The 210,167-nt window shown below is 36.2% G+C and overlaps 1 protein-coding gene and 1 long non-coding RNA gene across 3 annotated transcripts; both read right to left on the reverse strand.

Moving 5' to 3' along the window:
• Window positions 1–11,565: 11,565 nt before the first annotated feature.
• LOC127549847 (uncharacterized) lies at window positions 11,566–142,881 on the reverse strand. 2 transcript variants are annotated; one of them, XR_007950737.1, is made up of 5 exons: window positions 142,107–142,881; window positions 108,061–108,132; window positions 64,985–65,138; window positions 17,860–17,941; window positions 11,566–16,016 (listed from the first exon to the last, which is right to left on the reverse strand). It is a non-coding gene; the product is annotated as an uncharacterized LOC127549847 (long non-coding RNA). The 2 variants fall into 2 exon arrangements; XR_007950738.1 differs by lacking the exon at window positions 64,985–65,138 and having other exon boundaries at window positions 142,107–142,830.
• A 58,356-nt stretch (window positions 142,882–201,237) lies between these two features.
• IL5 (interleukin 5) lies at window positions 201,238–204,496 on the reverse strand. Its single transcript, XM_051978233.1, has 4 exons — window positions 204,301–204,496; window positions 204,114–204,146; window positions 203,001–203,129; window positions 201,238–202,915 (listed from the first exon to the last, which is right to left on the reverse strand). Exons 1-4 carry the CDS (start codon window positions 204,445–204,447, stop codon window positions 202,817–202,819), a joined length of 408 nt encoding a protein of 135 aa, XP_051834193.1. The 5' UTR covers window positions 204,448–204,496; the 3' UTR covers window positions 201,238–202,816.
• Window positions 204,497–210,167: the final 5,671 nt, after the last annotated feature.

Below are 210,167 nucleotides of genomic sequence, written 5' to 3' on the forward strand. Positions count from 1 at the left end.
AACATGGGTGCAGACCAATAAAATCAAGAGGAAAAAATTAAAGTTGAATTCTATTAGTTCTGTAACCGTTTGCTACAGAAAAGATTATGAAGGCCATGTTGTCCCAGTAATCTATTTGAACACTTCCTTGATGGGAATAATGTGCAGCAATAAGCACAAGTATAAATTGAGTTACCAATGATAGTCACATGTCTGCTCATTCTGCCTTGTTCCTCAATCTGGTTAAGTATCAATTTCTGTACTGGTGAATGGTGCTTTTTAGTTGTGGGAAAATGTCACATCCAATTTGACTAATCACATAAACCTCTAGCTTTTACACTTCAAAAAAAGTGCTCAGCTTTATGCCTTCTACAAATATAGCGAGCAGGTTATATATGCTTTTATTCCATCACTGATAAATATTTTGAACAAAATGAGGCCAAGGAAATTAGAATCTGTCATAAAAAACTTCCCTGAGAAGGAGCATAGTAAATAAAAATAACACTAGATTTATAGATCAAAGAACATGGGTTCAGACTCCACCTTTAATGTTTACTGCCTTTGTATTTGTAGACATGTTACAATCACCTGAGGTTTCAGTTTTTTCATAGGTAAAGTTACAGGATTTGACTACAAAACTTCTGGAGTTTCTTCCAGCTTTGAATTTTCAATCTTATAATCCTATGAATGACACTCATCCATTAATGAATACTCTTTATGTCTAGTTATTCCAACAATAATGAATTTAGTTAACAATATTAATATGTAGCTCAAAAATTCCCCAAAGGCATATAATAAGACTTATTAAATGTTGTGCTGAAATATAACTATACAATCTCTATGAGACTGCCCTGGACTACAACTATAATTTCCCAACTAAAAAGAGAAAATGAAATAAAAGTCTGGTATTGTCTCTTCTTTATTAAGCCATGCTAACTTTTAATGACCACTACTTCCTTTCCTAAATTTTTACAAAGCCATGTCCTTAATAAACATTTAAACTTTGACATCAAATTCACTGACCTATAACTTATGGACTACATCCTTCTCAGGTAATCTAAAGATTCTTAAATTTTCTCTTCTTATTCTATTTTCTAAGTCAGGTGTTTTTATGAGATAATTCACACTTCTTTCTATTTCAATATTTTGACTGATTTATTGTTTTTCAATGTCATATGGAATCATTAACTTCCTACTTGACTAATTCTTATTTATTTTATTATTATTGGGGGGGGGTGTTAAGTGACTTGCCCAGGATCACACAACTACGAAGTGTTAAATGTCTGAGACCAGATTTGAATTCAGGTCCTCCTGACTTCAGGGCTAGTGCTCTATCCACTGTGCCACCTAGCTGCTCCAACCAATTCTTATTTTTAAGGAGTTATTTCCTTTAGTATTTTTTTAACCAAACTGTTAATTCTCTTTTTAGAATTGTCTTACAGAATTCTGAGTTTAAAATAGTTTTGGTTTGGTTTTAAAATAGCTTTTTTTTGGGGGGGGGTTCTTTTACTCTTCTAGGAATTCTTGTTGGTTTGTGCCCAATTTCCATTTTTCACTGAAGCTTTTCTTGTAGATGTTTTTAAATCATTGTCTTCATATGTCTTAGTTTTAAGCTTCCCTGACACCATAGTAACTTTCTATGGTCAGGTTCTTTTTCTGTTTGCTCATGATTCCAGCCTACTTCTTGTCTTTGGATTTTACTTTAGTGTTGGCCTCTGGCGGGGGTTGGGCTGACCTTCTGTCTTTTATGTTCTGCTGCTGCCTTCACAATTCATTCTAAGGGTCTGTAACTTTTTGGTGCTTCCAAAATGGTGTGATCTGGGGAAAGATCTCATCACTGCTCTTCTGGTTTGTGGTCTGTCCAGCTTGGATCTGTTGGCTTCTGCATGTTTGAGTTTCTGTAGACTGCTACAGCATTCAGTCATTGCTAGCCCACTGGGAGGTTCTGTAGGTTCAAAGTGACTAATCTGCTGGTTTCTCCATGGTTTTGGTTTCATGTCCTTGTTATTCCCTATAGATTTATATGTAAAGCTAAAGGTTAGAACTGAGTCCCCCTTTTGCCCTTGGGCTCAGAGCCACATAGCTATGATTCTGGAATAACATTTATAACAATATAAGATTAACTATTCCTCTCTGCTCTGAAACTGTGACCTAGAATTGGGTGATGGATGACAGTTGTGTAGAGCACCAGTCAGGAGGACACATCTTTATGAGTTCAAATCCAGCCTCAGACACTTTCTAGCTAAGTGACCCTGAGTAAGTCAAAAACCCTGTTTGCCTTAGTTCATTCATTCATAAAATGAGCTAGAGAATAAAATGGCAAGCCATTCCAGTATCTTTGTCAAGAAGACCCCCTCCAAAAAGGTCACAAAGAGTGAGACATGAAAAATGAGTAACAAATAACATGAATAACAAAAAATAAACACAATGGGTGAAAGAGCTGCCAGTCCTAGTAGAGGGATCTAATGAGGTCTGTTTCTGGCTGAGTATCTAGACCCCTCACTGTCCCCGGGTGCTGGGCTCTCCATTGCTGCTGCTGCCACAACTTTCACTGCCCTGTGTTCCTGACCAGCCACCACTCCCATGTCTACAGGCGTCACTATCTGTCTCGGCAAGTTTCCCCAGGCTTGAAAAAAGACATACTGACTTTTTCTTGGCATTCTTAATCATAATTCAGTTTGGCACATTCTCTAGATTGTTGTGGAGGTTAGGACAAATAGGCAAAAATGCTAGCTCTTTATCATCTTGATTTTGTTTCCTCCACCCTCTTCAGTTAAAACAAAACAAAACAAAAAACAGGACAACTTTTATAATCTTAAAGAACTCCATTTCTCAAAAATTTTATAAAGATTCCTGATATCAGCTCAGCAACCACAGGTGCAAGTTTTTTTGTTCAGTACCCTACAATGTCATCTGACCAGCCTCTTAAATTCATTCAGCACTTAGATGCTGTCTAACTTTCTTACTTGTCTTATCAACCATTTTTGTTCTGTCCTTCCCCATCTGAAATCCATTCTCCTTGGAAGAGACAACAACAAAAATAAGCCAAATAGCTCTACCTTCTCACCACTGTCCATTATCATCATCCTGTCCATTCCAAGCAGTGTTCTTTGATTTTTTTTGTTTCCAACACAGATTTAAACAGTATATGTGTGTGAACCCTAATTTTACAATGAGGAAACTGAGGCTCAAAAAAGTCTAGTGAATGCTCTAAGGAGACAAAGGTAAAGGATTTGAACTTAAGTTTTCTATTTCCATTTTCAGTTCTCTTTCCATTACTTCTCTAGGGGACTGGAACAGCTGGAGGGATACCAGACAGAGCACTAAGCTTAGTCTCAGGAAGACTCTTCTTTGTGAGTTCAAACCCAGTCTCAGATACTTCCTAGCTAAGTGATCCTGGGCAAGTTCCTCAACCCTATATGCCTCAGTTTCCTCATCTGTAAAAATGAGCTAAAGAAGCAAATGGCAAACCACTTCAGTGTTTCTGCCAAGAAAATCCAAAATGGGATCATAAAGAGTTGGACATCACTGAAAAATGACTCAACAATAACATGGGGGATTGCTCTCTCAGCACTGAAGCGTTGAAAGTGGAAGTCAGCCAGCTGTGGTTATTTTTTTTAAATAAAATTTTACTGATGTCTTATTTTTACATCACTTACATTTCCCAGTGAATTCCTTCTTCACTTTAAGAGCTGCTTTATAGAGAAAAACAAAAACCAGTTTATCAAAACTAACCAATATGTTGAAAAAGTCTAAGATTATTATAGCTAAAATATTTTTATGATCCACATAAAATATTTTTATGTGACTTTAGTGCTTTGATGGCTCTGTGATCTCATTGATACAGATATTCTCTCTCACAATGCAGACTATGTGATTTCATACCATCTCATTCTGTGCAATTCTGCCTGTCTTCTAGGAGTTCTATCCAATATGCCTATTGACCTGGCTCTACATCTCCTTAACACTGCATGGGTGCAAATGGAGCACACTTGTCCAATGGTTACCCCTTTTTCTCACCACAATTTTGACCCATAATTGGTAAGTTTTTAATCCCTTATCGGATTTTTCTTGCCCTCTTGAACATTTGATTACCTTCTCCTTTCTGGATTTTCGTAATCTTGTTCTTTCCTGATTGTCATTTTACTTGTCTGAGTGCCAGACATCATGTTCTTTTCAAAACTGGGACCAGTCCATGATATCCCATACCCCATTTCCACATCTACCCACTACCTTTCTCCTTTTCAGTTTTCTTTTGTGTATTGTCCTGATCTAGTAGAATGTAAACTCTTTAAGACTAGGAACTCTGTTTTTTTTTTTTTTTTAACCTAGCACTTAGCAAAGTAGTACATAGTAAGCACTTCATAAATGTTCTATTAGGGAAAGGGACCTGTATGTGCCAAAATGTTTGTGGCAGCCCTCTTTGTAGTGGCCAAAAACTGGAAAATGAGTGGATGCCCATCAATTGGAGAATGGCTGAATAAGTTGTGGTATATGAATGTTATGGAATATTATTGTTCTGTAAGAAATGACCAGCAGGATGATTTCAGAGAGGCCTGGAGAGACTTATATGAACTGATGCTGAGTGAAATGAGCAGGATCAGGAGATCATTCTATACTTCAACAACAATAGTATACTTGACTGATATGGCTCTCTTCCACAATGAGATGAACCAAATCAGTTCCATTTGTTCAATAATGAATAGAACCAGCTACACTCAGCAAAAGAACTCTGGGAAATGAGTGTGAATCACAACATAGAATTCCCAATCCTTCTTTTTTTGTCCACCTGCATTTTTGATTTCCTTCACAAGTTGATTGTACATTATTTCAAAGTCTGATTCTTCTTGTGGATATATTGCATTTAACATATACTTTAACATATTTAACAGGTATTAGTCTACCTGACATCTGAGGTAGGGAGAAGGAGGGGAAAAATTGGAACAAAAGGTGTTGTAATTGTCAATGCTGAAAAATTACCCATGCGTATATCTTGTAAATAAAAAGCTATAATAAAAAAGAGAGATAAAATAAATGTTCTATTGCTTGATCTATCTGTTTTTAGTATCCTCTGCTGATTTATCATCCATGTCACATTCACTCATTGTGGCAGGTTTACTCCGAAACTCTGCCTGAACTCTTTTCTCTTTATATTCTCTCCCTTGTTGACTTACCACATCTCTTGAGTTTAGTTAGCATCTCTATGCAGATGACTCACAAATTTGAATATCCAAGCATATTTTCTCTCCTGAATTGTACTCTTGAATCACTGGTTCTCCACTGGACATTTCAAACCAGAGGTACTATAGACATCTCAAATTCAACATGTCCATAACTGAATATTTTCCGCCTAAGCCTCAGTCTTCTTTCGAACTTTCCTGTTTTCGTCATCACCTTTCTTCTAGTTTCCCAGGTTTGCAATATTGATGTTATTCTTATTTCATTTTTCCTTATTTCACAGGTCCAGTCAATTCTCAAGTTTTGTTTTTTCTGTGTCCACAACATTCTTACTTACTTCCTTTTTCTATACTTGACTATTTTTCCTAGTTAAGGCCCTTGTTGCCTCTCACCTAGAATACTGAAATAGACTCCAAATTGGATTTCCCACCTCACAACTCTGCCATCTCTAATCTATCCCTTATATTGCTGCCAAATTGACTTTCCTAAATTGCAGATATGACCATGTCACCCAGTGGTATCCTGCTGCCTCTCAGACAAAACAACAACAACAAGAACAACAAAAACCTCTGCCTTTTTTTTATTATAGCTTTTTATTTACAAGTTATATGCATGAGTAATTTTACAGAATTGACAATTGCCAAATCTTTTGTTGCAATTTTCCCCCTCCTTCCCCCCACCCCCTCCCCCAGATGGCAGGATGACCAATACATGTTAAATATGTTAAAGTATAAATTAAATACAAAATAAGTATACATGTCCAAACCATTATTTTGCTGTATAAAAAGAATTGGACTCTGAAACAGTGTACAATTAGGCTGTGAAGGAAATAAAAAATGCAGGCAGACAAAAATACAGGGATTGGGAATTCTATATAGTAGTTCATAGTCATCTTCCAGAGTTCTTTCACTGGGTGTAGCTGGTTCAATTCATTGCTGCTCTGTTGGAACTGATTTGGTTCATCTCATTGTTGAAGATGGCCACGCCCATCAGAATTGATCACATAGTATTGTTGTTGAAGTATATAATGATCTCCTGGTCCTGTTCATTTCACTCAGTATCAGTTCATGTAAGTCTCTCCAGGCCACACTGAAATCTTCCTGCTGGTCCTTTCTTACAAAACAATAATATTCCATAACATTCATATACCACAATTTATTCAGCCATTCTCCAATTGATGGACATCCATTCAGTTTCCAACTTCTAGCCATTACAAAAAGGGCTGACACAAACATTCTTGCACATACAGGTCCCTTTCCCTTCTTTAAGATTTCTTTGGGATATAAGCCCAGTAGAAACACTGCTGGATCAAAGGGTGTGCACAGTTTGATAACTTTTTGAGCATAGTTCCAAATTGCTCTCCAGAATGGCTGGATGTGTTCACAATTCCACGAACAATGTATCAGTGTCCCTGAAAAACCTTTGCCTTTTAAAGCTCATTACAATCTAGGTGTAACCTACTTTTCCAACATTATCATACCTTACCTTTCTTCTTGCACTTAACAATTGAGCTAAATTGGCTTTCTTATCTAACATTCTATCTTCCAATAAAGTGCCTCCATGCCTGGAATATCATTCCTCCCTCTCTTCTACTTCTTAGAATGTCTTGCTTCCTTCAAAACTCAGTTCAAGAACCTTCTTTTTGAAGTCTTTCCAGCAGTTGTTACATACCTCTCTGCCTTTCTCCCCTACCCCCTCAAAAAAGTTTACCTTGGATATAACATAAATATATTGTGCATGTACTTACTGTACATGCTATATCCCTGGTAGAATCTAAGTTTTTTGAGGGTAAGAACTGTTTCATTTCTATCTTTCAATCCTCGAGGATTAAACTTGACACAGAAGAACTACTTAACATATATGTCAGTTGACTGATTGACCTTCTATTATAAATAATGTTAGCATACCATAATAATCTCAAAACAGATAAGCAACCTGAATATTAAAGCTTACACCATAAAAAAATGAGAAGAGAACAAGATAAATTACCTTATACAACTATGATCAAGTGTGAATTTTTAACCAAAAAAGATCACAAAAGAATAAAATATATAATTTTATTTACCTGAAATTGAAAAGCTCTTGCACATTTAGCCAGGGATCTTTATGCCAACTCCTAATCTTACAGAAAAGTTAGGTTCCCAGAACTAGGCTCCCTATATTCCCCATCTACCTACCCAAGCACTTAAGGGAACCCCTGAGATGGGGATATCTTTTTCTAGAGCCATTGATTTGAGCTCTCATTCAGTATGTTCTCCTCAATCTTAATCACAAGTGATTAGTGCCCATTTCATTTAACCAATTAACATCAATTAATTTTTACAAAGGAATACTTACTGTAAAGATATAATAAGAGTGTACCAGATCTAAAATTATATTATAAAGCAGCAGTTACTAAAACCATCTGGTATTGGCTAAGAAATAGACTAGTTGATCAATGGAATAGGTTAGGTTCAAAGGACAAAACAGCCAATAACTTTAATAATCTAATGTTTGACAAACCCAAAGACCCCAGTTTTGGGGATAAGAATGCAACAAAAATTGCTGGGAAAATTGGAAATTAATATGGCAGAAACTAGGCATTGACCTACACTTAACACCGTACACCAAGATAAGGTCAAAATGGATTCACGACCTAGGCATAAAGAATGAGATTATAAATAAATTGGAAGAGCATAGGATAGTTTACCTCTTAGACCTGTGGAAGAGGAATTTATGACCAAAGAAGAACTAGAGATCACTATTGACCACAAAATAGAAAATTTTGATTATATCAAATTGAAAAGTTTTTGTACAAACAAAACAAATGTAGACAAGATTAGAAGGGAAACAATAAACTGGAAAAACATTTTTACAGTCAAAGGTTCTGATAAAGTCCTCATTTCCAAAATATATAGAGAATTGACTCTAATTTATAAGAAATCAAGCCATTCTCCAATTGATAAATGGTCAAAGGATATGAACAGACAATTCTCAGATGAAGAAATTAAAACTATTTATAGACTTATGAAAAGATGCTCCAAATCATTATTAATCAGAAAAATACAAATTAAGACAACTCTGAGATACCACTACACACCTGTCAGATTGGCTAGAATGACAGGGAAAGATAATGCGGAATGTTGGAGGGGATGTGGGAAAACAGGGACACTGATACATTGTTGGTGGAATTGTGGACACATCCAGCCGTTCTGGAGAGCAATTTGGAACTATGCTCAAAAAGTTATCAAACTGTGCATACCCTTTGATCCAGCAGTGTTTCTAATGGGCTTATATCCCAAAGAGATACTAAAGAAGGGAAAGGGACCTGTATGTGCCAAAATGTTTGTGGCAGCCCTGTTTGTAGTGGCTAGAAGTTGGAAAATGAATGGATGCCCATCAATTGGAGAATGGCTGAATAAATTGTGGTATATGAACGTTATGGAATATTATTGTTCTGTAAGAAATGACCAGCAGGATGAATACAGAGAGAACTGGCGAGACTTCCATCAACTGATGCTAAGTGAAATGAGCAGAACCAGGAGATCATTATATACCTCAACAACGATACTGTTTGAGGATGTATTCTGATGGAAATACATCTATTCAATAAAGAGAGCTAATTCAGTTTCAATTGATCAAGGATGGGCAGAAGCAGCTACACCCAAAGAAAGAACACTGGGAAATGAATATAAACTGCTTGCATTTTTGTTTTTCTTCCCAAGTTATTTATGCCTTCTGAATCCAATTCTCCCTGTGCAACAAGAGAACTGTTCGGTTCTGCACACATATATTGTATCTAGGATATACTGCAACCTATTTAACATGTAAAGGACTGTTTGTCATCTGGGGGAGGGGGTGGAAGGAGGGAGGGGAAAAATCGGAACAGAAGTGAGTTCAAGGAATAATGCTGTAAAAAATTACCTTGGCATGGGTTCTGTCAATAAAAAGTTACTTAAAAAAAAAAAAGATATAGCAAGAACAGAAGCTATAAAACATTATTCCCAATATCTGTGGGCACTTCTCTGTACAACCTGGATGCCTAGGGAGAATAGGCTCAAACTTAAAGCAATTTCTACATAACATTCACTATACGAAATTTACTTCAAAATTTAATATAGTTAATGAATGGATGGATGATTATGTATTCCTGCCATTGCCAGATTGGATCAAATATGTCATTAAATAGTGGGTTGGCTACTGCCTCGCTTGGGCTTGTCCTACAAATCCTACCATGAATTCTAGCTTCCAGATTTCTGGTACTTGCTATTTTGACCCTCTGAAGCTCAAAAAGTTATAACTACCTCCAGTATTCCTTTAATTAAAATAATGAACAGAAACAATAAAGACAAGCTGCAACGACATGAACTCATGAGCCACATGTCAGAGCCAGAGGTAGGGAAATAAATTCCTGAATCTTCTGTACCCACGCAAAGGCTTATAACATTGCTTAGTTCTACACTCACAGCTAGGCAGGAAAGAGGAAGAGGTTTAACTTTAGCCATTTACTGTTACTTGAATGCTTCTTCTGGCTCAGAAACCAAATAGTAGTTTGTCTCTTTACCACATAGTTAGCAGACCAGAGCCAGTAATAGAATGCTGCTCATGTCCCAAGTAGGGAAATAAGAAACTTCTATTGCACACCATTTGCTGTCCTAGAGCAGGCTCCCCAGATTCTTCTAAGTGGGTTATCAGTGGGCAGAGCACATTGTGCATATTTCAGAGAATGGCTACTAATCAGGTCTCAATTACATACTAATAAAATCAATGCAGCTAGAATAGGAATGAAAAGTATTCATTGAGGAAAAAAAATCTTTGCATCAAATATCTCTGATATCTAAGACATAAATATATAAGAAATATTAATATATAAATATATTATATAAAATAATATAATATAAATATAAGTAAATATATAAGAACAATATGTATATTGTCTCTTACATGGGCACATATGCATTACATACACACATGTTATTCCTCAAAAAATACATGATCAATGGATACGAATAAACAGTTCCCAAACAACTATATCAAAGATGACTCCAAATTGATTAGAGAAAAATCAATCAAAACAACTTTGAGATTTTATCTCATACAGAAAAAAATTTGGAAAGATGTCAAAAAAAATGAAATTTTATCAATAGTAATGGGGATATGTGAAGATAACCACACTCCCATTGGTCAGGATGTAAATAGTCCAAGCATTTTGAAAACCAACTTGAAATTATGCTAAAAGTAAAATGATCAAAGGAAGTCAAAGACCTATCTATATACACCAAAATACCCATAACAGCATTTTTTGAGAAATAAACCCTTCAAAACAAAGTAAATACCCACCAACTGGGAAATAAACAATTTAAGATATATGAATGTCTAGAATAGTAATAAGAGTTTTTTCCATTAAGGAACCATCTTTTCCTATAGTACAGTAGACTATTTTGCAAAATATAGATAATTTTCAGATTCAGATTATTTCTCTTAAATTTTAGTATATATGACATTCTAGATTATTTCTTTTATTTTTAGTTACTGCTGAATAAGCCTGTGTAATTCAAACTAATGCTTGTTTCTTTAATTCAAAACTTATTTGATTTTCAATTCAATTCAATTCAACTCTCTCTCCCCCAGCCATTGAGAAGGCAAGAAAAACAAATCCATTACAAATATGAAGTTATGAGAAGCAAATTTCTGCATTAGCCATATTCCAGAGAAGGAGAGAAACAGAGAGACTGACAGGAATGCATGTGCAAAGATACACACACAGACAGAGAGAGAGAGAGAGAGAGAGAGAGAGAGAGAGAGAGAGAGAGAGAGAGAGAGAGAAACATTGAGAGAGTGAAAGACAGACACTGAGAAGGAGACACTGAGAGAGACAGTAAGAAACACCAAGATAAGACAGAGAAAATATTCTTTGATCTGCACTCTGAGTCCATCAGTTCTCTATTTAGAGGTGAATAACATTCTTTATCAGTCCTTTGGATTTGTGGTAGGACATTGTGTTGAATAGAGTAGCTACGTCTTTCACAGTTAATTATTTTTACGATACTGCTATTTATGTATAAATTGTTCTCATCTTCTATTCATTGTACTTTGCATCAGTTCATAATAAGTCTTCCCAAATTTTTCTGGAAAATCATCCTCTATTCTTTTTCTTTTTCTTTTCTTATTTTTATGTTGTTTATTTTTATTTTTCTCAGTTAAATGTACACAAAAAATTAATACTCATCTTAAAAGTTTGAGTTCCAAATTATTTTCTTCCTTTCCCCTCTCCCCCACCTTCAGAAGGCAAGCAATTTAATATAGAATATACATGTGAAATCATGTGAAACATTTCCATATTAGCCATATGGCAACAGAAAAGAATCCCATCCCAAATCAAGAATAGTAAAGAAAGTTTTTGAATAAATATATATATATGTATACATATTTCAGTCTGCATTTAGAATCCATTTATTTCTCTGGTGGTAGATAGCATTTTTCCATCATAAGTCCTTCAGATCATTGTATTGTTGAGAATAACTGTCATTCACAGTTGATCATCATACAGTTTTGCTGTTATTGTATACAAAGTTTTTGTGGTTTTTCTCATTTCACTTTGCATCAGTTCATATAAGTCTTTCTAGGTTTTTCAAAGGCACCCTACTCATCATTTCTTATGGCACAATAGTATTCTATTACAATCATAAATTAAAACATGTTCCCTTTCCCTTGCTCCCTTCCCTTTCCCAATTTATGAACATCCCTTCGATTTCCAATTCTTTGCCAAAGAATTATTAAAAACATTTTTGCACATATATATCCTTTTACTTAAAAAAAATCTATTGTGAGCACAAAACTACTAGTAGCATTTCTTGGTTAAAAGGTATGTACAGTAATATAATCTTTTGCACTTAGTTGCAAATCGCTTTCCAAAATAGGTTAGATCAGTTCACAACACCAATAGTGCATCAGTATCTCTATTTTTCTACATTCCCTTCAATGTTTGTCATTTTACTTTTCTGTCACGTTAGCCAATCTAATAAGCATTAGATAGCATTTCAAAGTTATTTTCATTTACACTTCTCTAATCAATAGTGATTTAAAGCATTTTTATATGACTACAGATAGCTTTGATTTTTTTATTCCGAGAACTTTGAATTAGGCAATTAGGGAAAGCATTTTATCAGAGAAATTTGTTATAATTTTTTTCTCCATTTCCTACTTTCCTTCTAATCTTGACTGCATTGGTTTTGTTTGTTCAAAAATTTTTAAATTTAGTGTAATCAAAATTATGCATTTTACATCAGTAATGCTTTTTATTCCTTGGTTAGTCCTAAAGTTTTCCCTTATCCATAAATCTGAGATATAAAATATTCTATTCTCTTTTATTTGCTTATGGTATTACCCTTTATGTTTAAATCATGTACCCATTTTGACTTTGTCTAGTAAACAGTGTACTTCATCATTTTTTATAGCACTTTAGATCACATCACATTCACATCTGAACAAATTATGGAATTTGAATGACTTGGAGTATATCCTGAAGCAAACATTTTCTTTCTTTTCTTCTTGGACATGGCTAATAAATGAATTTGTTTTCCTTGATTATAAGAATTTGTGATAAATTTTGTTTTTCCTTGCTTTCTCAATAGAGTGGGGGATGATAGGAAATAGGATAGAGTGAATGGAAATCTGAAAATAAAAAATAAAACTGAATTTAAAAAGAAAAAAATGGGGCATTTGTCAACCATTGAACATTTAATTCAGGAGGTTTGTGTTGCCAATGATAGAGAACAACAATAGAGAAGTATTTAGCTTCCCTGGAAGTAATTTTCCTCATCTTCATAAGGAAATTCATGTAGCCAGTAGGGTAGAGTAAATTGTGTGGTCACAGACCCAACAAGTCTGAGAGGCCTAGACTTTATATGGCTGGGATTTTTTCTAATGATCAGAAAGCTGCATTCAATGTTAATAAGGTTCTGGAGGATAATTTTGTATGTTTTTTTTCTTTAGGAAAACCCTCCCTATGTTATGATTGGAAAGAAAGAAGTTGTGTCAGGTAAATACCAGTCCTATCACAGATAGTATGTTGAATTAGTACTTTACTTTGAAGTATAATTACTTGCAGCTTCATAAGTTTGACAAAAGTTTGACAGATTTTACATTTCTTCCTTGTAACTTTGTAAGGGTTTTTGCTCCACTATTAAGATAATAATAGTTTTTCTTAAAGATATTCTTAGCAAATTATTAATTCCCAAATTGCTTAGATTATCCACCACAAGATAATGCTTTCCACATCCCATCTCCCAATGTCACTGACTGCTCATCATACTTGAGTTGTATATAAGAATGGTTACTGTCGTTTTCATTCCAGATAACAGGTACTTCAAGATGCTGACAGTCTTAATTGTTTGTCAAGATTAAGTTGACCTAAAGATTAATCATAGACACTGAAAACCTGCTCACAAGCTAGGTATGTGTGTCTTGGTCCATTATCACTCATTAAAGAGTCCATAAGTTCAGGCACCTGCAGTGTCCTGACCAATTAGTGTTCTTAAATCTTCAAGCATGTTTTCCGAGCTGATAAAGAGTGATAAAAGCACATCTTTTTATATAAACTGGAGGTGGGGGACATCCAGCCCATACTTCATAAGGTCCTCAAAATCATTTGTGAGGCAAGTGAAAGTGACTAAAAGCTAGGAACAAAAGCAATCCAGTCTCAAAATACACAGGAGCTAAAGACTTATCCTGAAATCCTCAAATGTCCTAGTAATAGCAGAAACAAGAGTAAAGGGAAGAAAACAGAAACCTAGAAAATGAACCTACCAGACATCTTTCCTTATAGCTACCTCATACTGAGTCCAGCCCCAGGAGAAAGAAGCAACATAGTCTAGTTTTTCCTTAAAAGGTACTAAGACATTTCTCAGCATTTAGTTGACTCAGAAGACTAAGGACACACATTGGTGAAACAGCTTTCTCATTTCCTGAGGACAGAGGAATCATAAGGAGCTGCCTAACTAGTGAATGGTGCTCCACTCAGCAGAATCAACTCAAGGAGTTCTCACTATCTATCCTTGTTGAATATCTTTCTCTTAGCTATGGCTAAGAAAATATCCTTTTGTTAGCCTTTCAATGGTCTGGGAAGCATTGCATTTCGTTCTTAATTTTTTAAAAAAAACTCAAACCAAGAAGGCCCTGACTTGACCAATCCGTGTACTCTGGCAGGACTGGAATATAATGACCTCACTGACCCTGGGGGCAGGTAACTCCTGAAAGTAGTGACAGGCCTTGAGGTTTTCTGGGGTGTTTTTGGTGATGCTTCTAGAAATAGTAATTACTTACTGGAAAGTATTCCCTACTCTTAGGAAAATGGAAAGTAAGCTAGCCATGTAGCAAGAAGTGAATAATGTGAGCTCCTTCTGCCTCCATAGATACAGTCCCTTAAGAATAACTGCTCTTGTTGAAGTATCAAACATGCAAGTGCATTGGGGCTGCAATATTCCCCAGTGAGGCAGAACCAGATTAAAATGTAATTCAGAAATATTTTTCAAAATAAATAAAAATAGAATAGAATACCTATAATGGCTTTTTCAAGTTTTTTTTTAATTTTATTTTTCTGATTACATGTAAAAAAAGTTTTCAACATTCATTTCTGTAAGATCTTGAATTCCAAACTTTTTTCTCCATCCTCCCTCACCTCCCTCCAAAAGAGCAAGCAATCTTATATAAGTTCTATATGTGCCATCATTTAAAACACATTTCCACATTTGCCACATTGTGAAAAAAAAAATCAAAACAAAAGGGAAAAACCGTGAGAAAGAAAAAGCAAACAAACAAAAAAGGTGAAAATAGTGTGCTTCGATCCTCATTCAGTCTCCATAGTTCTCCTTCTGGAAGTGGATTGCGTTTTCCACCCCAAGTCTATTGGAATTGTAATGGATCACTGTATTGCTGAGAAGGCCTGAGTCTGCCTCGCTGATCATCAAAAATCTCCAAACTGTGAATTGTAATTTGCTCTCTGAAGCCTGCATCGAAGGGCCAGCCCCTGAGGAGTACGGAGCTCAGGCCCCAGGAGCATTTTCCTACCTGCAGCAGAAATAGCAACTGCTTGCCCAGAGGAGACAGAGCCAGGAACCTGCCTAGAGGAATCTGTGCTGCTGTGTCTGTCCCTCAGCACAGAAAAGCCGACTTCTAACCCAACAGTAGCAGCACCCACAGTGCTCCCCCAGACTGGAGAACATTGCAGGCCCCCAGCAATTGTCTGCAGAGGGAAACAGCCATGTTTGTGTGTACTGTATGCAGCAGGAGTGCCAGGAGTCAAAAAGATCTGAACTCAAATCTCCCCTCAGACACCAGCTGTTGGTCTCTAGGCCCATTACTTAACTTCTGTCTGCCTCATTCTTCTCAACTGTAAAATGGGGATAACCACACTCAAAGTTGCTGGACATTCAAATGAGATATTTGTAAAGCACAGTGCTTGGTACATGGTAGTAGGCACTCTGTTAATGTTGTTATTATTATCATTATTGTGATGTGTTATAGTGAGGAAGATTCAGGTCCCAGCAATGGCAGCAACAACAGTCAGATCTAAAACACCACTGTTCTATCACAGGGCTTACGAGCTCAGTTGTCCTACGCTGATCCGACAGAGCAGTGGGTCCTGGTGAGCAGACGTCGGGCAAAGGCTTTGGCTTCAGAGGCAGAAGACAGTGGCTCTGCTGGCTCCCAGACACGGCGGCAGCGCAGTGGCCAGAGGGAGGTGGCAGAGGGCAAGCCCACGACCGTCCACTCCTTGCTGTGATGAAAAACTGAGGCCCCTGGAGGTTTTTGCCAGTGTGGTACCCAGCGATCCTGGTACAGCTTTTCCCCAGGGGCCCTCAGAGACCCAGGCGGTGTCACTGTTAGAAGAAAGTTTAACTGATGGTGAAAAAGTGGAAGTCAAAGTGTCTAATCGGTCCCTATGAAGGAGAAGTTCTGAGGCTTCTCCTTAGGCAGACTTGTATTCCTTTTCTTGCGGAGCTCCCCCAGGGAACTCTAAGGGGATGGAGAGGTCTGGGTTGGTGAACCAGAGGATAACACTGCCTGGGCAGTCCCCCCACCCTGTGAGGAGGGTTGGTGACTTGGCAGGAAGACATCGACATCTGAAGACTTGGAGCTGTTCTGATTATCGTTCTCCTTGTATCAGGAAGCCCACTATCAACTACAAGGGTCTGACATTACTAAACCCTAGGATCTGACAGGTTAGTCTCTCCTAGGACTCTTCTACATTCATTCACCTCTTAAGGACAGAGTTACATTTTGTTTTGTTTTGTATGTTTCTGTGTTAGTGTTTCTCTTCGTCCTTTAGCACTACCTATAGCAATCTTCTTAAATACTGGAAGTTTGAGCCCAACAGTAACATGCATAAAGTAATTTTAAGTGGTAAAATGTGCCATCTCCCCATTTATTGATTTAGAAGACTACAAGTTAAGAGTATCTATTGTATTTTATTTCCTTTATTAAACATTTCTCAATTATATTTTAATCTGATTCAGGCTTGCAGTCAGAAGTTTTGCAGGAGCTTGCAGCAGAGGCCTCAAGTTTGACACCTCTGCTCTAGAAGACCACCAGGGGTGGAGTATGGTAAAAACAACATCCTCCCCACGTCCTTCCTTAGGCATTTTAGTCTACTTTTTTCTTAAAAGGTAATGAAGCATTTTTCAAAACTTGGTTGGCTCAAGGGACTAGGTCTCAGACCTGTTGACATCAATTCCTCATCACCAAGCACAAATGAACCATGAGGAGCTCAGGAAATTCTGCATACCTGGCTGGTGAACTGGTGATGGGAGCTTTATTCAACTCAATCAGTTCAAGGGGTTTTCAATGCCTATCCTTGTTGAATATTCTTTTCCTGCTGTTGCCAAATAAATCCCTTTTTGTTACCTACTAAATAACCTATGAAGTATTTCATTTTGTTTCAATATCAAATCCAAACTACCAAGATTCTGGCCTGAATCAAGTCCAAAACATCATGCTATAATCTGGAACCCTCCAGAAAAGGCCAATGAAGAGAGGGTCCACCCTATTCTGACCCCAACTATGAGACATCTCAGACTGTTTCAAAAATGCATTGTCAATACCTCCACTCCAAGGCCTCACTCTGTATTTTCTCACACACCAAAGTTCTGTTCCTCAGATTGGTGAACTCCAAAGGAGTTGGAAGGACTTCAAGAGACCTTTGGAACTCAGTTTGTTATTATACCCAGACTTAGCAAGGGAGGATCCAAAATGTTTGATTGGCTTCTTGTTCCAATTACATTCAATAAATATCCAAATCCCCACTAGTAATGTCAGGGAGATATGATCTTTCCTTACTTCAGGAACAATAAAACCTTCAATTATTGCATTCCACAGCATAGGTTAGAGTGGGATTTTGAGGAGGGCCAAAAGACTAAAATGGGGCATAAGGGACTAGACTGCCCCTCACAGCAACCAACTTGTCCCTAGTACTCCAATTCGAAGCTGGTGCATTAATAGTGAGGTAGGTACTCAATACAGAGGAAGTACTTAATAAGAGAGGAGAGTCTCACATTACAACCCAAAGATTCCCAAAAGAATGATGATTCCCAAAGAATTTGTGTTTTTGCTATCCTTACTATAGTTCCTGAGCCTCAAAACAGTAGGACATTCCTTTCCCTACGCCTAAGAGGGGAGGAAAGTAGGAATGGGGGCTACCTCATTAAGGACCGGAGCAGGGCTCACCTCTGAGGTTAGAGTTGATACATTCTTCCCATCTTTCAGCATAAACAACCCTTCCAGGCTGGCAACCTTGAGTAGCTCTCTCCTAGAAAGAATCACAGAATTTCACTGGCCCAATCAGTCAATTAACACTTATTTATTGTGCTAGGTACTGAGGATACAAATAGAATAAAACCAGCCCTATTCACAAGGAGCATATACACTAATGATGGAGACAAATACATATAAAAGTATATAAAGAAGAAATAAAAGCAAATAAGTAAAAATTAGTTAGCTACAAAATATTTTGGGAAAGGGGACACTAGCAGTTGGGGGAAATCAGTAAAGGTTTCATAGAGAAACTGGTGCTTGAGCTGTGTCTTGAAAAAAAAAAAAAAGGAGTTCTGTAAGCTGGGGGTCTGGCGGGGAGGTGGGGGAAGGAATTCATTCCAGGTTTGCAGGATGGCCAGAAAATAAAATGCCCTGGGTGAAGAACAGAGAGAAGAGCTGTGTACAATGAAGCAGAAAGATAGGCTGGGACCAGGTGGTAAGGGACTTTAAAAGATAAACAGGAGTTTCTATTTTAATGTAGAGGCAAGGGGAAGCCACAGGAGTTTACTGAGTAGGAGAAAAATCTGGTCAAATCTGCACTGCTTTGGTAGTGATAAGTAGGGTAGAGTGGAGAAAAACCTAAACCGAGGGAAACCAGTTAGGAGGAAGCTGAAATTATCTATATGATGAAGCTTTGAGCTAAGGTGGCAGCTGTATGAAGAGAAAGAAGGTATCAGATTTTCAGCATCTGAAAATGTTATAGAGGAAGAAATGACAAGACTTGACAGCTGGCTCGGATATGTGGAGCAAGGAAATAAAAAATTGATGATAATAACAAAGTTATGAATTTGGGATACTAAAAGAATGGTAATTTCTGACAGAAATAGGTGGATTGGGGAAGAAAGATAATCAGGTCAGATGTGGACATATTGAATTTGTGATGTCTATAGCATATCCAATTTGAAATATTCAATAGATGATAAAAAGAATAATGAGAGCTGGGGAAGGCTGAAGCTAGGGGTAGGGAGGAACTGGAGGTGAATATATGGCTCCATCTATATGGATGTCATATACATACAGATGTTAATTAAACATTTGGGAGTTGAAGAGGTCAATGAAAGAGAGCACAGAAATTCAATAGGGCTCAAGATATATGCCTGAGAAATATCCACAGATAGAGGGCATGACATGATGTTGAGTTAGCAAATCAGACTAAGGCACAGGGTCTAAGTGGATCTAAACATTCTGGGATGGGTCCTAGATACTGGGTCTTCAACAGGAATCATCCTAGATGGATCCTAGAAATCCTTGTATTTCTTCCTTTCCCAGGTCTTTTGTTTTGATTTTTATATCCAGAACCTATCAATCTCTATTTGACAGCTCTGGGGTACTGTGTCAGACAGGGGCAGCAACTCTGGTCTGATTTTCAAGGTTAGTTTGGTATGGATAGCTCTCAAGCTTGCAAAGGTGAAAATATATGTCTCCTGTGCCTCTCTTCCTCCACCTCCTGGTTTTTCTTCCTTGCATGACCTTTCCTCCCTCACACATTCGTAGACAAATAAATGGACAACATGTGTGTGAAGGACAAAAACTAAGGAGAGGAATAAGTCCTCATCTTTAAGGAACTTGTTATTTAGTGGGGGAAAAATAAGGCTGATAAACATAAGACAATAAATGAGTGTGTGTTTAACTATATAGGTGCTGTAGGAATTCGGGGAGGGGAGGAGTTAAGGAGATTTTGAGCAGTCAGGAAAGTCTCCGTGAACAAAATGCTGGGGCCGGTTGAAGGATGGAGAACAGAGGGCAAGTTATTACAGGTAAGGGCAAAGGCAGAACATGAGAATATACACAGCATGTCCTGGGGACAATGAAGGACCCAGACCAGGCAGTTTTGTTTTAGGGAGTAGCAAGAAGAAACATTAAGAGTTAAGGCAAGCATCAATTGAAGAATGGCTGAATAAATGGTGGTATATGAATATTATGGAATATTATTGTTCTGTAAGAAATAATAAGAAAGAACAGAGAGGATTGGCGAGACTTACAAGAACTGATGCTAAGTGAAATGAGCAGAGCCAAGAGATCATTATACACTGCAACAACAAGAACATATGATGATCAATTCTGATGGACATGGCCCTCTTCAACAATGAGATGAATCAAATCAGTTCTAATAGAGCAGTAATGAACTGAACCAGCTACACCCAGGGAAAGAACTCTGGGAGATGACTATGAACCACTTCATAGAATTCCCAATTCCTCTATTTTTGTCTGCCTGCATTTTTGGTTTCCTTCACAGGTTAATTGTACACTATTTCAAAGTCCGACTCTTTTTATACAGCAAAATAACTGTTTGGACATATATACATTTATTGTATTTAACGTATATTTTAACATATTTAACATATATTGGTCAACTTGCCATCTTAGGGAGGGGGTGGAGGAAGAGAAAAAGTTGGAACAAAAGGATTTGCAACTGTCAATGTTGAAAAATTACCTATGCATATGTCTTGTAAATAAAAAGCTATAATAATAATTTTTAAAAAGAATTAAGGCAGGAAAGAGAGTGAGGAGATCTGAGTTCTAGTCCTATTACTAACTTCACAATATAGGGTCAGAGATGACAAGCTGCTACAACTCTCATTTTATAGAAAGGGAAACTTTTTTTAGGGAGGACCTTGTCCAAAGTCATACAAGGAATGAGTAGCAGAGAGAATTTGAACTTGGGGGACTCTTGTCAGTCTGTCTCACTCATGGTATAATCTTCTAGTGCCTGTGGGCCTCATTTTCCTTACATTTAGAATGAAGGCACTGGATTAGAGGGTCTCAAAGTTCTTATTTGGCTCCAAATCCCATTTAGGGATGGAACGATGAGAAAACATACACAAGCTGCTCTTCCAGGAACCTCAAACAGGATGCAAGAGACTCCCACCCAAGTGCCATTCAGGATATGACCAGATGGACTCTGCTTTTTGCATTAAAAAGAAATGTTTTTTAAAAGGAAGAGGAACCTTTTAAGAGTTCCTCTGTACCAGAAACAGTCACTCATACTCTGTACTCCAGAAAATATGACAAATTCATGCTCAAGAGAAGAGGTCAAAACATGCTCTTATGCCCAGTGTGATAACATAGGAGAGGAGTGAAAAGACTTGGGTTTTAGCTCTGGTTCTAGCCCAACAAGCTTCACAACCATGAGCAAATTACTTCATCCTCACCACAACCTCCAGTTTTTAAATTCTTTCCCTTTTTCTTCCAGTCTGAACATTACCCACTGTCCTGTTCCCATTTTTTTCACTGACTTAGTTCCACAAAACCCTTTGACCTTTTCATTTCTTGCCTCTTTGTACTTCTCATTCTTGTTCCACTTGGCCTCTAACTTGGGCCACCTGGCATTTTCATTTTCCATTTCTACTCCTGTGCTACACAAGCCTGTAGAAGAAGTCAAAGAGCTGACAGAATCTACAATAGGTTCATATTAACTTCAACTGAGCTCTCACTGCTGCCCAGCAATCCTTTTGATCATCCACAACTGACTCCCTATCAGACTCTTCCGACAACTGATCCAAACTTCTTTTCCAGACCTAGCTTCTTTAAAGACAGAAGTCAGGTGATATTTTATATCCCTTCTTCCAAACCTCAAAAAGTGGACATTTTCACTCTTTGCTCCAATCTTAGAGGACCAAGAGACATTTCCTTCCAAATTTCTACATATCTTTGCCCTGTATGCTGTGCCCCTCACATTTCCTTGAGCAGTCTGTCCCATCAATCATTTCTTTTTTCAGCTGCAATCTCTCTGGTTCCCTTCCCATTGACTACATTTTTTCTCAATTTTATTATCCCTTCAATTTATTTTCTTTTATCCTCCCTTCCTTTCAAAACTCCTATATTTATCTACTTGCTGCCTCCACTACCACACTACTTATTCACTCCTCAAACTCTTGAAATTAAGCATTTATACAGAAGTGTGCTGGTAAATGTTTAACAGAAAACTCTCCAGGGAAAACATGAACACAGAACATGCTTCTATACTTAATCTGCATTATTAACTTTTTCTCCATTATTTTGTTAAGTCTAGTCAATCAATTAATCAAGGCCTGATTTATAGCATTTCTTAATTTCTGAGGTGAAACGCTCCAGCATTGCCTGGTTCTATTCCATTAAAATTGCTGTCTCAAAAGTTACCAAAAACCTTTAATTGCTAAGTCATAGCACATTTTACTCAGTCTTAATCCTGAACAGAGTGCTGGGCTTACAGTAAGGAAAATTCATCTTGAATTCAAACCTGGCTTCAGACATATAAGTATCTGTGTGACCCTAAGTGGATCACTTAATCCTGTTTGTCTTAGTTTTCTCATTTGTAATGTGAGAAGGAAATGACAAATCGCTCCAGTGTCTTGGCCAAGAAAATCTCAAATAGGGTCACAAAAAATCAGGCATGATTGAAAACAATCCTCCCTTATCCCTGGGCAGCTTTTGACATTGTCAACTATCTGGATCTTATTAAAACTCTTTCTTTCTTTAGATTGCAATTATTATTGTCAATTCATTTCAGCTCTCCTCCTGTCAGTCTTCTCAAGTCTCATTTATAATATCATCTATGTACCATAGGGGTGCCTCCAAGATTTTCCCCTAGGTCCTTTTTTCTTTACTCTTTCCTCTTTAGTGATATTCTCTGTTCATATGAATTTATGATCATGTTCTGGAACCCTACTTCCTTAACTAACAAGAGCTTCACTGGGTCCACTACTTCAGGCAGGTCCCAATCATACTTTGCTTTAAGTCCCTCTCCCTGATTGCCTTCCCATCTTGCCACTCCCACCAATTCTGAAATCATAATCAAATCAACTCTATTATCACACCTGGAAGAGACATAATCAATAATTGGGGCCTCTTCTTTGGCCCCAATTACCAATTCCTTAACTTTCTAGATCAAAGTGTCCCCTCCTTTCAACTATGTTTATTTTCTCCATTAGAAAGCAAAATTCTTGAGAAGAGGTTATCTTTGCTTTTGTATTTGTATCCCCAACATTCAGCACAATAGAAGACAAAAAGTAAGAAGTTAATAAATATTTTAAATTCATTTATTTATGCCTGATTTTCAGAATTTTTCAAGGCTCAGTTGAGAAGCCACTTCTCATGAAGCCTCCCCATTTTCCCCAACTATCCCCCAACAAGTGACCTTTTGCTCTTCAAATTTTTCTTAAAAAGCACTTTGTCTAGATCTCTTCCCCCCCACTCCCCACCAATATTGCTGTTACATTTATCTCTGTACATGTTGTTCTCCATCTATACCAATCTCCTGGTAGAGAGTAAACTTCTTTTTTTTTTTTTTTTGAGTAAACTTCTTGAAAGCAAGGATTATCATTAAAAAATTTTTTTTGTTATCTCTGGGATTTTAGCATGGTGTCTAAAATATACTAAACACTCAACAAAATTTTAATTGAAGATGAATTAAAATATCCTCTTCCCCAGCCCTATTTTGTAATTTCTAAGGAATTATGTCTCTCTTCCTTTCTTTTTAAAAATATATTTTATTAATATATTTTGTTTTGCATGATCTGTATTTCCCTTATTATATTTTCCATCACCATGTCTCTCCCTTATACCTTCTTTCAGAAAATCGGCCTTATATTAAAGAAAAAAATTTCAGTGAAACTAAACATATTGAAAAGTCTGATGTTTCATGTCGTGTTCTATACCTCCATCTCTGCAAAGGAATGAAGAGTCTTCTTGTTTGATCCTAAAGGCCATGAGGAGACAATGGAGTTTACTGAATAGGGGAGGGATGCAATTGGAGTTGTGTTTTGGGAAGACCACTTTAACTGCAGAGGAGGATGGACTAGAGGCAGACAGACCCTCCAGCAGTCTCCTGAATAAGCCAAGTGTGAGGTCATGGGAGCCTGCCCCAGAGTGCTGCTTGTGTCAAAAGCAAGGAAGAGGCAGGTTAGAGAGAGAGGACAAAGACAAATTGGCACAATCTGGGGATGAGAGAGGGAGTCGAGGATGATGTCCAGGTTGTGAGTCTGAAGGATTGGGAGGATGGTGATGTCCTCAACAGTAAAAGGGAAGAGAGGTAGAAAGACAGGAGAAATTTAATGAGTTTAATGAGACATATTGAGTTTCTGTTGTTTTATTTTTCTTTTCATTTACACTGTTACAATTATGTATATTGTATTCTAGGTTCTGCTTATTTATACTTTCCTTAGTAGTTTCTTCAGTCTTTCCATGCTTCTCCATATTTATTCAGCACAACAGCATTTAATTGCATTCATGAACTATAATTTATTTAGCCGTTTTTCCAACTGATCGCTACCTATTTTCTCCCAAATTCTTTGCTACCATAAAAAGGGCTACTATAAATATTTTGGGTTTTGTTATTGATCTTAGAGTGTATGTCTAGCAATTAAATTTCTGGCTCAAAGGGTATGCATATTTCAGTCACTTTCTTTGCATAATTCCAAACTGTTTTCGAGAATGGTTATATTGATTTATAGCTCCATTGAAAATGCACTAATATGCATGAATTCTCATAAACTCCACCCTTCTATACTGACTATTCCCATCTTTTGCCAATTTGCTAGTTTAGGTAAAATAGGTAAAATTTCAAATATATTTTAGTTTCAATTCCTCTTATTATTAGAAATTGGTGAATTTTTTTTATAATTATTAGTTATTCAAGATTCTTTTAAGAACTATTTGACAATTTCCAAATGATGAAATTAAAGCCATCATATGAAAAAATGCTCTAAATCACTACTGATCAGAGAAATGCAAATTAAAACAGCTCTAAGGTACCACCTCACATCTCTCATATTGGTTAAAATGATAGGAAAAGATAAGGATAAATGTTGGAGGGGAATTGGGAAAACTGGGACACTAATGTATTTGTTGATGGAGTTGTGGAATGATCCAACCATTCTGGAAAGCAATTTGGAACTATGCCAAAGGCCTATAAAACTGTGCATACCCTTTGATCCAGCCGTGCTCCTACTGGTTCTCTAACTCAAAGAAATCATAAAGGAGGGAAAAGGAACCACATGTGCAAAAATATTTGTAGCTACTCTTTTTTGTGGTGGCAAAGAATTGGAAAATGAGTAGATGCCCATCAATTGGGTAATGGCTAAATAAAAATGATGAACAAGGTGATTTTAGAAAGGCTGAATGAAACAAGTAGGACCAAGAATACAGTGTACATAGTAACAGCAAGATTATGTGATAATTAACTATGAAAGACTTGATTCTTTTTAGCAGTTCAATGATTAAAAGCAATCCCAATAAACTCTGGATAGAAAATGCTATCTGCATCCAAAGAGAAAACTATGGAGAATGAATGTAAATCAACACATGCTATGTTCACTTTTTCCCCCCTTTTTTTTGGTTTTTATTTTTCCTTTCATTGTTTCTCACTTTTGTTTTGATTTTTCTCTCCCAATATGATTCATAAAGAAATGTGTATTTGAAAAAATTAAGGGATATGTATAACCAGAAAAAAAAGAAAACAATATATATAAAAGAATTATTTGTTCTTGTTTTTTATCACTTACAATATTCTATTGGAAATAATTCTTGGCCTTATATGTTTCTGTTAATTGCCTATATCAGACCCTTATCATACATATGACATGAAGATTTTATCCTAGCCAAATACTTCCCTTCTTATCCTAGACACATTACTTTAGTTACATGCAAAAGTTTTTGCATGTAATGAATATTATCTCCTTTATCTTTTCCATATGCTTCTATTCCCTGTTAAGTAAAGATTTTACCCTGTTTAGATGTAAAAGGCTTATTTATCTGCTTTTCTCCTAATTTTCTTAATGTTATAATCTTCAATGCTTAGGTGACAGTATTCCTTTTGAATTTAGCATGGATTATGACCTAAGATGTTCATCTAAACCAAATTGCTTTAAAATTCCCAGTTCTTGTTAAATATCCTCCTTCCTTGTTCTCTTTGGGGTCTGCAACCCTAGATGGGAGTAAGACACTGTGGATGCTAAGAACATTGAATAAATGAATTACTGAATTTCAGAGCCTTTATACTCATCAAAATTGGAGTATCTGCCATGTATTTATGTTTTTCACAGAGATGAGGTATTTACATAAATACATCCATAATATAAAGAAGCAACATTGGCACAAGATAGTCCATAATGCACAAGGTGCAATACAAAACAAATCTATGTTGAACTAAAAAAAATTGAGTGGTAGATATTTTTAGTTAATCAAGAAGCACTTACTAAGTGCCTACTATGTGCCAGGCACTGTGCAAGGTGCTAGGAATAGAAAATTAAGCCATTCATGCTCTTAAGGAGCTTGACATTTTTTATTTAAGGAATCACAATATACTAAATAAGTATGTGAATGGCAGCTGGGAGAACCAGTGGAAAAGGATATGATCAAGACAAACATAGACTGAATGCCTGGAATACCAACCTCTCTTTTGGAACTTATATTTGAGAAGCAACATTGACAAACTGGAACATGTCCAAGGGCAGCCTCTCTAATGAGGATATTGGAAATTACACCATAATAACAGAAAAGGGTTGAAAAGATTTGGAGTGTTTATCCTGAAGACCTAGAAGTAATTCAATGGCCATTTTCAAGTTTTTGAGGCATTTGTCAAGATAGAGAAAGCTGATGTAGATGTAGAAGGGAGACCTGAAATTACTGAATACAAGTTACAAGAAAAAGAAATTTGGCTGAACATATGGAAGAACTTTATAACTGCTACAGCTTTCTAATAATGGAAACATGCACCACAATAAATAATAAACTTCCTATCATTGGAAGTTTTCATATAGATTTTAAATGATATCCTTTGGGGATCCTTAATGTGGAGTTTGTGACCTTGTTGTTTTAAATGTCTTGATAACTAATTTTTTTTAAATTTTAGCTTTTTATTTACAAGATACATGCATGGGTAATTTTTCAGCATTAACAATTGCAAAACCTTTTGTTCCGATTTTTCCCCTCCTTTCCCCACTCCCTCCCCTAGATGGCAGGTAGACCAATACATGTTAAATATGTTAAAGAATATGTTAAATACAATATAAGTATACATGTCCATATAGTTATTTTGCTGTACAAAAAGAATCGGACTTTGAAATAGTGTGCAATTAGCCTGTGAAGGAAATCAAAAATGCAGGTGGACATAAATAGAGGGATTGGGAATTCTATGAAGTGGTTCATACTCATTTCCCAGAGTTCTTTCACTGGGTATAGCTGATTCAATTCATTACTGCTCTATTGGAACTGATTTGGTCCATCTCACTGTTGAAGAGGGTCATGTCCATCAGAATTGATCCTCATATAGTATTGTTGTTGAAGTATATAATGTTCTCCTGGGTCTGCTCATTTCACTCAGCATCAGTTCATGTAAGTCTCTCCAAGCCTGTCTGTATTCATCCTGCTGGTCATTTCTTACAGAACAATAATATTCCATAATATTCATATATACAATTCAGCCATTCTCCAATTGATGGGCATCCACTCGGTTTCCAGTTTCTGGCCACTACAAACAGGGCTGCCACAAACATTCTTGCACATACAGGTCCCTTTCCCTTCTTTAAAATCTCTTTGGGATATAAGCCCAGTAGTAACACTGCTGGATCAAAGGGTACGGCACATTTTGATAACTTTTTGAGCATAGTTCCAAATTGCTCTCCAGAATGGCTGGATGTGTTCACAATTCCATCAACAATGTATCAGTGTCCCAGTTTTCCCACATCCCCTCCAACATTCCGCATTATCTTTCCCTGTCATTCTAGCCAATCTGACAGGTGTGTAGTGGTATCTCAGAGTTGTCTTAATTTGCATTTCTCTGATTAAAAATAACTTGGAGCATTGATAACTAATTTTTTTTAATTGGCTTCATATATTGTAACATATTTAACATGTACTAGACTACCTGACATCTAGGGGAGGGAGTGAAGGGAAGGAGGGGAAATTTTGGAACAGAAGGTTTTGCAAGAGTCAATGTTGAAAAAACTACCCATGCATATCTTTTGTAAATAAAAAGCTTTAATAAAAAAATTTTCTTAAAAAAAATCTGGTTTCTGTTTAAAAAAAATAGCTATTCTATATGTCATTTTTTACTGCTTTAATCACTGTTGCCTCAGCCAAACAGAAACCTGTTAAGGATCTTAGCTTAAAAAAAAAAAAACAAAATCTCTCACATTGTCCAGGACCATCTCCAGTCATCCTGATCTATATATAACCACTGCATCTTATGACACCAAAGGACAAAGTGAGGCTAGTGGCTTTGCACAGCCCATCCTTACTTAAATTCAAATCGTTTGCATATCATACTATCATTTCCCTGATGTCCTGTTCATCTTTGAGAATGAAGGACAAACAACAATTTCATATTAATTGATGATACATTTCTGAGAGTGTGAGTTTGGTTTTCTCCCTTGTTTTTTGCACAAGTTTACCAGTGGTTTTTCTATTTTATTTCTTATCTCTTCACCCTTTAAACCTGGCTACTACAATTTGGAACTATGCTCAAAAAGTTATCAAACTGTGCATACCCTTTGATCCAGCAGTGTCTCTACTGGGCTTATACCCCAAAGAGATACTAAAGAAGGGAAAGGGACCTGTATGTGCCAAAATGTTTGTGGCAGCCCTGTTTGTAGTGGCTAGAAGCTGGAAAATGAATGGATGCCCATCAATTGGAGAATGGTTGAGTAAATCGTGGTATATGAACATTATGGAATACTATTGTTCTGTAAGGAATGACCAGCAGGATGAATACAGAGAGGACTGGCGAGACTTACATGAACTGATGCTAAGTGAAATGAGCAGAACCAGGAGATCATTATATACCTCAACAATGATACTGTTTGAGGATGTATTCTGATGGAAGTGGATCTAATTCAGTTCCAATTGATCAAAGATGGGCAGAAGCAGCTACACCCAAAGAACACTGGGAGATGAATATAAACTGCTTGCATTTTTGTTTTTCTTCCCAGATTATTTATACCTTCTGAATTCAATTCTCCCTGTGCAACAAGAAAACTGTTCGGTTCTGCACACATATATTGTATCCAGGGTATACTGTAACCTATTCAACATGTAAAGGACTGCTTGTCATCTGGGGGAGAGGGTGGAGGGAGGGAGGGGAAAAATCAGAACAGAAGTGAATGCAAGGGATAATGCTGTAAAAAAATTACCCTGGCATGAGTTCTATCAATAAAAAGTTATTTAAAAAAAAAAAAAAAAAGAAAAAAAAAGAAAATCCTCAGATACTAACCATAAAAAAAAAAAAAAAAAATCCAAAATAAATAAATAAATAAATAAACCTGGCTACTAATTTTGTTTGTTAGCTCAATGGTTATTTTGATTTCAATTTTGTTAATCTCCTTATGAGTCTTGAGATTGCTAATTTGGTATATAATTGGATATTTTAAATTTGTCCCTTTTTCTAGACTTTTACATTAATTTTGTACAAATTTGTTGATTTGATTTTTCTCTCTTTTATTAGTGAAAGCACTTGGAGATAGAAATATTTGCTGAATATTGATTTGGCTGCATCCCACAAATTTGGTAAGTTATTTCATTGTTGTCTTTAATGAAATTGATTGTTTCTATGAAGTGGTATTTGATTCAATTAAATTATTGCTTCCAATTAATTCCAATCCGTGGTTAATAGGTTTTTATTAAATATAATTTTAATTGTATTATAGTTTTCATTTAATGTTGCCATTCTTCTGATTTGTGGGGGGTTTATACCCTAATACACAAAGTTTCTGTGAAAGTGCCATATACAGATCAGAAGATGATATACCCTTCTCTGTTGATATCAAATTCTCCAGATTTATCTCAGGTCTATTTTTTAAAATTAAGTTCCATTCCTCTACATAAAAAAGATAAATCAAAACTGATTTCCTTTGTAATTGTACATGTTTCATCTCACGCATTTAAAGACATGATTCTGAGAAGGAAGCTGTCCAGAAGTTTAATCAAACTGCCAAAGGAGTCCTTGACACATAAAAAGATGAGAATCCCTAAGTAGAATTTACTGCATAGAGTGTAGATTGTACTAAATTATATCAGAGGTTTCTTTTAATAGTAAAATCCTAAGAATATATCTATTCTATTTCATTTCGATCCAATACAGCAAACACTTATTAGAAGAAATTCATAAAACAGACAATTTAACACTAGTCTTAGAGAGGTGAATACTTAAGGGTTTGCCTTTAAGTACATAAAAATACATCAAAGTGAAAGATCAGGAGAAAGGAATTAACCAAAGGCAGTACAGGCAAAAAATGCTGGATTTGAAATTCAGAGGATTTGAATCTTAACAATTTTAATAAATTATACAAGTCATGTAACTTCTCTGGGTCTCAGTTTCTCACCTATAAAATGAGGGAGTTGACTTAGATGATGTCCGAGGTCCCTCCCACATCTGAATCTATAATCTTATGAAATATTCATTAAAGACCTACTATCTATAAAACAGTGCTAGGCACAGGGCTACAAATAGTTATGACAGAGTCCCTGCTCTTAAATTGAGAATGGGAGAAGTATAGAAAATGCAAAAGACACAAAGGAAAGAGAAATCAGAGGAAAGCTCACTTTCTCATCAGAATAGGAATGAGAGCATTAGCTAAGGAAGGGAAAGATGTTAGCACCCAGTAGGTGAGGCAAAGCAAAGAACAGAGATAGATATCAGGAGAAGGACAAGTTTTTGTTTTTGCAGGAGGTTCCAAGTTCATTAGGGGGTATTTTTGAGTGTGAAGTGTTATCAGGACCCTCAAGTAAGGATATTCAGCAGGTCTATGTAAAGGACAGGAGCTCTTGGGAGAAGCTAAAAGTTTGGCAGTCATTTGTATAGAATAAATGTCATGGGGACAGAAGCAGTGTTGAGTGAGAAAAGAGGGTCTAGTAGAGAGGCATCCACATTTAAGGAGCAGGAAAGAAAAGTGTAGCCAGAAAAGGAGACAGGATAAATGACCAAAGATGTTGAAAGAGAATCACACAGATTTGATTTTCTGACTAAAAAGCACACTAATATACAATTCAAGAAAAAAGAGAGCATCAAGAAGGGCATATGTGTATAGAGAAGACAAGGGCCCTTCTATCTATATGTCTTGGGATTATTATTCTCACCAAGATTAAAGCTTCATTTATTGTTCCCTCCCTGCCACTAAATAGGAAAATGCAAAGACAGGGCCTAGGGCTTAGGAAAGGGGACTATGGATACTTTGCCAGAGAAGAAGGAAAAATAAGAGTCCATGAGTTTGCATTACCATTTTACTAACATGGAGGACCTAGGTATTTAAGCCATTGCTGCTCTGTCCTTAATATTGAAACCCAGTATACTGGGTTTGACCTAGGCTTTTGGGAGAATCTCCAGGACCATAGTCTGCATCTCTCCCCTCCCCTTTCCCTCTAACCAAATGTAAAGAGAATATAATCCAGGAATTTAAAATTAAAAGGGATTTCCAAGATCTTCTGGCTTGATTCCTTCCCTTTCATGAAGTTATGGTAATATGGGAGTAATCTCACTGAGAGCTACAGAGTATAAGAATGCAGAAAGATGGAGGTGGGGTGGCCAGGACTGTGAGAACAGAAGCACTGACTAAGGAAGGAAAGGCCTAGAGTAGGCTCAGGGACCAGAGGCTGGAGACGAGTACTGAAGAGGCTTGTGGACAGGCTTGCATGTGCCATTGACAGGAAGAGGTTTTTACTTCTGTTCCAAATTGTATACTTGTATAACATGTGTGAAACAGTCATTAAGCTGGGCACTGCTGTTAGACAAATAGAGACCTCAGACTTGGCTGGTCTCCCTATTCTGACCATGACTTTTTTTTTCTTTTGAAGGGGACAGGGAAAGTTAAGAAAACCCTGGCAGACAAAGGTAGACTACCTACAGAGACATGGTTCTTCCTAGGTATCTCCAAAAGCTAAGATCTCTCTTCTCCAGTCCCTGTCTCGACATTCACTTCCTATGAGCCAGCAAAAAGTGTCATTAAATCATATAACAGGGCAGAAAATCAAGGAACTCACACAGTGGAACTTCCTTTGTAAACTTAATGGTTATTTTTTTAAAAAAAGCTTTTTATTTTCAAAACATATGCAAAGATAGTTTTTAACATTCACCCTTGCAAACCTTGTGTTCCAAATGTTTTTCTCCCTCCCTTCCCCCATGCCCTCCCCTAGACGGCAAGTAATCCAATATGTTAAACATATGCAATTCTTCTATATGTATTTCCACAATTGTCATGCTGCACAAGAAAAATCAGATTAAAAAGGAAAAATAAATGATCAAGAAAACTAAATGCAAGCATTTAGAAAAAATGAAAATGCTATGTTGTAGTCTATACTCAGTTAGTCCATAATCAGTTCCCACTGTCCTCTCTCTGGGTGCAGATGGTTCTCTTCATCACAAGATCATTGTAACTGGCCTGAATCACCTCAATGTGGAAAACTAGGCCCAGTTTCTTTCACTTGGATATAGCTCTTTCACACCAACATGGGACCACTTCTCATCCATAATTCAATTTAATCCAACATATTTAACAATCTACTTAGTACAGGACACTATACTAAAGACCAGGGGTGGGTGGGACAGCCTAGGAAGTGTGTATCTGTATGTCTGTCTCCATAAAGATGAAATGCATAACTGAAGTAACAAATTCCTATAGGAATGGAGAGAAAAGAAAGACTCCTGATTGGAAGATAACAGAAGACTTCATGGAGAGAGGTGAGAGTGGAAAGGACATTTCAAGCATAGATAATAGTATAAAGCAAAGTCATGTTTAAAGGCTAGAAGGGTTGGTTGAAGCCAGATTATATAGAGCCCTCAGTTTGTATTATCCTGTGGGTAAAGGTAAATCAAAGCAGGTTTTGAGCAATGACAAGACCAGTAGCATCATGGTTCAGTAGAAAGAGCATTGAATTTGAAGTCAAAGGTCTGGGTTCAAACACCTATGTGAACTTAACAAAATAACTTTGCCACACTCTTTGGGACTCAATTTCTTAATGTGAAGATGAGCCATGGTGGATTAGATAACTTCCAAGGTCCCTTTCAATTTTATGATTCTATGCCTAACAAAAAGAAATCAGGTAATGTTAAAAAATGGTTTGGAGAAGAAAGAGAGGAAGTATAAAGACCTGTTTCAAAGTTACTATTCTGAGAGAGATGACAAAGCTATTGCTCAATAATAGGGGAAATAAAAAGAGAGGGGATGGATTCCAGAATGATGTGGAGAAAGGAAAGAACGTGGTACCTAATGGTATTTGAAAATGAAGGAAGGAGTCTAATGGAAGCAAAGTTGAGAAAAAGGAGAAAAGATATTCCATCTTTACTTAGACCCCCTCCAAAACTGCTGAGATCCTACAAGGTGCTCTGTGCTGTGTGGGATACAAAGACAAATAAATCTTAAGTTCTATGTACTTCTTTTCCATCTTCACCACAACCCTCCCCTCCCCCCATACCCCAATCCCAATGGTTCTAGACATAGTAGGCTGTCAACATTGCTGAAATGTTGTCTAAGTCAGATGGTGACTCAGGGATAAGCGCAGTGAGAAACAATATAACATTTGCAGACTTTTTACTATAAAAAAGGAGTACTTTACCATTTTAGTAATAATAGCAAAAACAGACAATCAATACAATGGATAAAATACTGGGTCTAGATTCCGGAGAACTGAGTTCAAATCCAGCCTCAGACATTTACTAGGTACAACCCAAGGTTAGTCACTTAAACTGTTTGCCTGGGTTTTTTTCAATTGCAAAATGGAAATAATAATGACACCTACATCAGAGGGTCATCACTGTGAAGATCAATAAGATCATATTTGAACCGCCCTTGGCATAGTGCCCAGCACAAAATACACTTCTCTTTTTTCCCTTCTCAGGTTTGTCTTCATGTTGTAAGAGTGGAGGATGAGCCAATTCATCACTGTTCTAATCAGCACTACTGTTGGGTTGGGGAGGGGGGGTTGTTTGCTTGTTTTTGTTTTTGAGAGCCAGTTGGGGTTAAAGTGACAGCTAGGAAACATTAAGTGTCTGAGGCCTTTAAACTCAGGTCCTCCAGACTCCACAAGACCAGTGCTATATCCAAGGCACAACCTAACTGTCCCTAATCAGCACTATTCTTCGCCTTGGATTATTTACCTCTCCACATGTCCCATGTCCCCCAAACTGAATTACAGAGATGTGTACACAGCAGCAGTAGCACATATTTCCGTAGGGTTTAAAGGTTCTCAGAGTACTCTCAAGTGTTCTATGAGACTGATACTACAGGTATTATCCCATTTTATAGAACAAGGAAACAGTTTCAGAGAAGTACCTTGCTCAAGATGGCCTGTGGGTCCATACCAAACCAAGAGGCCTTCCTTGCCTCAGCAGTGCCCATACAGCTCAGTGGCTCTTTGTTGAACATATTTGTACTTTTCAGTTTGCCTCTGAGGAATTTTTGTCTGCCCAGAGCCACTAAGGGCAGTGATTTCTGGTTAGAGAGATTTTTTTGATCTGTGGAAACCACTTAAGGTAAATGCAGGTTCCATGTTTGCTCTCTGCTGGACTAATGGTGAAAACTCAGTAAAAACATGACAAATAATGGGTTGGATTTATGTCCTCAAGTTTCACCTTTGGTTCCTTCATAGCAGTCTCTCAGCTGTGGAACAATTTTCTTACTTAATTTTCAGTCATCATATTAAAAGGCCTTGTTTGAGAGTGTTAACCACTCTGGCCTCTCTCAACTCCAATAGGGAAAGAGGAAACTGAGACAGAAAACAATGGCTACAAAGTGGTCTGGTCACCAAACCACAGAGTTTCAGCAGCAGCATCTGTGGAAAGTTCATGAGGAACTTAGCCCCATTCCCTTCCCTCTTTCCTTGGGGGTAGGGGTCCAGGGAGTGTGGCAGGATAGATACGCATAGATCCTACACCTGAATTCCAGGGTCTCTCAATTTTCACTCAGACCAATCAGTTCTTTTGGGACTCACTAAAAAGATATCCTATGTTGTGGTCAGAAGGCAAAGGAGAGTATAACTTCCATTTCTGAACTTGTCTCAATTCCTAATTAACACTATTATCAGAAGTATTAAAAATGCATGAACTAGCAGTCCCTAGGAATGATTTTTATTTAATTTAACTTGTTTGCTTAATACCTATTATGGTCTAGGGTTTAGAAATAAAATGCCCTGATCACAAGAAGCTTACATTCTTCCTCTGTGTTGTGCCTCTTTCCTTTCCCAATCCCCATTAAACCTGAATTTCAAGCCTTGTGGATATCTTTAAACAGAACAGTAGAAGCCCAAAGCAGCTGGTTTGTGGTTTGGGACTTTGGTCCTTAAGAATGTAGCGGATTTACTTATAAATTAGAGAAAATGTTTAATACTGTCCCCTGAACACCTCTCCTACCCTGTCTCAAGGAGGCCAACCTTTTGGTATCTGCTCCCAGCTGCAAAGTATGGTGCTTTAGGGTGGAGACTGCTTTTCTCTGTCTTTGGAAACCAACTTTGAGATAAAACTAAATCTCAAGTTCAACTGCAGCTTCAAAGCCAAAGACATTCAGAATTCAGGATGCAACTTGAGGGGATGGAGCCCTGAGCCTGTTGCTAAGGTCACTCCAAAGCCTGGTTGGGCCGCTTCTCTCTGACCCTACATTCACCCCCAAGCACCCTGGGAAACATCAACCACAGATGTGAAATTGACATCTCAAAACCACAAGCGCATTTCCTTTTGACACAAGCTCTGCTCCTCTTTTCTCTATTTGGCCTTCTAGTTGGGACAGTTTTAGAACCAGTTCGTAGCCCAGCCCCAGCTCAACCCCCCCCCTCCTTTCCCCAAACCTGGGGATGTCATTTGTGTCAAACCAAAGAACGAGGTAAGTGAAGGCAGAAATTGCCCTTGCTGGCAATGCAGCCCTGACATCTTCCAGCCCAGATTCCTGGACCTGTTTCACATCTGCAGCTGTTAGTCTTATCTCAGGTTCCCCTCCCAAGACCCATGTAATGCCCGCTCCTGGGCCCCACTTCCTGCAGGGGTAGGGGCAGGGATGTGAGATTCAGACCAAAGTGGGAAGGAAGTGGTGCCTGCCTGTCACCTCCACTGGGGCAGGGACCGGGAGGATGATGGGGAAAGTTTCCCTGCTGGGCCTCTTCAAGCCTTCTGGTTTGTGATCAGTCACTTTTTCTCTTTTACTGATGCTTTGGCTTGTCTTTAATTAACCCAAGTAAAAGGTCTCTTTCCCCAAACAAATCAAGGAGTTATTCAGCTTTTTGAAAGGACCCACGGTCTAGGTACCACCCATCCTAAGTGTCCCCTTTGCTATCTCAATTCCAAGGTCACTGACTCTGACACCAACTAGATGCCCAGTTTGGAGATGGGCACTTTGGCCCAGTAGTTCTTGTACTGACAGGCTTATTATCACAGCTGTGCCAGTGGATGACCCAGTCTTTCTCCCAGCTTTTCTTTCACCCCCATTAAAAACTTCCTCAGGGAGACTGGAAAGGGAAGCCTGGAAGTTAACTCCACTCCTATCCCCACAGGAAGCAGCTTCATTTAGTGAAAAGAGTGGGGCAGCTAGATAGGGCAGTGAACAGAGTAGCAGCCTTGGAGTCAGGGAGAACCATTGTTCAAATCCAGTCTCAGACACTTAAACTTCCCAGCTGGGTGATTCTGGTTAATTCACAATCGCAATAGCCTCAAAAAGAAAGAAAGAAAAAAGAAAGACCAATATTTGAAAAAAATGCTGGCCTTGGGGGTCAAGGGTCATGATTTCAAATTCTGACATGTCAAGGTTTGCTTTTATGTCTGCAAAATGGGGGGAGGGGTGGAAGAGGGGAAGGAAAGCAAACAGAACTGGTTAACATGGCCTTTAAGGCTCCTTCCATCATTGACTCCGCTCCCCATAGCTGCCATTCCTAAATCTGGCCTGATTGAGAAACAGAAGGCAGTAATGCAGCTAACTTATCCCATTTGGTTTTCTCTGTATCTTCATTAATTTTCACATCTTTTTCCCCCATCTCTCATCCAAACCTCTTGGAAAACATGGTACTCAATATTTTAAGAACGATCAATGCAAAAGACTTAGCTACTCTGATCATGACAATGATGCAGGATAGTTCCAAAGGACTCATCTTGAAAAATGCTATCCCTTTCCAGAGAGAGAACTGATGAACTCTAAGGGAAGATTAAGCCCTTTAAACTTTATTTTTCATATGTGTATATGTTTTCATTTGCAAAATGGCTAATATGGAAATACTTTTTGCATGACTTCACATGTATAAGGTATAATTGATATTCTATTACTTGCCTTCTCAAGGAGTGGAAGATGGGAAGGAAGATGACATTTTAGAACTCAGTATTAAAAAATGAATGTTTAAAAAAATTTTTGTATGTAATTGGGAAATATTTGACAAAATAAATAAAAATATATATAAAAGAAAGAAAGAAAACAGTCTGCTACTGTCTTGCATGCAGCAAACTATGCTATGCTAACTTCATGCTGAGCCCCTTGTTAGGTGCTGGTATCCCTTGGCAAAAGGAAGGTCTGGGGTATTTGGTAGTCCAGAATTTTTAGCTAGATCCAAGCTGTTCATGAAAATCAAATATTCAAAGTAACAAATGTGTCAAAGAATAATGTGCATAGGGAATGGAACAAGAGATCCTGCCTAAGACAAGGTCAAAGAGAGAATTAAAGAGGGTAGAAGAAAAGGAAGAAAAAGTCACTATACCGAGATGTAGATGTTTAATTAATGTTGACTGAATTGAATTTGGGATTACTTATGATTATACCAAGTCCAAGCTAATCTTAAAACTGAAAACATGTTTTGAGCTTACTCATACAAAGCTCTCACTAAATCCAGTATCTAAAAAATCAGACTCAGGTCAAAAGGAAGTCAAATAAGAGGCTTAGAAGAAAACTATGATGTTCAGTCTCTCCTTATGTTTGTTAGAATTTTGGAAAGTATGAGCTTCAGTAAAGCCTAAGGTTTCTCAACACAAGGATGTGGGAAGGTCCCACAGAAAGAATGTTTAGGGCCTTCTTCCCTCTCTTGCTTCTGACCTTCTGCTAGTAAAGAGTTGTTTTCCATTTCAGTTTCCAGTATCTAACAACATTTCATCCAAGGTCCCCAGGGAGGCAAAAAGGGTTGGCTAACCAAGAAAATTCACCAGCCAGATAGATTGCCCTGGTCTCGAGACGTTCAGCCCCAAAACTGGTCTGGGCCCCAAACACTGGTTTGTAATCAATCTCAGTCTAGAATAGATCAGAAAACAAGGTCCCAATGTCAATTATAGAAGAAAACAATATCCATCAGCAGATTCGATCTCCAAAATAAATGAATTTTTGTGGTCATCTGGATCATCAGCAACACTGAGGCAGGAGTTTTAAAGAAATCTCAGGCTGCAGTCATATGAGTTTTGTTACATTACTTCAGGTTTTCCTTTAACATAGAAATGTCTTAACTCTAAGGTACTACTTCATACCTCTCAGACTAAAATGACTGGAAAAGATGATGATGAATGTTGGAAGGGATGTGGGAAAACTAGGACGCTAATATATTGTTGATGGAATTTTGAACTGATCCAATCATTCTGGAAAGCAATTTGGAACTATGTCCAAAGGGCTATCAAATTGTGCATACTCTTTGATCCAGCAGTGTTTCTACTGGGCTTATATCCATAGAGATCATAAAAAGGGGAAAGGATCCACATGTTTGTAGCAGCCTTTTTTGTAGAGGAAGAAATTGGAAATTGAGTGGATGCCTATCAGTTGGGGAATGGCTGAATAACAAGGTTTATGAGAATGTTATAATCAACTGTCTGATTTCATAAAATCCTGGAAAAACTTATGTGAATTGATGCTGAGTGAAGTGAGCAGAATCAGAAAAACATTGTGTACAGTAAACAAGATTATGTGATGATCCATTGTGATGGACTTGACTCTTTTCAAGAGTGATTCAAGGCAATTCCAATAGACTCATGATGGAAAGAGCCATTCATATCCAGAAAGATTACTATAGAGATTGAATGTGGATCAAAACACAGCATTTTCACCTTTCTGTTGTTGTTATTATTTGTTTCCTTGGCTTTCTGCATGTGTTTGTTCCTTGATATGATTTTTTTGGTACAGCATGATGAGTACGGAAATACATTTAGAAGAAATGAAGATATTTAACCTATATCAAATTGCTTGCAGTCTTGAGGAGGGGAGCAGAGGAGAGACAATGGGAAAAAATCTGGAACACAGGTTTTGCAAAGATGAACTGCATGTTTTTGAAAAAAAAAGTTATTAAAAAATAAAATTACTTACCCCTCAAAAAAAAACCCCAACAATATAGAAGTGTCTTCTGCTATATAATTATAATGATCAAACTTGGCTTTCAAGAAGATGAGAGAAAATGCCATTTCCCTTCCTTTTTTGCACAAGTGGGGTCCTATACCTGTGGAATACTACATACACTGCCAAACTGGGCTGACACATTGTTTAGTTTGGCTTTCCTTCCTTTTTTTTTTTTTTTTTTTTAAGTTTTTGTTGCAAGGGAAAACTCTCCAGGAAGCAGATGAAGTTGGATATATGAAAATTAAGGTGATGCAAAAAAAAAATTATCAATAAAATTTTAATTTTAAAAAAGGTAAGATGTGTTCCACAGATAGTCAAAAAGGCAGAATTAAGAGGGAAATCCCATACTACCAACTTTGGGGAAGAGGATGTCAGGGGAAGATCTCTTTAGAGAGCTCTTACCACAGTTTATAGTCAGCAATCAGTCTGGGAAATGGATGGGTGGAGAACTTGTGTCTGCCCAACGTCCCCTGGAGACCAGCAGGTGTAGCAATATGTTAATCTAGTGCAAATTTGCTCTTCAACATGGCTGTTATCGGACTTTTGATAAATCATTAATCAAATACACCATAAAAAGATAATGTGTTCAGAACTTGACTATAAAGGTTCAAGCTAAAACATTAAATAAACCCTTCTTTGGGACTGCCTCAGAGCAGAGAAACAAGAGGAAGTTATTAGGTCCAGTTCTGACAGAAATAAAAGCACTGTCCCTCTCAATAAGCAGATGTTAAAATTTGCTTCTGTAGCAATCTATAAGCATGATTGGATTCTCTCCAACTTCAGTCCGGTTTAGAACATAAATATTTCCACCCAATTGAAAGTCGGAGAGCAACAGTTCCTCTGATGTTCAAAGGTCCAAGTCAATCAGGTTCAAAGCATGGGTTAGGAAAGCCATTTATCCATTTAGGAAGTATGAAAGAATCATCTTGTTGGAGAACAAACTGACATGTTAAACTGTTTGGTGATCAGTGAAAGGACAGAGGAATCTTTCTGGGTGTATTTGAGTCAACATCTCTTTGCATGCTCATCTGCACCATCAGTTGGACCCTGAAAAAAAATTTCAAAGAGCTTTTAAGGAAACATGTTTCAATCTGGTCGTCACAGACAACTTCATAGTGATAGGCTTCATAGTGATCCCTCTGATCCACAGTAACATAATCTGTCATAGGAGAAGAGAAGGGTATAGGGGAAGTTAATAGAGCACAAGAATTGCTTTTAAGGGCAAGGAAAGCCTTTTATAGATGTATCTAGTAATTAATCTCTTGTAATAATCCTTCCATCTCTTTAGGGAAAGGGTTCTTAAACCTAATGTCTACAAACCCCAAATGGTATCCCTGAATAGATTACTATACACTTGAATGGAAAAAAACATATAACTTTATTTCAAAACAATCCATTTCCTTTGCAGGCCTATATATTTTATGCATTTTAAAACATTCTGAGGCATTCACAGGATTTTGCCAAAGATATCTATGACATAAAAAAGGTTAAAAAAAAAAAAAAAACCCGTTTTAGAGGAAGGTTAGGATTTGATGGATCTTAGCTCCAGCAGGAGCCTAAAACTGATAAGAAATGACTGGAATGTTAAAAGTAGGAAATGATGGGAGAAATGTGCCCAAGAGACTTGGTTGTGCTTTCAGTCTCTCAGGTATTTTATCAGACATGGTTTCTTCTTTTATCAACATCTCTACTAATTAATACCTCGTAGCTCTTTACCTGTCCCTCCTTCACTCCCAAAAGTTACCAAGCTACAGGACAAAGAATTGGCTCTCACCTTATCTTCTCATTCTCATACTAATTATTTCTCACCACACAGGTCTCAAAAGGGGGAAGAGAAGAAAGCAAAGAACTACTAGGTTGCAACCCTGCCCGGAGGCCCTCTTGGGCAACAAGTATCTTCATTATGGGCATAGATTTTGGTGAAAAGCTGGGTAAGAGATTTCTCAGGTGAAAATTTGAGGAAAGAGCTAAAACAGGGTCAAGATTTAGCAACCTGTTCCTTCTCACCTCTTAAACTGTGAGTCAACCAAAGGCTTGGTGAATAATGACTAATTTTTCAATTAGTCAGATGCCATCTTTGTGTGCAGAACCTTACTTCAGTCACTGTGACAGCTAATATCTTTGCTACTGATCATTATATTAGCTCAAACTCTGTGTGAAGATGCAGTCTCAGAAACAACCTTAGGACTGGTTTCCATCCCCCAAATAATCTCCTAAAATATTCTAGCATTTGTTATGAGTTAAAAGCCAATCTCACTGACATGTAATTTACAGCTCCATGCTTCCCCTGCAGCTCCCCTTTTTCAAAGGAGAGGAGATCTATAGGTAGAATAGAGAAGAATGGAATGGGAATCAAGATAGCTGCCCTTTTCCAGTGCTGGGACATTGTTCCTAATCTTCAGAACTTTTCAAAAATGATTGACAGGTCAGATTGGCTAAGATGACAGGAAAAAATAATGATGAATGTTGGAGGGGATGCGGGAAAACGGGGACACTGATGCATTGTTGATGGAGTTGTGAACGAATCCAGCCATTCTGGAGAGCAATCTGGAATTATGCCCAAAAAGTTATCAAACTGTGCATACCCTTTGATCCAGCAGTGTTTCTATTGGGCTTATACCCCAAAGAGATACTAAAAAAGGGAAAGGGATCTGTATGTGCCAAAATGTTTGTAGCAGCCCTGTTTGTAGTGGCTAGAAACTGGAAAATGAATGCATGCCCATCAATTGGAGAATGGCTGGGTAAATTGTGGTATATGAATGTTATGGAATATTATTGCTCTGTAAGGAATGACCAGCAGGATGAATACAGAGAGGCTTGGAGAGACCTACATGGACTGATGCTAAGTGAGATGAGCAGAACCAGGAGATCATTATACACTTCGACAACGATATTGTATGAGGATGTATTCTCATGGAAGTGGATTTCTCTGACAAAGAGACTTAACTGAGTTTCATTGGATAAATGATGGACAGAAACAGCTACACCCAAAGAAGGAATACTGGGAAATGAATGTGAACTATTTGATTTTTGATTTTCTTCCCGAGTTATTTTTACCTTCTGAATCCAATTCTCCCTGTGCAGCGGGAGAACTGTTTGGTTCTGCAAATATGTATTGTATCTAGGATATACTGCAACATATTTAACATATATAGGACTGCTTGCCATCTTGGGGGGGGGAGGAGGGAGGGAGGGGAAAAAATAACGAAACATAAGTGATTGCAAGGGATAATGCTGTGTAAAAATTATCCTGGCATGGATTCTGTCAATACAAAGTTATTATTAAATAAAATTAAATTTAAAAAAATGATTGACAGGTGTTTAGCAATCATCTACAGATTTATTCATTTAGGTTTTAACCCTGGAATCATTTTTGTTCTACTGTCATTGATCAGAAGAGAAAAATCTCTTTGGAAGAAAAATAGCAGCAAAAACAACAGTGTATATTCTTTGTTTCCATCATCCATTTTCCTTTCATTGATTCCAAGCAGTGGTCCTCTCAATTTTTCTGATTCTCCTCTTGTTCCCAACACAGATCAAGAAAACCTTTCTGTTATTTTTTATATTCAGAGCCAACCTCCACAAAATCTGAATTTCAGTGATCTTAACAGTACTCTTACAGAACTATGCCTCTCTTCAGTACTCCTTTCCTGTTTACTGCCTTTGCTTCCGTTTTTTATATATCTTTTTAAAACACTAACTTTAAAAATCAATCCTGAGAAGCTATGTTAGTGTCTTTAGTTGGCTCCCCTTTTCTTTCTTATCATGGTCTCCATACTTGTGTTCTCAGAATTTCATTTTTGAGACTTTCCCATTCCTCTTGTTCCAATTTCCCCTTCAAATTTTAGGCCATGGACTCTCACCTGATTCCATTTCTCTGAAGACTTTGAAATCTGCTTTCCAAAATCTAGGGGAATAAATTTGGTTTTCCTCTTCTTCTTCATTATAAACTCTAAGATAGTCATTCTCCTTACTCCCCCCACCAAGGTTCCCATCATTTCTATTCCAGTAGCCAATTCTTCCTATTGGTCCAGAATGAGATATAAAAGAATAGATCCCTTGGTTGTTTTTGTCACCTTTTGAATAAAATTATCATTAAATGAAGCAAAAACTTTATTAGCTCTTCTGCATTTGACATAAGATACAACATATATTCAGTGCCTCCATGCCATCTCATCAATTTTCTTCTCCTATTCAAAGGATCTAGAATATACTTCCTCAACAGTATAATTTCAATTTTTCTTCACTAATCTACCATGCTTCTCCATTCAATCTCAAGATTTTCTCCTAAATAAATCTTCTCAAAACACAATGCTACATCACTGAACTTCTCTGTTTTTTTTTAAAATAAGTTCTATATGCTCAAAAAGTTACCAAATTGTGCATACTCTTTGATCCAACAGTGTTTCTACTGTGCTTATATCCCAAAGAGATCTTAAAGAAGGGAAAGGGACCCATATGTGCAAAAATGTTTGTAGCAGCCCTTTTTGTAGTGGCTAGAAACTGGAAACTGAATGGATGCCCATCAGTTAGAGGATGGCTGAATAAATTGTGGTATATGAATGTTACAGAATGTTATTGTTCTGTAAGAAACAACCAATAGGATGATTTCAGAGAGGCCTGGAGAGACTTACAGGAACTGATGCTGAGTAAAATGAGCAGGACCAGATCATTATACACGGCAACAAGAAGACTATATGACAATCATTTCTGATGGACGTGACTCTCTTCAATAATGAAATGACTCAAATCAGTTCCAATTGTTCAGTGATGAAGAGAGCCATCTGCACCCAGAAAGAGGACTGTGGGAAATGAGTATGGACCACAATATAGCATTTTTACTCTTTTTTGTTGTTGTTTGCTTGCATTTTATTTTGCTTCTCTCTTTTTCTTGTGCAGCACGATAATTGTATAAATATGTATACATATATTGGATTTAACATATATTTCTACCCTGTTTAACATAAACTGGACTACTTGCCCTCTTGGAGAAAGTGTGGGGGAAAGAGGAAATTAGAACACAGGATTTCGCATGGGCTAATGTTGAAGAATTGTCCACACATATGTTTTGAAAAATAAAAAGCTCAATTACCCATGCATATGCTTTGTAAATAAAAAACTTTAATTAAAAAAAAAAAGAAAAAGCTTTAATAAAAAAAGTTCTAGCTTTTCTTATCCACATTCTAGTGTTACTAGTTCCAGCCCACCAAGTAATTCTATAAGTTTCCCTATGAGCTCAGATTTAACTCCTTACATGAGGATAGTTCGACTTATTATTTAAACTTTGTGCTTCTGAGTACAGACATATTAGAAATCATGAGTTTAACGGCTGGCTCTCTTTTTGTAAACTATGTTCAATGACTTGCTGATCTTCTCTATTGATTCCTCCTATGATAACAGCTACAGTACACTTGGCATTTTTTTCCTATCCCTTCCATTTCAGTTTAAAATACTTTTGATCTAATTTGCAAAACTTTCTTCTTAAACCAATTTTAACTCAGAGCAAATGAGAGTGTAATTCTTAAGAAGTAACACAAACTATAAGGTAAACTATAGCTTTAGGCATAAATTTATTTGCAGGTTCCTGACTAAGAGTCAAGTAAAATAAATCCTGACCTTTCTTTCCCCACAGAAAAAATTGGAAGTAAAAAAGACTAGGCCCACCTCTGGCATTAAATGTTACATGGTTATGAGTTGTTTTGGGCAAAGGCACTTGCCTCCTCTCAGTCTTCTCTTCTATACATGGGGGACAATTGTGGATCATCTTTCCTACTCATAAAGGCTGTGGGAAAGCACAAGCAACTGCTTAGCAAGTCTGCTGCTAGTCCATCTTTGTGAACACTAAAGTCGATAGCCTGTGCATTCTCTAATCTTAGCCTTCCTATTTCACTACACTCTCACTTTTGGACTTTGCAACGTCAATGATGATCACTGTGACACAAAGATAAACAAAGGTCATGGATCATGTTACAAAGATAAGTTGTTCAAAGTCATTACCTCTTCCTAATATTTTCTGAAGACTAGGTTACCTTCTCTTGCTTCAGATATCTCAAGTAAGGCAAAGATTACATCTATCTATGCTGAATAAAGCAGAGGTTTCTAAGATTTGCTTCTTTTCAACATACATATACTTCAAAGCAACAACAGATTGAACAAAGGTAAAGAACTAATCAGAGTGACTTAAGGAAAGAAAGCTGCTAAATGTCAGGAATCATCACTGAATGAGAAGAGAACCTAAGCATGGGAATGAGGTACCCCAGTTCCATTCCTAACTTTTTCATTGACCTGACTAACCTCAGCTAAGACACTTCACTCAATGGTAACCACACTTGCCTGGCAAAAAAGAGAATAACTACAGCATGCAGTCTAAAAGATGTTTTGTATACCTAAATAATTTTTTTTAATGGGAAAAACAGTACTGGTACTGTAATCCTAAAGGTAGCCTGAAAACATTAAAATATTACATTACATCAGAAACTTTCTCTATTCGACCATGTATTCTGCCTCTAATGAGGTGTCAGTGGATATGCTATATGAGAGGAGTCACAATAGTCCTTCCTAATATCAACTTCAGAGCTTAGGGATATGTTACAGGTGATATAGTAGATAAAGCAGTCTCAAACACTTGATAGTTGTGTAACCCAGGGTTACACCCTGGGCAACTCACATAACCCTGTTTGTCTCAGTTTCCCCAACTGTAAAATGGGAATAATAACAGCATTTGCCTCCTAGGGTTCCAATGATTATGTAATAACATGTAGAGTGGTATTTTTCAAGCTTTAAAATACTATATACATATTAGCTATCATTATTAATAAAACATCCTTGTTTTCTCTTAAAATCTATTATAATTTAATTAAATTAATATTTGAAGGCTTGCTCAAAACCCTGTGGACAAATACTATTCCCATTGTATGAATTAGGAAATCCATGTTCAGAAAAGTCGAATTACTTGTCCCAGGATCTTAATAGTATATGTCAGAGTCAAATCCTTTGACTCCAAGACTAGTAGGTATTCTTTTAGCTACTATTTGTGTTATTTTTAAAACTGGAGCAATTATTTTCCTGAAATTATTTGTTTTCAATTTCTATATGGCAAAATTGTGTCAAGGGCTGATTCCTTTTTACATCTGCCCCTTGAATAACTTTAGTACAGAAAACTTACTTCTTCACAGACCTCTTATCTAAGTCATCTTACTCTCTTGGAAGGATCAGGAAGCTCCAAAAACTTTTACACAGCCGAAAGGAATGCTACAAAACTAATGAACAAACAGATACCTGACTCGGAAAAGCCCTGCAAATCCTCATTCAGTCACTTTACTTTTATTTTAGATAAGCTCCTTTATTCAGGTTTACCTACCACAAGTGATTAGAAGTAACCCCTCAGAATAAGGTGGGGATGCAAAGGAGTGATACTGAGAGGAGCAAGAAGTGACAAGAGACAGTGAGACTATACACACTACCCTATAGTAGAAACAGGAACTGAAGAAAGAATGCAGGGCCATTTAGCATAGAATCTATTAGCATTTTTACCTTAATAGCCATTGTATTAAAGGGCATTCAAAATGATTCAAGTTCCTAAGAAAAAAGGTTAAAAATCATTCTCCAATTGATAAATGGTCAAAGGATATGAACAGACAATTTTCAGAGGAGGGGATGTGGGAAAAATGGGACACATACATTGTTGATGGAGTTGTGAGTTGATTCAATCATTCTGGAGATCAATTTGGAACTATGCCCAAAGGGCTATCAAACTAAGCATACTCTTTGCTCCAGCAGTGCCTCTATTGTGATGAAGTATTTACATTCTAATTAGGGAAGAAGAAACAAGTGCCCCTTAAGAGCCCTGAGTCTCCAAGCTTCATATAAGAAATGAATATGCAAAAGAAGAATGGAGAGAAAAAGAGATGGAACTTGCTATATAAGTCACAAGAGAAGAGCAAACAAAGAGAGACTGATGAGGAGAGGAGGTATCACATGAATCAAACTAAAAAAGGTTGAAAACACAAATATGTGAGAGTTTTGAAGGGGAGATTAAAAACAAAAAAAGCATAAGAACTGTTGATCAAAGTATGAAGAAGACAGCTGGGGCAATTGAAAGCCTAAGCAGAATGCTTCAGTAACAGATCATTAATGTTTAATATACTCCTTTTTCTCTATTTTCTTCCTTTCTGTAGGGAGAGAGCCAAAAAGAAGGTATTAGAGGATAGAATACAGAAAAATCCCCAATAAATAATCATAATCATGAATAGGAATGGTAAAATCTCACCCATAAAAGGGAAGATAGCAGTAACAAAGTACAAGCCAAAAATACATTGTTTTCAAGAAATACACTTAAAATAATGTCCAGAAAGAGTTAAAATAAGGAACTGGGGAGGAGGGGATGTATGGTATTTCAGATGAACTTTAATTTTTTTTTTATTATAACTTTTTATTGACAGAACCCATGCCTGGGTAATTTTTTACATTATCCCTTGCACTCACTTCTGTTCTGACTTTTCCCCTCCCTCCCTCCCCTCCCCTAGATGGCAAGCAGTCCTATACGTGTTAAATATGTCACAGTATATCCTAGGTACAATATATGTGTGCAGAACCAAACAGTTCTCTTTTGCACAGGAAGAATTGGATTCAGACGGTAAAAATAACGCGGGAAGAAAAACAAAAATGCAAACAGTTTACATTCATTTCCCAGTGTCCTTTCTTTGGGTCTAGCTGCTTCTGTCCATCAGATGAACTTTAAAAAAAAAAAAAAAGAAGAGCTAGCAACAATACATAAGGCAACAGTAAAGAGATGCAGAGAAGCTATATTACATTTACAGATGATGCGGATGTGGTCCCTTTAAGATTCCTAGTTTTCTGATTCCCAACCCCCTCCCCAGTTAATGTAATCACCTTTTGATTCACAAATCCTGGTCCCTTTGAATTCCAATAGAAGATCGGGACCTGTTCCAGCCCCCATAAGGATCTGAGCCAACTCGGGGCTACACCCAAAAGCCCCTCTAGCTAAATTTCCCATTATAAAAGGGCCACGCTGGGACCCCCTCTTTGCAGAGGTCCCAAACATGCTAGCCAAGTCAGGACCCTCTGTCCACTGGACCCTCTGTCCACAGTGCCCTTCTTATCTCTACTTTCACTTATTTCCTTACTTCTAAACCCCATAATAAACCTCTTTTATCAATCTAGCTTTTCTGAGATAAATACTTTTATTGGGAACGCACTGCTACTACACCTCATTTACCGCCGTATCCATGTGCCGAATCCAATGGGGTTGCAGGGGAGCTCCATTAGACTCCCTGTACCCCAATCCTGCCACTAGACCTCAACTAAACCTTAATTTCATTTAGGTACCCCATATCTATACCTCATCACAGACACAATATCAATTGTGTGTGTGTGTGTGTGTGTGTGTGTGTGTGTGTGTGTGTGTACACACCAAATGGCAAAACATATAAAGTACCTAAGGGAAAAGGTAAGTAAATTAAAGAGATAATAAAATTAAAATAGCTCAGTACCTCACCTCAAGGAACCCCTTTTAGATCTAGATAAATCTAAGAAATAAAGAAGAAATTAAGGATCTAAAGAAACTTTTAGAAGAGTTATGATAAGTCTCTGGCAATTATTAAATAGGAAAAGAACTGTATATACAAATTTCTTATCTGTGCATAGCACCTTTATAAAAACTGACCACATGCTAGGGTAATAATATCTCTCAACCCAAAAATATTGAAGACCATTACTGACCACAATGGAATACATATACTATTTAACAAAAGATATTTGAAAAAAGGAAACTTAATTGGAGCCTAAATATTCATAAAGAATTGTGAATTATTAAAAAAAAAAACAGGAAAAACAAATAATTTCATGAAGATGACAAAGAAACAATATATCAAAACTCTTCAGATGCAGCCAAAGCAGTTCCAGGCAGGGGGAGGGAAGGAATTTTTATTTTTTAAAACTTTTAAGTGTTGAACAAAATACAAACCAATACAATGGGAATAATTTTTTTTAAAGAACTTCAGAAAAACAGCACCTTAAAAAAAACCTAAACAACAAATGTAAAATCTAAAAATTAAAAAAGATATGAACAAAATTTGAAAGCAAAACCACAAATTGAATTAATAAATAAAATTAGCATCTTTACTTGGGAAGGGGAGCTAATTAAATGGATAGATCATTAAGTAGGCTAATTTTAAAGGGAATGAAATTGCTAATATCAAGAATGAATAATTAAAAATTCACAGCAAATGAAGATGAAATAAGAAAAGTTACTGGAAATTATTTTGCTTAATTATATGGCAGAACACAAATTATAACTTAAATGAAATAGGTAAATATTTTAAAAATAAATAATACCCAGATTACAGAATAAGAAATACAAAATTTAAACCAATCTCGAAAAAGTAAGCTGAACAAGCTATAAATTAGTAAAGAAAAAATTTCAAAACCAAAATAGATTTTCAAGTATATCAAATAATGACAGGATAATTAATTTTTACATTATATAGTTTATAAAAACAGGAAGAGATTCTACTAAATTCTTTCTATAAAATGACTAAAATCTTAATATTTAAACAGAAGAAAGAAAACTACAAAGCAATATCCCAAAAGAAAATTAATGCAAAAATTTTTTTTAAATGTTAAAAAAAGAAGTCATAAGAACCAATGTATTAAAAAGGTTATAAAGTTAGACTTGACTTCTTTGAAAGTCAAAATTTCATTTTTTTTAAATGAAGGCTGGAATGACACAAAGCATGATAATTATTAGAGGGGGCTTTAGTAAGTCAGATATTTTGGAAAGTGGTCCAACTATTCTAGAAAATAATTTGTAGCTATATCCGTAAATTCGCTAAACTTGGACATATACTACAAAGAGATCAAAGGCATAGAGAAAAGGTTAACATGTACACAAATATTTGTAGCAGTATTTCTTGCTGTAACAAAGAAATGGAAGCAAAGTTTGTGTCCATTAATTAAGGAATGGCTGAACAAATTATTTTCTATAAATATAATGGTATATTATTCCCTATAAAAAATGAGGAAATTAATAAATTCAGAGAATTTGGGGAAGTCTTCTATAAACTGATAGAGTGAAATAAGCAAAAGTAGAATAATGTATACAATGACTACAATTGTTATAATGGAAAATAACTTAAGAATTATGATCCACAAATTGGACAATCAAAACCCTAAAAGACTGATGATGAATTACACATCCCTGTACTTCTTGACCGAAGTTAATAACCAGATGAGACACAAATTTTCAACTGGGATCAATGTGTGGATTTGTTTTGCATGACCACACTTAGTTGTTATAAAGGAGGGCTTTTTGCGGGGAAGAGGGAAGGAAAAAGTTAGGATAATGACATTAATACTTTAAAAATAGAAGAGAAGAACATCAATAAATTACTTTAAAATGCAAAGTGAGCAAAAGTTCATTCAGAAGACACCACAACCAAGTTGAATAATGTTTGAACTACCATGATAAATATAAAATATTTTTAAAAATAACCTTAAGCTATGTAAAAATTGTGATTTGTGTTTTCATATACAGTCCTCTTTTTTGTGTTGTTCTTTGCATAGGGAAATGTTCATATTTGTTGATGATGTCAAATTCATTTACTGAAAAGGATAATTTAAAAATAAACCTCAATCTACAGCAGTCAGAGTTTTTCATTTATAGTTCAGTCAATAAGAGGTTCCTTAAAGGCAGTAGTGAACAAGCTGACTCTGTATTCATATAAACACTAAATGCTAAGTACTAGTGATAGAAAAAATAGTCCCTGAGCAGAAAAAGTTTACATTCTAGTGAAGGAAAACACAGAAATAAATAATTACAAGTTAATTTTGGTGGTGGTGGTGGTGGGGAGATGTTGTCAGTTGAGAGCACTAATATTTGGGAGAACCAGAAAAAGTGCCATAAATATGACACCCAAGCGGAGCCTTGAAAGAATTTAGGGATTCTAATAAGTAGAAAAGAAGGCTTCAGAAATGGAGGAAAACATATGCAAAGGGGACACAAGCATGAAATGGAATGCACCTGTGTCTGGAGAATAATAAGCAGTAGACCAGTTTGACTGAAGATATTTTAGCAAATGTTTCAATAAAATTAATGTACATTATATCTATAGTATTCTCTTGATCTACTCTATGTCTAACTATTTAAAAAGAAAAAAAAGAAAAAAACAGGAGGAAGTTACTCTGGCATTGTTTATTTTGTACACTCTCCTTTTTATGTTAAAGTATATATTAAACACAATATATGTATACATATCCACATAGTTACTTTGTTGCGCAAGAAGAATCAGACTTTGAAATAATGTACAATGAACTTGTGAAGGAAATCAAAAATTTAGGTGGACAAAAATAGAGGGACTGGGTTCAGTTCCCACTCATTTCCCAGAGTTCTTTTGCTGGGTGTAGCTGGTTCTATTCAGTATTGAACAAATGGAACTGATTTGGTTCATTTCATTGTTGAAGAGAGCCACTTCCATCAGAATTGATCATCCTATAGTATTGTTGTTGAAGTATATAATGATCTACTTGGTCCTGCTGCTCTTTTCACTCAGCATCAGTTCATGCAAGTCTCTCCAAGCCTCTCTGTATTCATCCTGCTGGTCATTTTTTACAGAACAATAATATTCCACAACTCTCATATATCACAATTTATTCAACCATTCTCCAACTGATGGGCATCCACTCAGTTTCCAGTTTCTGGCCACTACAAAAAGGGCTGCCACAAATATTTTTGCACATGTGGGTCCCTTTCCCTCCTTTAAGATCTCTTTGGGATATAAGCCCAGTAGAAACACTGCTGGATCAAAGGGTATGTACAGTTTGATAACTTTTGTGTGTAGTGCCAAATCGTTCTCCAGAATGGCTGGATCTGTTCACAATTCCACCAACAATGTATCAGTGTCCCAGTTTTCCCACATCCTCTCCAACATTCGTCATTGTCTTTTCCTGTCATCTTAGCCAATCTGACAGGTGTGTAGTGGCATCTCAGAGTTGTCTTAATTTGCATTTCTTTGATCAGTAGTGACTTAGAGCATCTTTTCATGTGACTAGAAATAGTCTCAATTTCTATTTTTGGTGGTACTTCCATTGCTGGTTTCATTCATATATCATTGAAGTCACAAGAGGCTTGGGGCCAGTGTTTGCTCAAACTCTGTCATTCCCATTTTACCCAGTTTCCTTTCTTCTCCTTTTCCCGCTTCTCCATTCTTTCCTTCTTCCAGGCCTGTACTGGATTTTTTAAGGTTATCCACATTACTCACAAGTAGACTGTTTTTAGATATTTTTGCTTTGGAAAGAAAAGCCTATTATCCAACTAGGAAAAATATGAGTATCATATAGGAGACCAGTTTGACTAAATTGTAGACTGCATGAAGGAGAATACCATCCAACAAGAATGGAAAGATGAAGTAGGAAGGCTGTGAAACACTTTAAATGCCAATAGTATACACCTGCCCTTAGAGGCTGATGGCTTTAAGAAGGGACTTTAGCAAATATGCAATATTTCTCATTTTCCATGTGAGGAAATGGAAGCCCAGAAAAGTTAAGCTAATATGGAGTAATCGGAGTTTATTGAAAAGAGAGTCAGACTTATACTTTAAGAAAAGCATTTTGGCAACATTGTAGAGATTGGAATGAGATAGAAAAACTTGAGGGAAGGTAGACCAACTAATAAATTACTGCAATAGTCTTGGTCAGAAGATTAAGTAGGACCTGAATCAGGGTTGTGGTTGTGCAAATATAGAGAGAGGAGTGCATACAAGAAGTACCATGGAGATAGAATCAAGGATATTTGGCAATTGAAGGAATGTGGGATGTGGGTGAGAACTGAAAATAACAGAAACAGCCAGGTGGTGCAGAGAGCAATGGACAGAATCTGGAGTAAGGAAGACCTGAGTTCTAATGTGACCTCAGACTCTTACTAGCTGTGTGACTCTGAGCAGGTCATTTAATTTCTGTTTCAGTTTCTTCATGTATAACATGGGAATAATAACAACACCTACCTCCCAGAGTTGCTGGATGGATAAAATGACATGACACATAAAAAATGCTTTGTAAAACACTTTATATGTTGTGCTTAAGTCACAATAAAAATTGGAGAATGTGGGTGACTGGAAACATGGTAAAGCTACATTAAAAATAAGAAATTTGGGAAAGGGATACAGTATTGAAGAAAAGAGAATGAGTTCTGTTTTGCACATATTGAGTTTGAGGTGCCTATCAGATATTTCATTTAATTATCTTATAAGAACATGGTGATGATGTGGAACTGGAACTCAGGAGAGAGATCAAGAATAGATATACAGATCTGGGAGTTATTTGAATAGAGATGATAATTAAACCATGAAAGCTGACAAGGTCATTAAGAGAACTCCATTGAAGCAGCATTTATAGGGTCATGTGTATAATACTATGGATTTCCTCTAGGTATGTACTAGATAGTCCTTGTGGTTCCTTCCCACTCTGAAATTCTGTGATTCTGTGAAGTAGAAAATCCAATGCCTGGAACAGTAACTTTTATACCTCTAAACCTCTCAAGACAAATGATGACAGGATGCCCTGGACTCCTAAAGTTGACCTTTTCCTATAGTAGTGGCAAAAATAATTACTCAACAAAGCATATTAGGGTCAGGGCCAAATAAAAAACCCCACAGCACTTTGAAGGGGAAAAGTGCAGGAATCCCTTTCTGCCATAGAGGAAGAGTAGAAAGCTAAAGATAATCTCCAATTCAATTAAAGGCTTCTTGTGTGCAAATAAAAAATAGGAACAGAAGTAAATTTGGCAGAGCTCCTGGAAAGTGAGTTTTTCCGTGGGTTCCCTCCAAGCCACGGAGGCTGATTTGACCCACTGATTCACCTAATAGATCTTTGCTCTCCAGCACCAGAAAAAAATCAGAAGGCTCCTCCTCAGAGCCATAAGGAGGATTCACCAGACAAGCCAAAAAACGAAGAAGGGTCACTTCCGGTGTTGTTAGAAGAGAACACCCCCTGTTCCTCCTCCCTCCCCCCTCCCAGGTTTTCTTTTTCCTCCCCTCCATCAGGGAAGCAGCAGCTGTGGCTGTGGAAGGTACTTAACCTTCCCTTGAACCACTATGTTCTTGATATAGTCACGCAAGTCATGCCTGTGTCTGCCAGGGTAGAGGGAAGAATGACCAGAGAATGCAATGGGAAGCACAACCTCCTGCCTGTCACCTGGGGGCCAGAGATCTGGGCTTTGGCCTGGAGAGAGGCCGTGTCAATATAGAGAAGCCTCCAGGAGCAAATCTTACACACACACCAAAAAGCTCCTTTGGACGGAGAAACAACTGGGGAGAAGCTGGGTCACGTCTGCTCAGAGTGCCAACAGCTGGAGGACTCTGATAATCTAGTCTTCTGGGAAGAGGGGAAGAATCACAGGGCTAAGCTAGGCAGAATGACCCATCCTACTCCATAAACTTAAAGAGTATTGGGAACTACTACCTATAAAAAAGGAAAGGGAGGTTGGGGGGAATTTGTTACCAGATATGATAGGTATGAAATAAAAAAGGCTTCTTACATCGTTTCTAATTGAGGTCAATAAGTTTATAACAATAAAGCATGTCACTGGAACCCAACCCAACCCAAGCCAATAATCATTAGCCAGTCAGCCAAGATCCCTGGCTTTATCTTTAATTTTTTTCTTATCACAAATTAACTGGTAATCCAGTTATCACTAAACAACCACCAGTCAATTCTAACTGCTGGCCACTATGAAGCAGGCATCTCTGCTGATCAGTCACAAAAATGAGTACCCCAGGAACAAAATGCCCACCTTGTTGTTTGTAGAAGCACAAAGTTTAGGGGTTGGGGGAAGACTGCTGGACATAAGTAAAGGGTGGTAAAGCACTGGATTTGGCTCTAAAAAACATGGATTCCAATCTTAGCTTGGCCACTAAGTGTACTTAGATAAGTCATTTAACCTCTAAGGCCCTGAAATTCTCCCTCTATAAAATGAAGGGGTTAGGCTAGATTATATCTAAAGTCCATTCCAACTCTAGGTTTATCAATAAACATTTATTAAATGCCTACTATTTATCTGGAATAATCTACGGGTAAGGAAAATAACATCATCACTTTATATTTCTGTAGTACTTACCAAAACTTAACAGTTCTTAATAAAAGATATCTGTGTACATTAACTCATCTGATCATTAACAACTGGGTGAAGCAGATAAATGAAATTTTCCCCATTTAACATATGGAAACCAAAACTTTGAGAATTTAAATGCCTTGTTCACAATTACATTACTGGTGAGTAGAACAGAAAGAACCAGAAGCAGGTCTCCTTCCTAGGACTTGGAATGTCAGTACTAAAAGAAACCTGAGAAATCTGACAACCCCTACATTTTACAGATAAGCAGAGGGAGGCCTAGAAGGGATTTGTCCAAAGTCACAGAATCAACCAAGGAGCTTTTAATAAGCTATTTACTATGTATCAGCTGAAAAAGACACATAAAATCAAAATTTAAATAGTCCTAGTCATTGACAAACTTGCAATCTAACAAGGGCAGAAAACAAAAATTTGTATAGATGTGTGTGTGTATGTGTGTGTATAAAAATAGATAATTTTCTTTTCTAGGGGGTGGGAAAGATGTTAGCAGCTCTGGGATCAAAATAGGGTTTCATGTGGTACTGTCAATTAGAGACTAGGTGAGGAAGAATGCTTTCTAGGAAGGAAGACCAATCAGAAACAAGATGGAAATTGGAGTGCCATGTGTGAAGTACAGCAGTAGGGCCAGCCTAAATGGGGACTGTAGTGGGTATAAGAGGGGATTAATATGTAATAAGACTGGAAAGGTAGTTGGTAAACAGCTTTAAACATCAAAAAGAGCTTCCATTTGATATTAGAAGTTTGCTGAGTAAAGGATTTACATGATTAGACTTCCATTATAAACAGCTAAGATGAGAATAAATTCAAGTGTAAAGAGATCTGAGACAGGGAGACCAATTAGGAGACTACTGCAATAGTCCAGGTAATAAAGTAGGGTGGTGGTCATTATAGACAGACAGAATGAGATACATATGAGAAAGAAGGCATAGCCACTAATTGGATATATGGTATGAGAATGAGAGGTCAAGGATGACATCAAGGTTGGGGGCATGGGACAATTATAGTATCTTCAGTATAAAATGAAGTTTTAAAAAAGGGTTGGGTGAGGACGGTAGAAGGGAAGAAGAATGTGAGATGTTTTGTAAATATTGAGTTTGAGAAGCTACAAAACTAGTAAGTGACAGAACTGAGACTAATGGTGTGGTCATTTGTGCTTTCTCAAATATAGGGATCCAACTACATTAAACCTGAGCAAGATTTGGAAAATTCAGAGGTAACAAAAAAAAGAAAAGATCATTTAAATCTGTGATGTCAATTAGGAGTTGATCCCTACTGGCTACATCATGGACCTAGAAAACCACAAATTAATGTTATCTGTATTGTACTGTACTTTTATTTTTGTTAAATATTTCTTAATTGCATCTTAATCTGATTCACTTGTTGGTGTAGGAATTTGATACCATTAATTTATTTCATGGAGCTCAAGGTTAAATGAGTCAAAATGGTTATTCGAAGGTCCAAACTTCTTTCTCTCCCATTCCTTAAAAATCCACTCCTTCCCAACCTTGTATATCAAACTAATACTACACTATTCAATGGTTATCTGTTTGCTAATGCTCTCTGAAAGGTCTCAAGGAGCAACTGTCTAATTCAATTTATACAGTGTCAAGAATGGCATATTAAGACTTCTTGAACCATATACTGCTCGGGACAAAATACTGCTTTCAAATACCAATAAGGGTTGTCTGTCAGAAACTCATCATATTACACAGATATAAATCATCAGCATAGAAGAGGACTTCCAAAACATGCATGAAATCAGAATATGCAGCAGTAAATGTACTAAGCCACCATTTGAACACATATAAAAACTGCACAACACTACCTGTCCCTCAACCATGCCCTCTTGAAGCAAGATAACAAGAGGATAAGAGCCTTTTAGCTTGGAGAACAGGAACTCATTGTAAAACACTAAATGGATAATTTTGATTTTTTAAATTAAAAAGATTTTGCACAAAGTCAATGCAACCAAGATTAGAAAGAAAGCAAAAAGTTGGGCAACAATTTTTACTGCCAATGTTTCTGATAAAGGCCTCATTTGTAAAATATACAGAGAACTGAGGCAAATTTATAAGAAAACAAGCCATTCTTTATTTGACGAAGGGTCAAAGGACAAGAACAGGCAGTTTACAAAAAAATCAAAGCTATCTATAATCATATGAAAGAATATTTCTAAATCACTACTGATAAAAGAAATGAAAAAAAAAAAAAAGATCCTGAGGTACTACTTCACACCTCTCAGATTGGTTAATATGACAGAAAAGGAAAATGATAAATGCTAGAGAAGGTATGGGGAAATTGTTGGTGGAGTTGTGAACTGATCTGACCATTCTGGAGAGCAATTTGGAACTATGTCCAAAGAGCTATACAATTGTGCATATACCTTTTGATTCAACATATCACTACTAGATTTATATCCCAAAGAGATCATTAAAAAAGGGAAAAGAATCCCTTTCTTTTGTACAAAATATTTATAGTAGTTCTTTTTGTGGTGACAAATTGGAAATTATAGCGATACACATCAACTGAAGAATGGCTGAACAAATTGTGGTATGTGAATGTAATGGAATACTAGTGTGATTTCAGAAAAACTTGGAAAGACATATTAACTAATGCTGAGTTTAGAGAGTAGAACAGGAGAACATTGTACACAGTAATAGCAATATTGTGCAATTTGGTAAAACTTCACTCTTTTCCAACAATGCAATGATACAAGGCAATTCCAAAAGATCCATGATGGAAAATGCTATCCACATGCAGAGAAAGAATTTTACAGTCTGAATGCAGATCAAAGCATACTATTTTCACTTTTTATTTTCTCATGTTTCCCTTTTGTTCTGAGTCTTCTTTCACATGATTAATGTGGAAATATCTAATATGACTATACACATATAACCTATATCAAGCTGCTTTGTTGTCTTGAGGATTAAAAGGAAGAGAATTAAAATACAGATCTAAAAATCTTATAAAAGTGAATGTTGAGGGGGGTTGGAGCCAAGATGGTGAAGACACATACCTTTTTCTGAGCTCTCCTTTACCCTCAAACTAATTTTTTCAAAACTCAGCCTCAGAATTAGTGCTTGACTGTCAAAACCCATGAATATTGGGAGTACAACACATTACCAACAGAAGATAATCTCGAAATTTGCCAGAAAAGGTCTGTTTTTGCTTGTGCGTGGGGAAGGAATGGGGCTAGGCTGGATGCAGACCCAGGCAGATAGGCAGTGAGAGCACGGAAAACAGTTCACACTGAGCAAACTGGAGGAGCATGGGGTATGGTCATCGCCCCCTGAAAATCTGCGAGGAGAACTCTACCACAGTGTTGGCTACTCTGCTCTGGCAGCAAGCCAGCAGATCAGCAGAGAAGCTACAAACACAGGGGGTAAAGACCTCAATCCCCAAACACTGGGGTCTCTCAGGACATGGCCACACCCACCCAGCCCCATGAGGAACTCAGCACGACCTCAGCATATGCTAATCTCAGTGCAACTGCTAATCCCAGTACAGATGCTGTTCCCAGCACAGACACTAATCCCGGTGCAGATGTGGATCCCAGTGCAGTCATTGCTGTCCCACTGCTGCTTCACTGCTACTTCTGTTGTCTATTGAGAAAGCTCCATAACCCCATATTGCCCCCAAAGTGTATCTTTTTGTTGTTGGTGTTAAAATGAGTAAAAAGGCAAAGTGGGCTCTAACTATAGATAATTTCTATACTCAAAGAGAACAGATTTCAAACCCTAAGGAGATTAAAAACAGTTTGTCTCTAAATCCAAAGATGGATATGATCTGGAACCCACCATATAAGGTTCTCAAAAGAGAAATTAAAAAGGATCTTAAAAGAGAGCTAGAAGAAAAATGGGGAAAGGAAAGGGAAGCTTTGCACAAGGGTCTGGATAGGACATGTAGCTCATTAAAAGATAGAGTGGATAAAGAAATCAACTTCCTGAAAAACAGAATTAGTGAATTGGAAAAAGAAAATAACTCCTTATAAAATAAAATTGGCAAGATGGAAAAACATTCCATAAAACAAAACAACTCATTTAACAACTCATTTAAAAACTCAATTGGACAATTACAAAAAGAAATTTAAAAAATAAATGAAGAAAATAATTCATTAAAAATCAGAATTGAACAAATGGAGATGAATGACTCAAGGAGTCACCAAGAATCAGTCAAGCAAAACCAAAAAAAAAAAAAAAAAAGAAAGAAAGAAAAGAAAAGAAAAAGGAAAAAAAAGAAAAAATGTTAAATACCTACTTGGGAAAACAATGGACCTGGAAAATAGATCTAGGAGTGATAATCTAAGAATTATTGGACTCCCTGAAAATCATGATTGAAAAAAAAGGGCCTGGATACTATTTTTCAGGAAATCATCAAAGAGAACTGCCCAGATGTTATAGAAACAGAAGGTAAAATAGACATTGAAAGAATTCATTGATCACCTACTGAAAGAGATCCCAAAATCAAAACTCCAAGAAATATTGTGGCTAAATTCCAGAACTATCAGACCATGGAAAAAATACAACAAGTAGATAGAAAAAAAAAATTCAAATACAGAGGAGCCACAATAAGGATTACTCAGGATCTAGCAGTGTCCACATTAAAAGACTGAAAGGCCTGGAATCTGATATTCTGAAAGGCTAATGAACTAGGTATTAAGCCAAAAATAACTTACCCAGTCAAAACGAGCATTTTTTCCCCCAGGGAAGAAGAAGCACATTCAACGAAATTGGTGAATTTCATCTATTTCAGATGCAAAAACTGGAACTAAACAAAAAGTTTGATCTCCAAATATAGGATTCAAGAGAAGCATAAAAAGGTAAAAAGAACTCTTGAGAACTGTATTTCTGTTAGGAGTATACATAAAGAGTACATGTATAATTTGGTTTTGCTGTTATAATATAAAAAAGGATCTAGAGGTGGAAAGGAAATTGTAACAGAAAAAGGGAAAATTGGAGGTACTACATCTCACGAAGAAGCCAAAAAAACCTATTACATCTAAGGGAAAGAAGGGAGGGGCATGAATATAGTGTGAATCTTACTCTCATCAGAATTGGCTCAAAGAGAAAATATTAGACATATTGGTTTATAGAGAAGTTTCTCTCACCTCACTGAAAAGTGGGAGGGGAAAAGTGAAAAGGGAAGGAGTAAGCTAAGTGTAAGGGAATACAGAAATTATGAGGAAAAGGTTTGAGAAAAGGGAAGGAATTCTAAGGTGGGGGGAGTGATCCTAAAGAGGGAGGGCAGAGTGAGGCAAATGGTGCTCATAAGTTTAATACTGGGAAGGGGGGAAAGGGGAAAGGAAAAAGCATAATCTGGAGTTAACAAGATAGCAGGAAATACAGAATTAGTAATTTTAACCATAAATGTGAATGGGGTAAACTCCCCCATAAAACAGAGGCAGATAGCAGACTGGATTAAAAGCCAGAATCCTACAATATGTTGTTTACAAGAAACACATTTGAAGCAGGGTGATACATACAGAGTAAAGGTAAAAAGCTAGCACAGATTCTACTATGCTTCAGGTGAACTCAAAAAAGCAGGGGTAGTCATCCTGATCTCAGAGTAAGCAAAAGCAAAAATTGGTCTAATTAAAAGAGATAAAAAAGGGCATTATATTTTGCTAAAGGGTAGCATAGACAATGAAGCAATATCAATATTAAACATTTATGCACCAAGTGGTATACTATTAAATTCCTAAAGGAGAAGTTAAGAGAGTTGCAAGAAGAAATAGACAACAAAACTATAATAGTGGGAGATCTCAACCTTGCGCTCTCAGAACTAGGTAAATCAAACCACAAAATAAAGGAGTTAATGAGGTAAATAGAACACTAGAAAAGTTAGGTATGATAGATCTTTGGAGAAAACTAAATGGAGACAGAAAGGAGTACACTTTCTTCTCAGTAGTTCATGGAAACTACATAAAAATTGACCATATACTGGACATAAAGACCTCAAAATCATATGCAGAAAGGCAGAAATAGTAAATGCATCCTTCTCAGATCACAATTCAATAAAAAGCCAGGTAAAATAGACCAAAAAGTAATTGGAAATTAAATAATCTCATCTTAAACAATGAATGGGTGAAACAGCAAATCATAGACACAATAATTTCACCCAAGAGAATGACAACAATGAGACAACATATTAAAATGTGTGGAATGCAGAAAAAATAGTAATAAGGGGAAATTTTATATCTCTATAGGTCTACTTGCATAAAACAGAGAAAGAGAAAATCAATGAATTAGACTTACAATTTAAAAAGTTAGAGAAAGAGCAAATTAAAAATGCCCAATCAAACACTAAACTTGAAATTCTAAAGATAAAAGGAGAAATTGATAAAAAATGAAAGTTAAAAAAAACTATTGAATTAATAAATAAAACTATGAGTTGGTTCTATGAAAAAAATCAACAAAATAGATAAACCCTTGGTAAATTTGATTAGAAAAAGGAAAGAGGAAAATCAAATTGTTAGTCTTAAAAATGAAAAGGGAGAACTTGCCACTAATGAAGAGGAAATTAGAGCAATAATTAGGAGTTACTTTGTCCAACATTATGCCAATAAATGTGATAACTTAAGTGAAATGGATGAATAACTTCAAACATGTAGATTGCCCAGATTAACAGAGAAAGAAGTAAATTAGTTAAATAGTCCCATTTTAGAAAAAGAAATAGAACAAGCTATTAATCAACTCCCTAAGAAAAAATCCCCAGGACCAGATGGATTTACATTTAAACAACAATTAACTCCAATGCTATATAAACTATTTGGAAAAAATAGGGATTGAAGGAGTCCTACCAAAACCCTTTTATGACAGAGACATGGTACTAATACCTAAACCAGATAGGACAAAAACAGAAAGACAATTATATACCAATCTCCCTAATGAACATTGATGCAAAAATCTTAAATAAAATGTTGGCAAAAAGATTACAGCAAATCATCCCCAGGATAATATATCATGACCAAGTAGGATTTATACCAGCAGTGCAGGGCCAGTTCAATATTAGCATAATTGACTATATCAATAAACAAATTAACAAAAACCATATGATCATCTCAATAGATGCAGAAAAAGCATTTGATAAAATCCAATACCCATTCCTATTTAAAAATACTAGAGAATATAGGAATAAATGGACTTTTCCTTAAAATAGTCAGTGGCATCTATTTAAAACCATCAGTTAGCATCATATGTAATGGTAATAAAATGGGACTATTGCCAATAAGATCAGGGGTGAAACAAGGTTGCCCACGATCACCATTACTATTCAGTATTGTATTAGAAATGCTAGCCTTGGCAATAAGAGATGAAAAAAGAGATTAAAGGGATTAGAGTAGGTAATGAGGAAATCAAATTATCACTCTTTGCAGATGATATGATGGTATACTTAGAGAACCCCGGAGATTCTACTAAAAAGTTATTAGAAATAATCCACAAATTTAGCAAAGTTGCAGGGTTCAAAATAAATCCACATAAGTCATCAGCATTTTTATACATCACTAACAAAATCCAACAGCAAGAGATACAAAGAGAAATTCCATTTAAAATAACTGTCGACAGTATAAAATATTTGGGAATCTATCTGCCAAAGGAAAGTCAGGAACTATATGAGCAAAACTACAAAACACTTTCCACACAAATAAAGTCAGATCTAAGCAATTGGAAAAATATGAAGTGCTTGTAGATAGGTCGAGTAAATATAATAAAGATGACAATACTACCTAAACTAATCTATTTAGTGCTATACCAATTAGACTCACAAAAAATTTATTTAATGACCTAGAAAAAATAACAACAAATTCATCTGGAAGATCAAAAGGTCAAGAATTTCAAGGGAACTAATGAAAAAAAAAAAAAATCAAATGAAGGCGGCCTACCTGTACCTGATCTAAAATTATATTATAAAGCAACAGTCACCAAAACCATTTGGTATTGGCTAAGAAATAGACTAGTTGATAGTGAAATAGGTAAGGTTCATAGGACAAAATAGTCCATAACTATAGCAATCTAGTTTTTGACAAAACCAAAGACCCCAGCTTTTGGGATAAGAATTCACTATTTGACAAAAACTATTAGGAAAATTGGAAATTAGTATGGCAGAAAATAGGCATTGAGCCACAATTAATACCATACACCAAGATAAGGTCAAAATGGGTTCATGACTTAGGCATAAAGAATGAAATTATAAATAAATTAGAAGAACATAGGATAATTTATCTCTCAGACCTGTGGAGAAGGAAGGAATTTATAACCAAAGAAGAACTAGAGATCATTATTGATCACAAAACAGAAAATTTTAATTATATCAAGTAAAAAGCTTTTGTACAAATAAAACTAATGTAGACAAAATTAGAAGGGAAGCAATAAACTAGGGAAACATTTTTAAAGTTAAAGGTTCTGATAAAGGTCTCATTTCCAAAATACATAGAGAATTGACTCTAATTTATAAGAAATCAAACCATTCCAGCTCTTTTTGTAGTGGCTAGAAACTGGAAAATGAATGGATGCCCATCAATTGAAGATTGGTTGCATAAATTGTGGTATATGAATGTTATGGAATATTATTATTCTGTAAGAAATGACCAGCAGGATGAATACAGAGAGGCTTGGAAAGATTTACATGAACTGATGCTGAGTAAAATGAGCAGAACCAGGAGATCATTATACATTTCAATAACAATACTGAATGAGGATGTATTCTGATGGAAGTAGATATTTTCAACAAAGAGAAGATCTAATTCAGTTCCAATTGATCAATGATGGACAGAAGCAGCTACACCCAGAGAAGGAACGCTGGGAAATGAATGTGAACTACTTGCATTTTTGTTTTTCTTCCCAAGTTATTTTTACCTTCTGAATTCAATTCTTCTTGTGCAACAAGAGAACTGTATGGTTTTGCACACATATATTGTATCTAGGATATAACATATTTAACATGTATAAGACTGCCTGCCATCTAGGGGAGGGGTGGAGGAAGGGAAGGGAAAAGTTGGAACAGAAGTGAGTGCATGGGATAATGTTGTAAACAATTACCCAGGCATATGTTCTGTCAATAAAAAGTTATAATAAAAAAAAAAAGAAATCAAGCCATTCTCCAATTGGTAGATGGTCAAAGGATATGAACAAACAATTTTTGGAGGATGAAATTGAAACTATTTCTACTCATATGAAAAGGTGTTCCAAATCATTATTGATTAGAGAAATGCAAAGTAAGACAATTCTGAGATATCATTATACACCTCTCAGATTGCCTAAGATGACAGGAAAAGATAATGACAAATGTTGGAGGGGATGTAGGGAAACTGGGACACTGATACATTGTTGGTGGAGTTGTGAATGGATCCAACCATTCTGGAGAATAATTTGGAACCATGTTCAAAAAGTTCTTAAACTGTGCATACCCTTTGATCTAGCAGTGTTACTACTGGGCTTATATCCCAAAGAGATCTTAAAGGAGGGAAAGGGACCTGTATGTCCAAAAATGTTTGTGGCAGCCCTTTTCGTAGTGGCTAGAAACTGGAAATTGAATGGATGCCCATCAATTGGAGAATGGTTGGGCAAATTGTGGCATATGAATGTTATAGAATATTATTGTTCTGTAAGAAATAACCAGCAGGATGAATACAGACAGGCTTGGAGAAACTTACATGAACTGATGCTAAGTGAAATGAGCAGAACCAGGAGATCATTATACACTTCAACAACAATACTGTTGTTGGATCAGTTCGGATGGAAGCGGCTATCTTCAGCAATGAGAGGATCCAAATCAGTTCCAATTGTGATGAACAGAACCAGCTACACCTAGTGAAAGAATACTGAGAAATGAGTGTGGACCATAACACAACATTTGCACTCTTTCTGTTGTTAGTGACTTCCATTTTTGTTTTTCTTCCCAGGTTATTTTTACCTTTTTTCTAACTCCTATTTTTCTTGTGCAACAAGTTAACTGTATAAATATGTATGCATATATTGTATTTAACATATACTTTAAAATGTTTAACATGTATGGGATTGCCTGCCATCTAGGGGAGGGAGTGGAGGGAAAGAGGGGAAAAATTGAACAGATATTTTTGCAAAGATCATTGTTGAAAAATTACCCATGCATATGCTTTGTCAATAAAAAGCTATAATTTTAAAAAGTGAATGTTGAAAACTACCTTTACATGTAAATGGCAAAAATATATAGTATAACTTTTTTTAAAGGAACAAGAATTCAGCATAATTGTTCAAAGCAAAAATCAAAAATTTTTTGCATCTTAGTAAAACAAATTAACTTCAGTTACATAAGGAGGTATTAGGGACTATTAAGTGGCAGGAAAATCAGCCAGGCTGATTTTTAACCTGGGCAAATCAACTCCAGCAAAAAATACAATGAATTCTGTCCTCCAGAAGCTGACTTTTGGACATAGATGAGTAGCTGGGCTTTTAAAAAAAAAAAAAAAAAAAAAAAAGCATTCCTGCATGGCATGAAAGGGCTACTTCCATGTAGTACAACAATTGAGGTTAAAATAAACTGCTTCAAGATCTACAGGTAAAATGGTAGATCGATGTGTGAGAGACTATTTATGGATCCCATTTGAACCACAAGCATCACTTCCATGACATAAAACCGAGAAAAGATTAGAGGTTTAGATTAACAATAGTCACAAAGGTCTCCATAAGCTTACCTGGAGGCATAGTATTTTCACATTCACATTCACACAGCCAAACTGTCCATCAACCACTCTCAGACCCTGAATCCAAACTAAAGAATAACAATAATAATACTTATCAATTGTCTCACTGGCTAAAAACAGAAAAATTCTCTAATACTTGAATCATTAAAATGGATTGGAGAAGTTTTGTACAGCAGAAGCTGACTCAAAAACAATTTCTACAATAAATCAAAGCTGAATTATTTTCCAAAATCCCCTACATTGCTTTAAAAACTATTCTAGTAGTAAAAACTTTCCCTATGTTTCCCCTTCTGTACTGGAATCACAAAATGCCCTCTTAAGAATCTAACTCAGAAGGAATACAAGAAGGTTCGACCTCAAGTTTAAAATTTGCTGTTCAGAAGCCAATCCAAAAAAAATTGCAACTGTTTTAAAGCAGCAAATCATTCATTTCATCCCTGCATACCCCTTAGGAAACACAACACATAGACACACAGACACACACATACCTCCTACCCAAACAATTCCTCATAGAGTAAAAAGAGTGAGTTCTAAAAGATCCTTCCTCCCAAATTCTTGGAGCAGGATCCTGTGTATTATATGGAAGCTCAAAGCTTGGGACGCTTGCCACCATCCATACATATATAAGAAAACTAGGAATGTGAGCCAAGATTATAATGCTAGCCAATTTCATTGCCCTCTTCACTTAGCTTTTGTGCTTGTTTGGATTCATTTGTATGGCAGGAACCAAAGGATGTGGCAACTCTCACCTAGAAAGACTCATGTGGTGAGTTACAAAGTAGCCTTGGAAATGATTTAATTAAGATACAAGTTGGTAATCAGTAACTAACAGAAATTAAAGGGAACTTTCTTAATTCCAAGTCAGAAAGAAGCTTAAGAGAGACACATTAATTCTGCTAAGAGGAGTTACCTCAGCAGGAGAAAGCGAGTAGTTCAAAGACACTCTCAATGATTATTGGCTTCAATTAACTGAGTGGTTAGTTTCTGTTCCAAAAGAGGTTGGTCTTTGAAAGAAAAGACTCTAAAGAGCTCCCTTTTAGGAAAGAAACTGAAATTTTCTTTCATCTTAGTCGAAAGATAGGCTTTTTGAGGACCATGCCTTTTAAAAAGAAGGCTCTGGGGCATCAACTAATAGAGATAGTAAAACTCTCTCCTCTGCTTATGGGGAAAAAAATAGCATCTGAGGAGAGAATTCCAGATAAAGCTCAATATAAAAAGAGGAGCAAGGAGTAGCCAACAAGCAGTGATCAACAAAGAGCAGCAGACATACAGCGTCAAGCCCAACCAAGAGAAGCTCTAGACATAGCAGTCCTTCTACATGATCCCAAAGAAAGTCTATTCTTCCCTTGGGGGTAGGTGGGAGGGAGAATAGCCTCAATTTCATGGGAAAAGGGGTGTTCTATTGCTATTTTTCTCACTACGCTACTTCACTGAATAGCTTTGTTTTGGGATAATTGTGTTCTCTGACCAGGAAAAAGTTTTCTTTTTTCTCAAACACTCAAGATCATTTCCCATTGTCCTCCTTTATATCAGTCTCCTTAGCAAGACCAACTCCTCATCACGTGCCCTGGATTACATTCCCTCCTGTCTTCTTAAAATTGCCCCAATAAGACTGCCTCAATTCCTCTGCCCCAATCTTCAATCTCTCCATATCAGTTCTTTTCCTGAAGTTTACAAATAACACAAAGTCTCCCCCATCTTTAGGAGAAAAAGCTACCCATATTCCTTGCCTCCACTTTCTCTCCTCTCACTTCTCAATCCTTTGCAGCGTTTTCCCATCTCATGACTCAATTCAAACTACTCTCCAAAAAGTTACCATGGATCTTTTAATTAACAAATCAAATGGCCTTTCCCTATTTCTTATTCTCTGTGTCCTCTCTGCAAGCCTTTGTTGCTGGTAACCCCATTCTCCCTGATACTCACTTTTCTGTGACATTATTACAGAAAGTTCTGTGTGTGTAGGGCTTTAACTATTGGAATTTAGGAAACAGATGGAAAGCACAGGACAGATCTGTGATATAGTAAGCAAGAGAGACATAAAATTTTCAGACATTATCTAGAGATCTTATTCTTTTCTGCCAAAAGAAGATCAATTAATGTTAAGATTCTTACAAGGTGCTATGTAAGTGGAATTGAGGAGACAATGGTTAAATCTAATTTAGCACTGATTTAATCCTACAATAAATAATGGTTTCCTAGTGATATAATGATTGGTGTATACTCAGTGTGGAACATTTAAGGAGGAGCTGTCATGGCCAAAGGACAAGCGCACTAGAAGCTCTTGGAGGCTGAGACAATTTCATTCCATTGTCCATCTTTGTTGTAGCTGGAGAATGAAATACAAACCTTTGGATTTGGAGACATTCAGAGGAAGCTAGAAGCAGAAGCTGCCAGAGGCAAAGGACTAGCGGCAGGAGTTCTCGGAACCAAGGAGAGAAGTAGGCCTCTATTAAAGCTAACCAGGCCCCAGGAAAAGAAACAAGACTTTGAAGGAGACAATAAAGGACAATAATTGACTTTAATACCTGGCTTCATTTGGGGTGATTACTGAACTGAAAGGAAGGCTGCCTCCAGAAGCCCCCCAAGAAACCTGCTCTCAGAGAATATTACATTTTAGAGAAGAATATTACAAATTAATAAATTCTTGACTATCCTTAGTGATCATTTCATCTTTCAAAAGGCAGAGAAACCCCTAAAATCCTTTTCTGGATTTGATTCTCAGTGATGAGGAAAAACTGTCTGTTGGATTGGAAATGATAAAAATCCTGAAGAAAGTGACATCTTCTTTGTTGAGTTTGTGACAGAGGAAAGGAAATCTATGCATAGTTGGACATGCACTACAGATTTTGAGAGATCAAATTTCAAATGGTCCAGAACAAAAGCAGGTAGGAGTCTGGGATAAAAGACTTGAGGGGAAATCATAGATAAAATTCTGAAGACATAAAAGGAAATAATTCCAATGATAAGGAAAAAATGGAATTTGAAAAAATCCATATGGATATTCAGAGAACATACCACCCAACTTATATTTTAAAAAGAAATATGCTGAAAATGGAAGCAAGGTCAGATTAAAGAAGATGAATATTAAAAAATATAAAAAAGTATTAAAAAGGCATGATGACTTTAAAATAGTGTCAGAAATGTTAAAGCTCAGTATAAACTGAAGCTGGCAAAGAATATAAAAATTAAAAAGCTATACGGGAGATTTTAAAAACACAATCAACAAAGGGATAAAACCTTTGCTTGAGATAAGTTGGGAATACTGGAGCAGAGCCAAGATGACAAAAAGCAGACTCTCTTGAGCTTTTTCAATTTCTCCTCCAAAAATAACACTAAAATAATGCCTCAGAATGAATTCTGGAGTGGTAGAACCCACAAGAAGGATGGAGTGAAATAATTTTTCAGTTGAAAACAACACAGAAGTTTGGCAGTAAAGATCTGTCTCACCAGGGTGAGAATAGAATATAGTCAAAGCATAAGCCTTGAGGGCAACTGAAATGCTGGCAGCAGCTTCCAGAACTCTCAACCCACAGATGGTAACAACTAGTCAGAAGGAGATTTTAGAGGACTCTTTGCTGGCCCTGGGAGCAGGACTCTGTTGTATTGCCCATATGTGGTTCCAGTTGCAGTGTCAGGGCAAGAAGTACTAGCAGGAGTGGTGACCCTGGTCACAGTTCTAGAGTATAAACAGTATTTGTGGTCACTCACACAACAGAGCAAAAGCCAGGAAAGCAGTGAACACACCTTTCCTTAGATCATTCCAAGTTGGAGGAATTAAAAACTTAAAGATCCTTCACCTTACCCACCCTGAACTAGCTCTGAAAACAGTAGTATGAAAAACCTTAATCTTGGTCCAGAGCCCCCTCCACCCTGGAAGCTGAATTCAACTTTAACATAAAGTTAAAAGTCAAGAAATAAGCTGGAAAATAATCGAACAACAACCAAAAAAAAAAAAAAAGAATCTGAAAATAGATAATTACTTTGATCACTAGGAAGATCAAAACACAAATTCAGAAGAAAACAACAAAATCAAATCAGCTATATATGCAAAGCCTCAAAAAAAAAAAAAAATAAAAAACCCCATAAAAACGTTAATTGGTCATGGACCCCAGAAGATTACCAAGAAGAACTCAACAAGAATTTTAAAAATCAAATAAGAGAGAGAAAGGGAAAAATGGGAAAGGTAATTCAAGTGATGCCAGAAAATCATGGGGGGAAAAGGTCAACAGTTTGGTAAAGGAGACAACCCAAAAATATAGAAGAAAATGACACCTTAAAAAACAAAATATGCGGAACATCTAGATCAGTGGTTCTCAAACTTTTGTTTTCAGTATCTTTATCCTATTAAAAATTATTGAGGATCTCTCCAAAGTGTTTTTGTTTATCTGGATTATATTTATAGACATTTACCATACTGGAAATAAAAACTATTTTTGAATTTGTAGACCCTCTAAAAGAGTTTCAGAGATCCCCAGGATTCTCTAGACCATACTTTGAGAACCACTGATCTAGATGGCCCAATGGATAGAGCACCAGCCCTGAAATGACAGGAAGACCTGAGTTCAAATTTGACTTCAGATACTTACTACTTCCTAGCTGTGTGATCCTGGGTAAGGTACTTAAGTAATTGCCTTAGCCAAAAAAGAAAGAAAGAAAGAAAAATATTCCAAACGATAAGACATACAAAAATTAACCAAAGAGAAGAACTTAAAAAAGAATTGGTCAAATGGAAAAGGAGGTACACAAAATACACCAAAGAAAACTCCTTAAAAACTAGAATTGGGCAAATAAAAGTTGGTGACTCCATGATACATCAAGAAACAATCAAAATAAAGAGAAGGAAAAAAAAAAAGAAAAATTGGAAATATTAAAAAAACACCTGACCTGGAAAACAGATCCAGGAGAAATAATTTAAGAATTACTGCACTCCCTGAAAGTCATGATTAAAAAAGAGGATTAGAGATTTAGAAATCATCTTTCAAGAAATTATCAAAGAAAACTGCCTAATATTTTAGAACCAGAGAGTAACATAGAAATTGAAAGAACTCACTTTCACTTCCTGAAAGAGATTCCAAAATGAAAACTCCCCAGAATATTATAGCCAAATTCCACAGCTCCCAAGTCAAGGAGAAGATATTGCAAGCAACCACAAAGAAACAATTCAAATACTTCAGAGTCATTTTCGGGATAACCCAAAATTAAGCAACTTCAACATTAAAGAATCAGAGAGTTTAGAATGATATTCTGGAAGGCAAAGAAGATAGGATTTAAAAAAAGAATCACCTACCTAGCAAAACTGAATATAATCCTTTAGAGCAAAAAATAAACATTTAAAGAAATAAAGGACTTTCAAACATTCCTGATGACAAGACCAGGGCTGAATAAAAAATTTTACTTTCAAATACAAAACTCAAGAATCACACAGGTTTACAACCACAGAGAAAGCTTTTTTTTCACAAATTCTTTTTTTCTCACCCTATCTATCCACCAATCAGTTGCTTAATCTTATTTCTACCTTCATTCACAGCACTTCTTGACCTACCACCCCCAAAATTCATGTTCTCATTATTTATAATCTAAAATAAGATACAAATGACTCTGTTTGACATTTAAAGCCATCCCCAATCTAATCTAAAACTATCTTTCCATTGAAGAGAAGTTCATTAATTGGATAATGGCTGAACAAGTTGTGGTATATGTTGGTAATAGAATAGTATTGTGCTAAAAGACATGACAAGCAGAATAATTTCAGAAATACCAGAAAAATATAAAAATTGATGTAAAGTGAAGTGGACAGAACACCAGGAGAATTTTCTGCATAGTAACAGCAATATGGTACAATGATTGTACAATTATGAATGTCAATACAATAAAAAACATAATTAACAAAGGCCTCCAAAAAATGATTCAAAATTAAATGGAGACTAAGTAATCCAATCCTAAAGAATTGATAAATCAATGAATATTTAGGGATAAGAGGATGAGGGCCATTTCATTAAAAAAAAAAAAACAATAATAGTAAAATTTCATACTAAAATACATAGGGTATAGTCAAACAATTCAATCCTTAGGAAAAAAGTTATTATTTCTAAAAATTTTCTTTAACGGAAAAGACCAAATTAATGTGCTAAATATACAAATAAAACTAGAAAAGCAACAAACCAAAACACTACAATCAAACTTCCAATAACAATTCCAAAAAAAGCAAAGGACAAAGAAAATTTTTTAAAAGTTATTAAAGTGATAAATTTGAAAAGGTGCTGTTTTGACAAAGGAAAAATATAAATAAAAACAGATATCTAATCTGATCAAAAAGGGATATCATGTTACCTGATCAAAAAGTGGGAAACAAAAGTGCCAATATAAAAAATGTATTCACATTAACAATTACATCAGGTAGCTTTTATTTAGTGCTCTACAATATTATCTCATTTTATCCTCACAATCCTAAGAGGTAGATGCAATTATTGTAACCATTTTACAGATAAGGAAACTAAAGAGGAGAACTAAGATCTTTCCACATCCTGGCCATTTAATTGTTTCCAACAAATGAAGAAGAAATGAAAGAAATTATAATAAACTTTTGCCAAATTATATCTCAGCAAAAATAGTTTAAATAAAATAAATTATGTTTACAAAAATATAAACAACTTAGAACAAATAACAGAGAGTTTAAATAATCCAATCTCACTAAAAGAAATTAAACAAGCCATAAATAAACTACCAAAGAAAAAAAATTCAGGATCAGATGAGTTTAACAGTGAATTCTCTTAAAGATTCAAAGAACAATTAACTCAAACTTTACATAAATTGTTCAATTCAACTGATGAGGAAGCATGCCTGCCTCCTATCTTTTGGTGAAAAAAATAATGGATTCTAAATATAGAATTAGACACTTATTAAAATGAAAAATTTTGGGGGGGGTGTTATTAAGCTAAGAGTATAGTTATTAGGCTACCCAAAAATGAAAAAAAAATTAACAATAAAACATTTTTTTAAATAACAGAAGACTGTGGAATGAGGTTTGGAAGGGAATACAAGGCAATGTTGTACTATAATGTTGAATTTTACATATACTAGAGAAAATAAGTACTATATAACAGATTTACCATTAACATTTAATTCCCATATTTTGGCCTTCTTTGTATAATATTTTGAAATATTCATGTTTTGTTGATTTTCTACTTCAAAAAATGTTTAAAGGGAAAAAAGGGAGTTAGTTCTATTATTATCTTGTCTGGTAAGAACATATCTAAAAATTTTGTTCAGCTTGAGTGTAAAATTTTAGTAAGGGCAGTGACAAATTAAGCAGAGAATCCATAAGACTGGACCAAAGTGGTGAGAGGGCAAAAAGAACATGCCATAGGAGAGTAAACTAACTCAGAGTGCTTAATCTGAGGAAGAAGATATAAAGGTTATATGATTGTGTTGTCTTCAAATATTTAAAGGGCAATCGAGTTGAAGAGTCATTAGATTTTTTTTCTGCTTTATTCCAAGAATAAAATTAAAATGGATAGCTGATATTGAAAAGCAGCATTTTTAGAAGTTTCAATTTAAGACACTTCTCTACTAATCAGAGGTATCAGTGACCCATTACACTAAGGATTTTCAAGTAAAATCTGGGCAATTAACCTGTCAGGTATTTTGTAGAAGTTATTACTGTGTATGATAAACTTTATGATTTCTTCCGATTCTGACATTCTATGAAGTCCATTTGTATTTGAGAAAAGTTTTAGGGCCATCAGAGACTTCCAAGAATCTAGGGAAAAAAGGGTAATTTCTGCTACAATGTTCTGATCCAAAAGAATACCATGATTCAAAATGAAAAGTAGTCTCCTCCACCCAGCTCAGGAAATCTGTCACCACTTGAAAGTACACAAACTGATAGAGTGAGTTTAACAGAGCTTATCACTAAAGCTATCCACATTCAGAAAAAGAATTAATGAAGTATAAATCAGATTGAAGCATATTATTTTTCACTTTATTTTTTTCATGGTGTGTGTGTGTGTGTGTGTGTATGCATGCGCACACGCTGTTTCTACTTTACAACATGACTAATAAGGAAATGTTTTACATGATTGCATATCATTGCTTACCATCTTAGGGAGGAAAGAGATGAAAGAGGGAGAAAATTTGGAATTCAAAATTTTAAAAATTATCTTTATAATTGGGAAAAATAAAATACCATTTTTAAAAAGAGAAAAAAAAATGTCCAAAACCGGGAAGAAAAACCAAACCAAACCAGAGCTAGAAAAGGAATGGTTAGCAATACATTATCTCTTTTAGGTGGCAATCACTTGGTAAATACTTGTTCAACTGAATCTTTCCTAATAATTCAACATCATTATTTTGTCTCCCTTTGGACTGTTTATATGATGTCCTATTTGAAGAGTGCCTTCAACATGAAAGGAAAGGTGAGGGTTTTTAAAAATTCTGTATGCTTAGCTCTTTTCTTCTTAATTTCTCCTTGTGATGTTATGGCTGTTTTTCCATATTCAGAAGGAAGTGATTCTATATAGTTCTTCAGGGAATCCATCATGGTTGGCTTATATACTCAGGCAGTTAAATAATGGAATTTCTTTTGTTTCCAGAAATTATGCTTAAAGAAATTTTTTAAAAAACTGAATTATTTATGCAGTGCCTCAAATGTTATAGAACTGTATTATTCCATGTAAATATGGTTAGAACTAATAAACAAGTATGAGAAACTATCATGTTACAGTTCTAAGACATGAAATCAATCAAGAATTAAGTCCTTGTTATTATATGCCAGGTGCTGGGGATACAAAGGCAAAAGTGATATGGTCTCTGTCTTCAAGGAGTTTACACTCTAATCAGGGAGAGATGGTTAAGACAATACCTATCTATTGGCAACTACAAGAGACTGATCATATACAAGCCAATCTGAGGTAAGCTTCCAGGAAAAGACACCACAAACTGGGGCAGAGATGGGATGAGGAATTTTGTACATAAGATGTCAGTTGATATCAAGAGATCCAAATATTATTGTTCTGTAAGAAACAATCAGCAGGATGATTTCAAAGAGAACTGGAGAGATTTACATGAACTGATGCTTAGTGGATTAGAACCAGGAGATCATTGTACAAGGCAACAAGAAGATTATACCATGATCAACTCTGATGGACATGGCTCTTTTCAACAATGAGATGATTCAGGACAGTTTCAATGGTCTTGTGATGAAGAGAGCCATCTATACCCAGAGAGAGAACGGTGAGAAGTGAGTATGGATCACAACATATTTTCACTCTTTTTGTTGTTGGCTTGCATTTTTTTTCTCATTTTTTCCCTTTTTGATTTGATTTTTCTTATACAGCAAGATAATTGTATAAATATGTGTGTGTATGTGTGTGTGTGTGTGTGTTGTGTGTGTGTAGGATTTGACATATATTTTTACCATGTTTAACATATATTGAATTACTTGTCATTTAGGGTAGGAGATGGGGGAAGGGGACAAAAATTGGAACGCAAGGTTTTGAAAGGGTCAATACTGAAAAATTATCCATGCATATATTTTGAAAATAAAAATTTTAAATAATAAAAAGAAAAAAAGAGAGAAGATCCAAGAATTGCAAGAGGCTGAGGCATGTAGGAAGTACACTCCCAGTATGGAAGGAGGGAGGAAAAAGAGTCAAAGATACAGAGCATTATGTGTAAGGAACAGCAACTAGGCCAGTTTCCCTAGATCACAGAAAACATTTAAAGGAGTGATCTAGTAAGTAAACTGGAAATGTATTGAGAAGATTAAAATTGATCCTGCATTGTAACGGGCTGAGGCTTGAGTTGATGCACTGAGGTCCCAAGCACATGAGGCTAAATAGTAATTGGACCATACTCCATTAATATATATGCTTGGAGAAAGAATGGCCCCCACCCACTCTTTGTGCAAGTCCTGATGTGTTATATAGGAAATGACGATTTTGGTGGGTGGAAGCAGGGGAGCGGGAAGGGAAGCAGAAAGAGATACTGCTGGCTGGTTTCTTGACACATTGCTCGCATTGCTATTGTGACCCCCCCCCTTCACCTCCGATCCCCCCTTCACCTGCAATCCCCCTTCACTTCTACTGGCTAGGTTCCTGTCACAGCTGCTCACATTGCTAATCCCCCTTCACCTCAAAAAGAATAAAGATTTTTCCCTTAGTCTGAATTCCTGACTCCAGATGATTTTAAATCGAGGTCATCACACTGCATCATTTCCTCATTAAGCCTATTTACAAGTAATTGATTTTGCCCTGAAACTACTTAAGACATGATTCTTTGTCTCTGAACTAGTACTAAGTTCAGCAGGTACGTAATGGCTTAAATTTAAAAATCAAATTCCTATGCCTCAAGGAATTTAACTGAACTTGTATGAGAAATCAAAGAAATTTGGGTTTAATAATCCTTCCTCCACCAAGGTATTCTTCAAAAATGTCTGGTTTACTGTCCAAAAGTATAGGCCACTATCTCGTGCCTGGACCTAAACAATTGTTCTGTTGGTTTTCAGTCGTGTTTGACTTTCTGTGATCCCATTTGGAGTTTTCTTGGCAAAGATATTAAACTGGTTTGCCATTTCCATCTCCAGCTCATTTTACAAAGGAGGAAACTGAGACAAACAGGATTAAATGATTTGCCCAGGGTCACACAACTATTACACGTCTGAGGTGAGATTTTGAACTTAAGAAGATGAGTCTTCCTGACTTCAGACCTGGTGCTCTATCCCAAGTCATCTAGCTGTCCAGACTCAAAGAGCACTTTTTAGTTTCATGAGAAAAAAGGGGGGTCGTTGCCAGCCCCCATAAACAAACTTCCAACCAATTGTGTTACTTCCTGTGCCTTAACTCTATAACCAATAATGTTGCCCTTAATACTACGATGTCATCTACCCTGCTCTGTGCTGTACTCCCCAATTTCCTATATATAAGGAACTGTTCTCTTGCTCAGGGTCTTTGGCATTAATGAAGGCAAACTATCAGTCCAGAAATTGACAGGTAGTATGCCCCTAATACAAATATTATCTTGCTCGAGATCTGCCTCAATTTAATCTTTAATTAAAATTCAATTGTGACAGTAGGAAGGGACCAGGTTATGACATTTTAAATGCAGAGTTTATATTGGGTACTAGAATTAACAAGGAGCCACTGGAGTTTACTAAGTGGGTGTGTATCTGTGTGTGTCTGAGGGAGTATGGGTGAATGTTTGTGAGACACAGTTACACAGTTAGTTTGTGAGACATAGGTATATCACAAATCAAAAGGATTGGATTTTTTTTAAAATTTTAATATGAAATTTTTATTTTAAAATTCTCATTTTTTACCTTTTCTTTACTATTTTCATTGGTGATCTTATTTGCTTCCAAAGATGTAACTCATTTCTACACATTAGATTCTCAAATCTAACCAACTATATCTCAGACATTTTGAATCGGATGTCCCATAGACCTCTCAAATTCAATGTCCAAAACAGAGCTTATTAATTTTCCTCCAAAACTTCTTTTTTCAAACTCCCCTTTAACTGTGTAGGGCAATATCCTTCCAGTCATCCAGGCTCACAACTTCAGTGTCATACTACATTTATGTTTCACACATAACCTATACATCCTTTTTTGTCTTGCTATTTCCATTTTCAAAATACCTCTTCTCTACACTGCTACCTGTGTCTTTTCTTCCCTCCTCTAACACCAGCACTACTCTGGTGCAGTCCCTCATCATCTCACCCTGGACTACTGCAATACCCTTCTGGTTGTATTCCCTTCCTCTCTGCTCATAGCTCTAACCATGTCATCCTAATATTCAAACTCCTGTAGCTCACCATTACTTTCAAAAACAAATATAAAATCCTTTTTGTCTTTAAATCCCTTGCAACCTAGTCCTTCTGCACCTTTCTAGTTTTCTAAACTTTATTCGCCTCCATGTACTCACCATCCAATGATAGTGGTCTTCTTGTTGTTCCTCCCACATGGTATTCCAACTCCTGCCCACTTTGTCTGGCATGTTCTCCCTCCTAATCTCCATCTCCTAACTCCTTTGGCTTCCTTCAAGACTCAATTTAATTCCATCTCCTACAAGAGGTCTCTCTTGGTCCTTCCCATTGGCAGATCATCTCTTTGAGATTACTTTCCATCTACTTTGTATATACTTTATACAATTTCTTGCATATTGTTTTTCCCATTAAAATGGGCTCCTTGAGGGAAGAGCTAATATTTTTACCTTTCTTTGTATCTTCAGCATTTAACACAGTACTTGGTACATAATAAAGACCTAATAAATACTGACAATGATAATTAAATGATTTCATGTGAGAGCTGTTTAACAAGGATACTATATGTAAGGGTTTCCTATAATCTGTCAGATACAGCATATACATTTAAGATTTCATAATGTGCCAAAGAGACAATGAAGCAAACAATATGACAGATGCCAACTATTAGTACGAGGCCTTCAAGATGGTAAGAAGAGATAAGAGTATTGACCGGAGATATAGTGAGATAGTGGCACACATTCACTGATGTCTTACCAGTGGCTAAAATGCAGATGAGAAAACACAAGAACCCAAAGAAACATAATAGAAGGCATCTTACTATGGACTACCTTATTTTGAATTTGTGAATTTGCTTTTGTGTTTAAATGGGAAAGAAGTTTTTGGTAACTGAAGCTAACTTTGATCAGAGTGAACTTCTGAGAAGAGGCAATATGTTAATTAAAATGAATTAAGACAAAGAAAAATATAAGTTTTTATAGATTTATAGCCATAGGTATCTCAAATCTGAATATCTCCAAAACATAACTAATTTTCTTTCCCTCTAAACTCATTTTTTATCATAACTTCCTTATTTCTGTTAAAAGTACTATCATTTTTCCAATCACTGAAGTTCATAACCTAGGAGTCATTCTTTTTTTTCTCAACAGTATTTTATTTTTCCAAATACATCTAAAGATATTTTCAATATTCACTTTTGCAAAACTTTGTGTTCCAAATTTTTCTCCTTCCTTCCCTTACCTCTCTCCCTCACAAGACAGCAAGCAATCCAATAGGTTAAACATGTGCAATTCTTCTAAACATATTTCCATATTCGCCATGCTGTGCAAGAAAAATCAGATCAAAAGGGGAAAAACCATGGAAAACAGACAAACAACAACAAAAGTGAAATACTATGCTCTAATCCACATTCAGTCTCCATGGTTCTTTCTGTGGATGTGGATGGCTATCTCCTTCCCAAGTCTATTGGAATTGGCCTGATTCACCTCAATGCTGAAAAGAGCAAAGTCTATGACAGTTGATCATCATACAATCTTCTTGTTGCTATGAATAATGTTCTCCTGGTCCTGCTCACAACACTCAGCTTTTAAGTCTTTTCCAGGCTTTTCTGAAAGCAGCCTGATCATAATTATAAAACAATAATATGCCATTACCTTCATATACCATAGGTTAATAGGCTACTTCCCAACTGAGGGGCATCTGGGAGTCATTCTTGATTCCTGACTCTCATTCCTCCTCACATTCAGTTTATTGGTAAGTCTCTTTGACTCCACCTCTGCAACATCCTTCACACTAATCTCTTTTCTTCCACTTATACTGCATTTTAGCTACTGAATGAAAGAAAAGTGCTTACAAGCACTTATTACAAGCCAGATGCCACACTAATTGCTGACAACACAAAAGAAACACCATTCCCCACCTTTAAAGAAGCTTACACTCAGAGGGAAAAGAAGGAGGATAGCTATGTATATGTAGTTGTATGGTTTGGAAAAGGCTAGAAAATGATACAGGGATCTGGTTACAGGCAAGATAAGATGAAAAAACTCACATTATCACAGCCTAAGATTTCAGAGACATTCTCTGACAGGAGAAGGATAACTAGAGTACAAATGGTATAGTTCAAGTATCATGATGTTTCATTTCTATTGAAATTTGCTAACTAGTTTTCCTGAATGTAATTTCTACCCCCTTCTAATCCATATTTCATATAGCTACCAAATTGATATTCCTAGAGCACTGGGACAAAATACACACTCTTCTGTTTGGTATTTAAAACATTTCACAATGAGTTCCAGTCTATTTTTTCCAGGATGGTGCCTACTACGCTGTATACTGCTGTTCATTATCCATGACATTCCATCTCTATTCCTTATCTTCTTCACCTCTTGGAACCTCTGGTTCCTTTCAAGCTTCAGATGAAGTGCCACTTTATATTTATTTTATGTGTTATTTTTATATGTTATTTTACATGCACCCTTGCAATATTCACTCTTGCAAAATCTTGTGGTCCATATTTTTGTACCTCCCTCCCCACTTCTCCCCTCTTCTAGACAGCAAGTAATCCAATATAGATTAAATATGTGTAATTCTTGTAAACATATTTCCTCATGCTGCACAAGAAAAATCAGATCAAAGAGGAAAAAAAAAACCAAGAGGAAAAAAAAAAAACAAGCAAGCAAACAACAACAAAAGGTGAAAATACTATATTGTGATCCATATTTAGTCCCCATAGTCTCTTTCTGGATGGCTCTCTTCATCACAAGTCTATTGGCATTGGCTTGAATCACTTCATTGTTGAAAAGAGCCTAGTCAATCACAGTTTATATCATATAACCTTGAAACATATTTTTAAACTTTATTTTTCTTGGTTTTTTTCCCAAGGTATATTTTCTTTGCAATATGACAAATATGGAATTATGGTCTGCATAAATGCATGCATATAACATATAAAATTGCCTGCCTTTCTCAATGAGCAGAGAGGGGAAGAATGGAAAGAGAGAATTTGGAACTAAAAAAATTTTTAAATGAATGTTTTAAAGTTTTTACAAGTAATTGGAAAAAAAATATTTGAAGGAAAATAAAAAAATAATTCCATTATGTTTTGAGATCTTCAGAATTGGCTCCCTGAAATAATAATCAGAACTTGCCCTGGAATGAGAATTGAATAAGAGGTAGGGGTTTTTTGCAGTATGTTTTTTTTTCTTTTTGAATGACCACACTGAGATTCTTATAACTCAGATTGCAACACAAATGTCTGAGGAACTTAACTCAGAGGCCCAAGGATAGCTTTGCTCTCTTCCCTTAGCCTCTACTCTTGATATCCCTCATGAGTGTGAACTCATGAGGAAAATGTGCAATGCAAGAAGTTTAAAACCTCAGACAAATGAAAATATAAGGGAAGTCCCCAAAGTTTCCCATATTCTGACCTGAGGCCAGCTTTTTTAATATTAAAAAAAAAAACCTGGGGTTTTTCCAAGATGGCAAGGAAAATGTAAATAGAGGCAGACTCCACTTATCCTGAAAAGAAGCCATGACTTTGCATCCAATGACAGGTATTCCCCAGAAACAAACAAAATCACAAAATCCCCCCATCAGTTTCAAAAAAGCCTTAAAACCCAACAGCACAAACTCCCTAAAGAAATGAGAAGTCACCTCCAGTGAATGAGAGGTCTAGGGGTGTGATATACTGCAAATTTTTTTTCAGAATTTTTTGATGTAACAATCAGTTCTGTTGATTTTTTCCTCCTTTTTTCTTCAAAAAATATTATTTATTATATGGTATGGCTCACTGGAAAGGAGAGGAGGAAAAGAGGTAGCAGGAAAAATTTTTGAGATTTATTTTTTTAAAAGATAGCAATGAAAATTTATTTTTAAAAAGTTCATAGCACATGTTCCTAAAAGATTCATAACTCAGACTAAACTTCACCATTCCCCAGATTACGTGATCTTCTGCCCTCCTTATTACTTATTCTGTAATGCTCCAATACAAAGGATATCTTCAGTGAAGCAATTAAGACACTATGATTTTAATTCTTTCAGTAGAATAAAATATACTCAACAAATATGTCTGATTGGACATGTTTCACATATATCTCACACAGCTCCCCATCTCACTCTAATTCTTTTTAACAAAACAAAAACAGCCTCCTAGCCGGTCTTCTTGCCTCCAGTCTTGCCATTTTCATGCCATCCTCAAATTCACTTCCATCTTAAACCTCCTGAATAACTGTTCTAATCATCTCTCTGTCTCTCTAAATCTGTCTATCTGTCTGCCTTCCCTCTGCCTCTCTCTCTCTCTCACACACACACAAACACACACACACACACACACACACACACACACACACACACACACTTTACATAATCCAACATTATCTACAGGATATAGTCCAAACTCCTTAGCTGGGCACCCCCCTGCCTTTCCAGTCTCATCTCAAACTACTCTTTAAGTGCACCTTTGATTACAAATTGGACTACTCAATTTGCCTAAACACGCTTTGTTCCCTCCAGGCTTCACATGTTGGTTCATGTCACTCCCTCTGCCTATGGTATTTCCCCTCTGAACAACACAGCACTATAGAACTTTCTTGCTACTTTTCCTCTAACTTCTTGTACTATAGTTTATCACACTACATACCCTATCACTGTAAGCTCTTGAGAATAAAAGGACCTTACTTATCTTTATATCTCTACAGTAATGCAAAAAAAGATAATAACATCTTAAATTCAGAGCTGGAAGGGATCTCAGAGGTCATCCACTAATCCTCATTCTATATTTAGGAAATTGAAGTCTACAGTGTTTAACACCTTTCTTACTACTCTGTATGCTGATGTTCATTATCCATGACATTCCATCTATCACCTTCACACCTCTGCTTTATTCCTTATCTCCTTCACCTCTTGGGACCTCTGGTTCCTTTCAAGCTTCAGATAAAGTGCCACTTTATTTTATATGTTATTTTTATTTACTTATGTGGACAGAAGGTGAATGGACATAGGAATCCGAAGGTGACATCATGGTTTGAAACTGTTAATATTGTTACATAATAATACTAACATTTATATGGTGCTTATTATGTGTCAGAAACAACTCTGGAAGTTAGGTGCTATTGTTAAAATCTTCATTTTATGTGATGGAAGAAACTGAGTTTGAAACAGATTAAGTGACTTTTCAGGATCACAAAGATGTTAAGTGTATGAAGTTAAATTTGAACTCAGGTCTTCCCGACTCCAGGTCTAATAATCTTTTCACCTGGCTGCCCCAATTTATAGCTTTCATTATTTAAAAAAATGGTTTTGAATATATGTTCATATTCATTTTTATAATGTACATAATAGTAAAAATAATTTTTGACGTGAATCAAGAAAAATAAACAAATATTGAGTACTAAAGAAATGACTTCTGGGGCTCTTCTCAAGCCTTTATTCTACCCAAATCCTTTTGTCCTGTTTACCTCATAAGGTCCTGAAAAGTGGCCCTTAAATACTGCAAACAATCCAAAGGAGTTTATATTCATTCATTTACAGCTAAATGAAAGATGACTCTTTGACTCCATCTATTTATATGACCACCCACCCAAAGGCTGCCCTATAACAGCTTGTGTCTAGTGGATCCCTCTAAGATAAAATCAGTTTCTCTAGCATTTCCTGATTTCCCACCATCTAAAGCTGAACAATTATGCCAGATTATGCAATTGCTTAGATACACACACAAAAAAAAACTGTGTATCCAAAAATTCTCTAATCAAAACTATAACTAGAAAGAAATTTTAGGTGTTTTTGGAAAGTTCCTTCTCCCCCCTCCCCCTTTTTTGAGGGCAACAAATATCTCATGAAAACAGATTCAGCAATTTGAGCTCTAAAGTAAGAAATTTTGTTCTGTGATTGAGATGTTAAGATCAATCAAGAAAACCAGAAAGAAAGGGGTTGTGGCTTCTGTTAGGCAATACTGAAATAAATCTTTCAATTGCTTCACTCTTTTTTCATCTACTATGGGGTTAGAAACTGCCCACATTAAGCTAGAGAGTAATTCTTTGGATCATACCATTCTCTAAATTCCACATAGAGTAGATATCTTATTAATCCTTCAAAATCAACTTTTATAATGTTCTCTCCTCCATCAAGCCTTTTTCCATTCTCTTTGGATCTCATGGAGTCCAAGGAGGCACCCTGTATATATCATACTTGGAATTTTGCACTCCAACTGTAGATCATAACCCCACACTCAACAGTAAGTTCCATGAAGCCATGGATTGTCTCTATTTCTGTTACTCTCACATGTGTTTTGCACATGGAAGGCCCTTAATAGGGGATGGCTATGTGGTAAAGTGCATAGAGCACTGAGCTTGGAACCAGGAAGATTCATCTGAGTTCAAATCTAGTCAGAAATTTACTGTGACCTTGGAGAAGTCATTTATCATTGTCTGCCTCAATTCCTCAACTGCAAAATAAACTGGAGAAGGAAATGGCAAACTATTCTAGTGTCTTTGCAAGAAAACCCTAAATAAGGTCATAAGGAGTCAGACACAACTGAAAGTGACTCAACAATAGACTCTTAATAAGCATTTGTTGAATTCAATGTAATGACTAAGAGCCATACATAAGACTTCAGAAGTCAGAAACTTTTTTAGACCTGCCCTAGTTTTCTTTAAAGAGAAAGAATGAATAAAGGGCTTTTGAGGAAAGAGAAGGAGAGGAAGATAAGTCTTGGAGAAATGCGGTAATTGTTTTCAAATATTTGAATGGCTGCCATCGATAAGAGGAATTAAACTGTCCAGCTTCACTCCAGAGGTCAGAATTAGCACCATTGGAAAGTAAGAGAAAGGCAAATTAGACTCAAAGTAAGAAATATTTCCTTACTATTAGAGCTATTCAAAAAGTAGAATTTATTTATCTCACTGGAGTTCTTTAAATAAAGGCTTTAGGACACTGGAGGATACTCCCCGTTAAGTATGAGTTAGAAGTGAGAGCAAGCTTTATTCTGTTTGTTCAGTTCTTATTCCTTCAAGGCTCAGACTGGTCTGAGTTACAATTGGTTGGATTTGCAACCCTCCTTATCTGCCTATTCCATATGTCAGAAAATGGCTGTCTCCTCCCCCTGGAGTATGCCAGATAATATTCATGAGGTTCACTAAGCATGGGTATCTGCAAAAAACTTGTCCCCTTGTCACTGACCCTAGCCAATTTGAGCCAGTAGTTTATCCTTTTATTGGGAACACTTTGTGGTTTAGATAGTTTCTTGGCTCACAATAAGATTTCTTAACAAGATATATCACACCCTCCCCTTCATCCTATTTTACAATATTTGTGGAAACCTAATTGTCAGCATTCCTTACAATTCCCCCATTTTCTCTTAATAAGTATTTGATTTCCACATCTTTTCTTCTGCCCCCTTCAAAGCCCCAAATACTAATTCACATTCCTCATAACTAGTGGAATTATTGGTCCTTTCTTACTAATATTATGACCCCCTCATTACCAGATACATGTATTTGACATGTATTTGAATTTTTGTACAATTCAGGTTATTAATTGAGTCATGCAAGGAAGGCACATGGACAACATGATTACCCCACTCAAAGCCAACAATATGATTCTCCAAAGTTGTCTCCACCATGACTCTCTAAACCAGCTCATCCAGGAGGTACCAAATGGACTAGTCCAAGTTTGCACAGGGAAATGGACTAGCTTTCTAATATCTTTGTAATTTACTTCATCATCTTCCCATTGTCATTTATTCTCATATATAATGCTACTCATTCTTCTACTAACAAATAGTCTAATACTAACCTATGTTGAATGACTACTTTCCTAGTCTGGGTAGCCTCATCAGCTAGTAAGTTTAAAGTTCTTACAGTTTGTTTAGTGATAATCTCCACCAGAGTCTGAAGTCTTATAAGTCTATTAAGAATGTAAACTGGAGTTCTATAACCCCAACTCCCATCTTAAGCCAAAAGTGGTCAGTCTATAAGTTTGAACTATTCTCTCTAGGAACCTGTTGTCTCCCCAATTTAGCATCAGTGGTGTTGATCAATGAGGTATCAATAATCCTTTTTTTTTTTCTGGTTAAAGTCATCATATAATCATATTCCCAGATGACTTTCTCCCTGCCTGGGCAGGAAGAAAAACGCAGCCCAATATAACAGTTCTCTGACCAGTTTACCATTAGGTCACAAATCCAGTAATGCCCTTTCAATGATGGTTATGCTTGGAGAAATATTGTAGTTCTCTTGGATGTGAAAGGGTAATAGAGTGTATCTTCCTACCCCACAGGTCCACTGTGCAGATGAGATAAGTACAATTCCACAGACATCACCACCCCATCTGCACTCCTCTATGTTGCCCATTTCTATTCTCCAGAAAGACCTGAAGTATCATCCTCTTTCCTCATCTGCTTTCTAACCCCAGTTATAACTGAGTTGCTCAGAGTGGCTGTACTGCTGTTTTTGGAAGCTGACAAACTTGGCCTTTATTCTTGTTTCCTTATAGCTGGTCCAAGGATGTGCTTGCTGTGTGTACCCTGACCTATCTGAGCACAGGCATGCCAGCAGCCATGGCTCTGCAGGTGTGTGCTGCTGAAGAATACTGGGAAGAGTTAATGGATTCATATTCTATTCCCTACCACACTCACTTTTACCTTGTCTTTTCTGGCTCAAGCAATACTTGCCCCAAATTGACTCCATCAAATGCATCCACTGATGTTTCTCTAGACTGGATCAGAACCCGGTACCGCTGTATACTTCTGACCAATTACTGAGAATCCAGGCCAGGCTCAGGGTACAGGTACCCAGGGCCATCTCTCGAGCTATTGAGGACCATCACAATTCCAGCAATTGGTCACATTGAATGATTTGGCAATGTCTTCTATCAGGTGTATGTACTTATTTTCCTTCTCCCAGGGAGAGGGAATCGGGGCTGCAGAGATTAATACAACCAGAATAATGAAGACAATGGGAATATATTTGGTTTCCATTTTTCCCTAGCCTATCCTAGATTTTCCAAATTCCACTAGATAAAGAAAGTAAATTGATGTTCCTCTTACCCAAGTATATCGTTAATGTAGCAAGAGGCCAAGCACACAAATATAAACAAAGGTACCCAAACAATGCAAACACTGTACCAAATGCTAGCCCAAGAAGAGTTAATTGTAAATCAACAATCATTGGGGCTTTTTCTTGAGAAGAGTGATTTTAAATGAGGATGGATCTCTATCAGCTTTCATCTCCTGTAGTTCCTGTACAAGTGCCTTTACCTTGGTATAATTTCAGCAAGATCTGACGAGGTCCATCCCAGCTGGGACGCCATTTCTTCTCTTTCCAAGTCGTTATCATCAGTCAGTCATCTGGCTTTAAAGGATGAACAGAAAATTCAAGTATTGGGGTCTGTGCCAGCAAGCCTTTAGAAAGGGAGAATGACACTGCCAGTATATAATCCCTTAAAAATTTATATTTATTCTCAAAAGTGGGAAGTTCAGAGTTCCTACCCACGTATGGCAGCCCATATAGCATTTCATATGACAGCCCTGTATCCTTCCTGGGACAGTCCTTATCCTTAATAGGACTGTTGTCAGATGCTTTCCAATCCTAGTCTTAACAATTGTCTTTTAAAATGCTGATTCATTCTTTCCACCTGAGGAAGGGGGAAGACAGTACTATGGGGTATAATATTCCCAATGAAGGTCCAGGCTAGACATAATGTTTTGTAAAACTCAGGATGTAAAATGAGTCCCAAAGTCTGAGTCAATTCTACCAGCTAGGGAAAAAAATTCAAATACAATTCTTTCTACCAATCCAAATCAAGGAAATTTATTCTAAAATTATTCTGTTCACCTTTGAAGCAGAATTCAAAGGGTAAGCTTCAACTCATCCTGTCAGGTAATCTACCACAACTAATAAATACTTCACTTTCCCTATAGGTGACATTTCAAGATAATCCACTTGAACATTCTGGAAAAGCCTCAGACTTATTTCTCTCCCTCCAGGTATAGATTTTCTCATGACCTTTTAACTAACTTTTTGGCATATTACACACCTTTCAATAATTTGTCTGGCTACTGTATACAATCCAACACACTCAAAAGTCTTTATAAAAGATATCACACATAGCCTGGGTTCACCAATAGCTTCTCCTGTGCAACATTTCTCGTATTCTCTTGTAAGTTCTTGTTAAGCATTCTCCTCCCATCAGGGAGTACCCATCACCACTCCTTAGTTTTAACAGCCCCAGCCTTGGTCAGTTCTTCTTCTTCTTTCTTACTGAATATAGGGACTGACCATGGAGTTGGAATGTCAGGGATAAGGGTCACCTTTTAGTTTTGGCACCTCCTGGGAGGCTCTCTTGGCCTCTTCATCTGCCTATCTATTTCCAGTTATTTCAAGGGAGCTTCTCTTCTGATGTTCCTATATATACATTATTGCAATTTCAGAGGAAAGTAATAGATCTAATACCTGCTCAACCAGGTCTACATGGGCTAGTTCCTTCTCTCTGCTGTTTATCAAACTCCCTCTTTTCCCATATTTTTCCCAAAGTATGAACCACATCATAAGCATATTAGAGTCCCAAACTCCTCTTTCAGGGCCGTACGTGTCTGAGCAGACCATCGCTTTGGCCTTAGTAATGTATGTGAATTATAGTAACGTATAGGTACCACTGGGTGGTGGACTGATACAGCTGACTAACTTTCTAAGGTCCTGCATTAGTCGGTAATTACTGTCCTTACTGGCAATATTGGTGTACTGAAGCTGGACATGCATGGTTTTAGAAGCTATTCCTGTAGAAGCTGTGCAATAATTACTGGCTGTAGTCTTTTCATTCCCTCTATAGGGACAGGGCATTGTTTGACACATGCCACCATCCTGAGGGTCCTTTAAGGACTTTTTTTTAGACCTTCTTGATTCCCCTCTCTAATCCAAACTCCAGGATTAATTTTCTTCTCTTTCTTTGGTTGCCAAAAATTCACTTATGAATTCTCAACTGCTCATCTATCATTCTTTCCAAATTAAGCCTAATTATCAAATCTCTCCCTAATAAGTTGGTACCTGCTTCAGGTACCTACAAAAATTTGGCCTTGTCTCTTTTATCTTCCCACTTAATTTCTACTTCAAAAATTGGAACACCAAAATTTTCTCCCTTAACTCCAGAGATCTTTAAAATGTTTTTACTTAATTTCATTCCTTTTGACATGAGAGAAAAGGATGATTTCTCAACTCCTGTGTCAGCCTCTTCCCTGAAATCCCCAACCTTCAAGTTCACCAGGGGTTCCCAGTTGGGCTTAAGAAGGAAGAATCCCACTCACACTTAACACCATACACCAAGATAAGGTCAAAATGGGTTCATGACCTAAGCATAAAAAATTAGATTATAAATAAATTAGAGGAACACAGGATAGTTTACCTCTCAGACCTGTGGAAGATGAAGGAATTTATGACCAAAGAAGAACTAGAGATCATTATGGATCATAAAATAGAAAATTTTGATCATACCAAACTGAAAAGTTTTTATACAAACAAAACTAATGCAGACAAGATTAGAAGGGAAGCAATAAACTGGGAAAATATTTTTACAGTCAAAGGTTCTGATAAAGGACTCATTTCTAAAATATATAGAGAACTGACTCTAATTTATAAGAAATCAAGCCATTCTCCAATTGATAAATGGTCAAAGGATATGAACAGACAATTCTCAGATGAAGAAATTGAAACTATTTATAGACATATGAAAAGATGCTCAAAGTCATTATTAATCAGAGAAATGCAAATTAAGACAACTCTGAGATATCACTACACACCTGTCAGATTGGCTAGAATGACAGGGAAAGATAATGCAGAATGTTGGAGGGGATGTGGGAAAACAGGGACACTGATACATTGTTGGTGGAATTGTGAATACATCCAACCATTCTGGAGAGCAATTTGGAACTATGCTCAAAAAGTTATCAAACTGTGCATACCCTTTGATCCAGCAGTGTTACTACTGGGCTTATATCCCAAAGAGGTACTAAAGAAGGGAAAGGGATCTATATGTGCACGAATGTTTGTGGCAGCCCTGTTTGTAGTGGCCAGAAACTGGAAACTGAGTAAATGCCCATCAATTGGAGAATGGCTGAATTGTAGTATATGAATATTATGGAATATTATTGTTCGGTAAGAAATGACCAACAGGATGATTTCAAGAAAGGCCTGGAGAGACTTACATGAACTGATGCTGAGTGAAATGAGCAGGGCCAGGAGATCATTATATACTTCAACAACAATGCTATATGATGACCAATTCTGATGGACCTGGCCACCCTCAGCAAGGAGATGAACCAAATCAGTTCCAATGGAGCAGTAATGAACTGAAACAGTTACGCTCAGCGAAAGAACTCTGGGAGATGACTAAGAACCATTACATTGACTTCCCAATCCCTATATTGTTGCCTGCCTGCATTTTGGATTTCCTTCACAGGCTAATTGTACAATATTTCAGAGTCCAATTCTTTTGTACAGCAAAATAATGGTTTAGACATGTATACTTATTGTGTATCTAATTTATATTTTAATATATTTAACATCTACTGGTCATCCTGCCATCTGGGGAGGAGGTGGGGGGAAGGAGGGGAAAAATTGGAACAAGAGGTTTGGCAATTGTCAATGCTGTAAAGTTACCCATACATATAACCTGTAAATAAAAGGCTATTAAAATATAAATAAATAAATAAAAATAAAAGGGAAAAAAAAGGAAGAACCCCAGAATATCCTATTATTCTTCTTTGTCAAATGGACCATGAGAGGTACTATCTGCTCTTACTTTTTTAGTTCAGGGCATACTCTCTTAAAATATACTAACTTCCCATGATGAAAACACTCATTCTTACCCTTCCACTTCTTTTTTGAGTCCTGCTTCACTACATCTCTCTATCCATCTCTTTCCAATGGTTCAAATCCAACTTGCTTTGTCCCTTCAATGGCCTCCCTAATCTAAGGGACTCCTTCTTCACAAGCTCCCTTGCCATCTATACCATAAGTCTGACCTTCTGCTTCTGTTCCTCTCTCCTTACATATACTTTCTCTGCTTCCCTCAATAGCTCTTCTAACAATCTGATGCTCCATCTATTTTCTGGAGCTTTTTGTCAATGTCCAGCCAAGAATTTGTTGAAAAATTAACCTGGTTCTTGGGGAGCCAGTACAGGATACTTTCTCATATTTTCCTTCATTCTCTCTAAGAATCTGGAGGGAGTTTCATTCTTCTTCCAATTGATGTTGAAAGCCTTATTCAAATTTTGAGATTCTGGTACTGCTTCCTTCATTCCAGCTATAATTAATTCTTCCATCCAGAGTCCACATTAAGGTATTTAACCTCAGCAGGCAAAAATGTCCTGGGAGGAAGGATGTTTCCTCTCCCACATTTCCAGAGCTGTCCTTCTAATCATATCCCTCTCTTCCCTGATGAAGAGGGACATTAAAGAATGGACATTGACTCATTCCAGGTATAAATGTTTGGGGCCCAAAATTGGTCTAATTGTTCTGATAATCCCACAGGATCTTTTATCAGGGACTTCATCTCCTTTGTAAACACTCATAAGGGGATATTTACATATCTATATCCTCCTCCTGGCTGAAGCACATGGTGGTTGAAGTGGAGAGTAAGGGAAAATTTTCTAAGTTTTTTTGACACTGAGCCAATTCTTTCCTTAATCTAAAGTTAGGTCCCCTCTCCTTCTCCTGTGGTACTTTGGGGGCTGCTGCTTCCCCCAGGGGCAGTGAAGGTACAGCAAGGAGTTGAGGAAGCAGTAGGAGTAGAAGTTTGATAACAAGGAAGAGTTTTTTCTTTTCCTTCTCTGGCAATGTATAGCAGGAAAATAATGTGTCCTCTTCATAGGACCATTTACCCAATAAGGTAGTCACCACTGTCAGACCGCCCACCCACTAGCTGCATAATCTACGTCTTCCAAAGTTACTAAAACCTTATCATTTATATATAGATTTAGGAGTTGGCAAATCCAGGCCTCACCTGCCCCAAACTTTGGCCAAAATACTGACAGTTTCAGAATAGATTCTTTTGGCCACACATAATAACAATATTTAATCACTGTCTTTTTGTCCTTTCCCAGGGTACCCAAGATAGCCCTGCTACCCCAGTTAGCTGATATCCTCCCTAGTGAACTATTTCAGGGATTTGGGGGAGGGATCCTTACCCTTTCCAGGTACCTTTGTCTTAGAAATTTTTTCAAATCTTCCTCCAAGGCCCTTACTTGGGCTAGTCTAATATAGGATAGATCCTGGACCGATAAGGCAGTATTTTGGCTACAAATGTTCCTACTTTGTTTGATATATCAATTTGCATGGTCCCCAGACAGCTTCCTCTTCCCCGGATTTCTTCTGTCACTCTACTCAGCCAACACCGATGTCTCAGATCCCATGTGCAGTCCCGGAGGAAAGTCTGGCAAGACTTTCTCTTCAACTCAGCCTCAGGCAGCAGCCACCTGAGGGGGTCTCAAGGAATCCAGGACAAGCCCCCAAATTGTTATCAAAAGACCCTGTAGAACTTAGCAGGGTTGGGGAATAAGCCGGGAATGAGCTGCAACTGCCTACTGCTTCCCCAATTGTAAGCTAGTGGAACAAACACTTTATACAGAAGTTTGGTTCTTTACCCCTCTCTTCAAGGCTCAAATTGGTCCCAGTTACAACTGGTTGGATTTACAATCTAAGTTACAATTGATGAGATTTACAATCTTCTTTATCCACCCATTCCATTGGTTAGAAAATGGCAGCTGTCTCCTCCCCCTGGCATGTATTAGGTAATATGTATGAAATTCATTAAGTATGTATACTTGCAAAAAGCTTGAGCCCTGTCATTGACCCGCAGCAGTCTGAGCCAGTTTGGGCCTAGGCCTTTTATCAGGAACTTTGTGGTTTAGCCAATTTCTTGGCTCACATATTGAATGACTGGAGATATCTTAACAAGATATTTCACCCCTCCCCTTTATCCTGTTTTGCAGTGTTTATAGAAACCTAAATTGTTAGCACTCCTTACAAATCTATACATAAAATTCTGTGATTCTATAGAATTCTCCCTTCTTCATCCACAATGGTACCATATTTTTAGTGGTCTCATAGCTTCCTGCCTGCTCTACTGAAATAACCTCTTTGCTGCTATTCACCAATCTATATTTGATGCTGCTATAATATTTTCTTTATCTACTATCTATCTTTTTAATCTACTTAGCTCTGCTCATATCATATTCTTATTAAAAGAAAATATTCACCATTCTCTACTACCTATAAAAATAAAACTCAAACTACCTGGATCCAGCACTCAAGACACTCTAAAATTCAGCCCTAATTCCAAGCTTCATACCACATATAACACAACATGCTATATAAGAGAGTCAACCTTGGAGTCAGGTGGATTTGATTTCAAATCCTGCCCCTGACCTACACTGGATGTGTGACCATAAACAAGGTCACTTAATTTCTCAACGTCCCAGACAACTCTAAAACTCTAAGTGACATAAAAATAAGGTGCAGAGCTGCATTAGTAGAAGTTTCTTTACTAGATGAACCTCACAAACATGAAGTCACAGATTCAAACCAAAGAAATCTCTATTTCTCTAGTAAACTAGACTTCTCATGATTCCAAGATCATATCCCAAAACTTTCCAATGTCTAGAATTCCCTCAACCTGTCATATATTCATCCTTTAAAGCCCAATGAAATCTCCATGAAATATTCTTTGAGTCTCCCCTCCATAAAGTAAAGAAATTCCTCTTTTTTCTGCAGTCTCATATCACTATTTTTGTCCTCTCTCACTTCTTTGATATGTGTGTACATATGTGTGTGTATATGTGTGTGTGCTCACACATGTAATTACATGTCATATTCTTCTCTATACAATAGATTCCTCAATAAGGGGAGGAATGACATCTTATGCATCTTTTCTTCTCTATTCCTCCTTATGCTCCCAGTGCCAGAATAGTACTGCACACAGTAGGCCCCAGATACCTATCTATTTCTGCTCATTTATTACTCTCCCTAACCACCAATGTATCTTGTATTTGTCAGTCAAAATCAATGCATCTATCAGACTTGGCCAATGCCAAGTACTTTTTTTCAAATAAATTTTTATTGGAATCTTTTATTTTTATATCACCTAAATTTTCCTCTTTCCTCCTTCCTTTCCCTCCTTTCCTTTCCCCCTTCCAGAGAACCATCCTTTGTAAGAAAAAATATTTTTTAAAGAGGAAGGAAAAAAATCAGCAAAACTAAGCAATACATTAAAAAAATTACAATGTAGACCTCCTCAACTCTCTGCAAAGAAGGTATCTTCATCTCTTTTTCTGGGACTAGGCTTGTTCTTTGTACTGGGTAACATTAATTTTCAATTTTTTGTAATTGTGGTTTTTCCATTCACATTGTTATAATCATTATATTTACTGTTTCTTTGGCTATACTTACTTGACTTTTCTTCAGTTCTTTTAAGTTTTGCCATGCTTCTCTGTATTCTCATTTGTTGTTTCTTACAGCTGTGCCTATAAAAAACACTGCATTAATTTGCCACAATTTGCTTAGCCATTCCCCAATCAATAGGGATTTTTGTTTGTACTTCTTAGCTACCCTAAGAGGATAAATATTTTTATATACTGCATAAGGATTTCTTCTTTTTATAAATGCCATATGTAAGTTCTATCCAGGCAGAACTATGATGTCATAAGCATAATATCATGCTCTTCTGTTGCTGTGTTGATTTCTGGTTCACACTTTTTTTTTAATAACACTTCAGAGGTCAAAGGTAATATTGCAATAATATTAAAAAGTTTGTAGCTTATCTAAATGGAATTCTACAAAGACAAATTTCCTGATCTAAACAGAAAACCTGTAATTGAAGAACTGATCAAATTCTAACTTGTCTGTATAGTCTTCAAATGACTTGACCCTCAATTCATTCTACCCAGGATGCTGCAGATTCTTTGGTAAACTCAATGAGCCAGTTTAAGAAATGCCTGTTTGGTGGGTCCTCTCTTATACACAGTAAAACTGATAGAAGTCTACCTTGAGCTACAGCTGTTGTCTGAAACTTGAATACCAATATCATTTATGATTACTATGGCAACTCAAACACTTATAAATTGTGAAGAATGCAAGCTTTTCTGTAACATTTAACTAGATGACATCAGAAATCCTATGTTAAAGTGTGAGTGGTAAGGAATTGGGAATGATGGTTAGAATATAATATGGGCGAAGAGTTTATTCTTTATAATACCCTGTGCAACCCAGGATTTTCCAATGGCACTGAGACAAACTTTGACCAAGAGGACAGGATGGCTTGGTCCTGAAGTTGAACTCTTCTTTAAATTTTTCACTTTGCTATTTCTAGAAATCTTTAATCTTCTACTTAAATATTTACAATATTATTCAAACAGTTCCTCCTAAATGCAGCTAAGTACATCTCACCAAATCTATCTGACTTAGTAATTCCAGTTAGAAACTGGAGGAAACAAGAATTGAAGAAAACTACCAAAAAAAAAATTACTTTCACATACATCCTGCAGAAGGCAAAGGAGGATGGTGTGGGTAAAGTGTGAATCATCACTATTCTTGATGATTATGTCAGAGAAAGAGGTATAAAAATGAATTTCATATAAACCAAAGGGTTGAGCAATCAACTCCAACTTTTGAACTTCTATACTTAACAAGTCCCTGGATTCTTACTCCAACACTTCTACTTGCCTTTCATGTACTCATGTACAAAGTAGAACCAACTATGCAATTGTTCAAAGATGTCTCATATGGATTTGAGCTACCTCTGTAGGCTTGGATAAAATATCCATTCTCTCTCACCATCATGACCAAAGAATAACCCAAAGAATGAAAAAAGGGTAGGAGTTTCTATTGTCATTACTGACTCCATTTAATATGCTTGGCACTGAATACAGACCTCATCTGGCAACACTCAGCCAGAAGGGCCTCCATTAGGCTTTACGAGTACTATAGGGAAGACCTGGAGTTCCTTAAACGAACAGAGAAATATTGACCATGTCTTTCTCAGCAATCCCTCATATCACTTGCTGACACTTGGACCTTTTAAATCTCAGAAAAAGTTTCTAACTACCCAGGTAGACATGAGAAATGTATAGAGAAATGCTAAGGCTGGCTAGCAACCAAAAGGTGAACACACCTGGCTATACACCTAGCCAGCAGGCATTTAGGATCCTCTTTCCATTTATCACAGGGCTGGTTGGGTGTTGAAGCTCATTGGCCCAATTCCAAAAAATGAGAGTTCCATAGAAACTGACTTCAGCTTTGGATGACTCAAAGCTTCACCTCCTTCCAAAGGTGAACCAGTTCTGCCAGCTCATTTGTGGCTTTGAGCTTGGAGTCTCCGAGCTGAATTTGCCACCTGGTTCTTTCCAGAAAACTTCTGATTAACTGGAAGCAATAAACTGAAAAACAACCCTTAAACCTGCTTAAGGGATACGTACAGGTACTACCTTCTTAATATTTAACCCTAGACTCTGGCCTCCTAGTCACTGCAGTTACTGATGCTGCACCTGATAATCAAGGTGAGGTCTGATTCTCTGAAGTCACATGATTTACCTTAGACAAGGAGGGTGTCAGGGGCCACTTTCTGCTAATGGGCCTAAGAAGTAAACATCTGGTGAAATGAATCCAGAAGGAAAAGGCCTTTTAATTAGGTTCAATTTCTGGACAAGTGAGAATGTTCTCTAGATCTGGCAACCAGAATCTTTAGTACTGCTTCTGTATAGGCCTTATAAACACTACTGCTATTCTCATTCCACACAAGCCAAGGAAATGTCACATGGAGAAAAATTAAAATGAAGAATGAGCCAATTATTTCCTTAAATTGTCATCCATGACTACAGAGGCAAGTTATGTTTAATGCAGAAGGGTGGGTAATTTCAAATAACACATGTTTGGATTTGCATTTATGTAAGTCATAAGCTTAGAGGAAAACTCATTTTCTTCTGTGTGGACTTTCTGACTCCTTATTTGATTCATTCTCAGTGCTGCAGAGCTTGAGATGATGGCTTACTATTTGGAAGGAGGACTTGGATTGTCATAAATAAGCCACACATAAATAACTGAGGAAAGGGAGCATCATGATAAAATAGGGTGAAAGGTTTAGGACCCAGAAGGAAGAAGTGAATCCTGAAATCATTCTGGGAAAAGGAGATAACAAACTTAAAGAGACTTCAGATCACAAGTCAGAAATTCAAGTCGTCATTAGTTAAACAGCTGAGATGGAGAAAATTTAAACATTGAAATATGAAAACTTTTTTTTTAAATCCACCCCCCAAAAAACAAACAAAAAAAAACCACCCAAACCCAAACCCTAAAAGTCTTTTTTATATAGTTGTGCCCAACCAGCAGAACCTTGTGAATAAGGCTTATTATTACCTGAATGTATAAATCACAATTAATCACACTCTGGGAAATATAAAACTCTCTACAATAATACTAACATTACTGTCTACATGAATATGAAAATCTGATTTTTCAAAAAAAGATTCATCAGAGTCACTATTGACAATGCAAAATGAATGACTTATAGAAAGATTTATGCTCATTTCTGTAGTGAGATTATTTTAATGCATTAAGAATATGTTACCAAAAAGCTCTCTTATACTGAGTATTTCAGGAACACCATTATAAGGCAAAAAAACACAATATCAATATGCATATGTACTCATGTGTACATACATACACAGAGACCTGCTTTTTAAAAGTGCAGTTGGTCCTTACAAACAGGTGCCTAAGAGATCTAGTTATACACCTTAGGAAATCAAAGCTTTTCATAATAATAATTAACATTTATATCAGGCATTTATATCATTAAAATTTTATATTAGCTCATTTGATCTTCACAATGTTACAAGGTAGGTGCTATTGTTATCCCCATTTTACAGAAGAGAAAACAGGCAAATAGAGTTAAGTGACTTGCCCAGGGTCATGTAACTATCTGAGGATTCATTTGAACTCGGATCTTTCTAATCACTCTAGGCCTACCCACTGTGCTACCTACTTGTGTTCTGACATTCTCTGGTATTCCCATCCTAAAAAAACCTCCCTTTTATCCTGCAATCCACTCAAATGATGATCATCTCTCTCCCCCTTTCACTCTAAATTTCTATAAAGAGTATTCTACACTATCCACTCACCTTAACTTTTAAAATCAGGCATTTGTCTCTTACCATTCTACGTCTCATAAGTGGCAAATCCAATGGCCTTTTCTTAGCTCTCCCTGCCAGATTTAATAACCCCAACCATCCTCTCTTGCCTTATATTTATACTGTTTCTTCCTGGCTTCCATGCTTTTGTTCTCTTGGTTCATCTACCACCTGTACAAGTTCCTTATTCACCTCCTTACCTACTTCTCCTTTTTTCTAGAGCATTTTAGATGTAAGTGCCCTCAAAGCTCTATTCTAGGTCATCTTTTCTTGGTCTAATATATTCTGTCTGAATAATATCATCTTCTCTCTGGCTTTGATTATCATCTTTATGCAAAAGATGGCCACATCTATCTATTTAACCCCAAACCTATATTTCCAATTTCCTGCTGGATATCTCCACCTGGATGTTTCAGCAGCATCTCAAATAGACTATATAAAAAGAAATTTTTCTCAAACCTCCTTTCCACTTCACTCTATTGCTTGGGCACAGTTGTTTTTGCCTTTCGCTTTCAAAGAAGAACGAGACTTTGAATGATGATGACCTAGACTGTGAGAGGCAGAGTAGCCCAAAGCCGCCCACCTCACTCTTTCCCCGAATCCCACCAGGTTGCTGGCAGGATGGAAGTGAAAATGATAGCAATGGCCCAGGAGGCAGCAGGTAACCCTGGGATCCCCTATGTCTGACCCAGCCCTAAGCACTCTGTAGCACCTGCCTCAGCCTCCTTCATGGCTGTGGAACAACTGCTCTCATCCACCTATTGTACCCAGGACAGTCTTACAGTGTGTGAAAGAAACGCCTCCCTAATTTAGCAAGTGGTTTGAGGCTCATCAGTTACCCTCATCTTTGGTTAGCCTGTCTGTCCAGAAGGTTTACTGGGGAGTGGCCACTGCTTGTGCCTGATTGTAACTGTCGAGTTATCTTTGATTTTTTTCCTTTTCCATCATCCCCCTACAACCACATCTGCCAAGTCCTTTCCATTTTATTTCTTATAATTTCTCTCAAATTGGTCCCCTATCTCTCTACTCAAAACCACCCTATTATCAGACCCTTATCACAACTTAGCTAGGTTACTGCCATTGCATCCAAACTACCTTGTCTCCCCCTTTTAATTCATCATTCTGTTTATGTCCAACTATATCACTCCCTTGCTCAAAAACATTCAGTAGCTCCCTACTGACAAAATACAAAATATTTGGTATAAAATGTAAGGCTCTGTTCTACCTTTCCAGCTTTATTTCATCCTAGTCACCTTTATATACTTTACTATCCTAACAAAGTGAACTAGGAGCTTTCCTTACTCTCATCCTATCTCTGTACATCCATAAAACTTGGAATTCATTTCTTTATCTGAACCTACCAAAATCCTTCTCTTACTTCAATGCCTACCTCAAGTATCATGTCTCTTTATCCCTAGAATTGAAATGCCACCTTCACATTAAATTATCTTATAGCATTCTGGATGATCTCTCCTTTCTTCTTTTTAAATTTTAGTATATCATAATTATTCACAATTTATCATCTCTAAAAGATTATATGATCCTATATAATTTTCAGCTTTATGGCCCCCAGCACTCAACACCAATGGCTTGGACATGGTAGATACACAAATGCTTCATTTGACTTTTAGAACAAGGAAGATAATAAGATTATATATTTTTTTCATGTTTTTTTTTCATTTTTTAAATAAATTTTGTTGATATTATTCTTTTTGACATTGCCTTAATTTCCTCATGTACTCCTCCTTCTTCTCTCTCACAGAAAGCCAATCTATAAAACAAATATTTTTTAAGGAGTAAAAAAAATGAGAACTGATCCAATAAATCAAAAAATATGACAATATACACAATGTTACACTCCCATGGACTACCGCACACATACACCTCTACTTCCTTGGGGTCAAGTTTAAATATTTTGTTTTCAAGTTTGCAACATTCACTTTTTTTTTTTAAAAGAACTAATATCTTTTATTATTATTATTATAGCTTTTTATTTAGAAGTTATATGCATGGGTAGTTTTATAGCATTGGCAATTGCCAAACCTCTTGTTCCAATTTTTCCCTTCCTTCCCCCCATCCCCTCCCCCAGATGGCAGGTTGACCAATACATGTTAAATATGTTAAAGTATAAATTAAATACAAAATAAGTATATATAGAACTAATATCTTTTAATTTATTATTTATTCATAGTTCAAAATTCTCTCCCTCTTCCTGCCTTTTCCCCACTTACCAAAAAAGTAAGCAATAAATAAAATATACATGTGAAATCATGTAAAACATATTTCCATATCAATCATATTGCAAAAAAAGCAAAAAAAAAATTAAGTGGAAAAAGTATACTTCAATTTACACTCAAAATTCATCTCTCTACAGGTAGAGTGTGTTTTTCATTACAAGCCCTTTGGAATTATTTTGGATCATTATATTGATCATAGTAGCTAAGTCTTTCACAATTGATTACCCTTACATTATTTACGATGTGTGTATGATGACACATCATATGTGTCTTAGTTCTGCTTATTTCACTTTTCATCAGAGATCTTGCCATGTTTTTTTCTGAAACCAATCCCCTCTTTTTAACAGCACAACAGTACTCCATCACATTTATATGCCATAATTTGTTCAGCCATTTTTCCATTTGAGGGGTATTCCCTCAATTTCTAATTTTTTCATACTCTAAAATAAGCTGCTATAAATATTTTTGTACACAAGTCTTTTTCCTTTTTCTTTGATCTCTTTGGGTAAAGAACCAGTACTCCTGAGTCAAAAGGTATACCTTGTTTTAAAGCCTTTTGGACCTATTTCCAACTCCATCAACAATTCATTAGAGGACTTATTTTCCCTCATCTTTTCTGGCATTGTCATTGTAAGTGAAAGGTGGTAGCTCAGAGTTGTTTTAATTTGCATTTCTCTAATCAGCTTCTTAAACTGTGGTCCCATATGGGGTCTCATAACTGAACATGGAGGCTGTGAAATTGTGATTTCTGATTAGTAAATGTTTGACTTGTATACCTATATATCCAGAGTCACATAAAAATTTCTCAGGCAAAAAGGAGTCATGAGTGGAAAAAGTTTTAAAAGCCCTGATTTAGAGCATTTTTTAATGATTATAGATGGCTTTAATTTCTTCTGCAAAGTATTTATTCATCTTCTTTTACCAGTTATCAACTGGGCAATAGTTCTTATGTAGAAGATGTTAAATCTTGTATGATCCTGAGTGTGGTCCCATAATTCTTGAATGGTTCCTTTTTGACTGCTTGAAATATTTTCCCCTCAATCTGAGTGCTCTGGAATTTGGCTGTAATATCCCTCAGAGTTTTCATTTTTGGATTCCTTTCAGGAAACTGTAAGAGAGAGCCAAGATGATGGAATAAAAGCAGGGACTCACCTATCTCCCAAATTCTCTTCCAAATAATTTTAAAATGACACTTCAAAACAAATTCTGAAGTGGCAAAAGCAAAAAAAACAAAACAAAACAAAACAAAACAAAAGCAAACAATAGTTCAGCTCTGAAAGTCAACAAAAAAATTCTGTCTTAGAGGGATAAGAGGGGAACATAATCCAATGCATGGCATACCCAGCAAAGCAACAAGGCCCTGAGCTCTACCCCAAGCCAACAATAAGAATAACTGAATCTGTAGCAGTGACTTCTGGAGCTTTCAGCCCATAGACAATACAGGAACAGAACAACTGGTCAGAAGGAAATGATAAGTATATGCCCTTTGCTGGCACTGGATGCAAGTCTCTATATATTGCCTATTCTCTGTTCCTAATCACAGTCCCAAGGAAAGAAGGAGTACTAGTAATGCAAGGGAGTGAGGATTCTGGTAATAGTTCCAGGGCTTACTCTTAATCCAGTAAGAGTACTTGTGGTTACTTAAATGTGAGGGGCTCCAGAATATACCTCCTGAATGGGGAGTGAGCGGTTCTGTGTCTGAACCTGCCCACCCGGAATTGCCACGTTGGCTAAGGCTTATGTGGACAAGAGCCAAGGGTGCTGGGAAGGCACAAAAAGAACATAGCTCCACCTTCGGGGAGGATCTAGGAGGAGCCACCGAAAATACAGGAAGAGAAGCCTAGAGAGATAAAAAGAAGCACGGACTTGCAGGCGGACTTTTCTTTCCCCTCCATTTGCTTAAATAAACTCTTGCAGTAACTCCGGCTCCCTGTCTAGTCATTTCCCTTTCAAGGGATCTGGGGACGCCTGAAGCTGAGTCCGAGGTGGAAGGACTTAGAGTGCGGAGGAAGGAGACCTGCTTTTGCCGTGAGTACCACGATTTGGCCCCGAACACTTAAAGACCAGAGTACAAGCTAGGAGATCAATGACCACACTCCTTAAGATCGTATCAGCTCAGAAGAGCTGAAAATTTACAGATCCTCCCCCGCTTCTCTCCGAAGTAGTTCTGAAAACAACACAAAAAAACTCAAAGCACAAGATAGTGCAACTTTAACATAAAGTTAAAAGTCAAGAAATGGGCTGAAAAATGAACAAGCCCAAAAAAGAACTTGACCATAGAAAGTAATTGTGGGGACAGGGAAGATCAAAATACAAATCAAAATGCAAAGCCCCATAAAGAAATAGGTGAATTCTTGTCAGGCCTAAAAAGAATTAATGGAAGAGCTCAAAAGGGATTTTAAAAGTCCCTGACTATGAAATTTAGAGTTAGAAATAGCTCTCAGAGGCCACGTAGTCTAACCTGTGCTTAAAAGGAATCACTATTATCACACACACTTAAATACACACATACATAATTTCTTGCATAGTGCCTCTTCCATTAGAATGTAATTTCCTTGAAGGCAGAGAGCATGTTTTATCTTCTGTTGTATAGTCAGCATATAGCATAGTGCCAAAGATCACTTAATTAATTCTTTTTTGACTGTACTATAACATTTTTTAAAATGAGGAAAAAACATACTTTTATGAGGTAGAGGGAAAATTGAGGAAAGAAATGAGATTAATGCACAAAAAAAAAAAAAACACCTTAAAAAATAATATACCAGATGATAAAAGAAACACAAAAATCCACTAAAGAGCGTAACTTTTTTAAAAAAGCAGAACTGAGCTAATGGAATAGATAACAATTCACAAAAGAAAGCAACTCCTTAAAAAGTAAAACTGGACAAATGGAAAAGAAGGTGCATAAGCTCAGTGATGAAAATATATATTTTTTAAAATTAGAATTGAACGGCCTAAAAGCCATGATAAAAAAAAGAGCGTAGAAGAGATCTCAAAATGAAAACTCCCAAGAATATTATAGCTAACTTACAGAACTCCCAAGTTAAATAGAAAATACTGTAAGCAGCTAGAAGAAACAATTCATATATTGTGGAGCTTACATTCAAGGTAACATAACATTTAGTAGCTTTGACATTACAGTGAGGTAAACAGGAAAGAAATCATAAGGGATTCAATAAGAATAAACGGTTTTCATTTCAAATATGAGAAGCTGATATATATATATCTATTAAGAACCTTAATAGATATATATATATATATATATATATATCTATTAAGAACTGCATTAAATATGCAGTTAATAAGTGCATATTTAGAGGGCATGAGTGTGAGTGGATTTATGTTTGGATGACACTCCCTCTCAAAAACAATTAAATAATGAGAAAGAAGGCTACACTCCTCCTGTACTAAGATGTCAGGAAAGTTTTCTTTTATAATTTTTTAGAAAAGATAACTTGGTTTGGGAGGGTTCCTTTGGGTTTTTTTTTTTAATCATGGCTTTCAAACAGTCCAATGATTTTTAAATTATCTCTCTGCTGATCTATTTTCCAGGTCAGTTTTCCCAATGAAATCTTTCACAATTTTTTTTCTATTTTTTCATTCTTTTGATTTTAGTTTCTTGATGTCTCATGGCATCATTACCTTCCACTTACTCAATTCTAATTTTTCAGGAATTTTTCTGTGAATTTTTGTTTCTCCTTTTCCATTTGGCCTTTTCAGCTTTTTAAAGGAATTCTTTCAATATATTTTAAAGTCTCTCTAACCATTGGGCCAATTCTATTTTTTTAAACATTATTTTCTTTAGTATTTTTTTTTGCCTTTTTTTAAAATATCAAGCTGTTAATTCTCTTTTTGTAATTTTCATTCCTCCACCAGGAATTTTTATTGGGCTTGAATCTGATCAGCATTTTTTCTTTGAGGCTTTGGTAGTAATTATTGTCACATTGCTGCCTCCTTCTGTAGTATCATATTTTGAGTTTTCCTATCACATTGTGAGCCTTCCACTTGTGAGCACTCAAGCAACATGTAGTTCCTGGCTACCTATGTGTTTCTTGTATTTGTATACATAAATCTGAAGTGTACACATTTTCTCTTTTCTAACACATCACACATTTCATGGGTTGGTCTGGAAGTACCTATACAAGGGCCTCCAGCTATGTGCATGGGATTGGTATTTATGCCTCTGTCCCCTTGTCAATTTTTGAGCTTCTTTCTGTCTGAAAAACCTTAAACATTTCTGGTACCTAGAGTCAAATAAGATTAACTTAAAAAGAAACCTCCTCCAGTCCTGGAATTTGTTTAACCTTAGGGATGGATATCTCCTAATTGTCATGGAAGCAGATTAGATAACACAGTAAACATGATAAACTTGACCTTAAATGGTCTGCTTGAGAGTTCTAAGTTCAAGGCAGAGGCTGGTTTCTTAGAAAGCACTGGAGCTCTCTAGTGGCCACTCTCCATCCCTACTCAATGGAATAAAGGAATGCATCAGAACTGAGCCTTTAGACTGCCACTGAGAGAAGGCTTTGACTCCCACTGCTCCTCTCCCCTCCTGTGCCTGTCATGGTAGTTCTAGACATAAAGAACGTGTTCAAGGAATGCATGATAAATGAATTCTTCCTAATCCAGTAACATACTAGGTCACAAAAGACAGTGCAGTAAATTATTAAAGTTTAAAACTGTAGTAAGACTTGTAGGACATCCTATATGGTTGATAAAGTGCTAGATGTGGGTTCAGATCCTGCCTGTAATACTTCATATCTATGTGAATAGGGTCAAGTCACTTAATCCAAGTCTGTTTTTTTAATCTATAATGCTGATAACACACAAATAAATAACATCATCTGACATTTAGTATTTTGACATTTGCAAAGTGATATATACATGTGTAATACCCATTTGAGTTTCATTATACCCTGAGCTAAAGCATTCTATAAATGACTTAATTGTCATAATTAGTATCTATTTTTTATTATAGCTTTTTATTTACAAGTTTTATGCATGGGTAATTTTTCAGCATTGACAATTACAAAACCTTCTGTTCCATTTTTCCCCTCCTTCCTCCCAACCCCTCCCCCAGATGGCAGGTTGACCAATACATGTTAAATATGTTAAAGTATAAGTTAAATACAATATATGTATATATGTCCATACAGTTATTTTGCTGCACAAAAAGAATCAGATTTTGAAATAGTGTACTATTAGCCTGTGAAGGAAATCAAAAATGCAGGCAGACAAAAATAGAGGGTTTGGGAATTCTATGTAGTGGTTCATACCCATCTCCCAGAGTTCTTTCACTGGATGTAGCTGGTTCAATTTATTACTGTTCTATTGGAAGTGATTTGGGTCATCTCATTGCTGAAGAGGGGCCACATTCATCAGAATTGATCATCATATAGTATTGTTGTTGAAGTATATAAGGATCTCCTGGTCCTAGTATCTATTTTTCAAACAACTACTAAAACAAACTTTCTGATGAAGAAATATAAACAGATCCTATTTCTGTTCCCAGACCCAGGAAATTTAGTTAGAATAACCTTTATAGGCCATGTAGTACAACCTGTGATTAAAAGGAATCACCATTATCACACACATGCACAATTTCTTGCATAGTGCCTCTTCCATTAGAATGTAATTTCCTTGAAGGCAGAGAGCATGTTTTGTCTTCTGTTGTATATTCGGCATATAGCACAGTGCCAAGAATTACTTAATTAATTCTTTTTTGACCATACTATAACTTTTTTTTAAAATGAGAAAAGAAACAAATAAAATACTTTTATATGGGGAGAGGATAGGATTAGAGATAATTATAAAAGATAAAACAGATCATTTCAATTAAATGAAATTGAAGGTCTTTTAAATTAATTAAGTTAATGTAACTAGGATATTGATGCAACTATGATAAGAAAGGAAGTGCTTGCCTAGGGAAAAATCTTTGTAATAAATATCTCTAATAGGGGTTTGGCAGTAAATTTATAAAGATAACTAACAGAAATACATAAGACAAAAAGCTATTCTCCAATAAGTAAGTGGTTAAAGAATATGAACAAATTGTTCTCAAAATAAAAATTGCAAACCAGTAATAATTCTGAGGATTTGCTTCATATCCAGCAAACTAGAAAAAAGTGTGACAAAAGGTAGGAAGTTTCAGGGATGGTAGAAAGATGAACATTAACATATTATAGGTAAAGTTTTGAATTGGTCCAACCATTTTGGAAAGCAATTTATAATTACACAAATAGAGTGACTAAAATATACCCCTTGCCTCAGAGATTCAAAGATAGGTATACAGGTCAAATAGATCATAGATAAAAGAAAGATTCCATAGTATGGTACACCAAAATATTTAGAACAGCACTTTTGGAAGTAATGAAGAACTAGAAACAAAATAGAATTAGAAACAAAAATAGGCTAGAAACAAGTAGAGAAAGGTAACTATTTGAATGAATGTAATGTATATGAATAAAATGTAATCTTTCTGTGCTATAAGAAACAAAAAATATGATAAATGCAGAAAAACAATAAAATACAAGAACTGAAGAAAAGCAGAACCAAGAAAACACACACACACACACACACACACACACACACACACACACACACACACTCACTCTCTCTCTCTCTCTCTCTCTCTCTCTCTCAACAATGCAAATGGAAAGAACCATCACCACAAAACAAAATAAATGTTGCAAGATTACAAAGGATAAGCTTGGCCCCAACTTTCAATTTCTTTGAAAAGGGTAGAACCAAGGTCCTACAGGCATGAAACATTGAATATATTATAAGATTTTTTTTAATTATGTTTTTTAGCAATTGTTTTTCTTTTCTTCCTCTATTTAAAAACAACAACTTTCTTATACAAGATAGAAGAAATTGTAGGTGACATTAAAACAAAAGCTATTTTTAACACTTTTAAGGGCTTTAAAATATGCATAACTTTTGACTGACAACCATATAGTCTAAGAAGATCAATGACAAAAAGAAAGGTCACATATACCCTGAAATATCTATAAAAGTAGTCTTTCTTTGTCAAAGAACTAGAAACCAAATAAATGTCCATTGCCTGGAGAATGGTTATCAGATTGGGCATGTGGATATAGTGGAATAATACCATACTATAAGAAACAAAGAATATGAGGACTATAGAGGTCTGCAAAGACTTCTGTGAGCTAATATGAAGTCATATAAGTAGAACTAGGATAAAGAAAAAATGACAGACATTAAATGCAAATTGTAAATGACAAAACTCAGCCTCAAGAACAGAATGAAAATAAACTTTCTTCTGCTTCTGTAGATGTGAAGGGCCATTTGTGTGGAACACTACATATAATTTTTTGATGGTTAATTTTTTTTCTTCTTCTTTTAAAAATTCTTTATTAGAAAGAAAGAGTTCTAGTGCAGATGTGGGTTCATCCAGCCCACAGGCCATAAGGCCTACAAGATCATTTGCTAAGCCAACTGCAGGCAATGATGAACTGAAAGCTAGGTATGACAACCTCTCACCGCTTGAATTCATTAAGTTGATAATTTTTTGTATAGTCCACAAATTATTTTTGCCATTTTTTTCCCTACTTCTGCTTTATGAAGGGAAGGCTATAGTGGGAAATGTAAATTATATAAATGATTAAAATGATATAAAACCATGTTATCAATAAAAATTTATTTTTTTAAAAAACCTCCAGTTCCAAATAGAATACAAACTCCTTAGATTGTCATTCAAGCCTTTCTCAAACTGAATTCAATCTACCTTTCTACCTTCATAGTACTTCCCTTCATTGATCTTCAAGCCAAAATTTACCAACTCACTGATCTTGCCTTTTCGATTAAGGATCATTCACTAGAACAATTACAATGGTTTACAATCAGGGAATTGGATCAGTTTTTCTTACCTATTTCAATTTCTTCATGTAAAAGTAAATGTTTCTCCAAATGAATGATTACATGGTTATCCAACATCAGCACTAGAAAGAAAAAAAGGAAGTATAAAAATTACATGTGCAAAAAAGATTACTTAAAGACATTTTATCCAGCCAGCTAGAGATGTAAGTGGAATGCTATAGGTTTCAAATCTCACATCTAGATTTGGGCAAATATATTATTACTTGTCCTTCGTTTTTGAAGAGGACCGATACATCACGGGGTGATGTTTTGACTCACCCTGACCTCTCTCTCAAGTCCAATGGATCAGGATGTGGTAAATGACCTTAGCATCCTCAATACCTGATCAGGCTTTAAAGTGTTCCACAGCACCTGCTTACCTGCTTCAGTCTCCTTAATGGCAACTGAAAAAACTACTTATCTGCTCATTCTGTCAAAAGTCTCAAGTTTATGGCAGGACGCCCCCCGCCTTGCCCACTAATTCACCAAGTGGCTTGAAGCCCATCAGTTCAATCTAGTTTGCTGAGCCAATTTATTGGTATGTGGCCACTGCACATGTTACAGCTTCTTGGGGCCATGGGGCAGAAGCTAGTGCCAAGCAGACACCAAAGGTGGATAAGCAGTCCAGAAAGAGGCTTGGCAAACACTCACACCAGATAGGCTCTCTCTGCATACCTCATATATCCCCAATATGTAGCAATTCCCCCAAAGATGGTTTCCCCAGTTTCTCTTTGGCATAGAAAAAATTCCATCTCTTATGTGGATCAGAAATGCAAATTCCCTCCTCAAAGATTTGGGAAGAAGAAGAAATCGGATCCAGAATTGTGAATAGTGAGGAACAAAGTTATCAGCTACCTTCACTTCCAGATCTATCCATATTGAGATCTTTAAACACAGTAAATGGTTAATGGAGTACAAGAATGGAATGTTTCCTCAGTTATTCGATGAGGGGAAGGTAAAGGAATAAAAATTTATATAGCATGCACTTTGTGCTAGGCAATGTACTAAGTGCTTTTCACAAATATTATTTCATTTGATTCTCATAACAATTCTGCAAGCTAAGTGTTATTATCATCAATGACTCAATTTTATAGAAGCTGGGAGATGTTAAATGACCTATTCAAGGTCACACAGTGTTAGAGGTAAAATTTGAACTCAAGTACTAGACACAGTACTCTAGTCAAAGTGCCATATGCCTCTGGACAGTGAAATGGAAGATCCTATGGCAAATTCTACAGGGTCATTTGAGCCTAGAAATAAAGTTATCTATAAAATTATTTTTTTTAAAAAAATAATAAAATGAAACTGATTTCAGGTTGATTTAAGGGAAAAGACAAAATAAAAAACATTTAGAGGAAACTAGCTAATCACTTGTTAGTTAATTAATTAGTTAATCAGCTGATTCTCTTCTATAAACCCCAGCAAAAAAAAAAAAAAAAAAAAACAACTAAGGAGTAACCCTAAGGAAATTCTTCTATCAAGTCAATAATTGCATGGAAAGAAGACAGAATTTGCAGCAGGGAAACTAGTACAAGCCCCAGAAAATAAGACCTGAGCCCTATGAGCACTGAAAAAAGGGACCACAAATGGAAAATATGAATAAATAAATAATACTGACCATAATGAAGAAATGCTACAAATTAAGAGAAATCCAAGATGTAATCCCAGACAAGAGTTAACTGCACAATAAATATACACAAAACTTCATGGGAAAAAAACTGGTATAACCACAATGAATTCAAAAATGGCTGGAAGAAAAAAATGAGAAACTAAAAAATGAAAATGGAACTGATATAAGAATACTGGAAGAAAAATGCAAACAAAAGAAATAACTTAGAACAGACATCATGAAATATGCAATGGAACAATTCAATGACCCAATGAAAAGATAAGAAATATTACACTATACCAATCAGACTCCCAAAAAATTACTTTGATGAACTAGAAAAAATAACAACAAAGTTCATATGGAAAAGCAAAAGGTCAAGAATTTCTAGGGAATTAATGAAAAAAAAATCAAATGAAGGTGGCCTAGCTGTAACAGATCTAAAATTATATTATAAAGCAGCAGTTACTAAAACCATCTGGTATTGGCTAAGAAATAGACTAGTTGATCAATGGAATAGGTTAGGTTCAAAGGACAAAACAGCCAATAACTTTAATAATCTCGTGTTTGACAAACCCAAAGACCCCAGTTTTGGGGATAAGAATGCATTATTTGACAAAAATTGCTGGGAAAATTGGAAATTAGTATGGCAGAAACTAGGCATTGACCCACACTTAACACCGTACACCAAGATAAGGTCAAAATGGATTCACGACCTAGGCATAAAGAATGAGATTATAAATAAATTGGAAGAGCATAGGATAGTTTACCTCGCAGACCTGTGGAAGAGGGAGGAATTTATGACCAAAGAAGAACTAGAGATCACTATTGACCACAAAATAGAAAATTTTGATTATATCAAATTGAAAAGTTTTTGTACAAACAAAACAAATGTAGACAAGATTAGAAGGGAAACAGTAAACTGGGAAAACATTTTTACAATCAAAAGTTCTGATAAAGGACTCATTTCTAAAATATATAGAGAAATGACTCTAATTTATAAGAAATCAAGCCATTCTCCAATTGATAAATCATCAAAGGATATGAACAGACAATTCTCAGATGAAGAAATTCAAACTATTTATAGACATATGAAAATATGCTCTAAATCATTATTAATCAGAGAAATGCAAATTAAGACACCTCTGAGATACCACTACACACCTGTCAGATTGGCTAGAATGACAGGGAAAGATAATAGGGAATGTTGGAGGGGATGTGGGAAAACAGGGACACTGATACATTGTTGGTGGAATTGTGAACACATCCAGCCATTCTGGAGAGCAATTTGGAACTATGCTAAAAAAGTTATCAAACTGTGCATACCCTTTGATCCAGCAGTGTTTCTACTGGGCTTATACCCCAAAGAGATACTAAAGAAGGGAAAGGGACCTGTATGTGCCAAAATGTTTTTGGCAGCCCTGTTTGTAGTGGCTAAAAGCTGGAAAATGAATAGATGTCCATCAATTGGAGAATGGTTGAGTAAATTGTGGCACATGAACATTATGGAATATTATTATTCTGTAAGGAATGACCAGCGGGATGAATACAGAGAGGATTGGCGAGACTTACATAAACTGATGCTAAGTGAAATGAGCAGAACCAGGAGATCATTATATACCTCAACAACAATACTGTTTGAGGATATATTCTGATGGAAGTGGATCTCTTCGATAAAGAGAGTTAATTCAGTTTCAACTGATCAAGGATGGACAGAAGCAGCTACACCCAAAGAAAGAACACTGGGAAATGAATATAAACTGCTTGCATTTTTGTTTTTCTTCCCGGGTTATTTATACCTTCTGAATCCAATTCTCCCTGTGCAACAAGAGAACTGTTCGGTTCTACACACATATACTGTATTTAGGATATACTGTAACCTATTCAACATGTAAAGGACTGCTTGCCATCTGGGGGAGGGGGTGGAGGGAGGGAGGGGAAAAATCGGAACAGAAGTGAGTGCAAGGGATAATGCTGTAAAAAATTACCCTGGCATGGGTTCTATCAATAAAAACTTATTAAAAAAAAAAAAAAGAAAGAAAGAAAGAAAACAAGCATTTCTAAAACATAGAATAGAAGAAAAAAAAAAGATGTATATGAAATTGCAGATCAATTATGTATAATTCGCAATTGTTTTTAAATATATTATAATTATTTAAAAATTAAATTAAATTTTAAAAAAGAAATATTACAATAAATTAAAAAGATTAAACATATGTATAAAAAATATGTGTGTGTGTGTGTTTTTATAAGGTTATCAAAAATAAATCTATCTGGGAATCAATGAAAAAAAAAATCTAAGTGGCCTACCATACTAGATCTCAAACCGTATTACAAAAGTGGTAATCATCAAAATGATGTGGTATTGGCTAAGAAATAGAATGGTGGATCAGTGGAATATAGATTAGATACCCAATACATTAATAGTGAATGACCACAGCAATTTAGCATTCAATAAACCCTAAGTTCCAAGCTTTCAGGACAAAAACTGATAGGAAAATTGAAAAACAATGTAGTAAAACCTAGATATAGACCAACATCTCACATTATATACCAAGATAACATCGAAATTTAGATATAAAGGGTAATAACATATGCAAATTAGAACATGGAATAATTTACCTGTCAAATTTTTGAATAAGGAAAGAATTTGGAACTAAACAAGATATAGAGCACATTTCAAAATCTAAAATGTACAATTTTTATGTTAAAAGTTTTAAAACTATTATACTAAAACTAATATAAACTAAAATTAAAAAGAAAGCAAAAAGTTAGGAAAACCCACAATTGGGGAGGGGAAAAAGATTAAACAAAACCATTTTCACAAAGATGGATAATCAAAGCAAATTCCCCAATGGCCCTATCCAAAAGTACGTCTCATTTTCTACCATGAATACATTACTTTTCTGTCAAGAGATAAGTGATATGCTTCACAGTCACTGAATTGTTCTTAAGGTTTCAAAATTGTTTGTATTTATAATACTGCCATTGTATATTACTTGTTTCACTCAATATCACTTCATGTAAGTCTTCCCAGGTTTCTCTGAAGCCATGCCCTTCATTATTTCTTACAGCACAATAATACTATAACCTTCATATGCCATAATTTGTTTTGCCATTCACTCAGTTTCTAATTCTTTGCCACCACATAGAGAACTGCTATAAATATTTTTGTACAAATGTGTCCCCTTCCTCTACTTTTTACTTCTTAGACATATAGGATAGTAATAAGTTTGTCTGGAACAAAGATTATACACATAAGTAACTATGGCATAGTTTGGGACTTAGTTCCAAATGGTTTTATTGAATGGCTGAACAAATTCACATCCTTAACAATGCAATAACAACTTCTCCAGCATCTGTCATTTTTTTATTTTTTGTCTATTTTACCAATCTGATGTTTATGAAGTAGAACCTCTGCGTTGTTTTCATGTGCGTTTCTCTAATTAAGAGAAATCTTGGAGCATTTTTTTCATATGGCTATTGGTAGTTTGATTACTTTGAACTACCAGTTCATATCCTTTGACTATCATTTGTAATTTATTTCTGTAGCCTTGGGCAAATCAATTAACCTCCCACAGCCTGATTTTCCTTCTCAGCAAAATGAGAGGTGGTGCCAAGATGGCCCCCAAGGTCTCACCAGTTCCTCCTCAATGCTCCCCTAATTATTTGTTGCAACCAAACACTAAAAAGCATAATCCCATGATTCCCAAGGAACCCAAGAAAAAGCAAAAGAGTCAACATGCACAAAGGTATCTACGGTAGCACTTTTTGTAGTAGCAAGAATTGGAAAAAGAGTACATAACCAGGGAAGGATGAAAAATTATGATATATAAAAATAATGGAATATTATTGTGAAATAAGAAATGATGAAAGTGATAGATTCAGAGAATCTGAGAAAATTTTATGAATTCACACAGAAAAACTGACAGGCATATAGAGACAACAACACTAAAAGAAAAACTTGCAAGACTTAGTAACTATGATCAACAACATGACAAATTGCTACTTCAAAAAACTGATGATTCATGCTACCCATTCTTGTTGGACAGGAATGGAGATACACTGGGAGACAAGGTCAGTGGCTGGGCTTATTTTTGCATGATTCTGCTTATTTGTTGCAATGGAAAATTTTTCCCCCCAGGGTGGAGGGCAAGGAGAGAGGCAGTACGGAGATTTTATAGGATAGGTACATGGTTCAATGGCTATGATTGTTATTAGTTTAAAATTATTTAGAGAATTGTTTGATTAGATCCTTTGACTACTTATCTACTGGAAAATGGCTTATGATCACCCACATATCTGTTAATTGTTTTATATATCTAAGATACCAAACTCTTATCAGAGAAATGGGACAGAAAACTTTCTTCCCATTCAATCATTTTCCTTCTTATCTTATGCATAAATTTTGTCTATGCAGAAACTTTTAGTTTCACGTAGTCAAGTTACCAATTTTATATTCTGTAATTGCCTCTGTCACTTGTTTGGTAACCCACTGCTATGAGAGCTATGTGACCTATTTCTCTTCTAATTTTCTCATAGTATGATCTTTAATATTAAGGTCCTTTATCCATTCAGAATGTATCAAGTATAGCAAAAGCTGTTAAGCTAAGTCTTATTTCCACCACACTGCTTTCCAGGATTTACCCGCAGTTTTCATCAAATGGGGAGCTCTCCTAAATAATTTGTGTTTTGCAGTTTATCAAATACTGTATTACTGAGCTCCACTGCTTTTGAGTCTCTCTTGTCTAATCTTTTCCACTAATCTCTATTTTTTAACCAATACCAGAGAGATATATGTATGGGTAATTTTTTAGCACTTAATAATTGCAAAACCTTTTGTTCCAATTTTTCCCCTCCTTTCCCCACTCCTTCCCCTAGATGGCAGGTAGACCAATACATGTTAAATATGTTAAAGTATATGTTAAATACGATATAAGTATACATGTCCATACAGTTATTTTGCTGTACAAAAAGAATCGGACTTTGAAATAGTGTACAATTAGCCTGTGAAGGAAATCAAAAATGCAGGTGGACATAAATAGAGGGATTGGGAATTCTATGAAGTGGTTCATACTCATTTCCCAGAGTTCTTTTGCTGGATGTAGCTGGTTCAATTCATTACTGCTCTATTGGAACTGATTTGGTTCAACTCATTGTTGAACAGAGCCAGGTCCATCAGAATTGATCATCATATAGTATTGTTGTTGAAGTATATAATGTTCTCCTGGTTCTGTTCTTTTCACTCAGCATCAGTTCATGTAAGTCTCTCCAGGCCTTTCTGAAATCATCCTGCTGGTCATTTCTTACAGAACAATAATATTCCATAACATTCATATATCACAATTTATTCAGCCATTCTCCAATTGATGGGCATCCACTCAGTTTCCAGTTTCTGGCCACTACAAAGAGGGTTGCCACAAACATTCTTGCATATACAAGTCCCTTTCCCTTCTTTAAGATCTCTTTGAGATATAAGCTGGATCAAAGGGTATGCACAGTCTGATAACTTTTTGAGCATAATTTCAAATCGCTCTCCAGAATGGCTGGATGTGTTCACAATTCCACCAACAATGTACAATACCAGATAACTTTGATGACCACTATTTTTTTAATATAGTTTGACATCTGGAAGTGCTATTCCCCATTTGTCTCTATCTCTTTCATTATTTCCCTTAGTCTAGATCTTTCATTTTTTCCAAATTAATTTTATTATTTTATCAAGACTATAAAGTATATCAAAGACTATATAAAGTAGAGGCAGTTAGGTGGCACATTGGACAGTGTCAGGCCTCGAGTCAAGAAGACTCATCTTTCTAAGTTCAAATCTGGCCTTAGATACTTATTAGATATATGACCCTGGGCAAATCACTTAACCGTGTTTACCTCCATTTCTATATCTGTAAAATGAGCTAAAGAAGGAAATGGCAAACCACTCCAGAGTTTCTACGAAGAAAACTCCAAATGGGGTCATGAAGAGTAATAGCTGAACTGAAAAAGAACTCAACAACAATAACAAAGTACACCTTTGATAAATTGATGTAAGCATTATAATTGTAAATTAACTTCAATAATATCATTTTTATTACATTAATATGGCTCAGTCATGAACACTGAATATTTTTCCAGCTATTTGTTATTTAATGTCTATTTTTAATTGAATCTGTACTAGTACTGTGTGTGCTTTGGTAGATCTATACCCAGATTCTTTATGCTTTTTGTAGTTATTTAGAATGGGATTTCCCTTTCTATTACTGCCTCTTGTATTTCTATTAGAAATGTTTTTGAATTTTGAAGATTTATATCATAGCCTGCAATATGGCTGAAGCTATTGTCTCAATAATTATCTTTGCATATTCCAATTAGAAGATTTGTGTTACCCCCCCAAAAAAAGACATTTTTATCTCCTCTTTACTTATCTTTATGCTTTAATTTCTTTCTCTTGTCTGATTGCTACTGCCAGCATTTCCAGAACTATAAGAAATAACAATGAAGAGGGTTAGCATCCTTGCTTTCGTTTTGTATATAAAGGGAAAAGTTCTAATACAGTCTAGTACATAGCATATCTGATACTTACTTTTTGTTTTAGATAAATATTTTAAGTACCCCCTAAGCCTATACTTTATAAGTATAAATATAAATATAAGTATAAATGATTTTTGTATTTTTGAGATAATTCTATGAGATAATTACATGGATTATGAATGTTCTTGTTTTTAATATAATTGTGTTATTTCCTTAATGTTGATCCATCCTTGCATACCTGATATGATTCTAACTTGGCTAATCATTGAAGTCTACTTGACAGAATTTTACTTTAAAATTTTGAATCAATATTCACTAACGATATTAGTCTATAGTTCTTCTGAACTTCACTTATCTTTACACATTTTAGGTATCAGGACTATATTTGTCTCATAAAAAAGAATCTGTCAGGGTACTTTCTCAACTTTTAAGAATAATTTGGGTAGTATTGGTACTAACTGTTCCTTAAAAATTTGATAGAACTCTCCTAATTGATTCTCTAATCTATTATCCACCATGGCTGTTCCAAATATTTCTTCTTTCTTCAAGCCTCACATAGCATCTTTTTACCTCACTCTTTCAGCTGAGAGCCTTGACTCATACTTTACCAATTTGAAGCCATTTCCTTAATAGTTTTCCTTTTCTCAAATCCTCTGACATCATTCTCATTGTTTTCTCATCTCTAATGAAAATATGGTTCTTCCTCTCCCAAGACCAACCCCTACATTTATATCTTTAATCTCATCCCCTTCCACCTGCCCCAACAGACAGCTTCCATTATTCTTCTCCTATCCCCGGCTCCCCCACTCAGTTTTCAATCTCTTCCTCTCTAGTGGTTCCTTCTTGATGCCTGCACACATGCACACACACCCCTAGTCTACCCCTCACAAAACCCACAGTCCTACTAAAGAAATCTCTCTTTTGCTTTTTTTAGCCAATTTTCTTGAATAACCTGTGTATATCCAGTGTTGTGTATTCTCCTCTCATTCTCTTCCTAATCCTTTACAGTTTGGATTCTCACCTCATAATGAAACTCTTTTCTCCAAAATTATCAAATCTATCAAATTTAATGTGCTCTCCTCAACCCCCATCCCTCTTGACCTCTCTGCAGCCTCTGCCATTGCTAATGGTTTACTCTTTCTTTTTTGGACTTTTGGAGCCACTGCTCTCCTGATTCTCCTCCTTGTCTGGCTCCTCCTTGGCTTCCTTTATTCTTACGTCCATTACATCATACAATCATATTTCTGAAACTTCCTCATCACTGCCAAAGGCACTTCCATATTTCAGTCACCAAATGATTCTGAAATTTTGACATTTCTATCTCTACAAAATCTCTTGATTTTGCCCTATTCTTCACTTAGACAAATGTCACCTCAAGTTCAAGCTCTCATCATGTCTTGCTTGAACTATATTATAATAGCCTTTTGTCTTTCTACCTCAAGCCTCTCCCCATACTAATTTATCCTCCGCATAGACATCAAAGTGATTTTCCTAAAGCACATATCTGACCATGTTAATTCCCCACCCCCAAAAAAATCTCCAATGACTATTACCTCTGGGATCAAAGAAAAACTCCACTAGTTGACATATAAAGCTTTTCACAACCTTATCTCTTCTTACTTTTCCAGTGTTCTTATACATACATAGAGTTGTATGTACTCTACAACCCAACCATATTGGTCTGCTTCCTGTTCTGCACACAGGGAATGTGTACAAATCCCATTTCTGTGCCTTTGTCCTGCCTTCCATGACTGTGATGTACTCCTTCCCTCCTCACCTCCCCTTCTGGAATCCTTGTTTTCTTTATAGATTCAGGTCAAGCAATAACTTCCAAACAAAGTCCTTCCCGATCCTCTTAGCCCACTCTTTCCGCATCGTCCCTTCATTCATTTTGGACACATTATGTCCACTTATAGATGCCTATGTTGTTTTCCCTTTAGAATGGATGTAAGCTCCTTTTCATCAAGAGCCATTTCTTTGTAGTCCTTGCAACCTAGCACTTAGCATAGTGCCTGGAACATAATAGGCACTTAATGTTTGTGGAGTGACTAATTGAGGGTATCACTGCTCTATTAAACTATAAGTCTCAAACAGCAGAACCTGTCTTCCTTCAGTTTTTTTATGCTTCGTGTCTTAGGACAGTATACTCAGAAGGACTTGTAGATAGAAGGCTTGTAAGAAATGCTCTGCAGGAGCAGCAGCATGAGCCCTGAGAATGGAAAGCTGGTCTCTGAGTCAGAAAGACCAGGGTAAAGTTACACCACTAATTAAGAGCATGGGCCTAGATGAACCACAAGCTTTTCAAAGGGCCCCAAGTTACAAGGCAATCACTGGTATATATGTGAGTAACTGAAGACAGTTGCAACAGCAGTCCCTGACACAGGTAGGGTCAGTGTACACACACACACACACACACACACACACACACACACACACACAATTTGACAGACTGTAATGAATTTATCAGGGATGGTCATGAGGGGAGAACTCACACCTTCATACTTTGTGGGCCTGGAGTTATGTGGGAAGTCTGAAGAAGGACTTCTAGATGTTATTGTCCAAATTAAGTTTATGTCTTAATCTGTACTGGGAACCACAAAGTCATCCCAAGAGGTGGAGTTCTAGCAGCCACTTCTTAACTCAGGTCTGTGAGTGAGTTCAAACAGGTATCACTGACACCACACCCAGATTTCAACAGCTTTGTCTCTTCCAAATTTTTTCCCAAGACCAGAATGATTCTGCCACAGAATCCTGGAGATAGAAAATCACTCTAAAATGAAATCCAACTGAAAACCCAACCACAGAACAGGCTAAGGCAAACAGATGACTAAGGATAACAGACAAGTTCCTAAAAGGTAACAAAATCTTAAATTCCCACATCATGATTTGTCAGAGATCAAAACATTCTGTTTATCTACAAATCTATATAAAATATATATATGTATATATACATAACACACACATATAAAATATCTGTATCTTTTTCTTTATGTAAGAAGACAGAACTTTAAAAATCTCTCCAATTCTAGAAGTCTGAGAAATTGGTCCTTTTCCATTATTCTTTTCTAAAAGCTGACAAAATGAGAAGTGAAGCAAAGGGCTTGTGTAACCCACAAACTGACAGAGATCCTAATAACTAAGAGATATTATAAATAATAGTGTAATTCTAGCTCAAAATTCTGTAGTTCTTTAAAATAGCAAAAACAGAAGTAACTACGGGCCATGCCATACAAGATGCCTTTTACCTCCAAATATTGGGGCCTACCATTGATATGTCTAGAATATAGTGCCAATTCTGCCTACGCATCCTCTGGTTCTGGAATGGAGATGTTCTGATGCATATATGCTCAGTTTAAAGGATCAGCAGCAGCCTAAGCCAAGACAGCAACCAGAACTTCCTCAGCTTCAAGGGAGGAGAGTGATTTCAGGCCAAGGCAAAGTGGTTTCCTTCAGACCACGAGCATGTGGCAGAAAAAAAAATAGATAGCAGAGAAGCTGTGACTTTTTCAGGAAATGGCCTCTCAGCACCATGAAAACTATGCTTTTTTTCTCAGGACAAATCTTGTGTTCTCTTGTATCTTCTCTAGGCCTCAGTCACTTGCATAGAGACAGGCACAATTCTCTATGCCAGGTGTTCCTCTTTTGCGAATGAGGTGATAGTCTGCTTTCCCAGCTTAAATGCCTACAAAGGGACAGATGCGATAATCCCTTAAAAAGACTTACTTTACAGTTTAAAAAGACCCAACTATATTAATAATTTTAATTCTATATGAGAGGAAAACACCAATAGGCCCATAATGGAGGAGAAAAAAGAATGAAAGCTAGCCAGATATGAGAAAAGAATTTGACAAAATGAAGATGAGGATGTAAGAATTCCCTACTCCCTAGTACTTAGGGACATATATCTACTTCCCCAACCCAAAATTACTCCACTAACATAGAATGAAGTGCCAGACACTGTCTATGCTAAGGATACAAATACAAAAACGAAGACCCTACCCTCAAGAAGCCTACATCCCACAGCAGAAGGCAGCAGGCAGAGGTTACAAAGAGAAAATTAGGGTAAAGAAGGATGGAACTTGGAAAGTTGATTCTTGTCTTTGCCCTGTCACCAATTCAACAGACCTTGGTTTCTCGGAATGCTCTATCTCCTGATTTCCCTGGATTCCTTCTGGACTCAACTCAAATCCTGCCTTCTATGAGATACCCTGTCCCTCTCCCTTAGTCCTCCTTTCCCTCTGAATACAATTTCTGGCATGTTATTCGTTCCATTAGAATATGAACTGTTTAAGTGTAGGGACCCTATTTTTCTTGGGTTTTTTTTTTTTTTTTAGTTTTTCTTTGCATCTTTACTCAGCACAATATCTACACGTAGTAAGCACTTAAATATCTGATATCTGACTAGAATTAATTAAATGAATACTATGTGTAAAGGTGGACTTGGTATGAAGAATACAAAAAGAGATACACACAGACTGTAAAGATGTATATAGAAAAGTGAAATAAATAGAACAGAGGTACAGCCAAAGTTATTACAAGAAATCTAAAAACAAGAATGAAAATAAGATGACAGGCTAATTTCAATGTTAAAATATACATATAAAAATTAACTGTGTATTTAATAAATTCTGTTTCATGATAATGAAAGTGCACAAGGGGCAGGTAGATGGCGCAATAGATAGAGCACCAGCCCTGAAGTCAGGAGGACCTAAGTTCAAATTTGACCTCAGACACTTAACACTTTCTAGCTGGGTGACCCAGGGCAAGTCACTTAACCCCAATTGCCTCAGGGGGGAAAAAAGAAAGAAAGAAAGTGCACAAGAATGGAGGGAACATAGCATTACTGGATCACAAATTATATTAAAAATAGCTGTTATCAAAACTACTAAATAAAAAAATAGCAAAGTAGATCAGAAGAGACAAGCAAGTTCTATAGGCAAATCAATGTAGTGCAATAAAATAAAACACAACTTACTAAGTGAAAGAATATCTTTGGAACAAAAACAGCAATTTGACAGAATTATAATATCTACCACAATAAGTTCCAAGTGGATAAGCAATCTAAATATAAAACACCATATCTTTTTTTTTTTTTAATTAAGCGAATAGAAGTACCCAAAAAGATTTTAGGGGAAGAATTTATTACGTTTGTAACAAATATGGGACAAGAGATCACAAAAGAGGCAATTTCAAATATATCTAATTTTTTAAGGCTTTTGAAATAAGAACTAGAAAGGTTAGATCAGTGGAACAGTAAATACATTTACAGCAGAAAATGACGATAAAAATTTTGTGTTTGATAAATGTAAAACTTAAGTTTTAGGGATAAAAATTCATTACTGGGTAAATTGCTGGAAAAACTAGAAAGCAGTCTAACAGAAATTGGGCAGAGACCAATACCTTACACCATTTAGCAAGATAAGGTCAAAATGGATACATGACCTATATAGATAGGGACATATTTTTTATAGATAGGGACATATTACAGTTAAATCTGAAGAGCAAAGGACATTCTACATATCAGACTTATGGAAAGGAGAATTTATAAATAAACAAGAAAGAGCTGTGTAAGATGTAAAATGGATAAAAGCAATGTAGCTAAGATCAGAAAGAAAGCAGAAAATAGGGGGAGAGGGATTTTTTTGGACAGTTTCTTGTACACCATGATAACTATGGAAATAGGTATAGAAGAATTGCACATGTTTAATATATATTGAATTACTTGCTATCTAAGAAAAAAATTGGAACACAAAGTCTTGCAAGGGTGAATGTTGAAAATTATCTGCATATAGGTTTTGAAAATAAAAAGGAAGGAGTACATCACAGTCATGGAAGGCAGTACAAAGGCACAGAAATGGGATCTGTACACATTCAGAAAGGCCTGGAGAGACTTAATTGAACTGATGCTGAGTGAAATGAGCAGGACCAGGAGATCATTATATACTTCAACAACAAAACTATATGATGATCAATTCTGATGGACGTGGCCATTTTCAACAATGAGATGAACCAAATCAGTTCCAATAGAGCAGTAATGAACTGAACCAGCTACACCCAGCGAAAGAACTCTGGGAGATGACTACGAACCATTACATAGAAGTCCCGATCCCTCTATTTTTGTCCACCTGCATTTTTGGTTTCCTTCACAGGCTAATTGTACACTATTTCAAAGTCCGATTCTTTTTGTACAGCAAAATAATGTTTGGACATGTATACTTATATTGTATTTAATTTATACTTTAACATATTTAACACGTATTGGTCAACCTGCCATCTGGAGGAGGGGGTGGGGGGAAGGAGGGGAAAAATTGGAACAAAAGGTTTGGCAACTGTCAATGCTGTAAAATTACTCATGCATATAACTTGTAAATAAAAAAGCTATATTAAAAAAAAAAAAAGAAAAAAGGAAAAAAAAAAAAAAAGAATATGAACCATTCCCCAGTTGAAAAATGGTCAAAGGATATGAACAAGCAATTTTCTGATGAAAACTAAATAATTTATGGCCATATGAAAAAATGCTCTAAACCATTAGTGATTTGAGAAATGCAAATTATTGGCAAGTATAATGTAAGCGTAGACTCCCCTAAACAATGGGAGAAAAGAATGGAGAAGGAAGGGCTTTCTGCATTCAGGCTATTTAATCTGGTGTTTTATAGTTTTTACTTTGCACTTCTTTTACTGACAAACATCTTGCCAGATGGGAGATGCCCTTTCTCTGGAGATCATAATAATCCTAATCTTTTTGCTTTTTTTTCTTTAAAAAAGAGAAAGAGAAAAGTAAATTAAAACAACTTGACATATCATTTTATATCTATCAGATTGGTAAAAATGATAGAAGGGGAAAGCAAATTAAAATGATAAAAGGGGAAAGCAAAAAATGTTGAAGAAATGTGAAAAAATTAGGACATTAATTCCTATTGAGGGAACTATGAACTGATCCAACTATTTTGGAGAAAAATCTGCAATTATAACCTTTGACCCAACAATACCATTATTAGGCCTATTTCTCAATATGATTAAGGAAAAAGGGAAAGAAACCTGTATATTCTAAAAATATTTATAACAGTTCCCTTTGTGATGGCAAAAAACTGAAAATTGCAGGAAGGCCCATCAATTGAGGAATGACTGAACAAGTTGTGGTATATAAGAAATGATGAGCTCAAAATAATGAAGAGCAAAATAAGCAGAACCCCGGAGAACACAGTACATAGTAAAAGCAATACTATTTTAAGATCATCTTTGACAAAGAAGAACTTTGAGCAACTAAGTTATTTTGGCTATTATAAATACTGAAATTAACACAAAGTATATATGAATGAAAATGCTATCTAAATCCAGAGAAAGAACTAATAATATTAGTTTGTATAAATGATTTTACATATATATGTATATATACACATACATATATCTATATACATGTTTGTATCTAAGAGTAGTCATCTCTAGGGCAAGCGAGAGAGGAATAAAGAGCTACATGATAATTTAGAGTATTTTAAAGGAATAGCAAGTTATACATAATAAATCTGTAGTTTCATGTACAATCATCTTTTTCCTATTCTAATTAGTTATGGAAATATTTGTTTTTCTTAAGTTCAGAATAAAAGATAAAAATTTGAAAAAATTCAACATAAAAAAAAGGAAGTCGATATACTTAGAATAAATGGTTGAATGAAGAAAAGAATCTTTGAATTAAATCTTTCAAATAAAATCCAATAATACAGATATTATTATTCTCATTTTGCACATGAGGAAAATAAGACCCAGAGGGCTTAAATGACTTGTCCATAGTCACAAAGCACTTTGTGTTGTAACAAAAACCAAAAAAAAAAAAAAAATCTAAGAGTTCATTCACTAAGGAATGATTGACAGAACAGGGCTATATAAATGTACTAGAATAATATTGAAATATAAAAAATACAAGGGATTTGAAAAAACATGGCAAGATTTTTTTGAACTAAGGCAGAGCATGCAAGAAAAATCCAAAAAAATTTAAAAATTAAAATATATATATATAAATACACACACACACACATACACACAGTGACTACAAAAATATAAATTAAAAACAATACTAACTGGAAACTGAAATTAGATTTAAAACAATGTCTAAAAAAGATTCTAAAGAACAGTTTAGGATACTTCCTCAGAAAAGTAGGGAAATATGCAGTCACTAATGATTATGTAACTGATTTTTCTTTGTAATAATGAGATGCTGAGGAAGGGATATAAAACATCAGGAACTGTGAATAAAAGCACCAAGAAAACTTTGAAAATCAAACTAAACAGAGACCAAAAAACAAGGTAAAATAACCCACTCTGTAACTCACTAAGATCTTGCAAGGAAAGCATTGAGATCGACTAACTAGAGCTTTTAAAATAAAGGGCAGTATGTAAAGCAGAAGAAGGATCTGGTAAATATTCCTTTTCTTCCTTGAAGCTAAGGCACATCTGATGAGAATATGGACCAGAAGGGTTTCATAAGGAAATATTTAACCTCAATCAATTTTCACACACAGTTCATTTGTCTATACCTGAAAGGTTTTGGTAGAGAACATGAGGTGACTTGTGCTGTGGCTCTAAGCAATACAGAAATTTAAAGAATCAGATTTCAAATATCTAACAGACAGAGTCAAGACCTCTTGACTTGTCTAGGCAGTCTCCTGAGATGTTGTCGTAATTTGTTGCAGTTGCTCTTTCCCAACCAGTCTTGCAGATAACACCCAAAGAGTTCCCCCTCTACTCATCTTCACCTTTCCAGAGATACTGACATAAAAGAATTATACTTAGGGAAAAGTAGAATAAAAGACCTTTAAAGATCAAGTGCAACATTTTCAATTTACTGAAGAGGAAATATGTCCATAACAGTTTCATGATTTGCCCACAATAAAACAAAGGACCTTCTAACTCCAAGGTCTATATTCTTTCCTGTACACTAGGCTGTGTCCTTTAAATGTAAGCTCCTATGTTTGAGTTTTTAAAAGTCAACATCAAAACTAGGGAATGGGGCAGGGGGAGAGAGTATTGGGAGATACCAACAGTTCATGTGAAAAATACCAAAAAGACTTGATGAAATCTTCAGTTGCATTGAAAAGTCTAGTAAGCAGAATAAGAAAGGTGGCAATTCCACCCACTCTGTCCTGGTCAAACTTCATCTAGAACACAGTATTTGTTTCTGAGGGCCACACCTTGGAAAGGGCCATTTTTTCTGAGTGTCCAAAGGATGACCAAGATGGCAAGTGACTTCAAAATCATACGTTATAAGGATCATTTTAAGGGAAAGTAGATAGTAAGCCTGCAAGAAAGGGTATTTCTGTTAGAGGTACCACTAACTTTCCAATCATATCAGACCCAGAATCAGAATTTTGGATTTCAAGGGGACTTCCTCAGTTATCTAGTTATCTATCTAAACCAAAAAAGAATCTCTAATCAAGTGATCACTCAAACTGATGCACATGATAGGAGCTCACTACCTCCTGAAGCAACCCACTCACTCCAATTCTGAATAATCATTTCTGATTCTTCTGCCGGAATAAATATTCAGTATTCCTTTAACAGTCACCAACCCATTATTTCTCACCTCCTAACTGTTCTTCTTTCTTTGCTTCAATCCATTTCCTACAAAGTAGACAAAAATAGTCTCCCTAAAGTACTATACTTTTTATGAACCGTCAGGGGCTTCATTTTGTCTCTGGAATAAAATACAAACTCTTGATCTTGATATTTAAAGTCCTTCACTATCTGCCTTCCAGGATATTTTTTTCAGGCTTACTTTACATTACACATCTTCATACACTTTATATTCAAAAACTGGAATATTTGGTGTTTCCAAAAACTGCCATTCCATTTTCCACCTCCAAGCCTTTGCAAAGACAATTTCTCATGCCTAAAATATATTCCTTTCTCATTTCTGCCTTGCAGAATCCCTAGCTCTCCAATCTGGAACTATGCCCAAAGAGCTATCAGACTATGCATACTCTTTGATCCAGCATAAAAACGGGAAATGTTTGTGGCAGCCCTTTTTATAGGGGGAAGGAACTGGAAACTGAGTAGGTGTCCATCAGTTGGAGAATGAAGATAATGGAATGTTATTGTTCTGTAAGAAATGACCAGCAGGATGATTTCAAAGAGGCCTAAAGAGACATGAACTGGGGCTAAGTCAAGTGAATAGAACCAAGGGAATATTGTACACAGTAACAGCAAGAATATATGCTGATCAACACTGATAGATGTGCTTCTTCTCAACAATGAGATGATTTGGGCCAGTTCCAATGGACTGTTAATGGAAAGAACATCTGTATCCAGAGAGAGGGCTGTGAGGAGTAAAGGTGGATCACAATATAGCATCTTCACTCTTTTTGTTGTTGTTTGCTTACTTTTTGTTTTCTTTCTCATTTTTTTCTATTTTGATCTGATTTTTCTTGTACACCATGATAACTATGGAAATAGGTATAGAAGAATTGTACATGTTTAATATATATTGAATTACTTGCTATCTAAGGAAAAAATTGGAACACAAAGTCTTGCAAGGGTGAATGTTGAAAATTATCTACATATAGGTTTTGAAAATAAAAAGGTTTAAAAAAAGAAAAAGAAAAAGAATCCCTAAAATGAGTATGAACTGTTTGCATTTTTGTTTTTCTTCCCAGCTTATTTTTACCTTCTGAATCCAATTCTCCTGTGCAACAAGAGAACTCTTTGGTTCTGCACATATATATTGTGTCTAGGATATACTGGGACATATTTAACATGTATAGGACTGCTTGCTATCTAGGGGAGGAGGTGGAGGGAGGGAAGGGAAAAGTCGGAACAGAAGTGAGTGCAAGGGATAATGTAAAAAATTACCCAGGCAATTAAAAAGTTATTTAAAAAAAAAATCCCTAGCTCTCTTCAAGATTCCGTTCATATGCAAACTCCTCTAGGAAACTTTTCCTAATAAACTTAGTTATAGAAACTCTCACCTTCCTCAAATTACCAAATTGTATATTGTAGTACCCTTTCTTACCCCCAAAATAAAATGTAAAGTGTTTTTTATTTTCTAATAATTCGAAGTGCTCCAAAATAGAATGTTGTTCTTCAGGAAGTAGTGTTTTCTCTCCTAGTAGAGGTCTTCAATCAAAATCTGGGTAGTCACATTTTGGGAGTGGACATAAATTTTTTGTTCAGATATAGGTGGTATTAGATGGTCAACTTTGGGGTTATCTATGATTCAGATTCAATGAAAGTGCCAATAAGAAAAGAAATAACTATTAAAAAGGGAGGGGAATGGGGAAAGAAGTCAACAAGTCTTGAAAATGTAAATCTAAACTATAAATTCCTAAAGGGCATGGCGTTTACAGTTGCAGCTCCCATGGAAACTAGTGTCAGAGGTAGGTCTACTACATTGCAGAGCTTTTCACTCTTCAGTCTAGTGCCTTTTTCATTATATCATTTCTGATGGCAGCAAATTCCAACTCTACTCACACTCATCTCCAAAAAACCCACATTATCCTGGCTAGTCTCTTCCCCATTCCCAGCATTTGCATATATTCTCCATTCTGGCTCTTTACTTATATCTAAAATCCCCATCCTCCACTGCTCTTATATTCAAGTCCTACCCAATCTTAAAGAATCAGCTCAAATAGAAATATACTTTATACAAAGTAATAGCAATGTCTAGGATGACTGTAAATGGCTTTATTATTCTCAGTAGCACAATCATCTACTACTACTCTGAAGGATTTATGATGAAAAATCTTATCTATACCCAGAGAAGGAACAGATTGTGTGTCTGAATACAGATTGAAACATTATTTCTCTTTCTCGTTATTTTTAACTTAATTTTTCTGGAAGATTTTTATTTTCATTAGGATAGTTCTATGTTTTCTTTCACAACTAGACTTTTATGGAAATGTTTTGTATAACTTTACATGTGTTTTCTTAATTGTGGGTGTGGATAAGGAAAACTCAAAAACCTTAAAAACAAATGCAAAAAAATTTGTTTTGAATATAACTGGGAAAAATATTAAATAAACAAATAAATTTAAAGTAAAAAAGAATCAGCTCAAATACAAATAGTCTCTTTGAAAGCCTCCCTAAATACCCAAAAAGGAATCATTCATCTTTTCCCTCTCTATAAGCCAACAGTGGCTATTTACAAGTTTTCTACCATTATTTGTTTCGTTTCTATTAGCCCTGAATATCTACCAGATGATTTCTTAAGGGTATAAAGTCTTCTTTATTTTCAATGTTGCCTCCAACCCTCCAATTATGTAGCATAGTGATAGAGACACAATGCAAGCTCCTGGGTGTGTATTGACTGATAACACTTTGAAATAAGATAAAATGGTAGTAGCTGACATTAATAAGCTTTAAATCTGAGGTGACCCTGTTTTTTGAAGGCTATGCTCATGGGAGACAGGTTTTGGAATGCTGGAAATGCTGGAGAGATTTCAAATATGGTCCCAATGACAATGTTCCCTTTCCTATCACTTTGCAACTTTCACTCCAAAAAATGAAAAGGGCCAGAGTATGGAGAATGATCTTTTATTTTTCCTTGTTTTATGTGTTACTGTAGCTAAAACAATAATTCTTTATCAGGTAGCCAGCTAATTGGTGATAAGGTCCCTCTACATTAAAACATTTAGTAGAAACAAAGTACTGAAGGATAACAAACCACAGCAAAAATAATCCTTGTTCTTTACATGTTCATATTCCAATAGGAAGGAACAACACCTATAAGGGAAGTGGTGACCAGAGGAGGGTATTTTGATCTTTAAAGTTACAAGGAAGGTGAGTGAATGAATGAATTTTTTAAAAATTTAAGTACTTGCTATATGTGAAACAATATATGAAGTGCTAGAAATACAAACGGAAAAGCAAGATAATCCTTGTTCTCAAGAAACTCACTTTCTAACAGCTGCAGACAGCACACAGGAAGCTTTAGTTACAAATTAGATGGAAAGGCTTTAAAAATGGTTTTAAAAGTGCAGTGGCAAAGGAGATGCTAATGCATCTTTGTTAATGTCATTTCCACTGATAAAATCATGTAGCTGCTAGAAAGGTAGCACCTATACAGGAAACTGGGAAGTAACTCCTTTACAAGTGTTGCTCCACTGAACAATGGCTGTGTGGGGCCGTGCTGACAGCAGGATTGGTGGTCTGGGAGCCCCACTATTTCCGAAGTTAGGTATCTGTCAACAATTAGTTAGCAGTTGGTATTAATGGAATCAAGGATAGTGGGTCCCTTCTCCATAATGACTATTTCCACTGATAATGGTTATAGAGGCTGGGCTGGAAACAGGAACAGAGATCTAGAAGAAACTGCAGTTCTCGAGGATCTTGAGCTATTTCCACCAGGATTTGAAGGGGGGCAGTAGAAGTGATGTTAGTGTTAGTGTTGGTTTGATCTGTCTGCTACTTTCTCCTTTCTTTTTCTCCATCAGGATATCTTACTTCTTCAACTAGGATAGCTAACCTCTCCCATCAATTGCAGATGCTCAGCAGGTAGAAGTGACAATTGTAGGAGGCTAAGAAGATAAGATGTACTCCTCTGCATAAGTTTGCCATAAGTCTGGCTAGAAGTGAAGCCTCAGGAGAATAAAATAACACATCCTGTCAACTCCTCCTTTCTTCACCACTGCCCAGAACCCCCATAGCAGTTCTGATTCAATTATGGTTCCAGAATTGAATGGATGCCCATCCATTGGAGAATGGATGGGTAAATTGTGGTATATGAATGTTATGGAATATTATTGTTCTGTAAGAAATGACCAGCAGGATGAATACAGAGAGGCTTGGAGAGACTTACATGAACTGATGCTAAGTGAAATGAGCAGAACCAGGAGATCATTATACACTTCGACAATGATATTGTATGAGGATGTATTCTGATGGAAGTGGATTTATTTGACAAAGAGACCTGAGTTTCAATTGATAAATGATGGACAGAAGCAGCTACACCAAAGAAAGAACACTGGGAAACGAATGTGAACTATCTGCATTTTTGTTTTTCTTTCCGGGTTATTTTTTTACCTTCTGAATCCAATTCTCCCTGTGCAACAAGAGAACTGTTGAGTTCTGCAAACATATATTGTATCTAGAATATACTGCAACATCTAACATATATAGAATCTAGGGGAGGGGGTGGAGGGAGGGAGGGGAAAAATCGGAACAGAAACAAGTGCAAGGGATAATGTTGTAAAAAAAAATTACCCTGGCATGGATTCTGTCAATATAAAGTTATTATAAAAGAAAAGAAAAGAAAATATTAAAAAAAAAGAAAAATTAGAAATGTTAATACTTGTGACATTATTATTAAAAAGATTTCCAGACCCAAAAAAAAAAAAAAAAAAACAATTATGGTTCCAGAACTGAAAAGAAGACACTTTGCTGTAAGATCTGGAGCTTTTCCAATACGGTAAAAAGCTGTACCTCTCTGACATAGCCTTTGGAACCCAGGGTCATCTCCATGAAAAGAACACAAAAATAAATAAGATCTTGTGGCATTAATGTATCAAAAAAGGAAATGAAATAAATCTGATATGATTTGATCTTGATGAAGACACAATGGCTTTTTTTATTTGATCATGCCTTCACTTTCTAAAAGTCCACAAATCCTTCTTTTAATACATTTTGCCACATAAAAAAGTTAAATTCACTGACCTATAATTGGTGAATTCAGCCCTCTTCCCTTTTTTGAAAATCAAACAATATTAAGTGCCTGTCATGTGTCAGGTACTATGTTCTGTGCTGAACACCAGGAATATTAAAAAAGGGAGAGACAAAAGATGGCTCTCAAGGAGTTCACAATTCAATAGGGAAGACAACAAATACATATGATAACAAAAATAAGACAACAACAACAAAAAAAAACCTTTTTCCGTAAAAAAGGAAGGGGGTGTATTCATTAGATGTTGCAAAGGTAGAATTGACAGCCATTAGCAACAGATTGGATATAGAGGAGAAGGGGAGGAGGTAAGAAATAGTGACAAATCAAACGTGACAGGATGGTGTTCCCTTCTATAGGAACAGGAAAAATTCAAGGAAAGAAGGGTTTAGGGAAAAAGATAACAAGATCCATGTTAGACAAGTTGAGTTTAAAATGTCTACACAACATCCAGTTAGAGATTCTGAAAGGCACTTGGTAATGAGAGATGGAGGTCAGCAGAAGAGCTGGGACAGGACAGGTAGATCGGAAACTTATTAGAACAGGTGTAATTTAATCCCTGGGGGTTGATGAGATCACCCTTGTTCAATCCTGAAGCACATATTCTATCCACCAACATCTTTCAAAGATAACTGATAGCAGTTTTGTAATCACACCTGACATTTTTTCAATAACTAGGATGTAGTTTATGCAGGTTTGGTGATTTGAACTCATTAAGGGCAGCAAGATGCCATTTAATGCTAAGTAATCCACGTAAACAACCCTCTATTTCCCTGAGTCAAACTCAGCAGAGGAAATATATTTAAATCATAAGAATTACCCTCACCTACTAGATTTCAGGAAGGAAAACACAGTTAATTGTAAATTGTTAAGTGGTATTTTTAAATAGTCCGGAAATGTTTTTTAGAACTGTGTCTTTCAAAGGTTCTGCAGAGGGTTTAGGCTCACTTCAAAACAGCTCTACACTGCACCTGCTTTTACTTAAAACCAAAAGAATGATAGTGGTACTCAAGGAATTGGGTCCAGGATGAAATATAAACCATTGAAACGCTGTTGTATGTAGCTGCTATATGTCACCTTCTCCAGACAGTGAAAGAGCAAACAAAGAGAGTTAAGTCAGGCCTGTCCCAGTCCCTTGATGCAATCTGGGAAGACAGTTTAGCCTAATAACTCCAAAAGGAAGCTGATTCTGTTAATCCTCCTGTGTTACATATATGAGTACTTTTGTGCTCTCATTCCTTCTTTAGGCTTACAGATATGAAAGTTACCTTACTGAAATGACATGAAAAATCTTTGCTATAAAATGTAATTTGAGCCTATGTCAAATGCACTATAATAGATCCTCAACACCAACAGCTTTTTCTCCCACTTTGGTCAATTTTATTGTCCTTGTTACAAGGAAGAGATAAATGGAAAAGTATATGTAGATAAGAAAACATCTTTTTTTCTTGGAAGAATGACTTTGAGTAGCTAACTGTCCTGGCAAAGAGATAAATCTAATTCCTTTTGAGTTTTAATCTCTCAATCTTGAAAGCATCCTCCCTTGGGAAAAAACCTGCCATGCAAAAAAGGGAAAAATTTGGGCTTTTTATTCCCTTTAGCATGAAACTAACTTTTATTTTTTAACAAGGTTTAAGATTTAACTATTACAAATATATCCAACAGACAGCCAGAAAAAAACATAAGGGTAATATCTCTAGACTTCAGTTTCCTTATCTACGAAATGAGAATGACACAAAATGAGAATGAGAGTAACACACAACTTCCTCTTCCCTCACTCATTCTTCAACCATTAAAAATTTGACTTTCAACCTTAATACTCAACTGAAACTTCTCTCTCCTGTTAACAATAACCTCCTAATTCCAAATCTGATGGTCTTTTCTCTTTCTTTATCCATCTCAACAATCTACTATATTTGATGTTGTTCAGCACTCCTTCCTCCCATATATTCTCCTTTCTAGATTTTCTTGAATTCTTCCTTGGTTCTCTTACCTACCTAACAGCAACTTTATCAATATCAGACCTCCAATGTAGGTGTTCCCTCAGGCTCTATCCTGAGCTCTCTTTTATCCTCTCTCTTTATTTTCTCTCTAGGTGCTCGTCAATTTTCATGAGTTTACTTATCATCTCTAAACAGAAGATTCACAGATGTATATATAAGGTCTCTTATCACCAACGGCTTCTTGGGCATTGTAACTGGACAAAGGCAACCCAAATTCAATCTAAAGATGCATTATCTTTGTTCCCAAATCTCTAGCAAATAAACTTTACTATTTTATCAAAGACTCCATGAGTATTCCAGTCTCCCAATCTTGTAATCTCAGTCTCTCCCTCACTACACATTCATCTAATCAGCTAAAATATCTTACTATTTCTTTTTTACCTTCACAATATCTCATCTAGTCCCTTCTTTCTGTTCCTACAGCCAGTCACCACTCAAGTTCAGGTTCTCATCATTTCTTGCTTAGACTATTGCAATGGTTTCTTAATTGGACTTCTTGCCTTCAATCTCTCCTACTTCTTTCCATTCTCCACACCACTACCTGTCAAAGTGATTTTCCTAAGTGAAGATCTAATCATGTCATCCTCCTATTTAGTAAATTTCAGTGATATCCTATTGCCTCTAAGATAAAATATCAACTCACTAGACACCAAGATAAGATCCAAACAAGTACATGACCTAATACTTGAAGAGTAATATCAAAAACAAATTAAAGGAGCAAGGAGCAACTTACCTGTCAGATCTATGGACTGGGAAAGAGCTTATGACCAAAAAAGAAATAGAATCATATAAGACACACTCGCTGACCCAACAAAACCACGACTAGATCTACACCCCCCCAAAAAAAAAAAGAAAGATGAAAAGAACCCATAGGTACCAAAATATTTATAGCAACTCTATTTGTGGTGACAAAGAATTTGAAACTGAGGGGGTACCATCAATTGAAGAATGGCTGAATAAGTTATATGATGATAATGGAATACTATACTGTGCTATATATAATCAATCAAGGGGATGATTTCAGGAAAATTTGTATGAACTAATATGGAATGAAGTGAGAAGAACCAGGAGAACAAAGTATACAAAAAATATTATTATACAGACAAACAACTTAGTGATCATCACAATGGGGAATATCTGAATATCATCACAATTCCAGAGGACTCATGAAAAAAGAGGCTACCACTTCCTATCAGAGAGAAACAAGACTTAGAGGACTGATTTCTACATAATTTTTTTGAACACAATCAATTCAGGAATTTGTTTTGCCTCACTATACATATTTGTAACAGTGGCTTTGTTTACTTATTTAGCTAGCTAGCTATGTATCTATTTTATTTATTTATGGCTATCTCATTGTAGGGTGATGAAAAGGTGGAGAGAAGACAGAGTTTCTTTGAAAAATAAAAACTTAACTTAAAAATATGTAAAAATTCTATGTATATATATATTCTTCTATGTGTTTATAAAGTCTTTCACTACTTGGTCCCATCTTACTTTTAGAGCATCATTACATTTCATTCCCTTCTATAATCTTTGCTAAATAGACCTTCTATCTCTTCTTTGTATACTCTTTGTCTGAAATGTGCTCTCTTCATTCAAGATGCAGCTCAGACAGTACCTTTTACACACAGTCTTTTCTGATTCTCTCAATTGTTTGGTGCCCTCCTTTATTTCTTTTTATTTTATGTGGATGTGTGGATGTATGTGTTTACATACATACTCATTAGAGGGTAAGCTCTTTGAGAGTAAAGCTCTTTTAATTTTTTGTAAATGAATCCCTAGCAACTAGCATTGTGCTTGTCACATAAAAATAAGTGCTTAATAAAATATTTGTCAACAAATAGACAAATATATAGTCTGTAAGCATGGGTCCATCTTTCAGAGTTCAAATTAGTAACATGTTAAAAATATATATATATATATATATATATATAACATATATATAAACATATGTAAGAGTTGTTCAAATGAGTAACATGTATATATACACACACACATACATATATAAAATAAGGTATATATAAAATATGGCTTTTGGGGGGCATCTTACATAACTTTGAGAAATGGATCCACATTTACAGAAGAGGAAACTGAGACTAAAAGGGGTTATATACTTTACTCACAGTCACATTATAAGTACAGGAAGTAAAATTCAAAGCTAGTTATTTTTAAGTACAAGACCAGTTCCCTACAGGCTACAGATACCATGGTGCCTCTTTAATACTGCCCTGTCTACTTTCTAAAGAGCTTGTAAGGGTCAATATGTCACCTTGTATGTGAAAACTTTACTCAGTCAGCACAGACTGATCAGTCTGGGACTCTGAAAAGACTTGCCCACATTACAGGAATGGTGCCAACAGCTGAGATTTCTACAATTCCTCTGACAAGCGCCCAACCTGTTCTGTTATGCTGCCTCTGCAAAATAAAATCACTAATATGAAATGCTGTAAACCATAAAACATTCTGTCAGGTATTATTATTAATAACATGAATAGAGGAGGACCTGGGATTCTTTAAACATGGAGTACTCTCAGGAGGGAAAACTACTTCCACCAACAGGTTATAACTTAAGGAAGGCTATAAAAACAACTTTTCCTGACTCTAAGTCTAGTACTACTCCAAGACTATATATAACTTCCAAATCATTATAATTATCATCAACTAATTCCATTATTTTTATTACATTATTATAATGCTTTGGAGGCCATCTGTATCAAGTTGATCATAGAAAGAACTCAGTTCAAGAATATACGGAAGTGCTTGTGCCCATACAACTTGCTAGAAAGTTTTAGCCCTTTCCCTGCAATACAGAATAAAAACTTCCATTAAGTAGAGGATCAGTGGATCACCTAACTTTCAGTCACTGTCCTAAGCCAACACCAAGTAACTATACATAACTTTAAAGTCAGGAACATAAAGGCCCACAGTAGCTTCTCAGCAAATATAATTATCTTCTGATTCTATATATTCTTACAAGGAACCTAATGTTTACAGTATCCTAAACTGTTTTGATCGCCTTTCATTTCTACATCTCTACAACAGATATAGGCAGTATAAGCAGTATGTAAAGTAATTATGACATTATCTTGTATTATGGCTGTAAGAAAAGTTAGAGATATATATAATCTTGTACTTGGTAGAGGTGGAATTAGACCTATTTACTTTCATTCTAAGAATAATTTGATATATATAAATATAAATTACATTAGGTACAAAGTATAATCTTGTTTTCCTTTTAAAAAAAATAATTTATTCTATTTTGAACTTAAGAAATAAAACAAGTATTTCGATTACAAAGTAAAATAAAGAGAGTATTGCACTTGAAATTGAAGATTTCCTTGTTTTCCTTTCAAATATACAACAAAGTTATCATGTAAAATTTTCTTCTCTCCCCTCCTCCCAAATTTTGAGGTGGTTACCATTAAGCATAAATCTGTGTGTGTGTGTGTGTGCGCGTGTGTGTATGCGAGCACATGCATGTGCATTTAAGTTCTTTGTATGGATACTCCTTCAGAGGATCTTTGAGGTTAATCAAGGGATTTATAACAGTCAGAACGGACTTGGTCATTCAAAGTTATTCTTAACACAATACTACTATTACTGTATACAATATTCTCTTGGTTCTACTCATTTTGCTTTTCATTATTTCATAAAACTCTCTCCATGCTTTTCTAAAATCAATAAACTCATAAACATAAACATATACCACCAACTTTTTTAGCCATTCCCCAAGTGATGGGCATACTAGCAATTTCCAGTTTTTTGTTACCACAAAGAAAACTACCATAAATATTTTGGAACATATAAATTTTTTTCCTTTTAATTATTTAGGAAAATAAACCTAATAGTGGTTTTGCTGAGTCAAAGAGTACCTATATATAGGAAATTTAATAACTCTTTGGGCATAGTTCCAAATTTCTCTGCAAAATAGCTGGATCAGCTCACAGCTCCACCAACAATGAACTGAGATCCCAATTTTTCTATGTCTCCTCCAAATTTGTCACTTTCTTCTTCTATCAGCTTAATCAATTTGATAGATGTAAAATGATCTCTTAAAGTTGTTTTTTAATTATATTTCTGTAACCAATAATTTAGAGCATTTGTTCATGTCTATATTTGTAATGAATGCTTCATTAGAAAATTGCTTGTTCATATCCTCTGACAAAGAATATTCTCGATGGTGACCAAATCAAGGGCCCAAGATGGAAGAAGGGGAAATTAACCCATACAGCATTCATCTGTATCCAGAAGAAAAGTTCAAATAAACCAATGAACTGAAAATATGAGCATACTTGATTTTGTATTAACTCCTACACTAAAATAACTGGAAGAAAAAGTCAGATTGAATTTTCAAATTACATGGAAATATATATTCTCAAAACAAGTATCCTCAAAAAGATAAAGGGCACCTTCCTTGCCTTGGAGGAGCAGGTAAATCTAGAAAATGGTGCCACCTGCAGGTAAAAACAAGGGGCAGGAAAACAACATTAACACAAGGTACTGTTCCAATTGACTATTTGAGGTCCAAATATATTGTAATTCACATTGTTAGATGACCAAGTTTACTCCCAGGTAATTCTAAATTTAATAATTTTACCATACTGAGGTAGATAGGCTAATTCAGATTTGGCTTCAGTCAGAGAAACTGATTCAAGTCTCACCTTTGGTACCGACTACCACTTTCAGAACTCTAGATAAATTACACAATTACTTTCTCCTTCTGAAGACCAGGATAGATTACCCAAAGCCCCCAAACAATTTCCTAAGGCAAACTGCACAAATGCACTGGGAAGGATTTTGACACCTGAGAGTTCCCAGCACTGATGAAATCACAGGTCCTGACCACAACCAAAAATGTTGCTACTATTTTCTCAGAAAGGCTCCTATTTTAGGGTTCAATTTTCTCTATTTTACATCTCCTAATCTATCACTGACCCAGCCTTCCTATTCCATAAAAGTAGAAGAGATACAAAACTAGGGGGTAGGAAAATGAGGGAAACAATTAGAACCGCAAAAAGTTCACAAAGCGACCAATCCCAATCAATCAATAAACATTGATTTATCGAGTATTTTCTATATGCCAGGTCCTGTATTGTAGATAATAAATAATAAATAGAACAATGTACTCTTAAAGAGTTAATTAACAACATGGATGGGTATATGCACAATAAATATAAAAAGAATAAATATTAAGTACTTTGGGGAAAAGGCACTAACAGTAGACAAAATCAGGAAAAGCTTCAGGAAGGTGCTTCTTAAATTGAACCATGAAGGATTAGAGGGATTTCATGATTCAAAGGAAAAGGGGAATATATTTCAGGCACAAGAACAGCCCATGCAAAAGCAAAGATATATGAGATGAAATATTTTGACTGAGGAACAGAAAGAGAAAGCCAGTTTGGTTCAATCACAGGGAACAGACAGGAACAGAAAGATAGGATGGGCCCAGATTGTGAAGAGCTTTAAAAACTAAACAGAAGAATTTATATTTTAGCCTAGAAGTAACAGAAAATCATTGGGGTTTATTAAAGGAGTAATAGTCAAGTCTGCATTTGGGAAAATCTCTTCGGCAAGAGAATGGACAGGAATGGCCATTAGAATTATGCAAGCAAAAAGCAATAAGGGCCCGAAATAGAGCGGTAACTGCCTGCACAAGCAGAAAGAAGGGGCTGGATGTGAGAGATATTATATGAGTAGAAACAGCAAATTTTGGCAGCTTATTACATATGTGATGAAGGAGAATGAGAGATTGAAATTTCAGGCTTGGGATTCTGGAAAACTAGTGATAACTTTCATAGAAATAAGAGATTTTGGAGAGGAGATGGGTTTAGAAACAGATTATGAGCTCTGTTTTAGATAAGTCTGGAATGTCTCTGATACAACCAATTTGAAATGTCCAAAAAGCAATTGGTAATAAGACTTAAATTAGGTGGAGAACCTGGGGCTGGAAACAAAGATTTGTGAGTCACCTACTTAGAGATGAAAATTAAATTTTTTAAAAAAAATTTATAATAGCTTTTTATTTTTCAAAATGCATGCAAAAATAGTTTTCAACACTTGCCCTTTCAAAATCTTGTGTTCCAAAATTTTCTCCCTCTCTCTCTCATCTTAGATAGCAAGTAATCCAATGTAGTCTAAACATATGCAATTCCTCTATACATATTTCCACGTTTATCATACTGCATAAGAAAAAAATCAGATCAAAAAGGGGAAAAAATTAGAAAGAAAAACAGAAGCAAGCAAACACCACCACCACTACCACAAAGGTGAAAATACTGTAGTGATCCATATTCAATCCCCATAGTCCTCTCTCTGGATACAGATGGCTCTCTCTATTATAAGTCTATTGGAATTGGCCTGATACACCTCACTGTTGAAAAGAGACAAGACCATCACAGTTGATCCTCACCTAATCTTACAGCTGCGTACAATGTTTTCTTAATTCTACTCACTTCGATTAGCATCAGTTCAGGTAAGTCTCTCCAGGCCTTACTGAAATCAGCTTGCTAAAATGACAATTAATTTCAAAAAAGCTGATGAAGTCACTGAGAAAGGGTAGAGAAAAAACAAAAGAGAGTCTAGGGGAACACCAGCACTTGGGACATAAGATCTGGATGATGAGTCAAAGGAAAATGAAAATAATTAGGTAAGAGAACAAGAGGAATAACTGGAAAACCTAGAAATTCATTCCTCCCCAGAATCTAATCCAGATTCTTCCCGGCTTTCTCTTCAAACCTCAGAAATCTCTTCCTCCAGACAACTTAACTCCAGCCTAGGAATTCAAACAATGAGAAGATCCTCCATTCTGGCCCCTGAGGCCATTCCCAGCAATTGGACAGTTCCTCCCAGAACCTTCAATTGAAGGAGGATGCCCAGATCTACTAAGTCTTCCAGGCTCTAGAACTAATACTCCTGGACTTTCTCAACTAGGCCCCAAGTTCAGGTACCATCAGTATCTCTCTTTCTGCCCCTCCCTTTTCAGCTTCCTTTTATAAACAGTTTTTCCCCATTAGAATATAAGCTTCTTGAGAACAGAGAATGTCTTTTTGCCGGGATTTGCATTCTCAACACATAACCTGGCTTACTATGGTAAGAGCTTAATAAATACTCCCTGACACAGTATTCAGCAAGGGGATAGTCAATAGGGGCAGCTGGATGGTGCAATGGACAGATCACTGGCCCTGGAGTCAGGAGGATCCAAAGTTCAAATCCAACCTCAGACTCTTAATACTTCCTAGCTGTGTGACTCTGAACACAATTGCTTCACAAATAAATAAATGAGAGGACAATCAACAATGCCAACTATAACACATTATCAAAAAGAAGGCGCTCTAAGAAAAGACCTAGATGGCAAAATGTATATTTAGGCATCAGAGAGAAGCTGAAAATCGGCCAGGGCTGAAGAGGAAAATAATGGGGATTAGCTATCTGAAGATGAGGGAATTGGATTAAAAGTTATCTAAAAACAGAGACAGCTTTTATCTCAACTACCTCCTCTCAGTCCAAAGTTCTTCATATTTCCGAGCCCATTTTCACCTAATTCTTATCCTATCCTTCTGAAACTCCCTTCCCCAAAGCCCAGTCTCCCCTGTTCTCCTTCCCATCCTCCCAGCCCCCAGCAAACAAATAAGAACTTATTAAACAACTACTATGTACCAGGAATTGTAGACAAAGACAAAAATGAAAAAGTTTCTCTCTTTCAGGAGCTAACTTTTTCAAAGAAGAGACCATGTACATATACAAATCATATACAAAAGTAACCTTAAGAGAGAAGATATTAGTATCTGGGGAGACCAAGAAAAGCCTCACGTGGAAAATGTCAAGTATCATTAAGAAAACTAGGGCTGCCACAAGAAGGTGAAAAGGAAAGCCATATAAGACAAGAAGGTCAGGCAGCTGAAAAAATGGACCTAGGAAATAAGTATCACATGTGAAGCAATACAATATGCCACGAACTCAAATACTTCATTATGGAACTGTAAGTTTGGGGTTTTTAAAATTAAATCAATTTTAAATACAATAAACACCAGCACTTTGAAAGTATATTTTAGCTACAAAAGCATTTTTTAAAGAGCTATGATAAGGAATCTAATGATCTCAGCAAAGAATTACTAAGAATGAAGAAAGCCAACAAAGGCAATTTTTGTGTATGTGAGAAAAGTCTTTAATATCAATAGCTTGTTTAGAAATAGGTTTGGTCGCAAAAGTCAATGCATTCTTCCCACATTCAACACCCCCACCACCACCCCAGCATCCACATATGACTAGAATAGTGTGACTGAGCAGTCAGTTCTAAATAATGAAGAAATTCTATTTTTTCTTGTTTTTTCCAAAGCAGCGAGGGATGCTTCCTTTTAGCAGAAAACTACATGAAGCTCCCTTTTTCTTTTTCTCCCATGTTCTGATGCAGTAAAGATCTAAGTAAGAAATATACTTCTATGGTGGAATCAGAAAAGTACTATTCAATGTGGTAACATCACACTAAGTGATAACTGAACAAAGCTTATCACAAGTTTCATTATCAGTGTGCATATTCAACAAATTAAAAGGGGAGAAAAACTGGGAATGGAGAATCTGGGTTCTAACCTCAATTTCTTCATTCTTTTACTATAAAAAGACACAAAATGCCCCATGGGATCAGTGACGACGGGGCTGGAAAAGGGAAAATCAATCGGGAATGAAAAAGTCCATTCCACTGACAGCAAGAAATCAAATAATTCTTCGTTTTATACTTTTTAAAATTCAATAAATCCCAAAATGATATGGAGTGAAGAACAAATGTAATTTTAAAATTTAGAACAAACAAGTCACGAAACGAAAAGCACTTTTTCCCCCCACTTAGGGTTGTACATACTAAAGCGAATGAGTTTCTCTTAAAGGGTCAGTCTACTTCACGAGGAAGAGTGATTCTGCAGATCTAAGTCAGAACTGCAAACCAGAGGCAGAAGAATGCAGAGGCAATAGGACCACGACACTACACACAGAATCTTAACCCTAATTAAATCCTAAACATTCGTAACTCTACTTTTCTCCAGGGTCCTCAGGCAAACATCCTTGGGAGCAGGGGAAGGCTACTCCCCCTTTTTGTCCAAGGTCCCACTTTCACCCAATTCTTGCCCTCCCCTCCAGAAACTCCCTCCCCCAAAGCCCAGTCTCCCCTCTACTCCCTCCCCCATCCTCCCCGCCCCAGAAACTCTCCTCCCCTTCCCTTCCCCAAGACCTTCCTTCCCCCCGACCTTGACCTCCCACCGCTGAAGAAAGTTCTCTCTGGGCTACCTCACGAGGCTCGGCCAGCGGCGGGCATGAAAGTCCAGCTTCCAGCGGACAGGGAAAAGTAGAAAGTCTCCCTTTTCATTTTCCATGTACCCCAAGAGCAAGAACCCTCAGCAGCTGGGAAAGTGAAAGCGAAAGCGAGGGGAGGAGGAGCCTAGCGCCGGAGCTTCTCCCGGCCCTGCCCCGCGCCGGTGCGCAGGCGCATGGATTGGGGCAGAGCGGGCGCGGGGGTAAGCGGGGACCTCTCAGCTGGACCGGAGCTGAGCTTGGAACGCTCCGCGGCTTTCCGGGTCTCTGTCACGTGGGCCCTCGTGGCCTAGCCCTGCCGCGCGCTCTCCGGGAGTTACTAGAAGAGGTCTAGATGGGCAACGAGCAGCTTCCAGTGCGGGGGGTTGGGGCTTGGAAGGAGGGGAAAGAGCTATCTCCATGATGCAGTGCACAAAACTAGGTCTCCTGGGAAGTATGACTCTGGGCAAGTCACTCAACCCTGTTTGCCTCAGTTTGCCTAGAAATGGCAAATCATTCCAATATCTTTGTCAAAAAATGCTCAAATGGGGATCTAGAAGAGCCACTTAACCTCCTTTGGCCCCAGTTTCCCCATCTTAAAGTGAGGATGATAATGGCACCTATAGGCTCAAATGGGATAGTTGTGAAGTGCTTAACACAGTACCTGGTTCATAATAGCTGTTTAATAAATGTTAGCTATAAAGGTGAATGTTAAAAACTCTCTTTGCATGTATTTGGAAAAATAAAATACTATTAAGACTAAAAAATTTTTTAAATTTTCTTTATACATAATTAGAAAAAATTACTGTCTAAATGGAAATAAATAAATAAATAAATGCTAGCTATTGTTAGCTATCACCCAGAAAAGAGACGCATCTGGCATTTGAGTCCCAGGTAACCTACTTTCTCCAGACTTCCTTACTGGGCGGGCTGGCCATAACATCCTACCAATAATTTTGGTTACAAGGCCATGATGGTTCTGTAGGATCTGAAACTGAGGACAAACAACACAAAGCAAAGACTCCAGACCCATTTCTTGGAGCCAAGATAAAACTCAAAAGAAAGAGCAAGCCAGAAAAGAGAAAGATTGTCCCAGGATCACCAGTTCTAAAGACACAGTCTGTGGCAGGAAGTACAAGGGTTCTTCCATGACTTTTTACACATACAAGAATTGATGCAAGCTAATAAAGGCAGAACTAAGAGAAAAAGTATACACTAAAACTCATCAATGAAGTAACAGATTAAGGTCATGATCTCCCTCCATTCCTTCCTCCTTTCCTTCTTTGTTTCCCTCCTCCCTCTCTCCTTCCCTCCTTCCTTTCCTTCTTTTTTCCTCTTCCTTTTTCTATCCCTCCTTCCTTCCTTTCCTCCTTTCTTCCTTTCCTTTCTCCCTCTTGTTTACTCTCCCTCCCTTCCTTCCCTCTTTTCCTTCTTTTCTTCTTTCTTTCTGTCCTTTTTTTCTTTCCTTCCTTCCTTCCTTTCCTCTTCTTCCTCCCTCCCTTCATGCCATGTGGACAGATGGCCACATAGGGTATCATGCTCTTACTTGTGGGTGTTTTGCCCAAAGGAATGAAAATTTTGATTACTGAAATATTGCAAGATATTTTGGAGTTTATGGAATAAATTTCTTTCTTAAGGACAATGCCTTAAAACGCAAATTGACATGAGTGAACTCTATATGACCTGAGTGAGCTCTGTAAAATTATGTAAAATTGATGAGATTAGATTCAGGGTAGTCTCTCCTCAATTCCCAGTCAGGGAACCAAATGATAAGATTAGATTCAGGGAACCAAAATGATGAGATTAGGGTTCCTGGTGGTTAGGGAGTTAGATGATGAGATTAGTGACATGTTTGGGGTTCAGGAGACCAAATGAAGAGGTTTGGCTCCCCTAAATCCCCTTGGGATTTGCTCAAGGTAGGGAGTTTGGGGAACTCCCCTTCTGGTGGCACAGAGGTCTTTTGTAAAGGAATTTACAAACCTAAAAAATTAGACTGATAAAAAGAAATTTATTATTGACATTGGGAAGTCAGCTTTTGCTATCTGTGAATAGAAAGGCTGAATTCCTTAGTGGCAAAGTCCCAACAGAGAAGTAAAGTTTCTAGTAGAGAACTCCTGACAGAGTCTCATTAGGGCAATAAGAGAAGATAAAGAGAGAGTAACACTAAAGAGAATATTATTCCAGTGGGCAGAGGCTACTATACCAGGAAGAAAGAGTTTCCTTGGCATGGCATATTAGGTCCTCTGCAAGGATTGAGCCCCACATTGCCGTTTTTAATAAGGAAATCTGAGACAAAAGTTTCAATTGAATGAGATTCCCTCAATCCTGTCACTGTCTCCAGACCTAGATGAGAGCACTCACTGGGAGTGGTTTTGAGCCAACAATAGGGGTAGAAAATCTTGGAATTGAATGCTTCAACTAGTCCCACCAAGATAAACCAATTTATCTTGGTTCCTTGCGGTGGGTCTCACAGAGGATGATTCAAAGAGAATTTCTCCTTGAAGGGGTTTTCAGAGAGTTTCAGGGTCCCTTCATCAAAATCACAAAAACCATGCCTCTTTGATCTACAACCCAAATGCTCTTGCATCAGAGCAAAATAAGCTGTATCATTCAAGAGCAAATCAAGGTCCTGTCATGAAGTCACAACCCCAGGCATGAATTCACAGTCAATTGAGAATTATCAAACTTCCCCTAGACTTACATATAAGATGAGTCTTCAAAAAAGTATTCTTTGTAAATCTACCTCTCCCTTGAGAAAGTTATGCCCAATGAGAAAATCCCTCTTGGTGTTTCTTTAACAATAAACCCTCTTTGCCATAGCCTCTGGGTTTAGCGAATTTTTTTGCTCCAAATTCTCATCTCATCTCCAAGAGATGCCTGAACTCATCAAAATCACACTGACTCTCTTTGATTGGCAAACAACAGCTCCCAGCCCAAAGCTCACTTGGCCATTATTTGGGTCCTTTCTGGCTCAGAGGGAATATAAATAGCAATTGTTTTTGCTTTGACCAGAAACCGAGAGTCTTTTAAAGATTAGGCAAATAGGAAGCCTCTATTGACTCAGCATATATTCTAAAATTAGTGCCAAGCCACCTTCCTACTCTGTTCTCAAGTCTCATCCCAATTTCTGGGTCTTTTTCCAAACATGACCTTCTGTATTTGTTATCATGAAACATACCGTTTATTGGGCTGAGTAAAAGAAAATTAAAGAAATTAGTCATCATCATCCCCATACCTCTCCCAGCCCGTAGATTATAGAAGAGATCAAAGGAAAGAAGTTCACATTTGGAGCTTGCCAGCAATTTAAACAATACAAAGAGATGAAAGTTCACAAAGTGAAAATTTAATAGCCAGGATTAGAAATCAAATTTTCCATTACCAAATCTAGTGGTTTTGCTACTATAATGTTTCTCTGCAACAAAGGAAAAAAATTTTTTTTCAATGATTTAGCCCTGAAGGTCATGATTTTACCTGATCAAAAACCTCAAGAGAGGTTTTCATTTAAATAAATGTAACCCCTACTCCAGAGATGCTGTCAGCTAGTACTAGGTGAACCAAAAGTCAATAGTGTACAGGTCACACCAGACAAGCTTCAAGTCTTTCCAGTTTCTCATAAGCCAGGCATGTATACCCAACAGAGATGAAGGAAAAAACACTCCAAGAATCCATGTTAACCAAGCTCCCCTCACTTGTCAGAGACAGGAACTGAAGCAGAGTAATAGATGCTGCCTGGTGCTCATTTATTGACCATTAGTCAAGATGAGGAGTCTGGGATTGAGGTACTGACTTCCAGACACAGGAAAGACACAGAAGGATAGGGAGTAGTCAGAAGAACAGATGAAAGATGGAACAAAACATCAAAATGTCAGAGGAATGGTTGGTAAATCACTGAGAATTTTGTCTCTAGCCCTCTTTGCTTTCCTCCCCAGCCCTCTTTTCTGGAATCCAGTATTCTTGATCCTGTTTGCCTTACTTCCCATTTCTCCTCTGACCAGTGAAGGAGGGATGTATGTGTGTGCAAAAATATTCATCACCTCCTTCTGCTCCCTCTGTAGCATCACAACTTGCATTTAGGGGCCTTATTCTTTTGAATAATCATTTTTGTTACTTAAAGCTGCTGTTAAATTACATGCCCATTTACTATACTTTGTGACTGAATTCTCTGTTCAAGACTGAAAATGAGAAGGCTAACCCAAGACAAGATAATATTTTCCCCAGACTTGCTCAACATTCCACTGAACCTGATTTCATCCATATATATATTGTTTCCATCTACTAAAGAGATTGTCTCAATTTTCTATTTGTATCTCCAGTATTTTGCACATAACAAGCATTTAATACTTTTTTCATTCACTGATTCATTCATCCTAGAGATGTGTTTTTTCTTTTTCAGGTGCATCATAATCAAACTGTTTCACTATTAAAGGGAAAAGGGATAGACAGAAAAATGTGAATTTCACAATTGATGATCACATAACGATCAATTTTTAAACTATCTAAGAGCAACACTTAGGACTCATTTATTTTTGCAGTTTCCAACACTAAGATAGTTTATTTATAATGAGCTAATATTTGTATGATATGTATGTACCAAGCGCTGTGCTAAGTGCTTTAACATTATTATCTTATTTGATCTACACAACAACCCTGCAATGTAATTACTATTGTTATCCCTTTTTTACAGATGAGGATTCTGAGGCAAAAAGAAGTTGACTTATCTGGGATCAGGTAATAAATGTCTAAGGTTGGATTTGAATTCAGGTCTTTCTGATTTCAGGCCTAGTGTTCCATCTACTGTACTGATGAGGTTTGTATCCTCTTGATTCCCGGGCCCTCTCTCTAGACTCCTTAGAGCCTGGGAGATGCTGATCTCTCAGATCAAAAAGGGGACACAATTTTAATTTTAAAGGGAACAGTTTCAGTAAAGGAAACAGTTTCCCTCCCACTTCAGTACCACTTAATTGTACCTAAGAGTTTGTTTAATGAATGAAATGAAATACCCATTAACTCTTCCCAGAACAAGTAATCTTTTTCTTTATAATGATTTCTAAAGTTTATATACATATTTTACCCTATTCAGTGTGCTGTTATCAGCAGAGCTTGCTGACCTTCTTACCATGGCTCATTATCCATGACCAAGACAGAGGTAAGCTGCAATCCAAGATAGGCTCAGCAAGGAGCGGCCCCCCATTCCACCCTTAGTGGAATTCTGACCCTGAGACCTTCATTTGGAGTTTTCGATGGCGAAGAATTAGTCCATATCTGCTCAGTCCCTCTAAGTTTTTGGCTTCCTTCCTTTTGGTAACCCAGGTGTTATGACTTTTTTTTATTACATCCATGCTCTTATTAAGCCACTGAAGTCCACTGATTCTGCAGAGAGGAGGAAATGCTGAAGAGCAAGAGGGGTGTCAAGTCAATCATTAATGGGCCATTTGGAAGGTCTCAGGGAATGTCTCAGGGAATTTGTCTTCATCCTTGTGATAGATCAGAACTGAAGGTCTACTCAAAACTGTACACCTAATTTAAAAATGTGGAGTAATAAAACCTCTTATCTCTTGCTCTTTATTTAGAGGCTGGCTCATCATTTTGGCATAATAAAGTCTTTTGTGACTACAAGAGAATCTCCTTAAATTCTTTCAGTCTGATTACTGTGACTCTCACACACTTCACTTGCACTTATTGAAATTTTTATCATTTTTATCATTGACTTGGCCCCATCAAATTGGGAAACTTTCAATAGGTCTACTGATCCTAAATATTTGACTTCAGGAAAACCTATACTGGCCATCTCGGGGATCTATTTCCTAGGGTTACATTGGGTTTTCATGTTGCCTATGACTATGAATTTGTTAAAAATCCCTAAGTGGTGAAACACTCTTAGCAGTACCTGGAAAGATTATCTTACTGCCCAGACCTGAAGTTAGATCCTAGTGATCAAGTTACTGAAATTAGAGCTGACAATAGGAAGCATTATTAATGAATAAGTAAAATAGTCAAGCTCCAGCAAGGTTTCAGCATGTGCCCAGACTCAGCCTTTACCAAGATTGCCAAGAAATCTTGAGCTCCAGTGGTCAGGGTGATGTAATGGCAAACTATGACTGATATTTGGCCCAGAGAGGTTGGAAAGTGTCCAGGGAAACTCCAAATGTCATAACAGCAAAGCAGGTGCTCCTTACATATCACAAGACATGGCTAGTGTTCCCTCCCCATATGGCTGGTGACTTAGACCCTGGGAATCTCCAAGTGGCTTCATTTGAAGGATTCACCCCTTGTATAATAATGAGGCAGGAAGTAGGTCCCATGACTAGCTGCCTTTCAACAACCTCCTCATTCTTTTTTCTTGTTTCCTAAAACAAGATTTGTGACTTGTTCCATTTATTCTGTGGTTCTGTGACTTTTTATATCCTGATGTTGGGGAAAGAGGGAAAAGGGGTTCCTCAATATAAAAACAGCTTCTTCCCTTATAAGTGTTTGAGTCTGAGATAAAAGAGGATCCTAATCCTGTCTCTGGATTTGGGCCCAGAGGTATGCCCCTTGAGATCGGTTAAGTCCACAAGTATATATTAAGTACTTCCTACAAGGCACTTTCCTAAGTGCTGAGTATACATTACCTTCAAGGGTTTTGCCTTATTCCAGAACCTTTCAGGAATTCTGATGTTCTCACATGGTGCCTATTTCAAATAGCTCTTCTTGAAAAATACTAACAGGAATATGTTTGCAGTAGAAGTCAGAGTCAGATCAAATCAGCATTTATTGTCCTGGGGACACAGTATCCTCTGGGTAGTTATGATCTTTCTTTTGCTCAGGAATTGTTCGAATCCTTCAAAGTCAACAGTTATTCATTAAGTACCTATTATGTTATTAAGTACCTAACCTCAAAGAACTGAATCTGATCAGACTCCAGTATAAAGTCAGTTCAAATCTTGGCTCTGCCACTTATCTTAGGCAAATTCACCTCTCTGGGACTCAGTTTCCGCATCCATAAAAATGAAAGGATTGGATTGGATGGATTCTATGTCCCTTTTCAGCTCTAAATCTGTAATCATAGGGAGGAAATTTGCCCCTGTAATGAATCTATTGGTTCTGATGAGGTGCAATGATAGGCTAGTGGTCAAGAATTGGTTTGGGGAATCCCCCCTGGTCAACACAGGTTCAATGCAAAAGAATTCTCAAATCCAAAAAGTCTGTATGGCAAAAGAGAATTTTATTGTTCATTAAAAAGCCAGCCTGTTAGGAAAATAGACTTCTTAGTGGGTAAGGTCTTGTCAGGGAAATAACAATGATTAACATTTCAGTGGGCAAGAGTTCTAAAGTCAGGCAGCTTTGTCAAGAAGAGAGCTTCCTTGGCAAGCATAATTCTGTTTCCAACTTCTGCAAAGATTTGGGGTTCAGAGTTGTCTTTTATTAACTCTTTGAGTCTTGGGCTCTCATTCACAATCGAATGAGATTCAATGCCCTAGGCCTAGATTTCCAGTTGAAAAGAGATTGCTTCTCTTGGAGTTTTGAGCCACTCAATATCAGGCAGAGATCTTCAACTGAATGAGATCACTTTTTAGACAACTTAAAAGGGTGTTGTCTAAAAAGGGCATGCTTCTCCCAGGGGATAGCCTGAGACCCCGAATCTCCCTTCTTTTACATATTAAAGGAGACACAGTAAGGGTTCACCCCCATCAGTTCTACAACCACAGAGCATTCCAATCAATAATTCACCATGCCTACTTGCCATTTCCAGCATCTACATCTCAAGTATTTGGAGAAACTTCAGAGCCAACCTCCATTCTTGGAATGCCCCTTGAATGCCTCCGGGGCACATGATGGAATGTTTGCTGCCAGCAGACTCATAATCAATTTCTTTTTTTATTTTTAAAGCTTTTAATTTTCAAAACATATGCACAAATAATTTGACATTGACCTTTGTATAATCTTGTGTTTCAGATTTTCTCCTCCTTTCCCCTACTCCCTCCCCTAGATGGCAAGCAATCCTATATATGTTAAACATGTTAAAATACTCATAACCAATTTCAATGCATTTTAGGGAGAGCTAGATCAGTCCTAATAAAAATCTGCTTTGATGACAACTGTTATATTGAAATGGCTGATTTTTGAAAAGTCATTGAATGCTGCCCTCTAGGGATCACCAGAGGGATCATAAAAATGGGCCTTGACTTCTTAAGGAAATCTAAGCCTCAGAGCCCCAGAAAATTGGGAAGAGGAAGAGTCTGGCTCTGGGCTGTTTGGGCTCCAGGTTGTCTCCTCCAACTCTGCTGAAACACATAAGACTTTGTCATGATGTGTCCAAAGATACCCAGTATACACAGATGTATATGGATTTATGTCAAGCTTTCTGCCTACTCCCACTTCCTTACTCTTTTGGTCTGTGAGAAATGGTATTTTTGAAGTTTAGACTAGGTTCTTAGAACTCCTATTTTGTTTTTAGCTTTTTTTCTCCTGTCTTCATATCTTCATAACAATAAATATAACTGTCAAAAGAGATTATATAGTACTTTTAAACTTTAAAGTGCTATGCAAATATATTGAAACAGAAGCCCAGGCCTTAAAGCACACTTACTATTCTCTATCTAGTGAATATCCAAATGGAGACTTTGAAATTTACTTCTAGAAATGTTTGATGATATATAATGGAGGGCTTAGTCTCAATTCAGAGGATGTATAGGTAATATGTGAGAAAGGTCTTTTAATTGGCTACTGTAAAAGCAAAATTGTCTTATCTTCTCAGCTGATTTTTGAATGCGAAAGAAAGATTTCTGCAAGCCTCCTGGTAAGGAGTTCAACAGGAGTTTCCCTGGCCTGCTCTGTGTTATCTTCTTACCTAGGCTACCATATGGTCATGAATGTGATGAGGTGTGAGAATTGAGGGTAAGAAATCCCCTAACAGCAATAGGGTTCCCTTGGCCAGTTGTGCAAATTTTGCAAAAGAATTTGCAAACCCCAATAAATACAGGCACAAGGTTTATAGCAAAGAATGTGTTTATTTACTCTAAGAAGACAACTTGCTAAGAAGATAGCTTTCTTAGTGGGCAAAGAATACTGTTAGGATAATTTTACAAAGATAGATTGACACTGAGAAGAACATATCTTCATCAGTGGACTAAATCCATAAGGGCAGATCTTCCTGGTTAGGAATTAGCAAAGACTGGGGTTCAGAGTTATCTTTTATTAGCCTTCTGAGACCTGGGACTTTTTTTGATCTTTGGATGAATCTGAGAGACTGATTTTCAATTCAATTCAATTCAAAATTGAATGAGATTACTTATCTGGGAATTTGAGCCACTCAATAGAGGATGTTGACTATGCTCCAGGCTGAGATTTCCAAATGAATGAGATTACTTAACTTGACGTTGTCTAGGAAAGGTGCTGGGAGGGTTTGAGAGTCAGGAACACCCTTTCCCCAAAGATTTTTTTCCAACCCTTCTCTCCCCCTCCAAAAAAATTAAAGAGGACACAGTTTACAACAAATGCATGGGTCACTGCTGATTTTTTTGTCTTAGATGTGTTTCTTCTTTCTTGATTTTAAGCAAATGAGTAATTGACTTTAGGGGGAATATGCCAGATAGAGGCTGGTGAGCTATAATGTTAGAAAGAGACATGAAATCCCCAAAATAATTCTCCTTGAAGGAGAATTATTACTCTTTCTCTGTGGACTTGATCTTCTTGACTTTCTTGAGGATATATGAGCTATACAAATGCCCACACCATTCTCCTCATTAATCTCTGTCATGAATTAATATCTCCCCAATATCAACGAATCAATTAGCATTTCCTTGATATCATCTAACCAGTGATTACTGCTCCAATATAATTTTGATTGATCAACTCCAGTCATCAACTTGATCAATAATTGATCATCACTATTAACCAGTTAAAATCAATTATCTTTTACAAGGGGATATCAATGTGTGGAACAATGCTACTCAGAGATCTCTCAAAGTGAAGATTAGAAGTTTTATTAGCAGCAGGTGGTCTGGTCTCTTAGCTGAGTGCTCAAAGAAAGGAGGCTGATTTTACAGAGGCGGCTTAAATAGTCAAGAACCACAAAAAAAGATTACAGAAACTATTTCCCCACCCATCTCCTTTTAATCCTCCTAAAATCATTGGCAAACTCTACCTTTATTCCTTTATTTGTCTTTGGAATACAGATGGGCTTTTGTAGTACTAGAGTCTTGGTTAAGCAATAAATGTTTCAAAAAGTTAAGAAAAGGGGGTCTGCTCTGCTTCAAAGGTTAATAATCAATTAAGCCAGAGAGGTTAAAGGTTTCTAAAATAACTAAGGAGATTTGGTTTATTTTACCTCAGGTTTTTCTCAATCAACAAATAGAGATAGCCAGTTTGGAGAAGGCTCAATTATCTCCAGGCCATTAAATAATTAGTCAGGTTCTTCTCTAAGCAATTATCTCTTAAATGTTTTCTGCTGGAATAGCAAGTCTTTGCTCTATTTCCCAGAGCCTAATGATTAAACAGATCCTTGGTGCTGAGTCTTATTCTGAGAAGTCCTCAGTTTCCCGTTTCACTCATGGTTAAAGTGTTACTAGTGTTACACTGTTTGCTACATTCCAGTCTGTTACAATGCTTACTCAAACCTATATGGTTGACTAATTACAAATGTTTGCTCAAACTATTTTAAGTTCTTTATCATGATACTTATACAAAGAATTTCTTTTCCCAAACTCATCAATTTACTTCATACATTAAAATCTAAAAGGTAGATTCAATCTACCTTAGTTAATGCATCTTGTGAGAAACCCACTCATTCCTTACATCAACAAGTATCTACTATATACCAGGCACTATATTAAGTGCTTGGGATATGAAAAAAGCCAAAACATGGTCCCTGTCTTTAGGAAACTCACATTCTAATGTAGACATCATGCTGATAACTATATACATATAAGATATATACAACATAAATAGAGATAATCTCAAAGGAAAAAAACACTAATAGTAGGAAGGATCAGAAATAGAAAAATTCATAGTACACTTTAAAACCCAGATCATATTCTCCTCTGATATCTTGGTTCTTGGGGAGTAGGTGATTCAAATTTAAGGAAATGCAAAGCATTCCTCCCACCAAATTCCCTTCTAGGTATAGTTTAGCCAATGGACAAGTCTCCTCCTTAACATGCAAGACATGTTTACTAGGCCAATTCATGTTAGAATAGCTCAAGCAGTCCATTTCTCAGGGCCATTTCCTCACTATGAAGGCAAACTCTATTATAGATTTCAGTTCTAGAACCTCTTATGGCTCTTCCCTTTCAAAGTTCCTAGTCCATTATTCTAGTCCATTATATCTCTAATATCCATTCACTTAAGATTGCTAAGAAGAAACAAGAGACAGAGCCATGCATCTATGGCCAAGGTTAGCCTTGGGGAGATAAAACTTCTGAAACAGCTGCCTCTTTTTCTCTCAGGAGGCTTATAGCACTTTTTTCCTCAACACTCAAAAAGCACCAGAAAAGAGAGGATGATTTTTCTTGTTCAAGATTTTTGTTCAGGTCTAACTCTACAATGATTTTTTTTTTTTTTCCTTCTCCACATAGTTAAGTGGAAAGAAAATAATTGTGGAATATCTGTGCATACTCTGAATGGGAAGGAGAATCAATCATTGATTAGTTCCTTCTCTCCATTTTAATGGTTATAGCATTAACTCTTGTTCCTAAGAGGAAGCTTTTGGTACAGCTTTATTAACCCCCCTCAAGTCTGTTCATTCTTAAAGAAATCTATGTGACATTGAACAACACTCCCAAGCTGGTATGCCCTTATCTTTTCTCCACTTAGGATCCACCTATGATCTGGCACCTAATTTAAAGCTGATTCCTTTGCAAATAAACATGAAGGTCATACATCTCACCCAAGGTCATACATCAAAAGTGCAAAAAAAATTGTTATTTTCAAGATTAGGACATATGGATTTGATACAAAGTAAAGTAAGAAGAATTAGTGAAATAATGTACACACTGACAAAGCAATGTAAATAAGAAGAATCCTCTTCTTCCCCCCAAAAAATGAAACTGGATGTCATGTAATTATAAGGACAAAACTTGGCCTCTGAGAAGAGAGGAGAAAATGCATCTAGAATTTTCTTGCATAGGTAACAGGCTATGTATGTGAAATATTGCATATACATTGATAGTGTCCAAAGACAGTTGATATGTTAGATATCTTGTGAACTGCTTTTTTTTTTTTAATCTTTCATTTTAATTTTTTGTTATAAGGGATAACTAAGGAGGAGAAATTTTCAGAAAAATGAAGGCAATATAAAAATTTTAAAAACATGATTAAAAAAAGTGCTTTTAAAAAAATTTAAGTGGGGGCCTGGTAGAAGCACTGGCCTTGGCATCCAGCAGATCTGAGTTCAAATCCAACCTCAGACACTTAACACTTACTAGCTGTGCAACCCTGGGCAAGTCACTTAACCCCAATTGCCTTGAAAAAAAAAACAAACAAGATTAAATAGCAGAGAAGACAGATTATCCTGCTTACTTGCCTTTCTTGATATATTTACCACTAAAAAGCCATTTGTGTTCAACTACTACTTCAAGGTTTCTCAATCCAACCCCAGCACCAAGATTATATAATCCTCATCACATGATTTTAATTCCATACCAATATTAAAATGTGTGTGCCAATCCTATTGCTGAGGTTGGAAAGGGACCCCAAAAGGTTGGGGTCACAGACTGGTGCCTCCAAGGGGCAAATTGTAATTGTAAAAGTAGGCTAAGTTCCAAAAGAATTTAGCAAAGAACCAGGAACAAAGAGATACATTTATCTAGTTCTTCATGTCATTGATACACTAATTTTATGGTGGAACTGAGGAGTGGTCTCAGGAATTTGGTTATCACTGACCTAGGATTATCCTATAGCCAGAAAACTTTAGAATCATTGACAGACAAGATTGTCAGAACGATAGTATTCTAAGGTTAGAGAGTCTCAGGATCACTAATATATCTTCTCCAAAGTCTAAGGGAAGAAACAGTATATTCCTAGGTCACAGGACTTTTATAATCATTGACAGACAGGTTGCCAGAGTACTCCAAGGTTGGGGGAGGGGAGAAAAGACCTCTGGATCACAAATTCCAAAGCCAGAAGATTTAGAATCACTAATAGGTTGTTAGAACAGAAGCACCCTAAGGTCATGGGACCTTAAAATTATTGCTATCTCCCCTAGAAGCTATATTCAATCATTTCCCCTCTCAAATAATTTGAATCTCAAATTCATTTGGGACAAAGAAAGGAAGATCTCATCTTCTGGACTGTTTCGTGCTAATAAGGGGTGTAGAGCTGTCCTTGCCTAGTGGGGTTTAGACTGAGATGAAGACACTCCATCTTAAAGATGCAACTTAAAGATGGCAGCACCGCATTCAGAGAGGTGCTGAGTGTCAGAATCAGTTAGCTGATGATATTCAGGGTGAACAAATAGTTGGAAGTTCATATCTTGAAGTCTGGAGGAAACAAATCTCACAAATAGGTTAAAAATGCAGGGGCCGAATATGAGCAAAAAGGATAATTAAATTGGAGTTAGTAAAGAGGTAACTAGAGAAAGTAACCAGGAAACACCGCCCCCAAGACTGGGGTGGGGAAGGGAAAGTAGACAAGGCTATCATGAATGTCTCTCATTCATACAGCTTTTCCCAGGGTAAATACCAAAGAACATTTCTCCAAATCCCTGATTTTGTCTCCTCAAAAAAGTAGGGGTAATGGTAGAATAGTATGGTAGAATATACATAGATAGATAGAATAGAATACATAGTGAAAGGAGTGCTCATATGACTTAAGGTGCAAGCACCATAATGTTTAGTTAATCTTATATGAGTTTTTTCCTCCTTTAGCAAAAATTCTGAGCCTTTTCAGTTTTACAAGGGAAAACTTTTACCCAATTAATAAAGGTATCAACAAAAACCAAAAGCAATTTGAAGCCCCTGAAAGAGCATATATGTATAAAATCTATCTGCCAGTCCTCCCCAAATATCTATCCTTCCTCCAGATAGACTTCAGAATGGGAGAGTTTAACAGCTCTTTCAGAATTTACTTGGGCACAAATTGTGCAGACCTAACAGATCTGTTTAGTTGTTTCTCCTAGTCTGTGATCAGTGAAAACAGGTTTCAAAAGGGATTAGAGAGCAATTTTTTTTCAAGTGAGTAGCTTGATTTAGGCCAAAGAGAAGTTTCACTGGCCACTGGCTGGCCTCTGGGATTAGTAGTTGATTTGAAGGTGTTTGAAACTGAAGGGACCCCAAAACTCCTTGAAGGACAAATTCTCCTTGAATCCTGCCACTGTAAAGACTCCGCCCAAGGACAAACAGCTTCATTCTGTAATCTAGGTGGAGCTAGCTGAGTCCACAGTTGGAGATACCAAATTTAATTGATTTGGAGAAATATCCATTCAATTCCAGCTCAAGCTGAAAACTCAGCCCCCATGGAAAAGGCCCCAGCTTGTAGCCAAGGCTTATAAAAAGAGGCAATCTCAAACCCTCTCTCTTTGCAGAGGAGCTAATATGCCATGCCAAGGAAACTCTCTCCCTGGCATATTAGAAAACTCTGCTTGCTGGGATGATATTCTCTTCCAGCGTTACCCTTTCTTTATTCTCATCTATTTGAGACTTTATATCTCTCTGTCGGGATCTTGCCAGTAAGGAATTCAGCCTTTATCTTCATGCATAGCAAAGGCTGACTTCCCAATGCCGATAATAAACTTTTTTATCAGTCTAGCTTTTCGGGTTCATAAATTCCTTTACGAAGAACCTCTGTGCCTCCAGAAGGGACTCCCTACCCTTGTGCCGAATCCCAAGGGGATTTAGGGGAGCCAAACCACTTCATTTGGTTCCCTGAACCTCGAACCTGCCACTAATCTCATCATTTAACTCCCTGACCACCAGAAACCCACATCTCATTTTAGTTCCCTGAATCTAATCTCATCATTTGGTTCCCTGACCACCCTAAATCTAGACATCATCAAAACCACCCAAAGGGGAAATGGATGAATCCCTTTCTTTAGCAAGGGCTTGTTCCTGGGAGCTATGAAAAAGTGTAGGAGTTGGGGAACTGGGGAATTAAAGGTGACATGCTCAGAGACAAACAGGCAGCAGCATGGACAGCTGAATCTGCAAGCCTGTTTCCCTTGGTCTGAAGTGAATCCCCTTTCTGGTGTTTTTACAAAACATAACAGAAACCTCTCTAGGTCTGTGGACATCTTGCCATAATTGTTTTGCTGTCAAAAATTCCCTTTCTTTCCATATAGCCCAATGAGCAGGCAAAACATGTTGGAGTCAGTTTAGATGTTCATTCCTTCTCCAATTCTAAACCTCTGTGAGGGTAAAAGTGTTCTGAATCTCATGGGGGTGGGGAAGGGCTAAAACCTCCCATGGTTGGCCTCCAGGAAGCTTAGGGACTTCTTCAATTAGGAGGGCTGTGGCAGCCAGCTCTAAGGCAGGAGAGTCACCTAAGGACACTGAGTCAAATTTCTTTGAGAAGTAGGCAATGGGTCTGGGATCAGGTCTAAGAGCCTGAGTCCAGGCTCCTGGGGTCTGTCCCTGTCTTTCATCAACATATAGAGTAAAAGGCTTTTAGGGAGGGCTAAGGCCAGGCAAGAGATTAGCTTTCAGAGTCTTAAAACTTGGCCTGATCAGGGCCCCCATTTGAGGGGAATTGTGTCATAGAGGACCTTGACAATAACCAAAGCTAGCTATAAAATTCAGCCATGCTCACAAAAGTACACAACAATTCAGGAAATGATTAACAACCTGATAGGTTGTGTGGGCCTTTAGACAAAGAAACTTCATTCATATCCCTGGGTGGGAGAAGGGCTGGAAGTTAGGAGTTTGTATGGCTGCAGCCAGAGAAGCCTCTCGGGTGGGGCTGCAGATCAAGAGATTATCTCCATACTGGATAGCCAGTGCCTGTACAAATGTGTGGGGGCTGTCACAGAAGCCCTGAGTCATTAACATGGCTGTCCAGGTTAATTGGTAGAGGTACATTCTCCTGGATTTGCCTCTTCAAGGGCAAAAAGAAATTGTGAATCGTTATGCAATGATACGGAAAAGAAAGCATCTTTAAGATATAGAGTAGAGAACCATTGTGTCCCCTGGGATACTTGTGTTGGGCTCATGGCTTCTACTGACCATTTGCTCTGATTATAGAAATTTTTTATAAAAGGAAAAAGCAGGGACATGATAATAATAGCTTCAAAACAGGTCCTCAGGCTTCAGATTGAGAGCACATACATGACAGGATAAAGCATCCTTAATTCTACTTAACAGCCAATCATACAATTCCATCTTATAGTCAGACTCTGGAATAACAAGTAGGAAACAAAGAAACAGAACTGAGAAACTGAGTCAGAAGGATCCCACCATAAGCAGAGGCTAAGATTATCCTCCCAACTCTTGCCTAGATAACTTATGACAGTTCAGGAAGGCATTCATTCCTCTGAGTAAGTTATGACATTTTTCTCGAATGGTAGGTTGATGATTTAATGATCAGACAATCAAATTCAAAACTCAAAAGAATTTCAGTTGCAGTTCCAAGAGATTTTATCTCTAATAGCAAATTCTACTAAGCGCAGTTTAGAATTAGATACATTATTTTAAAAGTTTACCAGGACTTACACACATGAGATTTTTGTTTAACATGTTGAATAGTTTAAACTTATCCCAGTGCAAAGGATCAATCATTAGACAAACTTATAGATTCTTAGTAAGCACATTCCTTATTTAGAAACTATAAATCCTAAATAGGTTCTCAGGACTAATGATCTTGCTTCAGATCTTGATTTCAAGAAAACTGGCACGCTTACAAATTAAGCGGGGGGGGGGGGGGGGGAGGGAAGGAGGAGGAAGGTTGACAGAGACCCCAGGGAAGGAACTGAGTTTGCTGTTGCCCACCCCAACTATTCTTAGTATTTTCATAGGCTGTGCTGTTTGATACCTCCCCCCACTCTGTAAAGGGGAAAATGTGTTGCACACCTCATACTTGGAGGTGAATTGATAAGGCTGTCACCTCATCCCTCTTGTTCCACACACAGTAATTACCAATTTTAGGGTTTAACATAATGACAATAACTCCAAATATCTTAGTTAAGAATTTTAGAATTTTCCTAAGTAATAGCCAAGTAGTTTTACTTGTAATTTCTATTCCCTTAAATAAGTTTCCCTTTTGTTTTAGGAAGAAAATAAAACAATTCTTAAAATCGAGATAGAACAGATTTCTAAATTCACTTAACTTTAGTGAATGATATTCCCTAAATTCTGATTAAATGTTCTAAACAAACTGAATTGTATTTGGTTATGTTCCAATTCATGCAAATCATTTCTTTTTGTGAGCCAAAGGGTTAAGATGCCAGTTTTTTCTGATAGGGCCTTCAGAAGTTTGATTCTAGATAACTCAAAAACAGGCTGTTTGTTGCCAGAGTTTTAAAAATAGTAGCAAACTGCTTTTTTGTTTTCCTAAAGTTTCCAAAATCTTAAATCTTCTGTTAAAACTATCAGTGCAAATACACTACAATTTACATATCCCTTTAGTGGGCTTTAAGTAGAGCTCCTTTAAAAATTGATTTTATTCTCATATCTCAAATAACAAATTAGAAATCATTTATCTCAAAAATGACATTATATTTTGGTCACATCTAAAAACCCATAAAGTTACCAAATATGAAGCAATTATGTCCAATAAAGCAGTTAACATTTATATAGCATATTTTATGCTAAGCACTTTTGCAATCATGTGATCTTCACAACAACAATCATTATTGTTTCTCTTTACAAATCAGAAAATTGGGCAAAGATAAAATAATTTGCCATAAATTGAATAGCTAATACATATCCACAGTTGAAACAGAGAATGGTGGTCTTACCAAATGCAAAGGCTGAGTGACTTTCTCACCTCACACTGCCATGTTGGGTGCTAACAGGGCTACCCAGATTCTTCCCAAGCAGTTGCTGGACAGAACCTGCTGAAGGCTGGAGTGACAGGTACCAGGATCTCTCTTTGATGGTAGTTTCACTTGCTAGGTTTCAGGGAATGCTGACCATGGAACCTGACCCCAACTCCACCCCTATTCCCCAAGCTGGGTTGTGGAGGTGTTTGGGCAAAATTGTGTAGGGTTTCCACAGTTTTGCTGTTTCCCCTATTTCTACAAGTGAGGCAGAATTTGACTTTCCCTACAGTAGTTTAACATTCTCTTTTCTTATTCTAATCTGAGATGAGAGGAGTTAGCAAACAGAGGGATTTGGATTATATTGATTTTATTTGCAATCCTCACAACTGAGATACACTCAGGACCACTCCAGTGAGTGGAGTAGAGAAGGTCCATTAATATCTTCTGGGGTTCTTTCCCGAAGGAGCAGAAGGGGACTCTGGACAAAATAGGAGTCAAGAAAAGGTTAATAAAAAGTTGCTATTTACCTAGTTTGTTTTTTTCCTTTTATTTCAGAATGGGGTAAATTCCTGGAATTATCCCCAACGTTCCAGGAATTTTTCTTGCTATCTTAAAATGACTAATTGTTAAACTTCTTTTTTTATTAAAGCTTTTTATTTTCAAAACATATGCATGGACAATTTTTCAACATTGATCCTTGCAAAACCTTCTGTTCCAATTTTTCCCCCTTTCCCTCAACTTCCTCCTTCAGACTTGCCAAACTTCTTTTTTTTTTTTTCTGAAGCAATTGGGGTTAAGTGACTTGGCCAAGGTCACACAGCTAGGAAGTATTAAGTGCCTGAGATTTGAACTCAGGTCCTCCTGACTTCAGGGCTGGTGCTCTACCCCCACCTTGCTGCCCCTTCCTAAACTTCTTAATCATTGTCCTCAAAACTTTGAGAATCTGCTAAGTTGTTAATTTAATTTTAATTATCTAACTTTTTTGTATAGCCCCCAGCTTGGCCAGAGCTGAAGTCCACAGGAAAAAGTTAGGCTTTTAGGAGTCAAGGATGTTAAGAAATCTTTCCCAGATTTCAATTATAACAAAGAAGTTTTTTCTTGCTGGTTGCATTTTAAATGTTTTCAGGTAACAGAATCTAGCTCACAAAACAATGATGATGCAAACATTCTGCACAGAGACACAGACACAGACAAAAATGACACAAAAGAGGATGAGACAGTTGTCTCATCTTTGCCAAAAGCCATCCTTTAGTATTTTGTCTCCTCTAGCATCCCAGAGAAAGTGAAAAAGGTGACAAAGGTTCCTTAGGAATTTTGCCAAAAATTGCAAAAAATTCCAAGACTGAGTGTCCACAATCATGAGCAGAACATGTTTTATCTATATTGGATTACTTGGTATTTTGGGAAGGGGAGAGAGGGAGAAAAATTTGGAATACAAGGTTTTGCAAAGGTGAATGTGGAAAAGTATCTTTGCATGTATTTGGAAAAAATAAAATAGTATTTAAAAAATCATGATGGACTTGGCTCTTTTCAACAATGCAGTAATTCAATGCAGTTCCAATAGACTTGTGATGGAAAGTGCCTCCACATCTAGAGAACATCCAGACAGAGAACTAGGGTGACCACTGAATATGGATCAAAGCATAATATATATATATATATTTTACCTCTTTTGTTGTTATTTGATTGTTTTTTTTTTCATTCTGGTATTTTTTCCCTTTTTGATCAGATTTTTATTGTGTGGCATGAAGAATAAAAAATATGTTCAGAAGAATTGCAAAGGTTTAACTTATTTCATATTGCTTACTATCTTAGGAAGGAGGGAGGGGGAAAGAAAGGAAGAAAAATTTGGAACACAGGGTTTAAAAAGGTGCAAACTATTTTTTGCATGTATTTGGAAAAAATAAAATACTATTTTAAAAATCATGAGTAGAGAAGGATTAATATTTGAATTTTCAAGATAAAAAACAAAACAATAGAAAACTTCTCCCACTGGGCTCCATTTCTATTTCTGGAAGGTTCAGCCATAGTCCACACCAACTCAAAAAAAAAATTAAATCACTACATTTAAAGTGGAATCATGGATCCCAATGCTGTTGCAATGCTTCTGGCTTCTTTTAACCTGTTTTTGGTGGATCTTCATGGTTATAGGAGACTGCAGGAATTCTCTCCTCACTCATTTATTTCTTCCAGCACCAGCAGTCTACACAGCTCCTTTACTGTAATGCCCTGCATTCTCATGATAAAGTACTGATAGTCTAATAGACACCTGTCCCTCTCCCAAATGGTATTCCTAGGGAATACCTGGGAGAAAGAAAATAAGTGCTGATTTGATTCATATCACCACTGCCAACTACATATAGTATAGTATTAATCTTGACTTCAACAGTTTTATAATCCCAAACCTAGAAGAGTATGGCGACTCTAAATTATCCTAGAAAGGAAACAGAGATAATCAATTAACAAGTATTTATGGAAATAACTTCAACTTGCACACAATTCCAAAATCTCTTAAGTCTATTTTTTCTCCTCCAATGTGACAAAACTCCCAGGAAGAGTCCTTCTTCCCAGTCAGGATTATTGTTGATGTAAGGAACCTTTCTGAAAAATGGTTATGTTTCTACAATCCTTTGGGTCCAGTGAGATTCTTCCACAGGGGAGAAGGTCCTGAATTGGCTCTCAGAGAAACCTGTGTGTGAGTGTAAATGTGAAACCATCTCTGAGGGAAGAGATTTTAAAAGGAGAACTAACGCCAGAAGGAAGTAGGAAGAGAGATGAAAGAGAGGAAAAAATGTCATGTCAGTGTTTGGACTGGTCTAAACAAAGGTGTGACTGGAAAGAATTCCATGTGTGGCAGAAGAAAAAGAATGCCCAAGTCTTCTATACTGTGAAATTCTAGTACCTATTATTCTGTACACCTGAGGCAGCCACATGACATGAGGTGGAAATTATCTCAATAAGAGACCGATGCCATTACTGACCAGTATCACTTGGACATGAGTTGCCTGGTCATGTCCTGTACCTAATAGGTTAAATAAACAGTAGGGCTTCAGTAGAAAGTAAGAGTCCCCAGAGAAGTTTGAAGGGAACAGAGTAGGAGTGTCAACGATATTTAGAGTTTATGCTAATTCTGAATTATGTACCTTGAACATTTCTATTTTTAAGTAATTGGTCTGCCATAACGACATAACTTTGGTCATGAGATTCAGAGCGGGAAAGAGAGTTTATGAGGAATAAAATTTGAACACATATAGATTCTATGAACCTAAGTGTAACTTGGAAGACTTTGTTAATATAGTCATAGAGAAAAGGGGAAGAACAATTCCTGAAAAACTCAACAAAAGGACAAAAAATCATTAAATACTTGAGTTTCCTTTTCTGCTTAAGTTGTAAGCAACCAATTTCTAAATCCAGGTTGGTCTGTCAGAAGAGGGAGCTATTGTTATATATAACACTGCATCTGACTCTGTGATTCTCCAAAAGACAAGGCTGGTTATTGCAAATAATGAAGGGACGCAATAAGCTAAAATGTTTATGTCTTATATGGAAAAATGTTATCTGTACTCTTAAGATTGTTATCATTATTTAGACAGTTTGAAAGATCATACATAGATAAAAGGCCTGGGGATGAATATAATGGGATAATTCTAAAAAATAAAATTGTGCAGGGAGAGGTAAAATGGAGTAATTACACAAATGAGGCATGAATGCAAGAACTGTTACAATGGAAGCAAGTGGGATTGAAGAGCTAGTAGTGCTAGAATCTTACATCGGAACAGTTAAATACAGAAGAACTTATATCTAAAAGTGAATAAAAGTCTTTTCAATTAAAAAAAAAACAATAGGCAGAAGAGGGAATAGGGATGAAGGAAGAACTTTTAGAAAGTTGTGTAGATCAAGATGTAGGAGGGTGGGGAAAAAGTGTCAGGGAGATACTCTTAGAGGGATTGATAGATTAAGAAATAGGAGGTCAAGATAATGACTATAAGTAAATTAGATGCTCAAAGAGGGATAAGGTAAATAGGGAAAGAAGGATAAATAGTGAGGAAAAAATAGAATGGAGGGAAATACTTAACTAATAATTATAACTTCAAATGTGAATGGGATGTACTCACCCATAAAACTGAAATAGATAATAGAATGGGTTAAAAATCAGAATTCAGCAATATGCTGCTTACAATTATATTAAAAATGAGAAATACACACAGAGTTAAAATAAAGGGCTGGAGTAAAAGTTGTTATGCTGGAATTGATGTTTTGGTTTTTTTTTTAAAAGTAGAGATAGCAATTATAATCTCAGATAAAGTTAAAATAGGTTAAATTAAAAGAGATAAACAGGGAAACTATGTTATGTCATCAGTATTATTTAATACTGTTTTAGAAATGCTAGCAATAATAACAGAAGAGGAAAAATTTTGGAAAAACCAGAATGGGAAATGAGGTAATAAATTCTTTCTTTTCATAAATAATATGATGACATATTTGGAAAATCCTAAAGACTAAACTGAAACTTGTTTTTGAAACAAGTAATAATTTTAGTAAATAAATAAATAAACCCACATAAATCATTAGCATTTTTATATATTACCAACAAAACCCTATTAGAAGAAATAGTGAGGGATACCCCATTTAAAATAATTGTAGACAGTATAAAATACTTACGAGAATACCTGCCAAAACACACCCACGAGCTACATGAACATAATTTTAAAACCTTCTTTATATAAATAAAATCAGATTTAAGTAATTGGAGAAATACAAGTTGTTTGTGGGTAGGCAAAACCAATATCATAAAGATGACAATTTCACCTAACTAATCTATTTATTCATTGCTGTCCCAATTAAATTACCAAAAAATTATTCTGAGTTAGAAAAAAGTATTGATAAAACTCGTTTGGAGAAATAAAAGGTTAAGAATTTTAAAGAAACTAATTTTTTTTAAAGGTAAAGTAAGGAAGTTTACCACTACTAGATCTTAAACAATATTAATAAAGCATTAATTTTCAAAATTATCAGATTAGACACATAATAGTATGTAAATAATTATAGTAACCTTATGTTTGGCAAATGTAAAGATTAACATTTGGGTAATAAGACTTCCTTATTTTGGCGAGACTTACATGAACTGATGCTAAGTGAAACGAGTAGAAGCAGGAGATCATTATATACCTCAACAACAATACTGTTTGAGGATGTATTCTGATGGAAGTGGATCTCTTCGATAAAGAGAGCTTTAATTGATCAAAGATGGACAGAAGCAGCTACACCCAAAGAAAGAATGTTGGGAAATGAATATAAACTGCTTGCATTTTTGTTTTTCTTCCCGGGTTATTTCTACCTTCTGAATTCAATTCTCCCTGTGCAACAAGAAAACTGTTCGGTTCTGCACACATATATTGTATCTAAGATATACTGTAACCTATTCAACATGTAAAGGACTGCTTGCCATCTAGGGGAGGGGGTAAAGGGAGGGAGGGGAAAAATCGGAACAGAAGTGAATGCAAGGGATAATGCTGTAAAAGACTACCCTCACATGTGTTCTATCAATAAAAAGTTATTAAAAAAAATAAAAAAAGACTTCCTTATTTGATTAAAATTGTTGTGAAAGCTGGAAAATATCCTGGAAGAAATTGTGTATAAGCCAATATTTTATACCATTTATCAATGGTATAAATGGATATACAATAATAAAAATAAAATAAAAAGATAAAACTACATAGCCTGCTTTACTTGATCCACGCAGTAAATGTCAATAATTGTGTGTGGATCATTTAATTTTTTATAATTATATAATATATATACATATATATTTTACATATTATATTATATATTACAATATATCTATTTATATCTGTATAAAGGAAGATGTTTCAAGAAAATTAAAAGAACACAGAACACATTAACTATCAGACTTATGGGTAGGAGAACAATTTGTGAATAAATGAGAAATAGAAAACATTGAGAAGAATAAATTAGATAATTTCAATGACACTAAATTTAAAAGTTTTGTACAAATAAAGCCAATGTAGCCATCATTAGAAGGAAAGCAGAAAATTGGAGAGAAATTTTATAGATAGTCTCACATAAAGGTCTCACATCTTAAATACATAAAGAACTTTGTCAAATTTATAAGAATACAAGTTATTCTCTAACTGATAAATGTTCAAAAGATATGAACAGCAATTTTTTGATGAAAAAATTAAAATTACATGCAGTCATATGAATAAATGATCTAAATAATTACTAATTAGAGAAATGCAAATCAAAACAACTTTGAAATATTATTTTACATCTATTAGACTGGCTAAAACAATAGATGTCTTTCAATTATGGAATGGCTAAATAAGTTGTGGTATATAGTTGTGATGGAATACTACTGTGTTATAAGAAATGATAAACTGATTGATTTTAGAAAAACAAGAGAAAACTTGCATGGAATAATGAAAAGTAAAATGGGCAATACCAAGAGAATATTGTATATAATAATAGTATTATAAGACTATGAAGGAAGATGCTATCTATCCACCTACAGAGAAACAACTGATAAATGAAAGTATGTTTAGTATGGTTTTACATATGTATATCTATGTGTGTATGTATGCATATATCTGAAATAATAAATCTGAAATAGAAATTCATGGTTTTCTATTGAAACCTCTCTTTCTGTTGTGCTACTTAGTGGGAAATTTTTTTCTGTATTTAAGTTCAAAATAAATAAATAAATGAATAATGCAACATAGCCTGCCTTTATCCAATCAGTGTATTCCAATTAAATTCTGTATGGGTCATTTAGTTATTTAGAAATTGGATTCCACTTTTTCACTAATCTGCATTACCATTTCAGAAATGTTATAGCCTCATTTCTGATTACTCTTAATATTTTATTTTAATTGTGCAACCTTTACCTTTCCTTAAATTATTTAGAATCATAGATTTCTAGCTAGAAGGAATGGCTGAGATCATTGGTCCAAATCCTTGCAGCTGTGTGGATAGTGTATTAAAGAGAGAAAATTTTAAAAGGAGAGACCAATTAGGAAGTAAGATTTGACAGTTGGTGAATTGGTGGTTATGTGGAGAAAAGGAACAGATTTGAGAGTTGTTTGATTCCATCTCATTCCATTTAACAAATACAGATTCCAAAATCATCTTCCCAAGATTCAAGTCTCCTCTGCAAGCACCCACAAAGTGGTCAGAAAAAGTGAAGCAAGGACATTCTCAGGGTTAGAATCACCTACATGTACAAAAATTTTTGTAGCAGCTCTTTTTGTGGTAGCAAAGAATTGGAAAATAAGTAGATGCCCATCAAATGGGGAATGGCTGAACAAGTTGTGGTATATGAAAACAATGGATTATTATTACTCTATAAAAAATTATGAACAAGCTAATTTTAAAAAGGCCTGGAAAGATTTACAGGAACTGATGCTGAGTGAAACAAATAGAACCAGGAATGTGGTGTACACAGTTAATAGCAAGAATGTGTGATGATCAGCTAAAAGACTTGGTTCTCCTCAGTGGATCAGTGATCCAAAGCAATTCCAATAGACTTTGGACAGAAAATGCCATCTGCACCTAGAAAAAGAACTGGGGAGACTGAATGTAAATCAACACATGCTATATTCACTTTTTTTTTTTGTTGTTGTTGTTGTTTTTTTACTCTCTTCCATGGTTTTTCTCTTTTGCTCTGATTTTTCTCTCCCAACATGATTCATAAAGCAATATGTATTAAAAATAAGCAAATTCACTGTAAAAAAAAAAAAAAAGAACTTTAGGACTGATTTATGATATGGAAGACACTAGCACAGGACTGCCTAGCATAGTGTGCCCTCATTAGAGAAGGTGCTATGCTCTATAAGCAAAGCAGAATTGAATTAGCCCAGAAGAAACACAAGATGCACAAAAGTAGAGAAGGTACCCCAAATGTTCATATGGACTATTTGTGTCTGACCTATGGCAAAGCACTCCAAGATAGTATTGGTCTGATCAGCCACAGTCATACACACTGTAACCCAATTCTAACATAATTTTATTTTTTAATTAAAAAAAATTTTTTTATTAAAGCTTATTATTTACAAAACATATGCATGGGTAATTTTTCAACATTGACCTTTGCAAAGTGTTCTCTTCCAAATTATTCCCTTCTTCCCCCCACTTCCTCCCCTAGATAGCAGGTAGTCCAATATATGTTAAATGTGTGAAAATATGTTAAGTCCAATATATGTACACATATTTATACAATTATCTTGCTGCACAAGAAAAATCAGAACAATAAAGAAAAAACTGGGAAAGAAAACAAAATGCAAGCAAACAACAATAGAAAGAGTGAGAATGCTATGTTGTGGTCCACACTCAGGACCCACAGTCCTCTCTCTGGGTGTAGGCTCTCTTCATCACTGAACAATTGGAATTGGTTTGAATCATCTCATTGTTGAAGAGAGTCATGTCCATCCGAATTCATTATCATATCATTATCATTGTTGCCATGTATAATAATCTGATTCTGCTCACTTCACTCAGCCTCCAGGCCTTTTTAAAATCATCCTGCTGGTCATTTCTTACAGAACAATAATATTCTATAACATTCGTATACCATAACTTACTTATTCAGCCATTATCTAACTGATGGGCATCCACTCAGTTTCCAGTTTCTTGCCACTACAAGGAGGGCTGCCACAAACATTTTTGCACATATGGGTCACTTTCCCTTCTTTAAGATCTCTTTGGGATATAATCCTAGTAGAAACACTGCTGGGTCAAAGGATATGCACAGTTTGATAGCTTTTTTGAGCATGGTTCTATATTGCTCTCCAGAATGGTTGGATCTGTTCACAGTGCCACCAACAATGTATCAGTGTCCCAGTTTTCCCATATCCCCTCCAACATTTGTCATTGTCTTTTCCTGTCATCTTAGCCAATCTGACAGGTGTGAAGTGGTATCTCAGAATTGTCTTGATTTGCATTTCTCTGATCAATAGTGATTTAGAGCACTTTTTCATATGACTAGAAATGATTTCAATTTCTTCATCTGAAAATTGTCTGTTCATATCCCTTCATCATTTATCAGTTGGAGACTGGCTTGAATTCTTATAAAGTTGAGTCAATTCTTTATATATTTTAGAAATGAGGTCTTTATCAGAACCTGTGAAGGTAAAATTCAACTCTAATATAGTGATGTCATTTTGGTCTTCTTCAAGAAGGAAGGACAACAACCAATAAGAAATGATGAGAGGGACGATTTCAGAAAAACCTAGAAAAATTTACATGAATTGTTGCAGTAAAATGAGCTGAACCAGGAGAACATTATATATAGTAATAGCAATATTGCATAACAGTCAACTGTGAATGACAGATATTCTCAGCAATATAATGATCCAAAACAATTCTGAAGAACGTGAAAAAATGCTATTTCTAGAGAAAGAACCAATGGAGTCTGAATGAAGATTGAAATGTCATTTTCATTACTTTATTTTTCTTATTTTTTGTCTGTGTTTCATAATATGACTAACATCAAATTATAGTTTGCATGATTGTACATGTATAACCTATGTCAAATTACTTCCCTTCTCAATAGGGGAAAGAAAAGAAGAGAGTAAGAAAATTTGGCACTCAAAATTTTTAAAAAGATAAATGTTAATCTGAGGTACCACTACATACCTTTCAGATTGGCTAGAATGACAGGAAAAGACAATGATAGATGTTGGAGGGTATGTGAGAAAACTAACATTGTTGGTGGAGTTGTGAACCAATGCAACCATTTTAGAAAGCAACTTGGAACTGTTTCCACAGGATTATCAAACTGTGCATACCCTTTGAACCAGCAACGTCTCTGTATTCCAAAAAAGAGAAAAGGACCCATAAGTGCAAAAATGTTTTTAGCAGTCCTTTTGGTAGTGTCAAGGAATTGGAAAGTGAGTGAATGCCCATCAGTGGGGGAATAGATGAACAAGTTATGGTATATGAATGTAATGAAATATTATTGTTCTAAAAGAAATAATCAGCAGGATGATTTCGGAAAGCCCTGGAGAAACTTGTATGAACTGATGCTAAGTGAAATGAGTAGAACTAAAAGAGAATTGTACAAAGCAACAACAAGATTATATGATGATCAATTCTGATGTATGTGGCTCTTTTCAACAATGAGGTGATTCAGGCCAATTCCAATAAACTTGTCATGGAGACAGATATCTACATCCAGAAAAAGGACTATGTCCAGAAAAAGGACTATGTGGACTTAATGTCGATCATAACAGTATTTTCACTTTTGTTGTTGTTTGCTTACTTTTTATCTAATTTTTTTCTACTTTTGATCTGATTTTTCTTATGCAGCATGATAAATGTGAAACTATATTTAGAAGAATTGTACATGTAGGGGAAAGAGATGGGATGTTGGAATCCTTACAAACTGTTAAGTCATTAGAACTGATAGAGACAATGATTATCTAATTTAGCATGGTTCAGTATGATTGATCTGATCTTACAAGGAGATGTTTTGGGCCAGAACTTGAAACAAGATACTAAGTGGAACTGATAGAAACAATGCTTGTGTTCACACCTTTAGAGAGCTCATATAAGCAAGAAGTATTTAAGTACTCATTGGAGTTCACAAGTATGGGAGATTCACAAAGTTAACTTTGTAACTTTGTGAATTCACACCTCCTTTAATCCCTCCCTCAGAGGAGGAGTCAATCTTTGGGAGATCATCTATAAAGAAGCTCTTAGAGCTTCAGGTTAGTTAGTTTGGAAGATTGACAGAGAGGGGAGCACTCTGAGAGATACAGAAGCCCACAAGCCCTCTCTCGGGGGCAAGACAGATTCATTCCAACTTTCACCTTGGTGCTGGCTGGAGACATTCGGAGTTGAGCTAGAGGCAAAAGACTAGCAGCAAGAGCTCTTGGAACCAAGGAGAGATAGGCCTCTAAGAAAGCTAATCGGGCCCCAGGAAGAAGATTCAGAAACCGGATATAATAAAGGATTTGAACTTTTATCACCTTCCTGTGTTTGAGATGATTATTACTTTTAACTGAAACTAAGGCTGCCTCCAGAAAACCTCCCCAAGAAACCTGCTCCCAGAGAGAACCATTATTATATTAAAGAAGAGAACACCACAGTGGGAGAAAGAGAGGGAAAAAAATTTGGAACACAAGGTTGTGCAAGGGAGAATGCTGAAAAACATCTTTGCATGTATTTTAAAAATAAAAAGTTACTATTAAAATTTTTTTAATATAAAAATTGTTTTATATGTAACTGGGGAAAAATAAGTATGAAATTAAAAAGAAAAGAGATCATATCTTACTTCAAGGCATAATTCAGGTCTCAATGTTATGCCTCAGTTTCCCTGCCTCAATTTTCCTGATTGTTCTGCTTCAGTTTCCCTGAATTGTTCTGCCTCAGTCTCCCTGGTGGCAACCCTCTTTTCTGGCCATTAGGACTGAGATAATTAGGGTTGAGAGTTCTGGCCACTAGCATTCAAAAGAATCATAAAACTCCAGATGGCTTATCTCAAATGGGACCCTCTGAACCAGATTTAGTGTCTCCTAGCTTCTTCCCTCAGAACTTATGATCCTTCCTCTATATCCCCAACCTGTCAGAACTGAATTTATGGTCCTTTGCTGAAATTCCCTCTAACCAGTGCTCTACCTCCCTTGCCTTTGTTTCCCTGATTGCTGGAGTCCTATAAGAGTCTCCGGAATCCCTCGCTTGTTGTTCAATGCTTTGAGACAAGAGTACCATCCACCCAGCTAGATAACATAGCTTAGCAGCCCAAACTCTCCCTCTAATAAAATATTTAAAAACATCATCTCTATCTTGCCTCAGTTTCTCTGGCACCACGGCAATTCAAGTCCCATTTCCTCCACAAAGCTTTTTCTTCTCTTCCTTCCTATTCATCTTTTGTGTGTGTATGTGTGTATGTGCTGCCTTTTCCCCATTAGATCATAAGCTCTTTTAGGGCAGAATTGGTCTTTCTTTTTCATATTGTATCCCAAGCATGTAGCACAGTACCTGCCAAATGGTGTTCATACTTCTTTTTCAAAAAAGACCATTGTGGGAAGGATTCTGGGAAGATGGCGAAGTAGATTGGTAAATCTCAAGCTCTCCAGATTTCTCCTGCAAAAAGAACAAATTTGTGTCTCAGAGCGAAATAGACTTGTGAAAAATCTGAAAGATTTGGGGTAGAACAGATGTCTTCTTGAAACAACCCAAGAAGATCTGAAGAAATACCCAAGACCAGGATTAACCCAGGTAAAGTGCAAACACTTCCAGGAAACACCAAGTGGGGAGCTTTGGGGTGAGTTGGGTGTGACTGGAGCCTCGTCAGGAACCACTGGGATTTTCATCTCCCGGACTTTCTGGGGAGTCGGGGTCTGGGAAGAATGAGGGAACCTTTGTTGATTGGAGACACCAAGCCCAGGTGTACTGCAGGGACGCGACCCTGAGTGAGAAGAAACCAGTATACTGGTGAGTGCAGAAGCAGCATGGGGCTAGGATGCTGTTGGCTGTGGGCACTTGCTAGAGGGTGGAGCTCTTGGTTTGGGGTTCTTGGTCAGAGGGGAGATCTGAAAGGCAGCTTGAGGCACCATTCCCTTGACCCCACAATTAGAGGTGCTTTCAGTAATACCTCTTATTTAAAAAAAAAAGAAAAGAAAAGAAACAGGCAAAGAAGAACAAAATTCACCACTGAAACATACTATAGGGATTGGAAGACTGGGATTCATCTTCAGAGGAGGACACTGAAGTAAAAAACAAACAAACAAACAAAAAAGGACTAATGTTATGATTAATGTTTTGATTTGTCTATAAATTGAATTTAAGTGAGGGCAGAGTTGCATGAAGTCATCAGCCTCATTCTGTTTTCCAAAGTCACTGGAGTCCAATGGCAAGACAATAATTAAATTGATTGATTACAGCCTGGGATGCCAAGTTCTAACCATTCCACAGCACCTGCTTTAGTCGTCTTCATGGTTGTTGGAGCAAATTGTTCACATCTGTCCATTTTTTTTTTCTTTTCTTTTTTTTATGAGGTAATTGGGGTTGAGTAACTTGCCCAGGCTTACACAAGTAGGACGTGTTATGTGTCTGAAGCCAGATTAGAACTCAGATCGTCCTGACTCCAGGGCAGTGTTCTAACCATTGGGTAGAATGGTCTTCACATTCTTGGGGCAGACATCCCCTTAACCCACTGACAGATTTGTGGCTTGTCTGTTACCCGTAACCTGGTATAGCCTATCTGTGGAGATGGTTTTACTGGGTTGTCGCCTCTGCACATGCTATGGCTTCTTGGAGCCACAAGTGAGAGTTGGGTCACAGGTGAAAAGCAAAAGTAGGTGAGTAAAGTAAAGAAAATATTTGAACTTGGATCTTCCGACGTCTTCACCCCAAAAAACGATAGTGCTCTCTGAGCAGCCCATCCATTTCACCTGACACATAGTAGGTGCTTAGCAAATATTGATTCATTGACTGACTCAACGATCTTTTCCCAATTGTCATTAGTGGCATTCTTAACTGGCCTTCAAGTTTCACTTCAAATGCTGCTTTTTCCATGAAGCCTTTCTTCTTTAATTCTCTCCCTTTCCACGCAGATATTATGTTTCTCATACATAAACATGGCACCTGGTATGTACCTTTCTTTTTATTTTATTTTTGTTCTGCCTTACAACTATTCTTCCTTATTTGATTGTTAAACATCTAAAGCCAGGGGCTAGAATCTAGTATAGGTTTTGTAGACAGATGATGCTAAAAGAATAGTTTTTGAATGAAAAAAAGACTAGATCCTAATCACAAATGAACATCATGAATTAGTTATAGTAAGCATGGAAAAGGAAGTATAAACTCAAGGAGGAGAGAGACTAGGGGAGGAAGCAGGGAGAAAGCAGCAACGTCAGAGTTTTCTTACTTATCAATGACGATCTATTTATTTACTGAAATGACCTATTTTGAAAATGCCCGAGTTTGCATTTCCTATCACTGTGGTATATCTGAGTATTCATAAGAGTCTGTATGATCTCACACAATCAGGAACCTTATTTAACTTACATCTTCAGGCCTTATCTATTGGTTTTCCTGTCTCCTACTCATTGTGTGAAAACTGGACTGAAAATCCAATACAGGGAGCTTAGATACTGGAGATGTTCTTAAGATTTGGAATTGTGAATTAGCCTCGATAAACAAGGCAGGTTTCTGGAGGTAAGTATTCTAAATTATCTTCTTTAAAAGAGCATAAACTTCTCCTGAGAAACAGGAAGTGCTATTATATATGACTGGGTTGGAAGAAAGTGATAAGAGACATCATCAAATTCATTTAACTTGTGGCTTAAAAATGACTGTTCTCTGCTGCCTTTTAAGGATCATTTCTTGATCTATACCCTATATCAATGTGTGAGGACAACAGGAAAAGATTGTCTTTAAAAACCAACTTAAAAAAAAAAAAAAAAAGAAAAGAAAAATTGAACAATTGACATTTCTTTTGTTTAATTTGAGTAATCCTTAAGTAGATCTTGAGTTTACATTTATTTTCTTGGAAGTAGGTAATCAGTGACTCAGAAACTGTGTCTTCTTTTGCCCTCAGACATGACTGGAAATTCAACTCAATTAGGTCAGTCACTCCAATTCTAGTCCCTAACTAACCTTTGACCGTTCTGTCCAATGATATCATTTCTTCTCTTCCTTCTTTTTATTTCTACATTGTGGTTCCACTTACCAACTTCCATGTTGAGTCTGCAAGAAATCATATCTTTTCAAACTCCATGCTATGAGATTTGCAAGAGGAGAAGTCAGAGCTTGTGCTCTAAAGGAGCTCACACAATGTTGGGAAGACACAGTCACACTCACATACACACACACACAAACAATGCATGTTTTTTTATATATTGTTATATGTATGACAGCATATAAGCAGATGCTACCTTGAAGTTTAAACTGTGGGTCTTACAAGAGAAGTAAAATTAGTTAAACCTGGAGGTCTTCAAGAAGGTGGATTTTGAGCTGGATTTTGAAGGAAAGGGTTTTAATAAGTAGGAAGCATGCAGTGGTTTTTTTAAGTAGAAGAGAACATTGAGAGCAAAATGTGAAGATAAAATGAGATGAGAGAATGAGAAATCTGGGAGATGTAGGATATGGTAAGAGGACTCTCCCAACTGTAGCAAGAGAACATGTAGGGATGGAGTAGGGGATGAGGTTTGAAAGTAAAAATATAGGCAAACTGCAGAGATATTGAAATCCAAGCTAAAATAATTGGAATTTATTCTATAGACAGTAGGGAGTCATTAGATGTAGGAAATTATATAATTGAAGCAACCTTTATAAAGAAGCTCTGATCAGAAATCATATGTCTCTCCCCTGCACTCTTGTTCCCCATCTTCCTGTGCCTAAAGCTAAATATCTTACCAGCTTCAGATTTCATTGTTAAACAAAATGAGTTGGAACTCATCAGCCCTAAAAAGTAATTGGATAAGGAGGCAATGAGGGTTAAGTGACTTGTCCAGAGTCCCATAGCTAGTAAATGTCTGAGGCTGGATTTGAACTCACAGTCTCTTGACTCCAGTGTCAATGCTTTACACTGCACCATTTAGCTGCCACATCTTACTCAAAATTGAATTCATCTTCCCCATTAAATTGGCAAAAAACTTGACTTCCATATTCTTTGAGACTATCACTCTACCCCTAAGCACTTGGAATTAACCCCTTGAATATACTTTATACTCTTTCTACTAATCCCTTCTCTCCACTCACACAATATCATCACTGCTCTTCTAGAGTATTACAACAATCTCCTTGTTGGACTCCTTGCCTCAGCTAGGAAGAGTGCTAATTGTGAAGGACATAAAAAAGGGGCAAAAAGCAGTTAAATAAAATATAGTTTGGGAGGGAGGGCAGACACTGACAGATATTGTATATGTAGGAAGTATGATCTGGCTCATTATCTCAGAGCTAGGATGCTATATCTGCCCTTCAGAGTTCTAAGTGACTGACTACCTAGTCCACCAGTGACTAGAAGAATCCCCTTTCCATTCAATATCAATTAGCTTTCACAAAGGGAGATTTACTTCAAAGATATATCATCAAAAGCATAAACATTTCCTCCCCAACATCTCAGGTACATATTTTCCTCTATCTCATAGTTCTCATACTTTTTTTCCAATATCTTTATGCTATTAAAAATTATTGAAGATCTGTCCAAAGAGTTTTTAGTTATTTGGGTTATATTTATAATAATTATCATATTAGAAATAAAAACTAATTTTGAGTGTGTAGACTCTCTAAAAGAACATCAATGACTCCCAGGATTCTCTGGACTACACTTTGAGAATCACAGCTCTATACTATACTACCTTGCTCTCTAGGGATAGTGCCCTAAAACTTAGTACAACTTCTCCATAATATTTGGACCAAGTTTGTGTCCAAATGTAATATCATTTCCAGTGATGGACCCAGAAGGTTGTTCCTGGGTGCATTGATGATAGACTGGCTATAAAATCCACCATGGAGTTGACTTTCAGTCCAAAACTCCCAGACACCTGGATAACTAACTCTTCTATTTATAGCTCATAAAGTTTTTGCCTCTAAATTAGTCTCCTTCACCTAAAACAAAAGAATAAAAATACTGATGTAGGCCAGAAATCACAGGGCCATGTATTGACCTCATAGAGCAAAGTCCAAGACCTCTCTCTTTATATTATGGCTTACAAGGTACCAGCAGCAAAGGAATTAAACCAGGAATAGAGATCTAAGCAAAAAAGAGTGAGATTGAATAAGGTCTTTTGAAGGCATCTCTAGGTCTAGCTGTGGAATTGCAACCATGGCTTATAAATTCCTTGAGAGCAGTACTTATATTTTTTAATTATTTAAATTCCCAGTGTTCCTCATTGTTCCTCACACATTTGTAATTGTTGTTAACTTATTTCAGTCCTGTACAATTCTTCTTCAACTCCATTTAGGGTTTTCATGTCAAAGATACTGGAGTGGTTTGCCATTTCTTTCCCATTTCATTTTAAAACGAAAAGCTGATAAAAACAGGGTTAAATGATTTGTCAGGTTCACATAGCTAATAAGTATCTGTTGTGTTTCCAGGACTGTGATGTCAGGTAATGAGTGGTTATATTTTACCTGTTAGCTTTTGCAGGTTAAGGTACTGTAAAATGAGTTCAACTGCTCCCTGGGCCTACAGCAGGAGCTGTAGAGCAAAGATTCTCAGTTTGATCTCAAAACTCTGTTACTCTTAAAAATTATTGAGGATTTCCCAAGGAGCTTTTGTTCATGTGGATTAGGATATTTACTGTATTAGAGATTAAAACATCTTCTTATAAAAATAGTTTTGATCTGATGGATCCCCTGAAAAAGTTTGGGGACCACACACTGAGAACCATTACTCTGGGGTAAGAGAATCCCTGAACTGGATGGCTTCTGTGGGTGGTTGCTGCATATTCTGTTGGCCCACCCTGAAGGAAGTAAGCTGGGTTACTGGAAACTTCACAGAAGGAATCATAGTCTGGAGCTGGATCTTACATGTCTTATCTAGTTATTTGATCTAGTCTCATCTCCTCATTTCAGATAAACTTAGACCCAGAGAAGTGAACTAGCTAGCCCCCAAATCATCCTTATAGTAAGTGACAAAGCTGGTATTTGGAAGTCAGTTGTTTCAACATAAATTCCATCTTTTTTTTTCTCCTTGTGCACTCTGCCAGATTCAAAAAGGAGCTGTTCAAAGGAATATTGGGACTTTTCATGAGGAAAATACTGATAGACTGAGCACAACCTCCAGATTCAAGCTTTGTTCTTCCTTTGTTCTCAGTTTAAGGTGGAAAGAGGAAGGAGGATGCAATACCCACTTTCTCTCAAGCCTCAACCAAGTCTGGTCATTATATTTATCATGTGTAGGTGAGCAACTGACTCTAGCTTTCATACATTCAGTCAATACACATGTGCTTATTGCCTACTTCGAACCAGGCACTGTGTTAAATTAAGCACTATAAGGGGATGCCTTGTGCCTACTCCAAGAGCATCAGATGCTAGATCAGAAGTCAGAAGTAGTTCAGAGGCTATTGTCCTCAGGGGATTGTGACACAAAAGGGGTGGGGCAGAGGAGGAAGGAGGTGGGAGGTAGGGCGGGAAGCAAAGGGGGTGGGGGAGAAAATAATGTTTTCAAATCTTTCTCTTTCTGGTGGGGATTCCCAGGGTGAAACTGAGGGCAAAGTAAACTTCTTAGAAGGGAAAAAAGCTACAAACTAAATAATTGTTTCCTGTGAATCAAGGCAGAATGGTCACAAAATCTAGGGCAAAATCAAGTGGGGTATGAAGAGCAGGGGAGTCAATTTGAGTTTGAGCTACAGTGGGTTCTTAGGACTTTACCCTCAAATTTGCCCCAGTGTAGAAATCATAAAGGGTCACAATCAAATATATTCTTCTAAGCAAAAAAGTCTGGGCCAAGGTGGAAACTGATGGTAAGGGTGAGAGAGAAGATAAGGAACCTTCTTAGAGCTAGAAGTCAATGATGGGATGTTAAGAGAAGAGGCTAGAGGAAACTCTTGATAGAAAAGTGGATCGGCAAAGGAAGAGACTGGTAGGACCCAAACTCGGGCTTTTCCTAGAGGCTGAGAGAGGGCCCACCATTGCCCAATTTTCTAGTCCTCTTAGTGCAGAGGCTTCCTCACATGTCACATAGCCAGAGAGGGAAAAGACTGGAGATCAGAAGAATCATGTTACATCATTATTCAACAGATATGTTGGGTAAAGAGAAGGAATGGACCGATTTCAGCCCTTAGCTTAATTATTCTGTGAGGAAAACATTTGTTTCTATGAATGTTATAGGATATAGCTTCTAGGGGAACTACAGCAGTGATCCTGAAGTCCCCTGACTTTAGAATTCTATTGTTCTAACAATCTGTTTGTCAATGATTCTAAAGTCTTCTGGCTTTAAGATAGTCCTACAAGTATTGACTGTCAGATAATCTGCTGAGGGCAGCTAGGTGGTGCAGTGGTTAGAGCACCAGCCCTGAAATCAGAAGGACCTGAGTTCAAATCTAGACCCAGATGCTTAACACTTTCTGGCTATGTGACCCTGGGCAAGTCACTTAACCTCAAGTGTCTCAGCCAAAAAAAAAAAGGAAAGAAAAAAAGATAACCAAGTTCCTGAGACAATAAATAGTGAATAGACCACCCCTCAAACTTACTATAAGCCATAAAATTAACAAATAAGTAACATGAAGCTCTGGTTTCTCTAACTTTGTCTTATAAATTTATCTTCTTTCTCCTGGTTCTTTGCTAAATCCTAGTGGAACTTACCCTGCTTCAATTGTCATTACAATTAAAATAAATTTTGCTCCTTGACTTGGAGATAGGTTCAAGCTTATGATTTTTTTGAGACACCTTGCGACACCAGTCCACAACCCCAAACTTTTTGGGCTCTCAACAAGTGTTTCTATCTGTATATGATATATGCATATATATGTGTAGGTATGTATATTTACACATATATCATTCAAAATAATTTTTTGGAGGGAGAGAAGGCACCAGCTTTTTGAAAGATTAGGAGAGACTTCATGTAGAAGATGATTTGAACTGAGCTTTTAAGGAAATAGAGGATTCTGGGAGGCAGAAGTAAGGAGGGAATGAATTCTAGGCAAGGGACAGAACCTCAGCAAAAGCAAGGAGAAGAAAGGAGATGGTAATTTAGGTATAAAGAATAGCAAGCATTTTGTTTTCTTTTTAATTTTTTTCTTTTTTGATCTGATTTTTCTTGTGCAGTTTAATAATTGTGAAAATATGTATAGAAGAATCACACGTTTAACATATATTGATTGGAATACGCGCTGTCTAGGAAAGGGTGTGAAAGGAAGGGAGGGAGGGGAAAAATCATCAAAGAAAAAGGAAAAGGACATATATATATACAAACATATTTATAACAATCTTTTCTGTACTGGCAAAGAATTGAAATTGAGAGGCAGCTCATCAATTGGGGAAATAGCTCAACCATGGCAAATGGTTGTGATAAGTACCATTGTACTGTAAGAAATGACAAGGGGAAGGTTTTAGAAAAAAACCCAAATACAAAGAACAAAGTGAGAAGAATGAGAAATAATTTGTGCAACATAATGGCAATATTGTAATGATGATCAACTGTGAAAGACTTGACTATCCTTATCAATACAGTTCTCAAGGACTCATGAAGAAAAAATGTTATCCAACTCCAAAGAAAGAACTGATGAATTCTGAGTAAAAATTGAAATATTTTCTTCCTTCCTTCCTTTTTTCTTTCCTTCTTTTCCTTCGTTCTTTTCTTTTCTTTTCTCTTTCTTCCTTCCTTCCTTCCTTCCTTTCCTTCCTTCTTCCTTCCTTCCTTCCTTCCTTCCTTCCTTCCTTCTTTTCCTTCCTTCCTTCCTTCCTTCCTTCCTTCCTTCCTTCCTTCCTTCCTTCCTTCCTTTCTTTCTTTCTTTCTTCCTTTCTTTCTTTCTTTCTTTCTTTCTTTCTTTCTTCTTTCTTTCTTTCTTTCTTTCTTTCTTCCTTCCTTCCTTCCTTCCTTCCTTCCTTCCTTCCTTCCTTCCTTCCTTCTTTCTTTCTTTTTTTCTTTTCTTTCTTTCTTTCTTTCTTTCTTTCTTTCTTTCTTTCTTTCTTTCTTTCTTTCTTTCTTTCTTTCTTTCTTCCTTCTTTTTTCCCTCATGTTGGGAATTCTTTCCCAAGTAATTTATGCTTTCTAGTTTATCAAACATTGGATTATTGAATTCCATTGTCTCTGATTCTAGTCTGTTTCTTGTCTAGTCTGTTTCATTGATGTACCTCTCTATTTTCAAACAATATCAGATGGCTTTGGTGATTGCTACTTTATAATAAAGTATGAAGAATAGAGGTATTATTTCTCCTTTATCCATACCTCTTCATTTATTCCCTTGATGTAATAGATATTTTATTTTTCCAAACAGATCAATATTACATTATGTGTAGAACAGCAACACACAAATTAAAATCAGAGACTCCAGGTAAAAAGTCTTAAAAAAAGATTTATTAATGATCTCCTGAGAAAGGGCAAATCCTAATAGACAAGGTATCACCAGTAGAGGAGTGCAAAGCACAAACTGCAAACACAGGATTATATAAACCTTAATACAGAAGCCCCACCCCTTCTGACCTTTTCTCCCGTTGGCTGGGAGGGTCCAGGCTTACATTCTAATGTGGAAATGTACCTAGAGACAAAGAATACTCGTTAATAGCATACTCTTTATCATATTAGGTACTTAATGCTAATAAAAGATCAGAGGAGGAAGAGAAGGGAAATGTATGTTTATTTAAGATGATTAAACACCTGCAACTTTAGGCTATATCTCAATTTGTTATTGAAAAACCTTGTCACAATTAAAGAATAAGTCAAGGTCACAGGTTTTTTTTTTTTTTTTTTTTTTTTTTTTTTGCACATATGGGGCCTTTTCCCTTTTTTATGATATCTTTAGAATGCAGGCCCAGTAGAGACACTGCTGGATCAAAGGGTATGCACAGTTTGATGACTTTTTGGGCATAATTCCAGATTGCTCTCCAGAATGGGTTGGATCAGTTCACAACTCCATTAACAGTATATTAGTGTCCCAGTTTTTCCATATCCCTTCCAACATTCATCATTATCTTTTCCTGTCATCTTAGCCAATCTGAGAGATGTGTAGTGGTACCTAAGAGTTGTCTTCATTTGCATTTTTCTGGAGGTCACATTCTTATGAGAGGTCTTTACTCAGTTCATCCCATTCATATTATCAAGGCCTAGAAAGGATCTTTTAAATAATTTTATTGGTGTAGCACTAAAACTTTGGTAATATTGCCATTTATATTATAATAACATAGACCAATCATTATGAGTGAATATTCATCCAGCAATTTAAATTATCCTTTTTTCTTTAAGAGCATTTTGTAATAGAGTCTACATAAATATTTTGTGTGCCTTCTTATATTGATCTCCAGATATTTTATATATTTTGTGTAGGATTTCCCTATTATTGTTTATTGAATTTTGTTATAATTATACAGGAATATTTTAGAAATTTGGAAATTTATAGTATAGCCTCCAACTTTGCTGAATTAATTGCCCCAATTAGTATCTTGCTGATTTTCTAAAGTTTTTATATTAACTATCATATCATCAGCAAATAGAAATAGTTTTATTTCTTATTTACCTATCTTCATGCATTTAATTTATTTTTCTTGTCTTATGGCTATTGCAATTGATTTTCTTTTGAAGATAGATGCTTTGAAAATCTCTTTTTTTTTTCATTAGTCATCAGACTCATAGATGCAGAGTAAATTTTCTTGGGTTACATCTAGAGCTTCTTTGCTCTTCTCAACACATCTGACATTTTCCTCCTGTGGCTTCTGAAAGTTAAAGTCTCCTGTGATTCAAATTTCCTTTCTTTTGTATTTGAAGGTCTTCTCTCAGAGTCACTTGCAGAATTTGTTGTGAGTTTCCTTTGATTACTTCTTGTATTATGATGTTCAGTTTTATTTTTTAACCTATTATCTTCTCTTGTGAGGTTTATAAACCATAAATTGTCTCTATGCATCCTGTCTTCAATGTTAATATATTTCCCTTGTATAAAAGCAGTGCTTTCTTTTAATGTTAGAGAGAGTTCAATTGGCTCCAATTCCTGATTGTTTAGTAAATGATTATTAATTCAGGCTCTTTTCTGTTAATATCCCAATTTATGGCCCATATAGCTAAATAGAACCTGGAATGGGATCTTATTCACCCCATCACAGATTCTTCACCAAGTAACTTCTGGATTATCCCCATTGGGACCAGGAACTAAATTGATCTTGATTATCAGAGTTTTCTTCCTGTCTACTCTAGGGAATAATTTTTTTCAATTCTTCAATTTCTCTCTGCCTATCACATTCGCCATTCAAGATCTCATAATTTCCTACTCTCTTAATTTGCTAAAGAAATATTTTGAAAAGTGAGTTTGGGGTCCCTGAACAGAAGGGGGTCTACCAGACCAACTCTGAAAATTTAGGGGCCAAATCCTGGAACACTTGTTAAGTAGTGTCCAGAACCTGTATGTGCCAAAATGTTTGTGGCAGCCCTGTTTGTAGTGGCTAGAAACTGGAAATTGAATGGATGCCCATAAATTGGAGAATGGCTGGGTAAATTGTGGTATATGAATGTTATGGAATATTATTGTTCTGTAAGAAATGACCAGTAGGATGAATACAGAGAGGCTTGGAGAGACTTACATGAACTGATGCTAAGTGAAATGAGCAGAACCAGGAGATCACTTTACACTTCGACAACGATATTGTATGAGGATGTATTCTGATGGAAGTGGATTTCTTTGACAAAGACTCAGTTTCAATTCATAAATGAAGGACAGAAGCAGCTACACCCAAAGAAAGAACACTGGGAAATGAATGTGAACTATTTGCATTTTTGTTTTTCTTCCCGGGTTATTTTTACCTTCTGAATCCAATTCTCCCTGTGCAACAAGAGAACTGTTTGGTTCTGCACACATATATTGTATCTAGGATATACTGCAACATATCTAACATATATAGGACTGCTTGTCATCTAGGGGAGGGGGTGGAGGGAGGGAGGGGAAAAATCGGAACAGAAGCGAGTGCAAGGGATAATGTTGTAAAAAAAATTATCCTGGCATGGATTCTGTTAATATAAAATTATTATAAAATAAAATAAAATATTTAAAAAAAATAAGTAGTGTCCAGAAACTGGGAGTGAAATATCATGGTTTTGGGGCTTGGAGTGTTGCAGAGATTGTTGTGCCACAGTTCCCTTCTAATTGCCCTGCCTCAGTTTCCCTTAAATTGTTCTGCCTCAGTTCTTAATGTTATGCCTCAATCCCCCTTCCCTCCTGATCATTAGAACTGATATAATTTAGGGCTGCCTACGCTAAGATTATAAATTGTAAATGTTTAATCCAGATAAAGAGAAAGACCTTCTGTCTTAGACATCATGACCCCAGACGTTCCCTACTTATCAGAATGTCCGGTGCCTCCCCCCATTCTGTCATAGTGCTTCTTGATCCCAACTTATTATAATGTCCCGTGCCTCCCCCAAACCTGTCAGAACTGGATTGATAGTCCGTTCCCACTTTCAATGCCCTGATTTCGCCCCTGCCTCAGTCTACCCCGGTCACTTGGAGTCACATGTGCATATATATTTCATGGGAACCTCACATTCCTGGCTGGATGCTTTTGAGACATCAGCCCTGGGGGCAACATGCCCCTAGCACGATCTCTCCCTTTTAAATAAAATATTTAAAACTTTCTAATCTTTATCTTGCCTCTGTTTCCCCGGCATTACAAGATGAACTGAAACCAAAAAGAGGTGATGATGTGTGAATGAATGAGATCCCTTCTGCTCAGAGACACAGGTTAAGAAGCAAAAGAATTCACTAACTCCAAAGTCTGTGGCAAAAAAAATAAAAAAATAAATAAAAAGAGGAGGTTTTATTTTTCACTAAGAGGCTTTCCCTTAGTGGGCATATTTCTTAATGAAGAAAATTTGTAAAGAATGATCGTAAAAAATGATTGGCTTATTTTATGAGCAAATCTGGGGGCCGTTTGAATTGATAATCAGACCAGGATTTCTCAATTGAATGAATATTATTTTAAGGTTTTAGAATTTCCTAAATGAGGATGTGACTCCCCAAAAGATCAATGGGAGTTGATTTGCCCTTGAATAATGCTGCTTATCTCACCCTGGGAGGATGTGTCTTCTTTCTAGACTCTTTGGAGCCTGGGGGACCCTGATCTTTCCTCTTTTGCAGATCAAAGGGGACATAGTTTCAGTGATTATTTTACACAATTTTTACAGAGTTCACCCACTGTCAGGGGTACAAAGTTAGTTACCAGGGCTCAATAGCAAAGATTAGTCCAAAAGCAGTTTGCACCTTACAGTTTCTGGGACAATAGGTGATAGACCACCCCTCAAACTTACCTTATGCCATAAAATTAGCAAATAAGTAATATGAAGCTCTGGTCTCTCTAACTTTGTCCTATACATTTATTTTCTTTTTCCTGGTTCTTTGCTAAATCCTTTTGAACTTAGCCCACTTCACTTGGTTACAATTACAATAAACTTTTCCTTTTGACTTGGAGATGGGTTCAAGCCTGCAAATTCTTTTGAGATATCTTGAGACATCAGTCTGTGACCCCAATCTTTTGGGTTCTCCTTTTGAACCTCAACAAGGTCAGGGTAGCAATGTCTCATTCAAAATAAACATGTGACAAACTCACATTGCCCATTTTCAATCCCAAAGGGAATTTATTTAGGGGAAGAGATTACAGACAAAATGATGAGGCAAAATAGGCATAATAGAGTGGTAAATGATGGGTTACAGCCCAGGAGCTATTGTCTAGCCAAGGATTGTGAAGCAAATCTTTTTGCTCCTTCTTTGTCTCCAAGAATACCTGACCCTAACTTATCTTCCTTAACTCTCTTTTACCACTTCGTAGTCTATTAGAATTGTTAGATAAATGCTAAAATTTAGGATTGCTAATATGCTAAACCTCCTGCTGAGTCTAGTCTGAAACAAAATAGCCTTCTCCTTTTCCCAAAGGGATCCTCTTTCATTTTAAGTCCCACTCCTCTGGAATAGCAAGTCCCCAGGAAAGCCTAGTTTCTATTCTGAGGCCCAGGGTAATCCAATAGAGACCTGGAGTGCTATTGGTTGGATTTATTTGTGGGATGCCTCATATAAATCATTTCATTTTGCATAAACCCCTCTTTTTCAGGGACACTGGGATTATGGGACTCAACTACTGGGGACTGGGACTATGATCTCATCAAAGGTGGCTACTATCAGGGAGACTACCTCATTGTGCTTGTTAAGAAAATCTCTTTGACCCACAGAGATTCCCTTTTGAGACCTGGATTCTCTTTAAAATTACTTATACAAATAGCTTTTAGATAACTCTCAGCCAGGAGAGGAAGGATTGTGAATTATTATTATTTTTTTGAGCCCCTACTTCATCCCTGAAAGCCTCCTAGGCCTTAAGGACTAGTTCTGAATTAGGGAAAGATTTTAATTGTCATATCAAAAAGAAAAACCTGACATATTTCTGTAAACCTAGAACTGGCCACTTTGGGCCTATAGAAATATTTAATTAAAGTTAAGGTGTGCTAAAACATTTGAGCAGATTCCAGGGTTTTTGAGACTAATCATAAAGTTGTTTGGCACTAAATGACTTGTTTCTTCTTAATTGACTCAAAAGGGAAATGCATTTGCTATGAAACTTAGTAAATACTAATTGATAAGTAATGGTTATTTGTGGAATTATAGAACTGAAACTAAACTTGCCCTTCTGTGGGCCTGAAAAGCTTGAAAAACATCTACAGAAAGAAAAAGGCCCCTCTTTGTGGGACTTTCCATGCTTCTCTCCCTAAGGGAGGCTTGTGGAATCTGTCCTGACTAACCTGGATTCTTCTGGAGTTTTATGCTAGTACCCCATCATCTCTGATACAAACCCCGCCCCCCCAACATTTCTGGCATGGAAGGTAGGCTAATCACTAAGCTATAAGCTTCCAGCAGGACACCTGGGTCCAAAATTCTTTGACGCTCTTCCCCAGAGTTCTAAATTCCACCAATTTCTTAAAACTCTTTGCTCCGGAAATGGGTAGGCTGCATGTTTCCTTCCCTTGTCTGTATGTGAGGGTGTGGGTGTGGGTGGGTGGGTGGGTGTAAAAGGGTATGGTTATTGGCTCAGCCATCTTGTACCCTCTTTCCCTTCAACTCTAACTGCAGAGTGTTGAATTGGAGAGATGGACTTGAAAGGGCAGTTTTCTGCCACCTTAAGTTTGGGTTGCGTGTGTTTAAATTGGAATTCTGATTCTGAAATTGTATGAGACAATTATTAACTATTGCATGTTAAAATTGTGAACTTGTTTATTCTGGTATAAGATTTTAGAAACCCATGTGCAAATATTGAAGAATTACTACTGGAAATTTAAATCTATATTTAATTTGGTTATAAGCAAAAACTGAATCACATATTTCTATTTCCTAATTGGATGAAATACATTTAGGGTGTTATGTTGCTTTCTAAATTGTATATTGTAAATTATAAAATGTTATGAGGCATGTTTTAAAATTCCATTAGCTCTACTGGACATGTGTTTACTTTGTGAAGTTTTTGCTCAAAATTATTTGGTTATTGCTTATATTCTGAATTTTAGAATTGTCTTGTTTCTTTAACAAAAACTATCAGCTGAAGCTTCTTAGTAGATATTGAGTTCATGAGTTCTTTCTGAAATTGTAATTCTGGGATAAATTATTCTTTTGAGTTATTTGGTACAGTGAATACTTTAGATGCAGTTTATTCTTGGATTTTTAGACCATTATTTCTAACATCTAGAAAGGTAATTAGCCTTAGGAGATGAGCTTGGTATGGAATGTAAAATTCCCATACAAGAAAGAAAATACAGATGTAATCTGAAATTTTGGACTGAAAACTATCGAAGTTTTATTTTAGATCAGTTGGTATACTTATAAATGAGGGAATAGTGCACTCTTCTCTCATTGGGTGTGGTTTTTCCTAACCTGGTCTGAGTCCTTCCCCCACTTCACTGATTATTAGGGGATGTAGAAAGAATCCCACTTGTGCTCAACCCATCTTTGAGCTCTGCCCTGCTGGTTAGATGAAATCTCTTTAAACATTTCCCCAATAGGACAGCTGCTCATTCATTATGTGGAAATTAGTACTAGCCTTCTACCAAGCTACCCACATGGGAAATAGCGTCCTTGGCTTACTTAAAAAACCCTTCTTCAGTCTATTTTTACAAAGTGTTAACCAAATATCAGTTTGTATTTTTGAAGTCATGATGATTGTTTTAAGAGCAAAATCATTTCTGTAATGCTAAAGATCACTTAGATAAAATGCTTTATCAAGGTTCTACTGCTTAGTAATGCAAGAAACTTATAAGAGAAGTTTGTTAGATTTCTGGTTAACTGCAAATTCTCTGAAAATAGTTATTTCAAAATTCGTTCAGCAAATTATCTAATGTTTTATTAAGTGTATCATGTCATTGTTTACTGCTTTCTACCATATCAACCCTGAGATAGTTTTAGGCACAATGATTTGTAAGCTTTTTCTTTTTAGATCTAAAGCTTCTGATATAGGATTGGGATATTTGAAAAAAATTTTTTGGAAAACTAATATTTCTTGAGTTTGAATCCAGGTGTGGATGAGTACCAATAAATCAGAAAACCCACTCTCCCAGAGAAATGCCACAGAACTTCAGAAGGTGGAGATTTGTTCATCTGAGTAAAAAGAGTTTGAAGGATGGCTTTTTGAGCTCTTGATTCCCAAAATTGTGTTCCTTTTTACTGGAATGATTCTCACCTATTTCTGAGTCTGGCAAGGGAGTGGAATCCATCTGTGGTCTTCATATCTAAAGTCAAACAGCTAAGGATGCTTTGTCCTGTCCCTGTTTTTTTTCCCCCTCAGAGCAAGTGAATTTTAAGCTTTAAGTTGACCATAACCAAAAGGCTATGAACAAGATGCAAGTATAAAATCTTCCTGTTTTCTATCTGAAAATATGTAGTCATTAGGTAAATGACTGCTTTCCATCATTGGGTAAGTGACTATTTGACATATTCTGCCTATTACTAGAAATATATTTTATTAGAAATATGTTTGTATAAGGTTTTTAAATCTTTCAAATTGTAATAACATTTAGCTACTGGTGCAATTGTTTGTGAAACCCAATTGCTATTCTCATGCAGTGTGAGTACTAGAGAATTTTAGTACAATTTTAAAAAATTGTAACAGTTTTTGTTTTATCCATGCAAAAAGTCAATTCTATTTAAGTTAATGGGGAATAACATATGTTTGTCCTGTGTGTCTGTGACACTACCATGATTTTTTATAACTTATTTGATTTACACAGACTAAGTCATAGGAAATTGGTTTATTGATGCAACCATAAAAGAGGTTTTGACCTTCTTACTCCCCCAGTTCTCCAAGCAATAGACTTTTTCCTAAGTGGGGAAATCTGGAAACCCTACCTTTACTGTATTCAAACAAAAAGCCATGTTGTTATATCAACCCCCTAGGGTTATATTTCTCTGCTGGAGAAGTCCCTAAACCTTTTTCTACTCCTGATGCAGAGAAAATTCCTCAGAAGGAACAGCTAAACCAGCCCCAGAACAGAGAAATCTCTACTAAAAGAGATCACACTTTGTGATCTTGGCCTGCCCAGCTCTTCAGAGTACTAGCCTTCCGGTCACCCAAACTGTGGCTAAGGCACTTAAAATTGATTATTATCTCCATTCTGTCTGGCTGACTCTGCCTCTTCACAAAAGGTGGATTAGATTCTATTCCCTTTAAACACACTTCCCCGAGATGAGAGCTCTGCTTAGTGCTCTCTCAAGCTATCTTTGCCCATCCTGCGGACTCCTATCAGTTCAGGATTAGGATTTTTGGTCAGACTAGGACAAAGTCTGATCTCAATCTGTTATCCTCCTTATCTAATGCCTTTTGAACACTTTGCATGTGTCCTTGGCCACCCAAGTAACCCCTTTGCTGTTGGCAAAGCTATTAACCTCTGCTTCTTAGGTTTGTTTTAGGCTTTGGTCACCTTCAAATGACCAGCACTTGACAGCTGTCTTGATCAAGTTCAGGGATCTGACTCAGAATTCACTGGATAACTCACTTTAGTTATCTCCTGGCCCACCCCTCCAAATCAGCTCTCCATCCATTCCCAGCAGAAAGTAGTTTCAGAAGATGAGATCATCGCCCTATATCCCAAAGGACTTTGGCCCCATTTGTTTGGAGGGAAACTGACTGTTGGGGTGAATGGACCCCAGCAAAATACCACAAGGTGTCTGAGTTGGCCCCCAGTAAAGTGCTAACTGACTTTGCATTAATCTTTGCTATTATGCCTTGGTAACTAACTTTGTACCCCTGTAATATCATTAACTTTGGCTTCAGTTTATCTCTGTAATACTCCAACCCCAAAGACCACTCCCCTAACTCCACTATGCTTCCCAACTCCACTTCTCCTCCTTACAACTAACTAACTCTTCTGGGGTTCTAAGTACCTTTCAGAATTTAGTCTGCCAGCTAAGGGAATGCTGCATCCTCACAAGAGCTCTTTTTCTACTGGGTAATTGTGAATTCCATTGAGGAACTTGTCTTTCATATGTTCTCCCACTCTGTTTCACATTTACTATTCCTGGTGTCTATTGTATCCCTTCATTTTGTCTGAAACTTATTTCAGTAATTAATCTTTTGCCAAAGATAATGACCATTTTGAATTCTTCACACGACTGAACTCCAAATGTTTTTGTCTGCCATCATTTGGTACCAAATCCCACATCATAGGTCATCAGTAAATATGAAATTGATTTCAGAGAACAATAGGGTTCCTAAGGAAAGGAGTTTGGAAGAATCCATTAAAGGATTATGCCATAAGGCATGAATATGTCAGATGGGCAGGTTAGCTCCATAGAGGAGTATAGCAGAATTAGCTACAGTAAGGAGAAAGACACCAGAAATTGGAAGACACTATGAGGAAGACAGAGAAAGTGACTCAGTAGGCTTAGCCCTGAAAAGGACTTAGCAAAGATCTTCATCATGAGTACTCTGTTTATAGGGAAAATACAATCTTGGGGGTTTCTACAAAACAATAATGGGCAGCATTGGGGCTTATGCTATCTAAGTAACATGAAATAAACAAGTTTTTTCAGGATGCTTACTACTGATGAGATTAAGCTCCCCTCAATTTCCAGTCAGGGAGCCAAAAATGATGATGTTCGGCACAGGACAGGGAGTTGTGGGAACCCTCTTCTGGTCAGCGCAGGTCATTCGTAAATGAATTTATGAACCCGAAAAGATAAAACTGGTAAAAGAAGTTTATTATTAGAACTGAGAAGTTAGCTTTTGCAGACTGACTTTCCTAGTGTCAAGGTCCTGACAGAGAAATAAAGATCTAGCAGAGAAGTCCCAACAGAGAGGTAAATAGGGTCCTGTTAGGGAAATAGGTGAGTGAGATAGAGGGAGTAATGCTGAAAAGAGAATGTTTTTTCAGCAGGCAGAGGGTTGCAGCTATGCCAAAGGGAGAAGTTCCTTGGCATGATTCCTGCTTTTGGACCCCTGCAAGGAATTGTGCTGAAAGAAGCTTGTTGTATGGGCAACTCTTGGTGGGGGCTGGGAGCAGTTTCAGTTGGAATCATAATACAGTGAATTGAATGAGTGTCCCTGGACTAATCTCTAACTCAATAAAGTTAGATAGAAATCTTAATCTCTCACTCAGGCTAAATAAGAGTAGTCCTGGACTCAATTAGTCCCACCCAGATAACAGAATGAAACCACTTTAACCTGATTCCTTGGGGTAGGTCTTTCAGGGGAGAGCTTCTCCAAACTTTGCCCCAAAGTCAGAAAGAGAGAGTGAGAGAGAGTTTTGGGGCTCCTGTTGTCACTACCATGGTAGAGATAGTCTCCTTTCCTACTGTGTTTATAAGATCCTTAACATTGACCCCTGAACTGAATATTTTGAATCCAGCACTCTCAGAGATGGTTTCAAATATGTTTAGTAACAAGAGACTGTGTATATGTGTTGGTGTGTGTGTGTGTGTGTGTGTGTGTGTGTGTGTGAGAGAGAGAGAGAGAGAAAGAAAAGAGAGAGAGAGAAAGAAAGAAAGAAAGAAAGAGAAAGAGAGAGAGAAAAGAGAGAGAGAAAGTGAGAGAGAGAGGAGAGAGAGAAAGTGAGAGAGAGAGGAGAGAGAGAAAGTGAGTGTAAGAGAGAGAAAAGTATATAATAAGTATACATAATCAAGGGACTTTCTCCTTCTTAGAGGCTGGGTTTATTATTTGTAAGTTAATTGTTAGGGAAAAAGGAGTGACAGATAACTTTGCCAATGTGCATTTACTAAGCTTCTAATATGCACCAGGCACAGTGCTAAGTTCTGGTACTGCAAGGAAAGTTAAAATTTCTGCTCTCGAGAAATCTGCAATCTAATGTAGAAGATATTACGAAATGTTTATTTATTTATTTGTTTGTTTTTTTAGTTTCCAACTGCCATTGTTATTATTAATTTATAAAAATTACAAAAAATTAAAATAAAGGTATTATTTACCTTTCTTTCTTTCTTTCTTTCTTTCTTTTTAATAACTTTTTATTGACAGAGACCATGCCTGGGTAATTTTTTTACAACATTATCCCTTGCACTCACTTCTGTTCTGACTTTTCCCCTCCTTCCCTTCACTCCCTCCCCCAGATGGCAAGCAGTCCTATACAAGTTAAATATGTTGCAGTGTATCCTAGATACAATATATGTGTGCAGAACCGAACAGTTCTCTTGTTGCACAGGAAGAATTGGATTCAGAAGGTAAAAATAACCTGGGAAGAAATACAAAAATGCAAACAGTTTACATTCATTTCCCAGTGTTCTTTCTTTGGGTGTAGCTGCTTCTGTCCATCCTTCATCTATTGAAACTGAGTTAGATCTTCTCTTTGTCAAAGAAATCCACTTCCATCAGAATACATACTCATACAGTATCGTTGTTGAGGTATATAATGATCTCCTGGTTCTGCTCTTTTCACTTAGCATCAGTTCATGTAAATCTCATCAATCCTCTCTGTAGTCATCCTGCTGGTCATGATATAATTATTTATAAACAAGCTATAGAGGATAAGTGTTATTCCAGGGCTGGGAAGTATCATTTCAAAGGTTGTTCTTGGTGACAAAGATAATTAGGGGCTTGACTTTCCCCTTGGACTAGGAAAGAGAATTTGGAAGGGGTCTAATAAAGGAAGATTTTTGTTTGTTTGTGTTTGTTTTTTCCCCTTGAGCTACTGAGTCCTGCAAATAAAGAAGTGGGCAAAATAATTATAAGAAAATTGTTCAAGAAGTAAAATTACAAATAAGTAATTTTGTGAAGATGGCAGTGAAGAAGGAAGAATATTTCTTTTTTTTATAGCTTTTTATGAAGATGGCAGTGAAGAAGGAAGAATACTTCTTTTTTTTATAGCTTTTTATTTACAAGATGTATGCATGGGTAATTTTTCAGCATTGACAATTGCAAGTTCCAAATTTTCCCCTCCTTCTCCCCACCCTCTCCCCCAGATGGCAGGTTGACCAATACATGTTAAATATGTTAAAGTATATGTTAAATACAATATATATATGTGTATATATACATGTCCATACAGTTATTTTGCTGTACAAAAAGAATTGGACTCTGAAATAGTGTACAATTAACCTGTGAAGGAAATAAAAAACGCAGGCCAACAAAAATAGAGGGATTGGGAAGTCTATGTAGTGGTTCATAGTCATCTCCCAGAGTTCTTTTGCTGGATGTAGCTGATTCAATTTATTACTGTTCTATTGGAACTGATTTGGTTCATCTCATTGTTTAAGAGGGCCACGTTCATCAGAATTGATCATCACATAGTATTGTTGAAGTATATAATGATCTCCTGGTCCTGCTTATTTCACTCAGCATCAGTTTATGTAAGACTCTCCAGGCCTTTCTGAAATCATCCTGCTGGTCACTTCTTATAGAACAATAATATTCCATAATATTTATATACTACAATTTATTCAGTCATTCTCCAATTGATGAGCATCCACTCAGTTTCCAGTTTCTGGACACTACAAAGAGGGCTGCCACAAACATTCTTGCACATACAGGTCCCTTTCCTTTCTTTAGTATTTCTTTGGAATATAAGCCCAGTGGTAGCACTGCTGGATCAAAGGATATACACAGTTTGATAACTTTTTGAGCAAAGTTCCAAATTGCTCTCCAGAATGGCTGGATGTATTCACAATTCCAACAACAATGTATCAGTGCCCCAGTTTTCCCACATCCCCTCCAGCATCAGCATTATCTTTCCCTATCATTCTAGCCAATCTGACAGTTATGTAAGTGGTATCTCAGAGTTGTCTTAATTTGTATTTTTCTGATCAATAGTGATTTGGAACACCCTTTCATAAGTGGAAATAGTTTCAATTTCATCATCTGAAAATTGTCTGTTCATATCCTTTGACCATTTATCAATTGGAGAATGCTTGATTTTTTATAAATTAGAGTCAATTCTCTATATATTTTGGAAATGAGGTCTTTATCAGAACCTTTAACTGTAAAAATATTTTCCCAGTTTATTGCTTCCCTCCTAATCTTGTTTGCATTAGTTCTGTTTGTACAAAGGCTTTTTAATTTGATATAATAAAAAATTTCTATTTTGTGTTCAATAATGATTTCTAGTTCTTCTTTGGTCACAAATTCCTTCCTCCTCCACAAGTCTAAGAGGCAAACTATCCTATGTTCCTCTAGTTTATTTATAATCTCATTCTTTAGAGCATTTTTTCATATGACTAGAAATGGCTTTAATTTCTTTGTCTGAAAATTGTCTCTTTATATTCTTTGATCATTTATCAATTGAGGAATAGTTTGCATTCTTATACAATTGAGTCAATTCTCTATATATTTTAGAAAAGAGGTTTGTATCAGAAACATTGGCTGTAATTTTTTTTCTTCTAGCTTTCTGCTTCCCTTCTAATCTTGGCTGCGTTTGTTTTGTTTCTGCAAAACCTTCTTAATTTAACATAATCAAAATTATCCATTTTGCATTTCATAATATTCTTCGGGTTGGCCATAAATTCCTCCTTTCTTCACAAATCTGAGAAGTAAACTATCCCTTGTTCTCCTAATTTATTTATAATATCACCCTTTATGTCTAAATCATGACTCCATTTTGATCTTATCTTGGCATAGGGTGTTAGATATTCGTCCATACCTAGTTTCTGCCATTCTGTTTTCCAGTTTTCCCAGCAAATTTTGTCAAATAGTGACAAAAAGCTGAAGTCTTTGGGTTAATCAAACACTAGATTACCATAATCATTGACTATTGTGTCTTGTGAATCTAACCTATTCCACTGATCCACTATTCTATTTCTTAGCCAGTACCAAATTGTTTTGATGACTGCTGCTTTGTAATACAGTTTTAGGTCTGGAACAGGTAGACTACCTTCCTTTGCATTTTTTTTTTCATTAAATACCTTGAGATTCCAAGAGTAGTTTTAACCTGGCAGCTATGTGGTGCAGTAGACAAGCTATGTGACCTTGGGCAAGTCACTTAACACCATTTGCCTCAGTTTCTCATCAGCAAAATGAGCTGGAGAAGGGAATGGAATACCATTCTTTGCTAAGAAAATTCCAAATGGAATCATGAAGAGTCAGATATGACCGAACAACAAAAGTTTTGACCTAGTAGCAGGGACAGAAATCAGATTGCAAGAAGTGAGTAGAAGATGGGAAAAAAAGAGCTAAAAAAATAGACAATTTTTTCCCCCTAGGATTTCTACTGATACAAGGAAGAGAAATGTAGAATGACAGATTGAGGGGATGGTGAGCACATTTAAAAGTAATGATAATGGAAGTAGATAAGGAGAGATTGAATATTTGAAAGAGAAGTGGGATGATCACAAGGGCAAGCTGCCAAAGAAGATAGGATGACAGAAGTATTAGGGGTTATTATTCATCCTTTATTTTTGAAGAGGACCAATGATATCACAAGGGTGATGTCTTGACTTGCTCATGAATTGGATTTAAATGAGGCAGAATTGTACAAATGTACAATTTATCCTTCCAATTTATCAAAGACTAGTATCATGAAGATCTGAGATGAATTGGCAATCACAAGAACAAGGTCCACATATTTCTCCAAGCTCAGAGTGAAGAAGAAAATAGGGGAGGGGACAAAAAGAGGGAGAGAAGTAGGATGAGTAAAAATGTAGAATTAATGAGAACGGGATGACCTCCACTTTTCAATGAACTATGAAGTCCTTTGATAAGAAAGGCACATTCTGGGTAGGTGTAACCTCCCCCTCAGAGGGGGAGACTGACTATCTTGCCTAATCCCAGGCCTTCAGAGACTCTTGGCCAGTGACCACTTCGAGTAGTAGTTCTTGTGTTCAACAGAGCGCCCAGACACAGCGGCTTGCAAGCACAAGTCTTTATTCCAAGTGATCACATCCTGCACTACTCACACTACTCCTGCACTCCTCACACTACTCCTGCACTTCTCCTACTTCCTGCTCCCCACTATTTATATTGGGTCTATGAAGTCACACGCACAATCAATAAGAGAAAGAGATGTGTCCAGTTGATGATGCATTTGCAGCTAGAGTTCCTGCTTCCGAGGAGGTCCTTACTAGCTGCAGAGATCACATCCTGGTGCCTCAGACATCAAAGCCTTTTGACTTCCTCATTGCACTGTGTGGGAAGTAGGGGGAGGTCCTCTCCTGATCCTTACAGGTAGGAGGCTTGAAAGAAGAGAAAAAGTTTCATATAGTTAGTGAATAAACAGTTAGTGGATAGAAGAGAAAAGTAAAAGGATAGAAATATATCAGAGAGGACTGAAATGAAGAATGTTCATTGTTCATACAAATATGGAGTTCAATAATCAGTACCTTAGACAGACATTACAAATAGAGATTAAGCTGGACCCACGCTTCTAGTTGGAAGAATATAAACTGGATTACCCTTCAAAAATTGTGTTTTTTTTTTAAGATTCCAAGAGTCTCCATGAAATAAGGGCCTATCTTAAAAAAAAGTTTTTGACTGATATTTTTTCCATGTATTCCTCCAAAAATACCATATGCTTAAAGAGGAAAAAATAGGAAAAAATCCACCTGCCATATTTTAAAAAAATGATACTTGCAGTATTTCACATCTACTGTCTCTTATCTCTGCAAAAAAAAGGGAGAAGGTGTCTCTTCTTTGGGGCCCAATTTGATCATTATAATTTCTTTTTTTTTTTTTAAATCATGTGGAATTTATTTCAGAGGCATCTAGTATAATATACTCTTTTTTAAATTTTATTTTATTTAATAATAATTTTATATTGACAGAATCCATGCCAGAGTAATTTTTTATAACATTATCCCTTGCACTCGCTTATGTTTCGATTTTTCCCCTCCCTCCCTCCACCCCCTCCCCAAGATGGCAAGCAGTCCTATATATGTTAGATATGTTTCAGTATATCCTAATACAATATATGTTTGCCGAACCGAACAGTTCTCTTGTTGCACAGGGAGAATTGGATTCAGAAGGTAAAAATCAACTCGGGAAGAAAATCAAAAATGCAAATAGTTCATATTCATTTCCCAGTGTTCTTTCTTTGGGTGTAGCTGTTTCTGTCCATCATTTATCCACTGAAACTCAGTTAGGTCTCTTTGTCAAAGAAATCCACTTCCATCAGAATACATCCTCATACAATATCATTGTCGAAGTGTATAATGATCTCCTGGTTCTGCTCATTTCACTTAGCATCAGTTCATGTAGGTCTCTCCAAGCCTCTCTGTATTCATCCTGCTGGTCATTCCTTACAGAGCAATAATATTCCATAACATTCATATACCACAATTTACCCAGCCATTCTCCAATTGATGGGCATCCATTCAATTTCCAGTTTCTAGCCATTACAAACAGGGCTGCCACAAACATTTTGGCACATACAGGTCCCTTTCCCTTTTTTTTTTTTTTGTATCTCTTTGGGGTATAAGCCCAATAGAAACACTGCTGGATCAAAGGGTATGCACATTTTGATAACTTTTGGGGCATAATTCCAGATTGCTCTCCAGAATGGTTGGGTTCGTTCACAACTCCACCAACAATGCAGCACTGTCCCAGTTTTCCCGCATCCCCTCCAACATTCATCATTATTTTTTCCTGTCATCTTAGCCAATCTGACAGGTGTGTAGTGGTATCTCAGAGTTGTCTTAATTTGCATTTCTCTGATCAATAATGATTTGGAACACTCTTTCATATGAGTGGTAATAGTTTCAATTTCATCATCTGAAAATTGTCTGTTCATATCCTTTGACCATTTATCAATTGGAGAATGGCTTGGTTTCTTATAAATTAGGGTCAGTTCTCTATATATTTTGGAAATGAGGCCTTTATCAGAACCTTTAACTGTAAAGATGTTTTCCCAGTTTGTTGCTTCCCTTCTAATCTTATTTGCATTCGTTCTGTTTGTACAAAGGCTTTTTAATTTGATATAATCAAAATTTTCTATTTTGTGATCAGTAATGGTCTCTAGTTCATCTTTGGTCACAAATTTCTTTCTCCTCCACAAGTTTGAGAGATAAACTATCCTATGTTCCTCTAATTTATTTATAATCTCGTTCTTTATGCCTAGGTCATGGACCCATTTTGATCTTATCTTGGTATATGGTGTTAAGTGTGGGTCCTTGCCTAATTTCTGCCATACTAATTTCCAGTTATCCCAGCAGTTTTTATCTTATCCCAAAAGTTAGAATCTTTGGGTTTGTCAAACACTAGATTGCTATAGTTGACTATTCTGTCTTGTGAACCTAACCTTTTCCACTGATCAACTAATCTATTTCTTAGCCAATACCAAATGGTTTTGGTGATTGCTGCTTTATAATATAATTTTAGATTAGGTACAGCTGTCTAGCTTCACCTTCATTTGATTTTTTTTCATTAATTCCCTTGAGATTCTCTACTTTTTATTGTTCCATATGAATTTTGTTGTTATTTTTTCTAGATCATTAAAATATTTTTCGGAAGTCTGATTGGTATAGTACTAAATAAATAGATTAGTTTAGGGAGTATTGTCATCTTTATTATATTTGCTCGGCCTATCCAAGAGCACTTAATATTTTTCCAATTATTTAAGTCTGACTTTATTTGTGTGGAAACTTTTTTGTAATTTTGCTCAGATAATTCCTGACTTTTCTTTGGTAGGTAGATTCCCAAATATTTTATGCTATCAACAGTTATTTTGAATGGAATTTCTCTTTGTATCTCTTGCTCTTGGATTTTGTTGGTGGTGTATAAAAATGCTGAGGATTTATGGGGATTTATTTTGTATCCTGCCACTTTGCTAAAATTATGAATTATTTCTAATAGCTTTTTAGTAGAATCTCTGGGGTTCTCTAGGTATACCATCATATCATCTGCAAAGAGTGATAGTTTGGTTTCCTCATTGCCTACTCTAATTCCTTTAATCTCTTTCTTGACTCTTATTGCAGAGGCTAGTGTTTCTAATGCAATATTGAATAATAATGGTGATAGTGGGCAACCTTGCTTCACTCCAGATCTTACTGGGAAAGGTTCCAGTTTTTCCCCATTGCATATGATGCTTACTGAAGGTTTTAAATATATGCTCCTGACTATTTTAAGGAAAAGTCCTTTTATTCCTATGCTCTCAAGTATTTTTATTAGGAATGGCTGTTGGATTTTATCAAATGCTTTTTCTGCATCTATTGAGATGATTGATCATTATAATTTCATAACATTTAGTTTTTATCATTTTGTTCTTATTATTTTTATTTACACTGCTGTAATTATACATACTGAGGTGTTTTTTTTTTTTTTTTTTTTGGTTTTATTTGCTTCACTTTGCATTAGTTCATGAGTTTTCCCAGGACTGTCTGTATTTATCATATTTTTCACTTCTTATAACACATTAATAATTTATTATAGTCTCTCTCTCTTTTTTTTTGCTGAGGTGACTGAGGTTAAGTGACTTGCCCAGGGTCACACAGCTAGGAAGTGTCTGCCAGATTTGAACTCAGGTCCTCCTGACTTCAGGACTGGTGCTCTACCCACTGCACCACCTAGCCTAAAGTCTCTTTCTTTTTTTTTTTTTTTAAATAGCTTTTTATTGACAAAACCCATGCCAAGCAATTTTTTACAGCATTATCCCTTGCACTCATTTCTGTTCCGATTTTTCCTCTCCCTCCCTCCATCCCCTTCCCCAGATGGCAAGCAGTCCTTTACATGTTGAATAGGTTACAGTATATCCTAGACAATATATGTGTGCAGAACCGAAGAGTTTTCTTGTTGCACAGGGAGAATTGGATTCAGAAGGTATAAATAACCTGGGAAGAAAAACAAAAATGCAAGCAGTTTATATTCATTTCCCAGTGTTCTTTCTTTGGGTGTAGCTGCTTCTGTCCATCCTTGATCAGTTGAAACTTTATCGAAGAGATCCACTTCCATCAGAATACATCCTCAAACAGTATCGTTATTGAGGTATATAATGATCTCCTGGTTCTGCTCATTTCACTTAGCATACAGTCTCTTTCTTAACACCAATAAACTTCCAGTGATATCATAAGGTTTTTAGTCATATACTACTATCTCAGAGCCGAAATAGAGAATTTTTCAAAAGACAATAGAGAAGTACATGATAGGTATGAACATTACAAATGAGGAATTACCCAGAATTGATATATAGAATGTAATTGAAGAAATGTATAGTCAGGAAAAAAAAAGATGGAACTGATCACATAGAAACAGCTAGGAATAACAAGTTACCAAAAGGAGATTTAATAGAAATAAAGAAATACATATCTTAATACATATCTGAGGATATCCTGAATTGATTCAATAGAGCAAAACTTGCATCCTATTATGACTTGAGTTTTCTGAGCCTACAAATGGATAGGACAAACAACAAAAATGCCAAGCCTGAGTCTTGAGGCCAGGAAGGGAAGTAGGGAAAATAGTTCTTCCCCCACATCCAACTCAATGAATGTTGCCTAGCTTCAAGTGAATGGGACTTTTACTCTCTGGATATTACAGAAAGGGAAGATACTATCCCATTTTGGTTGTTTGAAAGACACACTTTTTTCCAGCTATACAGTCAATGGAAAAAGACTGCTTCTACCTATATGTTACCAAGTCCTCAAACTTTTAAAATAGGGGGCCAGTTCACTGTCCCTCAGATGATGGAGGGCCGGACGATAGTAAAAACAAACACTTTGTTTTGTGGGCCTTTAAATAAAGAAACTTCATAGCCCTGGGTGAGGGGGATAATCGTCCTCAGCTTCTGCATCTGGCCCACAGGCCATAATTTGAGGACCCCTGTAACAGAGGAACATAATATGCCTCTCCCAGAAATAAGTCCTTGCCTCTTTCCACGTGGATACTTCATGTTAAGTGATCTAGGCACAGGCGAGGCCCAGTTACAAGGTGATACACATGAGTGGACAGGCAGGAAGAGGTACAGGAAAAGATTGTCATGAAAACTTAGAGAAGAGAGAATGGAGAAAAAAAGATGAGGATTAGAGGCAGTTAGATGTTGTAGTTGATAGAGTACTAATCTTGAAGTCAGAGGGACCCGAGTTCAAACCCAGGCTCAGCCATTTAACATTTCTGTGTGATTCTGAGCAAGTCATTTAACCCCAATTGCCTCACCTCCCCCCCCCCCCAAAAAAAAAAAAAAAGAAAAAGAAAAAGAAAAAGAAAAGACAAGGACTGAGAAAAAGATTATTAATATTTTGCCATTAAGAAATTTTTGTTAATTTTGGAGAGAGTGATTTTGATTTTGATGAGAAATAGTAGCTCTATTTCTTTGCAAAGAACTAAGAAGTGAATGAAGAGAAAGTAGAGGCAAATAATGCAAACATTCTTTACAAATCTGGCTGAGAAAGAAGGAAGAAAAACAGTATGACAGCTAGAGTGGATGACAGGATTTGGTGATAAGTGATTTTTTGTTTTATTTTTAAGCTAGGGATCAGAAAATAGGTACAGATTGAAAATTAGGATGGGATCCAGATTTGGGAATGGAGCTTAAGCCTTCTTATTCCAAAATAAATGATTTTTCCACTATTTCAGGTGGTCTCTCAGAGTAGAACAGGGGGAAGGGAAGAAAAAAATGATAAAATAACTTTATTATATATTTGAAAGGAATAAGTTGTACATGATAGATTTTCAGTTTTGTGTGCAATTATCATTTTTATTATATTATTATAGAAATGTTTGTTCCATAAATAAAAACAAAATAAATTTTAAAAAGAAAAATTACTAGTAACTGCTTCTTTATAATCCTAAAACCAATAAAGAAGAAATAAAATATAGAAGATGCTCAGAACACTTAACTCTAAACAGCAGAAGGTTTGGCCTTGGTGAGGAATAGGTTCAATTCTTCATCAGAGAATGGAGAAGGCCTGGTGATAATATCATGGGATTTAGATATGTAGAATAGGGTAAATGAACACAGTACTTGATTTCTATTTATTCTAAAGCTCTAATTAAAAAAAAAACTGTACTGGTTCTTTTTTCCTTTTTGGATATACTTACACCTGGCCAGTGAATCTTCTTTCGTAATAAAGTTAAGCAAAAATAACCAATACATTGATCACTTCTGACAGTGTATTCAAAAATACCATACCCATTGTCCCCTACCTCTCTAAAGAAAGAGAAAAGTTTTCCTCATCTCTTCTCTGGAAGATTAGTCATTGGGACTATGTACATAGCATTGCTTTTTAATGTTATTTGAGTTTACATTACAACCCCATTGTTTTACATATAAAAATACTGAAGCTCAGAGAGTAACAAGTCCACAATTAAACAGAAAAGGTCCAAATAGCCCTACATTTTAAACATATCAAAGTAAATAAATAAAGTATATCCATGTAATTTCTTGAGGCCACCAAAGCCACACAATCTGGAGCCAAGGTTGTTGTCATTGCTTATACTAGCTATGAGGTAAACACCAAATAGAAATAAACATCAAGAACTGCATTTGGGAGCAGAAAGGAGACAGATAAAATTGCCAGTCAGTAAATCACACTGGGTTAGAAGGCATCATTTGGGTATCTCTTGACAACATTTTTTTAAAAGAAGAATCAATTCATTTCCAGAATTTCCAAAAATCCAGTTGGACAAAACTAACATTTGAATATATGAAGAAGAAATCAGAAAGTATCATTAAAAATAAAGATATTCTGTTTTGCAGAAAATGTTTGTAACAACAAAAAGTTTTTTTTGTAAAAACTGCCGCTATGTCCTCCATCCCAGTCAGGCAAGGTTCATTGAACTCCCCTAAATCAGTCCATCACAGCCTCCCTTTTCATTTTTAACTTTCTACTGTCCACTCAGTATTTACTGTTTGAAGAAACTCTTCCAGGTAGTCCAAGAACTGCTCTACTTTTCTTCTTTCTCCCCCACACTGTTTCTGAAAAAGAAACAAATACCAGTGTTAGAGGCTGTCCCTTTTCAAATCACAATCATATAGAATATCATTGATCCTTACAACTTACTTCTTTGGTAGTAATGTGTTCTTTTAGAGAAGAAAAGTTTTGAAAAATTCTTTCTACCACATTGTCTTCAGCAGTTTGGTTCTTTAGTGTTTCTATTCCCTGGAAGATTTCTTCAATACACAGTGGATGCTAGAAAGCAAGAGGTAAACAAGAGGTAAATATTTATTTTAAAATATTAAATCTGCTTTGTTTGGCCCTGACTGCATGCTTGTAGTTCCCCAGAAGTTTGCTAGGTTCACTTCTCATATTATAACTAACACATAGCCCACTGGAAATGTACATTTTACAATTTCAATATAATTAGATGACAAACAATTCAATTCAATTAGATTGTCATCATTTACATTAAGATGCATATTTGTATGAAACTCGTAGATTTGAATCACTAATACTATCAGATATCAATATATAGGTACATATTTTAGAAAAATGTCAATCAATTGATCAATAAGCATTTATAATTTGCTCCTATATCATAGTATATTAGTATTGTGCTAAGTACTGAGAATACAAAGACAGGTGAATGTGCATATACTCTGTCATTCTGTCTCTGTCTCTGTCTCTCTCATATACATACATACACACACACACACACACACACCAATCAGAGAATCTCAGTTAAAAGTGCCTGGCTTAGCTATATAATGCCATGCAAGAATTTGCTGTGTGATATCCCTGACAAGTAGCACTCACTATCCAATGAGGCAGCCTGTTCTTTTTTTCAATAGCTATTAGGAATGATAATTATAATTAATACTTATATATTGTTTTTAAGGTTTTACAAAGTGCTTTCCCCGTGGTAGACAAAACAAATATTTTTTCTACTCAAAAGCTCAGAGATTAACTAATTTGTCCACTGTCACATAGTGACTATCAGAGTTGTTTCTGTAACTTGAGTTTTTAAATTCCAAGACCAATTTGAAGAGGCTGACTCTTAACTACAAAGAATTACCTGGAAGTTTTTCTTCATAATCCTAAAACTGTAATAAAGAAGCAAAATATAGGAGATACCCAGAATACTTAGTTCCAGAAATTAATTGTTGTTTTACATTATATAAATATGACATTTGTTTATAGATTCAATCATTATTCTGTGACCATAATTTCACTTACATTTTTTGGGTCAGGTATTGAAATCCTGAGAGTCTAAAAATAAAAGCATAACAATAATTATCTTTTGAGTTTTTGACACTTGTTACTAGCAATATTATTTCATCATAATATCAACAATAAACGGTAAGCAAGCCACCAAAATTATGACACATTTTAAAAAGAATCTGTTAAATAAATTGAAAATTACCCCATTGCCTATCAGCAAAGTTCGGTGAGCTGTGATTAAAGATAGAGTTTCTGAGATCAGTCCGGTCACTGGGTTTCCTGTTGCAATCCCGTAAGAACAGCCTGCACAGAGAGCCAGCAGTGGAAGACACACAAGCATTTTCATCATGCTGAACTGCTCAAGGTTAATCTCCAGCAAAGAAAGTGTGTACTACTGGGCTATATCCCCAACCAATTTATTCTCTCTCTTTGAGGAAATGAATCTAGAGATCTTTGCAACTGATAGGGAATTCTGAATAGGGGCACATCATGGAACTTAAAATTTCCATTTCTCCTCAAATTATTTTACTTTTATCTCCTCATAAAGTGATAAAACTCTTTATTTTTAAAAATTTCCCCCACTTAATAGTATTTTATTTTTTCCAATTACATATAAAAAGTTTTCAACATTTACTTTTATAAGATTTTGATTTCCATTTTTTCTCCCTCCTTTCTTCCCTTTTCCGGACCCAAGATGTCAAGGAATCTGATATAGGTTATACATGTACAATCATATTAAACATATTTCTACATTTGTCATGTTGTGAAAAAAGCATCAAAATAAAAGGGAAAACAATGAGAAAGCAAAAAATGAAAAAAGAATTTTTCAATCAGCATTCAGACTCCACAGTTCTTTCTCTAGATGTGAATAGCCTTTTCCAACACGAGTGACTGGAATTGTCTTATTGTATTGCTGAGAAGACCCAAGTCTATCAAAGTTGATCATCATATAATGTTGCTGTTATTGTGTACAATGTTCTCCTGGTTCTGCTCACTTCACTCAATATCATTTCATATAAGTCCAGGTTTTTCTGAAATCTGCCTACTCAACTTTTCTTATAGAACAATAAACATTCCATTACCTTTATGATATAACTCTCAACTTTAGTAAATGATTCATGGGGAAAGGGATTAAACCTGTGATTTCAATATTATTGAGGAAACTCCCTCTACCAATACAGGCGAGCACATCTTTTGTATCTCAGTCTTAGAGCACTGCTTAGAACACTGAAAATCAAGTGGCTTTAAAGCACTGAAAAGTTGTGACTTTTACAGGACCTCATAACCTACATATATATCACGGGGTGACTTGAACTCGGGTCTTTTAAGCTCCAGGAACAGCTCTCTGTCCATTATTCCATGCTAAATTTTGAATTCTAAATTCTCTCTTTCAGGGATGAATACAATAACTCAAGCCTAGGTGTGTTCACTCTGTGATTGACTCCTCTATAAGGGAAATACAAAAGTGAGTGATAGACATTAAAGTGTACATGAATCAGAGATAATCAACTTGGCAGAGTAAGCTAAAAGGTAAATTAGAAGGCCTTTACATGCAACAGAAAAGATTGTGTTTTTAATCTAAAAGGAATGGTGAACCCTTAGGAATATAGCATACTTTCTCGAAGTTGATAAGTGATTAAAGGCATTCTTCTGGAACTCCTCACAGCTTCCCTTAGGTATTATTGCTGATTTTTTGCCTTTTGAAAGATTTCAGCTCTTCCCTCTTCTTTGATATGATGAAATAGATAGACTATTCCTTTTAGAAAGCCATTATTTCTGCAGTCCCTGGTCACTCTCAAAGTGGTGGTACAGTTAAAAAAAAAAACCCCACAAAACATCAGCCAATGTAGGAAATCAAAGAGATTTCAAAAGGAAAATAAGTATAACAAAGGCAATAAAGGACAAGATTTTAGAAAACTGATTAGAAGGCAATTTAGTTTTATTAAACTTGAGATATTAATAAAAAGTATTAATAGCTAGCCCCTCTAAAGTCTTAGATGTTTTAAGATTTCTCAAGTGCTTTATAAATACTTTCTCATTTTATACTCACAACCCTGTAAAATAGGTACTTTTATCTCTATTTTATAGGTGAGGAAACTGAGGCCAAGTGACTTGCCCAGGGCCATTGAGCTAGTAAATATCTGAGGCAGGATTTAAATTTAGTTTTCCAAATCCACAACTTTTTCTACTGCTTTATGTAATTTAGGTTGTTCTGTTTTAAGAAATCACACTAAAAATAATACTTACACTGACTAGTTTTTGATGCTATCTAAAATGCCAGCATTGTCTTAAACCAAAATCTTTATCACCAAACTTTTCACCCACAAGGAAGTTCTGCTTGGTTTTATATGTTCTTTAAAAAAATTTTTTTAGTTTGGGTTTTTGTACAAATGAAACCAATGTAATTAAGATTATTAGGGAAACAGAAATTTGAGAAATAATTTTTCCAGCCAGTATTTCTGATAAAGGCCTCATTTTAAAAATATATAAAGAATTTAGTTAAATTGATAAGAATACAAGTCATTCCCCAATTGATGAATGTTCAAAGAATATGAACAAATAATTTTTAGATAAAGAAATTTTTTTTTCTTTCTTTTTTTTCTTTTTTTTTTTTTTAATGCTGAAGCAATTGGGGTTGAGTGACTTGCTCAAGGTCACACAGTTAAGAAGTGTTAAGTGCCTTAGATCATATTTGAACTCAGGTCCTCCTGACTTCAGGGCTGATGCTCTATCCACTGCACCACCTAGCTGCCCCTAGATAAAGAAATTAAAGCCACCTATAGTCATATGAAAAAATGTTCTAAATCACTATTGATCAGAGAAATGCAAATTAAAATAACACTGAGGATTCAGATTGGCTACGATATCAGGAAAGATAATGCTAAATGTTGGAGGGAATGTGGGAAAATTGGCACACAAATGCATTGTGAGAGTTGTGAACTGATCCAAACATTCTGGAGAGCAATTTGGAACTATGCACAAAGGGCTATCAAACTGTGCATACCCTCTGATTCATCACTGCTATTACTGGATCTATACAATAGCTCTTTTCATGGTAGCAAAGAATTGGAAATTGAGGGGATTTTCATTAATTAGTGAATGGCTAAATAAGTTATGATATATGAATTTAATGGAATATTATTGTTCTAAAAGAAATGGTCAGCAGGCTGATTTCAGAAAAGCCTGGAAAGAGTGAAGTGAACAGAACCAGGAAAACATTGTACATAGGAACAACAAGATTGTGTGATGATCAACTATAAGAGACCTAGCTCTTCTCAACAATACAGTGATACAAGGCAATTCCAAAAGACTTTGGATGGAAAATACCACCTGCATCCAGAATAAGAACTATGGAGACTGAATGAAAATATACTATTTTCACTGTTTTGTTTTGTTTTTTTCTTGTGTTCCCTCCCCCTTTTCCAGATTTTTCTTTCCCAACATGGCTCATATGGAAATATGTTTAAAATGATTGTACATATATATTGTATTTAACATATACTTTAATATATTTAACAAGTATGGAACTACCTACCATCTAGGGGAGGGAGTTGGGGGAAGGAGGGGAAAAGTTGGAACAGAAGTTTTTGCAAGGGTCAATGTTGAAAAATTACCCATGCATATGTGTTGTATATAAAAAGGTATAATAAAAATAAAACAAAAACTAATTAATTAAAAATAAATAAATAAAATGATTGTACATGTATAATCTATATCAGACTGTCTTGGGGAGGGGAGAGTTAAGGGAAGGAGGAAGAAAAAAATTGGAACTTTTACAAAAATGGAAAACTATATATGTAATTGGAAAAATTATATATTATTAAAATAAAATTTAAAAAATAGTTTGGAAGGCATATGGAAGCTTGGAAATGGTGCTGAATCACAGAGATGGAAAGGTCTATATACAGATGTCACTAAATTTAATCCACATTCAATTAATGAATCCTGTCAATACCATTCCTAGAAAATATTTATTTAGCCATTGCTTGAAAGACCTTTGGTGACAGGGAACTCACTATCTACCCCTCAAGCAATGCAGCATATTTTTGGTTCTCTAATTGTTAGGAAATTTTTCCTCTTTTTGAGCTGATCTATTTCTTCCTCAACCTCTTGGTCCAAGTTCTTCCATCTGAAGTCCAATAGAATAGTCACAGGTGTCATTAATGTAGTATTTTAAGAATATTATCTTATTTGCCTCTCACGATAACCCTGTAAAGAGGATAGATCCCATTAAACTCCAGGATATTACAAAATTGCAAAATCTCAACAGTTGCAAGAGACCTCAGAAGCCATCTAATATATAGCAATTCCCTCTACAATATTCCTAAGTAGTCACTCAGATTCCTTGTGAAGACTTTTATTTAGTGAGGGGGAATGTATTATCTCCCAAGATGACCCATTCTGCTTTTGTTGAATAGTTCTTATTGTCAGGAAATTTTATATATATTGAACTCGAATCTGCCTCTGTAATTTCTATCCATTAGGACCGAGCACAAAAAGTCTAATTCTTTTTTCACTTGGTGGTCCTTCAAACATTTGAAGATTGCTATCAGGTATTCCCCATATCTTTTCTTTTCCAGGCCAAATACCTACAATTCTTTTAGATTCCTTTTATAAGTTTCAAAGTTTTTTACTCATGATTGCCCTCTTGTAAGTAAACACTTCCTAATTTATGAATGTCCTTTTAAAAATATTACACATGGAATAGAACACAGCATTCTAGATGCAATCTAATCTGGGCAGGGTATAGTGGGACCATTACCTCTCTTGCTCTGGATGTGAGGCCTCTCAACATAGCCCTCCCAACATTGTGGGAGAGGGGAACTATGTTTTATTGCTGGCATGTTGAGTTTGCAGCCCACAAAAGTTCTTAGACCTTTCTAACACAAACTGTTTTCTTTCCCTATTAATACTTTCCCTATTAATTAGATAGATAGTTGAAAGGTCTTGACTTGGCTCTCACTTCTCATGGTCATGTCAATGACCATTTGGTCAGACCACTTCCAACTAATATTTGCCAGTGACAGCAATCATATTATATCTCTTCAAGTCAGGAAATGAAGTGAACTTGTTTCACTTTCTTCTCTCTTCTTCAGGGAAGTTTCTCATTCAGGTCATCATATTCCTTGACTAGGAAAAGCTTCTGGGGGAAATTAAATCTTGAGCTTGTCATTACTTTGAGGCTTCAAGACCCATGGATGTGTGACCCATTCTGGATATGGGCACTTGAGGAGGAAGACAATTCAATATTCTCAAACTTAACAAAAAGATGGGCTACCACAAAAATCTCAGAACCATAGGGAGCTTTTGAGGAGTCACTCCAAATAGGAAACATGGTCTAATTTTCAATTATTTGTTTTCCATTGGCTAAGGTAACTTGGATTTTCCTTTACCAAGTTGGAAATTTGATAGAAGATGTTTTCCCATGGAAATATAACTAATAAAGGTCAAAGTTGGGAATTCAACCAAGTCTTTTCCAAAGTTCATTATGTTTTCCATTGTACAATGACCTGTCTTCTACATCAAAACTTCTTAAACTGTGGGTCATGTAACGATTGTGAGATAGCAAAAAATTTGCCAGTAGAAAAGGTACCAAATATTCCACCAAGATTTAATTCTTTATGCAAAAATAAGAAAACACATCTCATTAGTATGCAAATTTGCTTTTGATATGCAATATATATATGATATAAATGATAAAAACTACATGTATACTAAAATTTAAAAAATAAATTTATGATATATTATAAGTAAATGTTTCATTTATATACTTATTTAATATACTTTTATATCTGGAGTTGTATAAAAATTTCTCAGGTGAAAAGGGGTCAGGTGAAAAGGGAAAAAATTTAAGAAATCTCATTCTATATGATAGCTCTTCAAATATTTAAAGTCTCCTCAGATTTTCTCTTCTCTAGATTTATCACTTCTTTCCGTATTCCTTTAGGCTATCTTCAAATAATTTTAGCATGAAATAGTTTCTGAGTCCCTTTATAATTATGATTGCCTTCCTTGAATTTTCTTCCAGTTTGTCAGTGTCTCTTTAATATATCCATTTTGAACTAGATA

This window comes from Antechinus flavipes, chromosome 2, assembly GCF_016432865.1.
Source record: "Antechinus flavipes isolate AdamAnt ecotype Samford, QLD, Australia chromosome 2, AdamAnt_v2, whole genome shotgun sequence".
Lineage (NCBI taxonomy): Eukaryota > Metazoa > Chordata > Mammalia > Dasyuromorphia > Dasyuridae > Antechinus > Antechinus flavipes.

Bases quoted from the DNA above. Each gene is read 5' to 3' on its own strand.
- IL5 (XM_051978233.1), bottom strand. From the start codon at position 204,447: ATGATGAAAATGCTTGTGTGTCTTCCACTGCTGGCTCTCTGTGCAGGC. The intron at 204,147-204,300 runs GTAATTTTCAAT...TTTTATTTTTAG, and splicing joins CTTTGCTGATAGGCAATGGG to ACTCTCAGGATTTCAATACC. The intron at 202,916-203,000 runs GTAAGTTGTAAG...TTTCTTTTTCAG, and splicing joins AACACATTACTACCAAAGAA to AAACAGTGTGGGGGAGAAAG.